Genomic DNA, 276,349 nt, shown 5'->3' with positions numbered 1-276,349 from the left:
GAGGTGGAAGCTTCGGCGACTATCTTCTATAGGTCAATTCAGATTAAGACATACACTGATGGCATTGACAACATTAGTTACAACTTACCAAATGATCGAGCGAGCGGCACAGAACCTCGGGTTGGAGATTGGCGAAAACCAAAATGATGGTGGTCCTACTAACAATCACTGGTGTATGCATGGGTATAAAAAGAGCCGATGAATTCTTCATCTATCTGGGATCAAAAGTCAGCGAATTAGACTCGTAAGGCTAAGGTTGGCTGGTCATAAGAATGACGCCGAACAACCCAGCCTTAAAGTTCTTTATGATCGACCACACGTGCAGAAGAGGCGTTGTTAGCCCAAATTGAGAATAAGTAATGGCGCTATGTCGCGAGCGGTATCGAGGATTGATAAGTAAGCAATTGAAACTTTGCGCATTTTTCTAAACATTTTTGTACTTTCTAAAATATAAAACTTTGCCCTTCAGCTGTCAATCCATATAACAAATAGACCCTCATGAATTGCTACCGCAGACTGGTATCAAGAGGCCTGGAAGTTGGACTTCTTTTCCGAACCATGGTATATATACCACGGGGCAGTCCAGTTGTAGAGACGATAACGGCGCCGATACTCATACGGCAGGAGCGGGGTTCATATCCCATCCAGACCACCTCCCCGTACGTAAGGCTGACTATTTACTACGGGTTAAACTAAGTCACACAAAGCCACAAATAGCAGGCCGAGACCTCCCGAGGTTGTAATGCCAAGGAAGAAAAAAAAGAAGATATATATACTCTTACAAAGAGAAGAAGAAGAAAAATTTCTAAAGAAAAGTTTGCTGCTACATTCAAAGCTAACTAGACCGAGTTGAAGTGGCAAAAGATGTTAACAAGAAGTAATCGTTATCTAAAATCTTTCATAGGCAACGCCGATTATCCTCGTGCGGACAATTCATATCCAATAGACTAAAAGTGGTGGGCCATAACTTCTCAAGGTTGAAGTAATTAAACATTAAAAAAAAAGGGTTAGTAGAATCGAAAAATTGTAATCCGATCGTTTCACAATTTGCTTTGGTATAAGAATGTAAGCAAACTATCGGTAGTGTTTGTGAAAGGCTCAAAACAAATATGAGAGTTCAGTATCAAAATGTGCTTCTTATAATAAGGACGACAATCTTGAAACAGGGTCGAACTATAGGGTAAGCGTCCTAAAATAAATGTGTTTTAAAGGCTTTTAGTTCGATGCAAGTAGATCAAATTCGTCATTGTTTGACTTTAAAATCAGTGTGAGATTGATTACAATAGTTTCCATCTCTTAACGTTTACTTAAAATAAAGCAATAGACACTTCTGCAGCTAATCAAAACTAATCGATTAACCTGAAATCTGGAAAAAATATGTTAATCTAGTTTGTTATTGTTGTCAACGTTTTAAAGTTGCCTTCAAATAAACTTCAAAATATTGCCAAGAATAAGATGTGTCCTTAATGCATTGGGATGTACTGCTATTTCACTCCACAAAAATACCTGTCCCATCTTCAGAAGATGCATCTGCCTGTTAACGCCATTTGCTAACTCAACACACATCTCACTCTTCGTTAGCAAATTGTGTCACTTCTTTCGTCAGCGATTCGTTCCTCATCTGTCATCGAAACCCGTCTATCGGCAGCAATCTCAGAATCGCACATCACCCACGCACCGGAATGTGTCAGTAACATTATGAAGCTGGCTCGTGTGTGTCGGCCGAGCCGGACGCTACCCTGCAATGGTACCGGCCAGATAATATAGTTTCTAATTGTGCTTGAAATATGATTGCCATCACTCTTCAATCAAATTTAAATTAGCACTTGCTTCATCTGCCGGCAAATCATTCGACATGGTATCGAGCTCGTCCGGACGGTCTAACCGGCACGGTACGATGCGGAGACGTTCTTTGCATCTCGACCAACGCTTCGCCCGTGCACTTAGTAGATGTGCATGAAAAAGTATCCTTGGCTTCATATTCTCCTCATCGAGCCGATGCATTCTGTGCATTCGGTGCCGGGTTTTACCTGGAGCGAGGAAAAGCGACTCCGTTCGGTTCGCCCGTACAAGTACGGGCTCTAATTGACCTGAACTTTTGAGTCATCGTCGTCTCGCTGACCGATGCCTACGCACCGTAGACGCATGAATGCAACTCTCTTTGTCTCTCTTTCGGACCCTTCCCAACACGCGCACCCGCACACACACACACGTTCAGTGCCAAAGAGAAGCAGTTTTAATTAAACTCCTGTGATTGTTACCACCGACTCGCCTTTTGCCACTTCCACATCCAATTTCGTCCCGAGCAGTAGGTTATTGCAACCGGTTAAAAGGGTTGTTCGGGCCCTTGTGCGTTGGCGGAAACTAACTGCCCCGGGGCAAAGGGATAGTGGGATCAGTGATGCAGAAGTATAACAGCGCAACAAAAGCGGTCGGGAAAACTTTGCCCCGGGCGCACCGGACAAAGCAGGATCAAAGCAGAACAGGGTGGAAAACGCGCGTGCATATATCAAGTTCCGGCCGACCGGTGCTAATGGGTTCAGATTTCGCAAATTACGCAAAACGGGTGTGTGGTGAAGCATAGGGGGCGAGAACGATGCAGTCTTATACCTGGAACGCAGCGATGAGATTTGATGAACAATAAAGCTCCAATTTCAGTGGCAGGAAGTGAAACATCGAACATCAGGGAAGTGTTTCATTAAAGGTGGGTCCTTTTGCTTGGTACAACTGTCGGGAGGAATCGTTAGCTCGCAACAGGGTGGAAAGTTGCACAAGGTATTGCTTTGAGCTTTGCGGTTTGCTGAAACGAAAAAAAATGGGGCGATGGAGGAGCTAAATGGAAAAATCACTGAATAAAATTTGTAAAATATAATTCTGAGAAAAAAATGATTTCCTCAATATCCACGGGAATTCTTTGTGTTGTTTGAATACGTTGAAATCTTTGGGGTTTTTGAAGGGTCTGTTTGCAATATTTTGTTTTTATTCTTTAGGAAAAAAGCAGGGCAAAGCAATACGGCCAGGTTATCTTACATGCATAATTTTTAAAAACCTGACGTACATAGTAAAAACATAGTTGCCTAAAAGATTATGATTCGCATTAATTGAAAGACTTTTACTTCTCCAAACCATGAAAGGACACCTTATCCTGGGTGAGCTCAGACAATCCGTTTATTATAATTCCGTCATCTTAATTCGCAGTCCTGTTTTAAGCGAGGTATACATCACTAGATGCCATTACATTTATCAATACTTCTAGACTATGGCCCGAACTTTGTTTGATACCAGGCTCTGCCGCGTCGAGAACGGCGCTCTGCGTTGCTACCTTGTTGGACGGCCAACATAATTCTTCGAAATATCAAAGAACGATCCGTACAAATTATTTTGCTTTGTTACTTCACAATCGAGTCTGATCATATTTATCCTAGAAAATTCTCAACTAGCAAACAAATTATGATCATAAGAATTAACTTTTTCATTCAAATTCTCTAGATCTGAGACGTAACATTACTCCAGCTTGTTTTGAGGATCTACAGATGTTCCGGAGTAGCTTTATGGGACCCTTTCTGTGTTCGGGTTGATGCATGGGAACAGTCCTTATCGATCGTAACGCATAAAAACGCTTCCTTTACATCTGGACACTTATTTCAATATGGTAATATAAATGATAACATCGTAACACCTCGTCATCTCCACTACACAATATTCCATTGATAATTGCCGAGAGTTTCCATTTACAATAGGTACATTTTCCAATTATAAAAGACTCTAAAATAATATTTTTCGCTTTATCCTTTTTCGCTGAGCTTAGCACTAAGTAATTTAGACACTTGGATGTCTCTTTGATGTCTTAGTCGGCGTTCTACATACGGCAATCCCGGAGTTCAAATCCCATCTGGGCCGTTCTCCCATTGTGGGGACCGCCTATCCAACTATGCGGTATCAATAAGTCTTCTTCTTCTTCCTTGGAACCTCGGAAGGGATCAGCCTGCCATTTCTGGCTTTCTGTGGCTTGATTTTACCAGTAGCAAAGTAGTCAGCCCTGCATACGGAGAGGCGGTCTGGATGGGATTTGAACCCGGGTCCTGCCGTGTGAAGACTCAATAAGTCTAGTTAGCTAGAAATGGCAGGCATGACCTTAAGAAGACGTTAGGCCAAATAAGAAGAAGAAGAATTTTATAGAATATTCGGATTTTGGTAATGTATTCGCTAAATATAATTAAGCCGAGCAACTGCTACAGTCGAATGTTTGATACGGATACTTCCACTCAGACGAATCCCGATCCTTATACAAAGAAATAGGGTTCGCAATCACCACGCCTCATCCGGGAAGGGCGTGAGATCTTGCAGCAAGACGATACACTACGTATCCTCCAATCCTACTTACTTACACCGAAAGAGTCATCGCAGCTCCCCAAGCAGCAACCGCTGCCACGATTGTGTAGAAGAGAGTGCTGCAAACTGAACTGGAAGAACTGAAAGGGAGTATTAATCGTTCTTTTCACTCATACCAATAGCGTTCCCTCTTGTAAAGCACCATCTAGGGAAAAGTAAACCAGGTTATAGATAGTTTGTACTTAGATCTCAAATTTGGATGATGTATAGGAAAGAATAGAAAAATATAGTTCTATAAATTCTTATGCGTCGCTCACCTTATTTCATATTTCTATGGTTGCTATTAGTCTGATGTGATGACCAAAATATAAATTCTTTACGGAATTTGATAACTTTAAGCTCATTTTCAAACGCTTGATTCATTCTTAGTTTGATTTTTTGTGCTTTACTTGTATGCCAAAAAAACTTCAATTGAACTTCAATTCAATTCATCTCCCAAAATGAAACCCATTCCAACATTGCAGAAAGTTACACTTTCTCTTCAATCACCATCAAATACCGCACGCGGTGAAACTAATCATTTGCGGCAAAGAGGAAAAGTGGAAGCTAAAGAAAAAAAAACATCAGCCAAAAATGCAATCGAGATCGATTGCAAAGCAAACCGAATTGAATTACTACACGTAATGCTTCAAAACTCTATTTCACGCACAGCAAAACTATTTCCACACCATCATCGAGATGTGAAGCGAAAATTTGTTACCGCTCGATAAAAAAAGAACAAAATGTGGGAAGTGATGCAACGAACCATACTTTTTTGCCCACCATTTACATTACCACAGTACGTGCTATCTGTCATCTGGCTGACAATTTAGTTAAGTCATTTCGGCACAGAGCCGAAACCCGGATCCAACCACCGCCGCGAGCGTTTGCACGCGATTTCCATTTTAACGTTTTTAAATATTTGATTTGTTCTCCTGACGTTTTGTGATACAACATTCCAATTTCGTTACATTTCGATTTGGGTAGTGGTATCAATGTGCAAAATCTTCATTTTTCATTCCAGCGGACCGACCAAATAAACACGCTCAGGCAAACATACACACACTTGGGAAAAAAAGAATCCTTCCGGGAGTACGGCAGTATTTCATCGGTGAAAGCGGGATAGCGATCAGCGTTCGGAAAAATAGAACATGACAGCGAGTAAAGCAAACATCAAAACCTCGGGTCAGTCAGTTGGCCGGGAAGGAATAGGGCAATGGCAGAAAAAAAAACAACAAAAACACAAACAACACAATCAACAACAGCAGCAGAAAACCATTCAGCACAATAGTCCCGGGCGCGCGATAAGCGCTGGATATCGATAAAAACAATTTGCTCCCCATTGCGACTGTCAACTCGATCGCGGGAATGGGATGTTGATTGGATTGGGGGGGGGAGAGTCTGCAGAAAGCCTGCAACATAATCCAACACAGAATCAACCCTCGTGGGGGTTTCAACTCCCTCTCCTGCTCTCTGCATCCCTCTTCCCTCGACGGCAAGCGTATGCGATGGCCATGCTCGTTCGCTGGATGCCAACAATCGACAAATATATTTCATTTATCTATAATTAAATCTAGAAACTATGGCCGCTGCAGTCTGTTGGCTCTATTTTGTGGCTCGCGTATTTCGTATTTCGGTGTGTATTTGTGTGTGCGTCTGTTTGTATGCCTTGCCATGCCCACGTATCGCGATACAAAAGCGTTCCAACTATGAAAGCAACCAAACACACTGGCTAAACCATGCTCGAAAATCGTGTCTCAGTTTTGGAGCTATTTTTGGCTTTTATTTGCTCATTTGTTCAACCCCTCCCGCGCGAAAGAAACCTGACAAGAAAAATTATCCTCCCATCCCCTCTTGGTGGGGATGGAAAATCGGTTGGCCCTTTTAACGTTGGTCATTTCTGTCACCAGATCGGATACAAAAGGAACGCTGTGTGTGCCTCGTGGGAGAATCGTTTTCCTCTTCGCTAGGAAATGTGAAAGCAAACCGAAACGCTAGGAAAGCATGGTTTAATCCTCGGAGCCTTGTTGTTCGATTTTCCATTCCCCTTTTTTCTTCCGTGACCCCTTTTGTTGACAAATTTCGCGAACAAACGAACTCCGGACCCATATAAACGACTGTACAAATGCAACATTTATTTTATCCAACATTAATCTCACCCGGGGTCGTTGGGTTCGGGCCATCTGGTCAGCAGCAAAAGCGGTACGGTACGCAAAGACCAACGTCACAGCAAGGATCAAATTCGTTTGGGCTTGGAAACCCCCTAGAACACCCCGAAAAAGGCTTCATTAGAGGGCCGCACATACATTCCGGGTGGAGCGATAGTACAAAAGCGATCGAAATCATATATCATATTCGGTTCGTTGTTCGGAGACTCGGGCCTGGAGTCCCGCCTTTTGTGAACCAGTTGCCAGCATCTACTGGAAGCCATCTTGTTCATTCCTCTCTCTCTCTCGCCCTTTAGTTGTGGAATTACACTAAAAGCCTTCCTGCTGCATGCACGTCCATGCGGTTCCCCATAGTAAATCCTCGCTTCGACAAACAATCGCATTCAGCTGCGTGTACCGAGCGAGCCCAATGTGCTTATTTTTGTTTTGTCGACGCAGAAAATGCAAACAATTCGAACCAGTTTGCGTTACAGAAAAGTGTGCGATGATCGTCAAACCTCTCCTTACAGCCTTACATTTTTGTACACTCCGGTTTGTACGGGTAGTACGGCATCGCTCCGATCGGGATGGAATTGGAAATTGGAATTTATTGCCGGGAAGCTTGATAATCAGTTAAATGCACAAATTTGATTACTTTTCGACTTACCACCGAGTGTTTTGCGTTCGTTGCCCCATGTGTGTATGTGTGTGTGTGATCGTGTGTACCCGTTGGCCGTTGCATTTATTCGCTGCATTGTACAAATAGTTTGGGGGGAAAAATGGGTAAATAAGGGATGCAACAATTTTTGGTGTACATGGCTCAGGCCGAAAAAGTGTTTCGCGAAAGAAGATTTTACTGGAAGCAGGAACCGTGCCGCCAGATGAAACGTTGAAGAGCTGTACAGGGTGAGCATGGCAAGGTGGAGATGAAATTGTAAAAACAAATCCGATTGCACACCCGTTTAATCAGATAAGTCGTTTGTTGATGGTTTGTTGCAGTGAAATGGAGTTAGGCTGGGCCTAAATGTAATGATTTACAAGAGGTGAACGATATTGGAAGTTAGTGTGCAACAATAGGGACAATTGTACACATTTGTTTTTAAAAATTCTCTTTTCCATGTTTTGTTTAACAAGAGGATTTATTTCTATCCTGGTGGAATACAAACAACACCATCATCGAAACCTAACGTAAAGTTAAAAATCATCCCATGTTTTATAGCTGCACCATAATTTTCCTTGGTTTTGTGTTTTTTTTTATCCTGTAAACTAACTTTACCTCAAAAAACCTTTAGTCTTGTAACAAAGTGCTTTTGTTGGGTAACTTGCAACATCAATCTACTTACATCGCTTTTGTCATAAACAACTTGATAAACAACTAAATTTGCTTCATGAATAGGATAGATAATGCCATTACATTAGGATGTGCTTATTAGCTTAAAATTGAAGCTTTTCCTCATTAGTCTTACAACTTTAATGATTAAAAGTAATATTTTTTTATATCAGCAAATTTTGAACATAAAATTTTGAGGTAGAGCTGGTGTGAAATCACCTGATAGGTGTTTCAAAAATGCTCCCAAACAGAGTAGTGGTCGAGCTATGTAGGCCTTCACATGACCAGCTATACAAGGTTTTTTCTCCCTGAAATAATCCTTAGACTAAGTATGTCCGACTGTGGCCAGGTCGTTTATGCAGTGATATTGGAGTAGTAAATTCATAAAGAAAGAGATGTTTAAAAAATCTATTTGAAACGAAGCAAAGATTGGCGCAATGGTACATTATTTAAGTAAAGAAAGATAAAATAAGATTGATGATCTCGCATCAAGGGAGTCTCATGCATATCACGTTAAGAATACTTCAATGAGAGAAATTTGGTCTCCGCAAATTACCCTTTTTTGCGTATTGATTCTTATTAACATCTTGTAGGTAAATTCACAAATAATTACCAAAATAATTGGTCCGTAAGATCACCATTTACTAGAACAAAGCGTTAAAACTGATTAAACCTTAGACTGGTTAGCCTACCCTACGAATTACCATCCTTGTGTTTAGTTTTAAATTAGTGTAAAACTTTCCCAACAGAGCCCATAGAACCAGGGAATCCTCCACCAATCAACGCCGTCGAACCCATATTAGTCGCTGTGCACATCACGCTAAACGCTACCGGTTACCGGGAAGACACACGGCAAAGCCCAACTTTTCTCATAAACAAGCTCAAAACAGCAATCTAACAATCATTAAGCACGTATCGTGTTATCATGTCGCACCCCAAAAACCGGGGAAGCAAACAACAATTATCGATACCCGAACGGAACCCGTGTTCTCGTTTTCCTCTTCGCTCGAAAAAAAAAACCCCAACCCACCAGTCGCCCGTTTCATTCTTGAGATGCCACATTTTCACCACAAAAACAACCCACACAGAGTCATGTGTGTGTATCGGGTTGTGGTTGGTGTACCGCAGACGGAAGTGCTGGGCACCCCTTTTTTACGTCATTTATCTTGCAGTTCAATTTTGCAAAAATAAATTTAGCACGTAAGAGACTTCTTCCCGGAACGAGGTCTCCCGTCCCGCCGATGGAGGCGCATGGTGTCTAAACTTTCTCGGCGGTTGCTCGATGGAGGCGCATGGTGTCTGAGCTTCCTCGGCTGTGTCTCGCACCAGCATGGATGGAACGTGTGCATGATAAGGTGTGGGTATTTATGTGTGTGTGTGTATGTGTGTGAAACGCAAGCCACATCCCATGCCCATCGACTCATGTTGACGGTGAGCACACGTGTGACAAGCGATAATTAAGTTTCGACTTTCCGCTTCATGTGCAACAGTCTCGCTCGCTGCAGCGTACAATGCAGGTGGTAAACAATATAGCTTACGGGTTTCGTTCGCTGCAATCGTGACACCATGCGGTCGGGTAAGCGAAGCATGGCAGGAGGCAGTTCCGTCTGCACGCTTTCTTACCCTTCCGGTGCGATAAGGGAAAACTTCATTTTCCTTCACCCGTGCAGTGAAGGAAAAGTTTTCCTAGAACCCCTTTTTAACGGCTCCTTCTACTTTCCCCTATTAAATCAGCTACCCACATCGACGGCAAGGCAGGCTGTGTTTCATGATTTTCTACCGAGTGACTTCCCGGTGGGCGTCGTACCGGCGCGAAGGTGACACTTTACTCCTCGAGAAAGCTGGCTCGATCCCGCAAGGAGCGCAACTCACATACGCCCGACGTACTGGAGGGTTATTCCGCGGTTCTGGAAAACCGGAAACAGCCAACAGTTTGCCGTGTGTAGCCACGGTATAAAACGCATTCCTTGGGAAAAAGCTAGAAAGAATTCACCTTCTCTCCTCGTTTCGTTCTCCATGGACTAGACGGCACTGGTGAGGAAAACAAATAAAACTCGTAAGTCGTAAATTAAGTTGCACACAACAGCATTAGGCGCGGGTCGTTTTTACCTTCCGCTGGCCCTCCACTCGGGACCTGCATCGGTAGAAGGTGACCGTGTGTTTTATGTGATACTGGCCTGTTTTCCTTGTGGCCCGCTGGCTTTGCAGCTCCGTGTCCTGCAATCACAGAAGCAAACTCCCAGGTGCTACTCAGGGCAGGATTCCCGATTCCGGGGGTGGGTGAATGGACCCCACCACCCTGCTCGTACACCACAAACATGAAGCGCAGCTCCGTGAATTATGACCCAGCCTTATATGACTCACAGCCACACCGGGTTTGTCGTTAAATGCCTTTTTCTTGGGTGCTGAGGCGCTGTGCACTTTCGGCCCTGCACGTACCGGTGGCACATGGAGACGCCCGGTCACGTACAGCTTCCCGCTTTTTCCTTGTTTTGGGTTTGGGTGTGCATGGCGCCCGGCGACAGAAATTGCTTACGAGCGCACGGGAAATTCATCCAATTAATCTAAGAAATAACGATCTTAATTACATTGCACCAAGCGTCATGCAGTACCAGCAGCAGCAGCAGCAGCGCCAGTAGCAGTGAGCAACTGCGTCCCAGCAAACCAATCAATTTGTATTTTGCTCATCGCCGTTTTTCCTCATCTCCCGTGTAAGGGAGCACTTTTTCCTCCAACCCGATCAACTTTCTACGTAAGATTTTATGTAACAAAGAAGATGTTGTTGAGTGGAAGAAAAAAAGAACACCGTTGATGCTTAGGAAATTTCTACCACGACTGCGAAGGTTAGCAACGGAAGCTTGGAAAGAAGAGGATCGGTTGCACATCTTAATTGTGCACCGTAACGGATTTTTAGTTTAATTTTGTCGCAACAGTGTACGGGACGGTCGTTTTCCGGCATGTTTGTTAATTATTGCTGAGTAGGTACGGTTACCTGTGTTCCGTGCTAAAAAACATAATTAAATATTGCTCAGGTAACTGATTAGATCGAGAAATTAGCTTGGTCGTGCTGGTTGGGCAGCATTTAGGACGATGGTTTGATTAGGGTGATTTATTCATGTGATTACTTTCCCTCCGAGCAAGAACAACTAGCTTGACGACATTTTAGTTGACTTTATTTGTAATGCTGAATCTTCTTTTAAAGTACCTTGAAGAGTCTTACAAGTTTGGAGATAAGGGGGCTTATATCATGTTGTTATAACCAAACTAATCAGCTTTAAGTATTTTGAAAATGTTGAAAGGTTTTTCAAGTCTGCAATTAAAACACAAAGTATGAGAGGCACAGACTGAAGATATCTTCAACCACAGAAACAAATTTTGATGTCAAGTTAAACTAATATAAAGTTAGTAAGCTAGTCAAGTAAGACATAGTAAGTCAATATAGGATTTTTATTGATAGTAATCGGGAAGAGACTTGTGATTTTTGCTTTGATTTGCTCGCATAATTTAGTGTCTAGTTACAAAACTTGTCTGAGTTAATTCTAGAATTCTACAATATATAATATTATATTATATTGGTGAAAGACTCGAAAAGGACCCCCCCCCCCCTAACAAAATTTGTTAGTCACTATAGGATATACGCCTAAATGTATGCAATCCGCAGTAAACGTTGCGAAAGCTTCACAGTGGGCTTTCAGTGTGGTCAAAAATGGTTGTATAAATTCGAATGAAATAATGCTTATTATTCAATTAAATCCCCCTCCCTCTATCCTGCCGATTTATATTGGCTTACAGGAGCTACGTATTCATTTTTGGTAACGCTAGGAGTGATCAATCTGGACAACATACACAGTTCCCGGACTGCAACGGAACATTGGTTCGATGGATACTTGTTAACGGGCATAGATATTCAGAAAAGGAGGAAAAATAAGAATAAAAACATTTAATATCACTTCTTACCATGTATATTATCATGCTCTACTCGCTGTCCAGTAACAGAATTAGGGAACATTGCACAATGTTGTCATCAAACGAGTTTTGTCTATACAAAAATCTCTCTGTGCAATAAAAATGACAGGCTACAGTGCTGCACAAAAAAGATTCTAGGGGGGGGGGGGGGGGGGGGCCTTCTCGAGTCTTTTACCCATCAAAGGTTTCTTACGATGCTATGAAATTCAAAAACCTTAACCATGGTTTTACCTGAAAAGCGTAGCGAAGAATTTTTAGAACCTGGTAAAGTAAAATAATATGGAAACACTCTTCATATTTACTAGGATAACTCTTTTCAATTTCATTCGAAACATAACCTTCTTCTTCTTCCTTGGCACTACATCCTCGAGAGGTCTCGTCCTGCCATTTCTGGCTTTCTGTGACTTGATTTTACCCGTTGTAAAGTAATCAGCTTTACGTATGGGGAGGCAGTCTGGATGGGATTTGAACCCCGGTCCTGCCTTGTGAAGACCAGCGCCGTTATCGCCTCTGCTACCGGACCGGCCCCGAAACTTAACCTACAGCTTCTTTATTTCGGTCAGCATCGGTTAAATGAAGAATATAGAGAGGATTTTAACTCTTATAAATGTGCTGGATTACTAGACATTTCAACATCCTGAAGCTTTCGAATAATTTGCTGAAACGATTTGGACAAGTCAGAATACTTGTAAATATAGAGTTCATGTCTTCTCATATTGATCAGATTTTAGGAGTACATTTTATTTTAAAATATTACTCGCGTCTATATTGAATATTGTATTACGAAATTCCCTAGAACATTGAACGCAATGCAGTAATAATGGCAATCGTCAGATTTTATTAAGTCAACGTTCAACACGTTTTTTGAGCGCAATTTTCGACACAGCAGTGCTGCAGAAAACCGTACGTGAGCTTTCTCACCTATTAAATTACGATTGCAGGTATCTCTTCCACACTTTTGATTAGAATGATAAGCCCACCTGTCCGACCACCTTCCCCGTCCCCACATCTCCAGCCACAACAAAATGCGCAAAATAGTTTCAATAGTTTTGCGCTCGTTTAGTTTGATTTATGAAACGTTAATATTTGATTAATGTTGCCACCACGAAATTAGGATGCAATCAAAGGCTAATTCGTCAATTATGATTATTTCAACCAAAACCGCACCAACCCGGCGCCATTTTGCGGTGCCCGGCACACTCGTGGCTCATCTGTGTGGCAACAACAGTTTCCGGGAAACGGGCGCTAGCTACACGGCTGCAGTTTTTTCTCCTGTTTACCCTGTCAGGCGTACACCCCATAACCACAACCGCTGGACGCTGTAGCGGGCCCGGGTTGCGTTATACTTCCAATTGCAAATTCCAAAACCACCAAGCGATCGCTGACGCTGATTAGCCTTCTGCTCTCGCACCGCTTTTCCGAACACGGCGATGAAAATTGGTTCCCCAGTCCGATTTCCCTTTGCATCATCCACCTCGGGCGATTCTCATTTTTGTATCGTTTCCGGTTTATCAATTATTCATCAATATCCTTTCGAAAAAGGCCAGCTTTCGGTGAGCTCTCGATTTTCAGCCGTATCGGGTCGGTTAAGGCTTCGCATTATGGAACCATTAGTGTGCCGTCAGAAGTAACGGCAAACCGGAATACTTCTTTTATTCATCCACCAGCACCGAACGATTTCCATTTTTTCGGCCAGCAAACGATCACATTCCCACATGCTCTCTCAGGTCTTTGCGATGCTTTCCCTTGGAAGACTACGTACCCGAGCCACGAAAGGATGATGGCTAACGCAAAGCGGAACCAGTAGCAGTCGGACGAACCGAAGCAAAGCGCCGACAACAATATTGGCGGTAGGACTAAAACGACCGAAAGCAATAATTTTCTGGTTAATTATTCAGTTTCAATTACTGGTGGCTGGTCTGCTGGCTTTGAGCACGATCAGGACATTGGGCGGTGTTGTTATCGTGCAATGCTTGCCTTATTTTCGGGTAAGCGCCCAAAGTACTTTTCCTTCTTCGTTGGGCGAAAGGTTTAAAGTATCGCTTCCGGGTGCCAACAGCTACAAGCAACCATTTCGGCAAGTGACCCCAGGCCGGCTTTTCAACATCATGCGCAACAGGACAGGGTTTGCTGTGGGGGGGGGGGGGGGGGGAGGGTTTGCCAGCAAATAGTGAAGCGCTTTGAAGCACAAAATGTTGGGAAAAATCATTACTTGAAGCTGAAGTGACTTTCAGGCTCATAGGCTTCAAGCTCACCGTTGTTGGCTTCGTGGCGAAATCTAATTAAGGTTTATAATTAACAATTTTATGTTCCACCGACAGTAAATTTAATATTCCCACACTCAGCCGAACGAAATTTCCATTCAAGCACGTTCCATCAATGACAATCGACAATAAAAGGAGAGATAGAAAACAAAACAACAGCTAGAAACAACAAACTCCCTGGCCCCCATCCATTTGCCACCGCGTAGGCTTGGTGTGTGAGCTGTGGCTTCATGCTTTACAATCATTACCATTTAGCTCGAAAACGAAGTGGATTGCCAGGCCCGGGAAGCTACATCACTTGGCACACATCGAACACGGAACGCCCCATCGCTCCGGGTCGGCTGCAACGAACTCGATGAACGGTTCGCGCTTTTTATCTTATCTAATCACCGGGCAATAAAACCGTAAACACCAGAAGTTCAAATTGAAATTAGATACATGACTTTACGGCTGGACGACTACGGACGAGCACTGGAGCCACTGGGAAGCGAACCGAGGTCGAGAAAATGGAAACGAAGCATTCTTCCGGTCCTTGAATGTTGCTATCCATCGTTAAAATGAACCCTCCATTCGTCGTGGCGCGACCATAAACACGGGCAGTGCAAGGAAACCAACAATTCCTGCACTATCCTATCGGTGTGTGTGGATGTGTAGCAGGTGGCAACGCTCCTCCAGAGCTCCGGCAAACACCGTTTGCCGTAAGCGCAAAACTATACCGGCAGCAAAACCGCACACAACACAGCACGATATCCTGTTGCCTCGAGCGTGAAGTTGTTTTCATTTTCAATTAATTTCCATTCGCCTTCAGCTCACCGTCCCCATGCAACCCATGTATCCGACGGTGGCCAGTCCGCCGTTTTCTGGTGCCAGCGGACTTACGGACACGGAAAATAGTTTATGCAATCCTATCGTGGCAAACGCTTTCCTTCGGTCGATGGGTGGGAAGCTTTTAGCACTTTGTTGCTTCGCTGCAAAACAGAAAATCCCCCCACGTGGGGGGGCACGCGCTGTGATCTTGATCACGATCGACATCAGTCGGCGCTGGCGATGGGTTGAATCGATGAGCTGTTGGAAATAAATTACAACTGATAAACTGTTTGCTTGCGGTTTTCTTACTTGCTTTGGCTTTGAGTGGAGGGGTTGATTGTTGAAGGAGAAAATGAAAAGCACAAAACGATTCAACAATCCCTTCGAGAGTGGTGCGGTAGAGGTTGTTGATTGTAAGTGCAAGAGTTTTGTTGTTTACTATTTCTTCGTCGTAGTGAGCGTAATGGTTAATGGCCTTTTTTATCACATCTTTAAATTAATTGATGGATGTATCAAGAAATATTTTACAAGTCAATTCAGATCCTGGCATTCTCCGATAACAAAGGCATCTAAAGGACTAAAGAATATCAGGTTCGATTCTAATGAGTTGAGAAGGTTACGCTGACCCTTGAGTTGGAGATGCATTGAGTAATTCTTACTTACAAACACTGTTTTACGCGGGGGTCTATGAACAGATAGGCGAGCGCTCCTTAAAAGTCACCCAAAAACCAGAGCCGTTAACGGCTTCTTGTTGTAAACGGCTTACTGGGTCACCTTGTCAAGCACGATTCGTGCTTTCTTAGCCAATTTGTCATGATCGATGTGCATCGACCGTGGGCTTCTGGTTTTCTACATCTAACTGACCTACGGCGATCAGTCATCATCGGTAGAAAACCGAGGAAACCGATGGCTCAAGCGAACAATCGCAAACGTTGGTGACTAGTCCGATTGACTATTCTCGGTGGGTTTCTGCTCATCAACAGATTACAGGGCACCTTGTCGATGTGCATCGTCTGCACTTTTGTTCAGTTTCCGGAGTTTCAATCGAGTACGACCTACTAACCTGCTATGATCAGTCGGCTTCGAAGTATGGCATCCTCATCACTTCTGTTGAGGGCACGCTGGTTGCGATGTTGGTGTCGAGACCTGCTCTAGAGTTGGAGGTCTGGTCAAAAAAGATCTTCTTCTTTTTAAGTTCAGCTACTCAATTAATATGTTGCCTTCATAGTCAAGCCCGTAGTGGTCGTCGTTGATACGTGTGTAAGGCGTCAAGATGCCGAATACGCGGGTACATGAAGGTGCTGAAGTCTCAATGTTGTAGACGTGTTGATGCGTACAAACCGAACACGTGAAGTTGATCCGTTGAATAGACTGAAATGCTATTCTGTGAACCTGGACCTAGTTTTGTTGATACTCTGCTGAAAAAGAATATGATTCTCACTTTACTGTAAATATAGCTTTGAGAAGACATTGAATCGAACATAAAACTTCATCACCCTGGAATAAATAAACCGGCGTGTCGAAGACCAGGTGGTTTTGCTAAGTGGTAGGTTTTTTTAGGAATCAGGAATTGAAAATTTTCATTGCAACAACAATAGTGAAATACCGACAATCATTTCATGTGACCTTCTTTAACAATTGACAATCCTTTTAATGCTAACTTTGGGATTTTTTATACTTGACAGGCTCTGTTTTGACGGTAAGCTGCAGACCTTTATGTGGTCTCATTAAATAACCGAAGAAGCTTTCAAATTTTGCAATTCATTTCACTTGTAACGCTTCAGAACTAGCTGCAGATCTTCACCTTGTGAATGAATTTACATTGCCTTGACGGTAAGATTTCTTCGATATAAAAATTTAGAAACCTTGATTGAGAAACATTTGGCCACAATAAGCGAAATGCTAGAGCAATTTTATTAAATTCATGGGAATGTACTAGTCAGGGGAATACATTAAATATTATCCTTTATGGTTGAAATCCTTCCATGATGGCATTCACGGTTGACAGCAACTTTTAAATTTGCTTCCTTTTCACAACGTTGAAATACTACAAAGAACAAGCAATTTTTATCTTCGCAAACAAGAAATACATTATTCTAGTCTTCGCTCTTCGAATCAGAAAGAGAAGCATCGTTTGCTTATCAGCCGACATAAATCCCCGAAAGTTAAATTGTCTAGCGAACCTAGATATTGCGCTGCCTATGCTGATGGGAACATACTTCTGCACCGTTTAACATCCTGAACGAGAACTACTGCTTCCTGATGTTTTCCTGCTGCACCAGCGTCAATCCACAGGGAACGATGTCTATGCACGCAGCCGTGGAACAAATTGTCATACATTGTTCTTTTCGACTTCAATCAAAAGATAGTGTGTCTGTTAAAAGGGACCGCACAAAAAATGACTCAATGTACCTCAAGAATGTGAATGCAGGCTCACTCACTTATGGCGGCTCGTTTGCACACATGCACACAAAAACTAGGATGTCCTTCTGGGCGGATGTAGTTGTCACTGTGCTCCGGCACTTCACCTTCAGCATAAATCTTACCCAGAAGCGGAGGTCACGCCGGCAGTGATGGCAGTGCACACAACGGCCTGACATGACATCGGAACTCTCGAATGTCACCATCATATCAGCATCAACGACTGATGACACTATCACCACTGCCGTCACAGTACTTCGTGGGATGGGCCCTCATCGATGGCCCCGGCAGGGCAGGTGGCACTATTTTATGGCCGCGTATCACCAGCCTGCCTTTTGACGTTTGACTGTTATTGAAATGTGCTCCGTGCTGCTTTGGCGTGGAAGAATGCGCTCATCATGCTCATCGTGATGTCTACCGTCACCTCGGTCGAAGCTAGCGAGAATGCACTCTGACGGTGGAATAGAAAAATCATATTTCACATTTGCAGAAAAATGCACCACCATGGCATAAAGTGCTTCGACAAGTGCTTTATTGAAAATCAATCATCCTTCGCTCGTCAATTGCACCGTCACTGTCATACGATCACGACCGTGGAAGGATGCCGGTTGGAGGGTTGGAAAACGAGCTACAGTAGAAAGTATTGATTCGTGAATAGTGGTGGTTCAGAAGAGCCATTTGGTGCAGTCAGGTTCGATGGAAGGGCCAGCTGGAAAAAAAAATGTCATATCTATCAGTTACATTTCATCTTACATGTGTTTGCTCACTTGGAAGTCACCGTTGTCTGGGAACTGCTTAATACTTGATGGATTATTGAGAAACGAATAAAAAAAGTGGTCTATGTGGCAGCATATCAATCCAAAAATAGCACAATAACCTAAGAAAAGATATATCCTGCTTAAGACACACTCCCTTGAAACCAGACCGACCCAAGTTTATCACACCGACACCATCGCCATCCACTTCATCATTCTCGTGCTCATCATCGATACCCATAAATCGTGCACCGTAAATTACCCATTAAAAAGCGATAAAAATGTATCATCCGATTGCTTGGGAGCGAACAAATAAAAATAACATTATTGACCCTGCTTTATGGTGCCGGGACTGGGTCTCTCTCCTCGAGCAGCGTCTCGACATCGATTGTTGCCCGACATCCATGATTCCGGAATCATTAAAACTAGTGAAAAGAAAAATTGCCATAATAGTATGAGTAATGGTCTATTTGTCTCGTGTTTGGCAGGATGCTACCGGAGATGAAGGTACCACTCTTATCTTACGCCAGCCAGACCATTTCGTTGCGATAGTTTGCGTGCGCTTTATGTGCCGTACCGACCGGAGACACTGCTTGCGCATCGATGCACATCGTTAAGCCCTATTTATGCGAGCGGAGGATACTTTGGCCCGGTTGGGAACGGGGAACGTCCTTTCGGTTCTGGTAGCTGTTTGATTCGTTTTACGTTTTAAAGCATTTAAGAGGGGCAGTTTAACGACGAATTGGCGATGGGGTCTGGTATCTTTCGTGAAAAGAATGTAAGAGTGTGATGGAAGGATATTCAATGCTACATTTATTTGTCACATTTCTTTAAATTTTACAGTAAAATGTGTGGTTGATAAATAAAAACGGTAGGCTTAATCCCCAAAATTTGACAAATATTTTAAGCATTTGAGCATTTTGTTCCCATTAACATTATTTTAACTAAATGTCTTGACTTACCATTTATGGTTTTCTAGAAATTATTCTTATTAAGAGAAGAACCGATTGACAAATTTGCTATTAATTTTATTTTTACAATTATTATCAGCATTCCTTATACTATTGTCAAACTTTAAACACTATCCAGGACATGCCCGGTTGAAGATGCTAAATTGCTTTGTTGTTGCAGGTGTTGATGGCCACAGCTTTTGCGATTGTAGTTTGTTGCATCGAGTGTTTCCTTTTAGTCCAGAGATGTTTGTGAGGCTATGAGTAGAGGTTCATCGTTTTCGGTTTGTCTTGTGATAACCTTTAAGTTATTTTAGATCTGGGCCGTTACAATGCAAGCATACATGTAAGGATAGCACTAACATACATTTGTCTTCGTACAGTAGTTTCCATGTCAGCCGCCTTATGACAGTCCAATTTCGCCATGGTCGGTCCGATGGCCGAGGCGATAACGGCGCCGGTCTTCACACGGCGGGACCGGGGTTCAAATTCCATCCAGGCCGCCTCCCCGTACGTAAGACAGACTACTTTACTACGGGTAAAATTAAGTCACAGAAAGCCAGAAATAGCAAGCCAAGACCTCTCGAAGTTGTAGTGTCAAGGCAGAAGAAGAAAAAGAACGACAACATTTTAATAACATAATTGTTTTCACTTAAATTTGGCTTGCTCAGGATAGAACACGTCTATAAGAGATAGCTAGGTCGAAAACCATTTCTATGGAACTTGGCCCAGGCCTACATTCATCCAACCACGCTCCTTCTTCATCTATCTGGCTCCATCTGGTTCATCCAACGAGCGTTCTGTACTCTGTGCTCCTCTACGCCTCGTGACAGTCGCTGACAAGCACCTTTCTGGTCGGACACATGCCAAAATCGTCATATTTTTTCTACTGCGGCTCAGGATATCTGCACCGCCATATGGCACAGCTAGGTTTATTCTCCTTCTCTACAAGCCCTGCTAGCACACATCACCAAAGATAGTCCTTAGCACCCGACGCTCGAAACTGGCGATTACAATGGCGTCCTCAGCAGCATAGAAGACTCAACACATAAGTACGTACTTGGAGTTTAAATTTATTGTCGCTTTAACAAAACGTTACAAGTGACGATCATTTCTCCTATTTTTCTAATTTTTCTGTATACAGCATCCTCTACCATGAACACACAATATGCATCCATAAAACCAGAGATGAACAGCATTATGTTGCCAACTTCATAAAATCTGTGCTCATAGTTATGCCTATTTCTGCAACGACTTCACTTTAAGTTTGCCGTGCTGGAATGAAAATTTGTAGTCAAAGATTCAAGCATTTAATCTAATCCACAAACCTCAACAAAACATTGCAAACATCAAGCTAAGTAATCAACCGACTTCATCGATGTTACAAGCTTGATTACCATCATCAATTCGACCCCGTTCAATATAAGCACATTGTGCTGGGAAAATAGATTTTTAATTTATTAAAACTCAGGCCTGCACTGAGTTCACCCAAAGCAAAGCAACACTTTTTTAATCATGCCTTATTCTTCTTGGCTCAAGCTACCCAGCCCCGCTAACTTTTACCAGCGGGTCAACTTAAGCGATCAATCGCGACTTTCCCTTAAGTACATATAAAAACTTCCTTATTGACGCTCTTTACAGCGCAGCGAGCGCCATCATGTGCCTTCGGGGCGGCTCGATAGGATAAATTGAGAAAATTTCAACGCCAATAGACAAAAAATTGATTTTACCTCGACCTTCCCCCCTGCCTGACTGCCGTCTGGCTGTAAGTTTGTGGAACAGAGGAGTAGAATGCTTGAAAGTTTACGGCGCGCCACGGATTACTTTCACGAAGTAACAACATTCTTGGTGGATTCGTTGAGGGTTTTTTTTCGTTTGTTACGGCAAGTATACGAAAGATTTCATTATGCTTGACTTCTCTTCAGATTCTGTAGCTGGCAATAGGTCCCTGGGCTTGTTTAATGCCTTCCTCGCGGCTGTTGGAAGCTGATCTGAAGCAAGCAAAACCGTTCCCATCGAACAAGCCCCGAAGGCCCGAGCCTTAGCTCATCATGGTCAGTAGCTGTAAGTTTGGTTTTCTTTGGTTTAACTTTTTCTTTGGCATAATTCCATAGCTAACCTTTGGCGAAGGCAGCAAAACAACAAGTCCAAAGTAAAGATGCCATGAAACGCGTTTATGAGTGCTCTCGTTTCTGGGAATGCTACAGTCACAAATGCTTGTTAATTTTCTCCCTGGCTGTACCGGGCGCGATAGGAAAAAGATTTTAATGGCTTGCTCATGAACGTACGGTGAAGCAAGAAGCCCTTTTTTTCGGCCACTAAAAGGCACACAACTTGGGTGACTCGGACGACGTTAACACCTCACAATCACTTTTCGACTGCACAAAATGCTGAACATTGCGTCCATTTTGTTGCCAAATCCTTTTTTGTCTTCTTAGCTCCATTGCAGCGGTTTCGGTGCTGGGTTTTCCACCCATTTTTCCAATGCATTTTCTGTTTGCTTTCACCCCGGTGGTCCGTTTGGTGATAAAAATTAAATAAACATCCAACCGTATCTATTCACCATTTAACCGCTGCACGAAAACACAACGGGTAGAGCGCAAATGTTTATGTACACGATAAAAATAAATATTTGATTCGGTATGCTGTGCCGTGGCGGTTCGGGGTTTTGGTCGTTTGACCCGGCAAAGAAATAAAACCAACACCATCCAACGAACAAGGTGCTACATGCGTAAGGCTATAACGGCCAAGCATATGCTCGTACCACCGCACTGCACTGCTGGCAAAGGTTGGTGTGGTTGTATTGTTTTAAGCACCGAGAAAGGCAAAAAACCATTTCCCCGGTGATGGTTTGCAATATTGAGATGGTTATTTCTTTTCTTGGCACTTTGTTTCTTTTTTCGCTGAACGTGTGTTTGTGTGTGTGCGCCTGTGTTCGCTTGAACACTTTTCTTGAACAGCAATCGCCATCGCTGAGGTGATTCTGTGTGGTGCGATAAAATCCACGCGCAATAACCCCATCACGGGTGATGGTTGACCTTTCGGAGGTTTTTTTTTGCTGTTTTTTACTGTGATACCTAGCACAAAAAGGGGTTAGCAGTAAGTATGATGGAAAAAAAGATGTTTTTTGTGTGTTCTCGTTGGGATTATGACCACAATCGAAGAATATGACATCAACGTAGCTTCAATAACCTTTATCGAAGTGCTCTGACATTAATTATTTTGAGTTGATTATTTTAATTTTCTTTTTAAATGTTCATACCTCTTTGTTTACTATGAGGTTTTGAGAAATTATTTGAACACGTCACTTACTGATTTCATTCTACAGTGTGAGTATTCTTTTTAATTGTTATTATTATATATCTAAATTTAATATATTGAATCTTCTTCTTCTTCCTTGACACTAAAACCTCAAAAGGTCTAGGTCTGCCATTTCGTGCTTTCTGTATAGTCAGCCCTGTGTACGAAAAGAAGGTCCTTATGAGATTTGAGCCCCGGTCCTGCCGTGTCAAGACAATCTGGGTGCGGGCAATCTCCGCACAACCGATCATGTGCTGGATTAGGCAGATAACAGGAAAGAATTGCCATTTTGTTATTATTTTGGTTTTATTTCTTACTTATTTGCCAATTTTTAATTCATCAACTAATGTGGTGTTAACAAGACAGCGTATAGCCGTCATAATTAAATTATAAATAAAAAACTTGAGACAACTTTTTATCTTTTATATTGATTTTTTACTATGGTTTTCTACGATCTAGCACTTTTGAGTTCCTAAACTTCCATCACCTATTACTCTTTTTCAATAACTTTTTCAATCATTTATTACTTTTATTAGTTATAATTCATTTAATATCATTAAAACTTTAATATGTAGAGCAATACAAAAGAAGTAAATAGTAATTCAGTTTCATGTGTGCTTGAAGTAAACCAATTGCTTATTATGCTCACGAAATGGCCTACCACGTCTCCTTTAACCATTTTGGACTTTCTTCTTCTTCTTTTTCGGCACTACAGCCTCTACAGATCATATGCGGCGGCCTGCCATCAATGGCTTTCGCTGACTTGATCTTACCTATAGCATAGTAGTCAGCCCTGCGTACAGGATTTACGGACTGGATAATGCAGTGTCATTCTCGTGATATGCCCAGTGCACCACAAGCTACAGCATTTATTTTGCACCTCATTAGCGAGATAATCGTTTGACTACAATCAATCTATCCTTTTACCAAAGGTTTATAGAAAATGAGCGCCAGTTATTAACACGAAGGGACTTTGTATCAATTCTTAGTTGGACCGTATCTACATACGTGAGACTGACTATCCCGTTTGAGGGTATTATCAAGACAAGAAAACTACTAAAATATAAAAAATAAGGTGATAAACATACTTCGCTTTTTGCTGTACTGTCAATTTAAACGACGAAAACTGTACAGAAACAGTTAAATGATTCTAGCCGTCAACCCGTTTCCAATATAATTGAAAACCGCTCCCGTTCACCATTTCAATAACTATTGCCAGCCACCACTTTATCATCGTGATTTAAACGATTCCCTATTTTCTGCATGACTGCTATCCAATTGCATCGAATGTCTTGGCGGTTGGTCGTCTGCCGCTCGTGCTGCAAACCTACCCCGAGAAACTATCTACACAGCAGCCCACAGAAGAAAAAACTGTGAAATACTTTTGCTGGCAAAAGAAAAGGAAAAAAAAAACAACCAAACACAACTTTTCCACCAACCTGTACGCTCTTAGGGATTGCGGTAAGGGAAAAAGAAATTTAATATTTCACAATATGTCGCAATAAATCAGAGTGTCAATGCCAAACAATAACAACGCCCGTACAAGCTTCGGCGAAGTTGATGGTTTGGTGTTTTGGGTGGCGCCCCCGGGAGCGATGGTGCTCAGTCTGCAAGTAAAAGTCACCGGAGGAGAAAAGAAATGGCAGGTTGGTTAGGAAAAAGAAAATAATAAAATTTCAATTTTTATAAAAATTCACCGATTGTGGATGTAATTCAATCTCGCGTTGCCCAGGCAGCTACCGGGGTGGCAGTAGGGCGGAAAAGTTAGTTCAGTCATCAGGTCCGGTACCGTTCGTCTGTTCCTTATTTTCTTCGCCTTTCATTTTCCGCTGTTGTGTTAGCCGAACCGGATGAAGCCGGATGCTGTACTGATGCTGTGACCGGAGCAACTATTGTCATGTGTTTAACACATCGATTCGGCTGGAGTAGTTGAATCCGTCCGTCTTTCGAACTCACGCCGTAGAAAGCAAAACGAAAGATCACCACCACAATGTACAGTCCGGAAATAGACGAGAGCAATCAGAAAACGGGAAAGTCCTTCACTTTTCCAACCCATGCATTCCTCGCAAGGTCTTGTTGAGCGGTATGAAAAGCATGTGTCATTAGAAAAAAGTCGTACGACGAGAACAACGAGAAGGACACTCAAAACACCACACAGTGATGTGGGACGCACAGCACATCGTCAGGCCGTGCTGTCGGAAGCATCCTGTCCTGTCACCGGAAACACACGGTGGTGATGATGATGACGATGGCCACTGCACAGGCCATTATAGATTGATTTGAAGTTATTTGTACAACGAGTACGAGCTAACGATTTGGCTTCGGTTGTTAACAGCCGGCCAACACGTCCGAAGTATGTGAAAGATCTTAATGGAATGGGTCCTCGTAAGAAATGATAAGAAATGTGCTCTCGAGAAGACGACCGTTGGAGGGTCGCACGAAACGTATCGATTGGAAAATGGAGAACGGGGACACTGTTCGATCCATCATCGAATTGATGGACCCAACGCTGGCAACTTTATGGCGTTGTAAAGCTGCATATTGCTTCAAGATTAATTGTGGCATGTGAGTAGCCTTAGTGTAGACTGAAGGAGGCTAATCACGTGTGAAGAAGAACATCAGTAAAATTTAAGGAGAAAGTTTAAAGATGTTCTATTGGCCAGTTTGAGCGATTCCTTGAAGCAATCGGCACACTGGCCACTTTGTTGATATAAACGAAATAAATCAGAACGAAAGCTTACTTACACCAGACCTGAAATGGCAGCAGCACAGAATCTATCGCTCCCAATGAAAATCAATTTACCAAAGAAGCAATCATAAGATGCTCTGCTTATGGAAACAGGACATTCTATAGAGATAGGAGTACGAACACGTATCGGGGGCTGTTGTTCAATTTCCAATGTGTTTCTGCTGCAAGCTATTTTGCTTTGTATCCACCGGGTGTAGCGCCACTCGGCAAGCATGTGAAATACACTTGCCGGACGGTTTGTAGTTTAGATAAGTGAGATTGAACATACGCCTGTTTCCGATTTATATGGGCCCCTCTTTCTGCTCTAGGGACAATTTGTAAAATTGATCACTGATGGTGGGATACATGTGGCAAATGTGGTTGTCACAAAAAAAATCCTGAAAGAGGAACATTAGAGAGTTCAATCTCTTTTGGTTTTTTTGGTAGAAATAGAAATTACTTGTATAGAAGGTATAGACATTTCTTGTCAAACGTCTTAAAGTTGTCATTTTTGTAATCAATTTCGGTAGAAAATGAACAAAATTTTATAGATTTGACAATAATTTCATATACACCATATTGCTTTTTTGCGTTGAAGCAGACGCTACTTCTACTCTCAGATTTTTTTCTAAAAATGTTTTTTCTAGCCAACCATCCCCTGCATGAACTGCTAACCACCGTTTATAACATGGTAATCAAGGTGAAAAACCACTGTACTGTCCCGCACTTGTTTGGCACCTGATTGTCTAGACACATACGTACCGTAATCGTCCGATGCATCGAAAGGAGTCACCACGGGGAAGGCATGCCTTTGCCTCGGCTGTCTTGCAAACTCCGTAGAAAGAATTTGTCCGACTGGATTGTTATCGTTTCGCCCGTAGGAAAAGCAATATTGCACGTTGGCTCGTTCGCTGGTTGGTTGGTTGGTTCGTTGGTGTAGCTCCGACTAGAACCGTCGTATCGGTTCGTGGAAAATGAAATTGCCGTGTTATTACTTCTGCGAATTGTACCTCAGCTGCTGCCGACTTGTTTCGTTGTCTGCTTTCTACATCGCGTGGGGAAAAGAGTCGCTGTTGGTCTGTGGCGGAAAATGGTGGATAAATGCATACCGTAAAGGTGGTTTAATAATGTAACAAGGCTATCAAACAAAAACAAAGACTTCGTAAGACGCTGGTTCCGTTTGCAAATCGTGTCCGTATGGGAGCGCAAAAGGTTGTTTTAGGAAACAACAGGTCGACGTTACATTTGGTTTTGTGTTGTTGGAAAATGTTCCTCACAATGCAATACCGGAGTCAAAGCGCTAATAAACATGATACCCTACGTGGGGCGTTGGGGAGAAACTCACATCGTTATACAATTTTCTGTAGGCCATGTTGTAAGTAGGTTCGGAATAAACGTCAGAGATGAGTAGGTTTAGTGTATTCCTTTGGGAATGTATCCTTTATTTCAATTTATGGTTTTTGTAACTATTCCCTGGTGGGAGCTAATATTCATGCTGCATAACGCTACTTTGGATTTTGTTGCTTTTGAGCCTTTACTTAAATGATATCTTATACATCTGCCACTTCAACAGGGTTACTAGAAAATATTTTGTTTCATTTGAAATGGCCTGGCCGGGAAGGGCTTTCTTTTGATAAAAAATTGGCAGCATCAATTATTTTCATTGTAAATGAGAACTATATTACCCAAAAATATTATGTATCTGGCGAAGCAGGATTATTCAATCAAAGGAGGATCTCTTGGCTATTAGTCTTTGCGATGGTCTAATCGAGATAAAGAGAGGTGGTCTTACACTCAAGTGACGGAAAGGTACAAAGCAAGAAATCATAAAATAAGCTAAGGAACATCGGTGTTGTTGGGCATCAGTCCGGCGACGAAAGAGAATTGCTAATACGGAGTTGCAGAAACTCAAGGGCTATTATGCGAGAGGAGGCAAATCCTCGATGGCTCCAACTTATAAGGTGAGGGAAATCTGTTGTAAAATTGTGATGATTACATAGACTATTTGACATAAAGGTTAATTAATATTAATAGATTTAATAATACACCAGGAATGTGAGATCGTATGCACTTTCGAAAAGGACTATTGTGACCATGATATTTTGTCTAAGAAGAACCTCGAAGTGTTCTCATTTACTAGCTCAATATGAGAAACATCAAACCACTTCATATAACTACATCGCGGACCCTTTTTGCTTTCAAAATATAGAGGATCTGAATTGTTTAGGATTAAGCTTCCAATTCACCAGAATATCAGAGATTGAAACTATTAGTGAGCCAAACCAATTATAACTAATTGGTTATAATTGTACAACTAATGCAACTAATTATATGGTCGATTTAAAAAACCTCGTTGCTGAGTTATTGCGCATAATACTTACTTAAAGCTTGGGGTGAGTGAAGTCTCAAAAAAACATAGCCTTTGTTAGTAAAAGTAATAAAAATTAACTTAAAGCTAAGAACTCAGCAACCAAAAACTTTTATTGTGGTTGATATTTAAGGCAGAGTTTGTTACAGTAATTACCTTTATAAATTTAAAAGAAGATAATAAAAACGAAAAATTACAATAATATGTTCTTTTGTTAACAGAGAACATCTTCATGAGAAGTAACTGGTTATCCCCAGATGGTTCCCAGATGCGAGACTTTCTTGATGAGGGTGTTTTCTTAGGTGCCTGTCACTTTGCAACAAACCATGTAAACGCGTTTTTTATTCTGCAACTTCATTTAACACTGTAAAGCCTTGCACAATTGGATACATATCATGCCACGCAAAGACATCACGTCCTTCGCAGGATATTAGTTCCACGATTGGTGCAGACAGGAACTTTCCTTCGCGAAACTTTCCTTTCACCCATGTCCCCGGACGCTACTTCACCGTTTGCATAATTTTCCATCAGAGCAGTTCACTTGCGCGCGATATTTAATTATACTAAGAAGCGCTAACTACATTAAAATGCGCTGCAGACGACATGTGAGGCAAGTTTTGCAAGACATTTCGCCCATTACATGGTAGACGTTGATGGTGGGTTGTAAGACAGTCGTCTGCCGGTGAAATGGCACCTACCAGTAGTGAATTTCGTACCGGAAACTAGCAAATGAGAATGAAGTGCATTCCGTGTGGGGTTTGGAAGCGTTGATGTCATTGGCACTATCTGTACACCGCGTGGGGGAAAAAAGTTTGTTCACGCATCCTTTCACTCTGCAGTGTGGTTCGGTTGAATGTAGTACAACACCAGTAGACGTTCTGGTCTGTGTGTTTTTCCTTCGAGCGAACATGGAAAACACATTAAGAGATTACGAAGTAAAATTAGATTTTTCTTTCAACTACCAGCACAAACAGTGGCGGTCCTGTAACCGCGCCCCGTAAGCACCTTCTCCTACGTTCCAATAATTGAACCCGACGCGATAGGATCGCATAATTTTCGATCCACCCACTTTTCCAACGCGCCACCGTCAAACGCAAAGACAAATTTCCGTTCACAGCGCGGCACGTTCCACGATCGCTAATGAATATCCTTTCAAAGGTTTGGCACACGGGGCTGGCCGGAAGACGGTGACGCCAGCCATCCAAACATGCTTTTCTCCAATCGCCATGCAATCCCTGGCCCGGGAGCGACTGCGCCTTTCATTACTATTCCGTCCGTTTAATGAACGACTATTAAAAAGCAATCATCATTTGTTGTCGTACACGAATCCATTAGATTGACCGATGATAAAGCGTTTCTTCCGAGCTGGCCAGGGCTCTAAATCAGGCGCTACGAATTCTTGTCGCCACAAACACGTCAACCTTTGAACCAGTGAAGGAACGTGTTTCTTGTCGCCGTTGCGGCAGGTTCGGTTTCGGTTGCTTTCGAAGAAATGAAACCGAACGTGATGTAAGAAGCGAACTCAACTTAATTATTATCACACCGGGCGGTTGATTGTGACGGGGTGGACTGCTTTTCTTGTAGACTTGTAGACTTTGAAGAAGAAAACCTCGTCACTTGTCCTTATCGCACTACATTAATCAACTAATCGCGATGGTTCTCGTTGCTTCGGCACAACATCTTCACCACCCTAGCATTAAGTTAAGAAAAAGTTGAAAAGCGAAACACTTTTCATTCGAATGTTCTTCACTTTCCATGCATTTGATTTACATGCTCAAGGATTGTCCCAAATAACGAAAGCTTCTCCTGGGTGCACTTGGAAGTGAGTAATTGTGGAACAGAAGTAACCCACTCACCTTGATTACAGGTCTGTCGTGGTAGAGTGACGGTCAAGTAAAAAAAAAACGGAGGTACGTTCAAATGCAAATTAAACCTCCCACTAACCTCCTCAGTCCACCAGGGTGGCCTCCTCTTAACCGAGAAGCATATTATTAGGGACTCAATGAAAAGCGAGCGTTAAGAGGTGAAAGTCAAAGCGATGATTTTAATCAAACCCGGAGCTCTGGGTAAGCTTCACTGTCCCGTTCATGATGAAAGGGGGCATCAGTTGTCAATGAACTCACCTTACCGAACTGGGTGCAAAACAAAAGGTAGCATAATTACTAACCATACAGTGTCGGGGGCCGATGGGGATGGAGAGTGGTGGGAAGCATGGAGCAATAGTTGAACGAAAATCAGCTCCGATGCTTGACCTGTGATTAAGCACTTGGTGCAAATGTGTTCGAGTTACACGTGTTCAAAGGGTGACTCGTATCAGCGAGAACGACAGAGAAGACGGTCTGTAGAAGAACAGGTACAGTGCTGTCTGTGATAGTATGTTTGGCATATTGGGATTTTATAATTATCTCACGCAGTAAAATAGATGAATTTACTGAATAAATTTGCGTTAATTTAAAGCCGTTTTGAAAAATCATATTTCATATATTTCTAAAATTAATTCGATATGAATGTGTCTTGACGAATAAGCTCTTTGCTGTTGAGAAAAATTCTACAATAAGCGTCTACGCATACGTAAACGCTCACAAAACACGGGCTGTTACATAGCAAATTCTTACATTGAGTAGTTTTCGTTAAATATTTTACTAATAATACATAAAGTTCTGTCTGTCCTATCACTGTTCTACTGTGTTCTTTAGGAATTATTTCCCGTGGCAGTAAACTCCTAGAGGGTGCAACAAAAATATGAGGCTAAGGAGAGCTGATGCGTCAATTTTGTTGCTAATCAACGATCGTTGTACTGCCAGCTATTAGAGTCCCAAAATAGGCATCAAATGGTATAACCTGGACGTGCGTCATTTGGTTGCCATGAAAGGAGTCTTAATGCATATCTCTTGGCCTTTTGCTGGATGGTTTCTATACGTTGGATCCAGGTTTGAATTCCTGATAAGCATACAAGAATACTATTGTTTTCAAACTCTAATCAAACCAACGCACCAAAAAGTATTTAGCACGGTTAATTATTATCATCATGTAAAGTCTTAAGCTGAGCGTCCTGTCAACAACGATCCTGAAATAACATAAAACCATACATGAATATTTCCACTCCAATTCCACAAGTTTCAGTTTAACCTAGAAAAATGAATATTACAAAAATATGTAAACTATTAAAGGGGCGGTCCAATGGCCTAGGTGACGACGGCGTCGGTCTTCACATGGCAGCGAGAAGAGAAAGAGAGAGAAAGAGAGAGAGAGAAAGAGAGAGAGAGAAAGAGAGAGAGAGAAAGAGAGAGAGAGTATACTATTGAAATGATTTAAAAGGCCTGATAAACAAAACATTTCGATTTTTATTCATTTTGACAGAGAACTACTCTTCTGTAATGCAGTCGTATGATCCCATTTAATTAAATTTTAAACTATATTCGAAACGTTTTCCAGTGTTCATGCCATGCGTATTACAGCATCAAAAGCCTGAAAGACAAAATGACCGAATAAATCATCCTGTCCTGTTTGGAAACATCCTCGAAATCGATTATTTCTTTCAAAACGTCAAAAAAGTTAATTCTTTCAAAACGTCAAAACAGTGGACAATAAGTTATCAGTCCGTCATCATTAATTAAAAAATAAAAATGTCAAAAAAGTTTATCAAAATTAATTATAAGTATGTTTTTGATTACATTATAAACATCATGACAAATTGTATGGTAAATACATATTCAGGAATAAATTTTAAAATAAATTAAGCATAATTATTTGACCGCAACTGTAAGCTGCACTAGACGAACATCGTAGTACAGTAATCATAGCCTCGAAGTAACTTGAAGCATTCTACTAGTGAGGCGAGACGTTGCAAACACCCGTTCGCTACGATGCTAATTACCACGCAATTCACATTTTGCCAAGACTCCTAGCACATCCACGAACGAAACTTCAATTGAAGCTGAATGGCATTCATTGCACTAGCTGTATAGTGTATTTTTGTACTTCCTGCTCCCTTCGCTTTTTTACTTGCTATACGAACTGGTACTGAATTTTCCACAAAATGAACGAATTAAATGAACGATGAAGTGGAAATCCAACGCAAACATTATGCTTTTTAATCAAATAAATACAAATTACATATCAGTGCCGATACATTTCACGGCGCTCGGCGCAAGATGAGACACACCGCCCATAATGAATTCGCCTTCTGTGTAAACAGCCATTGATAAACAGCGCCGTATCAGTATCGTCCTGCTTTGGGTTTGGTTTATTTGCATTGCCCGTGTTCCGAAATCGTTGCATATTTATACCGATCCGATACCACGTTGGACATACGTCGGCTATCGGATTGCGCCAGCATCATCATCATCATCATCAACAGCACCACCGGCGCCATCATTATTATTCTCCTGGGTAACAACCATCCTGCAACGCAGAACACACTCGACCGGCGCGAGATGGCAAGATTGAAAGTCACGAAGCATCCGCAGTGATACACACAGCTTCATGCATGAATACAACCTCGTTGGAGCAAGTTTTGTTGTAGGTTCGGTCTTTTTTTTGTTTTGCTCTGGAGCGAAACGAAAACTGCTCCCTTGGTACTTAATTAAACATGTTGCTTGCTACAAGTACAGGAAAAGCCTTTTTTCGTCGGAGGTAGTTCTACGGACAGAGGAGGCGTGATGAGACGGTAGGGTGAAAAATTACCAAACAGCCGATTGGGGAGCTAGAACATCAACAACAGCGGCTGTGTCTGTGTGTTCCTGCCGTACAGGAAGTGCCGTGGGATCACACGCTCGAACCTCGACCGACGAACTGTGTTCGGTTCGTCCCTGTCATAATGCGCAATTTGTGGCTCCGCAGTGTCTCACTTTATGTGTCCCTCCGGCGAGCGTCATGTGATGTACGGCAAACTGGTGGCCAACCGAGGATAGAGACAAAAAATTAAATCCTCAAAGACCAAAAAACCTACCAACGATAATCCAATATATGTATACACATTTATTTTTGAGCAAGTTTTGGGGCCGTCGTACGGGACCTAGTGCACGGGAGGACCGCAAAGAATCTGCTTTGAATACACACTCGCTGCTTCGGCACAAGGAGGTCCCTTATGATTGCTTTACCCTTTTTTTCTGAAAGCATCACCTAGCTTGCGGAGGTTAATGGGAATGGGACTAGGTTCGCCAATCGCCTACGGGGCTGCGTCTACCGGCTGAGCGACACTGCGGTAAAGTCCAACTTTTTTTCCATCCCGTCGAAGTATGAACCACTGTCACAAACGAAATAGAGGAAAAAATGTGTGGAAATTGTGAATAAGAACAGCACCAAAAACACACAAACTGCACACGACTGCAATGGAAGCAGCAGCAAAGCAAATTAAGCTGCACAGAAAGAGAGAAAAAAAAACGAAACCTCCAGTACATCATGTCATCTCATGCGGAAGGAACTCGCCTCAAATGCAACCACGCTGTCAGGCAGGCACATAATATTTCGTACTCATGCATGCTGGGGAAAAAGAACACACACTCGCACAGACCACAAACCACAGTTCGCCAGTTTCTATTTCACCTTAAGCTAAATCAACGTGTACGGACGTTTCTCGGCCGAGCGGTCGAGATGTACGCTGCTTCGCGGAAACTGTAGGGACATGCAAAGGTGCAAGCTGAAAAAAAAACACGCGTCCAAAAGCTTCCGAAAGAATGGACTTTCAGTTGTGCTGGCAATGACCAACATGTCCATTCAACAGTTTTACAATGGGCGATTTTTCGCAAAATTCAATCCACTCGCTCGGTGTTGCTGTGGTTGTTGATCCTGTCCCGTCCAATATATTTGGCGCAAAAATTGATGCTTGTTGGGCTTTTGCTCCACTGTCCAATCCAAGCACAAAGGCTAGTACCACATGTGTGTGTGTGTGGTATAATAATGGCAGAACGATCGGGAGAGCTGGCAGAGCGAAGAGATCAACTACCACAAAAATGAAGCAGGATTTAGGCATTGACGCATTAGTCAAAATCAAAACAACAAAGCGGGGAAGTACAGCCATTGCCCGTACATTGCCATGCTAGACATGAGCACTAAATCTGTAATTGACATAAATCAAAATCGCTTCCTAAAGCTGCCCCGAGGTAGAGAATAATGGAGGAAAACCAGGAAAAAAACGAATACTCATCTCCCAAACTCCTCCTCTCACCAGTTTAAATCCATCCATCATTCGATCCTTCAAACCGGATGCGCCATGTGTCATGTATGATCAGGAACTGGATGGTGTACCATGGCGAATTTGCTCGCCACCTTTCACCATGTCCTTTCCTTCCCGCTTCCCATCATCGCTTCCATTCCCAGTTAGAACCATTTCGAAAAATTGAAAATTCTGACATCGTCGTCCTGCCTAAGCGTGAGAGTAAATATATCATGCACCGGGAAAAAAGAGTGGATGAAACGAACCAACTAGCCAACCACCTAACAATAACAACAAAAAAATGGCATCATTCACTTCCGCTCGTTGATCGGTTCGTAGCAGTACGTGATGGGGATTTGTGAATTGTGATGCTTTTCCCTACCGATGGACAACACACAACATCAGCAACGGCAACAACAAAAAACAACCTTCAATAACCCCATTTTTCCTATGTTTGAAGGAAAAAAAGTGCGGAAGGTTTAAGGGATCGAGACGGGAAATCCTTTTGTGGGAAGCCTCGAGCAGGGAACGATTAAAATTCACGTGACAATCATTCATTACAGTTTGATTGAAGTTTCATTTTTCGCTTCCGTCGTGGTGTGTGCTGGTTCGTGTTCGTGATTTTTATGGTTTTCGGATCGATTGCAACCCCGCCCGTCGGTTAGAAATAGACACTATGGTTTCCGATTTCGATTTGGCAACCGATTGTGTGTTAGGAAAATAAACGGAAGTGAAATAAAACGCCAAATTATAAAACTGCAGCTCACGAACATCGAACCTCCCTCACGGGTATGATGAGAGTGCGCTTTCCCATCGATTTCTATCGTTAAAGTGTACTCCATTAGTAGCACAAACTAGAGTAAACAACCATGAATGCATCATACGAAATAAATTATTCTCTTTATGATAGAGATTCAATCGAACTCAAGCAAAAATAAATAAAATTTCTTCTATTTGTGGTTTTTCAAACATAACAATGAAACAACAATAGCGGCAGAGGACAGCAATAATTAAAGTCTCTATAAACTGTGGATCATTTTCGCAAGTTTCAAAACGAAGATAAATTTCGATTTTGAGCTCGGTTTAACTATTGTACGTTTAATCGAAATCTTCTCTGTATAATGCTTGACCCATCTCAGCATATAATTTGACTATACTCAAGCACTCGTCATACTTTACCCTTGAGGAACACCACTCATACCACTCGAGAATAACATATGCTTTTCCTGCTGGAAGGATGTTTTCAAGCCTAAATGAAAGTTATTTTCTTTATTTGTATCAATTGTAGCATCTCCGGGATGCCTCACACCCTTTTTTTTGCCCTCTAGGGATCATGAATTGTGATGAGTACAGTGAAAGCTTAACTTGACAGTTACTTCATTTTAACTCGTAGTTGATTTCAAATATTTCCTTCTTCTTGTTTATTATAAGCGGGATGTAATGTAAGAGCCTCACAGAAGATTCTATAACAACCACCCTTGCTAGGCTTCCGGCTTTGGAAGTCATTCCAATAGGCTAAAACTAATCCAAACATGCAAAAGCTCATTCGAAAGCTAACCGCCTGATTGATTCAAACAAATGGAACCCGGCCGGATTAAGGAAATGGTGGTGTCTTCAATAGACACCATGAAATCGAATTGAAATAGGTTTTAAGTAAGGACTCCCTCGAAACGATCGAAATGCGTTCGGCCGACGCATTCCTGAGGATTTTTCCGAAAACAGACCTCCTACCGTTTCAGGCCCGAATCGAGGCTTTTATCGATGCAGAAGGTGATTATTTCAATTATTCGAATAAAAATTATAGTAAGCTCTTGTTTCATTAAAAAGTGTTTTAAGTGATTGATTTATCCTATTTCGATCTTTTTAATCCAAGTAACTGTCCATATTTAGGACCGTTTTAAGCTTATGCACCCTGTGTAAATATAATATAAAGACGAGCAATACTCATTTAAAAAATTAAACATGAGACCTGAGAGAGAAAAAAGTCAAATTAATTGTTCAGTTCCACATTTGACATCAATTCACCAGAAGATTTAATTACTTCTTTGACTTAGATTACGCTCAGCTGGATCGCTAGTACTGCACACTAAGAACAGTCCAAAGAGCTATATACCAGCCAAGGTGCTATAAGAGACAATCACGTCACTGTCGGTCAACAGCGAAAGACCTGTGGTGATGAGCAGGTTGGACGGAAAGTGTTAGAATCACTATTGGTACTCTTTGACGAGGCCTCTTGGACAAACTTCCTTCGAAGAGACCTCTCCGAACTTCGAAAGGTGAGGTGTTGCTCACTGGTCATTTGATGAAATTTAAAATAATTTAAATAAAAGCTTCCAATCATCTCTTAAAATTAAATTTGCTAACGACCTAACATATTATTCAACAAACAAAACAACAAAATATTCATCACAACATACTTTCACCATCAAAAATACATCACATAATTCCCCATTTCTCTAATTCCATATTTCTTTGAAAAGAGGCTCCCAACTAAATTATTCCTCCTGACATTGTACACGAAAGCATTCTCCGAAAATACAATCAGAGCACATCAATTAGCACAGGAACCGAATAAACCACCGGGACCACCACGGGTTTGCTTTCCTGCTCAAATTCTGAACCGGACAATGCGCTGGACCGGTTCCATGAAAGTACGGTAGTACATTTCCCGCACAACGCTCGAACTATGAAACGTGATCGACACGAAATTGGGAAGCCTAATTCGCTAACGAGCAGCAGCAACATTATGCAAGCCACCGTTTTGCCGGGGCATCTGATTTCTTCACTGCAAAGGAGCACTTTTTCGACCCCAGATGCCATCACTATCACTGGAATGATAGCCGGGCCCGTGCACCACGGCTGTGCTGCTGCTGTTGTATGCCTTTCCGTGCGATGCCGACGGAAAATCGGGTTGCTTCAAATTATACGTAAACGGACACCGGGCATCGGTGCTGTTGTTGCGTGTGGCGTTTCGATCGGGTTGCCTAATTGTACCAATGCTATGTCGGTTGGAGCCAGCAAGCACACAGGGGCGGGCGGGTTTCGGTTTGTGGGTTATTAAATTTTCGAAGTCTACGATTTACCAGCAATTGGAAAAACGGTTCCCCGTGCCACGGTACGGCGCCTGTTGCCATTTTGAAATGCGATACACACAGCGCTAACTAGGCGCCAATGAACTATGCGAATTGTGGATGCTTCAAATACGCCCCGGAATGGTGTTAGCATACTCGGGCATAATCAGACATTTCCTTTTGCGGGGTTGAGCCTACCAGCCAGCTACCATTTTGATTGCGCGAGAAATCATAGTTGCTCTAGGTGGATGGGTGAATTAATTAATTCAAATGCCACTACCCGCATGCAGGAAATTGGAAGCGCTTTAAGATTCCGGTTCAGCATTCAGCAGGCGACTGGTCTACTTTTTGCACTCCAAACCAAATAGCGAGCACACCCAGATCCTGCCATGGAGAAGGATAAAGCGCATCCAACAGCGCACGGTTCGGTTATTTTGCCAACTGTGTCAACAGCCTAGCGGCAACCCAATTTTTCCATGTTTAATTTCCCGCATCGCAAATATCATTTTCATTCGCTCGACTCGTCTCTGACGTCTGGCGAATCCGTAGCGAGTCGGTAGCCACACGCGGACATGTGATGTGGCACTGACCCGCACACGGGGCTAGATACTTCCTGCCAATGAGGTGGCCGTGGACGGTTTTCGGTGCAAATTTTCCCCCGACAACTCCGGGTAAGCAAGTGGAGCGTCAAATTAAATAGCGTTTCACTTCGCATATGGTGGCCGTGGCGCATCGCACGCTGTTAACCGTTTACGAGACGTCCGGGGTTTCGGTTATCCACCGGTGCACGCATGGAAGAGTAATTTAAAAATAAATATAACGAACGCCCGGAAGCTGCGTTGTGACTTTTTTTTTCTTCTTTCGCGCATTTCCCATTTTACAGACCTTTCCGAGCATATCTTAACAACTGTCAGTTCTTTCACGGGAACAAATATATTTTCCCCCGTGCAGAAGTCACTGATTTACTGCACTTGCGTGCTGCACACGCCTCGCAAATGCAATTATTTGGTTTAATTACTTAACTTGCCAATTGCTCCCACGTAACCGTCCGTGTGTGCATTCGTGTTTTATTTGTGGTACTTTCAATAAACGTGCACCATGTGGACCAACCCGGGCGAAACCGTTGCGGTGAAAACACTTTTTTAACCCAAATATGCGTCCAAAATAAACTTCCCCTTTAGCGAGAATCCCGTTTTTCGGTGGGTTTTTTTCGAATTTTTCCTTCCCTAACCGTATCATTCATTTATGCCACTTACCGATATTTGTGTACGAAGGGGGAGTGAAATTGTATTAAAAACCTCAGCCCAATAACAACCCATTTCAGTTGACAGGCGTACATGACCATGCAGCGGAAGGATGGATTAATGATACGGTGGTACGTTCGGCTTACCTGCACAAGCAAGATTTAATTTCGTTGCATATAATTTAATATAAAAATTTGTCACACGTGCGCTAACGTTGTTTTATGTTCGTGGCAAGCAAAACAGGCTTAAGCTGAAATTTAATTTCCATTCACTACTTTGACATTATTTTGAAAGCTAAAAAGATCTGTTTCGTGCAGGGATTTCTAGCAAGACTCTAAATATTTGTTACTGACCAGTTGCTGAAGGTACAAAATCAGTGAACGTTCTTTAGACCTTATTCTTAATATCATCATCATTAATTTCATTGCAAAAATTTTGGCATTGTATGAGATGTTAAGCGTTGTTAAAGGCCGTTAAAACGTGGAGACAAGGGTCGTTCGAGCTGGAGCGAGTGTAGCGGGATGGAATATTTAGGGGAAATTTCTCGCGGAGGCGACGAGGAGGAGCTGCAATGAAGCCTGCACGGATTTGTAAATGTCAATCTTTAATGGGCTCTTACCCAAGAAGACTATGACGGACAGTATAGGGAGGGCGAGTCAGATGATAACCTGTTAGGAGGCACCAAACAGCTACACGAGTGAATTTACGTTGAAACTCTTCAGTTTGGTTATCACAGGCGGCTCGCTTATGTAGGGAGGCCAGACTACATCCGCATATTCCAGGGAAGATAGAATCCAACAACAAAACAAGGACTTCAACCTGAAAGGATCGCGGATTTCGGACAAGTGGCATCAGCTATTTTGTATAAGCGATTGAAACTTGGAAGACCTCAGATTTGAGGAGTGATTTTTATATACCGATGTACAACTTAGCAGACATTCAGAATCATTCAGACAAATGCTCTGAATGCCTTAGATAAAAGTCTTACATCGATCGATTGGTTGATTTGATTGTCTTGTCATACCTCTATCAAAACTGATCATCTTCCTGGTGCTCTTGGCATGCTCATTGGCCTCTTGCACATGGCCCCTAACCATCGTATCTTTCCGGTTCTGGCCACCTTCATGATATCTGCTCCGCAATGCTGCACACTCACCATCAGCTCGCGCCTTGTACGAACACTCAGCTAAAAGTAGTTCTTAGCATCCACCAAGCTAAGGAATTGGTCAGTCAAAGCTTTGCATGGCACCTTTATAAGCCCTTTTTACAGCTTTTTTATTTGCCTTAGATAAGTTATCCTAGGAATAATAAGTGTTCTGAAGCTAATTAAAGTTGCTAGAGAGATTTCTGTCGTGCTTGGAACAGAAAACATGGAACTAAAGGAATTTGGAAGATATGATGTACGATTTATTTTAAATTCATGCTAAAAACATGTTTCTGATACTCAACAAGAGGTGTTGAGTTAGTTGTTTTGTAAGGATTGTATTGCTCATATGTTTAATCTTTCTCCATTTTCCTCTATACAACTTTGAGCTATTGGTACCCATCAAATTACCATTTCAACACAATTTCTCCCTTGCAACGACAGGAATCCGATCCCATCCGATAAGACAGGTAAAGTACATCGCTAAACTACTGGTCGTTTAAAACAAAACGCCCAAATACTTATCCTACTCAAATTGCTTTTGCCAACTGCAAAATGTACCGGCGTACCGGAACGGAACGCTAGCGCTCCGCACCCAAATCCAATCAGCCCAGATGCTTCCGGCAACGGGCATAACGGCCGTCTGCGCCGATTTGGGAATTCGCTAGCAAATATAAAAGGCACCAACCGACCGACACTAACCACCTCCATCTGGGCAATCCCGGGACAAGCACCCATTTTACGCGGAAAGACTTTTTGACCGCGCGCCCGCGCGCCATTGCATTCCCATTATCCGGCCTGTACATGGCTGCCACGGTGGGTGGCCGTGTTTCGCCATTTTCGGGAACTATCTCGACCGCTTTAAATCCATTCGACAAGCCTAATCGTATCGGTAACCAATACCATCACTTGTTTCCGTCCGCTTCCTGCACGGTGGTGAAAAGTGTCCGGTAGAAGCGGAAACAGGAGAGAGAGAGAGAGAGAGAGAGAGAGAGAGAAAGAGAAACTACGAAAGCACAGATAACAACTCGGTGGAACAAGAACAAGTGGTGGACAAACTAAACGGAGCTTGCGAACGAGCTGGGCTCAATGCGATGCCCCGATGCAACTGCAATTTGATTCGACAACGCAGGGCAGGGATGTAGCTGACCGAACTAAACTTGGCTCCAAATCAGAGCACTACGGTAAATTTGAGGATTTGAGCAAAACGAGCACCGCAGAATCGAATAAGGCCGGGCAAGTGCTCACACACAAAAAACCCGGATAGCTTCCGGTTTGCGCGAATGTTCGTGTTGTGCGATATCATCGTACATTATTTCCGCACAAAAGTCGGCCTCATTCTACTAGGCTCGTACACACATTTAGCTTTCCCTGTATACTAACCCTTGGAAAAACCTGGACCTGGAATGGAAGGGATCCGAATGGATCGCTTCCCCTTTACCACCGGCGAGCTTTAGTGACCGGATAATGGTCAGTTCCAATTTTGGGGTTTTGGGGACAGGTATTTTTCAATTTGTATGTACACTGCGGTTTTCCACCCGGTTCGGTAGCCGGTTCGAGACGGATTTGCTTCTGTATCTATTTCCACAACGCAGAACAACACAACGCGAGGGAAGAACAGGGTTAGCACATTGGAAACAGGCGTTTCCATTACGGGTTTTTGGCCACCGGGCAAATGCATCTGCGGTTTTTCTTTCTGCCCTAACCGCTCGCCTGCAGCCAGAAAATCCATTGCTACTGGATGGGCAATGTGATTCGGTGGAACAAATGGTTGAATGGTTATCTGCAACCAAAAACACAGAAAAAATCCCGTTCTCCATTTCCCACGTACACATACACACACCCAAACGTACATTAAGCAAAAGTGCATGATCCCGGGTTTGCTCTTAACCAAAGCTTTCAGGATAATCGAGAAGGAATTTCGCTATACCGGGGGCTGGGGTTTCACTGTCGTTCGCAGCAGTACTTCGCACACAACGGCGTATTACCTTGAACACCTTGTGTGCGATAAAATGGAAACAAGCTGTACTGGTGCCACTTTACAGCGCATTGTTGCACCGTGAAGTGTTAATTACCCCTGAGGGGTTGACGAAAAAAAAAGCACGAATGTTCATCGCCAATTGCCTTCGGGTTTATGCAGCAAAGTGGTTTCTCGATAGAGCTATCGCAATGATCGGTTTAGGAAAATTGGTTTTTTGTGTGTGCTTTTAAAGGATGAAGTCGTATTTTTTATTTGGGTTTCCAAAGCTTGGAGCACATGGTGCAATAAGGCATGCTATCTTAATTGCATTGGAATGATTTTTCTTTAAGGTTTATGATTATTAACCCAGTGGATACTGTTCGCGTTATCGTTGTTTAAAAGTTTTGTTAAAACAAAATAAAATTTTTATTAGATTTGTTCTAGATAGAAGGATAAAATTTGAATAGAAAGATGGTTGACTCAATAATTTCAAATAGCTTTTTTGAGAGAAATCTAATGAAACTCTTTGGTACTTGATGAGATCATCACTGTTTCTTAGTAAGTATACCAAGAATGTTATTCGCTTCCCTGCATTTGCCTTGAAAATTGACTTCGATATTTTGTAGCTAAATTTGTTTACGTACAGCATTATTTATCTATATAAAATTCACTCACTGGGACTTTCTTCCTTGGTTCTACAATCTCAAGAGGTCTTGTCTTGCCTTTCCCGGCATCTTTTACTTAGATTTACTCTGAATCTACATAATTATTCTGGTGACATTAGCACTCTTACACAATCAGTATTCTGCATCTCGAACGAAAGGATATCTATATACCTAGCTGTTATAGAACAGGCTAAAAAAGGAGTTCTAGCGGCATCACTTCGGACATCACTTCTAGAGACATTGTTTGAGTGGATTTTATACTGCTCAGCGCAATCCTAACCCAACGATATTGTATTTGTTTAAGTATGAATCCGTACTCCAAGACGTATTGTTTCGTTGTCTTACACAGTCTCAGAAGATCTGTTTGGTTTGCTCCCCACCAGAACCCTCTGACTGTTCGGAGGAAATTGATTCTTTTGGCACACTTTTTTCCAGTTGTTCTACATGTGACCTCCACACATTTTTAGTGTCAAACCAAACACCTAGGTATGTAAAAGTTTGGGCCATTTTTATCTTTTTGCCATATAGAAATATATCAAACTTCGGTTGGAATAAATTGGCAAGCCAGTTTTTCGGTGTGTCAATTGCCTTAAGTACATTTTGACACCAGACAATAATCTATGCCGTTGGCATAGAAATTATACAAAGTGGGGCTCAAACAGGATCCTTGTGCAAGTCCGAAATAACTGATCCGTCTTGTTTGAACGAGACTAATGTCAAAATTCATTGCCTTTTCAAAAAGGAGGTTACAAAGGCTTTAGTTTTAACCCTTCATTTTTAAATTTAAGACCCAGTATATTAATTGATACTGAGTCAAACACCCCTTTAATGTTTAGAAATACAGAGGCCAACATCTCGTTTCGAGTATGTGCCATCTCGATATCTGTGACAAGAAGCGCTAAGCAATCGTTTGTACCCATACCTTTGCGAAAACCAAACTGGGTACGGGACAGGAGGTTCCTATCGTACCTACGGCGATTGTTCTCTTGCAAATCGAGTGACATTTTCCCAGACCGAATTAAGCATCAGTCTAAGAACTGGAGCAAATTCTAAGTTGTAGAAATAAACCGCAGAACCAAACACGCTCCAAGAAACCCTAAGGCAGCCTACACAACGTCCTCCGAGGAACTGTTCAAGCGATCAAAGCGAAAGGAGTCGACCGATTTGACCTGCTTTTCACGCAATAACCACCACAAAATAATAAATTTTTGAATTATAACTTTTATTTTATAATATCAGTATTACGGCATGACACAACCACATGTGTTGACGATTATAAGTTCACAAATATTAACAAGGCATTTCCTACCTGTTATTTTGCCTTATCCCGGACATGCTTGGTTGAATTGAATTATAACTTTATTAAATTATTTTTTTATTCTAGCATCTAACGAAAACAAGCCATGAATCTTCCTGTTTTCTATCCCAATTCTCTGATCCTTTATTCTTTATTGTATTCATATGAAACGGCCAGATCGTTTTGTTAAACAACTTTATTTAGAACATGAAATCTTTAACTGAAATGCTGTGCCGCACGAGAGCCAACGTGAGAAGAAATCAAACTATTCCATTGAATCAAACCTAGAGCTTGTGATAGTCCAAAGCTTTTTGTTATGGAAACATTTAAAAAAATCAAACATCAACAAATTGAATATTCTTGTTTATAATTATGTCTAGGCTTCATGAGGTGAGGTGGTTTACTAAATTTAAAAAAAAACTAAATCAGGAACAAAATAATACGACTAATAGGATTAAAATAAGCAATTAAGAAACCTTGAAAGAAATGTTATGTGAAGAATGCCAATATTTCTAAATTTTAATTTCCCTAAAATATTTCATCAAAATTATGAAACAACTACTTAACTCAAAGAAGAGATCAAAAAACGTTCATTCGAACTTTTTTCACACCGTCGTATACGATCAAACGTCGAAACTATTTTCAATGAATATCTTCCTCCCGCTCCCAAAGCAGCGCAATTCTCAGCGTCTGCATAAAATATCACTCTCATATGCTCTCTCCCGCCACCAATCTGTTCCCAAGACCCAATTCCCCAAACGAAAGGAATCTACACGTCACTGGAGAAATATTTCTCGCATTGAAATGCTAATTTTTCACTCCACGGTGCACAATTTAGCCCATCCTCAACGGGGATCCAAAAGTCCAAATGCTCCATCCCGACGAGACGACGCCCGAGACGATCGTTTCGGAAATATTGTTGGAATGTTTTGGAAATGGATATTTAATTTCCATCCATGTATGATTTTTCTCTCGGTCGAGGAGAAAAAAAAAAAACAGGAGTCAGGAAAAGATGTTTCACGGATAAGCCTGCCTGCCCATACCTATTGCCTTTATCTGCCCGATTCTGCCTGCAGTGCTATGGGAAAGGGCAATAAAATCTGACACTGCCGCAAGTTTTTCACTTCACTTCCCGACATTCCTGCCGTGGAGATACGGTACGGTGGAGGGGCTTTCATCACATGTCCGCAGCCGAATTCATATGCCGCAGCAAATATCGTGCCCGAACAAGGTTTTACCCCTAATCTTGAATCCAAACTGCATTCCCCGCACTTGCCACACGTAGCGGCGTGGGAAGGTTATATTGCGCGAGCTGGGGGAGAAAAATGGGTGTTGCACGATGCTGGGCCCCAGGAAGCTAGGGGCATATAAACCAGTGAAAAATCTGCATATATATTCGAGTGGGCATAAGCAACAGACAGATACGAACCGGGAACTGGGGAGCCCAGAAAAAAGAAAGAAATGAAAAATGAATCAAAACAAAAAAAAAAGCTTCACCAAACTACCGAAGAAACTCGTGGCAGCGGTAGAATACGAATAAATAAATGCTTTTTGCATTTCACCATATATCTTTTTATTGGTTTGCTCGTGCGGTGCCTTCACATACGAGTTGTCCGCATGGAAAGGCGATGGAACTGCTGGTGCTGGTGGCAATTTTTATCGCTGCCCAAGATTTTTATGGTTTTTCATATGAATATTTAAGTTGCTCCTTTCACCACTTTCTATGGTGGGATAAGGCTTCTGTCTGTGCTTTAGCTTACTGCGGTCCGGGTTTTATTGGACGGTTAATCCTTGCATCTTTTGACCGTTGCTGAGATGAAGCTGCCCACTCAATTTTGGGAAGGATTTCTTTTGCAAAATATATTATGTAGCTTATCATTGTCCACCACTATAATCCTGAGTTCAATAAACGTGTCTGTTTTTACCAAATAGCTCAACTAACGTAATTTAAATTAGATACTCAGATAAGAATCTCTGATCTAACCAATAACGTTGTGGGATTCACGGAGACAATAGTGATCTTTTTCATCAGTTTGTTGACGCCATCGCGCGATCGAGCATCAATCAAGCCTCTTTGGTCGAATTCTCTGCTACGAGGATCTGAGAAGCTTAAAACTTCACAGAAGATTTCAACGGCTCAAAAATGAATTTAACCAGGCAATATACATATTAATGCTTCTCGCCAGCACAAAGCGTTAAGCCGTTGTGCATATGCTAATAACGACTTGAATTTTAAAATACGGTTCAAGATGGAACCAAGAAAGAGGAACCTTATTGAGAGATGTGTATAAAGCTTTCACTGATCACTTTTCAGCTATTTTCTCAAAACACAGGCCTACACATAGAACTCACGCAGCCACGATCGGATCGTTACCTGATGCCGTTGATGATCATTTGCCTCTTTTCGCTAAAGCGGCTGTAGCCTCTGCAATAAAAGAGCTGAAGCTTTCATTTGCTGCTTTGCCGGACACAATTCCTAGAGCAGTTATCATAAGCTGCAAAGATGCTTAAGTTCCTGTCTTGTCTACATAGTTCATCAAATTTCTACAGCAAAAAAGCTTCCTTTATCAATGGAAATCAGCTTTTATATTTCTTGTTCATAAGAAGGCGAAATAGAAAGCAATAAAATGAACTTTCTCGGTATCCCTAAGTTATTTGATTGCAGCGGATTTTTTGGGGTCGTTATTACTTGGCTCCAGTTAGCGGGTTCAAGCACACAATCTCCTGCTATTCAAAGCCTGATAGTGATAAATAATTGGATGAAGTATACACGAATTCTCATGCTGCCTTCGACTTTGTCGATCATTCTCCACTGCTTGCCAAGCTTTACAAGTATGGCGTCAATGATGATTCAGTTTGATGGCTCTTAAGCTCCCTAACCAATAGGAGCATTCAAATAAAAATCAACGCTTCGTTCTAAACACCTTTCAGTAATACCTCAAGGACACCACACCACAAGGCAGCATTCTCAGACCTTAGCTTTTTGTTATTTTTATTGATGACACTTTTTACGCGCTTCGATACCGCTGACGGTCCAGCGCCGTCGTATGCTAATCGCTTATCCCGGCCGTTCTGGCGGATGCATCAACGCCATCACTTCATCTCAGTTTAGGCTTATCACGCCTCCTCTGTGCGAGTGGACTGTCCTCGGACGATGCAGACGGACTTTACGGGTTGGGTCGTCCGGTATCATTCTCATGCCATGGCAAGTTCACATTGAATCACACAAGTTTCACATGATAAATTGGAAGGAATTGGAAGAATTGGAAATCAGTTTCTCTGGCTATCGTGGCTCGCGATTAAGGTGTTTTTTTTCTGGAAAGTAGGTTGATACAGCAAAATCATTATGCAGTCACTGTGTCTAAAGTGTTCAGAATGCTAATTTTAATTATGCTATTATGCTATTATGTTCTCTTGAGGTTCCATATCCTTCTTACCGTACTAGGTACCTTCTATTTGGATTAAAATTCCTTCCTCATAGACAAATGATGGTATTTACCAGCATATTTTCTTTCATAAGCTGACTGGCAGATTAATTCACAAACACCTCACATTCTAGGTAAACATAAACTATCAGCCTTCTTGCAGTTTCCTAAAACCCTGATCGCTATTTAAAAAAGAAATCAGATTTACAGATTATGATTCTAGTGAACCACTTTTGAAATTAATCAATAGTGACAATCGTCTAAATAATACTGTAGATCCTTTAATTAGGGTAAATAGCCTTTAGAATATTTTCCAAAATATTTTTTTTAATTTATATTCAGAACGATGCTTGTTTTTTGTTCTACTTTGTCATGTTTTACTAAAGATGTGAATAGTTTTGAAGGCCTCACAAGGCTAGATAACTTCATATACATATACTTCATATAAATAAATAAATCTTCCCAAAAAAATCACCAATTCATTAAAAGCGTCTGATTTCACCCAAATAGCTCGGCTAACGTAATTAAAAGAGCAATTAATGGCACCACAACTTACAGAAGATGTTCCATTGACCTAATTAACGCCACGCAACGTTGATAATGTGATCCCGTCACAATGGGCAATTTATTGCATTTTTAATCTTTTTAAACCCCCCCAAAAAAATGCCATTCAAAGCCATTGAGATTCAAATTACTTTCCTGTCGTGTTAGGGAAGATTGAGTCTCTCTCTCTCTCTCTCTCTCTCTCTCTCTCGCTCGCTATCATTCGTACATATCCCACATCTGGACGTAATTTTAATAAAGGACGCTTTTAAATTCTCAAATCCCGTAACTTTGCACTTTTCCGTCGAAAGTTTTGTTCGGAATGTATGGGCTGCCTCTTCGCCTTCCACGTTTTCCCTTCTTTCACGATGGGGTTCACGAAAAGCGTGACGACAGTTAGAAGGGAGCTCCAAAAAAGCGGGATGGATGACGACGAAATATGCTCCCTGTCATCCGGTGGCAATAAAAAAATCGTTTGTTCCATGAGGCTCATGTCGCACGTCTTCCAGCAGCTCAGAAGGAATTGGATACCTTTCTATCGCTCGGGAGGGGGGAAAAAGAGAAAACGGGACAAAACGAGAATTGCCAACTTGCCTACAAATAACATCGAAATATGCAGCGCCACCCTCAACTCGCTTTGCGGGAAGGAAAGCAAAAAAAAACAATAAGAAAACTGAAAACACGAAAACTTCCGGACGAAATGCACTTCTTGACAATTTTTTATCCTTTTTACGCTCAGAAGGGGGCGCGTCGAGTGAACACGTAAGTTGTGTGGCGGTTTGGTGAGTCGTTTCCGGTCTCCCGCCCCGTGTCTCCCTGGTGTTAACAGCCCCGTTCCGCTTTTGTGCAATCGCAAATGCACGCAGAGGAAAACAATATCCATTTGGGGCAAGTTTTTCTCTCCACTATTCTTCCTTTTTGCATTCATCTTTTGTTCTCTTTGGACGGTTTTTTTGTTACTGCCACTCTACCGAATCGTTGGAGCGTTTTTCCGTTTGTGTCACATTAATTTTCAACTTCTTTTTCTTCGTTCTTTCCGGAACATTTTTGCTGTCTCATTGTCAGTCGTGCCTTTTATATTCTTCCCCGTTTCCTTCGAGATTGGCATCAGCTTAAAGGGAAAGCAAGAAAGTGCTTGGTACTTCCTTTCCGATTAAACCTCACCACCACCACAAACAGATTAAAAATGCCAGCTCCGAAAACCGCCCGAGATAGTGCAGCCTGACATGCGACTGAGCGCGATGCATATCGGTGAATGGCAGTGCGGCGGTACGGTTCCCGGTCTCGGTACGCAAAGGCACACGAGGAAAGTCCTCAGGAAGTCATATTGTCACCCACTCGATGGTGCTGAATTTGCATACGAAGCGGTGGAAAGATATAGGAGGTTGACAGTTGCTCAATGGTGAGGCTCTAATTGCTGGTAATCCTGCCGAGTAAGCATTGCCTAATCGCTGTTGCAAGCTAATTGGCGTGAGGGCGCAGTGGCACTGATAAGTCCACGCCCATTCGAGTGGAAATAAACACATTAAGTGAAGGAATTTATGATTATGTTCTGTTCACACGACGAGTGCAGTACGGTTTGGCAGCGTTCGTCAGAGTTTGGTAGAACGCCGATACAACTCGAATAAGGTCACGAGGTTTCCTAATCTCGATGTGTTTGAAGTTGTAACACAACAAAACCAGCGTAGAATGTAAATTAGTTTCCCCCGCTAAAGAAAAAGAAGTAATTTCAATTTTCATATCGTTTTTACACATCACAGATCAACGAAATGCTGCGAATGAACCGCCCTTTGGGCCGCATCGATTGGAATACCGCCACTGTGACTCATCGCGAAAACACGCCGGCAGGAATGTAATTTTGAAACATAACCTCAAATAATCCAACCGAAGCTTTTACCGAAGCCCTCGGCGTGCCATGAAATTGACGTCATTCTTGGTTCGAGTGGCAGCATCACATCCACTGGTGTGTGTGTGTGTGTGTGTTTTCTCCCACCACCACCACCACCACCATCATCATCATCAGGACCAGCCTGTTACGGGCCTTCTTCGACTGTCCTTGACAATATGAAACTTTTCAAGCACTCACTTGACTTGACTTACACCGGGCGAGAGGCAAAAAAAAAGCTTGGTGGGATGAGGATGAACTTTTTCTTTCAGTTTTTTCTCCTCTTGTTTTTGTGCTTCTTCCCACTGAACAAAACCACCCAACTTTACGGTGGTATTCTGACCGCTTTCTGCCCATTTTCTCGCGCTTTTCACATACACAGACACAGTCACACATATAGAGAGCTGTAGGGACTGTATGGGACAGGCACGGCATCTCCTTGCTAGTCCTTTTCCATCAACCCCACCCATAACCACCAACAAACCGGAAACTGACAGCACAACCTTTCATTCTTTCGCCACAAATCGTTTCGCAAGTGTTTCCGTGAAGGGCATAAAATTTATGGAATTCTGTGTTTTATTTCTTGCCGACTGCAGTTATAGTATTTCTCCGGTGCTTTTTGTGAGTGAGAGAGTGTGTGTGTTTTTTTTTCTTTTCGTACTTTCTTTTGTTTCTTGCCCAAATGGTCACGGTTAGAGTTTCTATTGTTTTGTACTTTTATCCACTGACAACTGGTGGGCGGTTTAAAGTTTGATACCCACGCAAACAAGATGAGTGACAGAGTGAAGGAGCAAAAAAGTAGAAATAAAATAAAAGAGTGCCTATGCCCGAGATGAGATCAGAATCTGGATCATGGAGATGCAGGCTTCTTTATAATACTACCACATCCCAGAAATTATGAAGTTTGGATTACTGTTTCAATATTTTTGATAAATTTATATTTTCAGATAAAGATCTTTTATGTGTTGTAACGCACTTTTATGATCGATAAAATGTGAATTGATGAATGAAAGACAGTATGAACGAGCATGATATTTGAATGTTTGAAACGGCAAAGATTAAAGCTCTTGACAGACCAGTCTGCGATAAGAGAGAAGGAGGCCACGCACGTACATATCATACTCTTCTCGAAGATCCGCAATCGATAACAATCGAGCCGACATCGATTTTAGCCTGTCAACAATTCAACATCAAAAGCATAAGGCATATACATTCAGACGTCCTTAAGGCGACACCTTCAGACAAATATGGCAAATGGTTAATGAGAGCAAATACTTTCATCAGACTTTTTAAAATTTTAACCTTTTATAAACACATTAAAAAATTTAATAAGGCATTAGGAAAAGATTATACGATTAGTAAAACATCGTTGAAATATTGATTCATTCCGCAAGCTTCTTTTTGCTTAGACTGTTGTCTTAGACCTGCTTAAACCTGACCTGCTCCATTGGGTTTTTACTTCAATACATCCTCTTTAGTAAATACAATTCGTGGTCCATCACCGGTGAACTTCATTAAAATGTTACTTCTCTTCTCCCTGACACATGTCGCACGTTTCACTGTCAATTGTCCTGTGTTTGTTCCCCGTCTCCAGCCGTCCAAAAAGTCAAAGTTCTACGACTTGACCAAAAGGACTTGGCGTGGCAATTATCTACCTGTGGGACAGCAGAACCAACTGGAAGGAGAAAAGTTTCGTGATAATTAAAGAATTCTAGGCCACTGCTCGACCAAGAATGGTTTCACCTTCTTCCATTCACGGACGATTGACTTCCGGAGACGAATGGCTCGCCCAAAGGACAGGCACACCGAACATGGAGTGGGTCAGAACGACTACTTAACATAAAATCTTACTTTCTTACTGAGCTCTCTTTTGTCTACGATTATCGGAAGGGTCCATCAAACGAGCGTGAAAATGAAAGATCTAGAGCAATAAAAAACGAAAGCGTCTGCTGACTTGTGTTCCGCTGGAGGAAGTGTCAAGCGAAAAATCAACTCCCAACAAAGAAGCAAGCAAACGTAACGGATGTGGCTGCACGACACACTTGACGTCTATTGCGCCCGCCCGGCGGGTAGAATTAATTAAAACTAACCTCAGACAGACGAGCGAAATGTCACTCAAGGTGCACAAATAACGCAAATGAACGTTTAAATTTTGAATGTTTCGAAGCGTTTCCGCACGAACTGCGCGCCTGTTCGCCATTAAACCGTTTCCAATCGATTTAGCCAGACATCAAAAGCCAACCCTCTGTTGATAAATGTCTTGCGCGAATGTTCGCGCTGTACACTCTTTTGTTACATCCATCCGGTACGATTGGCCGGTGGTCCATTAGATAATGAATTGCGATTATTGTTTAGTCGAGCCCCAAGGCCAGTACACACGATTTTGATGTAGCCAGGCGATAAAGTTCAAACAACAAAAGCCAACCGATGCCGTGTCTGGCGATTGTTTGCTGCGCAAAGGAATGTTGGCGTACTGGACCGGAGCCGCGACAGCAACATGACGATGGATGGTGGATTAATTAGTTAATGGATTAATAATTTTAACAAACACATGCAAACTACCGCGCGTAATGGTTGACGCCCTAAAAGCGGTCGCTCGATCATTTCGCTGGTTTGAGCGATTGTTTGACAGGCGCGTCCAAACGTCGGCCGATGACGTTCGAGCGGTGCAGTTTAGCCGCGCGGTCGGGAAATTGTCCGGGATAGTCCCTTTTATACTAATTGGGATGTAATGAGCTGTTCCAATCATGCCATTTCGATCGGGCAACGGTGGCCGGTTTTGTGCTTCGCGAAGGGCATTCTCGCGCAGGATGGGCAATTTATCGTTGTCTAAGGATAAATAATGCAGGAAAAGTCAATAGAGAAGCTGAGTTTGGAGGTAGGGGCAATGTGGTGCCTTTGTTCTTGTATGAGATTGATGATAAACAGTCGCTTGAATCAATTATGTTAAGCATTATTGCTTGCTGGGTGGGATATTGCGGAGTGTTTCGTATGTCGTATACTAAGTTTGTGTTACTTAAGGGCAATACAAATTAAGCATATTTCAATGGCAATAGTCACCAGACATCTACAGCTGAGAAACTTTTTCGGCACTCACTCTTACACGGTTTGACTGCCGAATTCGTTTTTTTCAGGAATTGTTCGTGCTATGCGCATTTAATTCCTTTATTATATTTATTTTTCGTATATGACGGCTTGACGCTATATTGTCAACACCGCATGTGCTGACAAATACAAATGCATAAAACAAAATGGGGTATAAAAATGGGGTGAAGACTTCCTCAATTTATTTTACAAATTAAAATGTACACTTTGTAGAGTAGGAAAACAAGATAGATCACAGAGGTGTGAGTGCTTCGACCTACATTATGGTCGTAGTAAGTAGTAAGTGAGAAAGAGATAGCCTTTCACAAATCAATTTTTGCGTGTTTTTAAAGATCCGGGCCTTGGTCAGTCTAAAACAGACTATTTTCTCGCGTGTAAAATTTGTCATGGCTGGTAGGATAATGAAAATAAAGCTTTTTAAGTTTAATTGGATTTAGTATTGCACGAAACCTACATTGAAAAGTATTCTATCGGCGCATCCGGTTCCAGTTGATACCTAAGCTATAGTTATCTTGAATGCTAGAAGAGTTTCGTTAGCTCTCTGGTGAACAACGATGATCGTAAATCTTCGAAAGAAGCTCGTAAGCCCCTTAGTACTGTCTCATGAGGATCGTCGAACAAATCATATTTCTAATGACTTTTTACAAGGTTTTGGCTACAACCTCAAAAGGTCTTTCTCACCTGTCTGTCATTTCTAGCTTTCTGTGACTTAATTTTAAACGTAGCTTGATAGTCAGCCCTGCGTACGAAGAGGTGGTCTGGATAGGACTTAAACCCCGGTCCATTTCTAGTTAAGACCGGCGTCGCTTTCGCCTTCAGACAGCCGTCAAACAGCCCCTGATTTGGTTTTAGTTTTATTGATCATCGGTTAACACATTTATCGTATTAAACGAAGTCGGTACCTGGTCGAGCTTATTGATTCTTGCATAGACGACTCTACAGTAGACCTCAATGCGTTTTGAACGTTGTAGATTTGTTATCTTGTCCAAGGTATTCTTCTTCTTGTTGGCTAAACTACCTGGGTGATCACGTCGACCATGTAAAGGTTACTGAAGCTATTATACCACGTATTGACAAAGTCTCATTACGTGAAAACAGCCCTAATGAAATTCAAAACCCGGTCTTGCCGTGAATTATGCCATCCTGTTCATTACGCATTTTTTTATCGTTTCAACTGTCACTCTAGCCCCTTGAAACTGGAAGCCTATCAATATTTGCTACTATTCCAATGAAACTGGTCCGTTTTCGGATGCTCATTAGAAGTTTTTACCTTTCCTCAAAATTGAAGAGATGCCAAACTCTAAGCAGTTGCAGCCGTTCATAAAGTTTCAGAAAAATCTTCTTATTTCTTTATACATGCAGATGAAAGATTTCCTTTGGTGAAATGCCAAGACATCTCTTATCAAACAAAATCCAATCTGATTTTTTCTCTACAAATTTTACATTATAACAGCACTATGACGATTATAATCAAACAATACTGTTAAAAGTCTTTTAAACATGATAAAAATCAACACCATCCTTTTAAATCAACTTAACGAAAACCCTTTTTCCCAATCATCATTCTACCGCTGGAAAAGTTTCCGTGCAAACGGATAACGGTAAGCCAGTGGAAACTGACATCCATCACGTGCCCTACATTTTCCTGTCCACACTCAACGATGACAAATGCAGATTTTACAAACAAATCTGCACAACCCACTTCACCGGATTCCAGCCCTTTTTCCCCCCGTTTAGCTTATGAAGAGGAAAAACTTTTCTGGGTAACATTTCCACACCATTACTCACTGTACCACCTCGAAATGCGGTGGAACGGGTAGCCCTAAATTCACACGGCTAATTTTCCATCCGCACAAAACACTGGGAGTGGCCTTCGCGTGTCAGTCATTGTCTCTAGCGATCCTCGTGCGAGTAGAATCCACCGGCTGGATGGAGGGAATGGCTCCTCCGTACATTACCATGATGACACTCGCAATCCGGCACACTCGGTACGGAAAACACACCAAAACAATGAACTCCACTGGCTGTAGCTGACTCATGAGCACATTCCTTTCTGTATTTCTGCCTTTTTTTTCAACCATCGCTCGTGACGGTGAAATTACTTCGCACAAAGTGGCGGGTTGCAAATGATGCGCACACTGAAGGATGACTCGAGAAGACACATGAGAAAGTGCATTTTTCTTGCCTTTTGCATTGTGGCAGGAAAAACAGAAACATTATGCGGATTTGTTTTCATCCGTTCCTTCCGTTTCACACCCTTCACAGCTTCACCTACCTCGCCAACATGATCTCATGTTGCCATACGAACGAGCCGTACGTGCCAAAAGCTACGTACGTCTCAAGCTTCCAGCCATCAACAAGGTAGTCGAAAACCTGGTTAGGGAGTCTGTTGGGAAAACTAAAATGCTGCCCATTCTGCATGCATCTTTCTTTTTCGGGCTTTGCGGTAGGCAACAGTACAGCAAACAATTGCAAACAAAACGCGTCGCAACGACATCTACCGAGGCGTGGAAACACAGCGGGAGTGAAATGGAGAAGAAAAAAAGCAGAAAATGGAGTGCGAAGAAAAAAGCCAGTCGACACATTTTTCATACTGCCTGCCAAGTGCCAGGTTCCTTGTGGCGAATGTATCGGAGGCTTCTTATTTTGGCGACTAACGAATTGCACCGTAGGTTGGTAGAAAAGTACTGCAGTTAAGGATATTGGCAGAAAACAATTCTTAAAAAACTTAAACTCCATAAACAATCGACAGTATAAGCTAGGGATGGGAATAATAACTCTTTTAAAGATTTGAAACGAATTGAAAGCTGAGAATTGAAATGTTTTGACTCACTCGTTAGAGATACATAAAAACATTGCTTTAAACTAATCATATAATTTTTCCTTTGGGTTTCAAATCTCTCTAACTCTCTGAGTCCACTAATGATTCACTCTTTTTGATTTCAATTCACTCTAACTCTATATGGCGACTAAAGACTCACTCCTTTTGGTTTAAACTCACTGATAAAAGAGCGAGTAAGTGTTTTGTTATTCATATTGGGCTTAAACCACTCAAAGAGAGTGAGTAAGTGTATTATTGCTGCTTGGGTTTCTTTTGTTAACGCAAAGCAGGTATAGAATGAATACAAAGCGCATTCTTTTTATGCGTATCTCTAAAAGAAGCATCCTAATGTGCAGGGTGCGCATTATGCGCAAAAATGATCAACTGATCAGGTGACAGGATGTTTATGCTGTTTTGGATGTCAATCACTCTGTTGCAGTAATTCAAAGCCAAAAGAGTAGCAAAACACTTGCTCACTCGTATTGAGTGAGTTGAAACAAAAAGAGTGAATCATTAGCCAACATAGTGAGTGAGAGCAAATTTAAAACAAAAGCAGTTAGTAATCGGAGTCAGTTTGAAAGCCCAGAGAAGCTTGATAACTCCTTATACTGAGTAGAAACTAAAAAAATTCTTGCATGAATCAACTCACTCACTCGCTCTTGTATAAACACAACAAGAAAGATTTTCAACAATCAAATTAAGTATTTATTATCAATAGGTTTTCGTGTTAGCTAACGAGATATGCCTGCTGTTCTATGAATATAAATTACTTCCCGTTCTCATTAAATAAAAGAATTGTTTTCAACTTGAAGCATAATTTGAAAATTTGCATAAAATAACATCGTATTTTACCTTCAATTGCGTCATTGACACCCTCTCCGGTTTTTGTGATTGTTTTAAAAAAATAATTTCACAATAATTTCAAACAAAATGCCTTTAATAAAAGAAGCAAACACATAACCAAAGTGTCCTTTGCATCCTTTAGAGCAAAATAATAGAAAAATATCAAGCGTCATAGGTAACTTTCATTCGCAGAAACATTTTATTTTCATCTCGCCACAATGGCAACCATTTGCCGAGACGGCGCATAAATAAACAAAACAAATGAACACACTCTTTCTCGTAGCATTCCGCAACACTAACCACTTCACACGTACCACGTGGCAGAGCAAAAAAAATAGGCGACGCGGGTGGCCCAAGCTATGGGACGGACGGCGAAGAGTGCAAAACTAGCATCATTTTTCATTCCGGTAGACAATATTTTCACCCGGCATTTGTACCCCGTTTACTGCCGCTCGCAACCTGCCACCATTTGCCACTGTTTTCTCTCATTTTAATTTTGAAGATTTAATCTAAACTACATGCTGCAGCGTGTGGTCCGCACCGTACCTTGCGCCGCCGTGAGACACCAGGCGTCTCCACCAGGGCCAGGGTAATCGGAAAAAAGGGAAACGAATGCCGTTTCTCAAACCGGAAGCAGTAGGGGTACGAGTGTGTATTTATTTATGTTTTTTCCTGGCACTTGGCCACCTGCTGCGACCACTTATTTATATCAACGCCACTGTGAAGAGTGGGCTTTTTTCGTACGGAAATGAAAGCGTCGTCGAGGGGACAACAGGCACAGGATGCTAAAGGACTCGTGCGACGATAGATGAATAATGTGTGTGTGTGTGTGTGTATACATTTACCGTTTACCACCTGAGCAATTGGAGGGTGAAGCCTTTTGCCCAGTGCCATTAAGCGCAACAATATTTCTGGCCTGTTAATTATTGACACGGTTTATTATGAGGTATGGGTTTGCGATATTAAAAAATGCATTCATCCATCAGCAGCTAGCTGCAACTCGTCCGGTACCCTGGAGGGATATTCAAGTGGAAAAGTGGTGTGAGTGTCATTAATGACACACACACACACACAAACAACAAAAAATCAGTCACCGCAATGGGACCGCTTAGCGGTGAGCGCTTGCTGTTATAAATGGTGCTACATTGCGTATTTTCATTGTATCGGGTTTACCTGAGGATTGGGGCAGTGGGTTGTTGGGAAGCGCGACAGTGCGAGTATTTTTTTAAACAGTTACTAAGAATAAACGTTTCATTTTTTGCATACCCAAAGAATCAACAAACGCGCACCGGTAAGCTGGATTTATGTGAATAAAATAAAGCATAGCACCAACATAAATATGTTGCTGACCGTTGAACGGGAAAAACAAACAAACAAATCAATACGGCTTTGTAAATAAACTGAAAAATTATTTGATAGATTTTTTGTGTCGCCTTTTTGCTTTGTATTTTTCTTGTACAATTACTTCAAGCATGAATATTCATAATGTGTTCAGGGAAAGCGTTATCGGATGGATCGAGAGGCAAATGCAAGAGGAGAAACACGCTGAGTATTATCTAGAAATGAGATTTTTTTTGTACTGTTGCGTTGCGTTCAATGCACTATTTGCGGCATAGAATGAATTGGGTTTATAGAACCGTTTACAGTGAATGGAGGCCGATTAAACATATTTATGATTGAATAAACAGTTCTGGGTTCATTAAATTGAAGCTTGGTTCGAACCATATTAGTAATGCCTGTGTATAGAAAACATTGCACAATTAATGCAGTATTAAAGTTACTTCATTGATTTCGCCTTAGGCTAGACAATCTTTTGATCTTGATAATGATTTAGTGAAGCAACCTTGAGTATTTCATAATGAAATAATAAAAAAGTCGTAGTTGAACTACCTTCAGCATGCAGTTAGCTTTTTTATTGTTGGTGTCCTGTGTGTCCTCAAGTTTCATTCCTCCTAATCAGCAAGCCTGTTAACCAAAACGTCATGGCCTTGTAGTGAGGATCTTTAAAAACGTATCCTATTGTTCCTGAGTTTTGAGAATTTCTCCATGTTGCCTGGGACCGTTTTCCAGGGATCGCCAGTGAAAACGCTTAGCGAATTGACACTTACGTCCTACGATGTCACTGATCGTCTATACCTCAAAGATCTATAACGCTCTCTGGTCTGGTTGGTGATCGAGTACTGCTCAGTGGTTTCATCGCCGTCAGCTTGCAGAGATTTGCAGAGCTTCTTTACTACCCTGTTACTAAGGAAGGCGTTTTTTTTTGCAAATAGGACGGCTTGGCCTTATTGCTTAGGGCAGGTATTGTTTCGCATCGATTCATTGCCCAATCTGCTTTCATCGGCGGTTTCCTTTTCCTTTGTGTTGATGCTTCATCATTGCTCTTCGTGCACTTCGTACTCGTCCTCCATTATTCATTCCCTTACGTAGCACTGCCATTCTCACTGCAGTCAAAAGATCCAATGCTGAATTCCATGCGATTGACTAGATTCAAAGCTCAACTCTTTGAATGTTACCTTGCTATCCTTTCGATTCCGTTTTATATTAGCTCTCAAGACTTTTGTCCGAGCTAAAGATACATGCACCGCCTAGGATATGGCTAGTTTTAGCATTAAAATCATTGTCAAGATGTGCTGCAAACACTGTAATATGTTGAAATTGAATTTGGCCATCATGTAGACACTGTCCGTTTTTAAAGCCCAATTGGAATAGATTTTGTTCCCCAATTTTGATAGACATGGCCTGAGAAGACCTGTTTTAGTTTGGTTAAGTTTCTATTACCAAGCTATAACCTTTCAAGTTATAATTCACGATTCTTTTCTGGTCTCTTCGTTGATTTGTCCGTTGTTTTTTTAGGGGATTTTATTGAGTTCCCTGGCATTCCCTGTTGTTCGTCAATATTGGCTACCCTCTGATGATGTCCTCGCGTACACTGATGATATTTTAATCTTCCTTTCCGTAACCTCGTCTATTGGCGAATGTCGCTTTCAAGATGTAATCACTCCTTGTGCAATCTGGTGTGGTTCATGTGAAGAGAAACTATATCCGCAGCTTCTTTCAATTATCTCGAAGTTTGGCAAGTTTACAAGCTTTCGTTTACCAACCACTTGGATTTCAGGCTGAGAAAAGCTATATGTTTGTTATTCCACATTACTCATTTTTCGTCTACAAAACGTATTTTTTTGTGTTTAGCAATTGTGCTGTGCCGGGAACGAACGATCCTCAAATAAGCTAGTGTAATTTAGTCCTCAACTGAAATGACGGCGATTAAAAGGTTACAACATTCAGAAGCTCTAAGCTAAGTTATTTATAAATTGATAATTCAAAATTAAATTGTTTTCAGTAAGAGAACTTTCACTTCGAACCATTACCAAAATTTAGTGTAAGCAATTCTGCATAATTTGTGTTCATGTTTCAGACGTTAATATAAGTTATAGCTGAATCATTTCTCTTATCAGAATGCTGTTCTCTAACCTCCAAGCTCTTATTCAATACCAACATTATTTCTTCATCCATAATTTACCAAATTCTTTAATATTCTACCAGTTCAATTTATGTTTCCATGTACTGTTGGAATATTTTTCTGGTCCGCATCCTTACATTCAACAAGCTCCCACTAACTTAAACTTGTTACTTCCATAACACGAAACCCCTCCGATACTGTGGCAAGCATGTAGTGTAGGATAACAAATTTATCCGGCCGATTCCTCGTTTTTGCAACCCGCAAACCAATCGCAACATTTACTTTCGCCAAAAACTCTGATTCTACATCGAAAAGCATGAGTGCACAATCGCAACCATAAACAGGCACCGTCGAGGTAAAGGTAAATAATAACGAAGTCAATACGGTTCCATTTCCAATAAACCGACCACAGTAAACGATATGACAGCCAACCCCAAAATTCTAAACCTGCGCCCCAAAAAGTCCATGTGCATGTGTGTGGTTTTGGTGTACGGTTTTGTGTGGATGGGAACTGTGGGAAAAATCATCCTTTTCCTATCATTGTTGAAAAAAAAAAAACAACTAAACGCAAACACACACTCCCACATACATTCGCCATCGCTAAAACGCATCAGCAAACGAAGCGGGAGCTTCAAGCTCGACCATGGAATCGCATCGAAATTTCTCTTCCATGAAATACCCATCCAACCGAGACGGGGAACGGACTCTCGGACTAATAATCGACGATACTTTCGGACTACGCACCCGGGGATGGGGGATGACGGCAAAGGCAGAAAGGGTTGTTGGCCAGGCTTGGTTGGAAAATTGGAAATGTGTTTTGATGTTTTTCGGGCAATGGTCCAATCAAAAGTGGCAAAGTCATTGGTTACGGTATTACGGGTTTTCTCTGCCAACCACCCACCTAATTGGACGTTTGCTCAACCGAGATTTTAATGAACGCATGGATGGCTCGGGTGGAGGTTTCAGCTGGGGTTTCGGTGCGATTGTGTCCCAACCAGCTGCCGGGTTGGTTGAATTGTTCTATGGTAACTGGTTTGCTGCGTTGTGGTAGCGACCGTGGACTTTATCTATTATGGCAGACACAACAATTGAGGAACGAAGATGGATTTGCTTTAAACCAGTGTTGGATTTTACAAGAAATTGAATTCCAGTGTTCAAGGGACTGTCAACAAAGCTTATTTATTTCTACTGTATCTCTTCAAAATTCATTGGAAAGAGTCGAAAATGTCAGTTAGGAAGCAGTTACATAGTATTATTTTAAGTATTTCAGGTTATATTTGACCTTGGCTTTCAAATGTGCGGGTACCTCACGGAGAACCTTACTCTTTTCTTCTTTCTTCACATTACTACCTCGAAAGGCCTATATCTGCCATTTCTAGCTTTCTATGACTTCACTGTACCCGTAGTTAGATAGTCTGACTTGCGAGAGCTTTCTCAGACCAAATATATTGCAAGAAGAGCAAAAAACAACAATTACAAGAAATGCCTGATAAACAAATTCATCCATACCATTCACTTTCAAAACTTAAAAAGTGTAAAGTTATTCATTCTTGGTTACTCGGAACTTTATGCATTTGACGCTCACTACCTATCTCCTTACTGTAAATATTCACGTTCTCCGCAGTTTGGACTTGCAACAAATGGCTAGACTCGAAGTAGTAGCAAATATGGATGACAGGAGTGCTAGGTGGACTGCTTAAAAATGATATACCGTTTTAGGTTGTTTTATGCCATAGTGAAGGAATATAAATAATTTAGTTAATTTAGTTAATAAAGGAAATTCTGTATTATGCCTTTTTTTGTTCACTGCCATATTTTTACAAGCATTTGATCTCAAAAAAGTATTCCAGGAAGCTAGGAGAAGTCCTCTTGATATTTCAGTCCAAAGCAGAAGGAAAGTAATGACAGTATCTCGGCTCTTCTTCTTCTTGGGTAACACAACAATCACGAAAGGTTTCGGCTTGAAATTTCTGGCTTTCTTGTGACTTGATTGTACCCGAAGTAAAGTAGACAGCGCTGCGTACGAGAAGGCAGCCTGGATGGGATTTGAATCCCGGTTCTGCCGTGTGAAGACCGTTGCCGCTGTCACCTCGTCTCTACCAAATTTAAAAAAAAGAATGCTAAAATATCTCATGTTTTCAAATCGAGTGTTTTATATTTGTTAAAAACTTACATGCAATCAATAAGAATTTTTTTTTTTCGATACCGACTACAATAGGGATCTGTTAGCATTACGACCAGGCCGGCCTGAATGATTAAAACAAAAATAAGGATCCCGCTAAAAATGCATGAACTAAACACTTAACATAAACAAGAATTCACTCAAAAAACTCTAGAAGGGTGATAATAGAATAGGATAATAGAATAAAAAGTTTTAAACCGAAAGGCGCGACGAGCACATCCAATTTACTTCCATAGGGTATGCCGTAGATTCCTCCCAACCATATTTATTTATTCTTACTTTACCGATACCAATAATTATACCGCGGAGGGAGAGATCTTTCTCTCTCCAGAGAGAGAGAGAGAGGGAGAGAATAACAAACAGGACAACCTCTTACCCGTCGCGGAGCGTGATCGGGTAATCATTCCCATGATCGGTTAACTCACCCTTTCAATGATAGATAATCTCAAAATATGTATGCAGTGAAAAAATGAGATTTGGTATCGGTCAATTCAGCATTCATTAAAACTGCTAATAATATATAAAATAAGGTATTATAATTTTAAACAAAATTCAGTAACCCTACTTCCACAGTCTTCGTATGGTGTTGCCTTCTTATTAAACGATTTGAAACATTTCACTGCTCTAGCTGCTTTAAGCAACTTCTTTACTGGATTTAAATTATTAAACTGTAGCTTTAACAAACGAAGTCCGTTTCCCTCTCATGCATTCCACCCCACACGCCCTTAACCACATTTTTACGAGGAATCACATTCCCATGATGGATGATACCTTTCACGATGCGATTAAATCCCAAATGGTGGCGTTAGTCTCAAACCACAATCAGTCCCTCCACCCTCACACCACCACCACCTTGCTCTTACTTCCCAAAGCCCACCAAACAACAGTACCTTTTATGCGTAAATAATCAAAACATTCGACAACAGCCGCCGCTGCTGGTGCTGCCGTCGCCACATCATCTCAACAGTGCACCGCCATAGCTTCACGTACGCATCATTGGGTTCTGCCGCGTCGGTGTTGGTTTTGTACACCCCCCTCTGCCCACTGTACGCATTAATCTTGGTAATTGCCAATTAAATCTGACAGATTAATCGTATTAATAAGTCTCCAATGTACCGTTCCGCATGGCAATCGGTGGCCGGGGTTTTGCGCGTTAAAGATCGGTAATCCACTTCCGGTTGGATAGTTTTAAGCGGAGGCTAATCTAGCCGGAGACAGTTACACAGAGGCCCAAGTGCACTCATACATTCCTTCCCGGTTAGGTGAAAGTGTCAATACTGCATGCTTACACTTATTGACCTTAATGTGACCCTTTGATGGGTTCAGTTAAAGTGAGCTCTTGAAGGCCAGTGGTATCGTTATCTTCTTACCTGCTTAATCCTTCCGTTTTTCGGCATGAGTAAGATTATGACATGTGGGCTGTGTTCGCTCCATTAGCGTTTGGGTAATGGTTCGATTATTGAAAGCAGTACGATTCAATTGATCCGAAAACAGGTCTTTAATAGTTCTGTAGAGCAACACAAAATCGTTGTTCTGCTTATGTAAACAATTGGAAAATGAACTGCTTTCATTTTACGATTACAGATATTCATAAACCACCCCACTAATGTCCTTGCATTAAAATTGCATTAGCGACACTGTGAACTTAATTAAACAAATCAGTGTATGTACAACGCCACTTGAAACCGTGCCAAGGCTGTCCAATTTCCTGCAGGCAGTTGCTGCTTCAACGCCGAGGAGCCAAATCCAATTTCCCGTCCTATGCGATGCCCATAATTCGATTGGACTATTTGCAAATATTGAATTTATCCAGTGACTCACTCGCTAACGTTAATTTAATTGTCTGCCCAAGTCTGTACAGCGTCCTGCGTTACACGTGCTGAAAGTAAGTCCAAACCTAAATTACTTGCAACACAGTTTCTGCACACATCTTGCAGCGTAAGGGACTCTCTTAGGGCTGCTCTTTTGTGGCACGTGGAATGCTGCATGTATCGTTACGAGAAGCCCAACAAAGGTTTTTGCATGATTAATGCTGTGTCTACCAGAAGGATGCTCCATTGTTTGCCATTCGTGTTGTTTCACTGCCCGTATGCAAATACACAAACTATTCGGTTTTTGGGTAGCAAAGCCCTCTCTCTCTCTCTCTCTCTCTCTCTCTCTCTTTCTTGTGTTCTCTTAACTGCACAAATAACAACCGGCCAAGTTCAATCGGCCGAGAACGTGCAGTTGGTTTGTTGGTTTGCAAAACAATGAAAAAAATATGGTGGAGCTAACAGCACACTTACACAAACACAATCAGCCCATTCAGCCCACCCCGTTTCAAGTGCTTTGCTGACCGCCAGGGGTTGGCAGCACCGGCCACCGGCACGCCTGCCACTGATGAATGCGCGGCCATATTTTAGCGAAAATTTATCACACACCATTCCACACGCGACTGTGCAGCAAACTGTGAGGACACGCATCGGAGGACGCTATCTTGTGCGTGTATGTGAAGTTGGGGGGTTGTTTCACTGGGTTTTTTTCCACCCCGTAGAAAGTTCGATTCTGCTCGAGTGTACGTGTTTTCTCCCGCTCTGAAGAACATCTTTGGCCAGTTGGCAATAATTAGCCAATGTGCGTAAGCGCTCAGCTTCATAATTGGCTGTATAAATCATGTATGGCCCAATGTGAGCGTGGAATGGGCGGTAGAAGGTAACGCAGTAAAACACATGAGAAAGGAAAGATATCGTCTTTTGCTGTTGAGGTACGATCCTCTCGATTATGCCTGACTTATTGGAAGCGAACGTAATAATTGAGCCTCTGGCATTGAATGTCCGACCAGATGAAGGTTACATGTTTCATATAAGCAGTTTTTCCTTGAATTTAATTTTTACACATAATGTTATCCAGGTTTGGTCTTCGTTAATTCACTTTTCAAAATTTAAGCTATATTTGTCATAAATTTTGCTTACTTACTTATCAAGCACTACAACCGCTTTGCGGTCTTGGCCAGCTGCAACAATCCTCGATACCGCCGACGGTTTAGCGCCATCGTCTGCCAATCCGTTATCCCGGCCGTTGTGGTGGAAGCATCAACGTCATTACTCTATCAAAATTTGGGCCTACCACGCCTTCTTCTGTGCCTAAAAGTGCCTTAAAGGACTTTACGTGCTGGGTCGTCCGGTATCATTCTCATGACGTGACCAGCCCACCGGAGCCTGGCGAGTCTAATGCGCTACACGATAGTGAGATCATCGTACAGCTCGTAGAGCTCGTCATTGTAGCGCCTCTTCCATCGTCCTTCCACACATACGGGGCCATCAATCCTTCTGAGCATCTTCCTCTCGAACGCGGCTAAGAGGGCTTCGTCAGTTTTGGACAGAGTCCATGTCTCAGAGGCGTATGTGAATACTGGGACTATAAATGTTGTGTACAATCCCAGCTTCGTCCGTCGCGATATAAATATTGCTACCGGTAATAAAAACATGTTTTTAATCTTATCCTTTTAACCTTATCTTTCAAGAAGTTTTATGTATGATTTCAGTATGACGGATTGACACCGTATTGTCAACACCGCATGTTTTGACGATAAGAAACACTTTCAAAAAGTATTAGCCGCCAAAATGTCTCACTGTCTAAGAGTTCTTGTCATTCAAATCCTCAAATTAACCTCGTAGTCAAATAAGCCTTATCTGTCAAGCAAATCAGTAATTTAGATCGTCCCGCCCGATCTCTTTAATCAGGAGGCCTGTCCATTAAAAAGTTTTCTAATACCTGGAGGCCTATTCGTCCAATAGACCTCGTCGTCTAAGAGTCCTCGTAATCACAGAAGACTCTTTCTCGTTGCCACTTCGTCTAGTAGAAGACGTTATAGTCCAAGATGTATATCCAGTAAAACCATCGTCCAAGAGCACTCGTAATCGAATAGGACACATTCTCCAAGAGACGATGCCTTTTTTACCAAGAGGCATCGCAGTTTTAGTTCAAGAGTCACTGTCATCGCAAGATTCCTCATCCACGAGAAACTTCATAGTCTAAGGTGCCTTGCCTTCCAACGAACCTCATCGTCCAACAGATCTCGTCGTCTAAGATTCTTTTTAGAGTTCGACTTCTGTACTTAGAGAGTTCATGGTTGATGATACCTTGTGCTTGATCCCGTCCTATCCGAAACGTATCCATACCACCGGTGCATTGTCGTTACTGGACAACTTGCAAAAAGTCGAGCCGTTTACTGTATCAAAGAGGATCAGCTTGCAAGTAATCGTGTCTTACATCGTGTGTGGCAAAATAAACCGGATGGTTCGCTGCAAAGCCACCTAATCATTGTAAAAGAATAAAAAATCCAAAAGTAAGTTGTCCTGGGACGCAACACCTTGTTTACAAACAAACCTCATCGTCCAACAGATGTCGTCGTCCAAAAGTTCTCGTAATCGAATAGGAAACTATCTCCAAAAGACTTCTTCCTCTAAGAGACATCACAGTCGAAAATGGCGAATAATCTACAAAGAGGCGTCGTAGTTGAAAAAACATAGTCGTCCAACAGACTTCATTATTGAATGTTATGCACGAGGCCTAATTTTCTTTGAGAATGAGAATTTTCTATGAGAATAAAAGACTCCAAGTAGGTAAGCTACAGGCTTAATAAAGTCTTGAGTCTTCAGGGATTAATATTGTAAAAATGTCTTCTAAAAGGGGCAGCCCGCTGGTTGATGCGACAACAACGTCGGTCTTCATACGGCAGGACCAGGGTTCAAATCCCATCCGGACCGCATAATGAGGAATGACTATTCAACTACGTGGTAGCATAAAGTAAAGTAAGCCAGAAATGGCAGGCATGACCTAAGAGGTCTTTAGGCCAAGAAAGAAGAGGAAGAATTCTACCAAATAATAACACTTTTCTCATTCAACAATCATTAGATAATCTCGAAAGTTAAAGTTAAAGCTTAAGCTAAAATTTAAAGTTTGGAAACACACATTTCCAAAAGCACAGAGTTAAAAAGCTTTAAAATGGGTATTACAGATTCAAACTCATAAAGAGCATTGAAGTTACTCCATTATCTTTTTGTTTAACTCAAAGCTTCTGCTTCTATACATAACACTTCCCGCAATTCAAAATACTCTCAACCAACAACTTAAATTACAGCACGATCATTCATTTTTACGCTCATTCTTTCCACATTAAGACGAAAAAACAAATAATCACTATATTTCATTTCACCATTCCTGTCAACGCTTACACATACCGACACCGAGCATACTTTCGGGCAATGCCTCAAAAGCAAAAGCGGACAAAATATTGCTCCCCGAATCATGGTGTCATGTTTTAAGCTGCCTCTGACAGCGAACGACCCCACACGACTTCCACACTCATCGCCAATGGCATAAATTCTTCCACCAGCGTACGGTCATTTTCGTGAACCACGCCAACACAACCGGACACTGAAGTCTCGGTCGCACAGAGTAAGTCCTCCTTCCGGTAACACTTAATTTATGCTTCATTAAATGAATATGCAGATAAAAAGCGACTTCCAGTGCACCCATTATTGTCACCGTTCCGGTGGCGATGACCGGTAGCGTTTCAGCAGGAACGGTGGGAATATATTTTTGGCCTGCAAATCGCCCAGAGTAGCTGACAGGAGAATAGGCAAAAAAGTAGGCATCCTTAGAAGATGTAAAACCCTTGTGGTGTCTTCTGTGAAGCTTTAACCATGTCTTTTTTTTTTTTGTTGGTGCTCTCTTTCTCTACTCTTGTCAAGGTTCCTCGTTAACATAAGCGACCGTTCGGAAATGAAATTACGGTTTGCTGTGGGTGTGTGTGTGTGTATGTGTGTGTGTGTTTATCCTCTCGAAGACAGTGGACAGTCCACCGACACCAGCCGGAAACGATTCCGTTTTGAGAGTTGTCTTGTCGCTTTACCACCAGAGCGCATAGTAATGAGTGTGTCACCGGGCTGGGCTGGTCTCGGTGCTGCTATTTACTTTGTCATGGTCAGTAACGTTGTCACTGGACGGAAACGCACGGAAGGATCACCCATCGCAACGATAGCTTCATTCGCTTGGTCCACCCCTCTTTCCCACCCCGTGGCCCGTGGATATTGACAACGAATTCAGTTTGTAAAACACCGACAACAATTTGCTTCATAATCATGCATATTCATAAGGACCTTCTTTATGAAGTTTTCTCCCCCAGGAAGGTGTCCGCTCTCGCTCGTTTCGTCACACTTTCTCGTTTTTCGTTGTTTTTTTTTTTCTCTCTCTTTGGTGTGTGAAATTGTAATGGAAACACTTCGGAGGTCGCCCGATCCTTGCAGTGCTGGACGATGGACAGTTCAACGAGAGTGCAATTGCTGTCTGTTACGATAAAGCCGGGTGTCAACAGCAGAGATTTGAAAATGTGTGAATGGAGAAAAAGGTGATTCGCTGGTGGCGTTGGTTGGCCAAGAAAAAAACGGAACCAAACCATTCATTTGCATACGCTTCTTTAAACTACTCATTTAAGATGAGGTTGAATTTCAGTCAAAATATCATCAAGTTTTTCGTTTATTATTAGGAGCTATTTAATTTACACGAAAAACCAAGTAAGTCTAAGCCATTGATCAGCTATTCTCGGTAAATAATCCCATCTATTCGCCGAAGTTTAATTTAAAACACATAAAACATCCATCGATATTCAGTATGGATCATCATGCATTACACTGCGCATCGGGTCCGGCAAATAAGTATTTAAATTAGCTTCATCAGAATTCCTTCCGTCCTGCCCAGCCCCAAGCCAACCAAGCAAAGCACATCCGAGCACTAAATTTTCATCCCTTTCACCGCTACAAATCTTTATGCCATTGCATCATTCCAATCAGCGCGGTAACAACCCACGAACCGATCATCAATTTCTTCATCACGTCATCGAGACGGGAAAATCAAATCTCCCTTTCATGGTACTGCATAAATAAAAGCCCAGCGGACCACGGAGCCCGGCACGAAAGCGCCTTTGCAGCGCCGAAAGATGCTTCCTGCATACAACGTGCCGACCAGAAGGAAAAAGGGTGGGGTCCAGAAGTTTGGAAAGTGCACAGCGGAATACAACACCGCTCATCGAAAAATGTATGAAAAATTGGACAAACATGGCAGCGAATGGGAAGATGCTCGAAAATGAGGATCTACGGGTTGAGCTCTGCGGCTCAGTGTACAGTGTACGGCATGTTCTTACACGAGCAAATCCCCAATGTGGCTCCCGTTGAAATGGATTTGCACCCCAGAGAAGCAGGGGGATAGTAACCCCCCGTACCAGAGGGATGATACCGGAAATGAAGTGTAAAGGAAATATTAAAAAGCGATGAGTACGGAAGAAACGTTCCATTTCCATCCCCTAGAGTCCGTAGCTTTCGTTTTGCAGTGGCTGGTTTCCAACGGTTAGGTCACAAAGGATTGAAAGGGGATACGTGCTTTAGGGTGTTACTGCATCTAGCATCCCTTTAGCAGTGACTCTACAAATTCTTAGGAATAAGTTTAGGAAAAATATTAAGGCATGTATTTACTGACTTTTGTAAAGTAATGGGAAAAAATTGTTTGAAAATTCTCTGTAAAATTTTTTATTCTAATATAAACAAGAGAAAATATCTCTTTCCCCTTCATTTATACTTATTCCAACTCCAACCACACTGAAAGGACGAACCAAGGTGCAAATTTGCTCAACCTAATACTTTTATCCGTTCAATATAGTATGTATTGCTCTATCACTCTTTCTCTCTATCTTTCCCGCTTTCTCTCGGTCTTCCATGAATCATGTTGAATTATGCATGGAGAAATCGAACCATGAGCCATGAATAGAAACCCACGTGGCCCACACTCGGGCTTGTGAAGCTTTCTTCGATCCCATCCATAGTGATAGAACATTTGGCGCGAAATAAAATGCTTTCATTGCCATTTGCATGAGATACTGGTGAGAATATGAAGTAGTAAAAGTAAGGCAAATAAACTTGATGCTAAGTCCGGAATTCGTTTGACAATAGTGCTCTTTTCCCACAGCATGTTTGTCGCACAGAACGATGGAGATGAAGTCATTCAGAGGTACTGAGGAATTCTTTTGCCACATCAAACATTTGTTTTTGTATGTGTGCTTGGAGTATGGTACAGAATATTTCTGCTTTTATTGATAAGGACATTAAAGGGGACTTCCTGATGAATAGTAATAATTAGGCATGAAAAAGAAGCATTCATTTAGTTCATATCAGTGCCGACTCTTTTATATTCTTACTTCATGCTTTTGCAAAGGAAAAACATACCGAACTGGGTATTAGAAGTAATTCTGACCATCACACCACAGAAACACACCGGTTATAGAAATCCTAGCTCTTCTTCTAGGTACTGCATTGTATAATATCTTGTTGACTTATTAAAAGCATAATGAACAAACACTTAGGGTTTTAATTTTAATTATAATTTAATTAAATTATAGCCTTCGAAGATACTTGTTTAGCCCGTTTGTTTAGTTTTTAGTTTTTTAAAACTTAGCCGTAAGAGGGTTAGCACTTCCTCACGACATGATCAGCGTACCGGATAGGCTAGTAAGTCTAATAAGCTGCCAGTTTTTAATAAAGTCCTTATCTCAGAAATTTGTTTGAGGCTCAATAGTCTATACACATACAGTAGTAAAAATGTTCTCAGGCAATAGTGCAATCAATTGGCAGCGAGCACCATGCAATTAGCTCACAATTTATTTTATTGTCTGTGATCTCATTATCAGACCCAAGATAATTGGTAAAGTTTTGGACGACTTTCAGTATACGGCTATCAACAGTGACGGATATATGATGTATCCAAAAAATTCAATTTAAACCAAATCATCTAATAAAAATCGTAAATGATGTATTACATTGTAATATATACCATATAACGATTTTAATAACAATACTGGACTGTGTTAATGTTCAAACATAGAAAAAAAGAATTTACCAAAACGACTTTAATCGACTAATATACCGAACAACGACAAAAGGATACTAAGATCGATTCCTCGGTTGGTGAAATGGTATGATCGTGTTCCTAACATCGTCTGTGTCAATTCGTTGAAAATCTATCTATTATTTTTTGGTCCATCGCTGTATCTGTACATCAACGGTAAGATGTTGTGTAGCATCTCTGCTATACATCTCAAAAACACCTCATAAAAACATACATTTTATAAACACGTACGAAAGAACGGTCAATCATACCAGAACCTTACGCAATAATTATTTAAATTCAAACACCCTATACCCTACTAAGAACAGCATATTCAGCAGATTTGACCAAACACCCGTTGCAAAAAGAACATTTAAAACCGACCAGCGCACTCGGCTAGCGAGTTGCGCAATGCAATACGAAACCAAACCAGCCAATGCACCAAACATCGTGCGGTGCAGACAGTGTGGTCAGCAACTAAGCGTAAAACTTTTTCCACTCCGAACCATCGCAAACAAATAGAACAAAACAGACATTATCATAACGACACATTTGATAAGTGATAATTTCATATCAGCAGGTTAACGAACAAACCAACGGAAACGACTCAAACCAAAACCACCCTAAGGAATATCCCATAAGTAACTTGCCGTCTATGCTCTTGCCGTCTACCAAGAACTTACTCAATAACGTAAAAAAGTTTGAGCCTAATTTAAGGCAAAAGAACTAACCATAAACTAAGAAATTTTTGGAATAAATAAAGCTGTCTTTCCCAACCAACAAGAGAGTTGGTTCTGGGCTGAGACTTGACACAACTCAAAATCAGACGTCCAATTACTTTCAATAGCTTTGAGAGTCCCCCTACCCAAGGTAAGGCCTTGAAGTCTCCAACAATCCAGTAAGGAAAATTCTCATCTAGAATCTTCACGATTGCCTGGACAGTCAATAAAGGGAAGAATTGGTTCGCTCAGCAAGTTGCTGTTCGTCGCTCTCGTCGCAACCCGAATGAACCACATAAGTACGGCGCGACTCAAATCGCATATGCGCAAAGCCCCGTCGACCGATCCCGCGTGTTACATGGCGACCGTTTTCCTCCATGTTACATGGTGACCGTATATTCTCCATATTACAGTTGTATTTTAAGAAGCAATCTTCTATGCTTGTTTGAAAACATATCTTGTACTAGGAAATCAATTCAATTTTGTAGTATCGGGTATTAGAAGTTGCAGTCTCGCATGCAACAATAATCCTCTCTGATAATAGATTGACCTATTATGACCTTCTAGATTGAGATCTAGAAAGTATATTATTTGAAGCACATTTGTTAAATATTTTGAAGTTCCTTTACTGTCCACAGCTGTTTCAAAGAAATTCGATCTTTGCAATAGCTTTCTAAGGTTTTGCTCTCATTTAAAAGAGCTTTATGGATAGAGCAATATGGTGATGGTCCGGAAGCCGAGGTGATGGCGGTGAACACGGCAGGACTGAATGACTCAAATACCATCCGAACTGTTCCCCCATGAGCAACTACGTGACATTAATAAGTGTAGCAAGCCATTGAGGCGGCCCAGCGGTAGAAGCGACAAAGGCCGGTCTGCATACGGCTGGGCCGATGTTCAAATCCCATCTGGGGACCGTTCCCCCGTATCATTACGTCTAGAAATCCAGAAATGGCAGGCATGACCTAAGAGGTCGTAAGGCCCAGAAGAGAAAAAGAGAAAAGCCATTAGATGGTCGATATGACTCAACACGTCGTTGGGCCAAGAAGTTGATCATGTAGACCAAAAAGCACATGAACTGAACCTTTGCTGCGGAGTTTTCAACTACAGAAAACTCCTGTTTGCAGTTTTTGTTCTTCTTGACTTTACAACTGTGTTAATAACTGTCAAACAAACGCGTCATAGAGCAGTTTAAAACATTAAATACTTGATTCCAGAAAAAAAAACAGAAAACACAAACAAATAAATAATCCTATGTTGCCCTTTTTCCGAAATCTCGTTACTATCTGCCTTACGAAACACCAGCCACTCTGCACCCGCACTTTAATCCCCGCTTCAAATATACATTCAATTAAAATCGCAACGTTTCAATTAATCGAAATAATCGTATTAAAACCCATTTGCCGTCAGTTTTCGTAGTTTTCTTTTTCTTCTTCCTCTTGCATCATGCTAGCCTGCTAGCAATCCCGATCGCACAAGCACCTTTACACGACCGGGTAGGCTTTAGCAGATCTGTACAAACCCCATTACGCAATGACGAAAATAAGTGCATCAAGCATTAAGCAGCACAGAGAGCAACGCGAAAGCAACCGTTCCATGGTCCGAACCGATGGCGTGGACCCCTGAAAAAGGGTTTGAGGAAAAACGCACGCGGATTGTGTACTACAAAAGCGTGTATAATTAACAGCATTTTGTTGTTTTCCATTCGGGGCCGGCAACAATGCACAAACTCCCTGCCCCCGGGGGATGACCCTTGCCGGGGATGATGGACAGAATCGCGAAACAAAAGGGTGTCCCTGGAATCGGCCATAGACGCGTGGAACGGAAATTAAACTACACTCAACAGACGGTGAAAAAGGGGGGGGGGGATATGGGAGCGTTAGCCAACCACCTCCCTAACCGAATCGTTATTACCGATTGACGTGAATATGGTAGCTGCCCAGAGAAAGAGACGGAGCGAGAGCACTCCCAAAAAAAAAAAAAACAACCGTCAGCCACTGGCCCACTGCCCTGTGTCGAGCTCATTGATTGAACGTGGTAAAACAGTCGTACAATCCCAACGGGGGATGGATGCAGTTGCCTGGTAGCAAAAAGTGCCTGGAGTACCGCAGGGTGGATGCTCCGGAATGGTGTAATGGCGTATGAAAATAAAAAAGATTATCGAAAACAGGTACAAAAAGCCAACCCGTTGGCAGCGTTTTTCGGTGCCGTCGGGTCAGGTGAAGCAATCGGGAAAAGCTTTCATTTCGCATCATTAACATTGTGTGCATCCCAAACCCCCAGCCGGCTGGATGGCCAAGGACGGTTGGCGAAGGACGATAAAATGGCGGTATGATTACACACGATCAGTTGACAGTTGTAGCTACGGTGCGAGTGGGAACCGATAATACAACACACCGAAGGGAAAAAAACAAAAGCAGCGAACAGTGAAACAGCGTGATTAACAGCGTGAAAAACGATCCCGATTGCTGGCGCGGGAAGGCTGGCCGGGTCGTGGGTTTTGTGCCTTTTTTATTTGTAATCGAACGATTTTATTAAAGCTTGATCATTATCGTTTTGATCGCGAGCACAGGGAGTGCATGTTTGTTAATTTATTACTGTGTTCGACCGGTGCCAGGAACGCTTAAGTGTTAAGCAATCAATAAACACGTGTAATGTGGAAGAGTTGTAGCAAAAAGGCGGTCGAATAGTTGAGCCATAATTAAGCTGCTGCATCACTCGTTGGCAAAATAAATCCACATAGAAATGTGTGATAAACATTAATCATTCCGCAAGGCTTACTTTTTTTGTTTAAACCTAAAGGTGAGTCCTAATTTTCTGATAGAGAATGTATTATTTGACAATGTTTTATCAAAAAATTCAAAAATACATAAATAATTCCTTCACATGTTGTCCCACAATCAAACAAAATTTGCATCCAAGCTTCCGGCACCACAGGCTCCGCTGTCGTCACTCTTATTGATTCTTAAATAATGCATATTTTTGCACGTTCTTTTCCACGTCCCGAGAACCAAAAGCAACACAAAAAAAGGAGCTCAACAAAAATGGCCAGAACGGATTTTGAAACGAATTCATTTGGATTATATCGACGGCACGCTCGGATGCGTCTTTACACGCACACACACACACACAGGCCCGCGCGCATTTGATGGCCACGGAAACGCAATTTAATCATAATCCGGTTATCCTGTGCACCGGTTGTTCAGCAGGATGTCAAAACAAAAGGCGAAAAAAGGGGGATGCAAATAAAACCTACACACACACACACACACACACACACATCATCCACCCACCGGGTGACTAATACTCGTATCAACATCCTGACAATTGTTTATACGTTACCGCGTGCATTTATTCATGTTCACGATGTGTTGGGAGTGGGAAAGCCCAGTGCCGAGTGTAAAGGAACATTATTGGGGGCCGGAGGGGAAAAAAAACTCCCCCCCAACAGTCCCCAAACTGTATATTGAGATATGTGAGCGCAAAATGACATTCGACAAGGGTTCGGGGGAAGATCGAGGCCCGTTTTTTATGATGCTTTAAAAAAATGGAACCGTACACCATGCTAAATCTCCCCACGAAAGGCAATGTGAGACTGTATGTGTCTCTGTTTTTTTTTGCGTTTTGTTGCAGTCCATTTCTCATTTATCCTCTTTTTGTATCCGTTTCGGTGAAAAAGCTATCTTTTACGACCCACTCCGTAATAAATATTTCATCATCCAATCCGAGTGTCGTCCCCGGTGGGAGCATTTGTCTGTGGGGTGTGGTGGCCAAAAAAAAATGTATACGCGACGGTTCGCGATAGAATGTGAATGAAACCGATTCATCTACCGGGCCGGTGGTCCCGAGCTGACGACAATGGCCACTGCACACAGGGAATTGCATCTGGGTCCGTACGTTCCCTGAATGGCAATTTTGGGTTTGGTGCCCGGATGTAGCTAGTGGTAGGATTGTCACAGTTTCGAGCAGCACGGTACAGCAGTTGGGTTTTTTAGTATTGATGAACTTACAGCAAGACGAAGTAGAAAAAACGGTAACGGTTTAATCTTTTTGAGATAGTATTGAATTTTTGAATGCGTTTTCGGATAACTTTTTTTGTTAGGAATTTATAAATATTTCTAATTCTTAAAAAAAACGCATTGTTCTTATACAACGTTTATACGATGACGGAATGAACACACTCACACTCCTTTCTTAGAATTTCTTAAGTTATCCTATAGTGTTTCTCCTTAAGTTTGACTTCACATTCATTTCTCATTTCTAAACTAAGATACAACAAGCACAAGTTAGAGCAAGCTGTGAAAATAAAGCCGGACGATCCAGCCTAAACACATATGTCGCATAGGATTAAGGAGGCAGCGATGGTCCAAATCGCTCATAAACCGATCGAGATGTTTTTTGTCTCAGGCGAGGGAAACTTGAAAACTCCAAAGAATGTTGAATGTGGCACAAAACGGTATCAGTCCCATGATCACTGTGCACCGCGATGCAGAATAAGATGTACAGTCGGAAGAGCAGGAGGTGATCGGCTGGTGTAAGCTTCCGAACCAAAGCTCTACAACAAAGTCATGACAATGATGAAATGTCCATGACATACTTGGACAAAGCCATCAGGCAGCTGAAAATTTACAAAACGCTTTCACAGCGATGAGATGAGCGCAGTGCTGTTCAAAATGGGTCCAAAAAGGCTTGACGCTATCATCGGCTGATTGTAATAATTTGAGACCATTAAGACCGAACGAGATGAAACTGGATACTCACCCAGTGCACAAAGAGGGCGACAAGGCGAATTTAGCACAACTTTTGAACAAATAAGTCCTAAAGGCGTCCTTCAAGATCTTGTGATCTTCTACGAGTCACAATGGACTGTGTGCAGTTCAACAGCTTGATCCAGAACTTCTGCCATCCAGAGGACCCCAGTGAAATACAAAATATTTTGTGTACTGATTTGTCAGGCACTCTTCTACAGGCTCAAGTCCTGGACTAAGCTACGAGGACTTCTATGCACTCACTATTTTCTAGCGACTGATGTTTAGGACTTTGACTAATGGTCTGTGCGAGTAGGACAGATAGAAAAACAAGATGTTTGGGGCACAAGATGAGGATGCCAGACTTATGCCCCAACAGGAAGGTACTTGCCATCGATCTTTTTGACAAGGCACAGAGGAGCACAGCGAAGTCTAGATGGGTAGATTAACTGGAGACGAATCTATTGGAGATCGGATGCAGTTGTGGTTGGAGAATTGTAGACCTGGAGTAATTTTCTAGCAAACAGACCTGCCCTGTCTCATGAACATAACAATAAGAAGAAATTGCAAGGAAACTGATAAAAAAGGCATGTTTGTCAAATAATTTTAAATGATTTTTTGTTGTCTATTTTCGCTCAAAATCTCCACCTATAATTTTTGTTTTACGAAAGTTGGATAGTTTTGATGAGATTCAATACAGAAACGAGCATGTAAAAGACTGATATTACTCACTGAAGTTATCTAACTATTGTATCAAAGGTAATGCAAATGTTTCACCAACCAAACCAATACAATTTCATTTGAATATCTCAACTTTTAAACCACTTTGTTAAACTCCAAGTGTTTTTTTTTTCTTCTTCTTTCGCTCTATTTTCAATCCACACAACAACTTGATACGTTTTGCAAACACTGCATGGATTTTTCTGGTTATTTGTTTTACTGCTTGTCTACTTCTTTTTGTTACCATTTTTCATTTCAACATTCCCATCTCGCACCGAAACGCTACAGCAATCGGAAGGAATTTGACCAAGCTAGCAGCCTACCTACCACTAGAAGGTACAGCTTTGTTGCTTGTTTCATGCGCGTAGCAAAAACAAATACCGCTCCCAATCAAACCAGCTGCAATAAAATGAAAGGCAGAAGCCAAAAAAGGAAGGAAAACAATCCCGAAAGCTACAAAACACCGGCCACAAAACCGACGAGTGCAAGATGAGAGCTGCAAAAAAAACCCACGGACGTGCTTCACACTACAGCAGTCCGGTTTCGTAGGGAGTTACGCAGTGGTTCCATAAATTATACTTTCCTATCTGGAATTAAAACAAATAAAATTTGATAACATAAATCATTACAGATAAAGGAATGGCACCAGTGGGAGCAAGGAAGGAAAGCGAAAAAAACCCAGCTATCGCTGTTATTAGCACTGCCGCATAGCAGCTAGCCGTTAGCCAAACCTCGACAATGGATTTCGATAAGGGAGTGAAGAGTGAATGTCCATGGCTATGCCAAAAAAAAAGGACAGGTGCAATTTCAGATTGTAGCAGCGAACAGGGAAAAGTGCATCGGTGAAACATGACAGTGAACATGCACAGATGGGCTCGAAAGGAAGGAAGGAAAGCAAGAGAAAAGGGCGATGCTGCAGGGTGGTGCTATGCGGTGGAAAAAAAATCATCACAATGCTGTATGAATGAAAAGTGCAAGTTCTAGAAGAAAAAAACCCACTGTGCATTCATACAATTCACGATGAAAAATTCGCTAAAAACACACACACACACAAACCGAGCGCAACACAACACACGGGAGGAAGCGCAAAGCTGGAATGGATTGCGTTTGAATAAAAGAAAGCTTTCCTATACAAATCTAAAGAGTGATGAAAAATGGCATCAGCATACGTGGGAAAACTGGGTAGAAAAAAAAAAAAACAAAAAACAAAACTCATAAACACAGGAAACACGTGCGAGTTGGACAGTCAAATTGGAGTGCAGCACGTCATGTCATCTTCTACCGAACAAAAGCAACAAGACAGAGGCACAACACATTTTCATTCCCTTTTTTTCGCTAAAGAATTATGTCTATACACACAGGAAATTGTCATGGGAAGCGATGGAATAGTTGTATCGGTGCCACATTCAATTTCCACCTGGCGCTACTATTGTGCTTTATGCTTTTCATATTATTACTGCACTCATCGTGCTCGATGCTCCACCAAACGTTCACCCCATCCCAAACAAGAAGTCATTATTGGTCGCATAAAACTAACCAAACAGGATACAATTACACAACGCATATGCCACACACACACACAACATGACCATCACCCGGCCCCGTGTACAGGCTTCGCTCGTTTCCATATGTTTATATTGGGCCAGTGACTCCTGCCGTTTCTGCTGATAGAATAATCATCATCTGCCAAAACCAACCAACCAAGGTTTTGTTTTTTGGCGGGGGGAGCGTACAAAACTCCAACGAATCGCCTCGTCCCGCAATGTCCCAGCTGGTAGATTATTATTAATCTGTCTACATAAATATGCGTACATGCAGGGTGCAGTATGATTTTTTCGCTCCACTCTTTGTCACCGTTGTTGTTTTGCTTTTGCATCCACTCACGTTGTCACTTTTGGATGCATTTTGTTCGGTTCGCACGATCGGATGCCCCATCATTACTATTATTATTATGCCTAACAAGGGCTAGTTTTTTTAGCAATCCCCACTTTAACTGGAACAATACTGAAACAAAAGCGCTCGTGCACTTTACACACTTCAATGAAAGTGCAGCAAACAAGCAGTTGGGCATGCTGATGACATGTGGATGTGTATTTATTTTAAGCATGCTTTATGATGTTTTACCACCCCTTTTAGTTGACACACTGTTGTGTTTGTTTGTGTGTGTGTATGTGTTTTCATTCTTTGTTTCCTCTCCCTGTGCTGTCAAAACAGATGCTTTGTTAAAGTGTGATTATGATTTGAAATTTAATTACGCTGCCCAACCGCTTACGCTTTATAGGCGCTAGTTTGGTGGTATTAATTATAATACGGTGCTTACGACAATAAAACAATTAACGTATGAACGTTCGAAGAAGCGTGTCCATTAGGGCATCCATTATTTTATAAACAGGGGTAGGCTCATTTGAATGAAACGATTGATGATTACAGCGTGTTATCGTGAACGATTTTCCAAAGTTTATATGTTATTTTATCTCACTGCCCAAGTGAGACACAAACACACCAACCATTTTAGGAAAAGTTTGTCATACCATGAGAATTTTAACTTTATCTATTTTTGGCCCGTCCATGAAAGCCGATGCCCGAGTCGCCCATCTTCATCCAGGAAATTCCGATATCCGGCAGGTTCGACTCTGGTCGATCCAGGCAACCTTCCGGCATTCTCATCATGTGACACTGCACGATAACTACACCTATTTTAGGTCGGCTAGCTCGTGGTTTACTAGCCATTGTATTGGCGTCCTTTGTCAGATTAGTAGTCCATGACTTGTGCCCAGTAGTCCAGGACTTTGAAAAGCCCATAGTAGAGACAATTTCCTCGAACAATGCATCTCTAGATTTCGCTTTAATCCAAAAGTGTTTATCTGTAGTACTGAGGAACTATGTTCAAAAGTCCTCCAATACCTTGAGATCATCGCTGAAACTATGATCCTCTGGTGAACTGATACTATCCCTCCGATTTTGGCCTCTTGAAGCCTCCGGCAGGCAGGTATGGAAATGGCCCCTTAGTGCAGGCTATTTAAACTTGGCCCCTTGAACTGAACCCCTACACAATCGGTCCCTTTGGAATCAGCTCCTTGAATCAGGTCTCTTGGACTAGACTCCTTGGCACAAGCCTCGTGGATCATATATCTTGGACTAGTCCATTTAGACCTCTGGAACCAGTCTATTTAGACTAGGCCACTTGTACTATGTCACTTGGACTAGAACTCTTAGGCTAAGCCCTTTAGACTGGTACCCTTGTAAAAGCGCATTCCAAGGCTGGGCTGCTTGGACTAGGCCTCTGAGACTAGATCGCTTGGAGCAGGCACGTTCGAATAGGAATCATGGACTAGGTACCTTGGACTTCTTCTTCTTGTTCCTTGGCACTACAACCTCGAGATGTCTCGGCCGGTCAATTTCTGGCTTTCTCTGACTTAATTTTACCCGTAGTCAACCTTACGTACGGGAAGGCGGTCTAGATGGGATTTGAGCCCCGGCCCTGCCATGTGAAGACCGGCGCCGCTGTCGCCTCAATCACCGGACCGCCCTCTCTTTGGACTAGTTCCCTTGAGATAAGGAGTCCCCACATTTCACATTTTAACGAGCAGCTAGCCTCTCGTATTTAAAAAGAGTTACTTGACACAACACTAATGGTATGTTAGGGAAATCACTAATGGTATGTTAGGGAAACCACGGCTGTGAGCAACATTGCTGGGTGTCGTAAATTTTTCCACAAGCGGTCAACGTAATCACAATATTAACTTATCATCATACATTTGTGCTGCTCAATACTGTTTACTTTAATATAAATTCATGCATTGCTTTCCTTAAGCTTCTTGCGTACCCCAGAACCAATTTAGCTAGAAACTCATGGTTCTGTACCTTTTCCCTGAAAGTCGAGAGAAATTTACAACTGCCAACTCACTTTCCGCCGGTAGTCTTGCACGATTATCGAAAGAATGTGAATGGTTGATTTCTTCCGATACGATAAAATATTTACCGAACACATTAGCATCCCCAGTAATGCTTAGCTAAAGCTCACCAGAAGTGAAGTAGGAACAGAACGATCTCTGCAAACGAAGCACGTGCCGAATGCGTGACGCAAATAGGCGAAAGTATGCAAAGGCAAACGAAAAATCGCAAGAGCAAGAATAAATATCAATTAGGTGCGGGAAGGATTTGTACTTTAATTTCGTTACTTCCGTGCAAAGATAAATAAATTAAATCGTAATCCCATCGAAGTGGATCCGCCTGGTCTGTTATCTGGTGATACTGGAAAGGAAAACTGGGGATTCCCTCCCCCCAATCACAGCATAGTTGCGGTTGAACATTTCAATCAACAAGTATTGTAGGAAGTGGGAAGCGTTTCTTATCGAACGAAACCACTGGATGGATGTAATTTATGCGTTTTTCCTTAGGCATTGATACTTTTTTGGGCCTTTTTCCTTCCGAAAGAATTCTACTTCCAATTGGAATAGGTCACCGCATTATATTTCACGAGTGGAAGGATGTGAACGGAGCTGGGATAAAAATAAAAGAAAAAGCTGCTGAAAAACTTTTGCTTTCTATTGCCCCCGGGAATAAAGTAAAATAAGATCACCCTTTACCCCATCCGAGGGTGAATTCGAATTGGTGTTAGGGATGACTTCGTCTCCCTCAGCGAACAAAAAACCAGGCACTCCAACCCAACCTGCTTAAGCATGTTGTTGCCGCTGCTTTATGGTACGACATATTTCCACCCAGTTGATCGCAATAATTTCCACGGTCAACTGGCGCTAACTCAATTTGCCGTATATCTCTCGTCCACATTACGGCGGCACAAAAAGCTTACCACTATCGGTTCCGTGCGTAAACATCATGCGTAGAGAGGATGGTGTGTGTCCGTGTATCCGTTTGTGTGTTTCGATTGCTCAGGGGAGTTTGTTCGTTCGTTCGGAATAGAAAATTTCGTTTTCACTCCGGCACCGAAAAACACCGTGTCCCGAACGTGACCTTTCGATAAAGAAAGCAGACCAGCGAGCACAATTCCCAAACGCGGCCTACTACCACCATGGTGACATTTCTCAAGCAGCAGCAGTGGAACAGTGGAAAAATATGGCTACTGCGATGGGATTTTGATTAGCTTTAAATTTGATCCAATTTTCTCGCCGTTGGCGAAATGAAGCGTGGCGGCGAGTTTTTTGGGTGGACATTCCCCGTACGGGGACTAGATTCCGGTGTGGTCATACAAACGAGTTGATGGTGCTGTTTTCTCTATCTTTCGATGGGAATTTGAGACGTAGGTTTTTTTTTGCTTTCTCTCCGCCTTTCGAACGTCAAACCACATGCGCCACCAGGCGCCTCCATCGAACGCTTCCCAAAGACGCAACAAAAACAATTCCAGCACGCGTGTGTCTAGTGGCGCGAATCCAGCGCGCACAAAAACTTTCCACACAAAAGCAGCAAACTGTCACTGTACTCTCTGAGGTATTTGATAGCTGAACTCAATATTCGATTTCTCGATACCTCGAGACGTTTGATGTGCTGACGTTCGGGCCGTTTCATGAAGTTCGAACCAACGAGCGGAAAACAAAACTTCTACTTGTGCTCGCTGCCTCTCCAGGGAAATCGCGTTCCAAAATGAGAAAGTTCAGAAATTGAATTATTGACAGCAAACAGTTCCATCGGAGATTTCGCTCCGGAAGCGACTCTACCTGCCTTTTGTCCTACGGAGCTTTAGTTTCAAGGGAAAATTGTCTTTATGAAGTGAAGTTAGTGGCTTCACCGACGATGTTCTGCTAGTGGTGCGCATACGAAGCGATGCTTTCACATCTCGTTATTGCAGTGCGTTTTCCCCGTTGCAAACACAATCGCACCAGCTACACCATTTTGATGACAAATCTCTACTCAGAATGAAGAAACTTTCCTTCAAAATAGAGCCACTCTTGTTCACGAGGGGGAACGACATATCATAATCATTCGATCGAAAAATGTGCCTTCCATTCGGTTACCTTTCGGATGGATTTCCCAGCATCAGCAACTCCCTTGTTCATTGGTTGCCCCGGAAGGACGGAAGTTTTCCATCATTTTCACTCACTTCCAAGTAGCTCGAGTGTCGCCTCACTATGTGCCTTTTCCACGATACATTAGGGATTTTTCCTGGCGTGTTCTCCACACCTGTTTTTTCTTTGCGTACGTACGTGAAGCCACCGAAGAAAAATGACTTTTTGCAGTGACGCTTGCACCGCGTTGAGATTTCGTGCGAAGGGGCGCTCGTCGTGCTTTTGCAACAATAGCCGGGTAGAGACATTTTATGATGCCTTTCATCGTTCATCAATTCGTGTACAAAGAAGCAAACCAACGGTAAACAAACGGGGGCAAAAAGTTTACCTCGAAGGAATAAGGGACGGTTCTAGCTTTATGTGCATCACACATACACAAACACGCGCTCACACGGTGGTCGTAGAATGGTGAAACTCGTCACTTAGACGTTGATGAACCTTCCACACGGTTACGCAGACGACACAAGCACTGATTGAAGGATATTTTCATGCAAATTTTCCCATGCACATCAACGCGCGTGGTACGCTTTTGCAAAGTATGGGTTGTGTTGCACTGTGACTAAGTTGCTTCTTTTAAGTCGCTAAGTGGAAGATTCTTATCATGCTAAACGATGGTGTACGGTCGTGATTCGGTGCAAGTAAATTTGCTATTTGAATGCATTAGGACTTTCGTCACATACTGGGAAAGGTGAGCAAAGTAAAGCTTCTTATTTGGCAAGAAGTTTTGCATACAATGCGTCGAACCTTTTTTTTTTGTAATAACACACTTATTTCTATAAAACAAGTTATTTTTATATTAAAAAACATTTTAAAAAAAAGCTTAGTAGGAGTTCTACCCAATGGACCAATCATTATAATAGCTATATTGTATTGCTCTTGAAGGTTTTCGCAACAAAGTGTCGAGCTTCGACATCGGGAGTACGATTTTCACTCGATCTCTCCAATTCCTTAACTTTGCAGATGCCACCCGACTGAAACGTGAGGCCTGTAGATTTAACGATCATTGGAAAAGAACCAAAGTAGCTGCTTTTCTGGTTCTGCAACCCTGGTACGATCGTATCTAAGAATAGCAACGGAACCAGCGAAATACGAAGGCTCCACGAACTCCTTCGACCCAGAAGATTCCTACAACACTATATGCTAAGAACTGGTACTGAGGACAATCGTTGGCGGTGTGTTCGAGCTGGGCGAATGGAGAAGGAGAAAAATCATCAACTAGGGCTAGTCTACAAGTCTAATCTATCGCTGAAGGACTACAGCCCTGTACCGAATTTCCTGGAAAATAATTGGCGATCTGGCCATGTCCAATAGACGTGTTCTACTCTGAGCGGGCTATTAAGCAGACGAAGAAGGTATCATTGCAGAATTGGAGATTCACCTATTTTTTCCAACTTGAGCCTACATCATTACATTCTAGCCTGCTCATCAGCCAATCCATTATCCGGCTTATTCGGCGAAAACACTAACAACTACACTTCATGTCCAGCTAGTCCAGCCTACCAAATCTGAACTGTCCGGTCGTTTGAAGCGATTCGCATGACATGCCCAGGTCTCGAAGCACGGCGAGTCTAATTCGCTGCACGTTGATGAGATCACTGTCCACTGTAATGGTTTCTCTTTTGTCCTTCCACACATACGGAGCCAAAAATCCTTTAAAGATGATCATATTTCTCTCGACACGGCTTCTAACGCTTGTTCCATAAGGTGCTAAACTCTGTATTGTTGTTTACTCTCTATATTTTAATAAACAAATCTTTCATAACAACAACAATAACAGTAGCCAAAAAACTGAAATCTAAACTAAACTATTTTTGTCCAAATATGACGGCCTGGCCGTATTTCTAAGAACAACTTAAAAAAGAGGTTTTGCTTTAGCTAAACTCTGTACCTGAAATCATTAATGAAATGGAAATAATGTTGCCTTTATTATGAACAACAAACCACACTTAAATGTTATAAATTAAAGTTGCTTAATCAATCTTCTCTTCAAAGCAAGCTTTTCTCGAGAAAACAATCACACTCACCTGAAGCTTATTTAACAACTTCCAAACGAAACCCCGGTAGAAAAGCAACCTCAAGGTAGTTGTCGTAGGTTAAACTTCCTCTGCTACCCTCGCCATCTCGCCAGCCGAAAACAATCTACAACAAACTACAAAACTTGTCCATTAGCCAACGCCACACCGCTACGATCAACACGGCGCAGTGCATTCCGGGCACACCGTCCAACAAACATTCTCGGCACGACGAGTTTCGGTCCCGACGTAGGACAAATTTATGCATTCGAATAATTAAAATTAAATTACCCTCAAGTGTAATTTGTTTTACTTTCGGCTTTCGAGTTTTGTTTGACCCGGTTGCTTTCGCTCGAATCTCTGCCAAAAGCTGCCCGAACCCGTTGGTACGAACGGGCGGCTGGAAAGCGATGGGTTGCTCTATTAATCGCATTACTTTCGATCCATCCGGATCCATCCGATCCAGCTGACGGTTGTTGGTACGGTAAGTGGAGCGGTAAGGATGTGAGTTGACCGATGAGATGTTCCCTCAGATTGTGATGAGATGGGTAACGTTAAGATCAAATCAGTTTTTTATGCAGGACATTTTATAGGTTCCAAACCGCTTTCAGACATTGCATTGCACTCATAACTCATGTACCTCCATGTCTGGTGCTGCAACAACGTCCAAGCTGTAACACAGTTTGAATGAAGATGTAGCAAACCTGCTACAGGAAAATAAACATACAATCAGTTTACATTAGCATGCATTTCACACACTCGCTCTATTCCGGTGTAGCCGTCGGGCTCAATTTACTCCATTTTCCATTTGAATCCGCCGCTCTCTGCTTTGAAAGCACTCTTTTTGGCCAAAGTTTGAGACCTCAAAACATCCGTTGCAACACCGTCTGCAGCAAGGCGCAGTCGGGCATCAAAGACGACAACTTGAAGTGAAACACCTCCTGCATCTCACTGTGCATGTGTGTGTGTGTGTGTTCCCTTGCGGCCACACCTAACCAAACCGAAGCTCTGCATCTGAGCATTCCTGCTAGAAAGGATGACCGCCTGCAGGCAGTTCCCGGGACGGACCCGGGAACCCAACCGACCGGCTGGGTGGGTCTTGAGATATGAGTACACTTTCGTAATATTTTATTTCCTACCGCACAGCTCGAGCAGTCCAACGCACAGGCACCCAGGCACCGGCCGCACAGTTGATGGTTCGACCGCAAAATGCTCGAGTTCTCGAGAATGTAAGCTCGAGGAAGAGATCAAATTTCATCCGCTACATCGCCCCGGGCACAGTGAGAGTGGCAACGGAACTGGAGCGACCATTCCTTCCGGCTTGTCGTTTCTGCCGGTTGGTTTTGGTCTGGAATGCTGCTGCACCGGAATGCCGAGCCGGCAAAACGCTCGTAGCACGAGCTGCAGAGTCGCGGTTTGCAAGTGGTTTGCATTGGTGTGCGAACGTTGGTGTCACAATTCTTAGTGACATTCCGATTGCCGAGTGTTGGTTATGCGATACTACGGGCACTTCACCAAGAAGTAACTATTTACCTTGGTTGCGTAAATCCTTGTAGATTGTTGTTTACTTGGGGCAGGGGGCGAGGGTGGTTGTGGGAAATGGGAGGGAAGCGATTGTAGGTGGGTTAGTGAATCTTACCGCCTCAATGTTTGCTTCATAGTGTTACGAAAGAAGCGACAAGCAGGCTGACAATGCACGAGAATTGTAATTGAGAACCTGCAGTAAAATGTGGGTTAAACTTTTGAATATTTTGAGCAAAATGGGTAGCTTTGAATTGACTTTGTTACTTGTACATACCGAATACATTATTATGTTTAACTTTATACTTCGTTCGTTAGGTCGAAAATGGAGAAAATCAAATTATTTGAGTAAAAAATACTCTCTTTAGCTCGTCGAGCATAAGGCTCAAACAACCACAAACAAAAATTGCCCGATTGATCTGAGACTTATTTTTGAGTTAAATGAACATTTTTATGTTTACTTATGTAGCACTGCCTAGCTGTATTGATAGTCAAAATAACACCGATTAACTAATATACCTTGTAGAGTCAAAAGATTTTTTTTACACATTCAATAAATGATGCATTAAAATAATGATACTATATGACTAGGCTCACCAGGAAAGCTTATTATAAATATTTAAACAAAAGAAAACATTTAACAAAGAAATAAGTTGAAACTTAGAGATCAAATTGAAATAAAGGGTAACTCAACATTTTTTGACGTTTTTCCAAATATTTTTAGGAAGATTTTTAAAAATCTCCGGGAAGGAGATACGCTTTACCGGATACTGACCGTTTACCAAATATTGTTGTACTCGTGTTAAAGAAGATGTATTTTGACAAACATCTAAGTTTTTTATTCATGTGAACGGCCTGGCTGTATTTCTCAACACTAGATTATAAAAAAAATATTAAATTTAACGATGGTTTGGAGCCATTTCCTTCTCCAAACCGTGAAAGGGCACCTTATCCCGGGTGAGCTCAGCCGGTCCTTTTGTTTTTCAATAAATAAAAAAATAGTGAAGATGGACAAAAATGATAAGATAAGTAGTAAGTTGACAAAAATATAATTACACATCGTGTTATTATATTTCCCTATTTTTAAACACACTATCAAATGTTATTTCATCAAGCAAAAAAATGCTACTAATAGCTTAACTTGAATTGAAAATAAAGGGATAAAATACTTCTGTTGCTTAATAGTTGTTTAATGTAGCTTCTCTGAAAAGAAAACAAGCAATTTTTTAAATACTTTTAAATTAAAAATACAAATGAGTCCGTAAAAAAGTGAGGAACGAAAACGAAAATAATTGGGTAAGAAAACATCGGAATGAAACCATAAATATTTGGATCATGTATATAAAGCACAAACATGAGAAAAAATTGCAAGTTGAAAAATAACTGATGAAAATACTGATACTTAATTGGCTTATAAACATTGAAGGCTTTTTTACTTCAATAACATTTAAACTACTCCATGATCCAAAGATTAAAATTGATCCTTACCACATTTCGCTTAACACTGATAAATACCTTCCTTCAATTCCTTCGCCAAAAACGACTCTAGCTAAAACTTTCAGTACAGAAAAACGGAACAATAAAAGTCCACACGCCGCCAAAGAACAAGTGTTAAACGACATCAGCTCCTTCGCGGCCCAAACATCCCGCTCGGCATCACAACCGTCGCAATATTTACAACAACTGCAACGGATTTCCCCGATAACTTTCAAACACATTCGTCTGCTGCGTTGGAACTTTCCACCCCTCACATGTTGTCTCTTCTTGCTCTTCCTACGGTTCCTACCGAATGTGACATTATAATTCTATCGCCGAGCGATTTGCTTCATGCTTTGAAAACGCCTCGAGAACCCGGTTGCGGTTGCGGTTTTCCGAACTCAAACTACAACGGATGTGCTCGAAAACTTCCCGCTCATTGTGTTACGGTTTTGGATTGCAGCCCACTTTGCTTGGTGACAGAAAGATGAGAAAAGAAAAAAACTTTTCTATCGTTCTATTCCCGCGCTGCACTTGAAAGATCATCCTGTTCCTCACGCCACAGAAATAAGCGACGCAAGATGTTAAGGATGTATGATGTTTGTGTTTTATGCGGTGTTTTGTACGCAAGTTTGGAAGCGTGTGGAAAGTATGGCACTGCGTTCCCCCTTTCACGGCCCTGCAAAGCGAAGAGAGGAAGTGAAAATTCATTCTGACACACCACATTCAACCTTCACAATGATCAGACTGTCTTAAGAAAATCATCTCCTATTCAATGTTCCTTCCCTATCAAAACTAAACAAAGCGCTTTCCCACGCCAAATAGAAAAGTTGCAAATGATGAGATGAACTTTTGATCATTCGCCAAAAATCTGCTGCCTATCGTCAATCCAACCTCCATCTTCAGCTCTGTTTGGCTTATGAATCTTTGATTAATTTCGTATTCATTTGCCATAACTATCTCTCGACAGGGTGAAGTGAACGATGCAATTGTCATTCCGTGAGAGGCTCAAGTGCGTATGTATTGCTTCATAAAAAGGCCAATTTTTTAACTTCTTCAACACAGCCATCTAGTTTGATGATTAAAGGTTTTTTTTTACATTTTTTTAAAGATTAGGATTAATTAGATTAGAAATAATGAAAGAAAATATTGTTCAATAAACTTTTTATAATATGTTGTATTATGAAAGATATATCAAGGATACCATGGAGAGAGGTTGTTCAATACCAAGCGGGAGCATTTAGAATCGCTTTTAAGAGGCTGATTTGGATAGTTTGTAATATTAATTTATGGCAGTTGGCGGATTTAGACCTGACTGGCAAAACATACTCTATTGTTTGTCGTATTGCAGCTTAGTTTTGGGCGGCCCGGTAGCACGCGAAAACGGTGCCGGTCTTCATGCTTACAAGACCGGGGTTCAAATGATGATATCGCATCGGCCACTGGACTGCCCCTATCAAATATTTTAACCTGGTGAAAAATGTTGCTCAAATTTTGTTCTATTAATTTTAAGCCTCTATTTCTCTCGGCACTTGGCACAGCATATTTTTGAAGTCTTTAATTTTTGGATATTTTGCTGAGCACGCTATTGATATATCATCCGTGTATACATGTTTGTTGCCCTTTTTCTTGTAAGAATGCCACATGTTTTAATATTTAAAAAACCGAAAGGAGATAACCTACTGCCTTACAGTTACTCCTTCTGTATCATAGTCATTTTCAGCGCAGCGCCATCTATTGGAGAATAGCTGTACTATACAACGTTCGATTTTCTAAATTTCTTAGCTTAAAAACCTTATGTAGATCATTTCGAATGAACGTTTTGCGTATCTCTACACAATGAATAAAATATTTCTTAACTAAAACATTCGTTGCAATTTCGTTTCTATCAAATAAATCGTTCCAATTTAAACATTTAATCGCAAAAAAGAGCCTCTCCCCTGAAGCTCACTCTCGTGCCACTCGCACACAAATCCTTTAGCTTACCGCGACCGGCATTAAGTGAACGATAGCCCGGCAACCGAGGAGTGTATTTCCCTAGCCGCAAGTCCAGCGCGACAGCGACAATTCCCGATCCCGGTTTTATTTCAATAAAAAAAAACCGACAAAAACCCTCAATTTCAATTTGCTACAGCAAATAAAATTCATCGCTCGATGGCCAACCGAAAACCAGCGCCCGGTGGGATTTACATTTGATGGAAGAGACCGAATGCCGAGGTACCGTCATTCACTCACCCCAGCCAAACGATTGTCCACCCACTGGGAATGAGTTTCTTAAGCGTCTGTACTTTGCTGCCGCGGTACGGCTAGCTAACAGTCCCCGAGTGCTTTTTGATTTGCGCTACGAGTCATTCCACGCTCTCTCTCTCTCTATCTCGGTCCAAATCCAACCAACCGTCACGAGTCGCGTTTTGAATCTTTTAACAAAGCGGAAAAATTACTATAACTGTGTTCGGAGTTTTTCTTTCCTAGGACTCCCTCTCTTTCTCTCCCTCTCTCTCTCTCTCTCTCTCTCTCTCTCTCTCGTTTCATTATTATTATTCTATTCCATCCCTCAAGAGGGAAAGCTTTCGCATCAAGTAGAAAGTTACTTTCGTTTTTCCACGATTTTTGAAGAACCGTTGGGTGGGAAATCTTGGCCACGGATCTTGCGGAAGTTGACAGTTTTGTGAAGAATACCGTTCCTCATCAGTCCCTGACAGACTCATTTGTTGTTTCAATGGTACGCTTTTCCACCTGTCGTTTTTCCCTTTTCCCTTCCCCTCGGAAGATGTTGATTTTGATTGCTTGGCACAAATTTGAAATAGCAATTTTTGCGCACGTCACAAACGCATATCAATGCGTTTTGTATTTGAAGGCATTTTCTTCCTGCCTTCTTCCTTCCCAGAAGTCACTGGCAGAAACTTCCGAGCTGGAGTTGGGAAACATTCTTCCAAGCCGGTTTGTAATTAACGTTTGCCGGTGCTGCTATTATTTTCGGCTTTTCCATTTGTTTCAAGCTTAGAAAAATATTGCAAGCGAAACAAAACACATTGCAAGACTTGAAACGATAAAGTACCGGCCGTTCGGCGAAACTCCGTGCGAAGGTAGCAAAGCAATCTATTTCTTGAGGAAAACGGCACACAAGAAAAGCGTCTTTTCACCTGCTCGAGCTTCTGTGAGCATTTGTGCTGATTCCGAAGCAATTTCATTTGATTGCTTGTTATTCGCACCAGTGTTATGCCGGTTGGTGGGATGCTTTCGCCCCGCTTCTGAACATATTTAAATTGCCACCTCTCACACACACACGGAACGATGTGAAGTATTCCAATCTTCTGCTCAAGAAGTGATTTCAAATCGGCACGACGTGTGCTTAAGCGGTGTTTATTTCACTTTCGCAAGAAAATAGGCTTCCGGCAAAACATATCATAAACCACTCGTGCAGGACACTCGAGCGGGGGCAATGGGATGCCAGGATGGGAATGTTTCACATCACATCACATAGGTGTTATCGATTCTCATTAAAATTGTTTACATTTTCCGATCGCACCTGGGAGGGAAAGGTGCCTAGCAACGGCAACGGTGGCAAACAACTGAGCAAACAACCGTGAGCTGAGCTTTCATCTGTCAGCTGGCTTGATGGAAGTCTTTTCCCGGGATGCTGCAGACATTTTCCAAAGAACGGGCAATTATTAATAATTCTAAAATATTTATACCTCATTTTCGACGAAAGCATTTCAGTTGATTTCAAATTTCCGTCTTCGCTAATTCATTCGCTTTCAGCTATTTCAACGGGAGCAACACTTAACAGAAAAAGTGAGATGATTTTGATGAACAAAATGTTTTTTTTTCACAATTTTTAATGCAATTCTTTACACTATACATTGTAAATTAGAATACACCATTGCAGAAAGTCCACCGCAAATATGCTTATTAAATAAAGGACGTCAAATTAAAAATTTCAACTCGAACTACTTCAAGAACAATAGTTGAATATGAGCAAAGGACAAATAACTACTCGTTTGGTTAAATTTACAGCAAATGATGTTGGTGAATCTAACTACCATTTCATCGTGCTATAATGGTCTTGCACGAAAGCATTATATGCAGTACATGCGAAGGAGCGAAAAATTTTGAGGATATCAGGTTGGGGAAGCTCTCAACTACATTCAAACAATCCTATGTAGCTTTACATCTATATACTATCTTTTATTTACTATTTTTTCATGAGTATTTCCTCCTATCTATATACTTTGAAGGACAATTTAGATTCGCCTAAGAAACAACACGGCAGGACCGGGGTTAAAATTCCATTCTGACCGTCTCTCCGTGCCCAAGACTGGCTATCTAACTCCCGGTAAAATCAAGTCACAGAAAGCCAGAAATGGTAGTACAAGACCTCTCGAGGTACTAATATTAATAAATAAGTAAGATAACTTTTCTGCTTATATTTCAATAATTAATCTTCAACTTATCTGGAATAGCAGTGTTGTTAATGACTTTTTTTTATTTTAGTATATAGGAATTCGTAGACAGTCCGTAGATGATGACAGAAGAAAGGTCCTACCTTTCAACACCTAAAATCTAGAGATAAACCCAAACTCTAATTAATGGACTAAAAAGATTCACCGAACTCAGTTGAACTGAGCTGGACTGAACTGAACTGAACAGAACTCAACGCTTTATCGACCTTTCATCGATGTTTTAAACCTAAAATTTACCATACATTAAAATCCCCTTTACTCGTTCCTCCTTCCACGACGATCCTTCTTGATGTTACTGTCGGCATGCGCTGCGTTGGTTGTGTCCAGCATCGTCAGCATGTTCGCTTCGCAGAAGATCAATAGTTTGTAAGCGGGCTTATGGGTGTTAACGGCGTGACCCAGCAACCTCGTCAACATCGATCGATGCGCGTGAACACTTTCGTCCAATTTCCTGGGTTTCGGACAGCTTTCTTAGTCACTGCTTTCTAGCTTTCTAGAACTACTGCGATGAGTCAGCTACGCAGAATGGTATCGTCAACATTTCTATCCAGGGCACGTTGGTTGCGATGTTGGCGGCGACTCTGCTGGCTGTTGTGGTAGCTGCCTGGGTCGCTACACAGATATCTTTAGTACTGGTACTAGCTATCATTCCGCAAACGGGATGGGGCCTCCAAGGCACCAAATCGGCCACTGAACTTGAGAAGCTTGATTCTTGAAGGCGAAAGACTTGGAACTCTCCTATCTCAATCTCCAACACTCTTAAAAGAGTGTATAGAAAGTAATCTTCGACCTCATCATTATTGTGGCTTTGGGCCTATTGACTTAATATAAAATTTGCAGAAAGGAAATCCAAAGAGGATCCAAAGAAAATATGTTTTTTTTGCATGCAATTTTCTGTGCTATTGCTGTTTTCTATAAACTTCTGCGTTTGCGAAAAGTTGAAAGCCGAAAGGACAAGATAAACAAAACATGTTGGAAGAACTTAAATTGTTTAAGGAAAACGATTCTGTTCCTGAATGCAGGATCCAATCGGTCATCTGGGCTCATAGTTCGTTAACGTTCAACCAACATCATCACAACTCCATGGAGCCAAATAGCATAGCTTAAGGTGCATATCAGCAAACACAGGTGGTGTCCTCATGTATCTGAAGATCTTAATATATTCCTCCCCGTATCCTCGTCATCTGGTTGTTGTGCCCTTCAGAATTTCCTCGATTCCTTTTCCTTTTGGTGTTGTGGATCGCTAGACATCTGTCCAACAACATCGATGCACCTCCTTCTTTCCTGTATTTCTTTAAACGCACCTTCCTGTCACCTGCAAGTAAGATCTCTTCTGCATATCCCAGCTTGGCTTACGCATTACGACCACAATGACTCTCTTCTCAAAGCACAAGAGGCATTTGACAACTCTCAGCAACTTTTTGTTCCCGTCCTCGTGCTTCCTCTTCCGAATCTATTCCTCAACGTAAGCTTGAAGATAAATTTGTTAGCCTTTTTGGTAGATTGAATAATTTTTTGTAAATAATAAATAAATAAATCAATGGATAAATAAACACAGTTTGAATGTTTAATAACAAACCTCTTTGCAATTCCATTTGTAAAAGCTTTCACTAAACAATTCGAAAAAGAAAGACACTTCCATAGCCTTAACACAGAGTAGCATATTTTAAAAATGAATTCATTTGAATCGAACATAAAACTAGCTTCCATCACATCCTCAGCACATCGTGGTGTCCACATTTCCACCGAATCGCAAGCCGCTACCTAGTGAGTATTCTGCCTGCTGGTGGAAAAAACAAATTTAATTATTTTTTCCCCATTTATTTCCTCTTCCTGTCCGGGCACAATCTATTTAGGTCCAAAGCCTACCGTCGATTTCATTAAGTCGTCAGCAAGCCCATTCCACGAACCGCACTAAAACCTCGATTCGATTCCTAATAAGAACGGCCTGTTTCGAAACGAAATGGCTCGTTTCGTGTTACCGTTTTCCACCAGTGTAGTGGCACTTAACAAAAAAAAGGGATGCAAAAAAATAAACCAACATAAAACTCTGGAAAAGCTTCATGTGCAATATAACGAGTTTCATTTCATGCTGTCTGCGCCCACCGCCTACCGCGTTTTTCCTGGCGAAAAACCGTAATCACTGCTCATATTTTGTACCGGGTACCGGGTGTGCCTATCGGTTGTTAAGGAGACGGTCGCTTCTTTTGAAGTGTGCCACTGTGTGCTGGGTGCATTTTTCCTCCCTTCTCTCCCTGCCACCCTCCATCTTCCATCCCCCCACTAGCGTTGCAATCGACAAAACGGCAAACTGAAACTGTATAATCCTTTAGGAAAAATAGGTTCGGGAATGCAATATTTTCCAGCCGTACCGCGGGTGCAATGCAAGCTCCTGCTGTGCGCTGCATGATCAAAATCAATCGAACAGATCGTTTGTGAATGGCGGGAAAAAGCTTCCTCCTCTGTGGGTGTTATTGTGCTCATTTCGCCATCCCCGTCATAGTCCGGGCACAAATGAGCCCCTCAGCGGCAAGTGTTTGGAATCGTGTTCGATTGAACTTCATCATCATTTCTTTTTTTTTTTGTACATTCTTTTCACTCATTTCAATCGAGTTTCATCGACGAGCCGCGAGCAGTGCATAATCCGGTGCCGCTTTACCCCCCCCTTTCCGAGAGCTCAACTCGTTCTTGAAAAGTCGTTCGCCGCGCGCGGACTTCATTAAAAGCAAGTTTGAAAGAATAAATTAAGCTTGCAGGGCGCGTTTTATCGCAAAAAAAAAAACGAGTCGCGAAAGCAGGAGCAGGAGAATTAATCTGCTGTTTCTTTTTCACTAAATAGTGTCACGTAGTTGATTAATATTTCCTTCCAGCGGAGGAGCTTTCCTTTTTGCAGTATCACAAATGAACTTGGTTTAGGATGAATCCTTTTCGGGTTTTAATAACAGCAACTGCAGCTCACTGCTTCATTTGCAGCGTAGATATAACGGAGGGCGCAATGCATTTTTGTTTATTTCACTTGCAAATGGAAATTAAACCCGTTATAATAACCTCCCATTAAAGGCTTAACACAAAACGGTACAGTGTGTGTTCATTACACCCGGGCGTTTGGGATAAAACCACAATCTTATGAGTGAGAAGCCTTAAGCCTTTGCACTGTGGGGGGGGGGTAAGTAAAATCATTACCCCATTTGCATTGCTGCTGGACTAACGGTCTCACCCAAGAGTGCAACCCGTTCTCGATCCAAGGAAAAACGAGGATTAAGCTTAAAATCTTTACCACACCGTCCACAAGAAGAGGGGGTCGGTTTCTTCGAGCACAACTTTGCATCCAGCACACAAACACTTTCGCACACACAAATCCTTCGCTTCACAAATGGGGAAGGATCCCGGCGGCCACACTTTATGGTGGGCTGAGCAGTCTTAATCTATTAGAAAACTTTGACCACTTTTCAGCTAGGATGGTGATATACCACAGCGAGCGAGTGACCAGGGCCCGGATCACGCCTGTAGCTGTAGATAAACACATTAAGAAGGAAAGTTTCTGCATCTACTTACGGGGCGGTTTGCAGTGCAATGACTCGTAAGCAGCGTTGTGGCGTTTTTTTATATCATATTAAATCAAAAAGGGTTTTTCTAGTCATGGGCATGAAAACTATTTATGATAGTTTTTGTCAATGTTTGTTACAGCTGCTACTACTATTATCCGAGATGTCTATCCCTGTACTATACTCAGACCTGAGAACTGTCGAGGCATAAACAATAGCATTTATTGACAAAATAAATGTTCTTTTAAGAAGAATTCGAGTGGCTTGAAGTTCGGAAAAATATCTACAGAAAATATTTCTCTAATGCCGATCGAATAATATAAAATCGAAGATGTATTCAAGAAAACGTACACATCCAGGTATCGTAGGCTGTCTTGGAGTCGATGAACAAGTGGTGCATGGGGATCTGCTGCTCCCAGCACTTCTAGAGAATCTGCCGTAGAGTGAAGATTTGTTCGGTCGTGGATTTCCCTTCAACCAATCCAGCGTGGTAGCCTCACACGAAATCTGGAGCCACTTGTTCATCGACCGAGCAATGGAACATCATGCGGCAGTACGATTTCCCTGCGAAGCTGCAAAGTACAACTGGTGAGGGCTACTAAGGACGATGTGCAGTGCAAGGTGAGAGTGTCGAACATGCTGTCGGAATCGTTCGAATCTCATTGGGGACTGAGGCAATAGGACTTCGGTCTCCTAACCCTGAGAGTCCTCCTGACTCCTGTTTACTGTTCCTTGACTTCGCGGATGACATCTGCGGCAGTGTGCGAGACTTACACCCGACTAAAAAACTAGGCCGATAGGATTGAGGATCAATACGACGACGGCAATGTACATGCTTGCCTGACCGTGATAGAACACGACTCGAAAGCAGAGTACTGGTTGACGGCGATTACCTTGCGGTAGTAGAGGAGTTCTGCTACTTTGGCACGGTTGTAGCTTCGGATAACAAACGTAAACAGCGAAATCTGAAGGCGACGCTGGATAGGGGCACGTGATGCCGGACTCATGACCTACCTAGAAAGTGCTCGTCAGCGACCCGTTCAGGACGAGGCGTAGAGAAGCGCAGCGAGTTCGTTGGCTGAATCAAACGGAGTCAGACCTGAGGGAAATCGGATGCAGCTCGGGTGGAGGAGTGCAGCCATGGGCCGTGTTTCCTGGAAACAGATTGAACACCAGGCCATGTCTTTTAAGCGTGCTTCAAAGAAGCAGGCCAATGAAGAAGAAGAGACAGATAAAGGTAAGATATTTTAGGACCATTACCCCAAAAATATTCAAACTCTTAGATAATAAATTTTAACAAAATTCTACAGTACAGTAGATGCATTGCAAATGCATTAAGAAAACCGAACATTATTTTGCGTCACAATATAGCATCCAGCTTGTATGAAATTGCACAACGTACTTAAAGACGAAAGTCGACTAAAGCCACATGGTCTAAGCTAACAAGGAAGTCTCTTAAGCAATGTAACCGTCGCGAAACAGTTAAACACTGTTTTTAAACTAACATCCCGACGGTTCAACCTTCATTAAAATTATTCATGATGGTTTTACCTCTGCTTTGCCTCATTGTGAGTCTAGATGTCAACAGCTGGGTTTATGTTGATCGGAAGATCACTGCTCTTTTACCCAATCCTCCTTCATCACTTCTATCCTGCTGAGGAAGATTCTCATGAGGAAGCCTCCAGACTGCATGGACAGTTTATATGGGCGGTTTTTTATATAGCTCAGCATTTAGCGTCGTATAACATTGTTCGCACATGAGTCTAACGAAACATTTTTTGTCTTCAAGAAATTATCAAGAAATAAGTCTAAGTAATAGGCGATTATTCCCGCTTGAAGTATATATAGTCTAGCAAAATATCTTCCTAAAGAATACCTCTACATAAAATATTATTAACACAATTTTATCTGATTCAAAGACTTAAGTCGCTTTCTAGTAACTGGACACTGGTGCAATTTAACATTAACAGAGCACGTTAAGTATTTTTCCAAGAAATCTGAATTCAGATTGATTGAAGATATCCAATATTGAACTGAACTTGATGAACCGAGGATAACTGGGCCATTTTCCGTGATCACTCCATAAATATCAGAATTAATTTCTGTTAGTTCGATAACGAACCGTTGTTGAACCGACCACGCGAAGGAGTGATCGATTCGGAGATCTCCGCGCAGATTCCTGGCCTTGTCAGAGTTGCTTGAATCAGGCGGCTAACCTTTTTTCCTGGATAACCAAGAGAAGTTTTTAGCGGCGGACTCGCACTTCACTAACTCGGCGTGGACAACGGGAATGCCGTAGCTCGATCAGACAATTAGCCTTTTTTCCTGAATAACCAGGAGAAGTTTCTAACCGTGGTTCTTGCTTGGCTTAATTTCGCCTAATTCTTCCGACGGAGTGGGGAGACACCAAAGTGCGTAACCAATTTCCGGAGGGAAGGCAAAGGTGAAACTTTCCCGATTCTTTATGGATACCCATACAATGAAACACAAGTTTCTTCGTTGAGGTTTGGATGACAAGTCGCCTTTATTCTTAAAAAATCCTGTCTTATATACTAAAATTCTGTGGGAAAAAGAACATGAAATAGCATTACATCGATCTCCTTTTTCCTAATTTGGTATGCTGATGCGTTGACCCCTGCCAGGCGTTGGCTAGTGTAGGAGGTCTGTAATGTTACAATATCTGGCAATTGTTACCCTATCGTTTTATGACCATGGGTAATGCATCGTGCATCTGTGGTTCAAATGCGTATGCCTATTTTCGTATTGCCTATTGCCTGCGCGTCGTTTGTTCTATTCGTCAATTGGTCTTTCCTTCACTGCCCTACGACCGTGCCTTGATCTTCGCGTTGATCGTTTTTAATCGCGCAATGACAATGTATGCATTGTGTTCTAGTGTTAACCCTTTTCGGCCCATGTGCTTCACTTTCGTTTTTATTATATGGCTTGAGTTTATTTATAATTTTCATATGTCTGGATATTGTCCCTTTTTCGAGATGTTTTATGACATACCCTGACATGTTACCATAATTTCGTCTTTCTCACGGTATGAGGCCTCTCTGTGACTTAAGGTTGTTTTCCTAAGATAATATTTTCCGGTGAGAATTTATCCTAAACGAAAGATATTTAGTTATTTAAAATTGTTCCTCTAACTCTTGCATGCCAGTCATTTTAGCTTAATTTTATTTTGTCGCGTTCGCAACAATTTCTGTGTTGCATCTCATACATTTTTACAACATTAGATTGAAGCCAGTACTGGGTTTTCCATTTTCTTCAGTAAATAAAGCTTACAGATTGAACATTATTCAGTAGTGATTTGTAATCAACCAGCCAATAGTTAATGTAATCTGGACTAATAGCCCTCTCTCTCTCTTTCTCTCTCTCTAACTCTTCTTGGCTTAACGACATCTTAGGTCGTGCCTGCCATTTTCTGACTCACTAAACGTATTGATACCACGTAGTTGTATAGTCAGTCCTCACTACGAGAGGACGCTCCGGATGGGATTTTATCCTCGGTCCTGTGAAGTGAGGACCGACGCCGTTTTCACCTCATCCTCTCAGCCGCTCAAAGTGTGTTAATTTTTTTCTGTAAGCTTCGTCACCTTTTCTAACGATTTACGATCAGTAAAAAGTTTTCGATCAGTTCCACAAAAATGTTCCATGCTCTCATACTCCCGAAAAATCATACATGCTACCGTTCCATTTTCTTCAACCATCGAGTTAGTATCCTCAACCTTCACACACCTCCACATCCGTTTTCTTCAGATTATAGTCTTTTGGAGACAAATTTTCCTCCGTTCCTATTCCCTCAAAATCGTGCCATAACCGTAACCATGAACTATATTCTTCCGGAAGCTGCTGATTAGTTTGCACCAAACTTGTGCAATTGCATCGTAAAAATCTTGTCGAACAGTGAAACGAACCACCGGAACAACTTCATACCGAGTTCCCCACTTTCCTTGGGGGTTGGCGTAGAAACACGTTCCGTTCGAGCTAAGCTAAGAAATGAAATTCGTGTCCAAATCGCTTCAAAGCTCCCTGCAGAATATTAATCCCGGTCCGTCGTTATGAAGGGATAGTCAACCCGGGACCAATAGGACCGGGCGTTCTACGAAAATTGGGTTTTCGCTACGTGGTTGCGCTGTACAACGACCGGCACAAAGGCTCAACCGTTAAATCGCTAAATGTTTTGACCAAGTGCAAATCGTACAACCGGCCAGCGTCGAGATCAAATATGCAGGTAGTTTGTGTGGAAGCGTTTGTGTGGTGGGATTTTGATGCTTTTGTTTCAATACTATCACTTCCCATGGTTCACGTGGGAAAAGTTAGGTTAGCTTTACTGCTGCTCACAAACGAAAGTTCTTTGCTAATATCGTTTTACAGCCTCATCCTGGTAAACTTTCAAACCTGCTCGTAGTGGCTCAATTCTTAAACCATACACTCGTCGTAGGTGTAAGCCACGAGGATACTAAAACAATTTACTCGCCTCGCCAATTGGGATAGTGCCTACCGGTAAAAGTTTGTTTGCAGCACTCTGCCGCTATCACAACGACCCAGCACACTAAACGATCTTTATCTTTATGAGCTTTCCGCTCGATAAGTGTAATCGCTAGCCAGGGGCAACCTCTCGCCTAACCTATTTGAAGGGATTCCACTGAATATTTGGCCCTTATTTTAGGGCCGTTTTAAATGATACCTAGCGTGAAGCATTAGGTAATCAGAAAACGGCAGAGTGATTATTATGGCTTCAAGCTCACTCCGGCCTGCTCGGCAAATTAAACAAGATACGTCAAACTCGAACGAAACTGGATATATGGTACAGTACGGTACAGAATTAAACTCAGAGTTGAGCATTGATTTAATGTATTCTTTAGTCGGTTGCCGTTACTGCTCTTGCCACGATATTATACACTGAGTGAAATAAAAGTAGAAAGCACCAGTAGGTTGAACATTAAAACAACCTATTTTAAACCTTTTTGAACCAGTGTCCCAAATAAATTGATTATTTTTCGCACATTTAACAACGAGAGATTGGGAACAGGAATTTAAGACGTAGTTAGATAATCAGCCCTCACTACGAGGGAACGGTTTTGATGGGATTTGATTCCCGGTCCTACCGTATGAAGATGTGAGGCCGTTGTAGTCTCTACCAATCCCATAGACCCGGATGCTTAATTAAGATAAAGCAAATTTGGAATAAATTAACTAATATCATCAAATGAACAAAAAAAGGGTAGATGGCCGGATGAGACTATATCTGATTGTGCCAAGAAATGTTCCAGATTGTAGATCAGCCGCTGCTGTACCGCCATAGATAATACATAAATCTCTTACGGGTGTTGTTTTTAAATCACTTTCCGTTGAATCCACTGCGATGTTCTCCACGCTGAAAATCATGTCCATTGTATGACCTCGTACAGCATCCGATCAGCATCCTGCCTCGTAAATATGCCCAGTTTGTATATTGCATCTCGAAATTGAAGTACTTCAACATTCTTCTACTCCCTTGGCACTACAACCTCGAGAGGTATTGGCCTGCCATTTCTGGCTTTCTGTGACTTAATTCTACCCGTAGTAAAGTAATCAGCCCTACCGTACGGAGGAGGCGGTCTGGATGGGATTTGAACTCGTTTGGGTCCTTCCGTGTGAAGACCGTTATCGTCTCGGCCACCGGACTGCTCCTTTCTAGTGAACAGGGGAGTGTGAAGATCATCATTTTCGTTCAATTGTGCTATTTTTGTTTATTATTGAGCAAGTTTTCAATGTATTTTAAATCGAATAATGACAAGTTTCATAATACAACACGCTTTCACCTGTACGACAACACTCTCAGAAGATATTTAAAAAAATACAAAGCATTGTGCAGTCAGTGTCACAAGTCAGTTTGAGTGATTTAGAATTCTGTTCTATGTTTATTGTTTATTGTTTATTGTTTATTGTCATTATAATTCAACGAGCCACGCAAGGCCCCCTTGAAGCCTAATAGCTAAGCCACTTAACAGTTATAATGACGGACGGATCGAATACAATTTAAAAGCGCAGCGCGTGACATGTCCGGTTGGTGACGATTACTGATACAATTATATTCACGGCACATACGGAGAAAGGGATCAAAGGATGGTAACCACGGGTTCGGCGATCCTCTACGTCAAGCAGCGTCCTTGGGCGAAGCGGCCTGGTTGGGACGTACAAGTTGAGCCCAGAGAGTAGTGTTGGGGAGTCGATCCGGCAGTCCAAAAGTCCCGCAACAAATAGTCTCTGGGCGTTGCAGTTACGCTGGTTCAGCGACTCGATACCCAAAAGCGCACAGCGAGCGTCGTAGTCCACTTGGACCCTCCAGAAGCGCAAAGCGAACCGGATGAATTTGCGGTGGACGGATTCCAAACAGGCTAGGGGCCGAGCAGCAGATGGCCACCATACAATGGAGGCATACTCCAGCACCGATCGAACCAAGGAGCAGTAGAACGTCTTGATGGAGACCGGATGGAGATGAATTCAGTCGTTCCTTTTGAATATTTTGCTAATTTAGCTATCATCAGTGTGGTATCCATCAATAATGAGAGGTTCAGCTTGAACTCATATGATGTTTCGTTTGCAATTATTGTGCTTGAATGATGATATCCCCATCTTGTCATTCGTCTAAGCGCTTTCTGGAGTTGCCGCCTAATGTCACGATCGCAATGTAATATGCACCTCGTACCTCGATCTCGTACTTAGCTTTTTAAATCACTGTACTAATCATACCCGTCATGAATATCGGTAGGAATCGGGAACGTCGTCGGGTTGTCGTGACGTACTACCGGGACGGAAGGCAGCCTTTTGTGCTTTGGCGCTGCGGGAACTTGATGAAACCATCCTCTACGTCGAATTCCCTCGATTGCTACGGATTGGATTCTGATGTCACCACTTATAAAAATGGCTTAATTTAATCTTATGTTGCACTTCCATCATGTTGTTATTTCATCTCGATCTTTCAAAGTGTATTATCTCTTTGTTCTGCCTGGTTTTGATTCCATCAGCCCGACAGCCACATGTGTATTGTCCTGGTTGGTTTGGGATTTCCTAGTGGTATACAGTAGCGGATCAAGACCCCCCTAACCGACGCGGCTCCGAGCGGCCGCTCCTTCCGCTCCTAGGTCGATTCGCCACTGGTGGTATATGAGTGTGGCATTGCACCATTACATATGTTGATGTTTGTGTTGCATTTTTACAATCTTATTGCTAGCCTGGTTTACAATTTGGTTGCGATTACTGATACCTTTAGTGGGCTTGCTAAATTTATAACCCATAAGTTGCATAGATCGGATGTCGGACCGATAGAGGCGCTGGTCTTCACACGGCAGAACCGAGGCACACATCCCATCCAGACTGCCTCCCCGTACGCAGAGTGAGCACTATCTAGCTAAGGATAACACCAAGTCAAGGAACGCCCGAAATAGTAAGCCAATAACTCTCGAGGTTGTAGTGCTAAAGAAGTAGAAGAAATTGCTTAGGAGTTGACATTAAGAAGGGTGTCGTAGATTTGAATATGATTTTCAAAATAATAGTTAAATTAAATAGTTTTCTCTTACTTATGGCATCTTTTTGTAAGATTTGTGAGAAATTCTATCTGACTTCTCTAAGTTCTGGGTGGTAAGCATTTATTGATAGGGAAAGTATGGTCATCTGGTATTTTGCTGTACGTTATGGCATTGTCGCATCACGTACTAGAAAATAAATCTTCATTCGGTAAGTTTTGAACAATTTATGCCCCAATTGCATACTTTCAGGAGGAAACACCCTCAGAATCAGCCCAACAATTTGCTTGAAAAAGCTTCATACAGATTTTTTGAGCTCTTAGAACTCGTTATCGTTTTAATAAAATCGTCATATTACCTAGTTCTTAGGAAACATCTTCCAAAACGATCCCACTGGCGAACGAGTTTCGTGAAAAAGATCCTTCCACTGCCTGGGAATGGTTTCATAGGCTCCGTTTCTAATAAAGCTTCCATTTGCAGGTAATATGAGCCAAACTTTTATGGCATACTTGCATCCATCTACGGTTAGCATATTTTCTCCATACACACACGCAGGCAACTTCGTCGGAACGGTACCTTGTTCGCTCAATAAATGTCAGAAGTTGTAATACCTGCATCTACACGGATCCACGGATATTGATGAAGGTTTTACTGCACGTCCGACAGAAGCATGCCAAATTCTAAAGAAGCTCCCATTGTTTGCTATCACTCACCACGTTCCAGTGATCCTTTGCCCTCCGGAAAGGGATTCAATATCTTTGTAATTTCATTTCCATCATAACCGACCGTGCACAGGAAAGCACGGGGCGATCACATTTCATGAGCTTCGCAGTAATGCAATTCTTATTTGACAGGCAAAACAGGGATCGAGCGTTGAGTGAAAATAAGAAATGGTTCACTCCGAATAGTATCCGAGTCAGTGTGGCCTAGCGGTTGGGGGGGTGGGGGAGGAAACAACTCACCCCACCACCACCAGCTTTCCGTTCAGAGCAGTTTTCGAAAAACTGCTCAATATTTCATGTCAAACGGAGAAGCAACATGAACAAAACATCGCGGACGCCCGGTACACATTTAAGGCTAGCTACTACACTGGTTCCGGGCCAGGATGCAGAACATCCATTTTGGAAGCTGGTGAACCGTCAGTGTGAACTTTCTCTACCCCATCCGCAAAGGACTGTAGGAAAGTTTTTGCTTGTTACACAAAAACGAGAAGAAAAAAAGCCCCACTCAGAAGAACATCAATTGGCGTTTCGAGCAAAGAGCGGAGGGAAAGTTTCGCAACGAAAGACAGTGCGTAGGAAAATGCGCGTTCCCGGACAGCTTCCAACAGTTCAAAGTCGAAGAAAAACTGCCACTTGAACTTCCGGATGATGTTCCGGAGACTGTGCGCCGAACGACTCGCCGGAACCAGGAAAGCAAAAGGAAGTGAAGGAATACATAACAAAAAAAATCGCTCACTAACCCTTCTCCATTGTAGCGAGTCGTTTCAATTGGAATTGAAATAATGCGCTCCGGAAGTGGGAAAAGGGCGAGCGGTCCTACCCGATCGGTTCGAGTTCGATTCTTTGTGGAGAATCGAAGTGGTGCCAGAGGATGGGCGGAGAATATTGTCGAGATGAATGGGAAGAAACTTAAATTTATTATCGACACTCTCGTGGGCCAGACACACAGCCACCAGGCAGTTTCGCGTTCCGTGCCACTAGCTGCATGAACTTTTATTTATTACCACTTGTTTGCAAGCATCGCGATTCCGATTAATCGAACTGAACTGTGTGACTGACTCGCTCTGTTGCTTCTGGCTTCCACCCGACCTCGAACCACTCTAGGTACTGGGTGCCAATAAGTATCGCGAGTTAAAACTTTTCTTTCTGAATAGATAGAAAGAGTCTTTTACAGTTCGGTGTCTTGAAATTAACTATTTTATTGAATTCAGCCGATTCCGTTATCGGCCCATAAACGGCCCAGCAGCGATCGCCGCATCAGCATAACTCGTCGCGTTGGATACAACACGACACTCCCAATGCTGATTTAGCGATTACCGACGCTCGTTGCTAACTCGCCCCCCCTCAGATGTGAACGTCCACGATTCACTGTGTTTGTTTAGGAAATGTGACGTAGTCGGGTGTCTGATTTGGTGACGAATTATGTACTGTGACTACCGTTTGCGTGTTTTTGCACCTCTTTGTAAACCAGTAAAGCAATGCTACTCCCAGTATAATGAGAGGAAAGATGATACCTCCGAAAATGTTTATCGTTGGCCAGGTTATTTGAAAAGAGTTGTTTTGTAAGCGAATGTGCTCCAATTCTTTACGTGTCTCGATGTGCAGATTATGTAAATCTTCCAGACTTATGTTCGAAATTTCCAGCTGTCTTTTAATAAACACTCCGTCGAGTGGATATAAGTTCAACGTTCCAACTAGATCGGTGAGTTTGGATGAGTATCTCACGTCGTTTATGTAAATATCGCATGTGTTGAAGCTTATTACGAACGATCCCTGAAGTGTTCTGTTGCTTATACCACAGTTGGAGACGAGTGTAAATTTCTCTACAGAGTTAATCAATATGGCGTGATTATTAATCTGTAATATTTCAGTTTTGGCTGGACTCTTCGTAAAGTTACATTCTGCTTCTCGACCTTCCATTAATCTTGGAATGCAATCTGATTCATCCAACTCTATTTCATTGATTTTATAGATTTTCGGGGTTAGAGTGCTAACACGGTATCTGATTGCTTCGTGAGTTATGAATCTGTCATACTGGAGGTGAATCTTGCCGTCGTGGTACAGGATTGGATAAATTTTTATCTTACGGAACGTTCTTGGGTCGAGTTTGGGTGTTTTTATGAGCAGCATTATTTCTTGGCGGTTGGTGGCGATAGAGGCGTCGGCGTAGGAAAGCGCTTCTAGAGTTGTGTCGAACGGAATGTTTTCTGCTGCCAGGTTTTTTTCCAAACAATTGATTTCATATTTTGACAATATTTTTTCGTTTAAAATATTCGCTTTCGTCATAACTATACTATCAACTATTTCCTGCAGTGTGTCTATCATCTTTTTTAGGTGGAGATAAATATTGATGGAATGAATTTCTAATGATTCTGATCTGAATTGAGTTATTACGTTACGAGTTTTTTCTGTTATTTCTTTAATCTGGTTGTTAATATTCCTATTGATTGTAACTTGTGCATTATTGTCATCGATGAGATTATTAATTGTTTTGTTAATAACACGAAGATCGTTTGCATCTGGTGTTCCTGCGATAAACTTCCAAATTGTTCCTATGGAATCCCAACGTTTGAATCTTTTAGTGGGAAGCATTCTTTTCAATATGGTATTCAGTTCTTCGAATTGGTTTTGGATAATACTGGAAAATTGATTATTGCTCATTTTTTCGAAATCGTCCTTAATTGCTTGAATATAACCCTTATACGCAGTTAAATTGTAATGGTGTATGTAAATATGGCTATCTATCCTTATTCTTGCCCAACCTTCGTCCATTGCAACTATAGGTTGGTTGTCTACCTTCAGAATAGAGATCCTCGGCTCAGCTAGGGTACATACTACAAATAGAAAACTGTAAGAAGAGAACAATGATGTTAGAATGACGGTATTGTTAGCTATCTTATTTTTATATCGTTTTTATGAATTTTTCGTGAATCATTTGTGTTTATAGTGCTTTTGTTTACTTTGTTAATCTTGATTTTCTTGTATCTCGGCTTGTGTTTTAATCTGGCTCTGGTTTTTTCATAAACTGTCATATCCTCTTTTATATTTATTTCCTTTTTTCTCTTATTGTAATATGAAATATCTTTCTCCTGTTTCTTTGTTAAATTTTTGTAAACATTTTCACAAATATCTGATGAACGGACAGACGGTAAAATTATCTCATAAGGAGTATATTTAGTAGTCGAATGAATGGATGAATTATATTTGTGAAGTGAAAGCTCGATTAGATCAGAAATAGTTAAATTGTTGTTCTCAAATTTCGTTATTCGATAAATTTCTAATATGGTAGAATGGAACCTTTCTATTACTCCATTCATTTCACTTCGACCTGTAGCTGTTAAATATATTTGGATTTGGTGAGTTTTATAAAAATCTATTAGATCTTGTGTACCAAAAGATTTTTCGCCGTCCATTACTAATATTTTAGGAGGATGGTATTTTGTAATTATTTCTTTAACTGCCGGAACAATATCTAAGGCGGCTCGCGATTGAATTTCTTTAATTTGAGCGAATTTTGAAAATTTATCGATGTAAGTTAAAAAATAATGTTTTTCGAGAAACATTATATCAATGTGTGCAATTTGGAAAGGGTGTACGGGGATTGGAGTTTGTTGTTGAGGATACCGGATAGGGTTTCGGTCATATTTGTTTTCATTGCAGATACAGCAATTGGAAACAATTTTTTTTATCTTGGCTAGCAGCTTTGGAAAATAGTATTTACGTAAAATTTGCGACTTATTTTCCTGGGCTCCACGATGTGCCCTATTGTGCTCTGCCGTGATTATTTCTCGTTGTTGATCTTCGTCTGTAATGTCTTCCAGAAGATTTTGAGTAAATCGAATCTTAAGGAGCTTCTGACTTCCAAAATACTTCCTATAAACCTCTTGAAATTTTCCCATTATGTCTTCACTCGTGAAAAGTCCGTTTACTTTTGATATTGTGAAATGATCCTTTAGAATCTGTAAAAGAGATGATTCGGTTATTATTTCGGAGTAAATTGTTGTACGTTTAAAATTTTGGAATGGATATTCAATTACTGTGTTTGGTTTCCCTTTTTTCAACACGATCTGGTTGTGAAAAGCATTAAGTGGTGCTTCTGTAGAGATAATGTAAAAATCGTCACTAGTTTGTGATGAATGTTGCGTACCAGTCATAGAGAAAACTATTCTGCTGAGGGCATCTGCTACAACATTGCCTTTGCCTGGTTTATACAAAATCTCGTGGTCATGCTCCTCTAAATATGCTTTCCAACGTTTTAATTTTGCGTTAGTATTTTTTTGGGAGAGGGCAAAAGTAAGTGGTTGATGATCAGTTAATATTTTGAGTTTAGCTCCATACAAATAATTGCGGAAAGTTTGTAGTGACCAGAAAATTGCAAGCATTTCTTTCTCAGGGGTGGAATATTTCTCTTCAGTTTTAGATAGTGTTCTTGATGCGAAGTGAATTGGTTTATCTTTGCCTAATTCACCTTGAGAAAGAACGGATCCAATTGCATAATCTGAAGCATCGGTTGTCAAAATAAATGGTTTGTTAAAATCTGGATAGATGAGAATATCGCTCGATGATAGTATTTGCTTCATTTTATTGAAACATTCGATTTCTTGTTGATTTAATGTAATTTTCTTTTTGGATGTGTCAGATCCCTTTCCCCTTAAAATGTTTGTCAAAGGTTTAGCAATTTTGGCAAAGTCTTTGACAAATCGTCGATAGTAGCCCATTAATCCTAGGAAGGCACGCAAATCTTTAATGGTTTTGGGCACAGGGTATTTATTTATAACTTCTATTTTTTTATGGTTGGGTTTTATTCCCTCTGTGCAAATAATGAAACCAAGAAATTCAACTTCTTGGCGAAGGAATTCTGATTTGTCTAATTGAATTTTTAGTCCTGCATTATTTAATGTTGTCAAAATTGTGTCCAAATTTTTCAAATGATTTTCTAAATCATCGCCAAAAACTATTACGTCGTCTATATAAACGTAACATATTTTTCCAATAAAATTTCGAAGTACATCATCGATAGCCCTTTGAAATATAGCCGGTGCGTTTTTTAAACCAAACGGCATCCTAGTAAATTCGTATTTACCGTTATTAATAGCAAAAGCCGTTTTTTCAATATCTGATGCTTTCATCTTAATTTGATGGAATCCCGAAGCTAAATCTAAAGTCGAGAAATATTTTTTTCCTTTTAATTGGTCTATCACATAATTTATCTCGGGCATTGGATATTTTTCGGAGATGGTTTTAGCATTTAACATTCGATAATCGATAACCATTCTAAATTTCTTTTGTCCTGATGCATCCGGTTTTTTTGGCACAATCCATACCGGTGAAGTCCAAGCTGAGCGAGACGGTCTGATTATTCCATCCGCTAATAGCTTGTCAACTTGCTTATTTACTTCGTCAGCATATGCTGCAGGATATGGATACACTCTTTGATGGATAGGTGTATCGTCTGAAGTGTGTATTGCACATTCCACTTTGGTTGTACATGTTAGTTTACTGTCTGGTTTGTAAAATGCATCTCTGTTTTTATCTAAAACCTGGTTTAGTTTTTCTAGCTCTAATTTGGATAGATGAGATGTTCGGATCAAATTGTGGGATGACCGATTATGTGGAGAATAGTATGAGATTGGGATGACGAATCTTTTAGAGTTTCTACTCAATGTGATTTGGTCATTTTCTAGATCAATTTTAGCTTTCAATGTTTTCAACATGCTATTTCCAATGATTCCATAAAAAAAATTGTGAAATTTGTGTAACAAAAAGCGATCTTCAAAATCAATTTTGGGATGGAAAAAATTTATATTAATTGCACTAGTAGGAGCAAATGTACTATTTGCACAACTTATTTGACCTACTGAAAATTCGTACGGTTTACTGATTTCATATGCACGTGCCAATTGTGGATGTATTAAATTAATATTAGCACCTGTGTCTATTAAAAACGGAAAGTTTCCAATGGTAGTTTTAAGATAAATAAAAGGAAGGCTGGGAACTACCAACTCATCTTCCACTCTAAAAAATGGTTCTGACCATCGCGACTTGATCCCTCCAACGGATCATGCTCGTGTTGCAAATTTATGTTTTGTAATTTGTCAACAAGATTGTTTTGCTCTGTGAGCTCAAATTCATTTATTGTTTGTCCGTGACAATACCTTGCGTCGTTGGCATTTTTATTCATTTGATGAGCATATAATGGGTGAGCTTGCCTCTTTACCCACGCTTCTTGACTTGATGGTGGTCTTGGTCTTTTTTCGCCATATGTGGGTCTGTTACCATAGTCAATATGACGTGAATTTATACTTCTATCTACCTCCATTGGCTCGGGCTGTTGCCTCTGTGGGGTATATTGCTGATTAGGCAGGTAATGGGAATTGTATCGTGGAGCTGGACGAGGCGCTGCTCTAGGAGGGGGTACTGGTTGATAAACAATTTTTCTGGGTGCTACCCTAGGGGGTTGAGGCTCGAAGCCTAAATCTCTTGGCTTGGGAATATTAAGAGAATTTTGATTTCCATATTGATTTTTAAAAGGTGCTGATCGAACGTCCATATTAAAGTAATCAATGCAAAATTGATATGCTTTGCTAAGGGTCTTCGGGTCAGCAGTTTTTAATAAAGTGGATAATGGTTTTTCTAAACCTCTAATAAACGAATCCAAAGCTTTCTCTCTGAAATAGTTTATGTGGACATTTGCATGCAGAGAGTACTTACTGTCAGTTTGAACTTGTGCTATTATAGCGGCTAACAATTGGTTAACCCTGCTATAATATCCGGCGAGGCTTTCCGAATTACCCTTACGAATACACGTCAATTCATAATCCAGGGTCTTCACGTCACGCTTATCTTTATAGTAAAGCATTAGGATAGATTTTATCTGATGCCAACTACATGTTGCATTATTTGCATTTAACACATCGGAAGCTTCTCCACGGACTTTCCTTCTGATTGTTCGTTCGATCAGATGGAACTGCACAGAGTCGTCAGGAAGATCTCTATACATGATAAAAACATCTTCCACATCCGAAATCCAATTCATCAACTCATTTGGGTTTCCATCAAAAATAGGAACATCCCTCAAAAAGTCAGGGGTTTTTCCCATCTCCACGAAAGATCGTAGAACCATTTCAGTGTTGGGATTGGTCATTTTTGTGTTTTAAATGCTCACTTCACTTAACACTTGTCACGATCACGATTCACCACTAACAAATTACAGCAGAAGCTATTTAATTAAACACCAAAATTTCACTGATTTCGGATTTTTTAGGTTTTTACTTACAGTATGGTTGAGTTAATTTCCATGGGCATCTGACTTCTTTTTCTTCGGGGGAAAATTGGGCAGCTACAGCAAGATGTTCCTTTTTATCCTTCTGATGACTGGGGGCTCGCTGGCAGCAATCGGGAATTAACCACGGTGTCCCAAAGTTCGCTTCGTTATTATGATGGCTCCTTCAACCACGAGATTAGCCACAATTTTTAAATGGCTAACTTTATAGGATTTTTTTTTAACTTATACACTTCCCGCTGATTTTTTTGTCAGGTCCCTATTCGGGCGCCAGTTAAAACTTTTCTTTCTGAATAGATAGAAAGAGTCTTTTACAGTTCGGTGTCTTGAAATTAACTATTTTATTGAATTCAGCCGATTCCGTTATCGGCCCATAAACGGCCCAGCAGCGATCGCCGCATCAGCATAACTCGTCGCGTTGGATACAACACGACACTCCCAATGCTGATTTAGCGATTACCGACGCTCGTTGCTAACTCGCGTAAAGAATTGGCGACAATGGGACTTCACAAACTCACACCGGGCGAAAGTATTCCGTCCGCCCGTTTACACCGATACACACCCCACCCCGGATGGGGATGAGGTGGCACAAAAAAGTTTTCCCTCGAGCAGTTTAGATCGGGTTGAACGAAAGAGGGTGGACACGCAAGGACAGCAGTGGATCAGATATCAATTGACGGACGAATTGATGGCTGCCCGATATTGTCGACTTTATTCCTCGCTAGTTCTTTAGGGCCCTGTGAACTTTGCTGTGTTTACGACCTTCCGGACGGGGGATGTGCCTTTCTGTTGATGCGCTGACGCTCAAGGAGGAAAACTTATTTCTGGAAAGGATAAATTTTAGATGTCCGTGAAAGTAGGATAGTTAGAAAAGCGCTTCTTGTGACAAATAATACTAAAAGAAGTCTTGGTGTTGACTTCTACAAACCCAGCGTCAACGGAAATTTCTTTTTCTGCTTCAAATTGTCTGTGAAATTGAAAGGTTCAGCGAGCCAATTAACACAATACGATCCTTTATTATTAATGCCATACATGTTATGCAAAGAACTTTATCTCGTTTACTGTCAGTTGTGCAGAAAACGATTGAACTCTAGCTTAAACATTGGAAAGTGACAAACTACTGCTGGAACTTTTAAGCATTTTCATATACCCATAGCTGAATAATCAGTCCTGCATACCGAAGGACCGTCCAGATAGGACTCGATATCCATCGATTGCTGTGAGGCAGTAGCATCCTCGGATTCCGTAACTCCAAAATTTCAATTAAGAAGTAAACTAGGTCTACACTCGCATTATAGTTTATATATTTGTCTGGCGACTTGTTAAAGTTCATTAAGTCATAAAATAATTTAAAACAACTTGTCATGTGCTTTCAATTTATTTTGAAACCCCAACCATTAGATCATGGAATTATATATTGATTTCGGCACAACTTCCTCAGAACTATCCCTTTTTTTCATTTAGAGGGAAGGCCTGGCTAAACTTCGTATCGAGATGCAGCGTTTCGGATGTTTCCCACGAAAATGTAGGGTTTATGCGAACCGTTCTCCTTTCAGTCAGACTTACAGTCCTTGAAGTGCCAAAGAATACGACAGAATTAAGTCAGCATAAAAATTAAACTTTAATTAATGTCACAAGTCACTCGTTTAACTATTTCGCATCTATCTCTCCCCTTGATTTGAGCTAACGGTTTTTCAAAATTACTGACACCATTGTCGTTTTGCTTCTATTCTTGCAACGATTCGTAACTATTGGAAAGATATGAACAAGCACCAAATGTAGCCTTTTTACTCTAAGTAATGATACAAGAAAATGAAACTTGCCTACACCATTCTTATCCTAATCCAGATTCAAATTAAATCAGTTTAATTAGTTTATTTAAAAAAAAACGACCGATAAAATACTCAATTTTTGAAAACTGGTTTTGAAATTTGATCGTTATTTGTGGGACTTGCACCCAATATTGTTCATGCTTCCAAACTTGCATGCACGCCTGGAAATCGCGCGGTATGCAAGGTCCAGTGAAAAATCTATGTGTATTCAATCATCAGCTGACATTTGAACGCCTTATCGGTGAAAAAGTGACGATAAAGCTTAGGTATGCAGGGCTTGGCTTCATGGTATCATTACATTAATTGTTAATTAACTAAATAATTACCACAAATATACCATTTTGTTTTTAAAGTCAAAAACAAAAATCAATAAAATTTTCAGTTTGGCTAAATTTTATTGAAAAGATGGTATGTATATGCTTTTTAAACGTAACGCCTTTATCATATCCGCTTGAGTGCCCCTGCCCAGCATAATCATTCGACATATTTACAAACAAAACAGTTTAAGTGCGAAAAAATAAAGCAATTGCATGTGTTTCTGCACTCTTTCGTACGCTTGTGCCCTGTGATTCATTTTGTTCAACACCTAAATTCTCGTAAGTTGTAGTTTGTCTTTGTGATATTTAGGGCAATAACACGCATCATTTTCCTGACCCCCCCGTTCTCGATCGATCAGCTGGTTTGTTCGCGCAACTACCAACAAATAATTGTTGGCTCGTGGGGGGTGCTTTGTGTTGCGTGCCTTCTGCAATGGTGCATGGCTAGTGTAATTGAAGCCCGCATAGACACACACTCACTCACAAACGCATTCTAAGGAGAAACTTCCCATCATCGAAGACGGTACACGGGTTGCGCCGTTCGCGATTGTGACCACGACCGGGAAGCGGTAGCTGGTGGGTGTTTGTTTGTTATCAGTAGCTACAATCGTACCCGTAACGCACTAAACACCACCAGCATCATCTGCTACAGCGGGCAGCTTCCAGTCTTTGTTGCGATTCACGAGCCATCGCACATCATCATCGTCATACAGTGTTAGGCGAGCGCCATGGTACGGATGTAGTGATGTTTGCGTGTACGCCATATCGACCATCGATCGATGACTAACGCGAAGCGCCCAGCGAACACAAGTGAGACTTCCAGCAGCGAAAACCACCGGAACCAGCGAGAGGATGGATTTTGCGACCAATGTGAGACCGCTCCTGCAGGACACCGACGACCGGGAGACGGAAAGTGACGCCTTCCTGGATGATGGGTACGCCGGATCGATAAACGCGTCCACCAGCAACATTCCCGACCCGACCAAAGAGAATGCCACCGAAACGCGAATCCTGGCCGGCGGTCACCGGATCGCACCGTCCGATAAGTTCAACTACACGTACGCCGTGTTCTACCTCATGGGCATGACGACCATGGTGCCGTGGAACTTTTTCGTCACGGCCGAAGAGTACTGGCAGTACAAGTTCCGGAACGTTTCGTCGAACGATACGTCCGCCCTAACGCCCCGTCAGCTCGAGTTCCAGTCGGATCTGAGCATTGCGGCGGCCGTCCCGGGGACGGTGTTTCTCATCCTGAATGCCTGCATTGGCCACAAGGTGCCGCTGCACGTGCGCATGAACGGATCGCTCGTGTTTATGCTGCTCATCATGATCGGTACGACGGCACTGGTCCGGGTTGACACCGACCAGTGGCAGGATGCGTTCTTTAACCTTACGATGCTATCCGTGGTGGTGATTAACAGTGAGTTGAGAGTGATCTTACATACCCGAATATTACTGTAACCAATTTCCCCTCTTTGTGTAGGTTTTTCAGCCATCCTCACCGGTGGGCTGTTTGGTATAGCGGGACAGTTCAGTGCCCACTACATGACGGCCGCCGTAAGCGGGCAGGCACTCGGGGGAATATTCTCCGCGATTGCCGACATCATCGCACTGACCTTCGCCAGCAACCCGTCCACGACGGCGTTTGTGTTCTTTATTGTGGGCTGTCTCGTGTTGCTGCTGTCCCTCGTCGCTTACATCGTCATGTCGAAGACACTGTTCTTCAAGTACTACACAAGCTCCAAAACGCTAATGAAAAGTTCCCTCGAGGCAGATCCAGCCACCAGGGAGATCTGTGCAAAGCTAGAGCCCCGGTTTCCGGTCGTAATGCGCAAGATATGGATCTACGGGTTCGCAGAGTGGCTTGTGTTCGTTACGACGCTTTCGATCTATCCCGCCGTGACGGTGCTGGTGGGTTCGCAGAACCATGGCCGACCGTGGAACGATGTGTATTTCCTGCCGGTCGTAAACTATCTGCTCTTCAACACGGGTGACTATTTGGGACGAATTTTCGCCGGACTCTTCGAGTGGGTAAGTGTCTTCCACTGTTTCTACAATACCTCAAACGGACAGCGAATAATTATGTCGGCATCATTCCTTCACAGCCATGGAATAATTCCATCCTGATCGGTGTACTTAGCATCGGTCGTATTGCATTCGTGCCCGCGATGCTTCTGTGCAACATAACCCAGCATCACAACTTTCCCGTCCTCATCCACTCGGACTACATGTTCATCGTGCTGATGGCCGCGTTTGCCCTGTCGAACGGATACCTGGCCAACATTGCTCTCATCGGTGCACCGCGCGTTGTCGAGGGGCACGAGAAGGAGATGGCTTCATCGATGATGGCCGCCTTCCTGGGTATTGGGTTGGCGTGCGGTTCTGCCATTAGTTTAATGATCATCGAAATGATCAAGTGATACAGATTTTCCTTAGACCAAATGCAGCAATGCAGTTAGAAAAGAGAGGGGGGGAGAGAGAGAGAGAGAGAGAGAGAGAGGGATTGAATTCCTTTTGGGATTCGCTCGATGGAAACGAACGTTCTAAGCATCATCCCGATTAGCCACTAGATATGAACTGTTATACACACACTATAGTTAAACACATTCACACAGTCTGTTAAGTGAGTTACGAGGCCGTGATCGCAGGGAAAAGATTTATGTAGTGACAATTTTACTGGGTTTTTCATTGTTTAACACAGCGTGTGCTCGCGCTGTTTTGCAAAAAAGGGCCGCCGGGGACAGAAAAGATAGATCGAGATCGAGAAAAGGAAAGTTAACTATAACCTTATACACCGCATACATACAACTGTAAGATACTTATTTATATATATATATACATCATATCCAACGACCACCCATCGGGGGATCGTGCCCTGGCGTTGGCGTGGTGTGAAAGTACATGCAACATACATACGGGAATATAAGCATAATCGAACTCTAGCAAATCAAAAAAGGCGGGGGAGCGTGTAAGCGTGACGCAATAAATGGTGCTCAATATATGTTTAAACACTTACCAAACCACCACAACATAACTCCTTTCTCCCGTCCGTTTCTGGGTGAGTGGGGCACTCGGTGGGCGAATCGTGACAGCTGCCCGTGACCGAGTTCTAGCGCGCTTTGACCCGATTGCAGAAATCATTACACGGCGCATTATTACATTATAATTGGCAGACACCGAAGGCACTGATAAGGCGCCGGTTGGCAGTGATCCGAGAGGCGCTGCGTCGAACCGACCGTCGTTCGTGTTTCTTTCATTTCGTAATCTCGGATACTTCTTCACCGCTTTGCTTTAGCATTTATTCTTTACTTGTTTAATGTTTTGCTTTCCGTATTCCATCACAACAATCAATGCCGGCGCCGCCAACGGTGTTGGGAATGCCGCGTCGGGAGCAATAGTGATGCGTAAGTGCGTTATAGCGCACCTTCGTTCAATCGTGCAACGGAGCTGTGATGCTTCTTTACCTTCATTTAGGTTTCAAATTTGGTTTTGGCTTCTTCACGATATCAGATTGAAGTTCTCCCCAAGTGAGCTTCTGTTCTGTGGGATTTATGTTGCCTTCTTCGGTGGAAAATGGGTCACTCCATTGCTGACTCCATGTTGGTTTTCATCTGATCTGTTACACATTGATACAATAGCTGCAAATGGTTTCTCTCTCTCTCTCCTTATCTCTCTCTTTCTTTTCCATTTTTTTCTGTTTCGTACTTCACTCGGCAGATACTATTCTCATCGTGTTATCCTTTTTCCTACCACTTGATAATCTTTTACCTTGTTTGGTTTTGTTTTCTCGTAGTTCCAGATTTATCAACTATTATGAAACACCTTACACAGTTAGTATAATCAATAAGTATCTTTGCTTTGCTTAAGTTTTGTTTAATACCAGTGTTTACACTTCACGGCGTCTGTCTGTCTGCCGCACTAGCTTCCACTTCCGGTGATCCACCAGAGGGGTTCGGAGTGCTGTAAAGCCAGAAGGGTAAAGCAGCAGATCCCCCAATTCCAAACATTAAATCTACAAAAGTGATAGGAAAGTGAAACACTGGGACAACTGGGGACCAGACGGGTCTTGGGATGGTGACCCTTGGGCTCCTAGTGTCCTCCGATCGCTTCAATCACATGTGGTTGTGTCACAATAAGATACTGTCGATTTTCCTCGGATACACGCACGTCACACACACACACGCAGCGCGGCCACACGTGCGCGGGCGTTGCAAGGTCCATGCGGCCCGGCAGACGGTACGCGATCCGATTCGTAATGTACAAGAGATCTCGCCATTCGCAAGGAGAACGTGGGATCGATTTGAAACAAAGAAATCAGTCGATGAGAAAATTACGATTACGATTGCACACCCGGTCTCCTTCCTGCATGAGGTGAAAGTTTAAACAGTTGAGTCTTCCTACTCTCTAACTTCACCGTCTGAAACGAACAGATACAGCGATGCAAACAACGATCCAATGTAAATTCCAAATCGCTAACATTAGGTGTGGTGTTTTACGAGTTTTCCGTTTAGTTTTGCTCCCCGTACTCTTACCCTCCTTACTTGTTCTACCCTTGTTCAACCTAGACAGTTTGAAACGCAACAGTTTTAACAGTCTAATAGTTCGCTTATTAACAAGATCCGTCTGCTACACTTCGTACTACAACTGTCCTAGCACATCGATCATACACATGATGTTACGGGGTTACATGATTTGATATTTGTTTTACATTATTTGTTTTACCCATTGTATGTTTTGTAAAGTAGATGAGTGTGAAATGAAACTGCACGTGGCTCTTCCACCAAAAGGGGGAGCCACGATTGAAAATGGAAGAGTTTTGAAACAGTGGACTGTGATGATGATGATGATGATAATGATGATGGAGTAGTCTAATGCAGTACGTGAGTGAGTTGGTTTGTGCGTGTTACTAACATTAACACCCATCCGTTTCTGTTCCGTTCTGCAACATTTGTGTTCGTATGGTTGTGTTTTTGTTTCACGTTCAAAGGCACATAGAGATAGAAAGTGTAGTTTTTTTTTTATCTTTTAACATTGTCGGTAACGTCAAGTTTTGTTTGCCCTCGCTTTAAAGGGTGTTGTTCGATATACATATATTTGGTTAGTTTTGTTTTGCTAACGCACGCTAATCCTTTTTGAAGTTGATCGTGAAAATGAGAGTAAACGAGATAAAATAAGGCGTAATATACGGCTGCAAGACTGATAATGCTGTAGATACAAGCATGTGCTCTGTATGAGGATTCATACGCCTGAAAGTATGCAATCAAAATCTTTAGGTTCCCCTTTCCATGTTAGGACGCTCTGTGTTTGGCCTTTTTTGTAAGAAATTTCCCATAACGTTCATTCTCGATCCCGATGGCCTTTATCGAAGGGAATGGTCCTTTTTCGGAAGCCCAGACCAGAAGGAATGTTTCAGCTTCTCTCTTCCCTTTCCTTTACTCCTATCGAATGCAGGCAAAAGATTTTTATAAGGTTTCAAAAGAGTTGACAGAGCTGTGAACGTAATAAAAAAAAAACAAATATGCATAGCTATTTTTTATAATCGAAACATCGTCCTATCCAGCATCCATTTGGAAGGAAAGAGAAGTCCAAAATAAACACTTCTGTCATCAATAGTGGTTCAAAAGGAACTTTATGGACCATGATGCACCTAATGATATTAACTGGCGCCTTGAGTAACAACCAAGCCCACTAAAGCTGCTGTGACTCTGATCCGTCATGGATCTGATCTATAAATCCCCTGCACTTGTTATGTGACGTTCAATACCTCCATCTTGAATAGTGCGTCACGTAAGCAAGCCCCAATTATCCTCCAATTAAGCTTGATCTAATTAGTCCTTCGTATCCTTGTTGGCTATCCCAGTCCTTATCGGAAATCCAAAAAGCCTGGATAGTACAAGCTGTGTTTCTTGAGTGAGTTGTTGCCAAATCTTTTGATTTATTGAAAATGATTGTGCCAGAATATTTATCACTTGCCTTCGATTTACCTCAGTTACTGCATGGTCAGTTTGAAACATCTTCAGAAGCATTGTCATTCCTGCCTTTATTTGACTATGGCTCTGTTTGCTCTCTGTCAGTATTGCCTTACAAATTGTGTGATGTCTGAAGAATTATCAAAAATCCGTCTTTAAAATACTGGTTGTATACTTTCAGGCGCCTGTGCCTAGAGCGCACCAAGTGGTAACAAATCAAAATATTTAATCAAAACGTTACGGAATAATAGTAAAAAAACGGTACCTCATTATTCAGTTTTTAGTAGCTGCCCGTTTCAAGATTTTCGTTCCACGAACAACGAATCGAGTTTCGAGTTTGTATTTTATTGCGAAAGCCCTAATGTCTTTCTCATAAGATGACAGTGTCATTGATTGTCTTCGTTTTTTTCTTCTTTCTCTCGCTTCTGTTTATTCATCTAGAAAGGAAATAAATTTAAGAAAATACAGAACACAACAGTATAAGTGAAAGGAGATTCCTTTAAACAGTACAAAAAAAGCTAAACTAGAAAAAACATATAAATAATATAATAAATAAAGCTAAAGGAAAAACAAAACAAAAAAAAACACGCTACAACGTACACATTTATTAAACGATCTTTTCACGAGCTGCCTGTTTCTGTGCGTTCTTCTAAGAAGTGGCCACAAAATCGCAATAGCCTAATATCCCTTTTGCTAACGAGTGTGTGTATGTGTGTAGTGGGATCGTTCTCTAGTGGGAAAACGGATGTGGGAAATGTATAATTGTTCTCAACAACTAGCTAAGAAGAATTCCTAGAAACAACTCGCACACATTCGTACGCCTTTTTTTCTCCTTCTTTGCAAAAACACATTTCCTTTCGGAACAAAAAAAAAGACGAAAGAAGATGAGTGTTTGAGAGAGAGTTAAAAACAAACCGTATGTTCGAGCAATTTACTCCCCTTGGGAGAGGGGTTGTGAAAATTGCCCAAGATATTCCCTACTATGTACAACCCGTTCAACCGGTAGCTTTCTCTTCCCATCCCTCTCATTCTTCCTTCCTTTCCCCCTTTTGGGCATCCAAACAAGATACTTCCCCTCCTGGGGATGGTGTGGTGGGTTTTATCACTATCACTTAGCTAGAAGAAACCTACATCAGAACAAACATCAACACTACACGCGACGCACAAGAGCAAGCGAATTTTCCCATCCATCATCCAGATGAACCCCATTTAAAAAGTTGGATTGAATGGCGTTTTTTCTACCATTTTTTTTTACTGCGAAAACCCGTGTACGTGTGTGTGTGGTTTCAAACGTTAATTACTATAGATAGTGTTATTGATATTCCGTATGTATGTATGTTTATATATAGATGTGTCATAAATAGTTGGTTGCATTTTGTTTAACTACCATATTTCACCAATTCCCAGTTGCTGCCCAAGTGGATCGATTCGCTGTTGGCAAATTGCAGTGAAGATGCGTTCGCGACAACACGATCCCACCGGTCAACCCAAGGTGTCAATTCAAATAGTGCGTTGCTGTATTTTCGTTTCGTTTAATAGCCCAACACCCCGCCGTTCCAAACTCCGGATCTGCTGGAGATCTCCGGCTGGTGGAGTCCTAAATGGCACGCGCCCATCGATATGGATGTACACTGTACAGTTGCCCCTCACTGCAAGATAGGCAGTAGCTCTCGGAGCGGGAGTGTTTGTGGATAGTTTGCAAGTGGAGCAAAAAGGGGGCGCTAGTAACATCGATATTCATTAAAAAATGCAGTTCACTAAGCTACGGTGATAAATACAAGTTTGGCTTCAGGGGCATAACGGGTGCCGCTGCTGTACACATTGCAGTGCGCTTGTTTGTTTGAGTAATATTGCATTCGGAATATAACTTCGCCAACGTTTTCCCTTCGCATATTTTGTTTAAATTTTTAGACTTCACTGTGTTCAGCTGTGTAGGTGAGTGTAACGTTTTGCATTAGATTGTTGACATCGAATGTGTTATGTAGGTTTTTTTTGTTGTTGCATTTGCTGCTATTTATCTCTGTTGCTCAGTAGTAACTGTTAACATGTACCATGTACCAATGCATATACGTTGCTTAATGTTGCATATTGTTAAGTGGCAACATATTGTTGCGCAAATTACTATTACTGATAAGGGTGGAGTAGCATTCACGCTACACAGAGCCCCGGTCCACGCTGGCGGAATGTGACATCGTTTTGTTTAACTTCTTATCTGTATGGGGTTCTGTACGCGTTAAAGCTGTACCCTGATTTGTTAACGCCATACTATATCCTTCAACCGTTTTGGTTTGCTGCAACACGCCTGTTAACTTATTCACGAGCACGGGTGAGATGTGGGAAGGAAGGCTGCTACAGAATAAAAGCGGATACAGCAGTGAGAAACCGATCACAAATTACAAAAGCCGACAGCATAGCACAACAAGAAACACGTGCTCTTTAAAATTTAAATACTATGTGATGCGTTTTGCCTACCCGCTAGGCGCAAACTAACGATTTTAAATTTAACACTTACAGCGATGAGTTTCCGAGTGTCTCTGTTAAGTGGAATTTGAGTGCAAAGTTGCACAGTTGTTCAGTAAAGCACGATCCTTTCCTTTTCTCTGCTGGCGTTCCCTTACTAGAGCTTCTAGAGATTCATCTCCATCTAAGAAATGTTTGATTGCACGCGTCTCGCAAAACGGATAGATTGCACATCGATTGCACACAGTTGGCTTAAATATTATACCGTACGGTTAATATGGGTCACACGAGAAACGGTTGTGGCACTTACAGTGCTGCTTTATCGACAATTGCCCCTCTCAAAAAAACACTAACCAACCCTTGGTAACATACAACACACACGCACACACAGACGCACACGTCACACGCTAGTTTCGAGATTGCTACAGTATCGGTTTCTAATACCCTTTTCAATTACCCGTCAAGTTAAGTTCGGAATAAAAACTATGTTTAAGCTTATATGACTTCCATTGTTAACTTCAATCCAAACAACCGAGAACCTATTATTATTTGTCTACCGTTTATCCACCCGCGAACGTCTATAGCCAAGCCGGTTTGCCCCCTTTTTGTACCACTCCTTTGCTGCTTTCTTACCTAATGTGCCCTTTGCCCAATCTCGCTCTAACTAATGCTAATTCTATTCGAGTGGAAATAGAAACAATCAAACGCAACACTGAAAGGCTTCGTTCACGTTCAACGTGCCGGTCGCCCTCTTTACTCAGAAAGCTTTTACCCCGAACGAGCTTTCACAACTGTGTTCTGCTTGTGTGCTTAGTTTTTTTCTTTCTAATATTAAAGCATTCATCCCCTTTTTAACTATGGTTGTGCTCGAACGAAAACGGTGCCATTTTGGATGGGGGGAGTTGATAGATGAGATTCAACACATTCACTAACGATACGATACAACACCATGTGATGCTCACCGGCCGGACGTCCCGGGACGTCGGGGGGCAAAAGATCTAACAAACACCTAAGCTTACAACGGTACGCTGTGCCGCAAAGTTCACTCGATTTGGAAAAATAGTATCGGGCAGCCCGCTACCACGAAACGACGAGCCTGCCGATTGTGCTTTGCTGTTAAGATACGGCTACCGATTACCACCGATACGATATAACAGTAATTAGGCCAATAAGTTGGTTTCTTCACTAAAGTAGGTTGTGCTGTCGAAATTGTTACAAATATATATATATATATGTGTGTGTATATCGCACGGGAGCAACAAACTTTTCCCTCCACTATTCGCAAATAGCTGTTTTCACTTTCCATAAACTGGGATAGGGTTTGTGCAGGCCCGGTAGCGATAAGCTCAGTTCCAGTTTTAGCTCCTGCGACCCTTATCGGTGTCGGGTTATGCGTGAGCATTGTTAACGTTATTCTCGTGCGTGGCACCAGCGGCCGCACCACAAATGTTTCCGCTCGAAACGGACGTCGCCGGTGGATGGTTGGTGGTGGCGCCGACCGACGAACAGCTGGTGGTGCTGTTGCTGGTGTTCAGATGCGCCAGGAATGTGTCCGAAATGAAGGCATGCGATTCCGCTTCCTTTTCCAGCATCGAACGAGCCTGTCGGAGGATTATGAGGAAGCGGACGACAGTTTTAGTAGGGATGTGGGAAACATTTTATAAGCCCGCTTCACATACCTTTAGCTTGTGGTCTTCTAAGCCTTGCTTGACTGTATCGTGCTGCCGCTGAAGCTCGTCACGCTTGCGTTCGTAGGTGGCCGTTAGCCTAACACGCTCGGTGACGCCTTTCTCCACTAGCGTTGAGTCCACTTCGCGTTTCATTCTATGTTGAATATTAAACAATTTTGAGCATTAATGAATTCCCTACAACGGGAGCTCAGAAATACTAACCTCTCCAACTCGTCCTTATCTTTGTGCACCATTGCCAGCTGCTTTACCTCACTTTTGCGCGATAATTGTAGCTGTCGCATCACCTCACTTGTTTCCCGTTCCAGTTGCGTCTACCAGAAACAGGGAAAGTTCGCCGTCAATTCCAGTTTCCCTGTAAACCCGTTCCCTCCTACTCACCTTTAACTGCTTCATCTGAGCGTCCTGGGACTGACGCAACAAATCCTCTGCAAGCGTATAAATAATCTCGTGATACTTCTCCAACACTTCCCGATAGCTTCCCGCATGATCGCGACAGATCTGTCTCAAGCGCTCCGTCTGCGCATCACCGGTCACATCCGCATCCGATGCAGACGCACACGGCGGGATCTTCACGTTCATGTCCGCCATGTTTTTGCTGCTGAACCGTTTCACCAGCTTATTGCCCATGCCAAACTTTGACTTCTTGACCGGTGCATCACCCCCGAGGTCGGTACTCTTCTGTGCCGCATGTATCTTAAGCTTCTCCTTATCGTGACTCTTCTTGAGCGCTTTCAGTTCCTTTTCGAGCGCTTCACGCTTCTTCCGGATTTGCTTGTCTTCGAAGATTTTCTCCAACGGATCGGCTGTAATTTTACCTCCATCAGGATGGTTGCCCGCATCCCCAGTTGCACTCAAACTCGATGTGTTGGTGGTGGTAGTGATGATGGGACCGCCACCGGCCGTTGTCGGTTCTCGCGCTGTCGATTGCTTTGACGCTGGCACGTTCGGATGGTCAACGGATGATGATTGTGCAACCGGTAGGGCAACCATCTTGGTGATTGCTTCCAGTGGTGCTTCCCGCTCGGCGTCAATTTCCGCCGCTCCTCCCGTACCGCCTGTCCCTTGTGACGATTGATTCGCCCCAGCCACGGAGCGTTGCCTCGCGGGGCTGGTGGTGGTGTTGTTATCGCTCGACTTCAGCGTGTCGCCCTTTTTATTCGGACCTAAGGATACAACGACAACTGGCCCACGTTAGGATGATGAATCGGATGGGGGAAGGTTTAGGGAGAACGAAAGGAAAACGGGAAAGGACGAAAGGGTTTAGAACATAAGAAAACAATAAATAAAAGCAGACAAAAAGCATAACACAACGCAGCGCTACACAGGCTAGAAGCGAATAGGTAATGGAAAGAAAACACCGCCAAACGTCCTTACATGAGTCCTCCTCCGATGGTTCCATGTCTTCCTGCAGTACAGCGAGCTGCTTCGAGCGCTTCTCCTGCTCGCTCTGGTACTTGATCGGATTAGCAAGTGCTTCGGCGAAATCGGACAGCCCGTCCGGTACGTAGTCCTTCACCACGATGCAGAGGAACAGTGTAGCGAGCGGTATCGGTTGACCGACCTCCGTTCTCAGCGTCAAATGTCGATAGCCAGGGCACAGCCCTATCACCGGCAGCACTCGATGACCAATCAACTTGCCACCCTCCTCGTACGCAGCTATCCGTATGCTGGCGAGCTCCGGCAAAACAACCTTCTTAAACACGAACGGTTCCTCGTCGTACACCGGATTGATACCGTTGTCGCGGACGATTTTGGTGCGAAATTTTTTACGCACCGTATCGGCCGGCAATCCAAACATGTCCACCTCGACGTACGTGCCCACCTTCTTGTCGGTGAGAAACTGGCCCGATATCACCGTCACCATTACCGTACCGGCAATAATACCGTCCACCTGAAGGGAAGGTTCAAAGTACATTACGACTTTCTGGTATAAAGAAGACGAAGTTGAAGTTTTTTGTTCGCGCTTACCGTACTCTCTGCGAATGGATCCAATCGACGATCCTTGCGACGCATAAATTCCGGTTTCAGCAGATACCCACAGCGATGATTGTACTCGAAGATGCCGAGATTCAGCTGCATCGCCAGATCGAGCGTTTGATAGTTTAACGCCACGAGCTGACAGCCAGCGTTCCAGAAAAGCTACACAAAAGCAAAACATTTACAACTGCTAATTAGCCACCAATAGAAACCACAGCAAATGTAACCCAATTTGCACCACTATCAAACAGTTGCCTATCAAAATGTATAATTAAATCGACCAACAACAAAAAATGCACTGGACAAATTGTCAATCTTTATCTCTAAATCGAACTCGTGGACACGTGGTGCACAACAGTGCGGCCACAATCGATTTACCAAGCGCGGTCATTATAATTACGCTGCCACCGATGCCCATCAACAGTATCACGGTACACATCAACCAGTTGTACAAAACCGATTTGATGCTCTAATCCGATTAAACCACTTCGCGTTGATGCTGTCAAAGTACCACAAATCAGATGCAGGTTTGTGTGGCAGAGTGTACGCACAGCAGCGCGGCATCATTAGCTATAGCAAGCTGACGGAGAAATGGGAAAACCTGCTTCCCATCGTGCTAATAAATGAAATGCATCCACATTTGCGTATGCAAAAGTCGTGCAAGTCGCATCATCCCCATTTCCCATTTCTTGGTGTGCCACAGCCACAAAACTCGCGCCCAACATTCGCCGACTTACCTGAGGCATAAAATTGGAACTGTCGAAGCGTGTACCGGCGGGATAGACGCGCGATAGCTGATGCTTGTTGTAGTTGACGAACTCGATGGGACGCTCCTTGAGCAGCGTGGTCGCCTGCTTCTCATCAAACGAAGACATCTCGTAGAAGCGTGCCTTCTCTGTGGATGGTTACGGAAGAAGGAGAGAAAGGAACCGGTGTCCCACGTTTAGACTTTTCGTCCACCAGTCTCCGCTGCATCCCGTGTGAATTGGGGTGGAAAATTGTATGATAATCCAAGCGGGAACGTTCCTGCTATTGACAGGCCAGACCCAGCCATCGGATGGAAAAGATCCTTCCGAGATAGTTTGTCTATGGGGGAATGGGGAACTATGGGGGACGATGTACATACTTTCCGAATTTTCGAAGCTGCTGAAGTGCACCGGCTGTACGTAGTTGACGAGGGCGGAGATTTCCGCGCCCGCTTCAGTCTCTTTGGTTTGGGGCACCTTGTCCGCCTCGTTCGCACCGATCGGGCCAACCACCGTACCCGGCATGGATTCGTCATCGCTCGAGCTGTCCGTATCCGACGAGCCCGTACTTTCCTTTGAGCTTTGGCGAATTTGCTGCGAATGGTTGGGAAGCCACAAAAGACGACGGAAAAGTTAATGCTGCTAGCCGCTACTTCAAATTAACCTTTTACCGATAAGTTTATCCCATCGCACCCGATTGGGAACGAATTGAAAGCTTCAATTATTTTAACTAATTTCAAAGGCAAATAAACTCCCGCGCACACCACTCGAGGGCGTAGCAAAAGAACGTGCCGTGCCGATTTACATCTCATTTTCCCGGCTCTACGCCAACTGCAAATTGAACCCTGGTGCCATTGTTGTACCAGAGTCACACCGGTTGCGAACGGTGCAATAAGCTTCAGCTAAAATGGGCTGGATAAAGATACCAATCTCCCTGCTGGTGCTGCACAGACAACTCGATTCAATGATGGTGCAGTGCCAGCATTCGTCGATAGTATCGTCGTGTAGCTTAAAAGACTTTCTTACGCGAGCTTATCGCACCGGCACCCGGGACCAGAAGGAAACTTGTACCTTCCTGCAAGAAAGCGCCGGATGCATGCTGTGTGAATCGGACCGGAACCGATAGTCTATGCTTGGCAGAGACGGAAGGAAAACTAGCACAACTAAAGCTGGCACTGTAGTGCCCGGGGGAGGGGTTGGAAGTGCCGAGGGTGCATGTGGCGGTGGATGTGTGTGTGTGTGCACCCGGAAGTAGTACCTGGAGTGGTGGTGCATGGTGCGGTAGCTCTCCGTTTCCGGTTGCTTGCTGTGTTGTTGCTGCTGGTGCTGGTGGCGGTGCTGCTGCTGTACCATTGTTGTTGCTGACGGGGACCGGATTGCTGGTGCTGGTGACGTTACCGTTAGATTCATCTTGCTGCGACTGCTGTAAGCTTGCATTTGCTGCATTTTCGACCCACCCAGCGGTGGTGATGGATGATGACGATGCATTTGCCACGACGGAGAAGAAAAAAAACAGAACGGGAGAAAGAAATGTGGTGAATAAGAGTGAAATAGAAAGCAACAGCCAAATGTGTGTGTGTGTGCGATTGTGCAACTGCAAACGTGAAAGTCATTTAATGAAGCAAGCACTTTAAGGAACGTCATTTTTTATCCCACCAGTGCTCAGCTGAAGCTCTAAAGAAGTTCGTGCCCGGTCGTTTCGTGTTTACGACACAGCTGGAATTGATGTGATAAAAATTGGGATATTTTCTTCGCAAAGATTCCACGAAAGCCTTTCCCCCAATCACGCCTGATGGTCATGCCATTCTCTCTTAGCATATGAGGTTTCGTAGTGCATTGCACCCGGGCATTGCAATCCCGGCATAAACCCGGCTACCCCGGAGAGTGAAATTTATGCGACGGAATGCGTTTTGCCAAGCCAACGACCGCGTACGTACGGGCGTACCATACGAGATTTCTCGGGGATCTCGGCGTAATGGAACTAAATCGCTGTTCATCAATTACTAAGTGCGCACCCGGTATCAGCCTGAAGCGTATGCAAATAGCAATACATTTGTTTGCACAGCTCTTTAGTATACGGAAGACAGATTCGTGTTCGGAAGGCTACAGTTGCCTGCCCACAACGGCTGTGCTCTTTATGGGTGATGGTTTTTTCGAAAAATGTAAACATACGAGAGTGTCGAGAATATATGCCGTAGATGCACTAAATAGGTTGAAATGTGTGTTCCAAAGAATTATGAATAGATTTGGATGAGGTATGCCTTGCTTCTAATGTGATGCTTTTACTGAGGTATTAAGAGGTATTTTATCAGTTCTTTGATATATTATAATTATATTTCAATTATATTTAACTTTATCTTTTTTTTTGCCTGTAAACTTCTTGGTCTGTTCTTTCTAGCTTCCTTGATTTATTCAACCCGCGGCTGGCGAGTTAGTCGATTTGATAACGGCAACAGTCTTCACACAACAGAACTAGGGATTTGAATTCCATCCAGACCGTTCCACCATAGGTATGACATAGGCATGGCCTAGCAGGTCGATGAGTTAAGAGGAAGTCTTCTTGGAGACGAGGAGACGAGGAGAAGAAACAGCTGAATTATCTAATGCGTACGGAGAGACATTCCTATTGTTATTTGATTGATGCCAGTCCCTACATGTGAGTGACTGATGTCGCTACCAAATAGAATACCGAAATCCTTATTCAAAATGATAATTGTTTTTAAATTATTTAAAAGAGTCTTTTAGATCAAAAACACGCAATATAAAATATATCAATTCTTCTAGTAGAGTGGAATAGTCTCGGCCTGCCATTTCAAGCTTTTCTTGACTTGATATTACCCGTAGTTCGGAAGTCAGTCCTACATACGGGGTGGCGGTCTAGATGCGATTTGACCTTCAATATGAAATCTAGTCTAATTAGCTCGATTTTAAAAGTAGAGAACATATATACTTCATCTTTTTCCAGTTCTAGAGGTCCTGGCTTTTCTGATTTATCCAACCCGTAGCTAGATAGTCAGTATTGCGCCGTCCCAGTTGTGATTTGACGAACCCGAACCCTGTAGATTAGCAACTGAAGCTTCAACCAAATTGACTTCTGTTAAAATGACTTTTATACTAAAGACACGCCATAGAATGTAACGGTTTAAATTCTTTTAGTAGAGTCAAGTTACCTTTAGACGATGCAGCTTAGTACATCAATTAAAATAATTGCGTCCTCCAGGCCACTGTGTATCGTTACGAATTACAACGGAGGGTGTAAAGAATTAATTCCAAATTGTATTGACTTCGTGGCACCTTGAGCTCGATGCAAAACAGGATCAAAATAGCAATTATTTCCCGTTCGAACTATGCTACCACACTGGCAAACAATTCCCCATCGAGTTGGATGATTTAAATTTAAATGCTACAAAACACTCAAACATCAACCCCATTCTTTGCAGGATTATTCATCGAACAAATGCATTTCAGCTCTGCTGTCGGTCGGCTGCTCCAATGCACTTCCAATTAAATCTTCCCTCACCGGCACCCCATCGTTCGATCCAATTGCACTTCGAGCGGGGTATTATTCACCAAGCTTTGTCACCTACGAAATCTCCTACAAAACCCGTTTGATCATCGGACAGTCGGTACAGCGAGACACAAAAGCTAGCTCGGTGTGCTGCAATAAACTTGCATCCCAGTGCCCTGGAATTCTCTTTCATGTCGCCGGAAACACATCACATTGACACTTTGTAAAACCCCCCCTCGGGAGGGCAGAAAAGTATTTAGAGATTGGCAAAAGTTGTGCCAGCATGTGTATTCGTACATGTGTCCGGATGACGTTGTGACATTTCCGTTTGCTGCAGACAGCAAAAATCGATTTTCAAACACTCGGTGCGTTGTAGCACCGAACCACGTCCGCAATCTGTAAATGAGGCACAAAACAACGAAGCTTCCTCCCTGTCTCACAATCCCCTTTCTGTCTCCATCGTATTATTACATCCCGCATTATGATCCGCACAGTTGCCGAGTGTCATTATTCGGTCATTTAAAACGAGTTGAGAGGAGAAAAAAAAGCACCAACAATAAGGAGAAAATAAACTGGGTCGAACAAAATTCGTCCTCCCCCATGTTTACCTGCATTTGTACTGTTATTGTTGACGGCCGGCGTGACCCCGGTACTGGTGTTGGTGGTGGGTGTGTTGATGGCGGTACTGTTGGCACTGCTGTTGTTAACTGTTGTGGCATGTGCATTAGCTGCGGTACTATTATTGCTGACATTGTTCACGACGGTACCACCAACGGTCGGGGGTTGCTGCTGCGGGCTCGACACAACGGTGCCCTTTTTATGGTGATGATGGTGATGGTGGTGATGTTTTTTCTTGTTTTTAATTATAATCTTTCGCTTGAGTAGTGCCGGCGGTGGCAGTTCGACGTTCGATTCGAGCGGATGCGAATCGAGCGGTCGGTCCAGCAGCATATCACCAAAAATCTCCCGACAGTAGTTTGCTATCTTTGCCTGTGGCGGAGAAAGTTTGCGATGGAAAATGATAAAAGAGTCATTAAGAGGACGAGCGGTTCTAACCCCCCATCGGTAAGCTACCTGTTGCCGCGGATTACAATGATTCTCGAAGCTCAGTATCACAGGAAATTCGGACGTCTTGAAAGCAGTCTCCGCTATCGCTTCCAGCACATCCTTGGCGCAGATCTCCGGTACGAAGGTGTAGCCGTGCACGATCACCGGCTCCTCAGTGCGTCCGTTCCAGAAATCGAGCTCCACACATCTAGCGGACGGGATTAATTAAGACCGGCAAAGAAGCTTAGCTTAATTGCACTTGCTCTGTGCAGAGCGTTCGCTCGCTCGCTCGCTGCCGCTACTTACCGACACCCGGCTAGCAAACTTTGACGATAGATTTCGACCGAACTTTTGCCGGTAAGCTGGTGCCCGGTTAGGTAGGTGTTGTGGGACGAGTTGATGAAGTAGTGCGCCATCGGTTGATCCATATCGTCGGTTAGGTCCAGCTTACTCGCCGCCATGATGGGATTATCTTCCGACATCAGATACCTAACCGTGCAACGGGGCAAGCAGTTTAGTAAGGACCTGCTGAATACAGTCAACAGTTGGAGGTGGCATCCAACCCTTACCTAAGAAAACCGTCGAAGCTAAGCTGGCCCTTTTGAGCATTAAACTTGTTCGGTTCGTACTCCTGGATGAGATCACGGGCCCGGGCCGTGTTGGCGTACGGGTGCAGGATCTCGTTCAGCCGTGGATCCCGCTGGGTTTTGTTCAGGAAATCGACTAGCTGTGACGTTGACATTAGCCGTCGTTTCGAGGTTCCGACTCTGAAACGGGAAAGTTCAAACATGTTGACAATCGGGAAATGGCGCCATTTGCTGAATGACCTGAAGATCGATTCGATCAAGTGATCCGATCCGATCAGCCCGTTAATCAATCTTCGTTCGGGCGAACAGCTATCCGAGCATTGTTTGCACAGTCAAGTTGTTACTGGCCACAACTGAAGCATAGTAGCAAAAAAAAAAAAACAAACAAAACGTTCAGGAGGATAACTTACGACCCATCCTTCACATTCATTTCAATTCCAACTGAGCTGACTTTTCGCCACTTCTCCCCAAAACGACGCAAAACTCCACCGTTACATCGAAACCTTTTGTTCGGCCCAGCTGAGTGCAAAGCAAACCAACCAGAAGCGGTTCGTTACATCCATCGAATGTTTAACGACTCCAAAAGGAAGGATGGCCCCAAACCCGGGAGCCGGGCGTACTCGAGGCGAATCAATCACTGTCTTCCGAACGGTTCCGGTGTGATTCGGTGAAGTGTGTAAGCTGCATTCGATCTGTTCTGATTACCATCCACCCGTGGAACGCTAGGTCCGATGGTACTGCTACGGGGGAACAATAATCAATATTTGTGGTACTCAAGCTGGTACTTTCTTACGGCAGAGCGAGCGAAAGTTCCGTCCCCGGCTCGTAGATAATCCAGCGCTGAAGTACGCACACTTTGCTTTTGTCGTTCCAGACATCCTTCGAGCCCGGTGTCTCATCTATCCTGTGCAGCGCCCACTTAGCATCATGCTTTACCACTTCTTTCCCCATGCTTCCCACTGTCCCATACACTTACAGCTCATCGTACACTTTCTCCACCTCAGTTCTTTGGGAAAGGTTTTTGTACAGATTAAAAAAGTCCTCGAACTGGAACTTGGTCAGTGCGAGGGTATCGCCTTTCCCGGACGGCAACCCCGACACGTCCAGTGCCTTCTCGACCCGCCTCCGATCGTCCTTGTTTGTGGCGAACGTTTTGATGATGCTGTAAAGAGAGAGAGCGAGAGAGAGAGAGAGATAAGAAACAGTAAGAAGCAGCCCAGTATTAAATCGGGATAAATATGCAAACTGAATGTGGCGGTCGGCCACACAAGACCATAATACTGAACCTGATGCGAAACAACGCCAGTAATCCGATCAACCGCATTTAAGTTGCTTTTGTGAGATTTTCTGTATGTTTTTTACAAGTGCTTCTGTTTTACTCTACCGGGGATTTCTTTTACAACGCTTTTAGTCTTTCCGGTTTTGCTAAACGGCATGCAACGGGAAGTATTATAGCAGTTTTGAAGCGAATGAATGAAACCTGACACTTACTTTACTGGTGTGTTGATTTCTTTCCTAGAACAAAAGAGTTTTCGATCCGCTTTTTTGCCTTCATAAACAAATCTCACCCTGGTGAAGCATTTCTTTGCTGAGATTACTATTTCACCGGCAAAAACACACGCCAAAAACATCAACAATGGATTGACTCTGATGATCACTTGATCATTCATCACAGTTAGAGCTCTATAATCAACTTTATGGCCACTGTTTCTCCCTGTTTCGCCGTTTGCTCTTTTGCTAGTAACTCTGATTGCTCTTCGTCGTTCGCTGGCCGACAACAGTTCGAGTTCGTCGGATGACTTATGGTGCAACATTACGAGCTGTTCTGTGCCCATCCGGAATGTGCACAGTCTGTTCTTCGGTAATGAAAGTCATATATTTCCTAACCTCTTCACCCAGTCCGTCCGCACAATCGATTTCGACCGCAATTTCACAATTCTTTTGGGAATTAAATTTGGTGCACAAGAAAAAAAAAGTTTGACCTTTCCATGGTGTAGTAGGTGAAGTTGGGAAAGTGACCGGGACAAACACGCCCTACTCGTTGAAGAATTTCCCCCAACAATTTCCAACGAAATGAATGTGGTCGTAGGGCGGTGGATGTTGCCGGCTCGTCCGCTTTCGTAGGCCTCGCGGGTGCAATAACGAGTCTAGTGTTGGATTTGCCGTACTGCTGCTTAGCACGTAATAAACGCACCATTACTTTCCGGTTGACACCTGAACCAATAAGAACGGAAGCGCTGTGACGCTTAGCAGTCGCATGTACGCTTCGCTCCGAAAGCAGCCTGGCCGCGCTGGTTGCCGCTGCTAAAGCGCGTGAAACTGTCGAGAACTGAGCTGTCATAATCCTCGTATTGGGTGCTACTTTTCACATGGCGCTCGGTGATGGAATTTTGGCTCGATAGATAAAAATAATTCCACCGGATGTTATTGCATGTTAGCTTTGTCAATATAAATAAGAAGCTTTTCTTGTGGAGATAGAAAATACTTCCCCCTCTCATTTTCCTTCCAGCTATCCTGTATCGTGAAGCTATTTCGAAACACCGTGCCACAAGCTGGAAGAAACACGACACAAACCTGGAAGCCCAGGTTCTATCTTTAGCAGGACGGCCAGTGCTGCTCAGCCTTCTAAAGTGACCATAAATGAAAAGCTAAAGATAGCCCGTTAGCAAACATGACCTGCTGGCAGGCGTAATCGGTGTCGGAAACATGAAAAGGGACGATCGGCATCGGGCAGGTCTGGGTCTTTTAACAGGAAACATAAAAAAAACGTAATATTGAGCGGAGCATCAGGATGGTATTCCCCTCCTTTTTTATCCTACGCTTTGATTAAAAAGGCATGCATAAAATGCATGTGTTAACAAGTTTCTTACAACTCTGCTCTCGGTATGAATTCAATTTGAAACACAGATCTGAAAAAGGCACTCCATGAGCCATACAATAATTCCTGCTTCGTGATGCTATCCCGAAACCAGTGTGGGCCGATAAAAGCCATGCACGTAACTGATTGAGATGTACAGTGCTAATGGGTTTTCGTTTTCATGCAACGATGAATATTTAATTTCAATTTCATATTGAAGAATGCAAATTAAGGTCGAAATGTAAATACAAACGAGTAATGGTATCGGTTAAAATACTTATTTTTATCTTATCAATGTCATTTTAATATAAATTCAATCAACAGCATACAGTCAAAGCTTATCCTTTATCTCACTATGCTACCAATTTTATTTCCACAGCATGGAAGATGTACAGGCATTTAGATGGTAGATGAGACGAGTATCATCATTGTGTACCAAAAACCTATCGGAAAAGATTTATCGAGCGTTTTCCAATGGGGGGAAAGTCTCAACAGCACACAGACTGACCAGCACAGTTGTTTTGCCAAATTTATCACTCTTGAGGACATCCGTATTGGTAGCGTTCATAATGCGAGTGCACACAGTGAACGTGGTCGAAAAGCCATCAATTTAGCTCGACCAAGGTTCATTTGGACCAATCGACTTAAGATGGTTTGCAGCGTTTTTGTTTTGCTTCTTCTTTCCCAAACCATTACATCCCGCACAGGTTACATCGACCATCAAAATTGATTCTTGCAGTTGTTATACATTCCCTTTCATAATGACAAATGATGGTCCACTGAGACTAAGCTTACCAGCTCATTTCTTTACGAATATCTTAAACATACCGGTTGTGGTGATGTGTTTTCTTTTTGTGTTTGCTGTGCCGTCGAAAGATGCCTTTTCAATTTACATTAATAAGATTACAAAACACCGGGCGTCTCCATCTGAGCCCGACCAACCACCAGGCGTCTCCATCGTATCAGGTTCAAATGATAAATAAGAAAACGCAAGAGCAATCATAATGCGATGCCTTGTCGAAAATTTCCCGATACAAATAATGTGCTTTTCTTTCGTTGCTGTTCACCTCGCCACCGGTCCGAAAAACCACAGACGACTTCAAATTGACTCAGAAACGAACGTTAATGTGACAGATCAGGTTCCCGGACAGGTAGAGTGTGATTTTAATGTGATCAGTTTAATGTTTCGCTTTTGTAGCTCACATGTGCATCAACATGACTTTTGTCTTGCAATAATCTGTAGTATAAGATTTTATCACATTAAAAAGCACCCCAGAAAGACTTAAAAGTTATTACAAGCACTAGGCACAAAAACTGCGTAGGTCATGTCAACACATAAAAGAGACAAGAAACCATTTGGGGAAAATGTGCAAGACATGCAAAATTTAAAACCCCTTTCAACAGGGAAATCCCACAACCCACTCGGGAAATGGAACAAACATACGGGGGACGGGCGTGCGTGCGAGTGAGTAAGCGAGCTTTCCCATGTTTTGTACTAAAAATACAACGATTGTCATTTCATCATTCCGTCTCACAACATGCCATTGAAAGTGTACTTTTTTTGTTGCTTAAATTCCTTCACTTTCCCTTCATTACCGTCACCGGTCTTGCGTCGAGCGTTATTTCACTCCATCCATTAAAAAGTTCTCAATTTTCCTTTCAACCCCTCGGCCAACGGGCTGGCTGGCAGGGTATGTGCACGAACAAGCGTACAAACCATTCCAGAAGGTGCTGATGGCCAGACAATGATGGGTGAGCTCAAAAATCTTATCACCATTTATGCAACAACACTCGCTGCCAAACCAAGCGTAGAAATCGTATCATAGCTGCCCGTCATGTCAGGCGCTTCCCGGTGCTCTAGCAGCTTCCGTGTGCAAGCGAAATGCTGCTGCTGCTGCTACAGCAAAATAGCAATGTTCCGTACTTTCTCATTTTGGGGAGGGCGTGAGAAATACACGCTCGTCAGCTCGGTTACGCGGTGCACCCAAACTAAACTGAAGCGACCGTACGAGCGACTGGCAGAAAAAAAACCGACCGACGAGGGAAACCTCACTTGCGTCAGCGTAAAAGATTTGCAGCCATTTAGAAGCATCCACAAAGGCGACCATGTTTCATCGCTTCGGCACGGGTCCGCTCACGGACGTACCGGATGATGAACGCGCGTACTTGCTACCCATTGAAGGAGCTCCTAGAAGGCAACCTTGGGGCCTTTCCATGGTTTCCCTCAATTTGCGTGACTTTGCATAACTTGTTGTGTCACCCGGTCGGTGGTGTCGTTCTGCCATGGCGTGGGAAATTCTGTTTCACCCGAATCGAGTTCCTTAACAAGTGACCCGTCAGATTTTGTGCTATGGGAAGGGGTTTTTGGTTTTGGTTTTCAAGAGTCCAGCCGGTAGAGGCGTGTCCGATAGCTCGAAAAGCAATCTGTTTTTAAATTATTAAAAAAACTTCCGCGAAACCTTGTAAGTCACCTCCCTATGGCTGACTCAAATAAGCACAAATTACATAAACATCATTAAGAAAAGAATTGAAAAAATCAACTCTTTTATAAGCAATATTCAAGTATTGTTATGAAAAAGATTTCTAATATTGAAACATTGTAAATAACTTTTCACGCTTAATCATAAGCTATAAATGTCCATTTGTCAAAACATGCCTGATGATAGCATACCGATTAAAATGCTATAATAAATTCTTCAACCACCACAACAGACCGCCGGTAAAGGATCACAACACGAACGAATCAACAATCCACTGTCACCTGCTGTTCTTTTCACTGCGACAACCATGGCACACCAGCGGTGGTGGCGATATGGCTAGCTAACAAAACCGCGAAACTACCAACTCATCGATTGAATTAGAACCAGGAAGTGACTTACGGCAGAAAACCTTCACGAACCTTGCCCCAAAACCTAAAGGGTCCCGATGTGTCCCTCCCTTTGTGTAACGCTGCTTCAGTTCCCGGAAGCCAATCGATCACCTGCGCTAATGTAATTCTCGTGTTCCGGTTGACCAAGCCCATTTATTAACCTGCACACACACACGCGGGGGGTATTTGCCTGTTGAGACAGTCTTTCCGCTAAAGCCATTTTCGTCGGCCAAAGTAAAACCCGAGGACCCGTTCCTATTGCGGGCCGATTTTGCCTTTCTTTGCCGACGGGCGCATCCGTATGCATTAGCACTGGACACATCCTTTACGACGCGTTCCCGCACACACACACACACACCAAAGGGGCTTTTATGTGTCCATATATCATCGCTATCGGCAGACCCGTTAGATAGATTATCTATCCACATTCCACTTCTTGTGATCCGTACCCGAATGTGTCTGCGTGTCGGTGTGTGGATTTTGCTACCAAATCCTTACGAAATGTTCGGTCATATGCTTTTGTCTGACCTTTCCCATTCGACAGATTGCATTGCATTTCATTTGAGTGACCTTCTGCCTGATATTTTTGCGCTCCATTCGAACCTTCCCCGGTGCAATGCCACGCCTCAGTTCCGATCATAATGAAAGGGGGAAACGCCAAGGGCAAGCACGAATGGTTTCGTTGGTTTTGTGCGAAATCGATTTCCGAAACCGTTTGCATGGAAGCACTTGGATTTGAATTAGGTTGCGGGATGGCATCCGTGTGTCCGGTCCTGATCGACTTGCACACTTTAACCGCGTGAAGTGTTGTTCAAATAAATGAGCTCAAATCAGCCGGAAGCAAATGACCAAGAAGATAATTTTCTTTCCGTTTTGGATGTCAGCAGGAAAATAAAAAAAGCTAGCAATGTGATGGATATAATTTCTGGAAATCTCTGATCAGATGTCTGGCTTAATGACATGACCAAAGAAATTAATTCGGCATGTTACATCAGCTGTTGTTTGAAAAACAAAAGGACCATTCTTAAGGTTTATGAGGGATTTTGTGGGGATAATTTGTTCCTCACAGAAAGATGTGGAACTTTGGTTTTGTATTTGATTAGAGCTTCCAAACATATTCTAGTCTTAAAGTCATTATAATTTGTATTGCCACTGATTTGATCAACCGTAAATAGAGAAGTAAGACAGCAACTAACGAGAAATTGATACTAAACCATTTTTAGAGCACATTAATTATCTTAAGTGTTCCATCAAGCAACGGAACACAAAATCACGATAGTAGGTCAAAGAGACAGTCTTATTTCATTTAAAGTTTTGTGTTAAACCAATAACCAGAACATAAAAAATGAAAGTTTTGTAGAAAACAGTATTGACCACTACAGGCTACGTCTAACACAGACAATTTGCAGTAATAACCTGCTTTTGGAGAATCCCCAAAGATCACTACATTTAACCTTTTTAACAAGATATTTATGTTCGTAAAGTATTATCTATTTTATTACTATTTTTAACGAATTTTCTCTAGGTCCACTTTCCTCGCACTTAAAAGTAGTATCGCTCCCCTCGACGGGATGAGGTAAGGTACAAAAATCATTCATTTTTATCTCCACCGGGATCGTGCCACATCGCACCCAACCATCAGCCAACCGAATGCTGCAGATTGTGCTACAGGGCGGAAATTATGTAAATTTTGCTCTAACTAACCGCAAACGTCACTAATGCCGGTGCTCACTTGGTCCATCCGACCCAGACCGTCCAGTAAGGATTCGCATTCTGACGATCGAGATGAAAGTAACAAAAATAAAATACGTCCCTGCACAGGAAAAAAAAAACGGACACGAAACACAAAAAAAGAAACACCCCATTTCCTAAGCGACCTAATTTGACACGATAAATTAATATGCAAGGTTTGCGCGGGAATATGAGTGTAAGGGGCAAAAATTATTCCAGCCCGCGTTTCCGGTCACATAGCAATGCGCATCTTTTCCCCGGAGGCTATTGGCACCCATACACAGCGCAAAGGAGGCAAGGAAAGCCTTGGGGCAGGGATTGAAATGGTAATAAAAATAGGGAAATTTTATTTCTCCTTCCTTTTTTGCACCGTATCGCGATTTATTGCGGTACAGTCGTCATTTTAAAACCACGGGCTGGGTGTCTGGAAGAAAGATGGGGCAAGGAGCGAAGAGAAGAGAAAAAATCTAAACTGCAAACAATCAAAGTGTCCCGACGAGTGGGTGCAAGTACGAAAATTAAAATAACATCGCGCGTGTGCTGCGCGATTGCAATCAAAAAGTAAAGCTAAAATCAAACCCACTGGAAACCACTTCACTCCAGCCAACCGTGACAGGAACATGCAGTGGAAAGTTGCTGAAGAAAGCCAAGTAAAAACCGTCCACCAGCGGCGGTCGTACTTCAAAATGAAGTCGTACAAGCGACCGAAGCGCTGGACGGGAAATGCAAATATTTCTTTACGTCCACTGCCTTTTCCGGGCGTGCTCGCTTAATCATCTTCAGCTATTTTGCTTTCGGATGGCTTCCAGCGTCACTGGCGGCAGGGTTGAAAAAAGATGATTGGCTGTCCCGCGACCCGCGGATCCTGCCCGGGATCTGATCCTAAGAAGAAGGTGCCCCTCTCGGTGGGTAGTGAGAAAGAGGGACAGAGAGCGAAGTTCTACTTACTTCTTTACCGGGATCTTGCCAGTCTTGTCAACCTGCAGGCAAAGTTTGGTGTATGCCTTCTGGAGAAACATGATCGCGGGACCGTTCAGCTGGGTCAAGTTGTACGCCATCCGTATCAGCTCGTCGCACCATAGCTGGGGAAAAAGAGATGGAACAGAGAGAGAGAGAGAGAGAGAGAGAGTGTGTGTGTTAGATATAATTAATGTCTGTTGGTTCCGGTTTTGGGAAGGGAGCGATGAAGGGCCAGAGAGAAATAAACGGACCAGATAAAAACATTCGAGTTGAGCGTTAAATAAATAGCACAACACGGTGACACGCGGGTAAGGATGGACGTAATAAGGTGTATCAATAAGTGGTGTCATTAAACATAGAACCTGACAGGTCAAAACAGGAGCAGAACCATACACTTTTCCTCAAATTATAAGTGCAGGCTCATTTTGCTGGAGGTAATTTATATATCCATTTATATGCCACTGGGGCGGTTTGGTGGCCGAGGCGACAGCGCCGCCAGCTTCACACGGCAGGGTCGGGGTTCAAATCCCATCCAGACCGCCTCCCCATACGTAAGGCTGACTACTTTACTACGAGTCTTTAAATTGCAAACAGTCTTAAATTCGAATAATCAAATGTCAAAGTTTGACAGTTAACGATGTGACACAACCAAGAAAGAGGAGAAACATAGGGATAGAGCATTTGTAAAATTTTACAAAATCCGGCATCGAAGCTTCATTGCTTTTAATAAGATTATTTTTCTAAAATAAATTTAATAAACTAGTGTAAAAAAAAGATAATCTTTTTCATCAACCTTTCCAGTCCCTCTAAACCATTAACTGAGCCAGAACGATGTCTGGAAAAAGCTCAATCTAGCAGTTTAGTAAAATTATCGAAAAAAAAACGAAAAACCCTACTAAACACAAACCATTTTGTTGAGACAGGAAGAAAAAAAACAACAACAACCTACCCACAACGACCGCGAAATGAAACTTTTAATTAGTGCCATTTTTTAGCTCCCTTTGCTTGGGATTCGCTCTCTTTCCGCGCGACGCACGATTAAGTTGTACGGTTCGGGAAAAGCACCGGGGCACTGGGGCAAGATAAGAACCAGCTCGGCATTATGGTGAGTTTACTGACGTCATCCGGCATGGCCAACCGTCCGGCTCGCACATTATAAGCCACAGGATGTGTTTTGCCTGGCTGTGTATGTACACCGCTGCGTCGAGCGCGTGCGAAAACGGTGGACGGTTAAATATGGCTCCGGCCGGTGGCCTAACCGCCCACCCCCCCCCCCCCCCCATTTGCTGTGTAGTGTACATGTCTGCACACATCTGCGCATCCGCTCATTCCACGCGGAAATAATCGAATTCTCTCGGCCAACCACAGGTGGGACGGTTCGCCGGAAACGTAGCAGCAAATGGGACGGTGTGAGCTTATTGATTTTTCCTCACCAATTTCTACGTCAAACCCCGACCGGTTGCACAATTTCGCAGCTCATCAGTTAAATTGAGCGGGAGTAGGTATATAATCATAAAATAAAACGAAGCCCACCCCATTAATGAGCGCCAGGATTCTCGCTATCTGCTGGGTGCGTGCATTACCGATGTTCGTTTGCAGGTTGATGGAAAATTATCGTGTCTGTGCGTGCGTGCCTTTCAACCGGGCGTTAGGAAAATAGGTCTAGAAATTGCATTCAAAATTGTATTTCAACTAAAGGCTTTAGTAAGCATAGCATTGCGAAACCCTTCCTGATGCTGTTCCAGCTGCTATCGTTCTGTTCCGTTTTTAAACTGTGTTGCTGCCACGGTATGGTTGCGTACGATGACAGTTGCAGTGCGGCAAGTTTCTGAGTGGAAAGCTCCATGCACTTTACAGGACTTCAGAAAAGTTCCATTAATTGACAGCTGTACCCGGTCGCCCGGTTCTGAAAGGCAAGATAAATATTTTCCCTACCAGACGGCAAGCAAAAATAACAGTCGCACTCAGCGATCGTGTGTCATCAAAACCAATCCCGTCACCGAGGAAAACGTTGGAAACTACTTTGCATGCGCTAAATGTGAGTACCTTTCGTTCGGCGGCAGGAAGCTCGTTAACCCCGGATGCGTTTTGTTGGGAGTGTAAAAAATAGTGTCCCTACACAGAGAAAACTACTCAGTATCGTGAAAAAGTCAAACCAAAAGCTAGAAATGAAAAGTCAACGCAAAAAAAAGCAACCAAAAAGTAAAAGAAGAAAACTTTTAAATCCATTGCGTTCACGTTGTGATTCCGGGAGGAGGCAAAATGCAACCAGTCCCGACTGCAGCAGAAGCACGAACAGGTAGCAATGAGCAGTAATGGGACAGTGGGACACGTTTTTGCACGTTTCTATTCCAGGCTTTCCAAGACCTACATCAATGTTTATCTACACTATCCTTACACTTGTGGCAAAGGCACAGAGCAATGTGGGCAAATATCCGTTTCCCGTCTGCACAAGGCAGACGTGTGTGTGTTCCCTCTTCTACACACAGTGTAAATCGAACGACCAGCTAGCCCTTTTAAAATTGACTTTCCGCTTGCGGTCGTGGAAGGTGGTGGATAGCACGGGACGGTGAAAACTTTTGAACCGTGCACACAGAAAAGTTGGTCAGTTTTGGTTGCACGTTTTTGTGTGCGGAAGTCGTCAGGCGTCTCTGCATAGCCACCCTTTTTATCCAACCAGAGTTACTGGCTACGGAAAGAAGGAAACGGTTGTGTTGGTTGGGTTGGTGGGAAAGAAAAACATCACACACTGCCTTTTCTACGTTGCTGGTAATTGGTGGTAGGTGGGATAGAATAGGACACACACACACACACACATACCTTCACACAAATACATTGTTGTACAGTGGCTGGCAGTTTTAAAGAGGTATCGAACTGATTGGCTTTTCTTTAAATTTTATACTAGTTGTTCTGGTGGTTTAGGTTCACTAAGCTTGGAAGTTAGTTTAAACCCGGCTTCCATAGTTTATCCGGGTTTTATACATGTTCACTTGCTTAGTGCCGTAGAAGCATTCTACACGGGATAAAATTGAATGCGGTGCAAATAGCGTAAACTTTCTAAACTTTCACTCCATCCTAATATGAGACTACCACACCTTATCGATCCATTAGGAAGGTATAAAAGCTTATTTATGGGCTGGGTCGTCCGGTGTCATTCTCATAACATGGCCATCCCTCGAAAGCGTTGCGAGTCTAATTCACTGTGCAATGGTGACCCCATAGCTCATACAGCTCGTCACTGTAGCGGCACGTCATTGTCCTTCCACATATACGAGGTAAAAAAAATTCCTTCTAAGAATCTCCCACCGACGCTTGACGATTCTGCTATTGGTTCATTTGTGTACCTTTAAAACTTCAACTCTAAAGTCCTTAACTTTTTTCAACTACCGTCTAAAAACTTTAAATTAGGTGAAATGTTTGACTCATTATTATCTTTTTGAAAAAAATGTGAGAGCTAATAAAAACTTTAATCGATTTGATCGATTAAGTCTTTTACGCTAATGACTAATCTGACAAAGGACGCCAAAGTGATTGAATTAAAAACACGTCTTTGCCTCAGGGGGTTTGTACACTTTGAATTGATGATACTGTAGGACAACCATGGGGCAGTCTGGTGGCCGAGGCGATAACGGCGCCGGCCTTCACACGGCAGGACCGGGGTTCAAATTCCATCCAGACCAGCTCCTCTTACGTAGGGCTGATTACTTTACTGTGGGTAAAACCAAGTCACAGAAAGCCAGAAATGGCAGGTCGAGACCTCTCGAGGTTGTCTAGTGCCAAGGAAGAAGAAGAAATAGGACAATCATCGTTGGCGAACTTGAGCTTAATTTAACGCTGGAAACCACATCACCGTGCGATTTCCAATCGATTGGAGCCAGCACTGAGCTCGAAAACCGATCAGAATTCTAGCTTCGGCATAAAACAATGGTTCGAAATCATGACAAGTTTGGGCCTTATACACCTATGTCGAATAAAAAAGTTCCTAGAAACCAAAGAAATTCTGCGTCACCGGGCAAATAGGGAAACGATAGACCACTATCATAGCATCACTAGTTCTATTCAATGGTGTATTGCAGTTCACCTGATATCAGGATATCGAAAAACTCGATTGATGTATGGATTAACTCGAAAAACGAGGCCATTTTCCCGAAATAAATTTGAATTTCGTCTGCAAGACTGTACAAAAACAAAATGTTCCAACACACACACTTACACGCACAGTTCTTTTGTTCCAACTTCCAAACGCCAAACTCATTGACATTTAAAACAAATTTGAAGCGAATAAAAAATTCTACTCCTACAGCTATGACTAAACAAAACCGACCAACTGTGTTCTTAAAACGCAGTTCATGGGCAGATAGCAGTTTGAAAAGTTTTTATTTCACCGTCAACCCTTCCTAACTAACCTGCCGGTCACTGGAATAGATCCCACCAAGTTGTAACTGCAATCAACCAAACCTCGAACACTTCAGCACCAGCTTCAACCACCTCTTCCCTCGGAAACCCTCGCATGGCTGAATGCATGCAACATGTTTGCTCTGTAACCCTGCCGATCGAGGCTACTAGCGCACGCTGCGAAATGACCCGGGGGAATGAGGTTGATTAGTGGCGGAAGGGAACGTACGCGGGGATGCAAGTGTAGGGGTAAACATTTTGTAAGCAGAAAAACCCTCGCACCGTGCGAGAAAAGCGTTTTATCTAAGGAAGTAGCAGCAACTTTCCAATCGAATTAAAATACCGGCGGTACAGCAAAAGTTTTCCAAGCGCTCTGTTTTCCACTTGACTAATAGTACCCTGAGGGCGTTCTGCGCGAACATGAGGATTACTGGCTAAAGGTTGCGGTGGTAGTTTTTCACATCGTTTAAAGCTACCAGCAACTTGGTTTAAAGGAGTTTTTATAGCGATTAAATATTCACTTAAATTTTCGAAACGGAGACGGTGTTACAATATTTTGAAACTCCTCATTTTAATTGATTATGTTTTCCGTACAATCCAAAACCGTTCAATCGCATTTGGCACATTTCCATACTCGTATCAATTTAAACCTAACAAGACACATCGTTTCCACTTCCATTTAAATAATTACCCCTGGCCATTTTTAAAAGGATCCATAATCTTATTATCCTTGAATGTCTGATGGTTCTGCACCGTAAAGTGTATCCCCCGTACGGTTGCTGCTCCACAACACCTTCCGAGCAGAGTAGTTGTTGATTGAAGTGATTCTAAATTAATCCGATACTCATCAACCTCTTTATCCCTTTGACCCTACTCACGCAACCGTCAGGAAACATAGGTCCCGGTATAGCCCCCGGAAGCCACACTTACCACCCATCGCCTGTCTGTATCCATTGTCATGGTACCCGCTAACATGGCCAACTAACAAAACTCACCCCGTACCAGCACCGTGCATACGTGCAGAGAGGGGCGAAAAGGTGCAATAATAGGGGAGGTTTTTGCGCGACCATATTTATCTTGCACTGACAGGGGGCGCTTGTCGTGAGCTACCTCACCACGGTAGGGGTTATAAATATGAAATTAGAAATCCTTCACAGCACGGTTTTCCCCCGGCCAGCAATGCGAACAGACACGACGGAATGCCGCACTAGGAACCGAAGCTTGTTATGTGTTTGAATGGATCCATCATCAGACGTTCGCAAGCTTTCACGGCTATTAATGCATCAAAATATGAAGTAGTTTCACTTAGCTCAGGGTACGGCAAACTTCAAGGAGAAATTTGGCTAATATTTTGAAAAAAAGCTCGTTTGTCTCCGTAAAGATGCTGATTATTAAAAACGACGAATTAAAATAATTTTATGATGTGACAAATAAAACAAATAGAATTTTGAAGTTAAAGTGGAAAGATGACTCATACAAGAGAAAACTATCATTAAAAACAATCTAACCAATTTGTATGTCCTAATTACTATAACTGATTGTTTGTCAGAAGCTGTCTAAATCTAGAATTCGGTATTCCCTCTACTTGGCCTAACGACATCTTATGTTATGTCGGCCACTTCTGGTTTACAAGACCTAATGATACTACTTAGTTGGATAGTCAGTCCTCACCGCTAAGGGGGAACGATCTGGAAGGAATTTGAACCCCGGTCTTACCATATAAAAACCGGCTCAGTTATCGCCTTTACCACCAGCCCGTCCAAAATTATGGGACTATGGTTGAAATTCGGTATTATGGTTGTCAAATTGTTTCAAGATGCACAACAACAATCTTTATGCTGGTGGCAGTTTTGATGTTTCTGTCATCAAACTGTATTCAAATTTCACAACTAGCAGCGAGTTCAATGGAATCGGTTGGAGGTTTTCATTTTTTAATCACGTTCAAACCGAAATCATCACTTTGACAGCTAGGGTGGGACACACTTATCGAAAACAAAAGCTTGACGAAAGTTTGACTTCTCTAACTCGAACCACTCTATGTGTGATAAGACAAGGTTTGTTTGAGAGTTTGTCCATCAGAGAAACGTAATCAGCACTATAATAAATGGAAATTTATACCGAATAATTTAAACCTAGTGGAACTCGGGCATACGTTCCCATGCCAATGTTTACATGATGGTTTCGTAGAGATAGCTCTACCAAAACTAAAACCTAATTGCGATAAAACCCGTCAAAGGTCTCGCACATAGCGCCCGCTCATTGTCGACCACTGCTCGAGGCGAATCCTTTAGCGAACCTGCAAAAACACTCCACCAGTCCCGTGCGTATGGAGACGCATATTTCCGGTTCCGACAATGGACCTGACGGCATCATGCGAGCATGAGTGCCGCCTGCCGAAGCTCAGTCTTAGCCCTAGCCGCCTTCCACCCAAAGCTCGACCGACATACGCGTCTGGTGCTGCTGTTGCTTTTTCTGCAACTGACAGCCTGCCAGATAGCACTAGACTCTACATTTCGCTTTAAGGGTGAGAATGTAGTACCCGGCATCGTGCTACTCATCCCACCCTTCCCTGTATGCGTACGGTGCGTGGGACGGTGTCGTCAGACGTCGGTACGGTTGAGAGAACAAAATTTTCCACCGGAACGAACCAAATAAGCGCCACCGTACCGTTCGCTTTAGCCTTCCCGAGCCGGGTGTCTTCGCAGGTGATGATGGCTTTGTTAAAGCGGAGGTAAATGGAAGACCTAGATCCCTTCCCGTCACCTCACCACCGTCCGGCCGTCGTCACCTGTCTGCTGCATCCGCCGGATTTTCGCCGCCGATGTGCAGCAAGGACGCTACCAGCGTCGGAGTCGGAACAATTATGCTCGAACGTTGTGTGTCAGGTTGAATTTTGGGTAATGTTGCTGGTGGGGGGCGTCGGTCTGGCTGGACCGACGTTGTTTGTCGGCCGGCGTTTGAAAGCATTTAGCTAAATTATTTCCAGCGAACACAACTTGCGTACGGTGCAGCTGGCTTCTTCTCTGGTGGAAGCGGCAATTTTGGCCATTGTCCAATAAGAAGAGAAAATGTAATTAACATTTTTCTATTATGACGCTTTGGGGAGATGCGTTGCGTGCTTTTTTTCCCCGCTGTTGATAATTGAACCGTGCCTCGACAAGGACATAAACTATCGCAATATCGTGTTAGTGCTTTCATAATTTTCCCCACACCAAAACCGACAATCCTTGTAGGCAACAAAGCCTCATTAGCCTAGTGTAGCAAAGTACAAAAATTATCCCCATGACTATCGTTTCTCGTGTGTCCCGGTTAGGATGGCTGGGTCGCGGCAAGGCAATCACTTTGCAAGGCAACATCAGCCGCAAATTTTCAAATGTGGTTTCTTGTTTTAATCCTCGAACCCCATATCCCGGCTACAAAGTTCACATCCCCTTTTTACACGACGGTGCGTGTTTTTGGAGGAAACTTTCCAAGGGCAGATAAACATTAAATTAATTATTTAACTTTCTTCATTAATCAACTTTCGAGATGATTCCTTTCCGCGGGGCCTCAGCAACACTGTAGGACAAAGGTTGCCAAACAGGACCGGTAGTGTTACGGAGGTTGCGACTGTTGTACGCTCGCTGTTAGTAAGTAAGCGCTGCGGTAATGGTTTCACGATGGTGACATTACACATTAAGGCGTAAGTTTGGACATTTAAAGTTTTGCTAAATAGGAGCCAATGTAGATGATAAACTACCGGGCGCTGCAAGTGAACTATGGCTTATTCATTAGGATGCTTATTAATGTTTGCGCGGATTATTCGATACGGTGGCTGCTTTATATGCCTTTTTCTTACCTAAACGAGTGAGAGGCAAAAACAAGTTGAAAGTTTGCTGATAAATTATAATGAAACATCACAATACCTTACAACTGTGTATTGTTATTGATGGTGAAGGATACTTCAAAGCAATTTTGAAATGCTATAACAACTTCACACGTTGATGGCTGGATTCTTTCTTTTATAATAAAATTAGGACTAAATAAGTGGTACTTAAGGGAATACATTTTCAGTCTCAATTCCCTTTACTGCTAAGCAAATAAAGGAATTATTCATTACCTGTACATTCCTCCCAAATGACTTATTCTATCATTTCCGGAATTCAAATCCTTTCGTACCTTTCATTTCCTGCCCTCATTTATTATGAATCATTCTAGATTGTCCATCGTTGTGCAGAGAGTATAGAGACGTTCGTTCAATCCTCAGACAAATTTCCAATGCCGAAGGTTCGTTTGAATCAAGTGAATGTTTCAATAAAAGCTTCACCATAATTTTAGAAATGGAAAAAGTGTTTGTTCCATGTCGTTCCAAAAGGATTCTTATTCCTCTTGTCTTAGCTTGTCTGGCTTACTAGAGAGTTAATGATACCACGTAGTTGGAATGAATTTCCTTTCATTAGAAGGAAGCGATCTGGATGGTATTCGAGCCCTAGTTTCGTCGTCCGCCGCCGTGGCCATATATTCAATAAAAATCAGAGAACATACCTTCCCTCGATTGGCAACGGAGCAGAGTGATCAGCGTAACTCGTCACCATAATGTGCGCTCGTTATCTATTATTCAAGCGCAAGTGCAACAATCATTTCCCCGGCACAACGCAACGCATTGTCTACTGACTCGTTTCTCATTAGCAACACTGGCGGGGAATTAAACTACAACCTAAATTATGTGCTCGAAAAGAGTGATCGGTACAATAATAATTAGAGCTGACATAATTCACCGTGTGCTATTCATTCGTCTGTGCTGTTGTAAAAACAAGGCACATTAAGTACCATGCTCGTTTGTCTAAATGATGGGATACCTTTTTGTACAGCAAAATAATACTGAAAATATTGTTCTAAGCATCACTCATATTCCAACCTCGAGTTCAAACGCCAAGCCATCAGTCTCGAAACACAATTGTAAAATTGTACCGCCTCTGTACACTTTCCCCCCTGTTCATTATGATCCCGATGGCTGTGGGTGTGGGTCCTCCCAGCTCCGGACCGTTGTGTTTGCTCAAATGTCTAACCAAACAGCCAACCGATATTTGCCGATGCCATCGTCCTTCCGGAAAAAAGTCACGTCCCAGCGCTCAACAGCAGGAACAACACTAATTCGTTCGGCAACAGCCCCAGTGCCATTGACTCCATCGGTGAAAATGCAACAAGCGAAGTGGGGTTTGATTCGTTCCGGGTTTTCGTGCCAGTGGCCCAACAATTTGCTCGGACTCCGCTTCTTGTTTATCTGCGATCGGACGTAAACAATTCGGAGCAAATGGTTACGAACCGTACCAGACTCCGGCGACTGGCGTAGTGGCCGACAGAAAGATGATTAAAAAGGAGTCTCGTTGTAGCGTTGTGTCTGTGGCGTTTCATCGTTCTGCTGTGGTGATGTTTGAGAGTCTTTTAAGGATTCTTATGCTGGAAGGATAAAGCTGTAATGGTGCATTTTAATTACAACCCGGAATGGAAACCTAGCTACAGCATATTTCTACTCGGCGCCCACTACTGTTACACTTGTGAGCAGTAGTAAATTAATCATCCACAAGCACACTTGAGCACGGAAAGATTAAGCTGGCTCTTGTACAACTACACTCCGGTAGTGTATTTATGATTCTACGCCACACAACCACAACGCACCAACAGCAGAGACAGTGAGCGCGAGTGAGATGGAGAACATGTGCTTTTCAAACGCATTAAGTCTCATTGCATAATTGCATACCCTCGGTACCGCAGAGCGGTTCTGCACTGCCAGAACATTCATCAAACCCAGAGCAATCAGTTTCGAGAAGGATAATCATTTGCGTTGTTTCATTACTCTTCGTCATGCTCATCGTTCTTTGCTGGCTTGCAATCAACAAACTTCCGAACATGATACAACAACCATTTACCCTAAGCCAGACAGCAACGTTCATGCACACACATACACCTCTCATGCATATTACAGGATAGATGGGGCTCGGGGGGCTTCAAACAACCCATTTCGTACGTCTAATGCAATGACGGTTATGTGGCACATCACCATGTCAAGGCACATCAACAACGATGATCACGGTACCGGCTCGGTACAATTCTGCCCAAACAAAACCAAAAAAAAGCACAATCACACAAAATAGCTTTAAGCGTAAAAACCCGATCCCCCTTCCCATTTTTTAACGAGTGCGAGAGAGCGAAAGAAAAATGACAGTCTAATGCAAGAAACCATCCCGATTCGAAAACAAAAGGGATATATCATCGGTAATAGAAATAAAAAAGGGGGCACACACACACACGGTAAACAATCTGATCTGACTGTTTTCGTTCACGTAAAACAATATTTTCCACTGGTTGGATGAGCTTACGGAACCGTAAAATGTAAGGTATGGAGGAGCACAAATAGCATCTCAGCATGAAACGTGCTAAATATACAAACAATTGAAGTAATGGGAGCATGAAGTATAAGGTAAATTATTAATTAAATTACTTTTGATAATACTAATAATAATGCATAATACTGATAATGAGTGAGTTTTGCATGCTGCAGGCTGATTTAATATTATTTTTTATAAATTTATAACTGTTTGCATGGGCCAGACTAGCGATGGAGGTAACAGCATCAGTCTTCAGTCAGCAAACCCGTGGCTCTAATCTTATCCAGACCGTCCTCCCGTAATAAGGAGTAATAGTCCGACTCGGGGCGATCCTGTAGCAAAGACGATAACGGCGCCGGTCATCACACGGCTGGACCGTGTAATCAAATCCCAACCAAACCGCCTCTGTAGGGCTGACTACTTTACTTCGGGTAAAATTAAGTCACAGGAAGACAGAAATGGCAGGGCGAGATCTTTCGAGGTTGTAGTACCAAGGAAGAAAGGAAACCGTCTATGGGTAAATTTAAGTTTCAGAAAGGAAAGACTAAAAAAGCTATTAGGCCAAGAAGAATTGTTTGCATCTTTGTTCGAACTTTGCTTTGATGATAGAAATAACATTTAAATTTGGGTTTCCTAATTTTTATTTAGCAATTCGGCTTCAAGCCGTCATAATTAAAAGCAAATATTAAAATATTTTTGTTTATTTTTTATTTTTTTATGTATGACCTAATGCAATCAAAAAGTCTATGAAAAAACATCATCCAGACAGAATTCTCCCTTGGCATTACAACCTTGAGAGGCCTGCCGTTTCTGGCCCTCTGTGACTAAATTTTACCCGTTGTAAAGTAATCAGCCCTACGTACGGAGAAGGTGGTCTGGATGGGATATGAACCCCGGTCCTGCTGTGTGAAGACCGGCACCGTTATCGCCTCTGCCACCGGACCGGAATGTCAGCATCTATCGATTAGTAAAATTAAGAGGCAAAATGTGATCAAATGACAGTTTGATTGTTTTTAATATTAGCATAAGAAATTAAAAAACAAAATTCAGCACACGGTTTTTTTTCTGCACAAATAACGAAAATAAGAAAACTGTGTACAGTTTAACCTAAAAAAAGGTTTAACAGTAGTGTTGGATTGTCGGATTTAAACGTAAACCACATTTTCAGCAGAACAATATTTAGTGACCGTTTAAATGTCAAAAGATAGAAAAAAAATCCTAACGTTCGTTAGCACTTTGCCCCCGTTTCCTCTACACATAATGAGTTCCATTTCATGCTTCATGTTGCAAACGAAAACACATTATTCTCGTGTTGCAAAACACAACGAACGGCACCATTCTTCATACGCACTCATGTTGACGAGTGTGACTTGTTTACAGGACACTTTTGTTCGGCTTAACATGTTTTCCCGCTGCCACAGGCATTTGGCCTAAGTTGGTCGTTTTCAGACTTAATGAGCGTTGATTTTCTAATTTCCTGAAACAACCTATTTTCGTGCGCTTTTCAACAGCTTCAATTCGGTGTTTCGTTAATATAAACAAGGTATGCGTAAAAATAAGTTATTAGTAAACATTCTCTCCAAGATTCCACAATCCCTAAACTTCTCGGAAATTTGAAACTTACTTAGCTAAGATATCGTAAAGTTATCAACTTTACACTGTTCATAGCTCCAAGAAATGTTCAACTTTTAATAATTTAGCAATTCCAGCAAGCGTTACTAACTCCCGAAACTGTTCTATAAGCCGCTTGCTTGAGCTTGAGCCATTTTAAACGAAGCGCTCAAAACTTCTTCACAATGTAGCATTACGGAAACGATAACGATAGACCGTAAAACATACATATTGTATCATACACCAGCATACCGGGCCCTAACCATCCATCATGGTCACACACCACATAAATAAGGATTCCCTTGTGGACAATTTCTGAAAATCTCAACTTTATCACCATGTCAAAGGCATATTGTCAATCGTGTCAGGACTGTCGGATGATCTAGGAGTGTTTTATAGATATAATAGGCCCTCTACGCTTCTTCCTCAATGCTCTTCCGGGCAGCCTTGTCCCCAGCCAGTGAGGCCCTTTTCCCACTCAAGCCACCACTTCATGCAAGTTAAAATGTTTATGCAAAGGAACGCCATAAAAGACAATAAACACTGTACTGTCCCGTCGCTTCGTTACGGATGCACCATTTCAAACTGCCCCCCCACTATGCTAGCATTTTCTCGGACTTTATTAGTCATATATGCTGTTGCCCATCACAATCGCATGGTTCCTGTGTGTCCAATGTTATCGCAACACCAAAAAAGACCCAAGAAGGCAAAGTCGTGACAACCCATCATCATCATCATCATCTCCTTCTTCTTCTTCCTCCAGCTCAACCTGCTATCGATCATTGCCTGGTAGCTTCCGTTTGCATTGGTTGCAGGATTTACGTAAAATATATCACACAACCATAAACCATAACGAGCGTCCGTAGAAGCGAAGAAACGGAGACGCAAACTACCATTAGCACAACGACTTAGTTCGGACGAAAGCTTTATGAAATGATTGCCACTGAAGTGGGACGCGTCGAGGAATGTTTTGTCACTCGCTCGGCAAAGTCAACGAAACTATTCATCCAGGTACCGGCATCTACCGGAGCGTTAAAAGAAAGCTCGGACACTGCAGCCAGGCAAACGGGTTTCACCAGAAATGTCTTCCCATTTCCGTGCACCACTTTTGCCGAGGACTCGCCTCCACGCCACGGAAAAAAGATTATTTCTTGAAGAAGAGACAACGGACACGCACACACAGTTCCACTCCTGGTCAGGGTCAGTCAATCGATTCCAGGTCGGCCCATGGCTCGGTGGTTCGCTTGTGTACGGTCGTCGTAGCCGTCGTCGCGAAATTGCCCGCGGACAATCGGAAGGAAAAACTGACCTGCTGTGACACCGTGATTGAATCGTAAAAGAGAAGCTTATATTGTTTATCGTCGTCACTCTGCTGCCCGTAGTTTAGGACCGTACGTGAAGAGATCCAACTGTCTCTGGGTGAGTTTTTTATGGTTCCCTTTTTTCCCCGTTTGAGGTATTCTACGCTTTCTCCACAAAGCGAACCACCATCATAGTCGTTGGTGTGTGTTTTTATTTATTTTTTCGCCCCGCAATAATCAACAAACAAGCTATCCTGAATCATCCAGGCATTGAGGGAAGGCAAAAATTGATGGGTTCCTTATTTTCCTAGCCCGAGGCCACCGTACAAGAATGGGAGAAAAGGCAGCCCACAATTGATGAAAAGGTTAACCTAAGGTCAGGGCGTAAGGAAGTGTGAATTATCGCTGGCGGCCAAATCAACGCAATAATCGATCTCAAGGACTCTTGTACACGTTTTTACGTTCACTGTAGATGACTTCTGCTCTTTCATGTAATTGAATAAGATAAGGCTTTTTTCGCTTTATTTACTTATTTTGAGTTTACTTTCGATCGTTGTTTTAATTTGTTTTCAAAAGACCTAATCAGACCGAAACAAAACTTATTCATCAGAATATAAGTGTGAGCATAATGAGTTTGGTTTAGCTGGAGTATTGAGTAGATGTATCAGTACCAGGAGTTTTCGACAGCTAAAATCTTAGAAGAAAATTGATCTCAGCGTCATAAGAGTTTTTTGTCCATGTAAAGGAACATTCGAAACACTCAGAAGAATGTTTCAAATGACATTTTGCAGTTATACAGGGTTAGATCAAACACTTGGCAGAAAATGTACTGCTGATTGCCTAGTTCCGTACCTGCGTTGCAAATACCTGCTAACTGTATTCATTATTCCATTTTTATGAATACAATCCATTTTTTTTACAATCATTTTTTTATTTTATATGATTGTAAGGTTCCACAGTGAACTTAAAATATTCCAAAAAACATTTGAAACATTCAACTGAGAGCTTCAAAAGTTCCATTGTATGAATCGATGCCTTGTATCGTTCGAAGATCAAGGGATGAAAAATAGATAAAATTAAAATTAGTTTAAAATGGATAAAAAACAGCATTCAATATTCTAGGCAACTCTGAATGTGTTTAAAAACCTTCTCTCTAAGGAGCATAACTCTCTAATTTGTATCAAGAAAATGATTTAACTTACTTACTTTCCATAAACTATATCCATTTCGCCATCACCAGATTCAAAACATTACGTTTCATCAACCAAAGATGCCTCATAGAAGAGATTTCTTAAAGATGCCTCCTTAGAACTGCATGCTTCCATCAAAATAAATGGCAAAACTTTTATTGTTCTGATTTTACAAACGATTACCTTTCCCGCTCAAAGCAGCGCCTTTCCCTATACATAATTCAATGAGCGACTACCGATTCGTTTCTTGGAATTTCTCATGAGTGTAAAGATTGTTTAGGCGCATCCCATCCGACAACAGCGCTTTCCCGTCTGTCCTTAGCTTTGCCTTACCCATCAGTCAAAGGATTTACAACAAGCAACAAAAACAACCGAAAAAGAAACACAAACTTTTTCCTAAACAGCCCGGAATGATTTGAATAAGAAAAACAAAAGCCCACCGACTTGGTGATGGTGATTATAACTTTGCCCGTGGACTGCGGCACTCGTAAGGACGACCAGACGTATCTTGATGAAAGCATGACGCGTTAAACATTCAACCTAAGGACGTCGTTCGGCAGCTTCTGCAGAGTTTGCAGTCTTCGTTCCCCGTGGACGAATACTTTGTAATGGTGCGGCAAAGATAAGAACGCAACACGATGAGCTTTCTATTTTCATGCCTAATCCTTCCTGTTTAATTCGAAGCAATGGTGGCTCGCTTGCTTGACGTTTCGCGGAGGTTTTTTGCATGACGCGTTCCTTGCCCATTCCCTTACCGAAAGAAGTTCCTAGTGCTAACAGTTGCCATCAAGTGTTGATTTTGTTTATTATTACTGTAGCTTACGCTTTCACTCGTGATTCACTTTCGATTTTGCTTCCCGCTTGCACGGGGGCTGGGTACTGTTGAATAAACGTCATTAATCCATCAACAAGGTCATTTCACATTCTTCACAGATGAAAAGAGTGCTTTATTCTATTTTAATCATCTAGAAAAAAGATGCTACAAAAATGTTTCCAATCAACTCGAAGCCATTATCGAAACAGCCAGCTGTCAAATTTTAAGCACGCACCATTCAAACATTAACTACGCCCATCTTCAAATCATAAATTCTACGTGCGTCCAATTAATGTCCAATTTAGATATCCCTCGTTAATCCCACGCAAAACTTACTAACTCTCCTCCCCCCTCCATGCGCAAGGAAGGATTTTGTCCAGAGGAAAAGTTTTGCACCTTCCGCGTAGACCCTTTTGACACCGCTTTGTCTCTACTTCAGCATCGATGACAAACATCCTGCCCAGGGTCGGTGCTGTTCTTCTTTTCGCCATCAAAACACCTGATGCTTGTAAAAAGCACCCATGAGCAATGGGGCGGCGCTCCCTCTGATGGAAAAAAGGGGTGGCTTAAAAGTTTACGTCAACGCGGCCACACACCGTTGGCCTTTTTTTTTGTTGTTGTTGGTGAGTGTGTTCTTTCAGTCCTCTTTATCCTGCCGAGCTCAAAAACTTTGCCCAACTTTGCTTGAAAAGCAATACCCGCTCACAGTGCCTGAGGGTCCATCAAAATTTCAACACCTTTCCAGCGGGTGTAGCACTTGAACCGATATTTCAATTAACCAGTCGCGGGTGGGGTAAGGATTCTCGGTGCTCTTTATTCACGCGAGAAGTTTCATGTGGTGGGACTTGCAATTTGTGATGAGGGATCCCGGTTTTTTTTACAGAGAATATGCGGGCTTTTCATAACCTTTCAATTCAATTGAATTTTCATCTGTCCCCGTGATTTAGTTAAGATATCGTACCGGGTTTTAAACCCCTTAAATTACATAATATACGTTATGCCCTGTAATGAAACTTTGGTACTAAATTTAGTGACATTCTTTCTTAGTTATTTAAGTTTTCAGGAAAGAAAATCATAGCCTGATCACCATAAAGTTCATTGAGCTCATAATTATAGCATAATTATATATATATATATATATATATATATATATATATATATATATATATATATATATATATATATATATATATATATATATATATATATATATATATATATATATAATCACATAAGGGGCACTGAGGATAAGGTGACTAAGAGGAATTCTCAGAGTGGCACGGGAATATTTGAACTTTTAATATCCTATACAATTCCAGCTGTGTTAATCGCACTAAGTATTTGGAGTAGAGAATTTTACCTCAGGAGGTTTCAGGGGGCTCTACTTTTAGGCCGGTAAAGGACCCCAGTAGTGAGGACTGACTGTCCAACCATGTAGTATCATTAAAAATAGAAGGCCACAAATGGCTGGCATGATCTAGGAGGTCATTAGGCTAGGACAAGAGAGAGAAAGAGAGAGTGGGAGTTTTCTGAGAATGTAGTACGACCGATTGGTAGCCAGCATCATTTCGACTGTCTCAACACGTATAAGTCATCTATGTTTTCTTTGCCGGTGCTGACCCTTGACAACAAATAGTTGAAGTTTTGCGTCTTAAAGTTCAACCCTGACTTTGCTGTCTTACGCGGCTTTAAAATTTTCTCCAAAAACATTCGCATGATTTGGTATGTAGAGGATTTCTCTTTTAAAGATCCTCTTTGATTGCTTCCAAATATCTCTTCGACGCATGGGACTAAAGAATGAGATAAGACTAATCGAGGGATAAAGAGTCCAAACTACACTAAACTACATTTAGCACATGTGGAATTCGTATGGAAAGAAAATTGTAGCTTCTAATAAAGTTTTAAATGTCACCAAAAGTATATCGATCACTCACTACAAAGAATATTAAACATTTATACAAAACAGATCATTAAGCATTACCCCGAGTGAAAGCAGCTGCAGGACGGAAGCAGCTTTTCCATTTAAATTTTATTCCTCTCCACTCAATACGAACACCGGCAGAATTCAAGCTATCAGACCACCCTGATCATCGGACGCGGCACAAATATACTCTGGCAGCAACAAGAACATGTCCCATGCGCCCGATGAAACGAACGAGCCCCACGGCAACCTTCACGATTTGCAGTCCCAACACCCGACGCGACTACTTCCGCCCGTAAGACACTGCCAAGTGACAACTCGAACGATACCGACACTCTCCACTTTCGAGTGGGTTCGCCATCGTTCCAGCAGCGAACATAAAAAAAAGCAAACCACAACAGAATCAATTTGGTCCCCACATTCTACAAATCGAGGTGGGATTGTGAGGCGTTGCTGTTCATTTTCATTTTCTCGGCAGAAGTAGAACGAACTTCCGCTTCCGCCGAACGGTATCGAAACGATAGGCGCGTCAAGCGCGAACCCGTGCCACTTTGGTCTACTGGGTTGGTTTCACAGCATATGCTCACATAAGAAAAATAAAAAGCTCTCTCTCTCTCTCTCTCTCTCTCTCTGCTTTCAAGCACCGATGGTCTGTATGCATGCAGCAAATGAAAACTTTCATGAATATTGAATCCCCTTTTACGAATGTTAGCAATTTAATTCGAACTTTTGTCCCGCTGTGTTTCCGGGTTTCAAAAGGCAAAACAAAAAATGAAGAAAAACCCCATCACCATCATCATCTGGTGAATTTCGGTTTTGTTTTTCTGCTCCTGCTCCTTACTCCTCGGTTTGAAAAAAAAGGCTTTCCCGCTGGTGCGGAAAGAAAAGCTTCCTTCGGTGCGGAAAGCGCTTTTCACGCATTTCCAAACGGCCTCGACTATCTTTCGCATTTCTTGAACGAATGGAACGGAACTCACTTTCGTTTTTCCGTGCTACCACTTTTTCGGGGAGGTCGATTTCCAATCGTTCCATTATTTTTAAGCTATACAATTTGCGCCAACTTAACGCAGCAAACGTGCAAACGTACAGCTTTCCCCCATTTCGGTGTATGTCACGCGCCATCCCTCGCCCTTAATCACGATTCCCATCCCAGCCAACCGTTAGGATGGAGCAAGCGGGAAGGAAATTGATTTGGATCCCCGGAAATGGGATTCAACGCTAACGAGCGCGTCAAGTAGCCAGCGGCCAATCCATTCCATTCGAGACTACTTACCCGTGCGATTTCCTTACGCGTGCAGCAAAAGTTGATAAAGTTGACGTTCACAAAGTCGGCCCCGTGACACACGGTGACGGTTTTCTCCTCGAGCGTATCCTGCGAACCCATGGTCACAATTTGACGCAGCTTAATGTCCTGAAGCGAGGATGAAATAGAGAGTGTGAGAGAGAGAAAGAAGCAATAAAATTAATATTTATTATTTCCATTAAAACATTGCAGTGTGCAGGCAGGCAAAGGTAACGAACGCCCACAGCTAACGATATTCACGTACGGGACATACAATACACGAAAAACAAGCTGTCACTTTCGATCCGTTGCAAGGCGACATGGCGACGATTCAATGGAAATTCTGTTTGTAATCGAAATGAAATTTGTTGCAATTGAAATTACACCACAGTATTAATATCAACAGCTCCCTCGTCGGTGGAGAAGATAATGCTTGAGGACCGATCCGCTTGTCATCGCGTATCGGATGTGGCGTAAAATAATTTTCCAAAATTTTCAAACGAATACGATCAAACAGCTCGATTTTGTATCGAATTATTATGCCGAACATATTGGACCTGACAGGTTTGATGGAGTTATTCGATATCGTTGGGCACGATCTTACGTGCATCCTTACAACGCTCTCCGGTGGGTTTGACGTTCGACCAAAATTCCCTTGCCTGAACGGAATTCCTAGAACTGCGCGCTGTGCCCATTCTTCGCCAACTACTTCCTACTAGCAGCGTACTACTCTAGAATCACACAAATAACTTCGCTCAAACACAGTTGCCACAGTGTGCTTACCAGGGTGGTAGAAATGTAAACAACACAACTTTGGGACCTCAAACAACTTATAAACTGTTCGCCAAAATGCAGTGGAGCTAAAAGTGCTTCATCAGCACTGAAACTGCTTCATTACAGGACCAGGGTCCCGTGCCTAGGTCACACGGCTGCTGCCAATGATGGGATGTGGGGTGTGCTTTGAAGCCTTTCTAAGCAAATATTCGATTCTAGCACATAAGAAGTTCGGTTCCCCGTGAGTCAACAAACGGTTACCCACCCGACAAGTAAGACGTCATCCTGTCGGGGTTGTTGGTGACCGTGCACCGTACACATTTCCCATTTCTCAGCCCGTCACTTTCAAGCAAATACTCGGCTCAATATTATATCGGTAACTTGATTTAAGCAACTCAATAAAGCAAACACAAACCCTACCGTGTGCGTCGTCTGCATGCATGAGGAAAAATCTTGCTGGCACTGCCCTGTATCACGAAGACGACCGAGCCGCGTATGAGTTGTCTGTATTTTGTTTTTGGTGTACTTTTTTGCACCTGGTTTTTCTTCACCTGTGTGCCAATATTCGCCCTTGGTGTTTTTGATATTTTTCAAAGAATCGATGCCTCAATGAAGACATCCAGAACATTAGGTTCGGTTCTTCGGTACGATACCGGTGTACCGTACCTCGTTGTAGAGCGCCGGGAAATATTGACAATCGCATCAACAACCCAACTCTTGCACGCTCTCTTTTCGCAGGAAAACCGTCACCAACCACTGGAGGTAAAGTCTTTGATCGATCATTTTCACTGCAAGGTAGATCTCACGTTACATTACTCACCCCGGTCTGGTACCAGCGGACGAGTCGCAAGTTGCAGAACGGTCTCTTATTACGACACCCGATCCAAAGGTGCTACCTGACACGAGCTTCACAGGCCGGGGCTTTGGCTCACCTGCTCAGCATAAATGGAATGGATTCCGGTATCGAATGTTGGGTTTACAAGAAAACATCTAAATCTTGGGCAGCGGAGCACACTCGCGTAGCTCACCCCGCGTTTGACCTCTGAGGTCTATTGGCAGTAAATGAAACATGATACATTAAACGAACGTAGCGTCGTTCTCTGGCGTCCAAAAATTCGATCGCATGATGAACGAGCGCTACAATAAGTTCTTCGCTTTGTATAGTCTGAGGGGGGCAAGAAAAAAAAATCCCGCCAGTTCGAACATCTCCGGTAGGCAAACAGGAATGAGCAACATATCATGTAGGAAACAGGGGGAGAGAATAAATTGAATATATGGAAAGCGCTGCGTCGTGAGCATCCTATCTCACAGAAATGGAAAACGCTAGAGCGCTAGTGTGACACAAACGTACGCCGACAACAAGAAAGGACACCCAACATGGAAGCACGAACAGCAACAACAACAACAACAACACCCCAAGGAGGAAATCAATTTGCGCACAAAAGAATGGAAAATTTCACTACACTCTTTTCAACAACTCGCCGTCAAGCAGCCTCGCGCCCGCTGCAAGGAATGTTGGTTCGGAAATTTATGCCAAACACCGTTGTGTGTGCGGCAACGCTCCAAGCGCTCGTTCTGCGTGCCCGAAATCGAAACATCATCGGTGGTTCGGTGTTTTACCGGAAGGAAAAACTTCCCCGCATGGTAAAATGGTTTTCCTGGTTTCGCTAGCCGGTTTTCCCGAAGGAACGCAACCCCAACCCGAGCACCAATGTTCGTTGATGATTTACGAAGAAGCATTTTGTATTGCTTCCGTGTGTCCTTTTTCGGTGCGAGCGATTTATGCCCAGGGTATCATAAATCAACGCTAGGAAACAATTGATTGTGTCAACGATTTTTTCTTCTTCTCTGTGGTGGATTTTTTGTTGTTGTACAATTTTACCTTCAATTCTAAAGCTCGGTTCGGTCGAAAGAATCGAGGTAGGAGCATGATTAATTTGTGCATTTTTCTCATTAAAATATCATTAGTAACCCCTTTTTCTATACTTCTAGCCCCGTTTTAATAACGATACATGACATGTAATGTGACTTTCAGCAATCCAGATTATTGAGACTGGATTACATGAATACAAAATTTGAATTTTATTTAATTTTTTACGAGTTATCTTCTTCTTCCTTGGCACTACAACCTCGAAAGGTCTTGGCCTGCCATTTCTGCATTTCTTTGACTTGATTTTACCCGTAGGAAGGAGGACAAGTCTGGATGGGATTTGATCCCCAGTCCTGTCGTGCGAAGACTCGCGCCGCTATAGCCTACGATATTGTTGGGAATTAAGCAACACCATAGCGCAGGAATACTTATGACTGACGTGGAACAGTGCAATGAAATGTGCAGTGAATAGACTCAACAGGCTCCGGTGAGATGGTCATGTCATACAAACGGCACCGGACAACCCAGCTCTTCAAGTCCTTTTAAGCCGTCCACGCGAACAAAGGAGGCGCGGTAGGCTCAAACTGAGATGGAATGATGGTGTTGATGCGTCCGCTACTACGACCGGGAATAATACATTGGCAGAGCGGTATCGAGGATTATTGCCGCAGGTCAAGACCATCAAGCGGTTGTTGCGCCCGATAAGCGAGACGTGGAATAGCTATGACTAACTGTCTGAAAGCAGCACGATCAAGCCTAGGTGTATTTCGGGGCTGTAGTGCCAAAAGCAGAAAAAGAAGATGTTTTTACAGATTGTTTAAAGTATGTGAGACTCTGTTTTCTGCAAGCTAGTACACTGATCATTGTATGATTAAAGCCGTTAAATGTCTACAGTAACAGTACTCTTCCGCATCGTCACCTGTATCCACTTGTTCTTGCTATCCTATTCCTTGTAAACCTGATTGCCTTTAAAGCTTTAACAAATTATCTTTTGCATTCCCTTCCAAAGAGCCTTAGTCTTTAAATCTTCTTCGTCTTAATAAATAGCAGGTCACATTCGATTAAAGAGGTGATAAAAATGAATATCTTTATTCTGCCTATCGTCTTGTAAACAAGCTCTCAACCCCCCTCAACCAGAGCTATTCAGAAAAGGGTTATAAACACAAATACGAAAGCTCACTATGGCCCCGATCTCGAGCCAAATTGGGACGTAAAAGCACACGAAATAATTTAACCTTCTTTACACACTTTACCCACTCGACCACGGGCACAGCCATCCGTGTAAAACAAGCGCCCGGTTACCTTAAGCCCCTTTAACACAAACTCACCACAGCCCCTGATCCTTTTGCATAATCCTCCACATCATCGCTAATAGATGCGGGAGTGCGATGCCGACATCGACTCGATAGCCGGACGGACGAGCTGCTCGCCTGTCCCCGTACACGCTGATGTCTTATCTCCAACGCACCGTGGGGCCTATCTTTTAAGCTAATCAAAAAGCTCGGCGAGAAGAATAGCCCCAGGATTAAGGGAGCGAAAGTACGACACAAATGAAAGGATTTTTCGAGGACGCATACACCAACTTTGGCGGCCGGCACTAACGAAACCGACTACGAAATACGTAACTTTTTACGATGGTCCATTCGTTGGGTGCAACAAAAAAAAGGGGATCGCCGACACATATACAGAAGGGACGCTACGGAACATTTGTTTGTTACGGAACAGAAAGGCATCCTTACTATAATATTACGTTTTTTCCCATCCGTAAGTGGATTCCACGTACGTAAAATCTCACCCTAGGTGATGTCCAGCAGCAGGTTATCATGCACGAATTTTCATCTTCATCAGAATCATCAAGCCGGAAAAATTCCCCACAACGGTGACAACGACATTCTCACCGTTTAGTAACGCATAGATGCGATTTCGAGTGAAGACGGAGAAAATGAGACAGTTTTAAAAAAAAGAAAAATTATCCCAGTTTTTCCTCAATCCTCATCCCCATTATCCCCAAGGAACCTACAACGTGGAACTGGTGTGAAAAAGGATGTGGCTTTCCATTTGGCATTTCTCCGTACTGTTTTTCCTTGGCTCGCATCAAGATCACTGTCGACTATTACTTTCCCTCCGACAAAAAGCTTGGTGAACAACATTCACCCGCAATGGACAAACCCAAGTCAGCCAGATAACGACCCAGCAACAACAACAACAGCACTTGCTGCCCCCTTCTTACAACTGAACAGGCTCTGGCTGTCCTGCTGCGCTAAAGGTGTGGTTGTAAAAATGGAATATAAAGTACGGTAGTTAAATTTAATTGGATTGGAGCACGCTGATGATGATGATGGTGATGTGCCCACTGTCCAGGACACCAAACCCGTGGGGTGGTAATGAAGGACATTCGGTGGCAAATGAGAGTGTTAGTAACGAAACAAAACAACAACAACATTCCAAAGAAAAGGTAACACCAATCCCAAACAGGACACAGGCCCCTGACTCCTGCTGGGCACAGGCACGTCTGGCATGATGACGGGATAAGCGGTGAATGATCGCATAATTAATTCGTGCCTATTTAGGCCTACCATCCTACCGAAAAATGAGTGCTAGCCCAGTCACACGGCCGTATCACACTCTCGAGACCTATTAAGAGGCGCAGTGAAGCGATGTAAAGCGGTGTGAAGTGAAGTGAAACCGTGGGGTAAAGAGCACCAACAAAAAAACCAAGCGCAAGTACCTTCCAGAGACTCATCGTCAGGAGCTAAATTCCCGAACAACGTGCCTTCGGCTTTAAGTGAGACACAGTATCCTGCGCTTCTATGCCTGTGAGGGACGCTAAATGTCAGCGACAACGAAATTTGATTCAGTTAATTAGTTTCCATCTCCATCTAAACTTACTGCAGCACCGCTTTCGCCGTGTTGATATAGGGCGGAGGCACCCTTTTCCGACAAAAGTTCCATTCGATTCCATGCCCCGAAGGTGTTTTTCACTTCACAAAAGGTTACACTTGTCTTCGAACCCGTAGTCTTCGGGCGAATGAAATTTATTACCATCGTGTGAACAAAAATTGCCCTTTCTCCGGCTCCAACCAGCTCACCATCGCTGGAAAATATCACACCAAAGGCACGTGTCCGGAGTGTGGTAATATATCATTTTCTATAAATTATTGCCAAGTCCCGAATGAGAGCAGGATTTTCGCTTGCGCTTGGCAACTATTCCATAAATCGATGAGCATTGAAATTTATCGCCAGCTCAACAAGCCTTTTTTAATGTTTTCCGTAGTTATTTTTTTGCTCTTCCAATCGTTTTAGTCCATAAATCACAGGCCTCAGTTCGGGTGTAAATGTCAATTTTATTCTTGTACCTTTAAAAGTGGTAAAAGCCGTTGCTGTGATATTTATAAATAATGTTAATTGATCAAGGAGTATTAACTTCCTATTAGTAATTTGCTGCTATTTATAGCGAAGTTGCATAGTTTTTCCTTTGGTATTACACGCTCAAGGATCTCAAGACATGATATTTCAAGCTTCTTTAACATAATTATAAAAGAAGCAATTCAATAAGTTTTTTTCAAACTCCACAGTGAACTCTCTCTGCTCTGCAGATCTGCAGAGATCTGCTAGTCGACGGGACTGTTGAACTGGGGGGCTTTTCAAATTACAAAGTTTCTTACGAGCTGTTAAATGCTTAGGGAGGCGGTCCGGTGGCAGAGGCAATAACAGCACCGGTCTTCACTCGACAGGACCGGGGTTCAAACCCCATCCAGACCGCCTCCTCGTACGCAGGGCTGATTACTGCTACGGGTAAAATCAAGTCACAGAAAGCCACAAATGGCAGGCCGAGACCTCTCGAGATTGTAGTACCAAGGAGGAAGAAGAAGAAGAAGAAGTTAATTGCTTACGAGCTGTACCACCTTCAAATAGAAAGTCGCAAGTATTAGGTACAAATGATGTTTCATATTGATGGCAGGACATGGTTTCTTCCAGAGTCACATTGAGTAGATGAACCTAATTCAGGAGGCACATGGAACGGAATGTCCAGAGCTGAAGGAGACACCTGAACACACGATTGTGAATGCCTTCTCTTAGATTGAATACCCAGGTCAGAGAAGAGGAGACTGTGTTGAACATCCTCCCTCTAATATGCTCCAGCCGAAACTTTTGGTGCGCTATAGCCTATAGCCTATAGCAGCGACATATTCGCATCGAAAGAGCTTGGGCTGAGACCGGTCCAGAGACTCAGCAAGATGTCAGCAGGAAGAATCGTATCATTTATGGTGAACCTTTATACTGTAGCGAGGGCTATAATCTCTGTGGAAGTACATGCTGCCGAGGCCAACAGTCTGATCTCCGCTCAAAGCTGGACCAGTCTCATTAGCTCTTAGGTGACCAACGGTGATCGCGAAGCTAAGACACTCAACATTAAAGGTCAAAGGCTATTTTATTTAATTAAAATGATTTTTAAAACAATTGTACCAAAGCAACAGCCTGTAGAAAATTAAAAAACCACGATTCAAACACACTTTGTTAGCTCATATGTAACAGTACCTATTGTAATTTTATAACGAAATCGGTTGCAAATTAGAGATTCACACCATCTGAACAGAAAATGTGTGTTAAAAGGTTGAATATTTAGAGAAGTTTGCGCAACAAAGGGCCAAAAAGGCACTGAAACTGAAGGAAATATACAAAAATGTTCAAATAAGCGGGGGATTCCAAGTTAGAGGGATTGTAGATTACTGTAGTTGTAACTTAAAATTTACCTACAATTAGTTGAAATTAGTAACTTTGAAATAGTTTGCTGAAGTTAGAAGCATTCCATGGAAATGTCATAATCTCTCCATTAGATATCACAAAATAGCTCCGCAACAGTCTTAATTTATCCTTCCGATTCGAGGAACGCTCGTCCTCGATAAAAGCGTTACCAAGCTAATGGAAGCAAAAGCCAAACCGTACCAAAAACGCGCTTCCGCCAATCAATCTCACCAAAAAACGGTAAAGTAAAAATAATCCCGACCGAGCCGGGTCCCCATCCCAGCAGGGTGCCCGGTCCAGCAAAGGGTCAATGAAGGTTTCGTGATGGGCAAATGGTGTCCCATAAATAGACGCACGCTTGATCGAACTTACCCTTGGCTTCTTGGCGTACTGTCCAGTGCGAACGTCGCGAATGGTGGCAATGTCCAGCATGTCCATCTCGTGGTTCTGATCCACCCAGTACAGAAAGAAGCCCTTCACATCGACCCGCAGCGTCACCGGTGTTCCGTTGCACGAGTCCTGAAAATAGAAAACGTCCAGAAAGAATCGAAACAAAAAAACAGAAAGGAAGAGAAAAAAACACGACAGTCAGTAAAATTCCATGCTTTAGCCGGGCACAGCAAGGACAAATGGAACGGCGCTGTTGCGCGTTCGATTTTGTGAGCTGTGGTGGAAATTTATGTTACACGGAGCTTTTCCTTTTTTTTCATTAACTACAATTTTTCGCTCTCTTTTGCACTCTTTCTCTATATATCTTTCCGATTCAGGAAAGGTTTGGAACGCATCTGAACGTGGTTGGGCGCACACTTTGCTGCAAAAATACGACTAAAAGCTTTTCGCAATAACCTCACATTTTAACCTTTGCCACGAACTTGCGATGCCCGGGGTCAATCCAATTAGGTACACACGCTGGTGTGCAAGGATAGCGGCATTCCATTTCGGTGGCGTCGGTTCTGATTTGACCATTTGCATGCAGAACACGGCACGATCGTGCCGGCCATCCGTCCTTCGATACCCATCGATAGTTTGGAAATCGATTATCTTAATGTGCGCATAGAAACAAACTGTGTGCAGAGGTTTTGATCCAAAGAGTGAAAGTAGCTAAATTATTAGACTGTGGTAGATCGTATTAAGATGTTCTTATAGATTATTAGCTAGTGGTAGTACAAGCTATGAAAAAAATATTTTTATTACGATAATTATGCTATCAAAATCGTTAAAGTGAACTTTCCCATTAAACGATACAAAAAGATCTTCGTTGGCCACAGAAATTCATAACGCTTTCAATACATCTTCAAGGAACGCATCGAACACCGCTTTCACAAAATAACAATAGACGACACATCAGGACTTCTCCTACTCGCCACTATCGATCCCCCGTTGGGCCAGCAACACTTCAGCAGCACGAGACTCACACGACCACGCTTCATTTGGCGTTGCGTCCAAATCCAAAAACCGTATCCATCCGGCACGGTTGCCATATCCCGGACGACTTCCGGCTGCAGGAAATGACCAGCAAAGCGGGTAAGACGGGTATCGACACGACCTCGATGAAACCACTGCCGGTCGGAGTGCTTTGGCGGTTGCCGGTTACCGTAATCATCAGCTTCTTGAACGGTAATGGATGGTTAAGAATTCCACATTCCGTACCCACAGAACGACACAACCTTGCGCGGGTGATTATGTTCACTTCCGGTGCTGGTGCGGGATTAGATAAGCTGGCAGCGGAGCAACATTAACGCGACACGCTAAAGCCACTGATTGATGCCGTCGGGTTTAGCTCGATACATTATGCACGAGCAGGAAAAAGGGGTTTTTCGGTAATGTGCTGGCATGTGATGGGTATGGGTGACCAATAAAAGCTAGGGTCCTGTATGGGTACGGTGTAAATAAGAATGAGACATTCATGAGGACTCGTACTGAGTTTTTTTTCCAATGAGTTGGTAACAAGAATTGGGAAATTGTTTCAAAATACGACGACGTGGCGAATAGGAATAACCGCTTGCGACGTCATCTGGGAAGTCTTACAAAAGGAGCTAGAAGAATCGATCAGATCTATGGACATCAAGGAAAAAGGGTAGCAAAAATTGGCAAGTATACTTCAATGCATGATTCGGACAAGCATCTCATCATAGATGTTGAGAAACAAATTACATTTAAATGAAAATAATAAAAGCGTTGAAATTGTTATACTGTTGTTGCTTCAACATCATCAACGTCATTCGATTCCATCAAAAACTTTTACTCCGATAAACTGTCGCTCAGACCACTAATCTAGCTATTTGTTTTTACTGCCCCGAATACCATTTCCGGGAAAGCTAAAAGGTACACGCAGCTGAACGTCTGCTGGCTTTTTGCAGCTAGCCATCGCGCTACCAAACGGTCCTGCGAACACTGAGCGATCCCTCCCAAAACTCACCTGATGCGCACTCGAAAGGCGCGGAAAAGTGGATCGCAGCAGTAAGATGTATTTCAATGTATTCCCAGGTGAAACATTTTCATGCGCTTTTTCCCACCACCGCTCGAGTGATTGCGTTACAATACATTGTTGTTTCTTATTTGACCGGAAGAACCTCGAACTTTGCCAGCCCACCCTGCGGCCTCCACCCATCTAGCAATGCCACCCACCTTAGAAGTTCTTTTTACGATTGAGATGGTAGTAAAAATGCACACATGTTGATTTACGATACCCGGGACGGTACATCGAGGGGTGCCAAAGCTTTCAGTGTGTTTGCTGTGGCAAAATGGCGGTGGCGGTATCGCACAGTTTTTATTTCTTTTCCACAGGAGCAAGCCCTCCGGTATCCGGTGTGTCAGACATCACACGGTAGTATACACGCTGCGAGGCAAATTCATCCCGCTACCGGTGCAAAAGCAGCTTTACCGCTTAAAGGAAGAACAGTCGGTGGATTATATTACACACGGTTGATGTATTGCAATGCAACGATGAACAATGCAATATGCTCGGGGAAACAGGTGAACCGAAAGGTTTTGCAATCGCATTACCGCCAGGATGGTACATTGTATAAAGAGTGTTAAAGGGAAGCATTTTTATAACAGCACAATTGAGCTTTCATCAAAGCTTTAAGTGTCAAACCTTGTGAGATTAAATTGTTGGGGGGTAGTCCAGTAGCCGACAACAAGCGGCGAGTCGATATCGACACCGGTCTTGACACGGCAGGATCCTAGTTCAAATCCGATCCAGGCTGTTACCCCTCAACGATGACTAACTATCATTATCATTACGTCTCGTAAGCCACATTATATAGCCGCAATGACGTAGCAGCTCGTTAGCAGCCGAGAAAAAGCGTATTACTTAAGTTTTGATTTAACCAATGTTTGCATACCTACAGGCGCTGTAAATATGAAACCTCACCCAATAGAGCAACTTGATAAAAAAAATTGCGATACTAATTTATAAATCATTAACTTAAAATAGCATTAACCTAAATTGAGAGATCCTTTCAAGTAACTTAATTTGTAGAACGTTCAAAATTTGCAGAAAGTTACTATGTCTAGCAATAAATTGAAAACATCCAATGTACGACTAAGGAACACTCACATTGTTCCTTAAACCCCTCCAACCCTATCGTTCATCCTCCAAAGCCAATACACTTCATCTCCTCTTCCGGCACACACACCATCACCGCGAGACTTACTTAGTGCTTACAACACGGACCATACGCTGGCAGTAATCCATCGGGGCAAGTTTTTAGTGCAAAAGGCAAACCTGCTTTTACTGATATCACCCTGGCAAAAAGGGTATACCACCTCCATGGTATACCGGTAAACAATAGCCTGTGCCTGCCGAACCTGAAGCTATGCAATAATGCCTTTCATAAACCAAATTATTCTTGCAGGCTCATGATAAGATATTGCTTTCCTAGCCAAACGGAAGCGGTGGTTTTCATTTAACTTTCAGCAAGAAAACCTTCCTCATCCGCTCAGCTCGAAACGTCAGTATGAAACACGTAGAAGTAGGGTCCACCCGTTGCCGGTACAACACCACCCTGATTCTTTGGTGGTGCATTCCTTTGGCCGAGAAGAAGATATTTGGCCAGCAGCAGTAAGTTGCCCTGTTACGAGGGAGGAAACGAACTGCCGGTAGAACAATACCTGCAGTCACGTACCAGCCTCAGTTTCCCCTGAAACCCGGCTCCTGCCACTAAACGAAGCAATAAAAAATAATTCCACTACAAATCCTTCGTAACTGATTTCAAAGTAATTGCGCCCGGCAGTACCTTCACGTTCGGCAGATGTTTGCTTGGGAGCTAAATTAATAACCTTTCCACAGCCATGGGGAAATAGACGTGTGTGTGTGTGTGTGTGTTTGTGTGTGTGTGTGTGTGTGTTTGTGTGTGAGCAAAACTAACCAGACTGATAAATGGAACTTTTCGCCTCTTTTGGAATGTGATTTCCTTCGGATTGTTTCCTAGAAAGCTGAAGCACATCGAGCATAAGTACGGACACGGACACTAAAACCCTTCACAAACCTACGCAAAACGATTTGTTGAGCATCCCGTTCGATCACGGACATTACCATTGATGCCGTGGGCTTTTTCTGATCGATTTTCCCTCCTGTCCATTGTTCACCATACTGTGCCTAAGTAAATTAATGCAATTTATGAGGATTAATGATTCACCAAACATAACAACAACAAAAAAGGATACATCATCTTCTGACTAACGGACGCACACATGATCAACCAACCTATTTCACGGGCTGTTGGGTTGGGAACAATTGATTACAAATTATGAAGTAGCGTAGCGTGATTGGATCAATCGCTTGTCATTACTCAAAACGATCGACTTTCCTATCCATTCATTACTCATCGGGCATGGCGAAAAGCGAAGGAAAATTTCGTCCGGTTGCGTGATTTCCCTCCGATGATGACTTTTCATCTGACCACTCCGAGCTCAATGTTACGGTCCAAGTTCGACTGTCATCGATCAATCATCGTGCATTAAACATGAATCGCCCAGCAACATCGTACAGGTGCGCCAAGTTAGATAAATGACAAAACGGAGGAGATTTGTTGATTCATCAAACACTTCCAAATAAGTCTTACTCCGTCTTTGAAGATAGATAAATGCAGAGAAGTCCATGGGAAAACAATTGACCAGTATTTGTTCTCACTCAACAACAACAAAAAACATTCTCCTACAACCAAAACAAATAAGAGCCAGGAGTAAATAGAGTCCCGAATAATGGTCCAGCAGGACGCAATCATTTCGGCTCGCTCTGGTTCTCTGGCGTTGTTTACGACTGTGGGGACATTGCAAACATGATCGAGCCCGGGCCTAGAGATGGGCATAATTGGTAGAAAAGCGAAACTGATTTTAGACGATTCTAAAAAATTAGGAGCCTTTTCTAGAAGGTTGCAGACAACGAACCGTCCGAAACCGTCGGAAACATCCGGAACCGTCGGAATCGTCGGAAGCATCCGGAATCAACGGAACCGTCGGGAATCGTATTACGTCAACGCGATAAAAACAAAAATAAATTTATCATTGGGCCTTTTACCAAAGATGAGGCCGACTACGATTCCTTTTTAAGGTTCCGGACGGTTCCGCTGATTCCGATGGTTCCGAATGGGTCTGATAGTTCCGTCGATTCAAAAGATTCCGGTCCTATCTGGACGGTTCTAGATGGTTCCAGACAGTTCCTTGGATTCGGAACCGACCGGAACCGAAGTGGAACGGTGAGTGCATTACAAAGAACCCATCACTACCTGGGTCGTGTGTCCTTGGCTTCCAGGCCCAACGAGCCTTTTTTTTCTCAAAACTTGCTTTAAATAAACAGGCACAGAACAGGAGGGAAAAGTAATTGCCAACTCTGAGCCAAACGCTGCACTGTCGCCCAGCAGCACTGTCAACTTCACAACGCTTTCAGGGCGGAGATTCCTCGGCAAATATTTCGACGGTAGTAGTTAGTTGTCAACGCCGATCTCTTGGTTGTGATGACTTGACCTGCTTTACTGGAACGGGGAACCCCGGTCGGTGAAACGGAATGGGGATGGAGGGCGGTAAGTAGGGGCAGAAAATGTTGCTTCTTTGCAAACAATTACCATGAGAGAAGCGTGTCGTGTATTGTCGCTCCGGAAGCCGAGAAGCGTACCTAGAGCGTACTTTTCTTTTCTCCTCAGTGCCCTGCTAGGCTGTCAAGGCCAACGGTTATTTTTCCGTTTAAGAAACTCATTTGAAATTCCATTTGACAAATTTATTATAAGCGAGCATCCGTGTGTGAGAGAGAGAGAGGTAATTTTATGCGTCACATTCAATACATTCTTGCACCCGAAAGTTGTTTAGCAGCACTGGAGTGGGGATATCTCAGGTCTCTAGCCTGGTTGTTTAGCATACTTTACATACTAAGAATAGATCCCTCCTATAGCTAAGGCTACAGTTACACCCGATAAGTGAGTTCTACAGTGTTTGTTTATCCTTCTCGATCGGATTAGGTTCCACTGGTCCACATTTTCAACATGATGAAAAAAATCGTAACAAGGTTTTGTCGTACTTTTCCAGCTTACAATAGACCCTGGATCACCTTTCTGCTAATCAAACGGATAATCTGATATGTCTTCCTTTTTTGCGTCTTACATGGCTGGGCCCAGGGGACCCATACAGCTAGCTACACTCCAACCAACTATTTCTACTCGCAATGAACGGTAGCGGGACAAAGTTTTGCAAAACCTCATCCGAGTTTGTTACGCTACCAGCAGATTATCCTTTTACCCTACTTGGAAACACGAATTAATAGTCCCTTTTTCATCACCGGCGTATGTCTGCTTCGGATGGATCCTTTCACGTTTTTCTTTCACCATATTAAACATCGACAATGGCTAACGATCCGGAAGGTCTGCAAGGTCGGGCGTAATTTTTTTTTTCTGTTAATCCACTCAATCAAATCAAGTACTTCAAAACCAACGGAACAGCTCATTAACCAATTCTTTTACAATACATTGCACCTATCAATAAGCCGAGATTTTTTTGTTGTTGCTCTTTTTCGGCTCCCGTCACTTGCCAAACTCATTCGCACACGTAAGCGCACAGTTTCCGGGTTAAATGTTTTACGATCCATTTCAATGCGTGTACATTATTAAAATTAAACATTTCGGTCAAGCGGCGGATAGGAACCCGCGCCGCGGTGAAATAATCTGCATTGCAGCATTATGCCCCGTCGAGCAACATCAATCACATTTATGATGCAAATAAAACCAAACGATCTCGTTGCGCTGATGTGTGGACACAGAGCTTCGGGAATCGGGAAGATATCATTCAATTTATCAGAACCGATTTCCGCCCGCCGATGATGGCCCATGCTGACGAACGGGTGGGTAGAACGTTTTTACCCCGTTTATAGCTTTTCACGCGGCTCCCAAACGACGGTATCGTGGGAGGGAAAAATTGTTAATTAACCAAAGATTCGATCACGCTCCATCTGCCACAATGTGTGCACATTTGCCAGTGTGCTAGCTTCTCCCGGCTAGCCGGGCGGGCCTGTCCGGTCCATGCACACCACTGCGCAGTTATTGCCAATTGATTGATTTTATCGTGCCACTCTTCAATCAGCACACAGCCCCGGAACGAACGAACCCCGCTAACGCGTTGCGCCGATGGAAGATGCTGATGGATGAACTTTCCCCCCCGCCCCCCAGCTCTCGATAGCCGTCAGTGCCAAACTGCCTAACCAGTACGATATGATCGAGTACAGTACGAGAGATAGATTCCAGTCAGGAAAATATCTTCGCGCGCAGAAGCTGTTGCTAGACCGTCCGGGAGAGTATCAAGGCGAAAGGGCGCTGGTGCGGCTAATTGATTCAATTATCTCCATGGTGAAAGGATTTCGGAATTGTTCACCGTTAGTGGGCTTCTTCCATGGGCTCGAGGGCACGGAAAGCTAATTGTTAGAAATGGACACCAGCATCATCGCTTTGTCGTGTTGCCGTTGACATGTTGACACACATCGTATCGAATCGAGTGTGTTTCCTGCCGGTCCATAGCTATCGCTCGATTGCATATTTTGATTGAAAATCTGCCCTGTGTGTCAGTGTTCATCAATTAACTTTTTAGTGGAAAATATTGTTCATGTACTGTAGCGCCGTCAATCAGCCGGTCTGGCTACGAAAACATGGTTTGGTTTTACGGATTGCCGTCCCTTTTTTGTGTAATAAGCTCTGGATGTGAAAAGCATTAAGCGGGATGAGACTTTTAGCAAAGCTAACACGAAGCCCTTAAATCTCCGATGACCGTAAAAGCTTTTTCAAACTCAAAAAGCAAACCAAAACACTACTCTGATGCATAAAACAGTCGTAAAAATGTTTCTCTTTTAACGACAAAATCCCACAAGTTCCCGAATTAACTATGCAAAGATGTAATGGATGCGGTTTTTACGATGCGAACCATCGCTGCTAGTGGTTGTACTCTCCTGTAAGGTTGTTTTTAAGTTCTTATGAATTTTTGCTTGACTTTTAAAATCAAACTAAACGGTGGACGAGAAAAAAAAAGTTGCCCATAATGGACATTACGGGCACAGATCTGCTAATGGTCCACATCACATACATTCTGACACGCGTCCAACATAACTCCATCACGTACAGCACTCTCAGCCAAGACCCGTTACAGTGAGTTTTCAGTACGTTTGTACGTTTCAGAAATTGACGAAAGAAAAAACTTCGCTTGAGCTTCAAAAATAAGGAAAGCAAATCGTTTTTCCCACCGTTCGTCCTGCACCCATCCACACACACACTCACACATGTTAAGCTTGTTTGCATCCGAGCGTGTAAAATGTTAAAACCAACCACCGTCGCATGCACGTGACACACAAAACCCCAAGCGAGACTGTTACTGCACACACTGAAAAAGCCCCGGAAGGAATTTAAAATTTATGAAATTTCACCACCGTAACAGCAACAAGCGCTTTTAGGCAGGCGGGCATCATCGTTTCGCCCAAAGCTGGATCGTTTGCCGATGGGGCGAGGAGTAGTAACGTGTCGCAGCCACACGAGCTGGTAACGGTTTACGTGTAACGTTAGCCATGATTATGATCCATTATGGAGCAGCATCAGCAACAGCAGCAGCAGCAACTTCGGCAAATGGGGCAAAGAAGCAGTAAGCGACGATTGATGCCTTCGACAAACACATAGAGAGCGATATGGTGCGAAAAGAGCGAGAGAGAGCAGAAGTATCGCTTCAACGCCAAAGTAAAAGCGCCTAATTGAATCCTGTACCTTGCTGCCGGAGGTTCTTGGAAGAACGGGCGAGTGGAAAGCGAGGGCCGACGGCCTAGAGATCTGCCGAAACAAATTAATTATCCCTTTAATTGGAGAGATTGGTTAGGGCCCGCCAGGGAATCAGTGTTTCTTGCAGCGTGTTTTTGTGTTTTTGTTGCCGGGCCGCTAAAGAAAAAGGCTCGGCACCGTGATTCATCGCCGTCGGGGTTATGCGTGTACGGGAATTGTACGACAACGTGGGCATACAAATTTCACCGAGCCTGAAACTGATTGCCATCATTTGTTATTGGCTTGAATTGAGGGTTTGTTTGAAGAAGTTTTGTTCTAATCATCATCAACCGCTCTAATCTTGTCGAGTTCTTTTCCTCTGCCCTTAGTAGAATTATGCAGCATATGTAGATTTCGAAGCTGCATTCGACAAAATCCCTCATGTATTGGACTGGAGCGTCCTGTATTTTCAACGATTTCAATGGCTTGCCTAAAGTCGGGTTTTAGACAACCGTGTTAAGAGAATCAGGTTGAAATCCTTTGAATCATTTGAATTCCACTGTCCAGTCTAGGGTTCCCCAAGGCAGAGGGCCGAATCCTCTACTTTTTTCTTGTTTTTGTAAATGATATCAGTTATGTGCTTGTCCCATCGATTTATTTAATGTTTGCGGATGATATAAAAATTGTCTGTTCTATATTTGCTATTGACTCAGCTCCTAACAAATCCTTCGTTGCCAATATTCCTCTCAGGTGTTCCGACAATTCCCTTTTCTTAAGCATCGAAACATGCTCTTGTATCTCTTTTGCACCTTCTTCGAATTGTAATATGTTTAGTTATATGATACTGTTCTACATTCTAATTCCTATCCTAGGCTATGCGAGCATTGCCTGGTGTCTGACTAGTCAGGTTTGGAAATCAAGACTGGAGCGAGTCCAGCAAAATTTCACACGCGTAACTGTAATATATTTATTTAGAGAACTCTTCGATGATTCTCTCTTCCTACGCTGCCCATTATCGGCTGCTTAATTTATTGTCCTTACATAATCACCGTTCTTTTTCGAAACCGTCTTTAATACATGGTTTGCTCCGAACGAAATTGGTGCGCCTAAAAGCTTAACAAAAAATAATTTTAAGAATGCAGTTAAGCAGAGCGATGAATTCTCTTATCAGCTGAGTATCTTAGAAAGGCCCTGGATTTCCTTGTCGTATCGAGGCATTACCTCTCAGAAAAAAGAAGAACAACAACAAACCCAATAAGATGATCTTTTAATGCCACTAAATCATGAATAAAATACCACATTTAATACAATTATACAGATTTTTAATCAATCGAGGAAATAATTCGAAATCTTCCTTCGTTCGGTAAACCCCTGAGACATCGGTCAGCAGAAAAGACCTACAAATGCATCCCCTGAAGTGGACCATAAACATTGCGTCACGAAAGCATCGTTTTGCTCTCGGGAAAAACTGTTTCGCACAGTGAGAAAAAAGCACGCACATTTCCCCAAAGCAAATCATTGACACACACACACACGGCCAGTAGCCGACAACGAGTAGGCATGAACATGACACTTTTTCTCATTAACATCGCTCCAAGTAACATTCCTGCTAAATCTTTCGACCATAAAAGTAAACACACCGAGACGGCTGGCTGCAGACGGTATGGAGAGAAAGAGAGAGAAAGAGAGACCTACAAAAAAAAAGCAAGCCGCTCCACGATATCCAAGAAGCCAACACCCGTGTTCGAGCTAAGCAACCAACTTTATCGTATGTATGTCTTTCATTTCCAGCGACTTAACGATCTGTGTTTCGGGCAGCAAACAAACCATCAAGACACCCAATCTCCATCACCAAACGCTGTTTGGCTGGGCCGCCCGCCCGCCGGCACCGAGGTTCCAACGGCAACGAAAATAATTAGCAGTCATCAAACTGGGCTTCGTCAAATATTGACCGACCAGACGTCGTCCCGTGACCGCCCTCCTTGCAAGGTGGCCAGAGAAAGCGCCTCGAGGCATAGCGGTAGGAAAAATGTATACGAGCGAACGAGCAGGAAAGTGTGCGAAAAATTTCAATTTTCCTTCACCGGTTGGCACCCACAAACGGGTTGGACCGGTTCTCGAACCATTCCGCCGACAGCGTATCATTCGGTCATCGAACAAGTGAAACATTAGCGGACATTTGGGCGGGCAAAAGCTGGAAGTTAGAAAAAAATTCTAATCGATGCCCGTATCGGTACGCCCAGCCAAGTAAACAGGAGGCAATCATACGATTTTGTTTTTCTTTCAGTATCACCACCGTGTGAAACCCACAAACGTCCCCGAACGCCCGGAACACTTTTGGGAAATTTGTTGGCGTTGTTTACGATACGGAACCGAAGCACGGACAAACCGTTGCAAACAAACCGCCGTGGATCGTTTCCGATGCGCTAAATAAAATAATAAAAAAGGTGCGAGCGAGAGTGGACCAACGATAAAGTTATTTATTTTACACCGCAACATATAGGACGTGCTGTAAAATAAAATGGTGTTCTCGCTGGTAAAATTCGCTGACACGAAACAAAAACCCATCGGCTATGGGGGAAATTTCTTTCAGGAAATCCCAAACCGTACGAGATATTTTGGTAAAAATACATCGTGGTGTTTTTTTTTCCTATCGCCCTTTCTCGTACTTCCGTAAGCAGTGCAGAAATCGAAAGAAGCGCAACATAAATTAAACCATGTGGTCATTGGTTTGAACGTTGAAATTCAATTGGCCAAGCTTTAAGGAATGTTGTGCTTTACGCATACATTTTTTTACATTCTCGTGAAAGAAGAACGAACAAATTACATTTATTTCAGTGGTATTGAACAAAAACAATTTTGTGCTCAGAACCCAAAAGAATTCTTCAGATTTATCAAGCATAAGACAATAAGACAAAAAAGCCTCTTCTTTATTTTCTTCCTTGGCACTACAACCTTGATAGGACTCGGCCTGCCATTTCTGGCCTTTTGTGACTTGATTTTACCCGTAAAGAGTCAGAATCAATCCTGCGTAAGGGAAGGTGGTCAAGATGGAATTTGAACCCCGGTCCTGTCGTGTGAAAACCGACGCCACTGTCGCCTCAAACTCTGTGCATATATTAAAACGCACGCATCCAACATTGCTCTGGCAATAGTTGATCAATTGCAGAACTTAGTGTGACATTATTGAATAAAAAAAGATTAACATAAGAAGCAAGATCTAGGACATGCAAGATTTTAAAATTAAATTGTTGACAAAATTTTACGTCTACATCCGATCGGTTGACGGTTGCGCCCAGAGTACGCATTCGTGTAAGGATCAGCCCCGTATGCAGCCAGTAGAAACGAAATGGCCATAGAGAGAGAGAGATGGAGAGGGAGAAAAATAGAGAGAGAGCAAGATAAGCCAACTCGAGAAAGGCGAATGACCGTGGTTACACAGGACGGTAACAACATACACATCAGACAATATTGGGATGATATCTTTCAACATAACCTTTTATACCAACAAAGTTTAGCGAAAGACGCCAACTAGAAATGGATGCGAAAAATAGGGTGCTAGAGTTCTTGGACTGCTCTGATGTCCGATGCTGTATCTCCAAGACTGGGTTTCGGATCCCGTTCAGTTAGTCCAGTAGAAAAGGTTGTACAGTCAAAACCAAAGTTTAATTCAGAATCTAGGACCTGGGGACGTATTTTGTAGCCATGGCGCTAGTCGAGTTAGGTAGCTGGATATATTCAGAAGAGTTTGATTCTTCTTCTTGGCTTGAAGGGTTCTGTTAGTCTGATGCATAAAAAATAAATTGAAAACAAAAAAAAATTAAAAAAATTTATAGAACTGAGTCACACCGCCTATCGGGGGAAGGACTTTGTAGAATCTGGACGTATCGATCCTTTGAGAGAGGTTCTTATTCTTCTTTGGAACTACAATCTCGACAGGTCTCGGCCTGCCATTTCTGGTTTTCCCTGACTTGATTTTACCCTTAGCTGGATAGTCAGTCCTGCGTACTGGGATGTGGCCTGGATGGAATTTGAACCCCAGTCCTGCCTTGTGAGGACCGCTCCAATCTAGAGGGATTGCTAGGAGCATATTGAAAACTCAAACAAAACTATTTCGTCCTAATTCTGATTGTACTAGCCTGTAACATATTTAGACAGATCTTACCAGATGTCAATGATTTGTTTTACAGATTTTACTTAACAGATTTGCTGCAAAAGCCATTTGAATAGCATGAATATTAAAGCTACTGAAAATAAATTTTTATAGTTATTTCATTAAAATAATAGCGAACAATCCACCTATGATTTTCCTCTCTTGCTCTCATCACATAACAAATTGCGCCTTCCAGATGCTTCAAATCCTGCTTACTGATCCACCAGTTAACGCAAGAAATGTTAGTTTCACACGTTTTCCGTCCCCCGATATGCCAGCTAGCATCTTCTGTTTACCCGTTAAAACATTCTTCCTTTACGCTGCATGAAATTTCAAACATCACATAAAGGATAGAAAATATGGGCATACTTCCGCCTTCAAAGTGATTGAATTTTGAAACGATTTCTTTCGACAGCTTTCGCCAGCACCCATCAAAGCGACCATCAAACGAAACCTGATATCCGTACACGCTCGTATAAACATTCCCTGCACTTGTAAAACTCATTTCCTTGTTAGAAGTTCGTTTAAATGGTGCTGTAAAGGAGGAACATTGGTGTGTTATCCATGCCCATAACCTCATTCCCGGCAGCGTTCTTGCACACAGATGTTCGTTTTCCAAATGCAATAAATGAATAGCAAATTGGTTGCTCTGGTTGTGTGGTGTGTGTGAACTAAAAAACCACGAACAAGATAAAACAAAATCCTACCCGGAAAAAAATACATCCCGCGATTGGGCACGCACCGTGTAGACAAATGGAACATGTCAGAATAGATTAATTAGATGCTCCATAAACAGTTCAACCTCGAAACGATCTGGCGAGCTGCGTAGGTTTTCGCGTTTTCATCTTTTCATTTGCCTGCTTCTTTTTCTGGTTAAAATCTCATTAACAAGGGTTACATTATGATCCTCGTAGCGGACAGCTTTACCTAAATATTTACAGTGCTCCCTTTAAGTTTCTTGTGCGTTACCCGTAAAGCCAGCGTCCATTTGCGCGGGTTGAAAGTGGAGCCAGCAATTTGGCAAATTGACACGGATGCTGGTAAGTCGATTGTGTCCGATTTCCCTCCTTTCAAGGAACAACCGACCGAAAGCGAACTAGACTGTTCATAACAACTGCAGCAGCCTACGCTCATTTTGTCAAATTAAATCATCTTCTCTGCTCTGTGCCGAGTCAGCCGAATCAGCGCCCGATGCCGTGTCTGCTCGAACCCGCATATGATCGTACCTCTAATTAACTTATACAGCAGCGACAGGATAGCTCTCTTTTGAAGCGTCACTAACACGATTCGCTCATTTGCTGCCAAACTATTAAACACACAGTTAATGCAGAGCATACAGGCGATGGACGCTTCGTTCAAATTGTCTTTCATTGTCCCTGTACCATATTAATCACGTTATACTTTTGCTCGTTCCTTGTACGGTTCGCGAGTGCAATTCGTAGCCAACGCACCCACACGACAGAATCACGGACGATCATTTGCACAAACAATGGTAACGCATAAAACGCCCATGTTTAGCGCCCACACAACTAGACCAACCTTCGGCCGGCCGGTCAGACTCCACCAACATCAATAATTCGTCATTTGATGTAATCTTAATGGGGCTTTCCTGTTGACTTCCTGTCCACGAGACACACTTTCGCTTGCTCTCACCGTGTCACACCAATCGCTGAGACCGATTTTCGAAGGCTGGCCTCGCTGTTGGCCTGTAATTAAAATCGTATTAATAAAACATTTTATCACCTCATACAAAGCAGCTCGTGAGCTTCGTGAAGAGCAGTCCAGACGTTGTTAGGGCAGAGAACAACAAGAAAAAAACACAAAACACCGTGTGGAAACTACTGAATACTAATAGCGGCAAACACTGGCCCAGCATACACAAATACACGTGAGAAAATTCCGTCGAAAATATGTTTTCCCCGTTCGGTGAGTTTTTGTCCATTTCACCTTCAGCTCGGGCCTACGGGTTCGTGGTGCGGGTGTCGAAATGTAAATTTCTCCCTCCAATCAATTATGCATCGTTTTACGACGAAAGTGCCAGCTTCTTACCACAGTGCCTGTGCTAACCAGGCACGGAGTACCACCTTCGTCAAAAGGAATGCTTGATTTTTGCTTCGCTTAAGCACCGCCCGCTGCTAGACGTTAAGTGTTGCTAAGCACGACTGCTCTTGCAAACGCCGGCTAACGGTAGCACTTAATCAACACGATCCTACGCCGAACGCAGGTGACAATCGTGCTAAAATGGTATGTTAGACGGTTAAGCGTCTGGAGGAGAAGGTAGCACAGTAAGTAGGATTCTGATACCATGGCTCAACGTTACTTCGGTATACGGTACTGGGCGCCTCCATCGACATCGACAGCGAACTGGTAGTGGTTGTTTGGAAATTTCCCCGGATTAGTACGAAAGAGCTGAGGAAACTAATAAAAGTTTAATATGAATAGCTGCTGTAAATATGCACATATAATAAAGAATTTACCGTTTCTTTTACTTAACAATTTTAACTGCCATAATCGTTTAAAGCCACCATAATGTGTCTCCTACCAGATCGCATCGAGCCGATTATCACCGTTCCGTTAGCACCGCTGAATTGTGCATTCACTGCAGTACAGTGTAAGCTTTTTATGCAGCACACGATTTGCCAATTATGCGAACGAACTCAAGCTCAGCTACCATCTTCTTGCGGGCCACACTTCCTGCACTGTACGATGGTTTTATCCTCGTTCATCACTATTCCAACAATATGCCAATCTTGACAAGCGCCAAACGACATGCAAATACACAAGAATAGTCCCGAGCACAACCAGAACCGAATCTGCATACGACCTATCGAACTCCGCATGGCAGAGGAGGCACAGGATTGTGGCCTCACCGCAACGTTTTGACAAATGGTTTGGGTTGTGCTCTCTCACTCTAATTCTCCCTGACAAAACGAACGTACCAACACCGGGATAAAAGGGGAGCGAAATATGAATTTTAAGCACACATGTGTTCTGTGCCGTTTTGTGTGGTGGGATTTAAATATGACAGGCTCGTGCTTTTGCTTTTGCATGCAAATCAATCCCATCACAGATCCCAGATGCTTTAACCGGAAGTGGTAGATAAGGTAAGCGATGGTTTAAAAGCGATTCTCACGGAACAGTGATCCGACGATCCGAGGTTGAAACTAGTGGTAACTTTACTTGTTATGCGTTTCCACAAGCTTTGAAATGAGCATATTTCTTAAAATAATTGCATGTATTTGAAGTGCAGCGTCTAAGGCGATACTGTTTAAAAGAAGCCTTTGAACAGCTTTCACTTGATAAGCATTACCTTAAAATTTAGTTTTGAGTGGTATTCTTATACATAACGTCCAAATCTGGTGACGATTGTCTATAACCGCGGATGGAAGTTTAAGTGAACAGCTGAGAGAATAAATGTCCAATTTGCATCACAATGCTATGACAATAGCCACAATGGGCTATTCCGCAGAATCTGCACCGATTTTTTACCGATCCGTTATGCCTCAGATCCATTTATTGTGATCGTGTATGCTCTAGTGTTGTCTGGGCTTCTTCTAGCGTACTCTGAAGTGTCAGAGTTGAGAAAGTACAGCACTACTTTACTAGGATGGTGTTTAGACCTCTGGGGGGGTCATTCTAATCCGACGTTCCGCAGCATCCACATTCGTAGCCAAATCTTGAACCTGAAACTCTTACTTGCAGACAGGTTAGCCATGTTTCAGTAGTTGTTCTTTGTAAGTGCTCTTTTGGTCGGAGAAACTAATGCACTACACCTTTTAATCCGTATATTGTTTATTGTAATTATAATTCAACGAGCCACACAGGGCCCCCTTGAAGCCTAATTGCTAAGACACTTAACAGTTACAAGGACGGACGGATCGAATACAATTTAAAAGCGCAGCGCGAGACATGTCCGGTTGGTGACGATTTCTGATACAATTTTAGTCACGGCACATACGGAGAAAGTGATCAAAGGTTGGTAACCACGGGTTCGGCGATCCTCTTCTTCAATCAGCGTCCTTGGGCGAAGCGGCCTGGTTGGGACGTATAAGTTGAGCCCAGAGAGTAGTGTTGGGGAGTCGATCCGGTAGTCCAAAAGTCCCGCAACAAATAGTCTCTGGGCGTTGCAGTTACGCTGGTTCAGCGACTCGATACCCAAAAGCGCACAGCGAACGTCGTAGTCCACATGGACCCTCCAGAAGCGCAAAGCGAAACGGATGAATTTGCGCTGGACGGATTCCAAACGGGCTAGGGGCCGAGCAGCAGATGGCCACCATACAATGGAGGCATACTCCAGCACCGATCGAACCAAGGAGCAGTAGAGCGTCTTCATGGCTGGGTCCGTGAAGTCGCGAGTAAGTTGCTTAAGCAAGCCTATCAGCTGTTTGCCCTTGGTGACGACGTGTTCGAGCTGTTTGTGGAAGCTCAGCTTCTCATCGAGGAGCACTCTTAAATCCCTAACACAGCTTTTGCGGACAGTAGCAGAACCATTTAATGTGCAGTCGTACACCGGAGGACAGCGCTTACTCGTGAACGTTACGACAACACACTTCTCAACAAACAAATTCAAGACCATTCTCTGAACACCAGGATTGGAATGAACAGAGTGTAGCTTACATGTAGCTTATATATCCCTACATGTACCATTCCAAATCTTTTGATCGCGTGATCTGCTGTTTATCCTATTGATCCCCTTTAGGTTTGCCTCTTATGAACCGCTATTTGTATGTTTGCGAAGCTTTAATTTCCATTACACCTCTTTCGATTTCAACCTATCTCTAAGTTCCTTACGCAGTTCTAGTTTTAATTAATACGCGTTATACTTTAGATATTATAAGTGTCTAGTATTTCCATTCTAAGGGATAAGATGGTGAGGCGACAACCGTTCAAGGAATGAGGTGGTGAGGCGACCGAGGTTCAAAACCCATCTGGACCGTTCCTCCGTAGTGAGGACTGACCATTCAACTACGAGGTATCATTAAGTCTAGTAAGCCAGAAATGGCAGACATGGTCACTAGGCCAAGAAGTGAGGGAGAGAGAGAAATGTTAGCCTTAAGGCGGACATCGCAAGCTTAAAACTGATACAAAAACAATATATTTTAGAAATGCATTATTTTGCATTGTACAAGTCGTCCATAAACGTTCGATGGCTATCGAAGAACCATTTTCTCTCTCGGTACTGGAAAGCTCTCGTAGAACCAAGGCTTGAAGATACAGTTAAAAGGCACTTCAATTACTTTGAAGATAAAATCAATGTTCAATCGAGGACCATTTAGAATTCTTCCACTTTCGTGAAGTTTCAACTTCATTCGAGCACGTTCATTACCTGTTATAAAGTTCCATTGAGGGTCTGTTACTTTTCATAAAGCGTTGATCGAGAAGTTTCATCGCAACGTTGATCATCGATTCACCAGTACAGCATTGTTTTGCGGCTATCAGTTTTGTATGACTTAACAATCTAAATAGTTTCAAGTAAAATTAATTATAAGATTTAATAACATTTTTAATATTCCAATTCACAATTGCACGTTTCTTAACAAATTCCAGTATCAGTGCTGTCAATCTCACTACACACTTCACCTTTATTATTTATGAAATGGCTTTACTAAGAAAAGTTTGATGAGCACAGCACTGTTCTCGAACTCTCCACCTCCCACAGTCACAAAGTCACAGACAACTCACAATGCTAGCTATCACTCAACGCCATTCTCAAAATTGTTTCGGCTTTTGTGAGAATTAAATTTGCTAATGAATTCAACCTAATCCATCTATTGTCTAATCCGCGACACACCTTCCAAGAATCCAGCATCACCAAACAATCTTCCACCTTGCCGCTCGCATTACTTATCTAATTATCATTTTACACGACACAACAGACATTTCACGAGTCACACCACACCGAAACACTCGGCTCGGTGTGTATTTCATGCGATTCAGACTGTTTTGTAAATAAACGCACTTTACCAACTGCCACTTGCATTGGTACATAAATAATGGCGAATTTTCCTGGAATCATAACAAGCACTAGCTTCATAAACCACTTTCCCGAATGTTTGGCAGTGTGCATCAAAAGCAGTCGAATGATTCGCCGAACTACGGCAACCTCAGCGTTGGATGTCAAGTGCTTGCGAGCTTGGTACGGAGAAAGAATTCCCGGCCACGTTTTATTAGAATTCCGTCGATCAAGTAAACACGCCCGCAACACCAGCAGTACCAGCAATTATACATAAGCTCCAACTATCAAAATACCATCTGAACCCAACACCAGATTTCTGGCCCATTTACGCCGCCACCATCCCCCAAAAACGGTGCACACACACTGGGCGAAAGAGCAGCGTTAGATGGGCAATTGCGATTGCTCAGTGCGCCCAAGGTAACGACGAGTTACGTCGAAACAGTAATCATGAAATTAAACATGAAATTTGTTTATCCTCCCGGAGGCTAATGGTTGCAGTAGCGGTATACGATTTCACACGATCGTTATTGGAGAGGGGTTAGCACGAATTTTATCCCAGTTTTTCTTCAAAAGTGTGTATGTTTGCTTCTGTCAGGTCTATGCTAATAGTAGTTTACAAGTAAAGTATTGGCCGAAAATCCCCAGCATCGTTTGAAGAGCACCGAGAGGATAATCATTTCGATGTGTGCTACAATCTGCACGTTCTAGGCAAATGGCACGTCCAGTGCCAAGCACCCGCGTGGAAGCTGAAGACGGAAACTACCCCTTTTGGGGTAAGTGGTAGTCAAAACAGTTTTACATTCCACGTACCAGCACCATTCATCTTCGACCGTAGAATACTATTCCGTGTCTTTAAATTTATCCACACTCACACACGATGTAATTTAATTCGTTTCCCGTGCGTGCTCTTTTAATGGGTGATCGTATCGTATGTTTTCCCATTCAGCTTGGTACCCTTTCTATGATCACATCCTATGTTTCTTTGGTTGTTTTTTTTTCGTACCATCAGGGTCATAATTTAGCACGACAACGAAGCAAACCCTCGAATATTGTTTATTAATCCATCACGGATAGCAATACAGCCAGGATGTTCTTGATGAATACAAAAAAAATCAAGGGTTGTTCTGATTGAGGATCATTTATTGACAAACATTTTATTATTTTACCTGCTGGGTACTTTAAATTGCAAAATGATTTATTGCACTTGTACCATACGATGAATATAGTTGTTTTCTTAATTAATTGGTTATTAAATACCAACAAAAAACAATTATCAAAAGAAGTGTTACGAAAAAGAATTACGGGGGCCGCTTGGTGGTAGAGTCGATTCCAATCCTATCCGGGCCTTTTCTCAGTATTAAGTGCTTACTATCCAACTATATGGGATCAAAAATTGTGTCTTCTCTTCCTCCTTGGCACTACAACCTCGAGAGGTCTCGGCCTGCCATTTCTGGCTTTCTGTGACATATTTTTACCCGTAGTAAAGTAGTCAGCCCTACGTACGGGGAGGCGGTCCGTATTGGAATTGAACGCCGGATCAAAAATTGTGTAATAACCCAGAAAAGACAGGCCTGAGTTAAGAGGTTGTTAGGCAAAAAAAGAAGAAAAGAAAAAGAAGTATTAAGAATGGGTGTTTCGATGCGAAATAGTCTATCAACAACCAACAATAAAAGGACAATTACAAAAGTCCCTCGATTTGATATTTAATCGTCTAGCTCAATTTCAAAATTGTATATTAAAGATTCAGATCTTCGGCTAGGATACATCTCTTGCTGTTGTTAGTTTTTGATCAGCTGTTTTAAAATCCGACGTTCATGAGATAGAAGGAAGCCAATACAGTTCTGTTTGTATTTTGTATTTTACAACAAAAAAAAATAATAAGCATGCCCTGGATAAGGTAAATAACAGGGAGGAAATGCCTTGTTAATTTTTGAGAATTTGTAATAGTCAACACATGCGGTGTTGATAATACGGCGTCAAGCCGTATTATAAGCTAGCCGTATTATAAGCTGAAAATATAAATAAGTAAATAAAATAAACAAAAATAAGCTTTGTTGCCAGAATGTAACTAATTGCTTTAAACTTCTCCACATAAAATACCTGTAACGACGGACGAAGCTGAGACTGTATTCAACATTTATATTCTCAGCACTCCTTCTCTCAGACAATACCTCTATTCAAAGCTGACGACTTCTATCGTATCGTGCAGCGAATTACACTTGCCAGGATCCGATGGGTTGGTAATGTTTTGAGAATGTCACCGAACAACTGAACACTTGAAGCCTTTTTAGGCCGTCTACATTGCAGTTATGGCATTGATGCGTCTAGCAGGATTGGCAGACGATGGCGCTAGTGCTTGAGCGGTATCGAGGACTTCTACAGGAGGACCAGACCGCGAATAGGTTTTAATGCCTTTCGAGTAAATTATAAAGTAATATATGTTTTATCTATCCATTCACAGTTGTTCAAAGCACACAACCGAACCGGGACCAGGTCACATCAGGAGCATTCCCGGACACTGACTGTTTGTCTAAGTAAGCGATACCAAGGGAGCGGAATATGGCGCACCAAGACCTCCTTAGGTTGTAGGGTGTAATAGAGAAAAAAGGAGTTAGCAGTTAGCATTCAGCACGATATTTTTATAACTGAACTAAAGTTTTTCCCAAATGAAAAAACAAAAATATATATGTATAAAAAATACTAGGTAAGTCCAACAATGAAAGTCAAATCGAATCTGACGCACGATACCAATTAACGCATTATGGTGATGAAATATTAAATTATTTAACGACACACGAGCTCAATCCACACACTACTTCTAACGCGTTTTTCTTGCATGGTGACGAAACATCCCTCACTTTCTCACTCTTTTGCAAAAAATAATTGCATGTTTACTGTAAACCACCCATTTCGTTTTATGTTTCCCGTTCCCATCGCCCCTCAGTACCGTTCCCATTCCAACCGTTTACGGAACGGAATTAGTGAGTGTGGTCTTAATTTTCTTTTTAACCATTTTATTTACAACCACCGCACTGCTGTAACAGGTGTTTGTATTTTATTAATAAATAATTTATGTGAGCGGTGAACGAGTTTCACGCCAAAGAAAAGCGAAACCGCGTTAAAAGAAATCGGATAAGCAAAAAAATACACCAATGCGTTGGTGTATACGAGCGGGCCGGAGTATGCATAAAAAACACGTAGTAGAAGTGTTGAAAGAGCGGCACAAAATACATGAGCGACATTGGGAAAAGAAAACCTAACCTGCCTCGTTGTGGTTATGTTGTGGAAATTTGCTTGAGCGCCCCTTCTACACATGCAAGCCGTGCAGCCGCTTTATAGGAAACGCAGGAGCAGGTGTAAAAGCGTTTTTCTTCCTATTTCCTTACTGTGGAAAGTTCGCTACGTTCTGGCCGTTATGCTTAATGTTGTTTTGAGCACATCGAAACTCCGCCGGAACCGATGGCAGGAACCGAACAGAAAGCCCTCACCCGTCATTGCGCTTGGGTTTGGCAGAGTTGGGAATTAATTAAACAATTGTTCACGCTTTGCCTACGGATTTTATGGTTTTATGGTGACGACAGGAATTTTCCACCAGAAGGCGAGATTCGCTTTTTCCACCACACTGAAACACGATGCACAATGCCCGCAACAGCCACTTGTTGACGGTACCGAGGGTGTACCGTTTCCACCGACGAGGACAACACGACAAACGAAAAGCAATTACGAAGTTTTGGTCGTAATAAAATGTATAAATATATATGTATAACCAACAACTTGCCCAGCGAGTCCTGGGCTAGTGATTTGACGGATCGAGTAAGAAACATGTTCCAGTTGCTCGCCGTTCCGAAACACCGGCAGCCACTCGTAGTCCTTCGTAACGAATTTCAGTGTTGAGGCACCGCAAAACCGGTGTACAAGTTTGTCTCCCTAGAAAGGCTGCCATTAGGTAACAAAAAAGGACCGAAGCACGGTACCGTGAACGGCACAGACAAATAAAACGCGCCGAAATAAAATAAACTAACGCCATAAATCAATTCAGCATATGGTGTTGTTGAAAAATTTTCCGCACACTTTTCCTCAAACATTTTTCTCCCAAAAGCTAAAGGAGGTTTGGGGGAAAATTTGCCCCACCCCATCCATCACCCGGGTCGTCTCACGCTCGCGATTACAACCCATATGGTTTTTTGGGGGATGGTTTTAATCTAATTTGAATATTGAACACCTTTGAACTCCCCCATCGACGTGAAGGTGCTATAAATCATACTTTCGTTTAGGAAAAATAAATAAAACATAAGTTTATCTTCTTTGAAAGGAAGATGTTACCGATTCAGTTTTGTTTGATCATCGATCCATGATTTTTTGTTTTCATTCCTCCCTTTAAGGTAATTTTAAATAGCAGAACAAATTGCCTTACTTTTATTTAAAAGAATGACCTTCTCATGATATATGCATCACTTGTTAAAAGCCAAGTTAGAAAGTCTTGTTAAGCCCAAATTAGTTCAAATCACATTTACTTTGAACCTGTAACCTACAACGTGTCTGGGACTACCCGGCAACGATCTGGCTAAATCTAGTTATCAAATGTGAAGTTCCGGCCCAGCGTTCATCAACGGCACCCGCCCCGCATCTTCATTGCTTCATATTTACAAAACCTCTCATCAAACACAAATCATCTCTTCCCGAAATGTTACCAAAATATTAATGATCCTCACTGCCGCAGATCGGCATCGGGTCTGGTCGTAATTTTTGATAAACTCGTGGCACCACGTACAGCGCGTCACTGCGCGTCATGGCGATGAAAAACAGGTGAAGATTTATAAATAAGCGTTCGACTTTTTTTTTGGTTTGTCTTTCCTTCGTTACACTTGACCAACGCTGCAATCACAGCTGCCCGCCTTGGAGGTCGAGCGCACGAACAAGCCGAGCGAAGAACCAGACGTGTAAATATATATTCGTATATACGCAACTCGTCGTCCACCTTGTTTCGCCGCTACTTCGCCCCTTCTTGCAACATTCCAGTTGTTCAGGCTTTTGTACATGTTTCATCGCAACTCTCTCTCTCTCTCTCTCTCTCTCGAGAAATCGTTTTTTAACGGCTCAATCTGATCGTCACCAATGCAAACTGCTAGTCATAAACGAAAAAAGAATCTAAGAACACAGGACACTTGTGTCTAGCCTTTGCATGTCGAGATTTGCATTTGCTTTGCTATATTTTTTGAGAATTCTTTTTAGAAGTTTTTTTTTTCAAATTCATCGCCCCGCACAGAGACACTAAGCCCTGCCTGGAGCACAGAACGTTGACAGTGGCAAGTGCCAGATCGGTCTATGGACAAAAGGACGAGCGAAAAAAAAAGAGTACAAATGATGAACGATGCTCGTCGTTTTTCGCTTCCTTTAGGACATTCTACAACCAGCTTTATTGCAACTTTTATGAATCTTCATCTACGAACAGAAACACAAAAAACTCTTTCCTCGATGCAGGCAATAAAATATAATCCTGTCCACTGCTATCCCAAGCCACAAACGGCAAGGGAAAGCAATATGAAATAAAAAAAAGAAGTTTGAACACGAAAAAGGAAAAACTAAAACAAAACAAACAAACCCCACGGACTGCAAACGGAAGGAACGGAATGGATTCGTATTCCCGCTAATCCTTCTTATGCTGAAATTGTAAAGTATAAGTCCACACCCGTAACACGGCGAGCATTGCTCGAGCGAGCGCATACACACGCATTGCTTCGGGCAGGGAAGGATCCCGAAACGCGGAAAACGTGGACTGGTCTGAGGTCATAAATTACAGCTGTCAGATTGCATCGGACAACCGTCTCTTATCGCTTGTATTGTTGCTGCAAACTTCTGTTTGTTTAAAGCCGAACAAATGAAACAGCTGACCGAGAGATTAAGTTGGAAGTAAAACATTTCTGTTTTTTACTTATTCTACTTCGGCTCTACAGTCTCATGAGAATGGACTGTAAATACTGGCTTCCTTGATAGAACTCTACTCCTAGTTGGATAACCAGTACGTTCGAAAAGACGATTCGCGCGAGATTCGATTGCCTGGTTTTGCCAAAAACCCGGTCGCCGTTGGTTGCTGTTAAAAATTACAGCATCGAAAAATATTCTTTTTGTTGTAATAAAAAATATAAAACTGATAAAAAAATAACTTTCTTAACCATATTTACAAAACATATATGTTATTATTACATTACACCTATTGTTACATCAATTTCAATCTAGAGAGCCCTTCAGCCAAAAACGTGTTCAGATGAGCTCTTGCGCTCACACACTTTTTTATTCACGCTCTGGGCGACTTTTATAAGGTTCCGTCTGGGCAGTTCTCCTCCGTCTCTTTCGTGCACTCGCGCTACCGAGCTTGTGTCAAACGGCTAAGCGTGCTGAGCGACCGCATGGTTAGCGACCACGTGCTGTGGCAATGTTTTGATTCACTGGCCGTGGTGATAGCAGCGTACAATCTCGTTAAAATCGAACTGCATTATCTCGCCAAAACACGCGTCACAGTATTGAATTTTATGCCAAGAACTGAACATTAAACATCCAATGCCAGGGGTTACTGTAGGTACATGCTGCAGAATGATTCTGCCTTGCATTTAATTTGCGAACTCACGCTGCGTTTGGAAGCGCGTCGTAAGTGAGAGCTTGTTTCCCTTCTTGTACGTGCGTATGACGCACGCACAGAGCATAGAGCTATGCGGCTATGCTGCTAACCATCGCTAGAGCGGTACGCTCACTGTGGGTCCGGTGATCGGCTGAAACCGGTGTTGAGTTAAGACTGTGCTTCATAGGATCATTTCTATAGGCAAGTTTTCATTTCTACTGAATCAACAGTAGAGCTAATTCAACCCACGATGATGAGCGGTAGTGGCTGTCCTGGAGCGTGAAACTGTCGGATCTCGGCTTCGTCTCTGACGTGCCGGTCTGTGCTTGATGATCGTATCCCTTGTAAGGACAGACACTTTCTGAGTGGTGATTTTCATCCATATATTAAGTTGAATTAACAAGGTGTGAGAAGCAAGTAGTACTAAGGCTAGCATTCGATTGAATAGTCTCAAACAAAGAGTACCCAGCGAGTAAATGAGCTTTCATGATAAACCTATCTAATGAACTTAGAGAACTGCAATTGAAATTACATACTTTTCTGTCTATAATGTCGGACATTTCAAGTAAAATCTGACTCAACTACAATCAATGTACATCAGGCTAGAAACTAAAATGGCGGAACAAACAAATCGAGGAACTAACGGACTCTATATAAAAAGTCTTACTTCACGTCCAAGCAGCAGCGCAATAATCTCAAAATAATTGTGTCAGACTTCTTATACCGAATACGGCGTATTCGTTAGCCCTGCTGCAAACTGACCTGATGGAGTTGTTTTGTAGTTTAATAGTTTTATTTTAGTTCAACGAGCCGTGAGTGTCCCCCTTGAAGCAAGATTGTAACAAGGACGCACAGAAGGAATACAATTTTTGAACGAAGCACACGAAATGTCACGTGCAAAACGATCACAAACGGCATTAAACTCACGGCAAATTAAAAGAAACGCATCAGAGGAACGAAAGCGAGTAAGGCGCACTTCTTCGTCGATCAGATTTCTACCACGAAGCAATCTTGAAGGGACATACCTGCAAAGTTGATAAAGAAGTACCTGCGAGTCGATCCGATTGTGAAGTAGTCCTGCGACAGACAGTCTGCGTGCATTGCAAATCCGCTGGTTGAGTGTGTCAACTCCATGAACTGCACAGCGTCTGGTATAATCGACAGCACACTCCAGGATCGTTGTATGGACTCAAGCTCCGCCAAAGAGCGACCTTCCTTACTTATCCGGCGCTAGAATCACTTCAAAGTCTTGGGCTATTGCTGAAGACTTCAAAGCCACGCACGGCCGAGCATCATCGTCTTCTGCCAATCGAATGCCCTGAAGGACTCATCAACACCATCAGTATGTTGCAGTTCAGGCCTACCAGTTGCAGGTCTACTTTGATCATCTAAAATACCTAAAGATGTTTCAGACTAGATCGTTTGTTATTTGCTATAAGACGATGTAGTATAAAACAAAGTTCTTCTATGTTTATACTATCCAAAAACTTCAGACAACATCCTTTTTGCACCATGGTATGAACAAAGAAGCCTTAATTGTTTAACCTCACTCGCGCAACAATGCCATCTTTCTCACGCTCTCTCAAGTAATAAAAGAAACGCCATTTCACTTAAGTAAAGGTTGTGAAACACAAAGTAACGAACATGGCAAGTGCCGATGTCAATAGGGTAACCCCGTTATCGCTCAAGCATTCCCGGAAGAAAGATGTGGTTTACACGTGAACACACACACACACACACACACACGCACACGCACGCACATACGCATGCATGTATGCGCCCACCGACCAAGAACAATTCATTTTCTTTGAACCCCACCATCGAGCGGGGTAGGAACGTGCTTGACGTGGAAAAAAGGACCTGTTATCGACCCTCTTATCCCAAGCCTCTAAATAGCAAACAAAAAAAAAACGAACTCCAATATAACTACTCCAACGGGCTAGAAGATTCACATGGGGCGAAAGCTGGTTGGTGTTCGTTCTCAAGTGTTAGTCGGCTTTTTCACTGCCGAACGCTTCCGAAAGGATGTCTGGCGCACGCCAGCCATAAAAGAATTCTCATCGCTCAACCGTTACCGTCCTCTAGCGGTACCTCCCAGCTTTCAACCCCCTCCTCCGCTTGCAAAACCGCTCGAAAGCACCATACGCCATCGTTAAAGGCACTGCTTAAGGACAGCAGCCGAACATCCTCGAGCCGTTTGCTTCGCTTTTCTTACCCGTTTTCGGTAATATTTTTATTTTTAGTCCCAACTTGCGGCACGTGTATCCTTATCCAAACACTTTTACTATAGCTTTGTTTCTATCCTCCTTTTTCTTCACCCCCAACACTCCATTGCCCACCCAGGAGAAGCAAATCAAGCTCGTTTCGTTCACTGTCCCAGCATCCGGTCCGAGCACAGAAAAAAAAGGAAAGCAAAAGCAAACCGAGCGCCCTTTCTGCAGCAGAGCAAGAGCAAGCTGTTCGTGTTTGGACTATAATCAGGCCATAGAAAGAACCGTCTGGGGTGATTTTTGTGAAGGCGCGGCTCACCCAAACCCATCACGATCATCATCACCATCATCGTCGTCATCAACGTCAAGGGCAAAGAAAACCGGGGGAGGGCAATGCAATCGATGAAAACGCAGTGGGAAAACTCAAATTCAACTCATCCGTTCGGACGTTTCCATCAATGTTCCTTCCGAGAATAATCTCTAACCGAACGGCACTGGCGCAAAAGATCGACCAAATGGTAATGAATACCATGGGGAGGAGGGCAGGCAGCAGAATAACCACAAAACCAGACACACCTTCACCAGAGGGAGCTGAGCTTTGGGACGGAAGAAGGGTCGTTTGTAAGAAGGGCGACCCAGACACGGGACGTCGGGCAGCAGTTTGGATGACAAATACAGTTTCTTCGCAACGCAGGAGGTATCGTATCGAGAATTACTAATTTTTTTTAACCGAAAAAGAAAGTATTTTAAGAGACAAGATATTTTGAATATATTATTATCGTCTGCACTATTTCCAATGGAGTAATAACAAACTAATTCAAGCTTAAATTGTGAGTCATATTTTAAAATATAACCAGCGTCGGCTGATTGCGGACAGGTCACAGCTCGTTTTAAACGTTAATAAATACCACTATCCGCACTATTAGCATTAGTTACGGTATATCAGTGTGTTGATATAGTTAAGTAAGCAAAGTAGAACCCATCGCTTGATGAATATGCATCAGTAAGTATAAATATTCATCAGTATGTTGATGTCCACCACTAGGCAATCAGCTCCTATTTGATGTGGAATCAGCGCAAATATACAACCAATCGATTGGTTCGAATAGGTTTGTTGATTTTTCCGGAAGCTTATCAAACAAGCGTCAAATCAAACAGGCATTTTAGACGGAATTTTGAGTTTGTATTTATCTTGTGTGACCCACACGTCGAACGGGACGTGTTGCTGTTATGACTATCCAAACACTGCAATTGGTGCGTTAATTATATTAGAGCTTTCGTCGAACATAAGTTTCTATTTCAAGCCTGCCCCTTTAAATCACTTTAATAGTGTAATCCTACGGCTGCCCAAGTCCCCCCCAGATAAACCACATGTACGTCCGGTAAGCCGAGATAAAACCTAGAGCCACCATAACCTCACAATCCTTTCGGTCGCTAGCTTTCAATTGTTCGCCACTTGATTGACACCGTCAAAACGGTCACTATCGGAACGGAACTGCACTGGGTGGGTTGGGCGAGAGAAAACATGGGTGGAAAAACGGTCATCCCCACCAACACTCCCATCCCAGTTCCAGGTGGGGGGGGGGGGGGGGGAAATCAAATGAACCACCGAACGAGCTGTCAAAGTCGCGTGCGTGTCACCCCGTTGATTACCCAATTGTGGGCAACCGGGGTTTGGTTTTTGCTCTGTCAATGATTAATGCCATTTGCCCGTCGAGCGATTTCGATGCGAACTTTGCACCCTAGGGGAAAAAGTAATTATTACACCAGTCAAATGGAGCTTATGACAAAAAGAAAGAAAGAATTAAGCCGCATTTGTCACCACGGTAAAAAAGGTGTACTTAAATTAAGTGTTATTATTGCATTCGCTCACGCTCGTGCTTCATTCAAAAGCTCATAAACATGCAGCTAATAATGCCCTTCCGGGGCATACATACGATGCGTACGATGGATTTTGCAGCAGGAAAAATATTTTGATTTAATAAACTGGTAATTGGAATTTTGTACAAAAGGCGATGCTACTGAAGTCATTAAACGGGAAAGTTATATTCAGCTTCCAGCCACAAGCTCGTTGCCCCTATTCCTTTGAACGGCTAAAACAGAAACACTATTTTCCCGGAACAATGCTGTGCATTGCATTTTATCATAAAATATGTCACTCAAAGCGAGAGACTGCTCCGGGGACCATGTGTCTGGGGACGAGCATTTTACCGAATTATGAACACCCTTAGCATCTTGCCCAGTGACTCTGTTCCCTGTAGCCATGAAGTTTACAACCATAAAGCCCCCCGCCCTTTTGCTAACCTCATCAACCGCTCCGTACCGTATGAAACCACAATATCACTCTAATTTAGTTCTCATTTTTATTTCATACTTCTGCAAAACCCGACCCGCACCGACAAAACCAGAAAGATGAAATGTTTCCTGCGTGTTACGTTCGCCTTTTGAAACCGCACCTGAGTAAAAGTTTCCCATACTTCTCACCTTCAGCAACCTGCCCAAGCCCACATCCATTTCCACTTACATTTCCTATCAAACATTAACATATGCTTTATTCACTTGCATTACAGCCATTCCCATCCGGCTGCTCTATTCACTGAATGGAACACTTTTTCCCTCGGCACAGAATGAAAAGCCTGCCCCATCTGCCCCATGTGGGCTCGATCCTCTCTCTCTCTCTCTTTCCCTCTCACCCTTTGGGTCGGTCTGACTGTTTCAAGGGTTTCGCCTACCGGAATGGGTTGCCTGCTGGGCTGGGCTGAACTGGTTGGCACTCGACCAGATAGGGACGTCAAAATGCTTGGCGTTATCCTACCACCGCATTCCATCTCGCCGGGAAGGCACCCTAACAGGCAGGTAATGCCTGGAAAGCATCCTGACACAACAACCATCCGAAACAATGTGACCGAAACACGGACGAAAAGAAATTTCAAGCACAAGGAAATGCACAAACAAAAATAAACAACAGCTGATCCAAAGTACCGATGGCTGAGATTATGATGCAAATGAAAAAAGACGGATCCACCCAAGCAGCACATTTGCTTCATCCGTATCTCCATCCCACACATCGTTGTCCTCAGCGCACAGTCCGAAACATACTCACACAGAAACCCATTCGTGTCACTTTACCTCCTCAACATCACAACTTTATCATTCACCACTCAACGGCGAGAGCGAGGTTGGTGGAGGTCCTGACGGTGAAGCTTCCCTCCGTTCCACCCACTCACTCCCCATGGGTGTGTTGTGCTTCCATTGGAAAAGGATACCGCCGCTGAGCTGTTCAGCATAACCTCACTTCATCTTGGGCTACTTGCGATACGAGACAACACGCTGGATGGGTCGGGTGGGTTGGGTGTTGTCGGTGACAGTGACACCCACCCTGCCAACCCCAACAGATAAAAGAAAGCGGGGGCCACATTATGCTCTGGGAGAATGCTTTCAGGCATTCGGGGATTTGTTGTATCAACAAGAATATGTAAACAACCGGTGCGGTGGCAAGGACGTGGCGCATCGGCAGCAAGTGAGAAAGAGACGGTGAGATGAGTGCATTTGGGATGCTGCTCCCCATCGCTGGATCATGGTGAATGTGGGAAATCATTTCTCGTTCTTCCTTCGGTTGGTGGGTAATGCCATAGCAGGTGGTTCTCTTTGACTTGAGCAAATCATACACATGCATGCAGGCAAGGATCGGGGAGCAATGGTTGAAGAAGTGAACCGATGTGAATCTCCCCTTCGAAATGTACAGTGTGTGCAATGGTAGTTGGTTCTTTATTTTATAAATTAACAACAATGTCAGTTGTTTAGTGAAATTGTGTCAATCAACACCAGAAGATGTTAAACAAGGTATAAACTATATTACATTAGCGCCTTTTGTGTGTAACGATTGACATAAACGGTTAACGGGTAAGTGTTAAAGAGAACTTCAAATAAATGAGAGTCTCTTTTTGAAAGACGAGCATGTTAATGGACAAGAGCTCCAACAAAAATTAGGTGAACAAGAGCTCCAGTATAAACAACACGTCTCCACACGATAAACTGGAGATTTCCCTGGACGCATGACTGTTTATTCAGTCACGGGCTAAACGCAATCAAGGCTAAACTAATGCCAATAATGACAAGATCTCTTCAGATTTTAGAGTCAAAGTAAAAACAAAGGTTGAAACTATAAAAACGAATCTTGTCTATATTAGTCACTCTGCAGCAATTACTGAACCAGTCAAAAACTGGATCAGAATTTTATGCCATAAATTTGAAAATGTTCTGTAATTCCTTGATAACTTATTTTATAAATCGATTTAAAGCTAACCATCCAACTAGTCTTTATCTTCAGAAGTGAGCTTAGAATAAGTCACATTATTTTGATGGTGTAGTAGTAATTCAAAACATGACATGTAGAGGGCCGCCTTCATCCATTTTGTAGTACAAGTTTTTAGCTAGGAGAAGTAATAAGTTTTGCGTTTTGAAATGTTGCATGTATTAGTGTTAAAACCGTAAGAATTTTTTTTTTATGGTTTTGACGGTCTTTTATTAATAACAAGAGATCACTGCTTAATACACGTACGCCGAATGGTCATCTTCAAACCATAAACCGGTTGTTGCCTTCTCAAACTATCAAGACTTAAGTCAGTTGAATAATTTAAAAAATATTAAACTGATATGCTACAACAGCCTCGCTCAACAATTTTCATTTATACTTTATTCAAAAAAATCAAGTATACTTTTATTACCTGCACTGTAAGCTAAATGCATGAACAAAAGCATAACGATGCTACTAGGGTAAGGATAACGGAGCAAAACAAGGACAAAAATACTATCGCAGAAAATATAGTACAAGCGCCATATTTTGCGAAGGTTCGTTTGAAGTGGCTCGTTTTGCTGCCAAGCAATGGGTTTCTAAGGACTTCTAAAGGATCGCGCTTCAACCTCCCCCGTTTTTTTTTTGCAAGGGGTGCAGCAAGCTAGTTGGCAAAAGGGGGTTCCTTCTCCCAGACGAGAAGGATATGCGCTATCAGTTACAACTTGAGGACAGCGGCATTCCCGTGATTTATGTAGCGCATACGAAAGTGAAGCAAAAGCGCACGGTGGAGATGAGCATGAGAGGATTACAATGGCGCTTGAATCACACCATCATATTCACGATGGGGCTCGTCGTGGCCCTTCTTCGGCAGCCGTACAGACACCGGGCTCACCACACTTGCACGATGCTAAATAAAATGCATTTTATTTAGATTTTCAAATGCTGATATATGTACGAAGCGAATAGCATCCTGTATCACATCGTATCACATTGGATGTATTCGTAGAGAAGCGTGCGAAAAGAAGGAAGCTTGTTTATAGATATATTCATCCAATAAAATAACAAATTTTTAAAGCAAAAAAGCACCAAACTTATGATTAAAATTAATGAGCTTCCCCGCACCGAACAAGTGAGATGAAAATCCACTAACAACTTGCTTTCAAATTCCTACCAATTTCGCGAGTAACCGGATAAAGCTCGGCATACCGACGGTCGGCACAACAACAAAACAAAAACGCAAATTGCAACGCAATCTGCAGCCGCCACTAGTAACAGCGTGTTACGCGATCCACCAGGGCCTGGTCGGTTTTTGATTGTGTGGTTAGGAAAGTGGATCTACTGATCCGATAAAAACGTGCATCGACGTCCTCCGAGTTCCTGTCGAACGGGGTACAATTTTATACGGATCGATTAGCACACTGTGGTATCTTCATCTCCAGCGAGGTGCTTCCTCTCTAGCGTATCAGTATCGATGCACAAAATTCCCGGAATCGTAATTACAGCATTCCTTCAACCATCATTAAAATTTTAATATCTTATCCTCCTGGCTGGATGGCTGGCGTGCTGACTGAGCACGAAGAATTTATCACGTAAAAAAGCGGATTGAAAAACACATCCCAAGCTAGATGAAAATTGTGTCCCCATTTCTCTACTCGAAGCACGAAAAGTGTACAGCAATACAATACGGCAACAGCAAATATTCATTCAAAGCAGAAAATCAATATCTCATCATCCGACCACCGCCAAACCATCTGACCATCCTTCAGAATAGTCACTGGTGGCGTTCGAAAGGGGAAGCAAAAATCGGTCAGAACCATCCATCCATCCATAATTATGAGATACGTTTCTCTACACATATGCTGGCTGCTTGCCCCGTTCCCAGGTCCCAGTCACACAACCACTGGGCGTGTAAGGGAAAGCCAGAGCACGGGAAAAGCTTTCAAAATCCCGGTTTGATATGCCCGGGAGGTCGATTTCCGTGCCATTCGTGTGGAAAAAACGCTCTCGTAAGCAGCAATTTCAGGTCCTTCTTCCCAGTGTCCTTCTTCGCAAAGGCGAAACAATAATCTTGCGGATGCGGAATCCTTTGCATCGTTCCATTTATAACGTTTCTCAAATAGCGTCCTGACGAAAAATGATAGGTTGAAGTATAGGGATGAAAGAACCACGACTCTCTTTCCATCTATTAACGCAAAATCACCAGACAAGCGAAACATGTGAATGCTTTTTCGAAAGCCTAGTTCCAACAATCGTAAGGCTGTAAACTATTACGGCCATCGCTTTTTCGCTCAAGGTTAGTGTTGAAGGGAGGCTGACACAGCACAAATATAACGGCTTACCGTGGCTTATTATTCTGTCCACGGTAATAGCGCGATACGATCAAAGCAACTGTAATAATACTCTAGACAGCGTCTAATCCACACGCTACGTACGTCAAACAATCAATATGCCGTTTCTCAAAACAGTCGTCGCGGGAGCATTGAAGTAATTCCAACATATCGCAACAGACGCCGTCCATCGGCACCGCTGACAATGCACTTGACAGACGCTGCCAACTTGAATTATCTTCCTGGCGCACGGTCCAAGCTGCACCCGACAAGGACTCCGCGCGCGCGATAGAGAGCGAGAGAAAGTGAGCGGAAAAACGGCGATCCGATGCAAATAGCGCTATGTCTAATATCCCGATCACTTACCTCATCCCACTTGATGAACTTCTCGCCGTCCTGTAGCGCCTTTGGGACATCCATAACGCCCAGCTTGACGGCGGTCGGATTGTTCATCGCCACCGTCGTCGTCGTCGTCGACGTATTGCCCGTGGCGGCTGGTGACTGTCCCGCACTCGGGGAGGCTGCATTTCTCGGCGACAGCGATTGTGGTGATTGGGATTGCTGCTTGCCACCGCTGTCCGCGGCCGTTGCACTTGCGGCTGTCAGTAGGGAGGCCATCTTCTCTATCTCTCCCTCTCTTTCTCACGTCAGGAAACACAACCCAGAAGCAGACGATGCGAGGATCGATTGCCGATAATTCAATCAATCTCCTTTCCGGTTACCGCCCGGATGCACTTACACAATCACTAATACACGCTGACGTACGCGGGAACAGACATACGCACACACGCACAATTACGTACACAGACACACGAACGGGCGCGCGTTTGAAGATCTTTTCCTCGCAGCTATTAGCTCCTCTCTTTCAACACCGTGCTTCTCTTCCTTTTCTTTGCCGAGCTTAACTCACACAAAATGGCGTCGGGATTTGAACGGATCACGGAAACGGATCCGGATCGTGCCCCTATCCCTGCATACAAACACACACACACAGACCGGGCCGGGCAGGATTTAACACACAATCGCACAAGCACAACACACACACGCACACTCTGAAACACTCAGCCACACACGTGCCTTCGTGACACACGTGCCATTGTTGCCGTTTTAATTAATATTTACACCCGGTCGGATACATTTTCCATTCATCACCAATCAATCCGACCTCGGAACTCGTCCAACCTTGCGGGTCCGCGCCTTATGAGGAGTGGGGGGAGGACGTTAAATCCTTTGGAAGAAAAACCCGTACAGCGCAAGTGAACGAAAGCTCACTTCAGTTTAACACTTGCTTGTCTTTCTACTCCTCCGGACTATATTCAATTACGGGCGTTAATAGGAATCTGCTGTCTGCAAAGGAACACAAGAGAAATATTTTAAAGTATTAGCTGGTAAACCTAGCGAAAAGCGAAGCAAACTGTTGCACGATTGTCCGTAGAGTGTCCGCCCACAGCGCTCCGCGCTATAAATCTACTATAAACAATTATCTTCCACCATTTGCATACCGAGCGCCATTTGATTCGTGTCCAATTTCAATTCGCGTAATCATCGAGAACGATTCTTTTGATCAATATACAAATACCCACCGTCCCAGATACATGCGCCCGACAAGGATCGATTCCGACCGCAAATTGAGTGCGACGGATTCACAGACCCCGCGTCGATTGTGCGATTGGCAATGCGGTACAATTTAATTTATGCAAACAGCGGCTACGCTTTCCTTCGATCGGCCGCACAAGATTACGGCACGAATGGGTGACAAAGCGAGTAGATTTTAAAACCCGGCTGCTAAGGATGGCTCACCACCCCCGCTGCCGATGCGGTGTGCCCGTTACCCCTCCGCAGGGGCCCGTTTGTCCTTTGGGGACGATCGCACCACGATACGGTGGACCGTGATACAACTGATTTATGGTAGTGTGGCGTGGCCCAGAGTGGTACAGCAGCGAGTATAAAGTATGTCCTTCGGTCCGCTGCGAGCGAACGCAACACAAAGGAAGGATGGGAAAACACGTGCAGATGGAAATAAAAACGATACAAACAGTTCTTGTTTGGTGAAAAGAAGAAATGCTTCCACTCGGGCGACTTCAGATGCTGCTGCCGATTTCCAGCTGCTTGTTGCTTAACCGCCGAAGCTCCTTCGCTCGGCTGGCATACGAAACGCCCTGCGGTGACGCTAGAGCAATGAGACACACACATAACCCACAGTGTCTGCAGATGATGGCCCCTTTCTACAGGGCTAGTACCACTGCTGCCATAGAAGCATAGCAGAGACCGGGCTGCCGCTAAGTGATTGATGATGAATGGACGTCAGTTCGCCGTGCAGACGGATGGAATGATTTGATTTTCGACGTATAAATGTTTTGCGGATTTATTTCTCATTCGTCTTCGGGTGATGTGTGTTCTTCTGAGATATTTCTTTGCATTCTTGGTCCTTTTTTTTTGCTTCTGTTGGTCGATATCTTGTGTCGCGTACATTCGCTCGCTTTTCTTAGAGGAAAGAAAATTGCGAAGAAAGCGGACTTTTGCTGTGTCTGTCTGTAAATCAATCTATTTTTGCTATGAATAATATTGAATAAGTTTCTGTACGCTGAATTGACATTCTTAATCGTTTTCTTTTTTGGAAGGGGGATATAAATAATTCCTTCACACGGCTGGACCGGGCATCGAATCTAAATTAAGTCAAGAATACCAGTAATAGCAGGCCAAATTCTCCTGAGGTTATAGAGCCGAAAGAAGAAGGAAGGAGGTAGCCTTCAAGAAATTAATTGCATCAAGGCAAGGATTAAAAGGAGACAAATAATTCCAAGATAACCTTGCGCCTATCAGAGATTCGCTGATCTCAAAATGCCCGAGAGGCTTTTACATTTGCTGACGAAGTTTGGGTGCCTACTGTCGTACAAGCCACATATGTGTACACCAAAGTCGCCCTATGCACTCAACAATATTAAAGAAGCCTAAGTACCCTTAAGAAATATTCTGAGGGAGGAGGTTTACTCTTCACTAAACTTCACTGACAACTTGTACTCCTTTTTAAGATTCATTAGTTACTTTAAGTCTTCTGTGACACTGCAAACTTTAGAAGTTGCTGGATAATCAGTCCTGCGTGTGAGAAGCCGGCACCTTCTAAGTTCTTTAAATCATAGAAAAAAAAAATCATGTCTAGAAAATTAGTGGACCAAACGACAGGTATATTAAAAACAACCTTAAAAAATATCTACACTGGCTTTTTTGCCAACAAAACCCCTGTCAGCAGTTGGTAACTTCCGAATTATCTTTTATTTTCAATTTCAATCTGCCCACGTTGCTGTTGCTAACTGATTTTGCAAATCGCTGGGCTTCGAACAGAATCAATAACCGCATTCAGCAGTTTTACGAAATTTTGCGTAAGCTAAGCTATTTGACTTAAATCTACTCATGAAAAATATTCAGACCAACAATTGCTACGCTACCTTTGACTTCGCTAATTCTCTTTTTATATCATCTGATATAATAAAACCAATCTTCCATAGAAAGTATTTAGGTAACCTCTAATGAATAACACATGTTAAACGAATCTCTTTAAATTACAGCTTCAAACAAACACCCTACAAAGATGAGCGTTAAGCATCGGCAAACATCAGGATCGGAAATAATAAAATATGTCCTTACTCTTACCACCGTCGCAAATCTCACGCCGACAACCGGATGATCATGACGCCACTTGCTAACACACCGGAAATTATCTTAGAAAAATTGTTTTTCCTACCAACACTACTTTACTGCAGGTGCCAACGACGTTCGTCACCCATCTGCTTCGTGTCCACCAAATTATCCCGGTCACATACGGGCAAAAGGTGATGATGGAGTGGATCATCCGCCTGAGATTGCGTTCATCCGGTCACCTGTTGTCGGTTGTCGATCCAGTATCCGGTTACTTCACGCCGACTCTCAAAACACACACACACACAAGTGTAACTCATGGTGTAACAGAAAAGAAGCAAGACGTTACACAGTAGCACAACGCTACACTAATAAACCGATCAAAAATGTGTCGCCTTGATACGGTCGAGAAGGGCAGAGGCAGATGACCAGGGCGTCGTATGGGGAGGGTGCAATATGTGCTTCGCTCGCCTTGGCGCCTTTCCGGTAGTGAGGTGGAATTGATTTTGCACTTCGCTGAACTAAGACATTATTGGCGCATTATTATTCGGTGTTGTTTTTTGATTCGCCGGACCGATTTACCATTTTCCGTTTGTCGCCAAACTGTGTCAACCGAGAGCGTACGCTTTTGAAGTGTATAATCAGTTCGCAAAACCATTTTCCTGCTAAACTGTGAATTCCAAAACAAAAAAAAGAAAAACACGCACACATGATCTCACACGTTCAACCGTTTCCGAAACCGTTTGGAACCGTTTAGAGCATCGATTTCAAGCACAAATGGGCACACGGATCGAATCGCATATCGGTTCGGTTCGACGGTTTAACGCCACCATTTCGCAATGCGTGCGTGTGCGATGGTGGTTGGGGCGTTCAGATTTTCCCACGAAAATTGTTCGACCGCAAATAACGACTGCACGATGGTACGGTGTGCTGAGACGACGATGCTTGGTCGCGGAGACGCACTGTACAAGGCTTGATACTGGTGCTGGGCCATACCAAACACCCAATCCTTCACCGAGGAAAAGCGTTGTTGTTTTTTTTTTTCATCTCGCTCCATTTATATCACTCTAGGCAAGAGGAAAAATGGGTGTGTTCTTCTTGGTGCGCACCACCATAAATTGACTCTCGCACTTTCGCTTGGCTTGTGGCCCTGTGGCCTTCACCTACCAACCACGGTTCGTACCCCTTGATTGGCTCGATTGGCAAGTTTGACAGATTTGAAATGGATCCATCATCTGTTACGCGCCAGCCTTCCATAAATCGGCGAGCCTTCGCGCCAGCTACTTGAAGTCGGCGAGCCATTTATAGACACGGCGTACGGCCGGGTGGTACCGCGCCAGTGTGTTCTTCTTTGGCAGCGTCATCGTTGCTGTCGTGCGCTATCGTAATGTGAGCAGCAGCGGTACGTTGCCGCCTGGTAGGTGCACTGTTCCATCCCGTCCACCCCCACAGCACTGGGAGACCGGGCTTCGGTTTGGCTAGGTTAGGCTGGGGCTTGTCGTCAGACCACCTCATCGTGGTGGCGCGATTGGCATGCAGGGAAAAGGCGTGCGCGAGAGAAGGGGAAGAGGGTGTGCCCTTTTCTGATGAAATACCTTATCAATCTACTTTCGATCGATCCACCTCAATGAGCTGGAAATCGGCGAAATGAAACTATTCCTAGATTTTCCTTCTGAAACACTTCAAAGCAATGCCAAATGCGACGCGGAATCCTCAAAACTGAAGACCCAATACATTGACGAATGCAAACAGGAGAAAGGTTTATGGGGTTAAAGTTTGTGGGAAGCTTTCTATGGAAATTATATTCTTTTCACACACCCATACACAAACACACACGAAAAAGCTTTTTTAAAATGCCTATTATAAAATACGATTCGCCCAACCAAAAGAAAGCTCTCAACGGTTCGTATTTGTTTTTTCCATCGCTTTTTTTTTTGGTTTATCCTCTTTACACAATTCTAAAACCTTCTAGGATGAAAAGCAATTGCAGAGGATATATATAATTTTTTTGTTTTCGCTTTAAAAACAAGCTCCAGCTTGTGAAAGGAATGCATAATCGATAACCAATGGTTGGTTGGCCTTTGGAAAGTTCCGAGCGGAAAGTTTTGCAAACAATTCACAACTAAACTAGCTGCAAATGGCTAGAAAAAGAAATTCTAAAAAATATCGTGAATTGTTCATCAGTTTTCTCTCTCGCTCTCTTCCTATGCTTTCAACAGCAACAGGGAACAAAATAAAAAAACGGTCGTAAAATAACACTAGCTAGAAGTTAGATTGGGAAGCTCTGGTGAATGTTGGTTGGAGAAAATTGTTCTCTTTTTATGATGGTTTATTGTATTTCGTTTGCGCTTTCCTTACGGTTCTATGCGTTTGGACAGAAAATGATAAATTTTTAAAAGTTCAGCTACATCCAATTATGTACTGCAGCAAACTGTGAAGTGGAAAATATATTTTTGTTTTATTCATAAAGCACGGCCTGACCGTATTGCTCAAGTGATATATTTAGCCATAATTAAAACGAAACAAAAACATAACTTGAAAATATGCATGAGTTGTTTTAGAAATTATGAAAAACAAGCTTAAAATATTTTTAATTTGAATAAAAAATAAATATACAGCTGCTCTAATGTTATATGACTTGGTGGCCTCTACCGGTCAACGGACAACGGCACCGGTCTTCATACGGCAGAACCGAGGTTCAAATCAAGTCTAGTAAGCCAGAAATGGTAGGCATTAATTAGGAGGGTTGTTAGGCCAAGAAGAAAAAGAAGAAGAAGAAGAAGAAGAAGAGTAAGAATGTTATGTAGCAATATGGCCAGGCCGTTCCTGATGAATAAAAACGAAGAATGTGATGCAGGACAATACGACATCAAGCCGTAATACATAAAATATAAGAGTAACGAAAATAATATTATGTAAAAAATCAAACATTCAAAAACACAATGCGTGATCAAAAAGGAATTTTAAACCATCACAGTATTTTTCATACAAATTGCCGCCTCCTATTAACATTGCCCAAAAATGTTAATTTATAATAAATTAAGACACCTTCACAGCGGTCATCCAAAAGGAAATATTTATCGCTTCACCATTCTTGTTCACCAGAGCAGCTGGTGCAGCTGAATTAGCCCCTAAATTATCTACCCCAAACAAGGACCCTCACCAAAATCGCTTTTTTTGTCTCCAACTTTAGGGACGCAGTCAACTTTTGGACAGAACAGTGGTGATCAATAATACATGGTTGAATACTCCTCCCAAAATTAATCTAAACCAAAATATATAAATTGTTTAAACATTATTATTTGTGCTCGTCTTCAACATTACAGCGGGTTCGTAAGTGACCTTGAAGTGCTTAGAGCGTGGAAATTTATTTTTTCCTGCCATTCCATACTTAACCTCCTATCTCCTAACCTACCTAGTGTACTACACCGGATACTCTCTCTCACACACACACTCCCAAACACCCATTACCCTAAGGGTAGACAGGGATGAAAAATTGGAATAATTTATGACCACATTTTACTAATTGCAATTCACAGAGAACTCATCCTGCCTGCTACCTCCGCTGGGGATGAATGTGACGAATGTGATACTGCCAAACACGGCATCTGGTCGGATATTTTGTTGTGGTACCGGATATTTTGTTGTGGTGCCGAATTCGAGATGGTAAAGACATCAATTAGCAATCGTCTCACTTGTCTGGGCACGCTAGTGAGTAAGAATTATGGGTAAGATGAGTAGCCGTGCCACTGTTTGATCGTGTGACGTACTTCGTGTCTTAGGTTTTATTCATCATCACCTTCCCCTCACTACCGACCAATGCCGGTCTGCCCTAATGCGCTTTAAAATCGCGTTAGGTAAATGGGTAATAAAATAGAAAAAACAACCCAACCACACAAACCACCACCCACGGGGATGCATTTAGCACCTGCGCTTGCGTTTAAATGCGACGCACGCCAAGATGCATGTGCACAAATATATCGCGGTGGCGCACGGCTACAGCAAGACGCTGTAAGGGCCTTTGGGTTAAAATTACTGGTAGTTTGAGTCATGTTTTGGCTCATTACAAAAAAAGAAGAAGAACGATAGAACGAAACTAACCACCGCACCGCATCGACTCAACTGCATTAATACACTCGGCGGGCTTTTGGTTGTGACGATGCGTACATTTCAAAGCGATCGTGTAATTTAATAGCGTGTTGATTGCGGTTGGTTTCGGGTACTAGTTACGTCAAGACGCAGCTTCAGGCTGGCATCGAAGGGCAAGGAACAATGTACCGAACAGGGGATGAAGCAGATCGGCAAGGCAAATGGAGTCGGTTAAAGGGCCCCTTTTTGTTGGAAACAGAGCAGGCTCATAATACATAACGTCACATTGTTCCCACCAAGAGATTAATCTAGGCCTAGAGATTTTTTATGAAACTTTAAATAAATTCATTTTTTTTTTATAGTTTAATAACATCCCCTTATTTAACTCTACAACTTCGAGAGTTCTTCAAGGCCAAGAGGTCTGTCATTACTGGCTTCCTTGAGTTGATTGTACCCTTGCCTGAATAGATAGTCGGACGTAACCACGGGGAGACCTAAGGTTCTAAAGGGAATCTATATCTTATGCTGTCGTGTGCAGACCGGTGCCAATGCCACCTCTACCATCTTACTGCCTAAACAAGTTGTTTTACGACGATCTAAATAACTTGTAATTACGAGCTTGAGGAAAAGGATCACAATAAATTTCATGGAAGTGGACCCTCCAACAAAAAAATAATTGGTTATTGAAGCTAATCTTAAAATAAATGTTAACAAATGTTTTCATCTACAAGAAATGCATTCAAACCGTAACAATTAATTCAAGAAATGTAAAATAAATATCATCTATTTTTAAGACCTACCAGTACCGGTCCAACCAGCACACTGTGCTTCTCTTCTCCATAGCGAGGTCACGCGTCACATTCACCGTTGCAAGACCTTTTCAAATGCATCCCCAACGGATGCCAAACTGATGCTAGCCAGAAAGTGTCAGCACCGAATCCTTGCACCCAAACGCAACATTCATCGATCAAGATCAAGTTAGTTTTAAAATAAAATTCCTTTCCCATTCGCTTGCACACACGCACATGCACCCACCACCCAGCCAACCCTATTAACTACGGCGTCGCCACTGTGTGGCTAGGTGTGCTTAAAAGTAAACGGTTTATATTAATAAATGGACGCGAGCGGGAAGGTTGCACGGTGATGGCTTCCCCCCCATAAAGGCGGAACCACTGGCGGAATGTTGGAACGCTACAAGCGCGGATGCAATCGAACGGCTGGGAGCGTGAGTTCTAATGCAAATTTAGCCAAACTGTGTGGTAACCGCACAACCAACACCTGCTCACAAACGCTTGGGGGGGGGATGATGATCGCTAAGGGGAAGCGATAATCTCCCAGAGCACCCGCTTTTTTTTCGACCCTCGTCGGAAAGGTAGCGTTTGTTTGTTGATTCCACGAAGGAGGAAGGTTGCCTGTCGTTTCTTTTCTCCTCGTACGATAAAACAGGTAGTTTACACAAATAAATCGATGCTACTTTATGCGTTTGGCAGTAAATGGGAAGCTGGAAAAGAGTTCTTAAGATGCTTGTGGAGTGTTTACAAGCAGCATCAACTACTGCCATCATCTTTTCTGTACACATTTAGGGTTTTTTTTAAAGAGATTTGTGCCCGTGCTTCTTTCATCACACGTACACATGAATAAGTGAAGTCTCCCCGGTCTGCCAATGCCGGGGTACCAAAAACAAAAACAGGCGTCGAACCGTTGCCCCCGCTGGATGCTAAACACACTTGACTTAATCTGCACTCCTAACTGGTGTGTATGCATTATTAAGATCGATCAAACAAAGCGGCTCATCTCAGCGGCCGTAAGGTAGCACACGACCTTCCAAAAGAAGCCTGCAGGAGCAACCAATCCGACCATTTAAAGTTTCCCTGCCTTCTTGGCCCAGAATGAATATTGCATTAGGATTATATCCTTAAGCTCAGGGGCAACACGAGCCCAGGATGTTATGCTCGCTATTCCGAATGCAAATGTTCAACGCTGGTGTAGGGACGAACAAACTGCTTAGCTGTTTGTTTAAGCGAGGAAGAAGGCAGACTTACCGATACGTATAAAACTATTAAGAAAATTCTCACTTTTCGCTTACAGTTCCTAGAAAATCTTGCGCGTCTCTCGTGTGCGAATGAGTGTTAGAAATACGTTTAACTTTTTCCTTTTACACTTTTGACCTTTTTCCGGTGACGGTTCCCGGCGGGATGGAAACAGTTGTTGATGCAAAGTTTGACAACTTCTTCTGGAATCACACTCGAGAGCTCTTCTAAACTTGCTCAAATATGCATACACTGACAAGGACTTGGTCGAAGACTTCACCCCGTACGGACTGTGAACTGTGTCACCTTCTAGAAGCACTGTCACTGCACAAAAACCAACCACAAGACGAGCAGGGGGAAAAACTGACCTACACTTTACTGCTCGAACGATCGTTGCTGATGGCCGCGCGTATTGGATGGAGCGCGCGAAATGTCTGGCCCACTGCTGTGTTGCACCGCGGAATAGCACACCACCCAACTGCCAAGCACACGGGAATGGTTCGGCGTTCGTGTCACTTCACGGCACACTCCGGCAGATAGTTCGGGCTGGCCAGACCAGGCTGGCTGACTAGCTGGCTGTGCTGTGGGTGTTTGAATGCGAGTGAACCTGAATGGGCCGATGATTGTTGAATGAATGAACAGGCTGATGAATGTTGAAGGGTCTGCCAAGCCCTTCAAGAGCAAAGCACCAAACAGGGGATGCATGCCAGATGGAGCACGCTCTCACTCTCTTCATCTTTCTCTTTTTCTCGCGCTCTCGCGCTCCTAGGTCATGGAGGGTGGCGAAGACAACCTTGAGAGCGCGCTCGGCTAAGAGTGAGCAATAAAGAGGCAGCATCTCCTCACGCGAGATAGCAATATGGAGAGTAGGAGAGCAAACAGCAACATGGGCACGAGAGTATCCACACGCGGCACAATCATCGTATCGCATGATTAATCCCCCAGGCCACCAGGCCACCGCCAAAAAAACCCTCACCATCATCCCCCTTCTTTGCAAAAAAAAAGGAAAAGAAGGAACCGAGGCCACCGAAATGAATAAACAGCATCAGGGAGGTCAGTAATGGTCACTCCCAAATGGAGCCCATGGTAATGCCGTGCCAAACGGGGGAAGGCAAAACACTAATAAGCACCACGAAATAACACGGTTGTGGTTTCAGGACGCAATAACAATTTGAATAAAAGTTGCTCTGCTTTTACGGTGACATTCTTGCATTTTTTTGTTTGTTTGGTTTTGACTTCTAAAGTGCCGTTCAGGTCCAGGTCCGGCCAGAGTCCTTCACCGAGTGCCGATGTTTACACGAGACAGCATCACTAACCCCCTCACTAGGGGAGGTTTACTCACATCAAAGAAGGTTTAACGCCGAGTCGAGGAGTAGTGCACGGTGCAAAAAGGTAGACACAGTAGGCCAGTACGCTACCGAGAGCGTGTGTGTGTGTGTATGTGTAGCCCGTGGTTGTCTGGCCGGGTTTTTTTATCTTCTCTTGACATCTCATCGAGATCCATATGTGTAGTACACACAACACCTTTGGATCGTGGGCTTGGACGCAACCCTTACCGAGGGATGGGGCTGACGGGTCGTGGTGCGTATGTGTATACACGATTACATCTGCATCCCTCCCCACCATGTTCCAAGATCCTTCACGCACGGTGTCTGGCCATCAAAAAACACACACGTGAGCTACTTCCACATCTGCTATCTGCAAAAATGATCTGCCTGTGGTGGCAGAGCCCGCTCGCGCCCGGACCAAACCGCGGGCGTCTTTTGCCTCTTTGCTGATAAGCTTCAGGAGGTTCACAGGCGCGACCATACACACACACTCGATGCGTAATGTTATTAGTACCAGACGCCCTAAAACAATAACAACGTTTTACAGTGCCTCACGTTCACGTTCGAGTGAATCACAACCGGGAACCTATCAGATGTTTTGTAGCTTTCATACTGCTGTGCTCGGTATTTGCCGTAGCAATAAAGCAGGGACACTTCACCCCTATTTGTTTTTCCCAGAATCCGGATCTCCGGATGGTACAGTGTGTGTGTGTATTCTTTTCTCCACTGTATCACACTTGTTTACACTTGCGCGCGTCAAACCTGTCTCGGCCGGGTGCTAGGCGAAGATCGCGCACAGTTTCATAACACTTTTGTTTGCCTCGTTACGCACACACACACGGGCAGAATCACTTTTGGCTATGCACGCACGCACTACTTGGTTCGGAGATGGACACGAAACTGCACCGAAGGATGCTGATGACACTACGCGGCGATCTATCAAACGGGAAACCAGTGTGTGTGTGTGTTTCCATGACAACGGGCGCAATTGCACTGGCTATTCGTCTAAATCACCAAGATTAGCCGACCAGCTTCTTCTTCGGACAGCCAATCTCGGTACCTGCTTCCTACCCAGCAAACAGAGATAGGTACGAGCGATAAGATGAATTCTTCCTGAGACGTCCCGAAAGCGAAAAGGTGTGAAAACCAGCCCCCGAATAAAACCCAAAAAGAGTGCGCAGAAAACTTCTTCGAGAAAATGCAAGGATATTGAACAAGATAAACACAATTTGCCTCATTTCCTTTGCAGTCAAAAGTTGTGTGCTTTTCTCCCCCGGGGCTGATGGAGTGCCATCCGCTTCCTTCCACCATCCTTCAACAATAGACACACAAATGATGCTACCTCCACCCCTTTCCCCCTTCCACAGACACTCCACCGCGAAATGGGGGCAGCTAGGCGAACGTGTGGAGAAAACGCTGCTGCTGATTGCGCGGGAGAAAAATCAACACAACAACGAGCACAACTTGACCTGAGATTTGGATAAGCCAACATTATCCCTCCGGCCGGGTGGACCCCTTGCCGCGAGGAGTTGGGAGGTACGGGGCCAGGGGTTTGGTGGTGTGGAGTTTGAACCTCCAGCTGTATCACCCCGGGCCAAAGATGTCGATTTCAGCAGCTCCAGAACGAATTGTTACTTTGTTGTAAAGTTGCTTTTTTTACACTTTGTGCTCTCGCCAATATTATTGTTTGCATTCTTTTCTTTACTCGGTTTGGTTGTCGGTTGTTCACTGACCTCCACACGAAACCGTCTTTCCAACCCCCCTTTTTGCAGTTCAGGCCACACTACACCACTACACGCACTGTCTGTTCTCGCACACCCTCTCCCTCTCTCTCTCTCTCTCGCTCTCGTTCTCTGTCTCGCACATTCACACACACTCTTTCTTCACTTTTGGGGAGGGTGGGATGACGATCCGTTAGCACCTGAAGGTACACAAAACTCACTTTTTCCTCGTACGCAGCTTGCAGCTTCTTCTACGCGCCAGCCGCCGTCTTACGCCATGGCTGGGAGGCCGTGATGGTACACGGATGATCTAATGGCGGTGATGATGGGCACAACCACACAGCACAGCACATTATGCGCTCCTGCAACGAGCTCGGCTAGGATGCGTCGCCTTCGTGTGCTAAACGTTTCTGGCGAGCCTGGCCGTTTTGGGGCCGTGTTCGCTGGAGCACCCGCCGAAGGTTTTTTGGGGTTGGTACCGTTCGTGAAGTTTGCGAGAAAACGATTGGCTGGTGGGCTCACCACAGAGCGCCGGGGTCCGGTCCGGAGAGATAACCGGATCCCCCCAGCAAGAGATAGAAACACTACAAAGTCATGCACGCACTACAGTGTGTGCCATAGTTGTAGAGTTAGATCGATTAAATAGCACAATCTATAATGCATGGCTGAAGCCAGGATCGATTTGGGTTTCAGTAGCAAATGAAGCTTAGTAATTTAGCTTAGGGCTATTCAATGTGAATCTATAAATATTCTTCAGAACTGCCCGACCCATCTCCCAGTACGGGGGACTATGAGCATAATCCAGCTAAGAGTTTATTCAAAGTAAAGGAAGCGAGTAATGGCAGTCAAAAGCCTTCCGAATTTATTTGAATTATTTTTAGCACAAGCAGCTAAATATTTTTTACTATTTTCTATATTTGTAGCACTACAGCTACATGCCACACTGTACCATTCGACCCACATGACCATATTTTTTATGCAACCTACCACCCTGGTTCAGCCGTTTCTCACACAAAGAGAATGCGCGAGAAAACGATGAGCACACCGACCGCGAGTCTGCTCCATCGGGAAGGTGAACCGCTCCCCGATAGTGAGCTCCAGTGAGCATACTAGAGAAACGATTTCTCAGCAAACAACATCCCCCCAGTTCGAGAGAATTGAAAACAATCCGCCCACCCTTACCGGGGTCTTCCACTTCCGCCGTCCGCCATTTTTCCTATGCTGCTCACGCTGATTTACACGCACGCACGGGATGGGGTAAGGTTTGAGGGGGGTTTCTTGTTTTCTTTAAAATAAACACAATGCGTCTCGTATTTTCTCGCTACCCGAAAGATTCACGGACGCGTTCCTACAGGTGGGGCATATTATGCTCAGCACTGGAAGATGATATTAGCTGCAGAAAAAGGAAAATTACCCTTAAAAGCTTCTTTACGTGATAGGAATCTGCACGTTTAATTTTTAGCTCTTCACTGTTCTACATACAATGAACTCCATTCCGTTGCCATGGATACAATTGTCAATAGTTCGCAAACGAGCTTGCACCAGAAATGAAAAACTGCACTCTCAGACGGTTATTCTGCTAAATATGTTTTATTTATTTTACGCAAATTACTTACATACGTGAGTATTCTTTGGCTAGGGGAAGTTGACTGATTTGAAATCATATTTTACTAAATCTATTACGCATGACTATCATAGCTGACAATGGTCTATTTGCCTACTATCTGAGGGAGGTGCACATATTGGAGGAGATTCTGTTAAGACAAACATAAATGTCTAAAGTGCTTTTTAACACTTCGTCACACTTCGAGAATGCTTCTTTTGAGCAGAGTATTTAGAATTCCGTTACTATTTCCTCTTCCTCGTGTCGCCTAATGGGATCTCCCTTCAGTAAGGCGATTATCATACTGTAAAAAAATAGAGGAGCATGTTTGTTGCAAACAGATTTTCGTACCAAAGAAACTTTTCTTATACTCACCAGTACAGATAAACGAAGAAGATAATCAAATAAAAGCCCAATCCTATCATCGTGTCCCGCAGGTGCTTTTTCACCATGCCACGGTTATGGATTTCGGCCGGATCGTAAATGCCGATATTGCCGGGCGGTACACGGTACTGCTCGTACACGAGCCACCCTACCATGGGCAAGTTCGCCAGGCACAGAAACCAATTGCCATGGATGAGCAGCAGAAAGGTGAGAAACCCATGGGCAGCCAGCTTGGGAATGGACCAAAAGTTGAGCTTCGAGCAGCATTCCTGTGCGTTTAGATAATCACATTCCAGATCGGAGAGTATAATCAGCTGTGAGAGGACAGGGTTAAAGGCGTTAAGGAAAAGGGTGCACCAAAAGATCTATCGCATTGTTTGAAGTGAATTGTTTTGAAAAGGATACGTAGTAGATAAGCAGAAATAGGATGGCGCCCGTGATGAACAGCGCTAGCGCAAACACCAACGTTTCCGGAAACATTTTACGTCGTTCGATTATGTTTTTTTTCACAGCAACTGTTGGGGTAAATAGCTGGAGCGGGACACTTGGAAATAACCCGCACTTTCTCTTATGCTAAACGTTGTACTTTTCATACATCTTTTTAACCCAATTACTTATATGGAAGCAGATTTTACCGCACCGCCAGAGATTGTTTTTCTTTCTGTTTGTTTTGACAGCTGCGAATGGACGGACGAAAACCCAAGGTAGCTAGAAACGGGCTGGGCAAAGGTGGCTGCGGCGAACAAAACCATGCGATGTTTTTATTCCTTGCGATGATTTTTAATGCAATGGCACAAGGGCAATGTTATTACAAATTCTATACAGCGTAAATGACGAACTATGTTAGCTCTATATTCGCACTACAGTATCATGCATAAATTATTACATTGAAGCTTATTCGTTCCAGAAATGCGTGGTTTAGTGAAACTCATTTCTTCACCCCAGAATTTATAATTTTATTTTCAATTCAATAATTCAATTAAAAAAAATAAAACAATACAAGAACAACAAAGCTCACATGTTCATTTCGCAACAAGATTTAAAATTATGATAGTTTATTGAATAGAATACCGTGAATGAGGAGCACGACAATACATTAAAAACCTTTAGCTTGGCATCGTTTTACGTATCCTGCCGCTCATCTCTATTAAAAAACAGGTCAGGTTGAGAGGAAGGGTGGAAATTTTAGATTCATTAAAAAAGCTAAGAGTATGCGTAGGTAATGACTTTCCTCAAAGGACTTTACGCATGAGGTATGAAAAACTTAACGATAGGTAACAAATATTCGCCCGTGTTTTTTGTTTTGCCGTTTGACTTTGCATCCCTAGTATGGTCAAACGATACAAAATGCAATCCCTATTCTAAAACGCGTGTTTGAGACTTGGACACAACAGCAAAAAGAGGACACACACACATCTTGCTGAGCTGTGTGCGAAGAGCGTCGTCAGTGTAGGCAAAAAATTTGTGCTTACAGATCGAGCAGCACGGGTTTCGTATCCTTGGCACACTTCAGTATCGAATGCATTAGCTTCACGAAACCGGTATCTTTCGGTTTTTCGAGCCCACGAAGCAAACGGTTCTTCATGACCGCTACAAATTCCCGATTGCTGAGCTGGCCGTCCACTGGAATGAAAAAGAAAGAAAAAAGGTTAAATGAAATGGTCCTTCCATGGTATAAGCCCCCTTTCGGTAACAGTACTGTTTTCATCGAAAATCGTAAACACAACATCAATCACGTGGCTCGAAAGCTCCACCAATGCCACCGTGCGGGCGACATGCTTCAGCGTTTCCTGATCAATCGAAGCACCCGCAATGTGGTAGAACGTAAGCGCTGTGTCCACATCATTTATGTTGTTAAGAAAGTGGAAAAAGTTCAGGTAATCTTCCTTCGAAATGCCCGATCCATGATCACGGAACCTATAAAAAAAACAAAAAAAGCACAAAATAACAAATCGATTAGAATTGGCCGTTAAATGAATGGAAAACGCGCATTCTTACCGCTTTTTTACACGCTTAATCTTCTTCACTTTCTTCTTCTGCGGGTAGCCAGCGTACGCTAGCAGCAGTTCCGCAAAGTCCGCCTCGCTGATGTTCCCATTCTCGTCCGGATTTTTGCGCAGAAACTCGAGCGTTAAAATTTCGCGCTGCAGCTGCTGCTGAAAGTCGAGAAACTTCTCGATCGTCAGCTTCTCGTCATTTTTCGGCCCAAAGAAGTAGGTCGTCAGGGCTGAGTTAACACCCTGTATGGAAGGGGGTTTTTTTTTTCAACGCAAAATAATACAATAAAACCGAACCGAAGTGGAGAAAAGGAAAAACCAAACCAAGGAAAAAAAAGAAAAAGAAAACACACCATTAATTCAGCATCAATCTTTTAGATAGTAAAATTACTTTTTTTACTTTAAACGTGTTGCCCGTGTTCGCGTGATCTCTGTGTCTATTACCAATACTCGTTTGCTGGCGGATTAGGTTTGCAACCTTTTCAAACTCTTCGCTGTCGACATCACCGTCCCCGTTCAGGTCGAACATCCGGAAAGCAATCTCAAAGTGCCGCCGGGAAGCTGTGGACGAGAGTGCAATAGCAACGAGAACCGAGAACCGAGAGGGAAGAAAAAGCAAACAGAAATGGGAAGAGAGGATAATGTTTAGTAAAGTGTTCTTTTTACACAAGCAATACACGTGTTTCGTTAAATACAAATAGCAACGTACAGCGAGAAACGTAAGGAGAAGAGTAGTAATATATTTGTACAATGTTCAAAGTGATGTGGAAGAAGTATAATACAAAAAATGAAGAGAAAAAAACACTTCATCTAACATTGCTAAATAGACATAAAAAGTACAAAAAATAACAACGATTTATCTACGATAGGTTATCATTAAAAACAAGAAGATTATTCCATACAACAATGATTATGCATTTATTTATATATATTTCAAACAACCTAGTGCTGCTCTGCCATTCGATACCTTGTATTATGTTCCGCGTGAGCACTTTAAATGTATCCTTTAAGTATGCCAAAAAAGCAGCCAACAACTAGCTTTAACCAACTACACCAACTACCGGGTACGCAACAGCCTGCCAAAACCCACTATCTCTACAAACGGCAAACGGCAGCGCGGAAAGCTTTTGCTGTACACGCGAAACAACACGCTAGCCGGCTATAGGAAATAGAACGAGGTAGGGTCAGGTTCCGAAAATGGATCAAAAATTGCTTTATTTCCTTTTCCTGTTTTTCCGGGCGAACGGGGAAAAGCATTTAAACCGGCGGGGGCCCATACACATAAATCTACTCTGCTCCGGTGTGCTCCTCCATCATCGGGGCACACACACACACACGCAGAACAGCGCCGGGATATCATCGTCCGAAAGCTTCCAAGGGTACAGGAAATTGCCTCATCTGCCTCACTCCCTGGTTTCCGCACGACCGAACTACGAACCAACCGACCCGATGATGACCATCCAGCTTTCTTCCACTTTTCGAACGAACTGACTATACCCGCCGAACAAAATCCTGCTAAAATCCTTCGCTGCAACAAGCATAAAATTGTGCGCGCCCTCGTCATTGTCGTGCTGGTCAGTGTGTCGCGGAAAAAAGACAGGACACACTTTGCAAAATGCCAGGAAACAACCCGTTCAATGGACGATGGCAGTATTACGAAAAAGAAAAAAAAAACGCCCGGACAAACAAACCACCTCCTCGTGAAACCTTCATGTTTCTGCAAACAAGAAAAACACGATCCGGGAAACAAGCAGCGGCGGAACTGGGCCACCCCCCCCCATGATCCTTCGCGCGCGCCTTGCACCGGCACCGTTTACCACACAACACACGCGCGCTCGCTTCAAAGGCGCGGTGGTTCTATTTTTAGCCGTTCATTTTAAGGACACTCCCGTTCTTCGCTGAAAGAGCTAAGGGCCTGGCAGCAGTTTCCGGTTTCCTGTCGCAAAACCGCTCCTTGAAGGACGACGATGGACGACGTTCAAATACGTTGCTAGTCGCTAGGCAAAAGGTTTCTTTCCGGTGGCTCACAGCAATGAGTGAACCGCTCCTCTCACCACCCTCCTTTCAAATGCAAAATGCAACAGAATAGCAACAAAATGAAAAACATGCCTCAACACCATCCTGGAAGGAACTGCTGGCTGACATTCAAGAGCTGCCGCCGCTGGTTGCATCCGGTGCACCGGGCAGCACCGGATACCGAGCGCGGCAAACAAAATGGAAAACGGAAAGGATGTACAAAAAGGCACGGCCAACAAAAACATCTGAAGCATGGCCTCGTGTGTGTCGGTGTGTCTCGGTGGTCGTTTTGAAACCAACGTAATGTCTGGCCAAGTTAGCCATGTAGTGGTAGACTCGATTCGATTAACCGAAGCTTTTGCCTGATAAGGATGCAATCCTTGGACGGTTCTATGTGTGCGTGTGTATAGTCAACACACACACACACACAGTAGCAAACATTATCGCGCATGGCGTTCGTGAAAGCTGGCGTTCATAAACAGAACCACCACTACCACTACTAACGCGAAAAGCCACCCAGAAGGTTTTCCCGTCACGTAGAAAGGACGTACGTCATTCGAACACGACCCCACCAGTGGAGAGTTGTTTTTTTTTGTTCGTTCGCAAATACACATTCCGAGCCGAACCTGACCCTCGCCGAACAGCGGGACAGGCAGCAGTACAAAGCAAAACAAAAACATACACAACCGTATACAGGCTTCCTTCGAGTGTAGGCATCAGCCACGAGCAACTAACTTTGAGCGGACGATGCGTGTGACGATGTGTGAATGGGAGAAGAAATAGGTTTCCTGTACAGCAAACGAGAGTTTCGGGAAGTGAAACATTCTTCGATGAACCACCACCAAGCAGGCACGAGCAGCATTCCAGGAATTTCGCGCGCGCGCAAGTCACAATCGATACACGATGGAGACGCCTGGTGGCTGGTACACCGAGCGGTTGGTAGAATCGAACGACGCAGCAGGGAGATGGATGGTGGATGGAAATTGCAAACGGGACAAAACGCGACGACGGAACACTCCGGAAACAAGCGCACAACCGCACAAATTGATGCAAAAAAAAAGAAGCGAAACCCAACACACTGCGCGAAAGGAATGGGGGCATTTATACTGTGAGGCGAAAAAGGGGAGGAAGGAAGCTATAGAGAATGTTCTGGCAAACGGGCATTGTTGCCGGTTTATTTTCGGAACTGATTAACCGCTCGCTAGCTTCTGCCTTTTGAACGTCTGTCGCTGCTCTGTAACACTAATAAATGAAAACGGGCATAAGTGGAACGGGAAAATGAGGGCAGGATAATGGCATAATCGTGTGTCGATTATGTTGATTATGGTGATAACGATGGCTATAAAAAAAAATGCAACGCGAGCAATGAAAGATGCCTGATATAATCCCCCGCAGGCAATGGCGAAGAGTTAAATAAGCCACCCGTCAGGGAATGTTTAAAATTGACAAACCGGCATGAAATGGATTTTAAAATAGAACTTTGCATGACCTTGAAACTAGGTGGCGCGAAGAATTTCTTGACTGCAATATCTGCATAAACAATAACTTCCCCACTTAATAGCATTTCCACACAAACGAGGTTTGATTTGAAAGGCAAAGAATGCACCGCTCAGTGTAGCACAACTCGTAGGCCCGTTAGATGTATTAGCGTGCTTAATTAGCATTTGGCGTGGAACGGGAAAAAATTGACTACGCGAATAGCGACCGGGTGCGACCGGCAACTAAACCGAACCCGATGTTTCAAACCAGCAGAGTGTAACAACAACCGTCGGTGTGTAGGGATTTACGTCCCGTCATCAAACTAATCATAACGCACCGCCGTGATTCCCACCGCGACCTTGCACTGTCCCGTGGGACACCGATCCTTCGAGCCGAGTCGCCCGTAGCGAACCTTCAACAACAACACGCATGCAAATCCCTTCCTAATTAAAGCCAATCATTCGCGGCACGCAAGGACACTACTGTAGCGATAGCGCATCCGCACCTCCCAGAATGAAATCCACTACCGTTGATCGTGAGAATCGAAAAATCGTTTCATTTCGATCAATCTAATCAACAAGCAATCGTGCGATTCATTCGCCACAGAGAGAATGCTTTTTTTTGTAGGTGGCTCAGAAATCACAACTCATCACCGGTTCAATGGGTTGGGGTTCGCAAAACAATCGCCAAAACCTTCTGCCGCCCTCCCAAAAACCACTCTTGCACGCATCGATACCGAGTGTGAGTGCGGATAATTTATGATACGTCCCGTCGTGTTCGCTGGATTGGTGCCAAAAAGCATCTTCCAAAAGGCACTGCTGCGACCGATGATGAGTCCGGCCAGCCCGGCCGGCTCCGGGGCTTAGTGGCAAAAGCGGTCAAAATCCTCTCGCACACAGAGAGTGTCGGCCACGTGTATTGAACGTGATCGAAAGTGAACGTTTCTGACCCATGCCCCGAAATTCCAGCGTCCAGTGATTATCTGCCGTAGAGGGACACAGCAGTGGAAACCGTTTTTTTGAATCAATTAATTCAACTACAACAATCGCGGGGTTCTTCTCCGTGCAGTAGCGTCGTCGTTTTGGCTAGCAGCCTACCAAAGTGTTGGCGCCAAAGTGTTGTGTTCCCTCCCCCAGTGTGGTCCTGTACCAGGAGCGACTGCTGGCATTTTTCCGACAATAGTTTCGAGGCGCTCGACACACACTCGATTCCTCTTGTGCTAGTGTACGTACATACGAACAGCAGATCAGAGAGATGCTTTTAACTATTCGACAGCTCGGAAGCTGGACCGGCCTAAAAGCCTACAAGAAGCAAAGGGAAAAGAAGGAAAACAAAGAGTGAAAAGCTTTCTGTTCAGAGGAGAAAGTGAATGTGATAGTTTCCGTTGTTAGAACGCTTCTCTTTTCGGTGTATGTGCCCAAAACAGCTTCAAACACCAGCGTCCAGAGACGTACGCATACACACACATACCATTAGATACATATACAGTTCGGGTATAAGCGCTGTTGATACTGTCGTCATTTCCTATGGAGAAGCAGCCAGCGGGAAACAACTCCCCTTTCACGACTCCAGCACCTTCTGGCCCCTCCGTTTAGATTTGTTGGTATTAGTATTAGTGAGAGCGCTTGCCAGCCGAACCGCTGGTTGTATTCGTGTGCGTTCATCGAAGGATGTGTTCGAAGTATAACACACAAAGGCCCTCGGGTGGCCGGTGTATGTGTGCGTGTACAAGCAGATTGCAAAAACCCGAACGAAAGCCTTGCACGGACACACCGAGGGCCACTACTGGCTGGAGCATTTGAACTTCGGCCCTGCTGCATTCAACAAGGTGGTGGCATCGGTTCCACACACGTCGCGCGTAAGCTGCTCGTCCGGGGAGGTCGGTTACCAGTTTACACGCCGAAACAGGCAAACCGCCAACTGCCATTTGGGACTGATTGTGATTGTGAACTTGTTGGTTAATCGTCCCCAGCAGCTACCTGCTGCCATTGTCGCCTAACGCCATTACACGTTCTGCAATCGATAAGAAAAGCTTCTTCTGTTTCTTCCTAGCCAGCCAGTGCTGTAGAGTAAAAGTGGCAGTGGGGGGGGGGGGGGGGGGGAAAAGGATGATTAAGTGCAATTTTTTTTTCATCAGCTGTAAATCATGACTCATCCTTGCGATACGGGAGAACCAACCAAGGAGAACCGACCGTGGTATCATGCTCAAGGGAGAGCAAAAAAGGATTTTACTTCCTTTCTACCCAATAGATAGTGCGTGTTCGTCTGTGCACGCGTCTGCGTGTGTGTGTGTGTGTGTGTGTGTGTGTGTGTGTGTGCTTGTACTTGCGTGTGTGTATTTTACGATACGATCAATCTTCCAAAGGACGAAGACGAATCGATTTGCGATTGGTGATTGGTGTGTTGATTTCATTACACAGTACATTGCAAGTAACGTGGACGGCATCCGGATAAAGAAAAACTTCCGACACACATAAACGTTGTGCTTATTGTAACAGTAATTAAGAGGTCAAATTGGTCAAATTTCTACAGTCTTTCGCTTATAATTGTGTGCAGCTCAATAACAGTAGCCATCCAACTGCTTTAAACTTCAAGGATTCAATATTTGTGTTTGTTTTCCATTACGCACACACTACACTACACCCAATTAACACGGTTCACTACTGTTTTGCAAACAATCTCACCTCACGTTCCTATTTGCCCGCTTTGTTTCCAAAACCCGGTCACAAAACACCACCCTTAAAAAAACACACACACACACACTTCCAAACGAGGACATAACAAACCGATGTTTAGCGTGTCACAACGGTGCACAGCAAAACAGCGTCAGTCGAGACGGTTTCGCGCCCCGATACGACCGAACGGGTTTGAGTAAAAACAAACAAAAACCCGATTCCCACCTTTGCCGAGGGAAAAAACAAATCCCTTGTGCTACGCTGGGTGTGTGCGGTTGGGGCTCTGCGCTCGTTGTCCCCAGAGGGATGAAGCTTTTAATGACTCAATTAGCGGATGAACCGTCTATCGTCAACGACGACCGTAGGGTGCTTGGTTGTGATGTTGTGTTCCATTCATGTGTTGGTGTCTCTTTTCCATGTTTTAAAGCAGTCTGTGAAGCAGTAGTGAATGTGTGAAAAGAAAATGTTTCCGTAAGAGAAAAAAAAAACTTGTCCAAAACGAAGCATTCAATCAGTGTAAGCCATCCATCCTGCTGGAGGGATGTGACAAACCTCCTGGCAGATCCGGGATTCTCGATGGTGGTGGTCTTAGTTGTGGCTGGTTCGCGCAAAAGAAATGTTCAACAAATCAGCAACCTTTCTGAAGGGTGCGGGTGCCGCCGCCACGGCACTGTGTCCCGGCGGTGGCAGCAGCATAGGGCCGGCTGGTGGACCAAGTTCCGGTTCGCTCGGTTCGATGGGTGAGAAGCAACGGTTCCGCAAAGTGAGCACGCTGCTGCCACCGGTCAAGCTGCTCAGCAAACGACGGTGCTATTTGTGTGTTAAGATAGCGGTACTGGTCGTCGTGTTCGGCCTGTACTTTATGCTACTGCTCCGGGAGTCGATGAGTGCCCTGACGGGGTCCTCCACCTCCACCACATCGGGAGCTTCCTCGCCGTTCTCGTCGTCCGCGTCATCGATGCCCTCGTTTGCGGCCCTATCGTCACGTGGTGGAATGCTCAAAAAGTCTGCTGGCACCAAGCTGGATGCGGTAAGTTCCTTCAACACTGTGGTCGATAAGCGCTTGATTAGTGTTTATCCGATCATGGTTCAATCATTTCGAGGGATGTTCCAAAAAGTTGTTTACTGTCAGGGGAAAAAAAAGCCCATCCTAAACCATATCCCTCTCTAACTATGAGTATCATCGATCACTCCCAGCGGATATGCACAACGGCACTAAAGGGACGGACCTTTTAAGGCTAGACGCTAGACACGCACACACACATCTAAATCTCATTCTTTTCCCCACGTTTGCCCATATACATAAAAACCCATATAATGTCCCTTATTGGCCATCAAAAGGATCAGTATAGTGCGACTACACACCCCGAAACCGAACCTATCGCTTTCACCGACACACATCAGGATGGACACTAGACCATGGATCGGTTTGGTTTGTGCTGGAAACGTTAAAGCTCGTTAAATATTCAAATGCGAATTTCTATTTCCCAAGGACCTTGTGTCCCTCTGTCCCTAGCAGCTTCTGTACCACGGTGAATTGGACTATGAAAGGATCTATGAGTTAGTTTCAAGAAACTTATCCTCTTTTTTTTTTGGGAGGGGGGGAGACGCAGTCAGGCAGCCAGGCAGGCAGTTGATTGCAAACCCAGGGGGCAGGATAATGAATAATATAAAGAAACACATACCGCAGACTGACTGGCTCGCTCGCAGCCGACAAACCCCCTGGAAACTCCGCGAGCAATTCTATGTGAAGGACAGAGTCTTCGTGGCGGCGTGCGCGCGCTTTCTGCAATGAAAATGCAAAACTACTTCCCTCGCTACCAGCTACCCATGGGCCATGGAACCGCTCGAGTGGAACCATCACCAATGATTCACGATACACTTTGCGGAGACGCTCTGTCGCGGTGATGAAAAGTTGATGGATATTTGCCTTCTGTTACAGTTGCAGGATAAGCAGCGTCACGGTCGGGGTGGCAAGCACGGCAGTAATGGTGTCGGTGCCGAGGGACGGCTAGCACGACCAGTGAAACAGCGGCACCAGTTCCCACCGCTACTACACCAGCAGCAGCAGCAGCAGCAGTCACCGTCGGATGGGAGTAACCATTCGACGCTGAATCCGGTGTATGAGTATTCGGACGAGATGAATGCCGCCGCCGAGACGGACTTTAACGAGCGGCGCATGATGCTGTGGAACGTTTGTGCCGAGCACCGTATCATCGGCAAGTATCCACCGAACGCGTGGGAATTTTTCATCTCGCCCGGGCACGGTATCGCGTGGTGCAACATCTTCAAAGCGGCCAGCAGCACATGGATGTACTATTTCAACATACTCGGTAAGCGAGGGCGCGAGGGAAACGCAGGGCGGGAGATGAATGAATATGGGAATTAGGCACGTTTACTTTGTGCCCACCTTTACAGGAGGATACAGTGTGCAGTACCTGCAGCGCACGAAGGCATCGCCGATCGATCTGGCACGGAAACGCTTTCCTCGACCCACCGCTACCGAGCTGAACGATTACATCTCCAACACGATATCGTTCCTGATCGTCCGGGAGCCCTTCGAGCGGCTGCTCTCAGCCTACCGCAACAAGCTGGAAGGATGTCGCAACAAATACTACAAGCTGCTCGGGGAACAGATCGTCAAAAAGTTTCGCAAAGCGCATCCACTGAAGGGAGCGGTAAGTGTCCAACGCGAAGCTGCACAAACGAAGTGGTGGTGGTTCGGGTTTTGATGGGCTTGTTTTTGGTTGCTTCTGGACAGAAAACACCACACGGCCCTACGTTCCGTGAGTTTCTCGAATTTTTAGTAAGCCATTACCGTTCCGGCGGACGCTTTGACGAGCATTGGAGTCCGGTGTACTCGTTCTGTACGCCCTGCAGCATCAACTTTACGCTTATCGCCAAAATGGAAACGTTCCAGCGGGACAGTGAGTACATTATCCGGCAGGCCGGACTCGAGACGCTGCTGCTAAACAAGATGTCCCGATACAAGGCACGCTGGATAACGAACCGTTCGGCAAGCGATACCCGTAATCTTATTCCCAGGTAAGAAGGTTTCACGCGGTAAGCTCGAGTGTCCTGAATGACTGTTATCGAGATATTCCTTTCCGTCCGACAGATATTTCGCACAAATCGACGAGAAGCTGCTCACGGACGTGTTGGAGATCTATCAGCTGGACTTTGAGCTGTTCGGGTACAACAGCACCAAGTACTACAGCTACGTCCAATCGCCCGACTATGGATAGCCGACGATCGGACCATCCGGCGTACAGCAAATTACCTTAAAAGACTAAGTTTAAAACAACAGAACACAGGCTGGCAGTGAACAATACCACCACGTGTAGGATCCCGTGTCGTGCTGTCGTGTGTAGCTAATGCCGACCGTAACGAGGCAAGGTGTTGTGTCTGTGCGTGTCGTTAGAGAAGAAACCCGCGTAGCAAATTGTTTTAGAAGTCACCGAGATGAATGTTTTCCTTATACAACAAGTATACACCGATCTATATATATATATATTATATATACACTCACACAATTCTTCATTTATTGTGGGGAGAAACGAAGAACGAATGCGAACAGATCAAGAGCGTCACATATAGTGCATCCTCTTATCGTATCTCGAGAGTTTAAAGATTTCTATTTTTTGTATACAAGATCAGAAACTTCAACTAATCGTGATAATATAGTTGCGTTGCGTTTGGGGTTCATCGCTAGGAAATTTATGACTTAAAAAAATTGAGCTGATAGCGATGTCTTTATTCTGATTCTTTTGATTGGGTTTTTAGCATAGTTTGGACAAATCCCCCCAAAATACCCCAAAACGACCGCACTGATTTAGGATAAACTAATTTAAACATGGAATCAGAATTGTTTAAAACAGAAACACTAGAAAAGAGAGAGAGAGAGAGAGAGGTAGAGAGAGAGAGAGAGAGAGAGAGAGAGAGAGAGAGCTTATGGTATTTCGACAGTGAACATTTTACCACCGGACAAAAGCAAACAAACAACCCGATAGATAACGAAGCAGTAGCAGAGGTAGCAGATATACGTTGCACAAATTTATTTAAACTCATTTAAAGCTTCTTCTGTCTGTAGACACGTCTTTAGTCCACCTCCCAATACTCTATTGCTCCCTGATGTAATGAAAATAGTTTAATTTAGCAACCCAGAAATTCCACATTGTAGATCCGATCGATCCCCTCTCGAGGTTCAAAGTGCCAAAAAGCAAAAGAAACAATGCAAACCCTGGCGTATCTTAGGGTCGATGGCAAAAACACACACACACACACACACACACTGGTAGATGAGTAGAGCGAAAGCACAACACAAAACTTCCCACAGAGTGCACGAAGAATCGGCTTGTTGCAGTAGTGGACAGATATGATAAGAGTATTGCTGTGAAAGGTAGTGAAACTAACATTTCCACCCCAGTGTTTATGGAACACTGGTATCCAGCAAGGAACAAGGAGCTGGAGAACTTCTTTTCTTCCGTGAGAGTGGATAGAATTCGACGAACGATTCTAGACTGGTGGCGAAATATTTACAGGCCCCACGCGAAACACGCAAACCGAAATGGAATGAGTCATGGAAAGTAGGATCGACAAGAATCTCACAAGACGCTCCCTTACGATCGTCGAAAACAGAGACTAATTATAGCGATGGTAAAGCAAATGTTGTAGGACACGGAAAAAACACGTCGCAAGACGTCAGATGATTTTGATAAACATATTTAAAAACGTACGGAAATCTAAAACAAAAGAAAAAAAAAACAAATCAAAATTCTAAATTTTGACCCATGTACTTGATTTATGTCTTTCTTTTCAAAGCAAAGCAAACACGTTTAAAGAGAAGGAGCTCGCGTACTCTTATCGTAAAACCGTAGCTAGTCGGGGAGGGGATGGGTGTCGAACAGTGGGGAAGGAATCGAAAGACGCAAGCCAAAGGAGCGTGAGTGTAGTTGAAGCAAATTGGCAACGATTAACAATTTGTTTCACTAAATAAACACACACGGTCACAGCAGAACGGGAGGGAAAGGAAACCCCCTTTTCAAAGGATAAACAGAACAAGCGAAACCAACCTTTTGATGCTAGTGACTATTTAAAAAAAACATTACAAGTTATACACATATTTAACTGGACAAACCACACACACACATACACAAACAGAAAACAACATTTACAACCCTCTTATCTTAACCTGTAAATCAATTTAACACTGTTTAAGAAAGCCGGAATGCCGTGAAATAAAAGAAATATTAGTACCGAGTTGAACAAATGTTTCAGATAGTATGTACGGGGAGGGTAACATGCGACAACGTTACAGCTTGTTGGAAACACATACACAAAATAACAACATGTTCAACCATCAAACAACAATATACTGATTAAATGAGTCTCATTGATATGAAGAAAAAGAGTAAAGAAAAAACGTACAAAGAAATCCACGAAGAAGATCACCCAAAACGAAGAGGAAAACTAAATCACAAAAAAATACAAACGTTCGATCGGCACATTTAAAGCAACTGGCTCGTACACATATACGAATATAAAATATGATTCATTGTCGTTGTCAACTATGTACTTTTGATATTTTAACAATATCCCAACACATCATCATCACTCACAACGTGAAGAATATGGAAGAATATTGTAACGAGTTAGGGAACAAGCAAATAGAAGAGCCGAAAAACCATAACAACCGACTCTATGCATTGCACATACCCTTCTACCGGTTACTATAAATTCTACGTAAAAGCTACCAAAAGGAAAAAAAACCCATTAAAACACATCCGCAAAATTCCAGCTCCATCATTAATTGTCACCGAAAAAGAAAAACCAAAAACTAATAGAAAACAATAGACAACAAACACACAGCAAATACCCACGAGGTTCGTGCGCGCGGGCAAGCAAAGGCCCTGGTGGCTAAGGGTAGGCTACAGTAAACCAGCAAACAGCGAAAAGGGTTGCATTGCTGGATGTCTATAGATCGCGCGCGCGCGCGGGAGATACATTTGGATAGACTGATTCAATAAAATTACGAAATAAAAATCCCACTGCATTCGTCGTTTGAGATGAATCGTTCCGTCTTTCTTTTTTTGTTGTAATATTCTCACCCCCCCCCCCCCCCTCTTTTCACAGCAAATGCGCTGCTCTGTACATGTGTTGATGGGTGAATAGGTAAAGCACAAATCGGTTCTACTTACTCGACAGGACGGTCAGCAGGAAGATGTAATCGGAGAACGAAATCAGCCCGTACGCACCGAGCTTGTAAAAGATGCTATCGCTGTCCAGGTGCAGATCCAGACGGGTGGAGACGCTCTAGAGAAAAGGAAACATCACCCAACCAACAACAAAAAAAAGAAGGAAAAAACACGTGCATCCATTAGTCGATCGATCCGTGGTTCTTTCCTTACATGCTACACGGTACAGTAGTAATAGTATTCTAGGTTAAACAAAGGCAAATGCTGAGCGAGACAGGCTTAATAGAAGGAGGGGAAGCAGGTCGTGGGAACTCGTGGGTAAGAGGTTTTGGGAAGTTGCTCAGTAAAAGCGAAGCAGAAAAAGTAGTAAAATTCAAACTTTTTTTTTTAAATTCGATTATGCTTCGGACTCTGGTACTCGGTACTCACGTGAGCCTTTCCCGTGCAGTAGGGTAGGGGGGAATAAGAGACGGGATGGATGGAAGGAACAGACATTGAAAGAGGCTGGGAAAACAACTCCCCGTTCTTTTCCACGAACTATAATATATCACAGTAAAAACAAAACATTGCTAACAGAAATCTATCAAATCATCATGGCCACTCTCTGCTCTGCTTGAACGCAGGGAAAGCTGTTTGCGAGTTTGAGCTGCACGTCAGACTCTTCATGGGTAATCATGGGAATCGCACTCGTTTTGCATCAGGAATGCTTCGGCCAATTTTTTCCCCACAAACTAGCAGAACGATTGTGAACGACTGCACAATCAAACACACGGTACGCTAACACTAGTAAAATCGCATTAAGTAACATCACTAACATGAAAACGGTGGGTGGTGTGTGGTGAGTGCAAAACTGTTAAGCCCTACATCATATCTTCAAACTTATTCAAACCGGTGAGCTTATGAAGCACAACCTTCCTTCCCTACATGGTAAGATAAATGAAAGCACACACACACTCACACACACACACACACACCGGGACACGCAGAAGGACATCGATTTTGTGCGATTGTGATTGGTAGAAAACTAGTAGCGTAGTATACACACAAGAGCATATGAAGGCAACGATGATAAGTAGAAGTAGTTGTTTGACGCTTTCAACAATGAAAACCATCCCCTTAAATAAACTGGAGCAGTGCATAGGCGTAGAGTAGCGGCAATAGATAGCGAGAGCATAGTTTGTACGCTTCCAAAAGAAGAGAGCGATGGTTTAGATTTTTTGTTTCAATGCTGTACAATTTGCAGGATGATGGCACGATGATACAGGATATGGGCCAGCTTTAATCAATGCGATGCTTGAAAACGGAATTGCTCACGTGCATGCAGTAAGTAGTAGGATCGTTTCGTAACGTATGCATTAAAAAATAGGCTCAACTTCACACGACTTTTCGTTTCGATTATATCTCTTTTGTTCTAGTTCTGACCGACAACAATCCCCACTAATCTTCTTCATCTTCCTTAGCACTGCAACCTCGAAAGGCCCCCTCCGGGCCTGTCGTTTCTGGCTTTCTGTGACTTCATTTTACCCGTAGTAAAGTACAGGGAAGCCGGTATGGATGGGATTCGAACCCCGGTCCCCCGCTGTCGTGTGAAGACCGGCACCACTGTCGCCTCGGCCACCCTGATGATCCACTAATCGAATAGCTAAAATTGATTGTCATAATAATATCAGTTCAATCGGAACTGTTAGGGTTATAACGGTTGGAAGAACCACAATTCTTTGAGCTATGAGTTTAATCTCTTACTCTCAAAACAGCCTCAAACGGCCTGGCCGTGTTGCTAGCAAAATTCGTCATTATAAAGATAGAAAATACGAAAAATCTAGCAAGATTGGCAAGATAGCGAGCACTTCCGGAGCATGCCTAGCTAACTTGGTGAAGGTCTCGTGGATTGACCTTGTCCCCAATTTGATTATCTTAGTAGGTAAATAGGTTTTTAGTGCAGGAAAGGGAATTGCCTGGACGGATTGGGATTTTACGAAGTTGAAAGTTTGTCTTTCCAGGGTTGGGAAGGGTCAACGAGGTTGAATTGCATAATCGATGCCCGATTAGCGATTAGCGTTTTAGCCTGCTGACATATAGTGTAACAATGGTTGGACTATGGCCCTCAGAAAACCTGCATCTACCTGTGTTGGTGGAGGAATCGTTGACTGAACAAACTCTCCAATAAATTATACTGTTTAGGTTAAATCTCTATCGGAAAACCCAAGACGGAGAATGGCGTCAGGCTTCATACGACAGGACCGGGGTTCAAATCCCATCCAGGCCGTTCCCTCGCTGTGAGGACTGACTATCTAACTGCATGGTATCATCAAGTCTAGTCCGAGAGAGCTAGAGATACCCAAGAAAGAGTAGCCTCACATAGAGCTACCATGGTTTAGGTTGAGGTTGAAGTTGAAGTTGAAAACTGCCATGGTCCCCAGCTTTCGGAGAAAGCTTCTTGAACACAGGATTCGATTTAAAGGATTGTTTTTTTTTTACTATCTGATCCAACTGCAGCTATTTCTTTTAATGCATACGCTAGCAAGCTAGATCCGTTTTAGTTCGTGCAGAATAATAGTAAAAAAAAGAGACGAAAATTCATTTCATGACGGCTAGAATAATGTGTGCAGTAGAGTGAAAAACCATCAAGCATCAAATCGGAAAACCGTGGTGCACAAAATACACGAAAGCTTATCATTACTAGAATAATCCATTATTGAGGGTTTTTTTTTTTATTTAGCGCTTTCAATTGTGTTGCTGCAAATAGTGGTGTCTATTCCGCTTTCAAAACCTGGAAACGGAATAGCAAACGGGGAACTGTGGCACATTAACACGCTAAAGCTGCAGCTGCTAATAGGCTGGTGCCACACGCCGATCGCTAAACGGGCGCGCTATGAACACAAATGTAAGAAAAGCGAAGAAAGTAAGGCAGCATTCCGAAGGGAATAACAACAACAACAAAACGGAGCCATTTGTTAGTGAGTTAGAGGAACAAATAGTTGTGAGCCAGAGCAGCACCAAACACAAACGCTAAACAAAAAAGAAAAAAGAAAACCGGAATCTCTTTACAGCATTCAACAATAGACAAAGAAGTAAGAAGAAGTATCGGTAGCAAGTAGAGCGTTAGATAAGAAACAAATAGACAAATAGAGAGATATTGATGAAAGTAGTTGCGTAGTAGCGTATAGTAGTCGAGCGAAGAAATAAAAGGGAATACTGGCTTTGCGTTTTATTGTATCGGTTTCGCGTCTGAGCGATCTTTGGAAGGCTTTTGTTTATGCGGTTTGTTTTATGCTTTAAATTCCCCTCATTTTTATGCAATACCTCTTCAATGCTCTGAAAGTACACGAAATTAAATTTGATTGAGCATCAAAAGCAATAGATTAGTTTTTTTTATAGTGTTCGACGCAACGAAAGGAGACGCAATGAAGGAAAGAAAGAAAAACAAGAAGGACCTAAATGGCGCTATCGCCATTCGAGTAACATGGTCGTGACACGGTGGAAACAGATAAGGTGACAAATACTTATTATTTGTCTGATGAATGTCGAATGGATGTTTCACTATGGTGCGCTATTTTACAGTACAGTATTTTCGGTTTTGTTGCCCAATTTGTTCGTGGTGAATTTCGATGGTGAAGATGGCCAAAATGATATCCCGCACGGTCGGCATGATCGCCATTAACGCACTCCCGTCATGAGTGACAACAAAACAAAATCAAAATAAAAATAAAACATAGAAGAAACAAACGTTAACCAAAAGCAGGAAACCCACGGAAAGAGAGAAAAACAAAAAGGATTGAAATAAATAAAAAACCTTTAAGTACACTGACAAACCAGAGTTGCACAACAGGATGGCACAGAAACGTATCAAAAGCAATAAGTGATATATGTGTATGGAAAAGCGTTTAAAACACATCCAAGAAGATAGAACGAAACAAATAAAAAAATAACGTAGAATGTACGACACTCGCTTTGTGGAACGGCGGCAGATAAGTACATGGTTGAGGTAAATAGTAAAAATCACAATTAGCCACATTAAAGGGATATTATTTTTTGTTTAAGTAAGAAAGAAAAAAACAACACATCGATGTTAATATCGAAAAAGATAGGAAAAAACAAAAAAAAATTAACAAATTCAAACAAAGCGAACATGTGAAAACCATAAGAAACACGTGGAGATACACACACAGCGAAACGGACAGCGAAGGTGACTGTGAGTCGAATGACAAAAACCAAAAACTGGGGGAAAGTAGTGTTCGTTCAGTAGTAAGTATTTGCATAGGAGTAAAGTGTGAGCAAAAGTCGACTAGAGATCAATCGATAGAGATTTTGTTTAATTTAGCGAAACTGGTGACACATTCTTGCACGTTAAAGAAATAGTTACAGAGAGATAAGTAGAGAGAGAGAGAGAGACAAATCGAGAGAATAGTTTGGATTTGCGATCTAATAGAGGGTGTACGGTAAGAATGTGTGTCCAAAATTTAGAGATTGTAGTACAAACAATTGAGACAGAAAAATTGAGAACAACTGAACCAACATGATAAACCACAGCAGGTAAGTAGTGAAATGTGTGTTTGGTGTGTGTGGTCGTGTGAAAGAATTGTGGTATTACTAAATACATCTAGAGTGGAGAGGGGCTTAAGTGAAACATCGAATCGAATCGAAACCGCAACAACATACCTTGGCGTCGTACCGCTTGTACTGATCCAATCCAAGTCCTGCGTGGTGTGTTTGTAGATGGCAAGTTCCGTGGCACGCAGCAGAAACCAGCATTATGATGTTGAAAGAGTAAAGACAAAACTTTAGTATATTACCGAACGAACCACGGATTAACGCGAGTGGGGGTGTGTGTGTACCGAAAAAGCATGCTTAGTACAGTGTGAGTTAGTAGTTTTTAGGAATTAGAAACAATATTGAAAGTAGTTAGGCGTTACCAATCCTTATCACACGATCGGAACATAAACTAGGGCGTGCAGAAAATACACAGGAAGATAGCAAAAACAGAAAACCGGTGCTTGCGTGAAATAAACACAAAAAGGGGGTAAGCACGAGCCAAAGAAACGACTACACGCTACACGACGAGTAATTTCAAATACCCTCTGGTTGCTTCATTCCCGGTGTCATGCTAGTTAAGAAGTCGATCGGAGTCATGAACACCTCAACACCATCGTGTATGGTGGCAAAATAGCGGAACACCTTGTCCGGCGTGCTGTACTGACGGATGCGATTCTCGTATTCGATAATCTGCCGGGGCGAAATGTGGAAATTTCAAATTTGAGACAGCACATCGATGGATCAATGGTGATTGCTTCAGTTACAATGCAATTTAACAACAAAAAAAAAAAAACCTAAAAAAGCCAAACGAATGATTGGATTATGATGATGAGATCACTGCAAGCTTCGAGAGTTTTTGTTCTGAGAATGTCACGAAAATAAGTAGCGATTAGAAGAGAAGAGCAACGTTGTACTTTGGTTCGAAACAAATCGTCCCAAAATGTGTCGATAAATCACAGTTTTCTTTAAGCATCTTAGTACTTTTAGTCTGTTTGGCAAAAGGGCAATTCGTTCCTCGTCCAAAGATTTTAGAACCAGGTATATCGGCTAAATCACACCAATGGAACACACAATACGCTGCTAGCCTATTACTACTGCCTGTTAGCAACCGTTACACATGTAGACACCGTTACCAGTTACGTTAGCCGTTACGAATGTTAACTCATCTAGTCTGCTTTACGAGCCTCGCGGCCAGAGCTCGGCGTCCACCTGCTTACGTACTATGGCTCTATTGCAGTCTACGGTTAGTTAGTCCATTCATACATACACACAGTTTGTTAACGAACACGGAAAAACAAAGCAAAATGGAGCAACAGTTACCCTCCGGCTGTTTCATTCCCGGTGTGATTGCGCGCAGGAAGTCGTACGGTGTCATATAGACCGTGGACGTTTCCCCGTGTATAAGCTTGATCGTGGAAAAGTAGCGAAACACCTTGTCCGCCGTTGCGAACGTGCGCAACCGATTCTCGTACTCGATGATCTTTAGGTACGACGCCAGACAGACCGCAAAAACGTATGTACGCACGCGGCATGAGCGAGAGTGTGATATGGGGGTTGACATTTACAGTACAGCATTTGCACGGGAGGACGTGATGTTTCGAAAGCGGGCGTGCAGCGATCGTTCGAAAGCGGATGTAGTGTGTGCACATCGACGTGGCGGGAAGGAAAGAATCCCGAACACGGATTTAAAGGTGTTCGTAATAACGAGCCAATGAGAGACATCGAGCGTGGATAATATGCGAATGAAGAGAAACATAAAAAGAATTATTCTCGATAATTAATAATAACAACAGAAGCTGATTGAATTTACACTGATCGATCGTTCGGAAGCGTTCAACATCCGAACCAACGCATGAGATAAGCAAACGAAATCATAATTGCGCTTTGCCAAAGGGTACCGAGACCCGATGGAATCCATTTGAAGACTAGAAGGTAAAGGTGATTGATGAACAACTTATTTCACCACTGCTGCATCCAATCGTCCGCCCTGTCCCATTACCTTGCGATCACGAAAACCGATCTTTTCCTTGCGGCTCTTCTTTTTGCCTTGTGCATCTACGTCACTATCCGGGTCCTCCTCCTCTTCCTGCTCCAGCTCTTGGGAGCCGGTCTTCTTTCCCATCTCGACACCGGCATCCGCGTCAACCTTCGGCCAGCCAACTGCTGCACGCAATCTACAATTTAAAGAAGAACAAAATCGAGGGCACACATCGCATTGGTATTGCTGTCTCAGCAAGGATCTCCTTCTGTACCAGTTACTTACTTCTTCCAGTCCAGGCAAGAGCCCACCATTACGGTAGAGATAAACACGAGAAACAGCTTCGTGTACATTGGTTCCTTCTCGTCTTGGTGGCCAAAGTTTTTGTAGCCTCGCCGTTTGGAATCCTGCCAATTCCCGGGCCCTACCAGCAGGGTGTGTTCTCCAGCCGTAATACGTCCGTGCCGCGAACCGGAAGCGAGGCCGGACAAGAGCCGCAAGTGCGATGGATGAATTCCATACTTTCCCGGCAGCAACGGATAGACGCCTTTCGAAAATGCTCCGCCACGGTTTAGCACCCCGGAAAGCTGCCGCAGCAAGGCCATGGTGTCCTAAGTGCTGCTGCTGCTGCTGCTGCTGTCTCACTCACAGTAGCAGACTGTTTTATGCTGCTAGCAATTACACTATTACACCATACACGTGAACCGTAAGATTAAAACAATTCCCACAAGAGCATGCTTTACCTACAAACACTCAGGATAGGAAATCGGAAGCTTCACCAAATTACGGATGTGCAGGTGGAAAAAATCCTGGAGCGATTGCCCTATTGAAATAATCAATTTTTTGCACGTTAAAAATAGAACACCAACGAAAACAACACAGATGACAACTGGTTGATGGTCATGTTGCCAAGGTTGCTATAGAACGATCAGTTGATTTAAAGAAATCATTTTAAATTATCAGAAAAACTGTATTTTGTGCATGACTTTTGAAAAAACTATCAAGAACTTTATTTTTACCTCTCAAACAATCCAAAGCACACACCTTCAGAAACGCATTTCTATGCAATCTTGCGTTATGTTCCACGCACCTTACCTTACCTCTGGCAACCTCGACTAGAGCGCACGCATCCACATTCACCTGGAAATAACTCGATTTTCTGACGGCAGAATCGGTATCCGGCGACCGCGTAAATTTGCACCAACAAAACTAATTGTTTTCCCGCACCGTAGCAACCCGAGACGCAGTAAATCGACCGCATAGGAACAGCTTCAGGTAGGCCACAAGTAATTGTTTCCACGTAGTTGTGTCCTTAGCAAACAGCAGAGGTACCATCAAACGCATCTACATTTCTCACACAGGGCGTGTTTTCACCGCAAACATGGAATTTCCTCCCATGCCGGCCCAGCTGCAACTGCTGCAGATGCTGATTGGTTACTGTGACAAGGCCCCACAATTGTTGAATCTGCCGGAGCTTGGCTTTCTAAAAGCATTTGTCGAAAAGCTGGGCGGAAAGGTACCAGATGGAGCACCCGATCTGAGCGGCATGATGGGTGGCAAGCAGGAGAGCAGCGGCGGTGCGCCAAAGACGGAATCGCAAAAAGAAGAACCCAAGGCAGCAGAATCGGACCCAGAATCAGACCTGGAGCTAGACAACGAGGGATGTGTGGAGCCGGACTCGGAACCGAACCAACCGATGGGTGACGCGTCGAAGGAACCCACGGAGGAAGAGTTTGACCAGGCGAACGATTTGCGATCACAGGCGGCAGCGGCGTACGGCGAGCAGAAGTACGACGAAGCCGTCAAGCTGTTCACCGATGCCATCCAGCTAAACCCGAAGAGTGCGCTTTACTATGCGAAGCGTGGCCAAGCCTATCTGAAGCTGCAGAAACCGAACGCCTGCATCCGGGACTGTGACCGAGCATTGGAAATCAATCCCGACTCGGCGACGGCGTACAAATTCCGGGGACGTGCAAACCGTCTGCTTGGCCACTGGGAGGAAGCGGTCAAGGATTTGCGACAGGCCTGCAAGCTGGACTTTGACGAGGAGGCGGACGAGTGGCTGAAGGAAGTGACGCCGAACGCGAAAAAGATCGAACAGCACAAGCAAAAGCAGGCACGCCGGCAGCAGGAGCGTGAGTTCCGCGAACGCCAGGAACGCGCCCGCAAGGCGCAGGAAGCAAACCGTAAGGCGGCAGAAGAGGGTACCACTGCCGGAGCAGCACCGGGTGCGGGCGGCATGCCATTCGGTATGGGAATTTCCGAAGAGCTGTTGAAGTCGTTCGATGATCCGGAGGTGCGCAACGCCATCATGGATATGTTCTCCAACCCGAGCAACATCTCGAAGTACATGAATAATCCGAAGATCATGTCGGTACTGATGAAGCTTTACTCGAACGAGCAAGGAGGAGGAGGAGGAGGTTTCCCTGGATTCGGTGCTGGCGGTTTTCCCAACTTTGGTGGGTTTGGTGGTGGGGCGGATGCTGGAGCAGGTGCGGGCGCTGGTGCTGGGGCTAGGGCAGGTGCTGGTGCTGGGGCAGGTGCTGGCAGTGGCGGTGCTCGTGTAGATGATCTAGATTAGATGCCGTTTAAAGAGTGATTGAGTTCGTGAAATTTCGTAAGCCAGCTGCATTTTGAACCTTTGTGTTTTTGTCCTAAAGCAGCACAGCAGTGCCAGCCAGCCCTAAAGCATGCTTAGTTTAGTTTTTATTCTTTCCCATTGAAAACGTACGCTTTTATAACAGCCAGAATTGTTCAAATAAAACATCCAAAATAATTGTAGCGGACATTCTAGCCTGCAAGCACTACAACACCAGAGAGGAATGTGAAAAAAGAAACACCTTACGAAGAGCACGTATCTTCAGAATAAAACGAAGGGAAAACATATAATCTCTCTTCGATGCTCTTACTCAAGCAATGCCAGATATGATGAATAAAATATGAAAAAAATGTATAGTTACGTACAACGAATGTTTGTTTATTTCGAAGAAAGATAGGCAACAAAGGTTAATCGGTAGAATTCGACAGGCCTAGAAACAAGCTGGGCACCTGACGCCCCAGATTCTCATTCTCTCATCTCGTCTCATTCTCGTAGAATGCTTAGGCTAAATGTAGCTCTGGGGCTATAAATGTTCAATAGAGTCCATCCCATCTTCCCGACGCAGTCCCCAAGGGCCCTGAGAGTTATCCATCCTACTTCACCTGACTAGTAAAGATGGACACTGGCATAGTTACAAACTTAGCCGTGATTCAAGACGAGTTAGAGATAGAGCACATTACGGCATATAAACAGCAATACCTGACCGCAGTAAATTACACTTGATATATCTCCTAAGACTGTCCTCGCCATAAAGAATACCAACGACCAGCCGGTTGTTATTGTTTGGTTGGTTTATTTTGCAAATAGCCTTCCATGCCCGTCACTGATCGAATATGTACGTCGGTTGCGGGTTCATCAGACTCGGGTTTAGTACGGTCGACGCAGGCATGCTGTAGCACATGTCGTACCCACCGAGCTCGTAGTGTGTTTGCTGCGTGGTGGGTAGGGCCGTCGAGTGGTACGGTGGAAGATATTCGGCAGTGTAGAGATTCCCTGCCGGCTGGTTAACCGCCATCGATTGATGAATGATCGGTTGCGAATGGTGATGATGGTGGTGGTGATGATGCGGCGGCTGCTGCTGGTGATGTCGATGATGGTGCGGATGGGGGTAGGGATGGTGCTGCTGGCCAGCCGCCAGATGCGAATGATGCAGATGGTGATGTTGGTGCGATACATGACTAAAGTGTTGCGCGGACTGGGCCGGCGGTGGTGGTGATGCTGATGGTTGAGGTACAAACGTTTGTGCGTACGGCATGCCACCGTACGAGTAAGACTGACTGTCCATCAGAGAGGTCGCCACCGAAAGTTCCGAACTGGCGGCACTTTCCAGCGACCGATTTTCGTCCACCTCGATCGACAGTTCCTCCGGTTCACTTTCACGGCTAACCGGTAGCGGAATCGGTTCCGGGGTTGGTGGCACCGGTCGATGTTGCTGCCGCATGTGGCGGGTCAGGGCGGACGATTGATTGAACTTGGAATCGCACTCGCCACACTGGTACGGCTTCTCGCCGGTGTGTATGCGCCGGTGCGCTATGAGGTTCGAGCTGTTGGAAAACTGTTTCCCACACTCCTGGCACCGGTAACGCTTCAGCCCCACGTGCACAGTGTTCATGTGCGTGTTCAGGTACGACTGCTTAACGAACCCTTTGCTACAAATCTGGCACACGTAGCCTTTCTGCTCGCTGTGCGTTTCACTGTGGCTTGCCAAGTCCCGGGCCGTTCGAAATGCTCGTTTACACACGGCGCACGAATGGTTCCTTTCCTCCGTGTGCGTTTTCAGGTGCGCATGCAGATTGCTGGATGTGCGGAACAGTTTGCTACAGATTTCGCACTGAAAATTGCGCTCATTGCTATGTATTCGCTGGTGCAGCCGTAGGTAGCTGGAGCGCGAGAACTGTTGCTGACAGACGGTACACTTGAAGGGCTGTTCTTCGTCCGGCTTTGGGCGTTCTTCCGGGTCGAGCACTTTCCGTGCCTTTTCCAGCTTTTTACCAAGCACCGATCGTTTCGGTACTGTTTGCCGTTGACGAAATATTTTCAGCTTCGTACTATCTAGCCACAGTTTTTCCTTGTGCTTCTCGAGCAACTTGTCTAGCTGGGCCTTTTTCTTGATCTGACGTTTGATTTTCACCTTCTTGGGTGGCCTGGGAGATGGACATTCTTTGGGCGGTTCCTTCGGAACGTCTTCCAGCAGTTTGCCCAGCGTGTGCGGTGTAATTAGTGGAGCTGTTTCCTCTTCCGGTCCGAATATTTCCGACATGGCAGCGTAAATGTCGTCCTCCTTGCTTCCGTTGTCCGTATGCTCGTTTATCGATAGCAATCTACGAAGGAATGAAATGATGGACATTTTCGACACAGATAAGCAAGGATTCGATCTTACTTACAGCTCATTTTTGCCATCGTCGTTGGGGATGTTTTGATACACGCGAAGCTTTCGATCGGACGATTCACATCGATTGCGAAACTCGAAGGCCGTTTCTAGCTGGTAATAGCAGTTGTTGCACATGGCCGAGGGTAATCCATCTTTTTCGTAGATCTTTAAAGAGAGAGAGAAAAAAAATTAGTGAAATAAAGCATAACATCGATGTGTTCACCAATCGGCACTTACTTCTATCGTTACACAGCGGCTTAACATTGCCAGTGGGCTAACCGGGAGATTCATCGTAAAGATATCCAGAAACGAACCATCCTGCAGCTCTTGCAGGCACAATCGGCATATTTTATTCACGTCGAAGGAAAAATCTTCCTTCTGCATCCTGGATGAACGAATGAGGAATGGTAACGAAGAAGGTGCTGTGCCTAAGTTGTATCACATTTTAACGTTCACTTATGGTACTAATCACTTGGAGATAGCTGGCAAAATGGAGTTTTTCGAATAATCATAAGCGTACTGTGCAAAAACTCATTTTATCGTTAAGCTAAGTGGCAAATAAACACATCCGTTTGTTTTGCTCCCAACAAATTGTTTACGTTTTTTATGCCATGTTTGTTGACAGCTGTAATGAACAAGGTGCATACATCAAGCTCGCGTACCGTGCCATAATATTTCTCCCAAGGTATATATATTCCAGCTGCACTTTTATGGGAAAGGTTTTTGAAAGTATAATCCGTTAATTAGTATTTCCAGCCTATTCAATTGGCTTTTATCTCACATTAGCAATATATTGCGTGGGCACGTGTCACATAAATAGCAACACACGTATGGGAAATATTAAGACTTACTTTGTTGTGGTAATGACCCAGCAATTTATTTACCTTTCGATTTATCCAAAATTCCCGCCATCGGCCAGATGTTTAGCAGCGTCACATTTCTGGGTGGTTCGAAACTAAGTCCGTAAAGATTTTAAGAATCCCTGACAATAAAACACATCCAGTAGCCAGTCTTTGATTTACTTATCACGCCTTATCTTGCGATCAGTAGCAATTGCAGATATGGGAGCGTAAACTTTCCGAAATTTCAATCACCTCCAGTGTCCTTCTGCAGATAACCATGGACCGATTATCAAGTCGCGCTTCTTGTGACGTAGTGCTCGCGTTGGGATTTCACCTGGTAAGTCCAAAGCTTGGGGTTAGATTTGTCCACAGATAAGTGTCCGATAAGTGTTGGACAGTCGACTGTATAAAAGCGTTAATTGAAATTCGATGGGCCTGTAGTTGCTGTTTGATTAGCGAAAATGAAATCGGTTGTTGCTCTGCTGTGTCTGGTGGCTCTCGCAGCCGCTGCACCTCGTAAGTAACGCTTCCTTGCTCTGATTTGGCCGTTTCCGGTGTGATTTAATAATAAACGCTCCCGATGTTGTCCCTTCTGCAGGCTCGGTGCAAACCAAGTATGGTTTCCCCAATGGACGTGTCGTTGGTGGTATCGATGCGCTGCCGGGTGAGTTTCCGTCGATCGTGTCGATCCAGCGTGTGCTGCTCGTGGTCACTGCTCACATTTGCGGTGGAAGCGTCCTGAGCAACTTCTGGATTCTGACCGCTGCCCACTGCATCACCGAAAACCCTGCTACGGCCAGCTTCCAGATTTGGGCCGGTACCCACGATACGGCCATCAGTGAGCCGTCTCGCCAGGTGATCAACGTCGCCAGCAGCACTGTGCATCCGGACTATCTAGGAGGCGTTAACCCGAGCGATATCGCCGTTATGCGTCTGGTTTCTCCCCTTACCTTCACCGACCGCGTTCAACCGATTGTGCTGCCGACGCCCGGAAGCATCCCGACCGGTCCAGCAACCCTTGCCGGCTGGGGTTCAACCGGTGGAACCATCCCGACTCTGCCCAACATTCTGCAGAAAGTCACGAAGCCACTGATCACCTACGCCGAGTGCCTTGCCGCCGCTGGTGTCGACTCTCCGCTGGGACCGACCAACATCTGCACTGGCCCGCTGACCGGTGGAGTGTCCGCCTGCTCCGGCGACTCCGGTGGCCCGCTGTACTCGATCCAGAATGGACAGCAGGTGCAGATCGGTATCGTTTCGTGGGGCTGGATCCCGTGCGGAACCGTCGGTTTCCCGTCGGTCTATGTCGGTGTGTCGCACTACATGGACTGGATCGAAAACAACACCAACTAAACGGATCGCTAGCGCATAACAAATAAACATAGCAATAACAATAAAACGAATCGCAATGGAAACTATTCGATGAATGTTGCCTTGATAATGGCTGTCCGGGGTACGGGGTTGTCCTGATATCCCGTCGCGTGGAAGAAACTTATAAATAGTAAAATTTCACAGCGCAATGGAGTCAGTTGTGAGTACAACCGCTAACCGGCGACCCACCGAAACGATGAAGTTTAATTTTTGCTACGCCATTCTGCTGGTTCTTATCGGGGTTATTACCCTGACGCGTGCGGATCCTATCGGTGGGTGGCGTGTCAGGCGACAGAACATGGAGCAGCTTAAACCGTGGATGGAATGGGGATCCAAGTATGGACAAATCAGTAAGTAATCGAATCGAGCCGGGTAAGAAGTGTTCAACGTCTTGGTATGACTCAATCCCTCCTCTTTCGAACTCCTAGTGGGCACGACGGTTATTATGCCAGCTGCTCAGGAAGCGGCAAGTATTGCATCTGCTGGAAGAGAGGGTGGCGGAGAAGGAGGTGGGGAAGGACAGAGCTAAGACACATGGCTGACGGTGACCCCGGGCGTAGGTGATGCTGAAGGGAAAGGTCTGAAGAGTTAACGAACTGCGATTTGTGTACGAGTTGTATTTTTATCTGTGTATTACTAGCAAAATATAAATATTCCGTAACATTGGGATGACTTAAATCTGTGAGTTTAGGTTAATCCACTCGATAAATGCCGATACGCGCGTTGTGATGGTGGGAATGCCCGGTTGTCCGCAGGGCGACACCTGCCACGAGAGGATACCGACGATCGTGTCCGTACCGTTGATCTGCTGTATGGCAGCACCGCCTGCATCACCGGAACAAGCACCGATTCCGCCAGTCGCTGGCCCAAGGCAGACATTACGCTCCGTAACTGGCCCGTTAGTGCTGACCATGATCTGACACTCGAAGTTCGGCACTATGCCAACGTAGAACATTTGCAGCTGATCGGACATGCTCGGCAGCAGTCCGGTTGAGGTGGATCCCCAACCGGCAAACTTCACGATACCGTCCGGAATGGAATCAATCGCGGGCATAGCGATTGGGGCAATGAACGAACTGTAGCCGAACGGTGATGCCAACCGCACGGTCGCGATGTTAAACGGGCTGCGCGATCCATCGTACTGTGGGTGCATCGTGAACCGGAGTACGTTGATCGTCTGTTCGCTGGATTCGAAGCTGTTCAGCAGCACCTTGCCGGCCTGCACGCGGTAGCGACTGTTTTGATTGCCGAAGAAGCATTCGGCCGCGGTTAGCACGTGGAACTGGTTCAGCACGCTTCCACCACAAACATGGCTGGCACGGACGAGAACGATCCGTTGGATGGAAACCATCGACGGGAACTCCCCGGGCAATGCTCGCACACCGCCAATGATGCGCTGCTGTGCTCGCTTATCATCACTGCCGGTAGCTGTTGGAAGATTATATTTGGACAGTATTAGTTGTCACTTGTGTTTTTGAGGTAGATTTACTGTACGCAATTGCTAAACTAACTAACCCGCGGCGCTACCGAGCAAAGCCACCAGCAGCAGAGTGAATATCCTCCACAGGAGCGCCATCCTTGGTCACCTGGAAATGCTGGTATCGCGTGCTGAAACGGCCACAAAACAAATGATTCAATCAGGCCAGTTGCTGTTGGATAATATATAGCTTAATCCGGTGCAACCAGACGCGTTGGGCGAAATGGCGTTTTGCCTGAATCTCTATATCTCCACGGCGGGAGTATCTTATCTCGTTGCTACACTGCACCGGACAATTGACGGAAGAAGATCGTCGATCAGCGGGTGGAAGTCGATTGATAAGATTATGTGATGATTAATCGACAGTAAGCCGTAAGCGGGGGCGAATAGTTTCGGGGACGAAGTGATTCGATGGTAGAAATGTGCGTAATGGTTTTGAATCCAACACGTGTTTTCGTTACCGATGAGCTAATGGAAGTCAGCGTCAGCGGCACATTACCGGGCCGATCGAGTTAATTCGCTCCCGTTTGTACTCTTTGGCGGCATATCGCCTACAGGTATGCAATAAAAAAATTAACCTCCTTTTCGTGTTTAGAAGATAAATAGTGGCGTAGAAAACTATCAGAATCAATCACCAAAATCTAAAAGTCCTAAGTCCTTTTCTATTAAAAAAGTAGATTTGTCAATGTATTGCATATCTCTAGGCGCGTACAATCAAGCACACATCTCTTTCATTAAACCCGACCCGTTTTCTTGTCTCCCATAGAAGCTTCAAGCAAAGATGAAATGAATGTAAAAGAGAATCTATCTGCTTCTATCTACAGTTGGGAGAGTTGCCCTGTACAAAGACGGAAATGGCCTACAACCGGGTGTAGATGGATGGTGTGCTAATCCCACAGCACCGCGGTACATTCCACCTAATGACGGTGACCTGCAGGATCACATCGTTCTGAAGATGCTATGCAGCTCGGTACACAGATGTTACGCTCATCGTAAAGCGCTCCTGCTCCATCGAACATACCGAGACATTCGTTCCACAGCACAATTAGTACGTTGATTTTCAACAGCAGCAGCAGCAGCAGCACATTCCAGATGTTGGTGGTCGAACCCCGAGCAGCACCGATACGCAGCATTCCGAATGGATTTTCATCGGCCGGTGATAATGCCACCGGATGAATGGTGTATGACAAAACAAGAATCGAAAGGTAAAAAGCATTCGTTCGGAACCACGTGGCGTGTCGTCACAAATTGTACCCCACACAGCCATTCGCAAATCCCGAGTGCATTCGGGTTTGCCAGAAGACACCCAGAACTTGTACGTATCTAATGGCCGGACGATGCGTGAATTATCGTAGCACACTTCCGTCCGCACGTGCTGTGGGTTAAGAATCGTACCAGGACAGTACGGTAGGACGTGTGTCAGGGAGGCGTTATAAAGGCACGCCGGTTTAGACACTCCTGGGAACGCACCTGGGCTGTCGACGATTTTACTAATGGACATGGCTGACAGGCGTTGAAACGATGTGCCAAACGGGACCTCTACCGGGCCTCATTACACTCAAAGAGAGAGAGAGAAAGAGAGAGTAATTCACTTCATGGCTGCTAATGATGCGAAATCCGATTTTCTATAGACTATTGTGCTTAGTGTTTATTTATCTTATCTACTTCACTGGGTGATATCGATAGCTTATCCCCGTGCTTTGGAGATTATGTCTCGTGTAGCTGGTTTTTGTTATGTGTTCTCCTCGACCGGACATTAATTGATACCGATAGTGGTTAAAATCCAATCGAGATGCGGCGCAACACGAACATGCACTGATGGGCCCGCTCCACACGGAGCAACCGTCCACGAGGGAATGGCAAACAAATTGTAGGGCTGAAGTTCGGTTGCAATCATCACCGGTGCACCAGAATCGCCGACACACGTTGACGTCCCGTCGACCGTCGGTAGCGTTGCAGGCGCGTTATCTGTGCAGATGTTTACGTCTGCAAGATAGGTAGACAGCATCGGTCCTAGACGCTGCTGGCACTCGCAGGACGATAGTATGGGCACCGTTGCCATCTGTGCTTGTAGAAGACGCAGAAAAAAAGGTTCTTGTGACAGTGATACACCGTAGGGTTTCCAATCCCGCTAAACGACCACTCAACTTCCAATTCCACTAAATGTTTGTTTGAATTTTTAATGTAGCAATGATTTTTTTCTCAAGGGCCAATACAAAAAATCGCTCCACCAGGTACCAGGACATTGGTGTAATGTACACACACACACACACGTGAAAATGATCGTACCTGCAACGCTGGATTGCGCCATTTCGATCCACTCTCATCCCCGTACCGGAACCAGGCATATCCAACGATGGAAGCTTTCCCGCCCGCCGGAAGTTCCGACCCATCGTACAACGGAAGCGGCTGCACGTTGCTCGTAAAGATGAGTGCATTCCGTGTCCTAAGCTACAAAGCAAACGCAAACTCCGGAGAGTGGACTTGAAATAAAGGTGAAAAGAAAACTCGCTACCCCGCTGGCCTTACCAGCGCCAGATCGTGCCCCGTCCACTGGGATGCATCGAAGTTTGGATGCGGCACAACCGCCGATACGATGCGATACATGCGAATACCGCAAACGATTGCGATGGCATCGGGAGCGAGATCGGCGGTACAGTGACCGGAAGTTAACAACCAGTTCGGATTCAATATGGTCGCACAGCAACGATGACGGCCTGTCTGCAGGCGCAAGGAGCAGACGTACGGTAGGTCGGACTGTGTAACCTCGATTTGCTCGCTTCCGACGACACGACCTTCCGGTGAAGCTACGTTTTCGACCACTCAAAAGAAGACGACGACCGATACGTCAAGCGTGAGACAGTGAAGCCCTTTTTCTCCTCGCTACAGGTAATGCTTACCATTGCACCGATGCACAGAACTAAGCATTGTTACAACCACCAGCGAGAACGCCCATCGTTCGGGCATGTTTATTCGTTTGCGGCACTGGTAGCACACTGAACGTAAGGGCTAGAACGATGTGGCTTATTCAGGAAAATAGGTGGGCGCATTCGCAAATAGCGCTTGTTGTACTGCACTTAGTGCTTTTGTTGTAGCTACTAACTAACGTTTGATTCACTTCGTCCCCGAGGTAATGATGCTCATCAGTGGCGTTGGATGACGCGCCGGTGCATGCCCTGTCCGAATGGCCCAAGCGAGATGCTAATAAGCTGATCGTTAACTTCTTACTGAGGGCCGGAACCGTTCCTCGCTGCTTTCGATGCTTGGTTTGCTTTCCGCGGAAGAATTATCGCCAATGGCACGCTGTCGGAAAGAGAAGTTGGGTTAAAATTACAATAACGGTCAGGGTTTGGTGTCTCGGCTCGCCATCTTACCTGGAGAATGTTCTTCAAAACCTGACCCGTCACGGAGGGTCGTCCGGTCGGTTGTAAATCAGTGAACGGGGACGATTCTGTACAGCCAACAAGCAAAACACCAATTGTAATTTTTTATTATAACTAAGTAATACTCGCTTACTTACCGGCAGTGTCTAGTTGCACCAATAGTAGCACCGCTAGCACGACAAACAAAAACCCCTTCCAGCTAAGCATGTTCGAGCGTTGATGATCTGCGCACCAAAAATGACTGTATTTGACAAGAACTCTCTGTAAACTGTCTGGACCGTTGGGTTCAGCTCAGTTTCTCGGTGTGCCAATCGGAGTAATGACGCTAAAGCGGTGATAAGATGATTAACTGCACCTAGAACTCAAAAATAAAAGCCGAAAGATGGGTTCGAATGCCGAAAGATGGGTACAGTTGCGTGCGCTCGTCAAAGGTTATCAAGTTTGGCACACTTTGCATCCCTGAACTGTGGGAAGGTTAGCATGGCATTGGTAAATGAAGAGAGTACCAAGAGTACACTAATCCTAAAATAGAACCAACTTTTGTAGATTTCCTAAAAGCTTCAAGCCAGATTCAGAGACTCAGATCACATTGCTGTTCTGATTTAGATAAGCTGGCTGATAGGCTGGTTTGGTTTTTCCCTGGGTGTTTTTACTAGTGTTTTGTTGATTTAACTTTTTTATATAGACTTTTAATGTCTCAAAATGTATCATGTTCTTAGTTGTTTGGAGATCGATGTGGGGAAAGAACAGATGAGTTAACACGTTGCGTTATTCATTTGCAATGCTTTTTGACCATTCACTGTGCAAAGCTGTGTTTGACATCATTTGGTTAAGCCCAGTGGATGAGCTCATTAGCCGGTGAGTCAGATTATTCGTTCTCTTCAGATAGCTTGTAGAACATCAGATAGCTGATCATCAGATGAATAAGATCAGACGAAGTGCTGTCGAAGGACTAACATTTGTGAAGGCTATTAAGAGTCCAGACTACTTCATGAAAGAAATTCTAAAGGTCTTAAGCTCCTTGTTTGTCGTTAAATCTTTTTGAATATCTCTTGTTAGACCAATTGGCCAAAAAGGTCGCTTCGGAAGGGTCCCTTTTTCTGCAAGGCTCGGTGGCAGAGTATGTGGTACACAGATGAGCTTGGGAGGTTTTTACATCGATCTTTTTTTCGATCACTCCCCAATTGTCCTTCAGGACCTTCAAGTTAGGCATTTCACATTGGACGCGCATCTCCAGCGAATGGGACAGGTCGACTCCAAAGCACGTGGCTACGGCCTCGGATACAACGACATAGATCATCTTCTATGGTCTTGCGTGGAGTACGAGATTACTGGACCCTCCTTGAGGGCGTGGATGATATCTACCCTTTCTTCCAATCCAATCCTACTGTTTGTCTGTTACATGTGTTGTATCTCGCTTGTATGTATGTTGATGAATGAATGACGGTATGAATGACTGCGATGATAGAGGGGGCTTGGAATGGCATAGGCGACATGTCCTAGAGGATCCAGAGCAAAGACATAGCGGAGATCAAACAATGTAGAGTGGTGGAGCTCACCCAGCTCACCCGGAATGAAGTGCCCTTTCACGGTTTGGAGAAGGAAATATCTAAAACCAACGTGAATTGTAACCTAGTTTTAGGCTAGCCAAAAAAACCCAGGTTAAAACTCAAGCGAAATGAAATCGGTGTAATCATCGGTGGCGTATTAAGCCCCTTGGTGGCCTTAGGCGCAATGATAGCTGTGGTCCTTAAACAGAGATTCTGCTGACAGAAGGTTGATGAACTAGCGATAAATCCTTGGTGTGAGGCCCCCCCCCCCCCCCCCCCCTATACGAGGCCACTTTCACAAGGTAACCACCAGGGCCATTTGCAACTTGACAAATCCGATGTCGTTGGGATAAAGTATATGCAACGCGAAGATTGAGAGATTAATTGTGGTTCGTGCGTTTCACAGCGAGCTCGTTGGCTGGATCAAGTGGAGTTAGACCTGAGGGAGATCAAATGCAGCCGGAGATGAGGGAGTGCAGCGATGGATCGTGTTTCCTGGAAGCAGATTGGAGACCAGGCCAAGAAAGAAGAAGTAGAAGAAGATTGAATGGCCCAGATTTTTTTTTATTCATGAAGGACGGCCTGGTCGGATTGCTTGTTTAGCTACTTGATGCATATACATGTTATTTGAAGTTTTGCCAAAACCTGGCATTTGGTTTATTTTGCACTAGCATCAGCAGTCGGAAGTTTAATCTTGAAACTTTCGCCTAGACGAACCGCACTCTTCTGTAGACGAGATCGGGTTCGGGACTACATCACCCCTCATACGGGAACATGGCGAGATCTCCCAGTAGGACGATGCATAACGAGTCTCTCAACTCAACTTCAACCGGAAATGTCATCTCAGCTCTTCCAACACCCAACGCGATCGCATTCATGGAGAAGACAACGAAGCAGGTTCGACAGGACAGAAGGGAATATTCACTATGCCTTTCACTCATATCAATAGCGTTCCCTCGTATAAAGCCCAAGGCAGGGAAAAGCATGTCAAGGCCTCCATTTCAAACTCTAAAGTGGATGAGGTTACTTTTTTATAACCTTATGGGTATCGCCCTCATACTTACATGCTTAGATGCACACTTATTTACTTAATAATCATCACTTACCTTGGAAGACCTATGAGACACCCGGAAATAAACCATTACGGAGAGAATCCACCACTGACGTCATCAACTTTGATCATCACTAGCGCATCCACAGCTTTGGATTGGATCACGTTTATTTTTATTTTTAACCATTCATTTCTACTTGAGCCACAATTAAATAAAAGAAAATTTACTTTACTGCACCGAAGCAAAAAAAAAGTGTGTGTAAGCGTTCTAAACCTTATGGCAGTGTTTGTTTTACACCTCGAGTATCATTTGAAATTGTTTCGTTGGGATAATTTTAGTTTTCTTCGTTTGCTAGCGGCCTGCGTTGGGCGCAGCACGTTTGAAAAATGGCAGTACATTACTACGATAGGTTTGATGGCAAAGGCCTTAAGCCTTCTTCGTCTTGGCCGCGGCAGCTGCCTTGCTGATCTTGCTCATCTGCTTCAGCAGCTCTTTGATCGCTTCCTTCGCTTCCTTCTCGTTCGAGATGGATTCGTTCGAGTGCGAATTGCTTTCGCTGCTGTTCGAGTCAACCCTCGGCTTGGAAGTTATGTCATTTCGCAGCTCCTCATCGCTGCTTGATTCGGACGAGAAGCGTACCGGGCGGTTCAGTTCCTGAATAATCGCAAAGAAAAAAAACCCATACAAAAATGAAAGATACTGTCACATATGTAAAGCAAAAGAGCTTTTCTGCCTCTAACCTGTATCAGCTTTCCCCTGGAGCTACGCCCGGAGCTTTCCTGGAAGGCGGCCGCCAGTTCCGGGCTGATCGAGCCAAGCGGTTGATTGGGATAACGTACATAAACCGGCACGTAGCCTCCCTTTTTCGGGTAATCCTTATACTTATCTGGTCGGGCATCTGCATTTGGGAATGGGGTCGGGAAGAAAAGGATCATTCAGAATATCTGTGCTAAAGTAAGGCTCCATGCTCCCACTGGCTTCAACACAATGAAACACGACACGCCGGACAGTTGGTCAGTTAGCTCGCCCATTCAACCTTTTTTTTATTGGTATATTCACGATTGTTGCGATGCAGACACATTTTTTTGCTATTAGTAAAAACAACACGTTTGCTTTGCACGTAACGAAATAAATAACATGGAACGTGTGCATCAACTGCACAGAGGTAACTGTGCTGGGTGTTAGTTTGCATAATGGGCTAGAGTGGGAATGCTTGCTCTTGATGCTGCCCTGTCACTTCCTTCAGACGGTCGGAAGCTGTGGTGGTGCCTCGGCCGGCTTTTTGGCCGAACCTGCCAACAGAACCTTTTCGTGCTCGTCCGATGCGGAGTGCGAGTCGACCAGGCTGGACGAGTGAGCGACACCTTGATCAGCTTGCAGTGCCTATTTCGCGAATGTTGGGGGGACAGAATAGATGGTGGTTTTTAGCTCAAGTGGGTTGTTCGGTTCATCATCCAGCTGGCCGGCTTTACTTACTTGGGCGAGTTCGGCACGACTGACCCGGCTTACCGGCTCGCGAAAGGCGGCTGCCAGCTCCGGATTGATGTCCGCCAGTGGTTGATCACCGAGTCGAATGTACACGGGAACGTACCCTTCCCGGGGCTTCAACACCTGATAGCGTGGTGCTGCGTCTGTAGTGAGAAGTGTGAGTGTTTTGGAGTTTTGTTTTGTTTTGGAAGGTCGTGTGCTGAGTATGTGGTTCAGGTTGGCTTGCTAGTTACTACATGAGCATCCAAGAAGAATGTCGGTAATAGGTATCTGTACAATGTTTAGTAGGTGCGTGCGTGGAGTATGTGTACGAGTGTGTGTTAGTGAGGATACAGGTGTGGAAGTTCGTGAAAAAAAAAGTTTGATGGTAAAGTGTGAGATGTAGTTGCAGAAGCCCACCACAAAGAAGTTCAAGTCATTCTCATCGAAACGAACAAAACCCTAGTGAGGGCCAGGAACGAAGCAAAAGATTGATCGTTCGTTGATGGATCGTCCATCGTGCTCGGCGATGCAAAATGTGCAAAACATTCCCCACGTCTATCAACTACGAAGATCCAATGATCTTCGAGGTCCGAGGAGCTTGGCTCTGTTCTCAGAATCTTCACAAGCCGCAGATAGAGAGCGTTCAAGTCACCGACCTCCTGTGGACGGAAATTTTATTTGCACTAATGACGATAATGATGGCCGCGGGTAATGATGATGAGGAACATGATTTCGTTAAACGTTAATGTTGCGCGGTGGAACGTTGAGCTGTGTGATGAGGCCTTCCGACACATCGGCGGACAACCATTTTCGGGCACACTTTTAACACGCCGCCGTACCAGGCTCGGTGACGACTTTCGTCGATGATGTGACGTTTTGCTGGAGGTAAGTCGAGAACGCTGAAAACATGGCGTCATCACATGCTGCGGGGCGTGCAGATGGGATTGGAAATCTTCGCCGAGCTGGTCGAGTTGGTTTGACATGGTCACAGTGGGAAAGGTTTGTCTTTTTCTTGAAATTTTCTTTTCCACCGTACTTTGGCCCGAACCGGTAACGGTGGTTAAATTGTTGCAATTCTATTTAGCGGGTCTCAATTTAATAACCATTGTGCGGATCACTCAATTGACGCTAAATGCTTCGTTCTGCGATCGCTCCGGTGTGGTGCACCGTTAGGCTGTGGCGTTGCGGCACCAAGGTTTTACTGCCGAGGCCGTAATACGGTCACGAGCTTCGTGCTTTAATGTTGAAGGTATGGTTTTATGGTAGCATTCCCATGCATCCAGGGAGCGTTATGCCCCGGGCAATTATGCCAGGGTTTCTAAGTGTTTGTTGAGCTTAGTGTTCTTTAGATTAGTGTTTCATTTCCGTCCCCAAACCGGTAATGATAATGCTTATTAGCACTCCACTTCGGTAGTTGATAAATACAATCCCAGTACAATCAATCAATTCGCTTGTCCCACCGGCTGCCGCTCGGTCGTGCATGGAAATGCGATCATTTGCAACAGGAACCTACGCCCCTTCTGGAACGGGTGCCCTCGTGTGGCCTTCAAAGGGTGGAGTCAACCGAAGCCGGTCGCGAAACTAGTTTATTTCCCGCCACCAACGCCCACCGAAGGAAGTCGTGAGAGGTGGCGGAAAAGGGGGGGGAAGGTGGCTAGAATATTCTACCCGCATTCGTAAGTTCGATCTCGATTCCTGCACCCAACCGGGCGGGTAGGCCGGTTGATAAAGGAAGCTAAAAATAATGCGCACCCGTAACCAGTTTTTGTACACGCTGTTGCTGCTGCTGCTGCGCAAAATGCAACGTGCACCATTTGCATTAGATTGCCCGTGTGTGGATGGGTGGGTGGGTTAACTTCCCACCCTCAGGGGGGTGACATTGACCACCGCAGCGACACATTGTGCGGGGGAAAATTCCACCCACCGATAAAGCTCATGTTACTTCCGACTGTGGTGGACGACCTGCTGGAAGTCTGCCGCGACAAAAAGAACTACTCTATGGCCGCTTGCAAGTGTGTAAGTTATGCTTTCGGTAGAACAATTTATGCACCATGCAGTACACACCTCGGAAATGGAAACACATGGCCTGAGTGGTCGGTGGCTTTTACTTACATGGCGCCCAGCTTTCGAACCCAAAGATAAGTGTGCATATGTCTGTGTGTGTGTGTGTGGTGCGGGGACAATAAAAATTGCCCATCAACGTAATGGGTTGGAAATAAAATCAGCAACCCCGAATGCATCGTCGTGGAATGCAACGGGGAGGCCATATAATCGACACCGGTCAGCTGGAACCGGTTTCATCTCTTTTTGTTTTTTTTCTCTCGCTCGTATATGTGTGTTCGTGTGTGAATTGAGCTAACGAGCCGTGGTGGTGACCGGCAGATCACCCGCGAGGGCTTGTCCGGAACTGTTCTGTGGCACGCATTTCATGTTCGCGCTAGACCGTGCTTTAATTTGTTCGATCTTTGAGCTCTTTTTTATGTGAGTTGCTGCAGAAAAAAAAATTCTAGTACCATATACTACATTTTGCACGCGACGGTTTGAGAATGTATTTTGTTGGTGGTTAGAACGGGTGCAAAAATGTGTTTCGGCAGTGGGGAGCTTCAAACCAGTTCTAGCGTACAGTGTGTTGAGCGATTTTAGTGGACAATAGCTTTTGAACAGTTAATACGCCTTGTTCCTACACTGAAGATGAATGAAATGCGTCGAGATATAAGGGTTATATGTGATGTAAAAATTAAATCGAAATCGAAAATGGGGCGGTCCGGTGGCCGAGGCGACAGCTGCGCCGGTCTTGACATGGCAGGGCCGGGGTTCAAATCCAATCCAGAGCGCCTCCTCGTACGTAAGGCTGACTACTTTGCTACGGGTAAAATAAAGTCACAGAAAGCCAGAAATGGCAGGCCGAAACCTCTCGAGGTTGTACTGTCAAGTAAGAGGAAGCAAATATTAACGATACTTTAGTAAACAAACATAAATAATGTAACTTCCTAACGCTTTCTTGATAGACGTTAATTTTTTTTTCTCGTCTTAAATTAAATCTTCATACATCTTTAGCTCATTCTTTGGTAGCTTTAAAGATCTCCGTTGATGAAGATGCGAAGGGATACTTATGTAACAAGAGTGACACAACCAACAATGTAAACTTCTTAAAAATATCTAACTGAGAACACATTTTTCTATGAGCACATTTTTCAGGTAAATATCGATAGAGTGTCCAAAAATGTATGTAAACGATCCTCATTTTTGATCTTGTTTCACTCTCAAGTCGTGCAATACCTGTTACAGTGACGGACAATAGAATCTTCTGCTTCATTGGCACTACAACCTTTTAAGGGGTTTGGACTGCCATATTTGGCTTTCTGTGACTTGATTTTACCCGTAGCAGAGTAGTCCCTGCCCTGCGTACGGGGAGGCGGTCTGGATGGGATTAGTAGCCCGGTCCTTCCGGTATGAAGACCACTTCGACAAAAGAATAAGACCGCGTAATTTTGAAAAATCTTAGGAAACAGATTATGATGAAGACTTTCAACGAATCGACTTAGATTTGTTTTGGTATAATTATATGAAAGATTCTGAGAAAATGATCATATCATTGCACTAATTAAGAATTCGAATCTGATTATTATTTTGTCATTCTGTTGAAAAGTTGGCCAAAATATACAATAATTTGCTGATATGCTTTAATAAATTTAAATAAAAAATCTGGTTTCAGTGTTAACAATTTGTTGAGATTATTTTACTAAAATAAATTATATCTCAACTCAGCAATTCCTCAAGCTCGTATTTCCACCCCGCAATACACTGTATTTCCCCCGACCGGCGATAGCACTTTCCCCGCCTTGCTCTTCTACCAGGTTCAGCGGTTGTGCTTGAACTGAGCACGCTATCATGGCGCTTCTATCGGGTGAAGATTGCTTTTCGGGATAATGTAATTGCCCTTCTAAGTGATATGCCAGGCGGTCAAATTAGGGTGAAAATTTATCACCATTTACCGTGGTCCATTAGGTTTGGGAGGGGGTTTGCGAAGGTAGCGCGCTCGCGGCAGTGAAACACGACGTGTAAGCGAGATTTTCAACGATCCGTGCCATAAAGAGCATCGAGTCTTCGGAGCCGGAGACTTTGTGCACTTGTGCAGCTTCTTACCGGTTGGCAATCGCTTCGGTCACAAGTGAGGTACATTTTCGACCGTAACTATAATCTTATGCTCTCACATCGGTAAGGCTAAGCCATTGACCGGCACGGGTCGTTCGATGTGCCTGTTGTCGACCGCTTAAAGCCTTCCTACACTCGGTGTCATGGCCCTGTCGTCCCTCCCCATTTTCCCCCTTCTGCCCATTTTCCCTTCACCCCGTGGAACATAAATGAAAGGAAAACAAGAAGCCACTGACGTTGTTTGCTAATTATTCAGCACAGTTCTACCGTTTTTAATGCGGTTCGCGAATGGCGTGGCCAATGTTTAGGTTTGCGCTTACTTTATTTCTCTCATTTTTATTGAGCTTTCCGTGCCGTTGCCTCCGCCTTCCGTTGCTTGGATGCTGGGTGGATCAGCACACACAAGCGAAACAACAACAAAAAAACCAAACCAAAAGAGGCAAGGAAAACGGCAATAAAATAAAAAAAGAACCTGCCCCAAAACAGACATCGCTGGCTGGCTGTAGTTCTGCAACTATAGGAAGGATGGGTTATTTTTTCTTTATTCTGCTTTAATAAAGCTTTCGTGACCATGGCAAACCGTGTCCCGGTGGGATGCGCTCTTCCGCGAGAATTGATGCGAAAAACTGTTCGTCCGCTTGACGCAATAATGGTGGTCAGTGTTCGGAAGAAAATGAGCTTCCTGCGCTGCCTGCCCGAGGGCTAATTATCGAGCATCGGGAAAGGGGTTTTGGGGGTTTGGGCTCGCTTCGCTGTGCTGTGGCGTTAACAGAACACTCAGAAACAAAACTTTAACCAAATCGCCACTGTTAAACATAAAAAGAAATTCATGTTCATAGAGCTCTATTGCCTTGGGGCATAAATTGTCTAAACTGATGATCAATGGGCAAATCAATTAATTAATTAATGTCATTTTCAATCGGGAAAGATTATATATATTTTTTTATTTAAGCTTAAGCCGCATAAGAGGTTAATAAAAAAAAATCTTCTTAAGAAGTTCCATCGACAACTGAAAAGCCAAAGGACACAATCACAACTCCCAAGTACGGAATTCGGTGATTTTATAATACAAGTGCTGCTTTGAATCATCCTCTAGCCATAGCTACGCGACCTTGGCAAGGCACAAGGCTGCATCAGCGGAATGTCTTACCTAGCCAAGCGCAAAACAAAAAAAAGACAACCAAGATATTCCACCTCATAACAGATTAGCGCGGTTATTAACTAGTTTTAACAACAGGAAATAAGGCGGGCCTATTGAGTACCTCTGCGCCCGTTTTTTTTTGTTGTTGCTGCTCTTCACTGTCTGCATTCCAACCGTTAGGTCACGTCACGAACTGTTGGATAAAATATTCATCATGATTCGATGCGTCTTTTTGCGTCCACCGTCCACCGAGCTCACGCTTTAATATCATGCCGTTATGAGCCGGTACATTGACATGAATCATCGAATCTCCGGATCTCTACCTGTCCGGGATCGAGCTCGCTGCCGCAGGGCAGAAGACCGTACACGCGCGGGTACGGTGAGATGACCTTGTCCGGGTCGATCGAATGCGAACAGCTCATCGGACGGTTAATAGCATCATTTCTGCACCGTATGTGCTGGAGCTGGAACTGATCACACTGATGCTCGTCGCACTATTCAATCACCGTCACAAAACAATTGTAAAGCAAGTAAGCAACCAAAAAGAAAAAAAGGGAAACAATTGAATCCCGTAAAGTTTCCTGTACGGATGAGCAATCAGCTCGGTGGTCAAAGTTTGATTCGTGTGCCTGTTTCATTCAGCTGTGTGGTATGCGATTATTTAGCATGACTCCACTAATATCCATTTCAGAGTTTCAAAAAAACAAAAATCACAATTCCCATAAACAATACTACATTAGCAAATCGATTGCATTTGTTTGAGACGGAAAAAGGGAGGCATTTTTCTTCGCACAATACCCGATACAATCTATTTACAAAACATGCTACAGTAAATCAAGATGAAAGACGCTGCGACGAGCATCACACACGAGGATTTTTCTTCTTTCGAAACACATAAAGCCACAACATAAAGCTGGGGTTAGTCTGGATCCGCAAAGTAAGAGCTAAAAAAAAGGCCCAGCAAGCGGAAGCTTCACATAACTCCTCCTAAACACGTGTTTTACGAGCGTTGCGTATGAGTTATTACCGTAACCTTCCGGTTGGCGTCGCTCATCTATCATCATAACGTGTCTTACCGGCGCTGTTCGCCGACATTCTGTTATAGTTCAATAAATTTTGAACTTCCTGATGTGCGTAACATCATTATAAGCCCCTGCACGCCGAGTGCCAAAATTCCCCAACAACTTATTTCCCTTAGCATAAAACATCGGATGCCGAAAAATAGCATGGCAGCGTGGAAAGCAAGAGGATGAGATGAAGGGCAAAAATTTGCCAATTTTGATGCACTGCTAATTCAATCGGCCACAGCTGCTGGCGCGTTCGCGAGGATTAGGCTGTGTATAACGTTTTTCATATGTTAAGGAGTTGAAATTGGTACGTGGAGTGAAAATTTCTACATGAAAGTGTATTTACACACATGCTGTGAAAAAGACCCCCAATAGAACAGTGATTGACAGATGCGATGTGAAGAATTGGATAGGGAGAGCATAAACGAAGATAGTAGGGGACAGTTGTCGATGAGATATGCCGTAGATAATGACAGGTAGTATGTACACAAACACGATGGAATTCACTAATTACACGAATCACTATTTACACTTGCGAGGACACAGAATTGAGAAGTGATATATGTACAGATGATGGTGAAGAAGAAGGACATGCACATGCACAAACACTAATGATATATCTAGTGCGAGATCTGTTGAATCAGATCTATGGATGTCGATCGGTGCGATGTTGCATGCTACGAAAGCTCCAACAACTTACCACCAGCCTCAATCATCAGGGCGGCAATAGCCAGACAGCAAAGCATCACGCACTTCATCGTGTTTTGCGGTTTGGCGGTACACTGCACTTAATTTTCCCGGAGGTCACTCACTCTAATCTTGGTCACGTCACGGTGAACTTGAGACACTTGCACCAGTCCGCGCTCACGCCAGCTCGTAGTCACAAAACTCGGGGCAAACGGTTTCCTTCCGTACGCTTGTGTGCAAAGTACACCAGTCCAGTAGGCAGGTTCGCGAGTCAATGATTGATCGCGACCAGATCGTACCAGTCTTTAAGCCTTTTCGAACGACTCACGACGGCGCGAGAAATACAGATCGAAAAGAGAAACAGCTAGGCGAGCGAACGGGAGAGAATGATCTCTCGGGAAAAGCGCGGCACGGAATCCGTGTGGGGATGGAGGCGCGTATCACACAGGTCGATCGATCGATCAACTTGATCGCGATTCGATGCTGACTCAGCAAAGCTGCAAATCGCACTGTTCCCTCCCCGGGGGGCACACTTCCCCAAGATCTCGTGTCGAGGAGCAATTATTCGTTCGCCAAATCTGTTTGGAGTTCCGTTTTTCACTTGCTGTTCGTATCTTGCCGTGGTTCGCTGTTCCTGGTCGATTGCAGCTTTGTCTTTGTCCAGTCCAGTCGGTCGGTCCCAATCTCGCGCACTGAGAAGATGATCGCCGTTTGTAGCTTCTTTTATAAGATCGTGCTATCACTTTGGCCGTGGTCGGAGATCGTTTCTGGGGGCTTGGGACTGGGGAAGAATTTCTCTAACAGCCGGAGACCGGGCGGCCGTTATACGTGGCTCCCCGTAGTACGCGAATAGTTTTGGTGTTCCGTCTGTTCCATTTGCCAACGCCAATGTTTTATTCTTGCTCTTTTCGATCTCGCTCTTTGCTGCCATTTCTCTCTCTCTCTCTCTCTCTCTCTCTCGATTTCGGAGGTGTTGAACGGTGTCGAGAATAGTGAAAGGCATGGGAGGAGGTTTTCTGTTTGTGCGTGTAGCTGTGCTGAGCTATGCTCGGTAATCGATTCCTTTCCTCCCTGGTCTGTCATGTCTGTTGTTTTCCACGCGCTTTAGGGTGGTGGAGCAATACGGCACAGCTGATGTGGGCGCTCTTGCCAACGCGGACCATCGCTTGCCTCATTAGCGAATTCTAGTGTGTCGACCACTTTTCGGCTGGTATCAGCTAGATAAACTAGCGAAGAAGAAAGTCCAGTTAACCTAGATTTATGAGATTTGGCGTGACCGTGTGCAGCAACGCGATGTTCTAGCAGAGAATTAAATTACTCATAATTTGTCGGTAGACCCTCTCGCCGATTCGTTCTTCTGCTGCTGGGTTCAAAATGGAGCGCAGCTATCTGGAAAGAGAAATACTCGACCACCGGCATCTTGACAGCACTTGACCTGTGGGCTGTCAAAACAAAAAAAGCATACTCATACGCACACACACACGTATGTGCATTTACCGGTTTACAGTTAAACGTAGCCCCACGGTGGAAATGGATCAAAAGTGAAACACGCGAGGCGAAGAAACGGTTCCAAAACATACGACGATGGGACACGCTGCCGTGTGCCGGGCCCGTCTCGTGATGATGTTTCGGGAGGAAAAGAAAGCACGTGAAGCGCGTGATCTCGATCGTCGCTTCCTGGAAGTGATCATCGTGCGGGGGGGAAAGATTTGACACATCGTGTACGGACGGACACACCACACGATGAGAGTGTTCCCCACCAGCGGGGAAAGGTAAAAAGTCGCATAAAAAGTGTGAAGTGTCCATCCGACGCTGATAGTACTGACCTACCCGTAGACCACGGGTCGTTTCCCCGGGGAGACTGGGTAGCAAATTGAAATAGACTTCCTCCTTTTTTTGCCTGTTAGCTTGCCTCTCTTATTCTTTCACACACATGTGGAAGGCAATTTGTTGGGAAGAATTCCAGCAGAAGTACCCATGATGCACTCAAGACATTCCGCGAGGCCTGCAGTGCATTGCAGCACGAACGATCGACAGAGCTACAGAGCGAGAGTTTAGAGAGAAGCCGCGAGAAGCGATTATTAAAATAGTATTGCTTTGCGTTGCCGGTGGTACCTACCAAGACTGACTGGACGCTTCTCGCACTAATCGTTTTTGACATCGTTTTGATGGCGATCGTCTGGAAATGCGGAAAATGATGCTTCAACGATCGTAAGCGAAGCTAATTCCCCCGAGGACTCTAGTTTCTGATTGTTAGACGTAATTGACACCGGTGCTGGCAAGATTGTTGAATAACGGTAGCCATCTTATCTACTTTTTGCGTGAAACCAAGCCCTAACCCTTTGAGGTGGCCCCAACCAGGTCAGATTCTGCTGTACATTTGTCCACAATTTCACACGCATCGAGCGAGGCCCTCTTAGAGTGTCAATAAAAGGAAAGCAAATATGTAAGCAAACAAATTCAATTAGGACGATAGTTCCTTCAGAAAGACATTACGAATCTCTCTTTCTCTCTCTCTCTCTTTGTCTTGCGTTGGACGACGAGCAGCACCGTTTAATTGTTGTCTTTCCATTAGGGAGAAGTCCTTCTACTCGCACCTGACGCTGACTTGGCGGCAATACGGCTGACTGATGAGCTGACGCTGACACATACCAAAGAGAAGAAAACTCACCCCGGCCTCATCTTATGTCCCCGGGATGACGTAGCGGAAAAAGTTGCAGATTTTCACGAATGGTCCTCCCCCATCCCCCCACTTGCTACTTGTGTTGGTGCGCGCATAATACGCTACTGATGGATAGATGAATTGGCATTAGGTCGGCAAAACCCTTGGGCAATAGCGATAGGGATGCTTTGTGCGCTGGAATTAACTTCTCCCCCCACGGTGAAGTGACACGGGTAATGGGGGCAAGTATCGGGCGAGGTTCTCGTTTATGCTTTCACATTTTTACTACCTTCGTACTTGGATGGATTCTTGCTCTTGCACGTGCGGTGCGTCGAGGAGCTCGGCATGGCAAATTAATAAATTACTCATATCGTACGCGTGCGTTCTTTGTGCTGCGAAGATGTGCCGCATTGTGTGCCCGACCGCTTGCTTCCAAAGATGTGTTTCCCCACTGGCACGATCAGGCCCGATTGTATGTAGGCCAATTCGCTGATACGCGGTGCGTATGGAAACAATTTGATAAACGGGTGACATGTGGAATATTATCATCATCATCGTCGCCGTCGTCGTCTTCGCGATCATCACCCAAGGCAGCATGTTTTGCATTTACTACGCTCGCTGCGAGCGGGTGGTACACGGCTAGAAATCCATATCACCCCTGGGCGAAAACGAACGCCCAAAGCAGAAGATATCAGCAACAGTGCACATCAGGTTGAGAAAAGAAAAGAAAAGGAAAGAATGGAGAAAAAAAAACATGCCACGCACCCATTCTCTAATGGACTTCGCACACCGCTAGAATATGAATATGAATGGGTGGGACAACAGGAGGGACAGCAGAGAAGGGATAGGGCGGAAAGGGCGATTTGCGAGCATTCCGGCTTGGATGCTGGATGGTGGATGATAATGATGATGTTAGCGACGACTGGTGATGATAATGATTTGCATAATGGAGGAAATCCAGCTAGACACACGCTTGTTTCTGTCGCTTCACTTTCTTGATACGGATACAGTCAGTACGGTACGGTCGCACTGCACGGATCAGGCGGATCATCCCGTCACGTATACCGCGGGTGACCGGAATTGGGAAGAAATTTAGTTTGCCCTGTTTCTTTTTTTTTTTTTTGTACCTTTGCCCTGAACTTGAGATGTATTTCCTGTACTTTTGGGCGATTTGTACGAGTGGTTTGCAGTGGTGATGTGAACTTATTGATTGGCTTTAAGGCGTATCACACTTAAAGAGTTTTGTTTTAAATTGTTAATACATTAAAAAGTTTGGTTTAGTAATGCAGTAATAAGAAGGATTTATGGGTCCTGGTCTCGGCACAAAGGGCTCCATAATTCTCCAGACTCTCCAGACATTCTTGAGGGGAGCTCTATCTGTAGTTCTTGTAACTAGCTTTTTGTTTTTCTAATAACTAAAAACTATGGATCCTGGTCACGGCACCACAGTGCCCCAGAACTCTCCCGACATTCCAACATCCCGACATTACTAACTTTGGCAAAAGTCTGAATAGATGACTCCCACCCCCCCCTCCCCCCCTTCCCTTCACTCACGACACTCACTTTTCGCTACTGAGTTACCTTAAATTTAGATAAAAGTTAAGCAAAAGTGTTAAAAAATTTTGTAATCATAATTCATAATAATTATAAATAATAAATAAATAAATACTTACAGTAAAAAGACTGAAAAATATATTTTTTTGGGTAACTCAGTTGCAAAAATGAGTGCCCGTGAGTGGGGGGGTCATCTATTCAGACATTAGCCCTAACTTTTTGTTTTCCTGTCCTCAGTATCTTATCTCAGCTCCGAGTGTAACATATTTAATATCCTTAGAGTCTAAACTTTTCCTCCACACTCATAAACAAAATATCCCTTCGATCCCTTTCTATTTCAATTTTGTTGGCTGCTCTCGTGCCCTCGAAAACAGCACTAATCTTACCTCGTGAAGTTACGAGCTTTATCGTACGTACTACCAGCAGGCTTACAAGTGCCGTAGTCACTGCGCAGTGCAGGCAGCAGTATCCAGTTAGCCTTGCCCCACAAGGCCAAAGACCGTACCGAAGATACATCGCAACACCATCTACGCCACGTCATACGAAAAAGGATCAAAGTGTAGATCGGTATTAGCTTTGCGCTCGCGTTACACGACATTATTGCATTCGGCTGCATCCGGAACCAACGTTTTCCGTGCTCGGCGCTGGTGACAGCATGCTTTACCCTACCGCAACAGCTCGTACAAACCCGGGAGTTACGTAGAAGATTAGGAATGCAATTTAGTACCGCTGGCTGGTCGCGCAGGCCAGCGAGAAACAGCATTGGCGAAGTGTTTGAGGTTGTTGTGAGAGTGGGTGCTCTTACGCGGTGGTTCGCAGAACCGGGTAAACAGTTGCGTTTTATGTGATTCTGGTTCGATCATTTACTGTACCGAATGGGAGTTTTTGCAAGAATGTGTGTGTGTGTGCCATACCGGTGTGCTAGTCGTGCCGGTGGAATCTAAATCAGAGGCCTAGAGGCTTCAAGGCGAGCGCTCCAGTTCGCGCGAAGCGGAAAAGAAGGTACCCGTGGAGGCCCCCACCAGTCTTTGAAGCCAGCGCATTGCATAGCGTTGATGAGAAAATACGAGGCAACGCTTATGGTAATGCGATTAGCCTTCTTTGCTTCCTGCACGACGGCGAGGACTTGGGACGTATGGAAAGCGCGAATTTATCTGTTAAACAAATAGCGCCGGATGAGGGTGGGGAACGATGATTGGGTAGGAGACGTGTTTTGGATGGGTTTTCGCAGTTCGTTTTGATGTGTATTGTTAGTTTTTTGTGTAGCATCAAGTTTATCTTCCTCTTTTTTGTTTTTACTTTATAGGCTAAATGGAACATAGCCTGGCTCGTCTGTTTAGCTCGTCTGCTGGATGCAAATTGGTGTTAAGAAATTGGTTAACTCTATGACGATCGTGGCATTATTTTCTAAAATCCTTTAGAAAGTGTTATGTTAAACTTAGTATATTTTACATTAGTTTTGAACCAATTCTTTTTAAAATTTGTAATAATTTAAATATCAAACATTAAGAAGAAACTGCATTGTACTTATTGTACTGCATCAGCATAAAAAGCGCTGACAGTTGAAAGTGTCCTAATTTTTGAAATTTCTGTTGGGACTACAACCTCAACACGTCTGGCTTCTAAGATTTGGCTTACTTGAAGCTCGGTAGCCACTCGTAAGTACTGTGGAACAGTTCAGCAGTAGGAGACGGACCCCAAGTTTGCTTGAGTTCAGCGATCAGATCTTTTTCAGGGTTAGTTGGCAAGAAAAATCGTCGATATTGGGACAAGATCGATCCATACGAGGTTCACCAAGCCGAAACTCACTGTTTTGCCGTGCATATTGGAGTCGGTGAGTCGACAAGCAATAACTCTTCTGGATGATGAAGTCAACATATCTTTATTGCGTTCAATTGTTACTGCTGGAATAAATCGGATACGAGATTCACCATTGATGGACCTATCCGCAAAGGAAGATCGATTTTAAAACTCTCGCGCAAGCTTTCCTTGTCGTGTTGTGTAGATCGAATCGGATCGGATCTTAGGCTTCTTCCCGGATTATCCAAACAATGAAACTTTGTTTCACTTAAAGGGCCTGATGACCTTTTTCCTGCTTAATCAGAGCATGTTTCTAAATGTTAACCGCCATGAAACTGATACCGATGCATTGGTGATAATGTGATCACGTCGAGGTTGACCTTTCGGGGTCGGGGTTCAAATCCCATCCAGATCACCTCCCCGTACGCAGGACAGGGACTACCCAAATAGCCAAAATTTAGGAAATCGAAATATCGCGCTGCTTGAGGGCTGCTTAAGGAAAAAACGTACCAGCGCCGAACTTTGAGGCAAGTTAAAAAGACCGTGGAACTTGATGGAACTATGAAGCTTTTCTACTTGCACTTGGAACTCGATGGAACTATGAGGCTTATTTATAAACCATGCATAGCGTTCATCCGAACTATGCGGTTTATTAAGAAGCATGCAGTACTTCATGGAACTTTATGCCCATTTAAGAGTGAAATATGGCCCTGCAAGTTGTTTGTTTACAGGATTATGTCAATAGGAGATTGCTATCTGCCATGCATCGTCAGAAAAACATTGTGTGGAAAGATGTGTTGAAAGTGTGTAAAAATATCGGGAATTTTTATATAAAGCGTGCTTACATTATGCGTGAAATATTTGAGAACGAAGACGACTGCGAGATAATCGATATTCCAATCGATATATCCGACAATTCTAATTGAGAAGATGATCAGCAGCTTGAAATCTCGAAACAGATGCCTTGCATGAAAATAAATAGCACATAAAAACTTTCTTTAACAGCTCGATATACGAAAGCTGCTTAAGGCCCGGTTAAGAGTACGCTGCTTATCTACTGCAAAAGACGTATTAGATCAGCGATCTTTAGCATGCTGATATTGGCTGCTCAAGATAATTTGGCTATTTGGGTACTTTACTACGGGTAAAATCAAGTCAGATCAACAAAGGCAGAAATGGTAGGCCGAGACATTTCGAGGTTATAGTGCCAAGAAAGAAGAAGAATAGAGTACATCCAAAACGAACGATATTTTGTTGACTTAGGCATGTTTATGCAACTCTTGCATTTTGGATATGCTTTATTTTGTCGCGTCATATGTGCTTGTATTTATATCAAAGAGTTATGGAAGTTTAAAGCCCAATAAACTAGGGAATTAAAATTAATTAATCTAATTCATTTCATCTCATACCAATGGAATAAAATTAAAGCAATATTTTTTATAAAATCTTTTACTAAAATATCATTAAATTTGGAGCATACAAATCCATTTGATCCTACACGATCGATGTAGTGCTGAGCTCGTAACATTCAGTGCCAGCTTTTACGACATACGCTAATATTCCTAATGTTCTTCGTCATGGTGAGAAGCCCACTTTTATTGTAGAAAGTATTTAATCACTTATTTATCTTCCATTTGAGTGCTTTATTCCCGTGTATCATGTCACATCTTCACAGACTTTGTCGTAGCATTTTTCACTCTGTAAACATTTCCCTTTGAAAGGTTTCCTGCTTAATGCCGTGCATTAATATTGATGATGACGTATAATAGAAAGAACACAACCTAGCTAATCACGATGATAACTTTTACTGCCTTGTGTTACCGGTTCCGAGCACACAACACAGAAAACAACAATAATAAAATGTCCTTGCTATCGTTCGGTGCCTCACCGCCTCCTATCCGCGTTGGATGACAATGGCTGCAATAATGATGGCAAATGGTTGGTTATGCTGCCATTACGGGTTATGTGTTGAAGCAGGATGTGGAGGAGGAAGAAAAAGCAACCGACAGTACTAGAGGCACAACATCCTAGAGCGCCGTTGAAGGTGGAGCAGCATCGAATAATACGAGACGGTACTTGCCCGAATTACTCTAACATCAGACCATAGGCGCGTAAGGATCAAACGGAACACGGCTCAAGTTTCTGCCTTTAATCTTCCCCAACCACACAGGCACACATACGCACGCACTCAGTGCGTTGATGGGACCATCCTGTAGGGTCGTTTTCGGGTAACGAGAGAAAGAGAGAGAGAGTGGAGAAAGAAGGAGCACACAGATGCTTTTCTTCCTCGTTAAGAAAGCTTGCAGCCGGAAGGTTTTGCATCGACAGTAGGTAGGAGCAACCCTGTGGAGACGTGTTGCTGATGGCCTCGATCGATGGCGCAGGGTGTTTGACGGTGTTGAAACCACCTGCCTGTTTGCCTGTTTGTGTCATGACACATGCGAAGTTATGATGTGTATTTAATACGCCAAACCGTGCAAACCACGTGCAAACGTAATCGAATTGGAAACGGCTTCCCGGTGGTGCCTACTTGAACACCGCAACAAACAGTACGGGGCCGAGGATAATGGAATTGCGGGATCAGGATTCAGGATTTCCATCTCAAACAGGTAGCAGATTGTTGTGCTCGCAATCGACGGCACAATTGGGCCGTATATGGTTCGTGTACCTCTACTGCACACGATGGAGCAATTGAGCAAACTTTTGTGGGGAAAAAGGGACGTGGAGGTTTATTGGAATCTATTTTCACTTCCTTCTGTGGCGAACGCTGATTGATTGGCTTTTGTTGTGGAAAATGTGGCCGGAAGAGTAGGGAATAAGTTACGCATCGCTGATAATGAAGCTTGCACTGCAATCGGAACATGTACTAAATTTGATAAAATAAAACACAAAGTAAGAAGGGGGTTAAAGCAGAACGATTCCATCTGTGGCCCATCACATCGAATCACTCTTTCAACATCACCTTAACCCGTCGTCAGTCAGGTCCGAAATATTTCATTGTCTGGTTCGCTGATGTGTGATAATCCTTCTGGGTGAGGTTGAGCTTTTCCGAGCAATTCTACTCTCGTGTCAAGTTGGTGGTCTTTCGATGATGTATGAGAAACGTCAACAGCTATCTGCGCCAGCGTAACTGGGCGGTGAAAAGCGAAGCATCAACTGCTTCAACGTGCTCAATATCCTTCACCTGGTCGAAAGCGCTTGAGGAGTTGAGTCGTCCTGTCCATTTTCTTAAGCCGCGGTCAGAAAAGTATAGTGTGTGTGTGTGTGTGTGTGCGTTCGAGATGATTCAGCCCTAGTTCTTGTGTGTGGTTTTTATTTTTATACCATTTCAATCATCAACTATCCTTGTCCATTGCCAACACGAATCCCTTAGAATGGAATGGTTCACGTTTGTTGTTTGAACTGTCAGGAAGGGTTTCTTTTTTTGGCCAGGATCCTCCGGTAATCGAATTTTCCAACCCTTACCCGACAGAGAACGAGATCGAACGAAAGAGAAAAAGAGAGAGAGTGGTGAAAAAAATCTGCCGAGGTCAAATGTAATTAAGAGTAGCTTCCTAGGATATCAGGATACGTTTCCGGTACCTAGTAAATGGGTGATAAATTGAATTTGCCCTTCCGGCGAATCGCTATTCCAACGCAGCCAAAAATACATCGAACCCGTTTAACACTCCGATGCGATGTGTAACAGATGTCCTTGGTGGTTGTACACATTAGATTAGAATTCACAAATTAAGGGGCTGTTTCACTGAGGCAATAAATAAAGCACGCAAAATTATGAAAATGATTAAGAGTCGATTAACGTTTCCTACTATCCATTCCGGTTGGATTGCTCGCTGAAAAGTTTTCCATGATGCTTGCAAACTTTGATTGAGTTTTACAACTTCTGCACCACTGACTGCTCAATAAATAGCGTCGCCTTCAAACGGTGGAAACTTTTCAAATATCAACAACCATTTTGCTGGCTAGACGTCAAATCTTCACAGCCCCTCTTCCGAGCTCCGAATATCCGAATTCAAATGAAGAAATAAAAATCAGTTGCCCCGCAAGCTCGCAGCATCGAATATTCGTTTCTCGTTTCCCCAGCCCTTAATTTACCAGCAATACGCGCTACAAGCGGTTTCTGGGAGGCGAGATTGAGCTGCACGAAAAATGAAGCCAAAAATGAGCCATTTTCATCACTTCCATTCCTTCAACGCTAACCCAATCGCACCAATCCCCCAGTTCTATCAAGTTTCACAACCCACACACGGATTGGAAATGGAACTGGGCTTTAAGGTGGTAGGGAAATAGACATTTTCTTTTACGAGCTCGTCTCTCGCGTTTTTTCCCTTCTGTCAAATCGCTGGGACGAATGTGTACGTGTGTGTGTGTGTGTGTATGCGCGTGATTGGGTTAGATTAGATTTTCACAAACAGTTTTTCATCACGAAAAAAAAAGTGCGTGAACTAACACTAAAGCAACGACGGCTACGGTGATGGAGGATGAGAAAGAGCTCAAGCTCGCTGGGTAGAATTTTTGCATTTTTATCTCATCTTGTCTCAAGAACGCTTGGTGAAGAAGATACGCTTACGGACAGGTATTTGCCTGGTGTGTGTGTGTGTGTGTGTGTTTGAAGACAAACTTGAAGGCCAAGCGTGAATAGAAAAACTTCATCTATCGATACCAACCAACAGCTTTCCACGAACCTGAGTCTACGTTTTTTGCTATCATTGGTCGTGAAAAATCGATCACTTGTCTGGATCGTGAGTGGTATACAAGAAAATAAAACAACAAAACTTTCTCCCTTTTCCAGGACACTTCTTTTAGGCTGGGGTGTTGGTTTTAGATCACGCATTTTGGGTGAATAATCGTATCGCCAACCGATTGAAAGCGGATAAGTTCCTACCATCACCAAACACACACCACAGAAGCAATCAAAGAAGCCTACCATCTTATGCCATGGTAACGGAAGCACATGAAGCACGCAGGTAGGTAAAAACCGCGCCAGTTTAACGTGCTCTAGCGAAAGAAAACAAGTGTGAATATGAATGGTAATACGCTACCCACCATAAGCAATTCACCCTCCCCCAAGGCAAGGTGCGCAAATTTGAGAAGGGAGTAAAATAAACAAATGTCCTCCATCACGTTTTCCCGGCTTTCCCTTTTCGGTGGATATTATTTATCCTCACAATCGCCAGCGAAACCAGCGAACGAGATTGAATTTCATCTTTAGGATTCGATGTTATTGCTTCTTTACGGCGTTGCTGTTCAATAAATAATATTCACGTTCGATGGTGATGGGATTGTATTGTCGTGCCGTTTCCGATAGCATCAAACCGTATAGATTTTTTTTGGTCGTTGTTGTTATTGCCTGTGTCCATTATCTCCCTGTCGCTACAGTGCACTTGCGGGTGCCGAGGGATACTATCAATACCGACTGGCCACATTTTCATCGGTTTCCCGGTGTACCGTTGCGTATTCCATAAGAGCCAATGTGCGGAAATATATTTATTTATTGCCAGCAATTCACTTTTCACGTTCACACACACACTCAACCGCGCATGTTCGGAGATGGATTTTGATTGTTCGGTGCTGGAGACATCTTTAGCGAGCTGATGATGATCGTAAAGAACATGGTTTTAGCTTGGGGGTTAAGATGTTTTCTTTCGATCAGCGAAAATCAGTTTAGATTGTGTTTTTTCTTTGCGAATTATGTCGGATCTGAAAATATTAGTATGTGAATTACTTGAGGGGCGGTCCAGTGGCAGTGGTGACGGCTGCGCCGGTCTTCACACGGCAGCTGTTCAAAGAAACGGTGTTCAAATCCCATGCAGGCTGCCCGCTCCCTTGCCCCCGAGCTGAGTACTTTGCTACGCCTAAAATCAAATCATAGAAAGTTGGGAATAGCAGGCGAAGAAAGAAGAAGAAAAAGAATTGCATAAAAATATTTAAAGTAAAATAAAAAAAGAGATTTACATGGATAGTTTATCAATAGACGGATTAAAATGCTATTTTCATTTGCATGGTGGTCGATAAATGTTATGCGCCTAAATTTATGCTAGTATCTAGCATGCAACTTAATGACATATTACTAGATTAGTATTAGATTAGTATTAGAGAGTTACGAACTGTCCAACGTATTTTTCTCTTTTCATTTTACCATTGTCTATTGTATTTCCTCTATATTATTCTTATATCACATATTTGAAAATATTTTTCTAAGAAGAACCATTAATAAAATCACCTCGTAAATATATTCTCGAACGCAGGACTGACTATCTAGCTTAGGGTATAATAGAGCCAAAGAATTCAGCATTGACATAAAAGTAAAAGACTAATTTGTACTAGAGAGCATTCTTGATAAACGCAAAGAGAAATAAACTCTTAGGTATTCCGATTAGTTCTTTCTTTTAGCAAGATTTTTGGTTATATTTTATTTTTTTTATAAAGTGCAAAGCTGTGTATCAACTAAAGTTATAACGAAAAATTTAAGTAGCTTTTGCTTTTTTTTTAATGTAAAATACCATGCTCCTTTGATTTGCAGCTTGAAGCAATCGTGTGTGGCGCCATCTATCAGAGAGTAGCAATACTATAAACAACTCTTGAAGTCAAAACGTAGTCTAATTAAAACTTTTCGTTTATCTTGTTATTCTGTTTTGCTGTGTTGAGTTAGAATTAAAAAAGCAGCGACATTTTGCATGTATGAGGAATCTCTTCGTTCAAAGGCTGAAGTGACATGCCTATGCTTATCTTAGTTCATTTCACTATAATTATTGCTTACATATTTATTACACTAATAATACTGTGTTATTCATAGCAATACTTGACGTTGGTGATAGTACTTTGCACAGGAAATCCTGCTTCATACTCCATTAAAATGTTGTTATTGCGTGAAAAACGAAAGCACCATAAAACAACGATAATCAGTTCCGTCATGACTCTCGTCATGAATCAGGAATACACATTTCAACCTAACGTGACACGAACATCACCAGACATCGATGCGGAAGTGCGGATAAATGAATCTCTATCACCTTGAGATCCCGGTCGGTCGAAGCATATTCGTCCTGGCTGATTTTCCTATCCGACGAGTGTGCATGTCAGTGACACACTTTCCCAAGGCAAAAACAAGGTTACAAGCAGGACGAGATTCAATTCGCCCGTTTCATTCACTACACGACCGCACCGTGTGTACATATGTTCGAGGGTGTCGTAGCGTCTGCTGCTATAGCTTCCGGTTCGGGACGGGAACGGATTTATCCTATCCCAGGAAACTACGGCAAAGATCTCCGAAACGGAATGGTGTAAATGAAAAAAAAAAGGATCTTCACCAGAGAAAACTTGTCTTCCGGTGGCGTTTTCAATTCATCCCCCCGATGTTCGGCACCGTTTTCGTCTTCGATCGCAGGGAATCATTTCTTTAAGAGCATTTAGATGAGCATTTTCGCGCTCGCAGCAGCTCTTGAAGCAGTTTGCTATCGTTTCGTCTGCCCACTTCCTGTCCTATAAGACACCGTTCAACACGGTTCAACGGTTCCATAAATCTTCATATCACACACACACACACTTACATTTGGACTTTAAGCTGATGCGGGGAAAGGTGGGAATTGAAAACGGAGAAAAACCAAACTCGATGCGGATTGAGGGACGTTGCTGGTGCAACGATGGCACATAAATGTGTGGATTAGGAAATGGAAATTGATGTTTTAACTGAAACAGCGGATGGTTTGGGTTATCAGTTGCGTCTCGGGGTTGCAGCTCTGGGCGGTGGCTGGGTGGTTGACGGGCACCATGTTTTACGCGAACCTTAAATAAAGCGTATCGGTAGAGCTGCATCCTTTGGCTGGGTTGGATCCAACGAGCTGCGGGATAAACGTGTACCATAAATAGCAGCGCGGAAGTATCTATTCGTACTGCTAGCGTCTATTAAAGATATTAAAAAAGTGTGTGTATGTTTGTGTGTGTGTGTGTGTGTGGGGGGGGGGGGGCTAAAGTTGGTGTGATGTTATCGTTAGGGTTTCGAGTGTGGTGAGTGTAATATATCTTTCATGGAAAATTAATTTGAGCTTTCTATTTGGAGCACTATGTCGTATCGAAACCCTTATGAAAATGTTCAATAGGGCGACGGGTTTTTTATAATGCTGATGCATATTTTGGTAGCAGTTTGAAAATCTTTACGGGTTAATATATTAAAAACATGAAATGCGGAGGTAATATTTTGCTGGAAGTGATATGGATAGGAAAATATGTGATATTAAGACAGATATGCGCAACGTTAGGGATTTTGATTTTGGAGTGCTTTGTTGGATTTAAAAATATTTACAAGCAGGAGAAGAGTTTTCATTACTTGAAAAAGAACTATTCACGTGAACTATAAAACAGTCTCCAAACAATTCGTTGGTCAAACGCAAAAATATTGCATGTACAAGCTTTAACTGTTCCACTGTATGGTTTGCGTGCTATACGTGTAGTCTACATTTAGGGGCTTTTCGTTAGCCAAAATGATTTTTGGAGAATTTGCCTGAATTTAAAATTGTCAAAAAACATATTTGAAAAAAAAAAATGCGATAGAATTCAACAATATTTCGGAACTTTTCTTCTTGAACTTCTCCCTATCATTGTTACTGTCCCCAAGTTTGATATACTTAGAATCGAAACCTTCATTCTTCATCAAACGGACTGTGGCAAAGAGACGTTCCAAACCGTCTTTTTTAAGCTGCTTTACGTGAATTGAAGTAAACCAATACTTTTTCAACATGGAAAAACAATACACAAAACCATGTGGGAATAGTTTTTATTTTTAACGAAAAGAAACATACAACAGTACAATCGGGCAAGAAAAATCAGTGAAAGAGAAAGAAAACGGAGCAAAAAAAAACCACAAACGAACCAACTCAAACCATCTTGAACGGAATGATTTGCGGAAGCAATTTGGTGTCGGGCAATAGTTTGCAATGGTTTCGCAATAAAATTCCCCCAGAACGATCTGTCCAGCGAGTTGTCGAACGTCGAACCGGAAGCAACAGTGCATTATCGTTCCGGCCCGGACTGGCTCGTACCACCCGACGGTCGGGGACACGGTATCGAACCAAAGTCAGATTGTCACAGGAAGGAAAAAAAACCATAGAGAGCGAATGCGAGAGAAGCACACCGAGGACTGCAATGAGGATTACTGCGGGCGTCATCTTGGCCGTCATCTTGTCGACCCATCTCGGATGCACTTAGCTGGAGTTGAATGATGAAATGGGGGAACATTTGTGCACTCACATAAGCGAGTGCATAAAGCGAGCGAGCGCAGGGAACGAGCCATCGCTCTTTACTGATCGTTACGCGAGTGCACACCGAAGGACGGGGCCCGGGAATATAAATCGTACGGAATAGAATGAGAAATGTGACCATTATTATGATTTCATTTTCTACGCTTTGGTCGCTCGACTTAGCTCGGGACACGGGTATTGCATCGATGGAAGTATGCATCCAACCGGCCTGGCTGGCTGGCTGGTTAAAGAGGGTGCCCTCAATGCAAACGAAACCGGACGACCACCGGTACGGAAATGAAAGCGTAATATTTTATCGTAATAATTCACCCCGAAAACTCGTCGAAGCTAACGAGGGGCGACAAATTGGAGGTTGGAAAATTCAATCAAACGAAGCATCGCGCCACGATGGAGATAGCCGATAGGGCGCCAGGTGGTCATCGTTTGGGGGGTAAGGATGGAAATGGAAACCCGGAAATGTTTCATTACATTTTGTCCATTTTGATGATAAGCGGACGACAAATAGTGAAAAGCTTTTTTGGGGAAGATTTTTTTTGTGTAACTGATGAAGAGTAGTGACTGTAGTCTGATTTCAGTACCGCTTATCGGGAGCGATCCAGTCACATTTTATCATGTTTTACTTTTGGAAAATTTCCTTTAACACGCACCTCTTTTAGGTTCTTTTGTAGGCAGAAAATGGAACCGACATTGAAAAAACAAAAATCTGAAGTGCCAAGTTTAAATAGGGTTTAATGTTTAATATGCTGAAACGAACATAATTTAGAGCAAGTGTCCTTAGTATTCTGTTAAATGTTAACGAATAAATGTATTTACTACAAACTTCACGATAATATACGTTTTAAAATAAAGGGTTTGTTTCACATAGAATAGAGGTTTTTTATTTGTTGAGTCTGTTTTTATTTCAATTCATTTAATTTCTCAACAATGTGGTCATGTTAACCGGCGCTGGGCTTACGAAAATCTTTTTTTTTACACGAAGAAAACTGTTGAACAATGATCATATTTGTATGATTGAATATTTTGTAGGAAAATCTATTCCGTATAAGATAACCCGTAAAGATAATTACGAAACTCTCACACAAGTAAAAGCGCTCTTACAAAACATTCACTATGCAGATATGAATAGAACATTAAATTATACGACCGCGTTGTTAAACACCAAGAGCACATGGTTTGTGTAAATTAATGTATAATTTGTTTAAATTAAGTTGATAGGATTGAAAAACATATGATGTCATTAAGTCTTCTTCAGTCACTATTCATTCATCATTCATTTAGATCATTCTGGCGTTTAAGTAGTCAGGAAGTTTTACAATGTGAGGCATTATAGGCTTACTTACTTATCAGGCGTATCATCTCAATATAATACAAAAACATATCCACTCCACCTCAATTTAGGACAATCATTTTTTTCTCTGTCCATAAGGACGCCCTTATGATTGAAATCTCATCCAGACCGCCTCACCGTACGTAGGACTGACTACTTTACTGTGGGTAAAATTAAATCAAAGAAAGCTGGAAATGGCAGGCCGAGACCTCCCGAGGCTGTAGTGCCATCGAAGAAGAAGAATAAGAACGTCCTACAAGGGCTTTACAAGGTGGCTAAGAGGGTTTCGTCAGTTAAATAAGAGTCCATATCTCAGAGGCGCATGTACTGGGACTACAACTGTTCTGTACAGTCTTACCATCATTCAAAGTTCATGGAGGTGTGACATAAATCAAAATAGTGTGTTGAAATAGCTGTGGTATCTTTGGGTAATCTATTGAAATGT

The 276,349-nt window shown here is 43.4% G+C and overlaps 12 protein-coding genes and 1 non-coding gene across 38 annotated transcripts; 6 read left to right on the top strand and 7 right to left on the bottom strand.

Moving 5' to 3' along the window:
• The first annotated feature begins 113,148 nt into the window (after positions 1–113,148).
• Positions 113,149–116,056, top strand: LOC118509226 (equilibrative nucleoside transporter 1). Of its 4 annotated transcripts, XM_036049535.1 has the most exons (5): positions 113,149–113,301; positions 113,382–113,598; positions 113,675–114,442; positions 114,506–115,053; positions 115,128–116,056. In XM_036049535.1, the coding sequence occupies exons 3-5, from the start codon at positions 113,875–113,877 to the stop codon at positions 115,440–115,442; spliced, it is 1,431 nt and encodes a 476-aa protein (XP_035905428.1). In that variant the 5' UTR covers positions 113,149–113,301; positions 113,382–113,598; positions 113,675–113,874; the 3' UTR covers positions 115,443–116,056. The 4 variants fall into 4 exon arrangements, with proteins under 4 accessions (XP_035905428.1, XP_035905426.1, XP_035905427.1 ...); XM_036049533.1 differs by having other exon boundaries at positions 113,382–114,442; XM_036049534.1 differs by having other exon boundaries at positions 113,169–113,598.
• A 256-nt stretch (positions 116,057–116,312) lies between these two features.
• On the bottom strand, positions 116,313–213,762 carry LOC118509225 (1-phosphatidylinositol 4,5-bisphosphate phosphodiesterase classes I and II). Of its 6 annotated transcripts, none has more exons than XM_036049530.1 (19): positions 213,502–213,762; positions 200,843–201,823; positions 166,069–166,215; positions 158,298–158,435; positions 139,413–139,546; positions 131,984–132,169; positions 130,990–131,187; positions 130,727–130,909; positions 130,448–130,628; positions 129,982–130,363; positions 127,124–127,305; positions 126,246–126,459; positions 125,857–126,014; positions 125,111–125,281; positions 124,517–125,033; positions 123,521–124,323; positions 123,344–123,453; positions 123,131–123,275; positions 116,313–123,052 (listed from the first exon to the last, which is right to left on the bottom strand). In XM_036049530.1, exons 2-19 carry the CDS (start codon positions 201,092–201,094, stop codon positions 122,840–122,842), a joined length of 4,314 nt encoding a protein of 1,437 aa, XP_035905423.1. In that variant the 5' UTR covers positions 201,095–201,823; positions 213,502–213,762; the 3' UTR covers positions 116,313–122,839. The 6 variants fall into 6 exon arrangements, with proteins under 6 accessions (XP_035905423.1, XP_035905424.1, XP_035905419.1 ...); XM_036049531.1 differs by having other exon boundaries at positions 119,853–123,052; positions 123,521–124,305; XM_036049526.1 differs by lacking the exon at positions 213,502–213,762 and adding an exon at positions 210,244–210,887 and having other exon boundaries at positions 119,853–123,052.
• Positions 191,813–192,012, top strand: LOC118514927. Its single transcript, XR_004906902.1, has one exon. It is a non-coding gene; the product is annotated as a small nucleolar RNA U3 (small nucleolar RNA).
• Positions 213,763–214,851: 1,089 nt separating the features above from the next.
• On the bottom strand, positions 214,852–215,950 carry LOC118509224 (protein cornichon homolog 4). Its single transcript, XM_036049525.1, has 3 exons — positions 215,673–215,950; positions 215,259–215,581; positions 214,852–215,187 (listed from the first exon to the last, which is right to left on the bottom strand). The coding sequence occupies exons 1-3, from the start codon at positions 215,745–215,747 to the stop codon at positions 215,115–215,117; spliced, it is 471 nt and encodes a 156-aa protein (XP_035905418.1). The 5' UTR covers positions 215,748–215,950; the 3' UTR covers positions 214,852–215,114.
• Positions 215,951–216,288: 338 nt separating this feature from the next.
• On the bottom strand, positions 216,289–237,042 carry LOC118509221 (calcium uptake protein 1 homolog, mitochondrial-like). 14 transcript variants are annotated; one of them, XM_036049505.1, is made up of 11 exons: positions 236,887–237,042; positions 236,425–236,822; positions 236,161–236,335; positions 235,482–235,641; positions 234,288–234,325; positions 232,932–232,943; positions 229,632–229,746; positions 217,656–217,825; positions 217,266–217,507; positions 216,967–217,184; positions 216,289–216,890 (listed from the first exon to the last, which is right to left on the bottom strand). In XM_036049505.1, exons 2-11 carry the CDS (start codon positions 236,742–236,744, stop codon positions 216,736–216,738), a joined length of 1,605 nt encoding a protein of 534 aa, XP_035905398.1. In that variant the 5' UTR covers positions 236,745–236,822; positions 236,887–237,042; the 3' UTR covers positions 216,289–216,735. The 14 variants fall into 14 exon arrangements, with proteins under 14 accessions (XP_035905398.1, XP_035905399.1, XP_035905403.1 ...); XM_036049506.1 differs by having other exon boundaries at positions 236,883–237,026; XM_036049510.1 differs by lacking the exon at positions 235,482–235,641 and adding an exon at positions 234,704–234,851 and having other exon boundaries at positions 236,883–237,001.
• LOC118509222 (carbohydrate sulfotransferase 11-like) lies at positions 222,559–229,481 on the top strand. 3 transcript variants are annotated; one of them, XM_036049522.1, is made up of 6 exons: positions 222,559–222,617; positions 223,865–224,464; positions 225,377–225,767; positions 225,853–226,112; positions 226,196–226,479; positions 226,553–229,481. In XM_036049522.1, exons 2-6 carry the CDS (start codon positions 224,051–224,053, stop codon positions 226,677–226,679), a joined length of 1,476 nt encoding a protein of 491 aa, XP_035905415.1. In that variant the 5' UTR covers positions 222,559–222,617; positions 223,865–224,050; the 3' UTR covers positions 226,680–229,481. The 3 variants fall into 3 exon arrangements, with proteins under 3 accessions (XP_035905415.1, XP_035905413.1, XP_035905414.1); XM_036049520.1 differs by having other exon boundaries at positions 222,569–222,638; XM_036049521.1 differs by having other exon boundaries at positions 222,578–222,638; positions 223,862–224,464.
• Positions 237,043–237,232: 190 nt separating the features above from the next.
• On the top strand, positions 237,233–239,008 carry LOC118509223 (hsc70-interacting protein 1-like). Its single transcript, XM_036049523.1, has 2 exons — positions 237,233–237,414; positions 237,501–239,008. Exon 2 carries the CDS (start codon positions 237,521–237,523, stop codon positions 238,718–238,720), a length of 1,200 nt encoding a protein of 399 aa, XP_035905416.1. The 5' UTR covers positions 237,233–237,414; positions 237,501–237,520; the 3' UTR covers positions 238,721–239,008.
• Positions 239,009–239,092: 84 nt separating this feature from the next.
• Positions 239,093–241,716, bottom strand: LOC118509220 (zinc finger protein weckle-like). Its single transcript, XM_036049503.1, has 3 exons — positions 241,347–241,716; positions 241,123–241,274; positions 239,093–241,059 (listed from the first exon to the last, which is right to left on the bottom strand). The coding sequence occupies exons 1-3, from the start codon at positions 241,491–241,493 to the stop codon at positions 239,559–239,561; spliced, it is 1,800 nt and encodes a 599-aa protein (XP_035905396.1). The 5' UTR covers positions 241,494–241,716; the 3' UTR covers positions 239,093–239,558.
• Positions 241,717–242,319: 603 nt separating this feature from the next.
• LOC118509218 (trypsin-1-like) lies at positions 242,320–243,369 on the top strand. Its single transcript, XM_036049501.1, has 2 exons — positions 242,320–242,467; positions 242,550–243,369. The coding sequence occupies exons 1-2, from the start codon at positions 242,413–242,415 to the stop codon at positions 243,302–243,304; spliced, it is 810 nt and encodes a 269-aa protein (XP_035905394.1). The 5' UTR covers positions 242,320–242,412; the 3' UTR covers positions 243,305–243,369.
• A 101-nt stretch (positions 243,370–243,470) lies between these two features.
• Positions 243,471–244,000, top strand: LOC118509219. Its single transcript, XM_036049502.1, has 2 exons — positions 243,471–243,672; positions 243,751–244,000. Exons 1-2 carry the CDS (start codon positions 243,471–243,473, stop codon positions 243,849–243,851), a joined length of 303 nt encoding a protein of 100 aa, XP_035905395.1. The 3' UTR covers positions 243,852–244,000.
• On the bottom strand, positions 243,920–244,993 carry LOC118509217 (trypsin-1-like). The gene is made up of 2 exons (XM_036049500.1): positions 244,838–244,993; positions 243,920–244,750 (listed from the first exon to the last, which is right to left on the bottom strand). Exons 1-2 carry the CDS (start codon positions 244,896–244,898, stop codon positions 243,996–243,998), a joined length of 816 nt encoding a protein of 271 aa, XP_035905393.1. The 5' UTR covers positions 244,899–244,993; the 3' UTR covers positions 243,920–243,995.
• Positions 244,994–246,431: 1,438 nt separating this feature from the next.
• LOC118509216 (trypsin-3-like) lies at positions 246,432–248,495 on the bottom strand. Of its 2 annotated transcripts, none has more exons than XM_036049498.1 (6): positions 248,320–248,495; positions 248,174–248,250; positions 247,700–248,102; positions 247,329–247,621; positions 247,089–247,250; positions 246,432–246,861 (listed from the first exon to the last, which is right to left on the bottom strand). In XM_036049498.1, exons 3-6 carry the CDS (start codon positions 247,764–247,766, stop codon positions 246,556–246,558), a joined length of 828 nt encoding a protein of 275 aa, XP_035905391.1. In that variant the 5' UTR covers positions 247,767–248,102; positions 248,174–248,250; positions 248,320–248,495; the 3' UTR covers positions 246,432–246,555. The 2 variants fall into 2 exon arrangements, with proteins under 2 accessions (XP_035905391.1, XP_035905392.1); XM_036049499.1 differs by having other exon boundaries at positions 247,329–247,606; positions 248,320–248,494.
• Positions 248,496–250,933: 2,438 nt separating this feature from the next.
• Positions 250,934–260,161, bottom strand: LOC118509215. 2 transcript variants are annotated; one of them, XR_004905850.1, is made up of 4 exons: positions 259,318–260,161; positions 252,261–252,415; positions 251,525–252,167; positions 250,940–251,438 (listed from the first exon to the last, which is right to left on the bottom strand). XR_004905850.1 is itself a non-coding variant. In XM_036049497.1 (3 exons), the coding sequence occupies exons 1-3, from the start codon at positions 259,373–259,375 to the stop codon at positions 251,211–251,213; spliced, it is 444 nt and encodes a 147-aa protein (XP_035905390.1). In that variant the 5' UTR covers positions 259,376–260,006; the 3' UTR covers positions 250,934–251,210. The 2 variants fall into 2 exon arrangements, 1 of the variants encoding a protein (XP_035905390.1); XM_036049497.1 differs by lacking the exon at positions 252,261–252,415 and having other exon boundaries at positions 250,934–251,438; positions 251,525–251,682; positions 259,318–260,006.
• Positions 260,162–276,349: the final 16,188 nt, after the last annotated feature.

The sequence above is a fragment of the Anopheles stephensi genome, chromosome 3, assembly GCF_013141755.1.
Source record: "Anopheles stephensi strain Indian chromosome 3, UCI_ANSTEP_V1.0, whole genome shotgun sequence".
Classification (NCBI taxonomy): domain Eukaryota; kingdom Metazoa; phylum Arthropoda; class Insecta; order Diptera; family Culicidae; genus Anopheles; species Anopheles stephensi.
Note: the sequence above shows the minus strand (reverse complement) of the source record. Positions and strands in the feature narration are given on the sequence as shown.

Excerpts from the sequence above, each read along its gene's own strand:
- LOC118509215 (XM_036049497.1), bottom strand. The coding sequence starts at position 259,375 with ATGAAGTGCGTGATGCTTTGCTGTCTGGCTATTGCCGCCCTGATGATT. Across the intron at positions 251,683-259,317 it reads CCTGATGATTGAGGCTGGTG|ATGCCCGACCAGATAAGTAT; the intron begins GTAAGTTGTTGG and ends TCCCAAATGCAG. Across the intron at positions 251,439-251,524 it reads CCAGGGGAAAGCTGATACAG|GAACTGAACCGCCCGGTACG; the intron begins GTTAGAGGCAGA and ends GCGATTATTCAG.
- LOC118509221 (XM_036049505.1), bottom strand. The coding sequence starts at position 236,744 with ATGGCCTTGCTGCGGCAGCTTTCCGGGGTGCTAAACCGTGGCGGAGCA. Across the intron at positions 217,508-217,655 it reads ACACGTTTAAAGTAAAAAAA|GGTGTTAACTCAGCCCTGAC; the intron begins GTAATTTTACTA and ends CCTTCCATACAG. Across the intron at positions 216,891-216,966 it reads TACGATTTTCGATGAAAACA|TGGACGGCCAGCTCAGCAAT; the intron begins GTACTGTTACCG and ends TTTTCATTCCAG.
- LOC118509218 (XM_036049501.1), top strand. The coding sequence starts at position 242,413 with ATGAAATCGGTTGTTGCTCTGCTGTGTCTGGTGGCTCTCGCAGCCGCT. Across the intron at positions 242,468-242,549 it reads TCTCGCAGCCGCTGCACCTC|GCTCGGTGCAAACCAAGTAT; the intron begins GTAAGTAACGCT and ends TCCCTTCTGCAG.
- LOC118509220 (XM_036049503.1), bottom strand. The coding sequence starts at position 241,493 with ATGCAGAAGGAAGATTTTTCCTTCGACGTGAATAAAATATGCCGATTG. Across the intron at positions 241,275-241,346 it reads GCCGCTGTGTAACGATAGAA|ATCTACGAAAAAGATGGATT; the intron begins GTAAGTGCCGAT and ends CTCTCTTTAAAG. Across the intron at positions 241,060-241,122 it reads GACGATGGCAAAAATGAGCT|ATTGCTATCGATAAACGAGC; the intron begins GTAAGTAAGATC and ends ATTCCTTCGTAG.
- LOC118509217 (XM_036049500.1), bottom strand. The coding sequence starts at position 244,898 with ATGGCGCTCCTGTGGAGGATATTCACTCTGCTGCTGGTGGCTTTGCTC. Across the intron at positions 244,751-244,837 it reads TTTGCTCGGTAGCGCCGCGG|CTACCGGCAGTGATGATAAG; the intron begins GTTAGTTAGTTT and ends ATCTTCCAACAG.
- LOC118509224 (XM_036049525.1), bottom strand. The coding sequence starts at position 215,747 with ATGTTTCCGGAAACGTTGGTGTTTGCGCTAGCGCTGTTCATCACGGGC. Across the intron at positions 215,582-215,672 it reads TATTTCTGCTTATCTACTAC|CTGATTATACTCTCCGATCT; the intron begins GTATCCTTTTCA and ends GTCCTCTCACAG. Across the intron at positions 215,188-215,258 it reads TTCTTCGTTTATCTGTACTG|TATGATAATCGCCTTACTGA; the intron begins GTGAGTATAAGA and ends ATTTTTTTACAG.
- LOC118509222 (XM_036049522.1), top strand. The coding sequence starts at position 224,051 with ATGTTCAACAAATCAGCAACCTTTCTGAAGGGTGCGGGTGCCGCCGCC. Across the intron at positions 224,465-225,376 it reads CTGGCACCAAGCTGGATGCG|TTGCAGGATAAGCAGCGTCA; the intron begins GTAAGTTCCTTC and ends CTTCTGTTACAG. Across the intron at positions 226,113-226,195 it reads CGCATCCACTGAAGGGAGCG|AAAACACCACACGGCCCTAC; the intron begins GTAAGTGTCCAA and ends GCTTCTGGACAG.
- LOC118509226 (XM_036049535.1), top strand. The coding sequence starts at position 113,875 with ATGGATTTTGCGACCAATGTGAGACCGCTCCTGCAGGACACCGACGAC. Across the intron at positions 114,443-114,505 it reads ATCCGTGGTGGTGATTAACA|GTTTTTCAGCCATCCTCACC; the intron begins GTGAGTTGAGAG and ends CTCTTTGTGTAG. Across the intron at positions 115,054-115,127 it reads TCGCCGGACTCTTCGAGTGG|CCATGGAATAATTCCATCCT; the intron begins GTAAGTGTCTTC and ends ATTCCTTCACAG.
- LOC118509219 (XM_036049502.1), top strand. The coding sequence starts at position 243,471 with ATGGAGTCAGTTGTGAGTACAACCGCTAACCGGCGACCCACCGAAACG. Across the intron at positions 243,673-243,750 it reads ATCCAAGTATGGACAAATCA|TGGGCACGACGGTTATTATG; the intron begins GTAAGTAATCGA and ends TCGAACTCCTAG.
- LOC118509225 (XM_036049530.1), bottom strand. The coding sequence starts at position 201,094 with ATGGCCTCCCTACTGACAGCCGCAAGTGCAACGGCCGCGGACAGCGGT. Across the intron at positions 126,460-127,123 it reads ACCATGCACCACCACTCCAG|CAAATTCGCCAAAGCTCAAA; the intron begins GTACTACTTCCG and ends AACCATTCGCAG. Across the intron at positions 125,034-125,110 it reads ATCCATTCGCAGAGAGTACG|GTGGACGGTATTATTGCCGG; the intron begins GTAAGCGCGAAC and ends CCTTCCCTTCAG.
- LOC118509216 (XM_036049498.1), bottom strand. The coding sequence starts at position 247,766 with ATGCCCGAACGATGGGCGTTCTCGCTGGTGGTTGTAACAATGCTTAGT. Across the intron at positions 247,622-247,699 it reads TTCTGTGCATCGGTGCAATG|TGGTCGAAAACGTAGCTTCA; the intron begins GTAAGCATTACC and ends TCTTCTTTTGAG. Across the intron at positions 247,251-247,328 it reads CGGGGCACGATCTGGCGCTG|CTTAGGACACGGAATGCACT; the intron begins GTAAGGCCAGCG and ends TTTGCTTTGTAG.
- LOC118509223 (XM_036049523.1), top strand. The coding sequence starts at position 237,521 with ATGGAATTTCCTCCCATGCCGGCCCAGCTGCAACTGCTGCAGATGCTG.